This window comes from Lampetra fluviatilis, chromosome 26 (assembly GCF_964198595.1).
Source record: "Lampetra fluviatilis chromosome 26, kcLamFluv1.1, whole genome shotgun sequence".
NCBI lineage: Eukaryota > Metazoa > Chordata > Hyperoartia > Petromyzontiformes > Petromyzontidae > Lampetra > Lampetra fluviatilis.
Window position 1 is genome coordinate 8644347 of NC_136300.1, and position 268102 is coordinate 8912448.

The window sequence follows — 268102 nt, forward strand, 5'->3', positions numbered from 1 at the left end:
GGTGTGGTGTGTAAAGATCGCCACTAGGGAGACAAAGGCGGCCGGGCATGGTGCTGGCCACCCACCCCCTCGTGTGCCGTGCCGGCCTTCATCGGCGCTACTCGCTAACACTTGCCCCAAAAGTATCTTAAAAGGCTACACGGGCAATTGTTGTTTTTTTACGAATGTTAAACTGGGGTATAAGCTGGTGCAGGGTTGCCACCTCTCCTCCCCTCTCCGAAGGTACAAAAAAATAACTGGAAAAATAAGAAGGGCAGTCTGACGATACCGGAATAGGGCAGAATGCGCATCAGTACCCGACTGGCAAAAGCCCGGAGTCCCGTATCGTGTCCCCGGGAAGACTGAGTCCCCAGGACAGCAGCTCCCTCAACAAGAGGAATAATCCCTGGAACACCAGGACAGGTGGCAACCCGAGACTGCTGGTGTGTTGCAACGCTTGTGATCCAGTGAACCCGTGGCCAGCGTTGGTGTGTCAATCGGAGATCGCGTGCGTTAAATGCCCACTCACAAGGCACGGCGATTGTTGTGTGATGCGGACAGCAAATCGGGTTCTAACAGCTTTGAATTTATTCTATTTGCATGCGTTGCGTTGCTTTACAGGCACCCTCTGGTTTCATCCGAGAGAAAAAAAACATCCCGACAAACAATGTTGAGACTTAGTGGCTTTTATGTGTTTATCCACCGATAATGAAACGACGCGTGGATGAATCAAGATGATTTACACTTTTCTGAGAACACCACCGATGCACTGAAGTTCTCTCGGCCGGGTGAATGTTTGCGAGCTGTTCGTATTTGTGTTGGCAGCAGGAGGCCCCTAGGGGGGGGGGGGCGTTACTCCGCACGCGTTCTGAACGGGGCTAAACACCCTTGGGTAATTTTTCCCGATTTGGCTCATGCTACTCTGTTGCAATTTGAAGACATTCAGCACAGCGGTTCCTTTGGAGCCCACGTTTTTGGAAGGTCAACGACTGTTGAATCCAGCACGTGGGCTTTCGCAACCAAGTATTATGATCCATAATTAAGTTTTTGGGGCAAAACACGTTACTAAAATGTGTGTCAAGATGTTCAAACGCCTAATCTATCACAAGTCATCTAAATGGAAAACGTATTTCTCTCATTTGAAAACTCGTTTATTTTTTACAATTTGTGTGTGTTTAGTTTGTTGCCCTTTCCCCGCACCTCCGATTAGCACGGTTGGCTACGTACGGTGCGAAAGAAGTTCAACATACATACAAACATACTTCAAGTCTGAGTTAACCACACAACGTGTTCGTTTGCCCGTTTTACCACAAAAGGTGATGTGGGGTTATGCATACTTGATGCCTTGTGATAGGTGTCTATTTTGGTATTTGAACATCTTAACACCTCAGTTTAACACGTAGGCTTTCGCGACCAATATTATTCATAATAAAGGTTTTTGGGTTAGATCGCGTTATTTATAAATGTGTCGTAACCCTCCCATTCTGGCGAATTGCCCGATGATGCTGGATATGATTACCAGCGAAACGTCGTACTCAAAAATTGTAAATGCTGTAGATTCACTCTTCAACACACCTGTGGGCTAAAGTAGTGAACTACTTGTCTTTTGTCAACGTGACACATTTTTTACTGTTTGGCTATGTCGGGTGGTGGCTCTGAACTTTAAAAAAAAACCCAATGTATTGTTGGGAATACTTTCTGCAAGTGGTGTGGCGCATAGCATTTGTCATAATTACCCCGAGGCGAAAAACTCTCACCCACTTTGGTGGATCAGCACAGATGGTTATACTGGTAGGAACCTCCTGGTTACACCAGCCCACAGGGGATTATTGTGTCCGTCGTGCAGGGAGGGGCTGGGTAGGGAGGGTGGGGCTGGGTGGGGGGTGGGAGGGATGGGGCTGGGTGGGGAGGGGAGGGGCTGGGTGGGGAGGGGCTGGGTGGGGAGGGGCTGGTCACCCCGTGGTGCCCTTATAGAAACTCAACGTTTAACCTACTCACGCCGGCTTGTGCCCGCCCTCACAGTCGGGCATATTTGCGGAATACACCACGCCGCCGTTGACCCTGGCCATTGACCGAGCAACCCAACGTTCCTACCAGCTCCCTCCGCAGGAATGTGTTCGTCAGGGTCCGCTGGAGGATCATCTGACAGGCTCGGTTATGCACAGCGCAGTGGCTGGTCGCATCCGCGACATTGGCAATGAAACAGTATGTTTCTTTCTCGGAGGAATTCCTGCAGCAGTCATGTTCACTGTCACTAATATTTCGTGAAATTTTTTTTCATGGTAAATGTAGCAAGGCTTATTTTCAAACTTTTCAGTTGTCTGGAAGGAAACCAACACCTTTGATTTATACTGCAGAAGGGAATTTTGACTGCACAGAGTACCCATGACAGGTTACCCTTGAGACGCCGAAAATTTGTATTTTATTGATATCTACCAAAGAAAATGAATTGCGTGCGTTTTTTTATATTTATTTTAATTCATGTTTAGAAAGCTGGACATTGCGAGACCGCACTCTCCCTGCGACAGTACAGTACTCAGCAGAGGTGTGGACTCGAGTCATGTGACTTGGACTCGAGTCAGACTCGAGTCATGAATTTGATGACTTGCGACTCGACTTGGACTTGCATAACAATGACTTTGTCCCACCTATGAGATGTGGACTCGAGTCATGTGACTTGGACTCGAGTCAGACTCGAGTCATGAATTTGATGACTTGCGACTCGACTTGGACTTGCATAACAATGACTTTGTCCCACCTCTGGTACTCAGTGACTTTCCCGTTCCTTCAATGACACTGATGTTTTAACTGGCAGCACCGAGGGAGTTTTAACTTTTAGAAGCCACGTATTGGTGCGTATCTGCTATTTTATGTACTGTACACATGTCTGTGTGGGGAACGGTGGGGCAGTGGTTAGCGCGCTGCAGTACGACCACGGTGACCCTAGTTCGATTCCAGTTCACAATCAATAACAGTGGCGATTATTTCAACCGATCCTGGGCTTCCCCTAAGTCGACTCAGCCTCAAATTAGTACCTGGTGCGGTATGTAGTAAACATCGCCACTAGAGAGACAAAGGCGGCCGGGCGTGGCGCTGGCCTCATACCCCCTCGTGTGTCGTGCTGGCCTTCATATGTGCTACAGCACTTGCCCCAAGATTTTGTTGAGGCTATACGGTGGATAATTGTTATTGCGTGTGTGGACCCCTATTATGGAACATCTGCGCCGGTTAGAAACATTGAGGCTGGCCTGCCTAAGATCCATCCTGGGTTTAACCAGGCTTGATTGTGTGAGGAGCTCACGCATCGTTTAAAGACCTGGACACATTCCCATCAGTGAGCTCTTCGGCAGGCAAGGCTGCGTTGGCTGGGTCATGTAGCTTTTATTCGCGGAGACCTTGAACTTCGCCTGCATGACCACAACAAATGGCAAATGATGTATTTACAGGATGACGTATTTACATTCCCTGGCCTTGGCCACTCGCCAACTTTAAACGGAACCATGTTTTCCAAGCCTCTTGCTAATTGCCCTCGGCTATTTCGCTTTTGTTTGTTGTTTAAGTGAATGTGTGTGCTCTGTGTTGAACACAGCGGGGAGCGATGGTGCAGCGGTTAGCGCGCCGCGCTATGAACCCCGACGGACCGAGTTCGATTCCCGCTCACGGTCAACACCGGTGACGATTATCTGAGCTGCTCTTGGGCCTCCCCCTAGGTCGACTCAGCCTCAAATGAGTGCATGGTGCGGTGTGTAAAAAGATGGCCACTGGGGAGACAAAGGCGGCCTGGCGTGGTGCTTGGCACCCACCCCCTCGTGTGCCGTTTTGGTCTTCATAGGTGCTCGCTAACAGCACTTGCCCCAACAGTCTGTGAAGGCTATCTGGAGAATCTTTGTCTGTGTATTGCGTATGAGGAGGTATGCGAGGGAGCGGTGGCGCAGTGGTAAGTGCGCTACGAACAAGGCAACCCACGTTCGATTCCTGCTCACAGCCAACACCAGTGGCGATTATTTGAACTGATCCTGGGCCGACCCAGCCTCAAACGAGTCCCTGGCGCGGTGTGTAAACATCAGCACTGGGGAGACAAAGGCGTCCGGGCGTGGTGTTGGCAACCCACCGAGGATCTCGCGTGCCATTCCGCACCTTCACAGGTCGCCACTCGCGAACGGCCCTTGGCCCCAACAGGCTGCCAAAGGCTATACGGGGGACCTTTGTCTTTGCCTGCGGTTCACAGAGGCGCAGACCCCCATGCGAGCTTTGAGCGCCATTCCACGATTGCTCCACGATGCAGACGCAACTCCATGTGACCTGTCACAATTCCCACCAAACAAACCCCCCCCCCCCCTAAAAAAACGGTTAAAGATATTCACAACACTATCGTGTAGGCGAGACAGTATACCACATGTGACTGCTCAACAACAACAACATTGCAGCACGAAAAATACAGAGAGGGACCAGACTAAACGAGAGTAGTGTACTGGGATGTAGCAATGAGACATCACAGGGAAGAGTTGGACGCCCTCCCCCACTCACTCAGGTTGCCACCTGTCCCGGAATGGGGCCGATGGGCGTCTGTGGTTGGAGTTGGTGGCAGCGATTGATTTGTGCCGAACTCCGGAACCGGCATCGCCGTGCTTTGGTGGAGCTGGGCTGACGGAGGAATGACGTCCGGGGTTTGGGTCCATGGCGAGCAGAGTCTTGTACGATTCAAGAGAGTGCGGGTGGTAAGACGTCTCAGGGATATCTGTTAACTTTCTCGCAGACCAAAATTCAAGGGGAATGCAATTACACAGGAGGCGTTGAGATGCTCAGAGCCCAAAAGACGTCTAGGTGTGTTTGCCGAATACACTCCATAGAGCAGTGGTTCTTAACCTTTAATGCAGCCTAAACCCCTTTGGTTTTCAATCGTAAAAAAACTGTATAATGTTCATAAATGCAGAGGGTTTGATGAAACAGAGCAGTTGTACGTACGTGACCGTGCGTAATTTGTGTTTTCGATTATTTAGCTTCTTAACAAATTTGGCCGTGTCTCAAACTCCCCGAAAGGACATCTCGCATCCCCAGGGGGTTCGTGCCAAGGCTGTAATTATAATATATATTGGGGGGGACAATATATCCCCCCCAATATTCAAATGTGCTCAAAATGTCCTTCCTAATATATTGCTATAAAATAGATTTCTGTTTATGTGATTGTGGTTATGGTTGTACTTTATTAATCCCTAATCTCTGCCATTATATACAATGAAACAAGAAAAGGTAAAAAAGAAAAAAACTGAAGAATGGAATACAATACACTATTAGACATTATTGTAAAAAAAAAGTCCATTCCATGTGTTAGTGAATTTTTTTTCTATTTTAGGCAGGAAATTAGTTTTCAAATTTAGATTTTTTTTTCTTGGGGTTAAGAACCACTGCTCTAGAGGGGGCTCTTTAGAACGGAGTTTTCCCAGTAGAAGCCCTTCTGCCAACCAGCCGTGGCGTGAGCGAGGAATTGCAGGGCTCTGCACATTTTACCTTGCAAGTTCTTATGCAGTCGTGTGCCAGAAAACCTTGCATTATCTCATCGAGTAATTTACCTTAGCCAGCGTGTGTTAAATATGCTGACTGCGTTACGTGCCAGCTGCTTCTGCTGCGTGCGTGTGTGGGCGATGCAGCATTGGCAGTGCCGGATTAAAATATTGCGGGGCCTGTAGCATATGTTTTAAAGGGGCCCTAGATATAAAAACACACACATACATATTCAAACACAAAATGTTAACTTTCACAGTAAAGTAATTGTATTTTGTCATTTGGTATACAACCAGATAATACGACAAATCGCTATGCTTAAACACCCAGACGTTCATAAAAGTTGAAGGCAGTATAGTGCTATAGTAATAGAGCAAGTGCAGAATCACTGAACCGAAATTGATAGCTTGAAAGCATTTAGCGCGTGGCCTTTGCAAGTGCGTAGTAGCTACTACACGTGTAGTAGCTACTACGTGTAGTAGCTACGGGCCCCGCACTTGCTAATGGGATAATCCGGCACTGAGCATTGGGCCCGCCGCATCCAAAACACCCGGCGGCTCTGTGTGCAACAGAATCTGACCGTCGTGGTCTCGTGAGAGGGGTGGGTGAGTGGGGGTGGGTGGGTGGGGGTGGGTAAGTGGGGGTGGGTGAGTGGGGGTGGGTGAGTGAGGGGGTGGGTGGGTGAGTGGGGGTGGGTGAGTGAGGGGGTGGGTGGGTGAGTGGGGGTGGGTGAGTGAGGGGGTGGGTGAGTGAGTGGGGGTGGGTGAGTGAGCGGGGTTGGTGAGTGAGGGGGTGGGTGAGTGAGGGGGTGGGTGAGTGAGTGAGCGAGGTGGGTGAGTGAGGGTGGGTGAGTGAGTGAGGGGGTGGGTGAGTGAGGGTGGGTGAGTGAGGGGGTGGGTGAGTGAGTGAGGGGGTTGGTGGGTGAGTGAGGGGGTGGGTGAGTGAGTGTGGGGGTGGGTGAGTGGGTGTGGGTGAGTGGGGGTGGGTGAGTGGGTGTGGGTGAGTGGGGGTGGGTGAGTGGGGGTGGGTGGGTGGGTGAGTGGGGGTGGGTGAGTGGGGGTGGGTGGGTGAATGGGGGTGGGTGGGTGAGTGGGGGTGGGTGAATGAGGGGGTGAGTGAGGGGGTGGGTGAGTGAGTGAGGGTGTGGGTGAATGAGGGGGTGAGTGAGGGGGTGGGTGAGTGAGGGTGTGGGTGAATGAGGGGGTGAGTGAGGGGGTGGGTGAGTGAGTGTGGGGGTGGGTGAGTGAGTGGGTGTGGGTGAGTGGGGGTGGGTGAGTGGGGGTGGGTGGGTGAGTGGGGGTGGGTGAATGAGGGGGTGAGTGAGGGGGTGGGTGAGTGAGGGTGTGGGTGAATGAGGGGGTGAGTGAGGGGGTGGGTGAGTGAGGGTGTGGGTGAATGAGGGGGTGAGTGAGGGGGTGGGTGAGTGAGTGTGGGGGTGGGTGAGTGAGTGGGTGTGGGTGAGTGGGGGTGGGTGAGTGGGGGTGGGTGGGTGAGTGGGGGTGGGTGAATGAGGGGGTGAGTGAGGGGGTGGGTGAGTGAGGGTGTGGGTGAATGAGGGGGTGAGTGAATGAGGGGGTGAGTGAGGGGGTGGGTCAGTGAGGGTGTGGGTGAATGAGGGGGTGAGTGAGGGGGTGGGTGAGTGAGGGTGTGGGTGAATGAGGGGGTGAGTGAGGGGGTGGGTGAGTGAGTGTGGGGGTGGGTGAGTGAGTGGGGGTGGGTGAGTGGGGGTGGGTGAGTGGGGGTGGGTGGGTGAGTGGGGGTGGGTGAATGAGGGGGTGAGTGAGGGGGTGGGTGAGTGAGTGAGGGTGTGGGTGAATGAGGGGGTGAGTGAGGGGGTGGGTGAGTGAGGGTGTGGGTGAATGAGGGGGTGAGTGAGGGGGTGGGTGAGTGAGGGTGGGTGGGTGAGTGGGGGTGGGTGAATGAGGGGGTGAGTGAGGGGGTGGGTGAGTGAGGGTGTGGGTGAATGAGGAAGTGAGTGAGGGGGTTGGTTAGTGAGGGTGTGGGTGAATGAGGGGGTGAGTGAGGGGGTGGGTGAGTGAGTGTGGAGGTGGGTGAGTGAGTGGTTGTGGGTGAGTGGGGGTGGGTGAGTGGGGGTGGGTGGGTGAGTGGGGGTGGGTGAATGAGGGGGTGAGTGAGGGGGTGGGTGAGTGAGGGTGTGGGTGAATGAGGGGGTGAGTGAGGGGGTGGGTGAGTGAGGGTGTGGGTGAATGAAGGGGTGAGTGAGGGGGTGAGTGAGGGGGTGGGTGAGTGAGGGTGTGGGTGAATGAGGGGGTGAATGAGGGGGTGAGTGAGGGGGTGGGTGAGTGAGGGTGTGGGTGAATGAGGGGGTGAGTGAGGGGGTGAGTGAGGGGGTGGGTGAGTGAGGGTGTGGGTGAATGAGGGGGTGAATGAGGGGGTGAGTGAGGGGGTGGGTGAGTGAGGGTGTGGGTGAGTGAGGGGTGTGGGTGAGTGGGGGGTGGTGAGGGCGGGGTACCCCCTCACGCTCCACGCAGCACTCACCCGGGCCCGGCAGGAATGTGCCTCGTGTCGCCGCTCGCCGGGCCGGTGCGACCGGCCAGGACTTCACCACCACCACCACGCTCGGAGTGGCGCGTTCCCATGAGGATGTGCAACAAAATATTAGTTACTGCAGCTACATACTATTAACACTCCTTCCCTTTATTAATGTTACCCCTATCCCCTCCCTTTGTTGCTGCTAATCCTGCATAATGCACGGGCATAATGACTTTAAACCCCTCGCCAAACCTCCTACGCATTTCACAAGTAGTACTAATCGCATATCTGCATTTCCCATAAAAATGCTAAATTCATCTTGATATGCAAATTATTTTGTCAAGGCGCTCTTCGCCCCTCCATCCCAGCTTAAATAGTCGCTCCAAGCCTGGGACGTGTCATTCAGACTCTGTCTTCTCGACAGACCTGTTCTCCACCTGAGGACGGCTGCTTGCGTTGTGGCCGAAACGTCGTGAGAATTATTTTATTATGTTTTATTTTTATTATTTTATTATTTCCATTCTACGTGACTTTACCGAAAGAACCAAGAAGATGAATGCCTGCAGTCACGAAAGCTTTAAATCGAAGCAAATTTTTTTTTTTGTAGTTGGAGAAACAGATGCAAAAAAAATTGCCGTGTATGGCATGCTACTTATATACTCCACAACGGCGCCAATGATTGTTGTGAGTCATGTATGTTATAATGCTGCGTCAAACTAGGACCCACATCTTAACAAGAGGGTCCTTGCCTACAAACATCTGGCAGTTCACCGGCATTGATTCAAGCAAGCCCGACTGCTGATAAGCCACAGTTTGTCGAAACCGGTCCAAAGTTTGTCTGTGCCGAATGAATGCTACCGTGGGTCCCGATGGGCTGGATGGAGAAACAGCCATTGTGATGTGAACATATTGACGGCGTATTTATTTCACAATTAACAGGATAATTCGTGCTTGACCGCGCCACCAGCGAGGCACAGAGCACGATTGTGTTGGCATTACTGCGTTTAATCACATTACCACTGCCAGAAATGCCTTTGAAGTCACTCTTGCCTTTGGCAGGCGAGTGCGTGAGTTGAGACCAAATTTACCACGCGGTTTCCAAAGAGCCAGTTGTGTGTGTGTGTTAAGTCGTGTGTGGTACAATTTAATCGGAAGACCGGCAAACAGAATTAACAAATCACCAGCCCTGAAGTGCATAATAAAATTACAGAATGAATCTAGTTACATAATTATCTTAACAAAATATTGTTCAGGAAAAAACATATATCTGAAAATACAATTCCTCTTTGTGAGGTAGAGAATGTTGACAAGAGAGAGATGAGACATTGACCAAAAGAGACAGAGGAAGATGCCACTTAGGATGAAGACAAAACTTAACTCTGGAAACTGATAATTATAAAGCTCATGATGTGGAGATGGTTAATCCCACGTGAGTCCCGTAGCAGTTGCGTATGGAATGCAGTATCCACGGTGTGATCGTGTTACGGGCGCCATGGCACAAGACAAAGAAGTTTCCACTCGGAAACTCTTGGCTCCTGAAGACGCTTCAATCGCTTCCTATCCTGCGTGCCGACAGGGGATGCATTACCCTCTGTGCCGTGCAAAGTGTCCATAGGCATGGCAATATTGTACAACATTCATTAAGGGGCCGTCCATAAATGACGTCACGCACCTAGGGGGGGGGTCAGACATTTGTGACGATGTGTGACGAGGGGGGTGGGGGGGTTTGAGAAATGTGACGTCACATAAAAATGCGCAACTTTAAATAAATATAGACAACACGTTCTACTTAATTAAATAGACTTTTAATAAATGTTTTCTCCTACAACATCAGAGTGCAGCGCCACATTAAATACGCACTACAATGACAATAGTTTAAAGCGATTTTAATCATGTTTTATATTTGGGGGGGGGGGCAGAGCTTTGTGACGTCATATTTGAGGGGGGGTCTGACTTTTTGTGACGCCGTATGACGATGGGGGGGAGGTCAAAAATCGTCCAAAATCGCGTGACGTCATTTACGGACGGCCCCCTAACCCCTCGGCGTTCAATTCAGCCAAACGTGAGTGCCAAACCACTTAAAACACGAGCACGCGTTGTTGTTGTTTTGCGTGGTGACGATCGACCGCCATTGAGTTAATCGGCTCACGACTCCTGCCGCCGCTCCCCTCGAGAACCTGGCCGGGTCGCTGGGGATGATTCGAGGGGTTGCTGGTTCAGTGCCCCGAGTTTGGATGTCCGCCTCGGGGCAATGACCTCCCAACACCGCACCGCGCACTCGCGGTCACGTGCGTCTCGCGGTTAACATTCACAGAGCAACCCCTTTAGCTTAATGCGACGGTAACAATAGAATGTGTGTCGGGTGTCACGGGGCGCAAGGGCCGAGGAACGCGTGACCCGCGATGGAGGGGTACTTCGGGATCACGACGGGGAAGAGGACGCCAAGCTCGCCATTTGCAGGGCGAGGAAGGTGGCCCTGGAGGGGAAACGTCCGGCCAGCAGCCTGGGCATCTTCCGCGCTCTGGTCGGAGCCAGGGTGTGTGGGCTGGAGTTCCGCCATGCGCGGCTGACCCACGCCGTGCCGGCCTTCAAGGAGCAGTGGGCGATGGAGGAGGCCGTGTGCTCGGTGGCAGATGACGGGGAGCTCTGCATGCTGATATGAGCTACCCGTCGGAGGCCGTCGGACTGCGAGAAGGGCTGCGTGCAGAGCGAGAGAGAGCGAGAGAGTGACCGAGAGAGAGAGAGAGCGAGAGGTGGCGGTTTACATAAAGCAAAGTTTAAAAATGTGTAAAAAAAATTACGAAATGGTGAATGAAGCAAAGTGCCGAATACACCGAGCATCTTCTTGTTTCCACTGATCGTAAAAAAAAGGAGGGATGGGAAGGAGTGCAGGGGGGGCGAGGGAAGAGAATGGGCAACGGCGCGTTCACGGCTGCCGTGGCAAGCATCCTGCACGTGTTCGTTTGTTTTTTAAACCCACTTGCTGCACAGAAGTCCAAACACCCCTAAAACAACACGCGGCCAGCAACAAGCAGCAAACTCAAAGTTGTAATCGGTAAGAGCGTAAACGCTCAAACCTATGATGCAATTGTTAAAAGGCACTTATCTACGCAAGTCTTTAATGTGTTGGAAGAATTGAAGGTTATAGTTCGGCGGCGATTATGGGGAGTGGCTTCTGAGATAAAAGCTGAGGGTGATGCTATCTGCATATCTGATTAGCACGGTTGGCTAAGTACGGTGCAAAAGAAGTTCAACATACATCTGCATGAAGGATTCGGAGCTGGTGAACGTGACTGGAGGCACGATATCAACACGATGCTGGTGCGATACGAATCTGTATGGCAGCAGCTTCAAGTCTCCGAAGCCAGATACGATCTCCCAGCCAGCAAGCAGCCTGGCCTGCTGCAGACCCTCACTCAACCACTGTCTGTCACGACACCTGTGTGTGCACGGCGCTCGTTTGTTAGTTCGCTGTGAAACATTAGCGGAGGAGGCACTTGAGGTCCACGTCTCTACATTTGTTGGAGAGAAAAAATACCACTTTGAATGTACAAGCTGTACATGTTGAAGCCTCTCGGCGGAGGCGGCGTTAATTGACGATTGAAAACGCTGCTCAGAATCTGCAATTGGCTCTGTCAGCCAAACGGAGCGGCTTCAATAAACGACGGATAGAAACCTGCAGAATTGAGTATTTTTTTTCTTTCAGGAAAGACCTCAACAGATTTTACAGTATATATGTCATACCTGTCAACCCCTTTTCAGTGACTACCTTATTACAGACCAATTCAGACCTTATTGGTCACCCCGTGCTCTTATAAATCTCAACGTTCATCCTACAAAGTCCCAAAACAAGGGAGAAAGACATTTATTTGCCCACATTGAAACGGCTGTACGCCGTATGGACCTGCATACTAAATTTATTTATAAAAGAATGCGGGTAAACCGTATAGGTTGACAGGCATGAATATATATTTTTATCTCCCAGTAAATTCCCGTTGCCAATGCCTCTTCGCTCTTGGTGGAAGGGGGGGAGGTTACTAGGAATCGAAGCCAGCTGTGGTCGCTGTTCAATTGTCGAGGCTAATGCCCCCCCTACCGTCGTTACACGAGGCCGGTACTGGGTCAGTGCTGCTGGGGCTGGCGTTGACAAAGGCGACATGGGGATAGAGTGGGCCGTTTCGCCGGCTTATGGCGTTCAGTCTGTTTGGATAACCCACAAGCAATGTTGTTCAGCAGTTGGTGGGAATCGCGTTCAGACGTTTACAATAGCAGTGGTCGATGAAGGAAACAGCTCCGTTGCTTCCTGCAAAATACACAGCCTTCCCACTGCAACGCGACGTCTCTCAAAGCCGTGGATTTAGACGCGGCCTTGTAACACAGCTGCAGTCGGGACGGCAAGGCACTTGGGACCCAGAATGACCCAGAATGGCCCAGCGGCACACAAAATGAGGGCGACTCGGAGAGACAGGATGACGTGGAGAGGATGATTCGGAGAGACAGGGCGACTCTGAAAGGACGACTCGGAGAGAGAGGGTAACTCGGAGAGACAGGATGATGTGGAGAGGATGATTCGGAGAGACAGGGCGACTCTGAAAGGACAACTCAGAGAGAGAGGACGACTCGGAGGCGGCAGAAGGAGGAATCAGCAGCCGGAGTGGGAGAGCAGCAGCAGCAGCGGCAGCGGCAGGAGCGGCAGCAGCAGCTACGCCGTGAGGAGCTCCGCGCCAACACGTGCAGAGCTCTGCTTGTCGTTATCGTATCATCACGTTAAAACACGATGGTGTCAATAACACTTCTATTTACCAAACAAAAAAACACGATATGTTCATGAAATAATACTTACAAAGATTTAGGTGAAGTCGAAAATAGTTTTTGTGGAGGAACAAATTTCAAAGGACACGGTGCATTTCAGTACTTAGACTATGTTTTTATTATAATTGTTATTATGTACATTCCAAAAAAAAGATTTGTCAATATATTGCAGCCATTGGGACAAAACTAATTTATACATCTCGGTGAAATTAAATTACAATCAAAACTTTGGCTTCATCAAAACACCGACGCATCAGAAGCCACCGACCACCGGAGCAGCGGGCAGCAGATCTCAGGGACGCGCAAACGCACCGAACGCCTTCAGCAGAATCGTGAGCACGGCAGAAGGGCACGGTTGTTGACACACGAGGGTTCGGCCTTCGTACATTGATCCGTAAACAATACCGGCTCCCCCCCCCTCGCTCTGTGCGGCAGTAGTAGTCGTATTAGTAGTAGATGCATTCCAAGAAAAGGGGGCACACAAAGCGAAAACCGCACGAGGAGGCAGCTGCCTGCCGAGTCGCACGCACAGTACCCACAGTACCCACAGTACACACGCACAATTCTGTCCCACGCCCGACCGCATAACCGCACGAGTGAATTCAAACCGCATAACGCGAATTCTGGGTAGAAAGAGGTTAGCCGCATTTCATATACAGCGGGGAATTTGCAAAAGTGCTGATAATTGTTGCTTTGGAAGCTAATAATAAGTCGTTCCTGAGTGATGCGAGTGGTGGTGGTTTAACATTCCGATTTAGAAGAAACATTAGTGGGGTGGAAGGAGTCAGTTGACTATTGATAAATACAGTTCAGTTTTCCAATGGGTCTAAGTTTATTTAGAAAAACCACGACTCAACCGTTCACATCACTGTTCCCATGGGAGCCTCATGTCTGCTAACCACAAGAAGTGGTTGAGACAGATGTGCACGCTATACAGAACAGCCACAATCCCCAGCCTCAAACTGCCACATGAAGGGGTTGGTCGGTTGGCAGATCTGGCACTGCAATGCTCAGACCAATAGACGCTCACCCACACTGCCATCTCCGTCTGCCAACCGATGCTTCTCCCGTCACCCCAAACGATCTCTGTGACATTCAAAGATGCACATTGCGGCAAACGTTGCTACACATACATTTGTACATTTTCTTAAATACATGTAAGTGTATTACAAATACTGTGCTCTGTTTCTGTCCGAGAGAAGATGACATCAGTGATAAACAAACTCTATTATTCTTTATAATTGCATGTGGTTTTTTTCTCATAAAAATTCACAGAAGTACACATTTAAACCTTATCAGTTGCGGCGAGTCTCAAAGTCAGTGCTCGGACCGCTCAGTGCAACGATGGCAAACGCCCCCACCCCCAATCCCAGATGGGGCCTCTGAGGGGGTCCTGGTGATGCGGTTTGTGAGCTCAAGATGGCGTGACTGGATGCTACGTTGCTTAAACACATCATGACATTAAAGTCGATTGTCTCACATTTTATCTTAGTCTGAATAATACTTAGAATTTTTTTTGCCAACGAACAGGCATTAAGATTGGCTGGAAACGATGCTGGGAGTTTAGAGTGTACCCAATGCCCTCTTGTTTACATGAGTGCCCCAAGTGTCGAGCTGTTGTGGGCACGAGCCGAGGACAAACGCACGCAAGGGGCGGGAGTTCGACTCACGTCATCGTCATTCTGCTACGTTGCTGATCAATGTACAAGGTCACACTGTCAGCTCCAGGCTGGTGATGTCTTCAACCCGCTATATATAAACACACACTGATGGTCTGCAACATAGGGCATGTTTTGTCCTGTTCACATGCAACCCTTAAGTATTGTTGCATTACTTATCATTCGTTATTGGCCTGCACAGGCATTGGTAAGAATAATATGAACTTCTACTGGCTAAAAGTACCTTCTTCGGCCCATCATCCCACACCTTCGTTTATGTCGAAAGTCAAAGGGTAACGCGTGTCACCGGGATAAGCAAAACACATTTGGCAAAAATGAAAACGAGTTCCGACCGCTCCTGCCCGAGGAACACATCTTATATACAGTATATTCTGATTCGCCCTGACGCGGGCATGAGATCAGCTACCTCCCTTAAAGCGCGGACCTGGGCCTCACAATCGTGTCACCGTCGTCGCCTCTGACGTTACGTCGCGAGACAGAAGTTTACGACTGCAAAGCCGCCGGAGTGCGTGCCCCTGCGAGCAGAATGGTGGCTCGTGCTCCTCAAGTCCCCCCCCCCGGCGTGAACGCCCGTGGTGCTTCCAGGCGCTACCGGTCGCGGATGTCAAAGAGGCTCTCGGCATCGCTGTCCGAGTCGTTGGCGAGGCCGTTCCGGAGCAGCAGCTCCACGGCCTCCTCGCGCTCGCGCACAGCCGGCTCCACCTCTGCCGGACGACATCGAGCAACAACTGAACAACAAGCCCACGGCTCAACAACAAGTACGCAACTCACCAAGTCTACGAGCCAAAGTGACTTTCTGCACAAACACGCGTGGGGGATAGCGGTCGTATCCTGTTCAGGCGTTGACATGCCAAGTTGCCATGGTGAGCCAGAGTCTATCCACAGCTCACTCACAGTTGGGATCCGATTTAGCAAGTAGCACCTATAAAGGTCAGCAAGGTGCACAAAGGCGCCGGGTCGCCTTTGTCTTCCCAGTGCTGACGTTTGCACACCGCAGCGGGTACTGATTTAAGGCTGCGTCGACAGAGGCATTTTTGCAAAGGCCGAATCGTGGATGAAAGCCACGGACGCCGGCCGAGGAGTGAATTCCGCGGTTGTGGACCGGAGTCCGTACCAGGTGGCCGCAGCGCCTTGAGTGCCACGTGCAGCGAGATTCCCGCCAGGCACACGCCGAAGCCCACCCAGTTGAGCGGAGACATGATGTCCCCGTTGATGTGCGTGGCCAGCACCAGCGTGCACACCTCCTGAAACACCAAATGGGACGCAGACATTACTCTCCAGGGGAACGCAGGTACCCGCGCCCGCAAGCGTGCAGGCGCGCACATAACACAAACAGTCGTCGAGGAAGAACAAAGCATAGCAAAAAGCAACTGGCCTTGAAAATGCCGGAAATGGAGAGAGTGAGGCCGGACGTTTGGGAGACCAGCAGGAACTCGGAGAAGCTGAGGCCAAACGCGAGCACGCCTCCGAGCGCCAGCGTGCCCACGGACCACAACAGCACCTCGCTGTCGTGGAAGCCAAACAGCTTCTCCGTGCACGCCAAGCTCACACCTGCAGGAGTGGGGGAGGGGGGGGGCAGACAACACGAGAGAGGTCAGCGTCACACCAGCAGCGCACCAACGCTTGAAGGCAGCACTTTTATTTTTATGATTAAAACTCACACTTGCCGTGCCAGAAAATCTTCGACGAGTCTCAAAGCTCTTTTTCAGGAGGGACCTGCTAAGTTTTTTCAGTTGGAGGCGATGTTGCTGCGTATAATCCCAATTGAGTAATTTGCAAGTAATTTTTCTGCATTGGATTGGGATGTTTTGGCCAATACCAGGAAACCGAAGAGCCAGGAGAAAACCCATGCAGAACAGGGGGAGAACATACAAACTCCACTCACTCACTCTGTAGAACACGAGGAGAACACACAAACTCCACTCACTCACTCTGTAGAACAGGGGGAGATCACACAAACTCCACTCACTCACTCTGTAGGACAGGGGGAGATCACACAAACTCTACTTACTCACTCTGTAGAACAGGGGGAGATCACACAAACTCCATTCACTCACTCTGTAGAACATGGGGAGATCACACAAACTCCACTCACTCACTCACTCTGTAGAACAGGGGGAGATCACACAAACTCCACTCACTCACTCTGTAGAACAGGGGGAGATCACACAAACTCCACTCACTCACTCTGTAGGACAGGGGGAGATCACACAAACTCTACTTACTCACTCTGTAGAACAGGGGGAGATCACACAAACTCCACTCACTCACTCTGTAGAACAGGGGGAGATCACACAAACTCCACTCACTCACTCTGTAGGACAGGGGGAGTTCACACAAACTCCACTCACTCACTCTGTAGAACAGGAGAACACACAAACTCCACTCACTCTGTAGAACAGGAGGAGAACACACAAACTCCACTCACTCTGTAGAACAGGGGGGGGACATACAAACTCCACTCACTCTCTGCAGAACAGGGGGATATCATACAAACTCCACTCACTCACTCTGTAGAACAGGAGGAGAACATACAATCTCCACACAGAGAGGTCCCCGAGTCAGGAATTAAACCCAGGCCGTTCTTGCTATGAGACACAGGTGTAACCACTGCGGCACCCTGACAGTCAAACGAAAAAGAACGGACAAACATGTCCGCCCTAATGATATCAACAATAACAGATAACGTTTCCTGGGCAACTATCCGAGTAACTCACTCGTACAGTACACACTGAACCTACCGTCGCGGTACCGCAAATGGAGCGCACGTCACAATCGCTGCAACAGAAACAACGAGGACGTGTTATGGGCTTCACCTTCGTTGTAGAGGAACAATGGGAAGAGAGCGGCGAGCATGAGGGGCTGCAGGTGATACAGAGCATCCACGGGATTGTGCAACCCTGCAAGCCAGAGACAGGAAGTCAACCATTGCCACCGCTGCCACGAGCAACCAAAAGTCACACCGAGCTTATTCAAATTCACTCCAACACCTCGACACGCCACACACACTTGAGTAGAATACGGAGGAAAAGCCCTTTTATAAACAACCCACTGATTTCTAACTCTATTCTCAGCAGGCGATTGAATATTGTAGCAGCGATGGATCCATACCACTCTTTCAGAGGAGTGTTAAAAGATGTAATAAAACATTGAATAAGCAAGCGCATTGACAATGGTTGGTGCATGGACTTTGAACGTAAACGTAGCATTCTCCCTCTTAATTTAGTGGGGTATCTACAAGTGGATCACGTGTGTAAAACACTGGAATTACATTGGGAATGCTACCTGGAGCAAGGGTGGTGCTGAAACAACCCGAGGGTATTCCGCCAGGTGCCACCTCTGGTGTGTAATGCCTCGGTCGCAAGTTAACAGAGTCGACTGTTGAGAAACTGGATGAATGATGTGGAGATGGGGGACCCATTCCATACGCCTTGAGCAAAATACAATCACACGTTTCTGCAAAGTGCATGGGGACTTTCACACTGCACCTCGACATTGCTAAAGAAATTGCATGGGACGATGTTGACGTGTGTAACTCTGGATCTACTTTTAAGGAATCGTGTCCTGCAATCAGCGGAAGGCGACGGCTATACCAAAAACGCAATGGCAACTGACATCATTGCATCTTACAAAAAATAAAATTTACACAGAGCCTTTTGTCAATCCACCATGTCAGTCTTGGGGGTGGTTTGATCATACTTCACCACGCCGGGCCATGCGGGTTGGCAAAGTTGTGGGAGGGGGTGGAGGCAGGACCGGTTCAAACACGGCGGATGTTATCCACGGCTGGGAATCGAACTGAGGTTGTCCGCTTAATGAACTAAGCACTGCGTCACCGCCTCTCCCCCTCGTCATACATTAGAGCAGTACTTCTTAACCCGGAGTGCACTCGCCCCCTGGGGGCGTGAGGTGCCCATTCTGAGAATCATAGGGGTGCAGATTGCAGTAAAGGTTAAGAACCACTTCATTAGAGAGGTGAAAGTGACACGCGTGTAAACACGCCCGCACGTGTGTCGGCGGCATGGTGGGGGGGGGGGGGGAGGCGGTGATGCGGTCCAGCCATGGCGCATTTGCGGCTTGTTGCGTAAGTTTGCGGTTCGAGTCTGGCTGGCCGCCCTGCTTAATACTGCAGTGCATTATAAATACTACAACTGCTTACTACTACGTGGCAACTGCTTCACATGCTCTGCAAATGTACACAAGTGGTATTACACAGAGCAATATCGGCAACTACTGTGGGGCACAAACCACGGCAGCAGATGTGGACATGTGATGATGCACAAATGGGAAATTAAATACACTTCGGGCTGTGCGCGGCAACTGTGGTCACCGCCCAGAACAGAACCGTGGAGCGAGTGACGTGGATTCGGTGCCCGATTCACAAACACAAGGGAGGAGGTACACCACAGTGATTCACTCAGTTACCCCCGACGCAATCAACTTACTCAACCGCCTCATAGTAAAATTATAGCTGCAGCCCTACACCCACGTCAGCCGTACAAAAAAAGACTGAAATCTCCAACGTAAGCCACTGGAGCTATGCACTTAGCAAATCTAGAAGCTTGTCTCTTCTTTAGAAGGCTGTGTCTGTCTCTCGTGTTTTAACATCTTGACACCTGTTGTATTGCCAGAAAGGGTACAATCTATTCTTATTTAAATCCTTTATATTAAGTTCGCTTGCTTGCTTGCGTGCTTACGACCGTGCAAATCTTTCGGTCGTTTTTTAACCCACTTCCCATGATCCAATCGAGCTGACATTTTCCACACAGACTCGTTGTGCGTGACAATAAATTTTCGTGAATTTTTTTTTGCAAAATTTGACACTTTTTAGGATTTTTTTGTTTGTATTCAATTACCAATTGCTTAATGCTGCCAGGCAATCATCTGACCCATAGGTGGCAGCCATCTCAAGCCAGAGGACGAGAGGACTCTAGCCGCCACGCATATAAAGGATTTATAGTGAAAAACTTAGTTTTTACGGGTTAATTTTTTTTTCAACGTATTCTTTTCATGATTATGTCGCACGTGCAACATGCGGTGGGGGGGGGGGGTAGGGCGGGGGGGTGTTGCGGCCCACAAACCGAGCTCTGCCTTCTGAGTGAGGATCTGGGTGAGCGTCCAGCGGATCCCGCCGATGAACGAGGCGGTGAGCACGAGCAGGAAGCCCTCCAGGTTGAACTGGGTTGACTCGTAGGTGAACATGAAGAGGCCGCCCGCAATGAGGCTCACCACCACGATGAGGCTCGGCCGCTACGCGACAACAACGGTCGCAACGTCACAACGACAACCACGGTCCAAACGAGCACAGGGACACCATGGCCAAGGCACACGAGGCCTCCAACTGGAGAGAGGTTGCAAGGTGCGGGAGATCTCCCCCTTGTGTTCGCTCGGAGGTCCGCAATGTTTCATTCACGGTAAGTAACTATGCTAAGTTTGTGAGAAATTCTGGATCGCTGCACAAAGCATCGATAAACACTTCCCATGCCGCTAGACAGACGCTGACATTAACGCGAGGATTTTGATATGGCTCTGAAATCTGAGCTGAAAAAATCCAAATAAGCGTGAATGTAACGAGTTACGGATGATGAATTTGTAGTCGGAGGGCGTAGTGGTCAATAAATAATCAAGAAGAAACAGTATACTCTCTGGTTCTTTCGGTAAAGATGGACGCTTGTGTTGCGACCGAAACGTCGTGTTTTCCTTTGTTATTTTTTCTACCTACGTGACTTTACCGAAAGAACCAGAGTGTGGATTCCTGCAGTCATGAAAGCTTCAAATCAAGAAGAAACAGGTTTGAGATTGAACCGAGCAGGAACACTGGCTAAAGAAAGCAACTATCAGCAGAACTCTGTCTCTTCACACACAAATATTCATGAGTCCATCAGCCCATCGGCTTTCTAGACCAACATCGATCAGCATTTGTTTAAGTAAGAAAACTGTGGACCTGTTTAAACATTAGAGGTCTCATCAACAGTCAGGCCCGTAAAACAAATGCTGTGGGATTACCAGCTGTAATTGAAAAGAGCACTCGAAGTTAAGTATGGGGCCCCATATACATGCCGTATGAAGTACTCTTGCCAATATGCGGCAATATAATTTTATGGAGTTCTCTTTCAATTTGCCAACTTCACCTTTATGCGGGGTTATAAATAGATAAATCACCTTACAAGACCATCTTTAGTCATGTATTTGTAGTGTTGTACAGACGGACTCTTCAACGTCTTTTGTAGCACACACTTTTATTCGTCTTATTAACACAGTCCCTATGCACTGAGGGGTATACGGTCCCCTCACCCGTTACACTCAGAACGTACAAGCCCCCGTACCCTACAGGCTACTTAATATCCCGCTCTTTCAGTGTCCTCTGACTGGACCTAGGGAGATGTCTCCCGACCATTGGTTACTCTAAACCCTAGCCCTGATAAGGGCTGGAGGGCTTGGTCCAGGGTCCTAGGCTTCTTCCGCCGTCTTGGGTCTTCGTGTAGTCGAACTCCCCGAGAGCTCCGAGCGCTCTGGCTTTATACTTGTTCGTGGCCGGGTTGTCCAATCCCCGGCCACCTTGTGGAACCCTGTGATTGGTCGTTCCCAATCTGCTTTTCGATCCCAATTCACCCTATCTGACCCTGACCGTTTGGTCGCGCGGGAAAACCTTGTTTACGGTCAGCTCTCACAGCTTGTGAGACCCTGACCGTTAGTTTGAGCGGGAAAACCTTGTTAACGATTTGCTCTCCCAGTTTGTGAACATCGAGTGGGTAACTCTACTACATCTTTATCGTGATTACTACTTCTGACAGCACCACAATAAGCGTGGCATACTTGTAGATAAGTGGGGGCATGTGGAGGCATGTAGGGTACTCACAGCCCTCTCCAGCCTGAACACGATGGAGAAAAGGAGGATGAAGATGATCGACGTTGACTTGGTCATGGTGTATCTGGATGGGACCAACAAAAAGAAACATCAGAAATTACATTCGCAATAATAATTTAGTGCATTACGGTATTCGTGATATTCCTATAGCTCAGGGCTAGTGTGAAGGCGCTGTTTCACAGATGGCTACAGTCTGTCAGTAGGGAGGGGGTGAGAATGTTGCGATGGTAATCCCAATTGAGTAACGCAGGTCCATTTTAAATTTTGGCAAATTTGGACTGTGACCCTAGCACACAATGACTTATTTTTTCCGAATGACATTAGGGGATCTTTAACGTCAACTGTGTCGTGTTTTGTTACTACACACAGCGCAGCCTGCTGGATTCAAACCACGAAACTCTGCAACAAGCGGCAAAGGAGCTACCGCTGGGCCGTGTCACCACGAATAAAATCTCATTGCCAAGAACACTCTACACCCTGACCTTACCAAGTAATTATTTGAAAACTCGACGACAGCCAATGGATATATTTGTGTCATACACAAATAAGAATTAAAGTGGCAATTTTGAAGTGGTATGAAAGTGAGAGAAAACTTATTTCTGAAAGATATATATTTTTAAACATATGATTTTCCGTCACTAGAAATTACTTCCTCCAAAGGCGAATCTATAAAACTTCCCAAAAGATAGTAACGCTCCCAAAATACCAAGGCCCAATGTTAAACACAATAACCATGCTATGTATTTTATCTGAGAAATATCGAAACCCAATAAAACTTTCAGGGAATCAAGGGAGAGGGGGGCAATTCCTCCTTGAAACCACCACTGCCCTCCTTTAGTCTTCACATAGATTATAAAATATTGATATTACATGATACATCAATGCTGAGGATGTTAAAGTATGGTACAAACATTTTCTTCACATTCCACCGATCGTGCATTCACGTCAGTTCATGAGCTTTTAATCCTGGCCATATTGGTTTTATTTGCAGTTGTATTTCCTTAATATTATAGCAAATGCATTTGTGACATACTTTGAATTCATGGACCTGCATTCTATAACTCTCAACGAAACCTACAGTGGATGCCATATGGATTCAACTTTTCCAAAACAACGCTCCACAAATACATTTCAGCACATCGAATGCCTGTATGAATTACAGGCCCATTACCAAATTTCTTTGAGTGTGCCAGACCTCATCGGATCTCGGAAGCTCAGCCTGGAAAGTGCTTGGATGGGTGTTATAGGCTACATGATGGATAGTAGAGGGCGGTGCAGCAATACCCATTGTTGTACATGCTATGAAGAGGGCCCATTGACCAAAACGTTACCAATTACATTTTGCTTTTAAGGCAGTGTTGTTGACAAGTGCATTGAGTTTCACTCTGTTGTACTGTACTTTCTATGCACCTGCATCCATGCTACCCGCATCACCATCCCGCACAGACCAGCAGTGGATTGACAAAGGAACTCTACGTTAAAAAAAGAACTGTACGTGTATGCGTGCATATATGCAAATGATGTGTGCATGCACAAGCATGCTCGTGTTCGTGCCCATTAACGTGTGTACTCGTACACGTGAACGTTCAAGTTGATAAGACATCAACGACTCACAATGAAATTGTAATGAACAGGAAACTCCAGTTAGACAGGCCAATATCCAGGGCGCTCGCAATGGCTGAAAACAAACAGAAGAATGATTACATATTATACTTGTTAATGCAGGAATGTTTTGAATGTGGCAAACTTGGACACTGACGCCAGCACAAAGTGGAATAAACATCAGTCAGTGTTGCAGGCCTCAAGGCCATGGCCACGGGGCAACATGAAGTATCGTGCTCACGGTCTGTCAGGACGCTGGAATATATCTCAGGTCCAATGACCAAGGTGCACATTTCCCAAGATGGTGGAAAGACATTTCCCGCAAATATTCGAGTACAAGACACAGGGCAACTGCTGACAACTTCCACAGATTGGACTGTTCTATTGCTCAATGTTGGTGTGAAGTGGATTCTGACAATAATTAAAGCCTCTACATCATTGGACCTCCTTTGCCAGTACCAAAATATAATAATAGGTTTTTTCCCCTTTTTTTCTGGCAACAAAACTGAAACCTTTATACAAGGATTCATGTCTGCATTAACCACAATACTTCAGTCAAATGCAAAAAAAACACGCAATGATAATACATGCATTGTCCGTGACACTGATTGGTCCTCTGGTCGAGCACCAATTGGGTCGAGGCTCAAAAGAAAACCGTCCCTTGATGTGGACCAATCAGTGTCACGGACAATGCATGTATTATCATTGCGTGTTTTTTGTTTGCATTTGACTGCAAGTATTGTGGTTAATGCAGACATGAATCCTTGTAAAAAGGTTTCAGTTTTGTTGCCAGAAAAAAGGGGAAAAACACTATTATTAATAATTAAAGCCGTTCTTGCACCCTGGCCATGTGCTATTTGCCTGCCCATAGAGATAAAAGCCACGCTCAATAATTTCTATTTAAAAAAACTACCTTTTATGAAACAATTTAAAGCGTTTTGTTATCACTCTTCACACGTTATATAATTCTTCATCATTATTTTTTTTATCATAATGTATCCTCTCTTGTACACAAGGTGTTTTTTTTTCACTCGATCTCATTGCAAGAAAATAAGTGCTGCAGTTAATGGGCTGTGGGTGAAATAAAGCATTGATATAACGTCAGCGTTCATTGCAACATCGTTAACATTGTACTCATCGAATGAACACTACCGCCAATTGCTGTCCCATTCAGCTACATCATTCAAATAAGCAATAGGAGAGGTGGGGGGAAATTTACAATTGTAACTGTGCAATTCATAATAGATTGGAATCACAATTCAACGTGAAATGTAATGTTAGTTAACCATTGCTTTTGCAATTGCAATCTTGGCAAGTGCCCAAACTCGGCAGGTGGCCAGGCTGGCGAGAGGAGAGTTGGTGACCGTCTCACAGAGGTCGCAACCGGGTACCCGATACCCGTACCCTACCCGATACCCGGCTACCTGTACCTGGCTGGGTACGGGTATGGGTACCCGTTTGCGACCCTGGTGCGGCCGGATACGGGTAGGCCATGAGTCACTGGTGAGTAACCGTTTGTCACTCATTTCCCAACGTCTTGTCTCTTCTCACAATTCAAGTTCCTAGAATCAACCCACCCGCGCCTGCAACATGGCTTCATCCCAGAGGTCGCAATCAGGTACCCGATACCCGTACCCTCCCTGTACCCGGCTGGGTACGGGTAGGGTACCCGGCCAGGTACGGGTAGGGTACGGGTACGGCCGGGTACGGGTACCCGTTTGCGACCCTGGTGCGGCCGGGTACGGGTAAGGAATCAAAACCCGCTTGCGACCTCTGCCATCTCACCCGTGGGCCCCACACGCTTGAGGTACTCGGGCCAAGGCAGGGCCACGCGCTCCCGCTCCCCGGCGCACTGCATCATCGCTCGCACCAGTGCCGAAAACATGAAGTTCATGGCCATGTGCACCATGGTCATGGCCAGCGGGAAGTGGAAACCCTGGGGAAAACAAACAGACAGGGCGTGGCGTCGGTGACGGGCAAGGTGCAGTCGCTATCACGTATCGCGTTCCCATTGTGCTGGCGGCCCCTTGCTGCGTGGCGGCACAGAAGACGTCCCTTTGGTAAATCTCGACAGCAAACACAATGTTTGCGTGACGTTGGGGAATGGGCACCCTGAACAGGATGTCACAGGGCTACTTTTGTTGTACGTTTTGGTTCTGAAAACATTCACATGAATGAAGATGGAAACAAAGTTGGTGATCTTAACGAAATTTTATCACAATTTGCGATCGGCATCAAGGCCTTAACGAGCCAAAGTACACGTCAGATCTGTCGCAGAGCAACCCTTTATGTTGGTGGATTGCCTACGGAAGTGGATATTACAGAGCTACCTCTGAACTACCTTCAAGTGACCCCTGGGGTCCACAACTAGCAGAGTGCAGCACTTCCCACTCGCTCTGCACTACGAGAGTGACATTTGTCACATGCAAGTAAAAACGTTATTTACACTTTGAGAGATAGCATTTTAGCCGAATTGTGAAAACCAAATTTAATAAGATGCCCTTTTTGATGAGGTAAAGAAAACGAATCAACCAGCAACACTTCAAAACCTGGTTGAATCATTGGTAGCTGCCCAGATGCGATCCAATTGTTGTCAGATCAGCGCTCAGATTTCTGAATCACGTAGCCACTTCATCCCTGTCACATCTTTGTGGGCTCAGCACGTCTCTCAGGTTACCGAGCGTACAGTGTCCGTGCGTTAGATGTCCAACAATTCACCCCTCACTATTCCCGCAATTAATATTTTGCCTTGATTCAGGGTCATACGAAATCAACTCAAGAATCAATATACTGTCTTGTTTGTTCAGTCTCGTCTGCACCATCTCAATGTCTTGTTTGTGCCATCGGTAAGGATAAATGTACATTTTGTAGGATTTTGCACAAAAGTTAAATAATTCGTTTTAACAAAGCAAGATTCGTTTCGTGAATTGCAACAATAATAATCGATGCTCGGCAATGAATCCTCTGCATTTCAGTCGACTGTTGCACGTATATACCTATTTGTTAACAAGGGTCATCCTTTAGACACCAGCCAATGCTGTCCCAACAGCGGACACACAACTGCATTCAATTCAGTGTGTGGATATTGCTGAACTTCTGTCTCCGATGTATCTCACTGATGACAGTAGCCACTACAAAACATTACTCTGGTTGTACAGTACCTGCCTTTTTCACACAGCGACATTGGCCAACTGCCTTTCACCATCATAATGCACACGTGTAAGTACCCTTTGTTAAGTTGAAGGGAAATGCATCCCCTCTGTTGGGCCTGCGTATTGCAGGGTTTTTACATTTTAAAAAACTGTTAGCCTTGCTTCATGTGAAGTTTCACGCACACAGGGAATACAATGTACTGTAAATTAAATCCTCACCAACTTGCAAAATTTGTTTGTGAGGATTGTTGGATATTATCATCTTGGGGCACCGGTTTGAGCGTGGCTTCAAACAATGGCCCAGGCTTTCCAGTCTCAGCTGGGGAGGGTGAGATGATGTATTAAAATCATGAGGAGGTAAGCTATAATGCACAAGTAATGGCAGGCCACTTGACCAGTTCTTCCTGGAACACAGACCTGTGTTTGCTACACAAACAGAGGAATCCACTGCTAGATGAGGGCCTAACCAAAGCCTTGTGGGTTGTGGGAAAAAGAACACTTTTATTAAGCCACACCATCTGCATTCCAGTTAATCTATGAAGCCACTCCCATTTGTAGGTAACTGGACACAATACTTGAGTACTCTGGATAGATTTTAATATTTGTCATGAGAAAGCCCTGTCGTTTTTAGTACAAAAATAACATGTATTTCAAATGTAGGCTTTCACGGCCAATATTATGATTCGTACTTGCTTTTATTTAGCTTTTCAACAGATTTGGTTTTTCAGAAAACCAGAAGAATGTTGAAAAGCATGACAATGTTTATACGTAGTTTCGCTAGAGATTATATCCAGCAGCATCAGGTCTTAGCAAGAACTCCGCTCTTGAGTGAAAGAGCTTCACAATCTGGATCCCTAATTAAAATAGAAAACTCCAGCTTATTAACACAATAAACCATACTATATTTATGGATAGCCTATTTTCACTTGCACTACAGATTCACCTTATTGCGAAAAACTAACCTGCCAATTACAACCAACCAGCGATCAACTCTTAATCATTAAAGTGGTTCACCAGCATGTCTGCTCTAATGATACGATGGCACCAACTAAAGGCCCTGGAACAGGAAGCTCTTTCAAGCAAGAGCTGAGTCCCACGTCAGACAGGGTACATCAGGGTGAGGGCCCTCACCCAGCAGTGAATTGGGCTGGTATCCCCTTCATCAAAGGGCTGGGAAAAGGGCCAGTCTCACCTTCATCAAAGGGCTAGTCTCACTTTCATCAAAGGGCTAGTCTCACCTTCATCAAAGGGCTAGTCTCACCTTCATCAAAGAGCCGGTCTCACCTTCATCAAAGGGCTAGTCTCACCTTCATCAAAGGGCTAGTCTCACCTTCATCAAACGGCTGGTCTCACCTTCATCAAAGGGCTAGTCTCACCTTCATCAAAGGGTTGGTCTCACCTTCATCAAAGGGCTGGTCTCACCTTCATCAAAGGGCCAGTCTCACCTTCATCAAAGGGCCAGTCTCACCTTCATCAAAGGGGCAGTTTCACCTTCATCAAGGGGTTAGTTTCACCTTCATCAAAGGGCTAGTTTCACCTTCATCAAAGGGCCAGTCTCACCTTCATCAAAGGGCTGGTCTCACCTTCATCAAAGGGCTGGTCTCACCTTCATCAAAGGGCTGGTCTCACCTTCATCAAAGGGCTGGTCTCACCTTCATCAAAGGGCTAGTCTCACCTTTATCAAAGGGCTGGTCTCACCTTCATCAAAGGGCTAGTTTCACCTTCATCAAAGGGCTAGTTTCACCTTCATCAAAGGGCCAGTCTCACCTTCATCAAAGGGCTGGTCTCACCTTCATCAAAGGGCTGGTCTCACCTTCATCAAAGGGCTGGTCTCACCTTCATCAAAGGGCTGGTCTCACCTTCATCAAAGGGCTGGTCTCACCTTCATCAAAGGGCTGGTCTCACCTTTATCAAAGGGCTAGTCTCACCTTCATCAAAGGGCTGGTCTCACCTTCATCAAAGGACTAGTGTCACCTTCATCAAAGGGCCAGTCTCACCTTCATCAAAGGGCTGGTCTCACCTTCATCAAAGGGCCAGTCTCACCTTCATCAAAGGGCTGGTCTCACCTTCATCAAAGGGCCAGTCTCACTGTCATCAAAGGGCCAGTCTCACTTTCATCAAAGGGCTAGTCTCACCTTCATCAAAGGGCCAGTCTCACCTTCATCAAAGGGCTGGTCTCACCTTCATCAAAGGGCTGGTCTCACCTTCATCAAAGGGCTGGTCTCACCTTCATCAAAGGGCTAGTCTCACCTTCATCAAAGGGCTGGTCTCACCTTCATCAAAGGACTAGTGTCACCTTCATCAAAGGGCCAGTCTCACCTTCATCAAAGGGCTGGTCTCACCTTCATCAAAGGGCCAGTCTCACCTTCATCAAAGGGCTGGTCTCACCTTCATCAAAGGGCCAGTCTCACTGTCATCAAAGGGCCAGTCTCACTTTCATCAAAGGGCTAGTCCAGGGGTCGGCAACCTACGGCTCCGGAGCCGCATGCGGCTCTTTACGGGCTGCTTCTTGACAATATGTACGTATGTACAGTATGTACTCAGATGCATTGCGGCTCTTGAAATACTGAATTTTGTACCGAATTGGAAAGAAATGGCTCTTCTTGTTATTTTGGTTGCCGACCCCTGGGCTAGACTCACCTTCATCAAAGGGCCAGTCTCACCGTCATCAAAGGGCCAGTCTCACTTTCATCAAAGGGCTAGTCTCACCTTCATCAAAGGGCCAGTCTCACCTTCATCAAAGGGCTGGTCTCACCTTCATCAAAGGGCCAGTCTCACCATCATCAAAGGGCTGGTCTCACCTTCATCAAAGGGCCAGTCTCACTTTCATCAAAGGGCTAGTCTCACCTTCATCAAAGGGCCAGTCTCACCTTCATCAAAGGGCTGGTCTCACCTTCATCAAACGGCTGGTCTCACCTTCATCAAAGGGCCAGTCTCACCTTCATCAAAGGTCTAGTCTCACCTTCAACAAAAGGCTAGTCTCACCTTCATCAAAGGGCTAGTCTCACCTTCATCATCCACTTGTTGTAGAAGGTGATGCCGATGGAAAAGCTGTAGTAGAGCACCACGAGGCCCAACGTGAGCAGCGTGCGGCGGCACAGGCGGCACCAGTCGGCACCGCTGAGCCGTCGGGCCGGCATGCAGCTGGCAGTAGAGAGAGCCTGGCCCGAGCCCACGCAGCTCTCGGCGAACTTGAGACGGATGGAGACGCGCTTGCGACCCGCTCGCTTCCCCTTCGTCATGATGCCGCGACGATGGGTCTCTCAAAAATGAAATATTGGGGCGCACTCGCCAGTTATAAAGTCAAACCGCACTGGTTTAATATACACGAGGCCCGGGTCTTCTTTGTAAAGTAGTTAGCATGTTCAAAGTCTTCAACAGGGAGTCACTTGCCTTGAAGGACTTTAAAAAAGTGTGTGGTACGCAAATCCCCTTTCAGATGAGACGTGTCTGAAAGAACCCCTCCCTCCCCCCCCACACATGGGGTGCTCGTGATATTGACCGATGCGTCTCAACACACCAATATCTTGTCACCTCTTGCCAATGCTTAATTCACGATGTGGCGTTCCTATTCAACCTCAGGTTGCGTGTCACGACGCGTCAAGTCTTCAGAGGCTAGTCCGTGTCGCCAGGCCGCCCTTTGACGTGTTCATATTTTCTGCTGAGTGAGCATGCAGAGTCAGCAGATAAATTCACTTCTCTAGCCAGTGGAAGTCGCTTTCAGCCTCACGGTATTTCACGCAGTTACAAAAGCAGTCGGGTACTAAATTGACTTTCTCTCTCTGGCTGTGCGTGTTCCAAGTCTTTTCAAATATGCATGCACGTTTTGTCTTGACCGCGATTCAATGCCACACAATAACTTCACTTTTAGATGATAATAAGAAGAAAACCCCGACAATCCTGCACTTGAAGGGACACATTAACTCGCCCTTTAAGAGTAGTGCTGGCTCTCACCCGGCCAGCTGTCAACATTCGCGCTGTGAAGTGTGCAGCTAACGTCAATAACAATGACAGCACCTCTCTGAAGCCACGGCCATCCGTGTGACAGGCGACTAGACTTTGCAATAATAAACACGAGATAATAATTATCAGCTTCTCATAAGAAACATTGACACACGTGCGTTGAGCGGTGGTCACATGTAAACAAACTCGCTACCTGCGTAATTAACACATCTCTAAGACCGTCTGTAAATGTCAATATTTTTCCTCGTCGATAACTCTCTTTCCCAGTCACGGTAAACAATTCCTGCCGTGTGTAATTAACCCGCTTTTCGTTGAGTTATGTCACCGAATTTAGCACGGATGGCTACGCATGATGCGAAATAAGTTCAACAAATATACTGAATCACCGACTTCAGACCGAACGCATTTACTAAATACACCAAGCGTAATAGTACGTTGGTCAATAGCCGTTATTTTTATAGCATAAAGAGCAGGCAGATTCTAATCAAGACAATGCTTCAACTAGATCTCCAGACGCTTTCCCCGCAGATACTGGAACACTTAAATCAACTCCCTTTCAAGAAGGTGGAAACCCAAGCACGGCACACGAAGAACACCCAAACCGCATAGAAGAGGCGAGTACGCCACAGTCCGCACAGATGGGTTCACGAACCCCCTTCTGTCTGTGCACTGCAACACCTCCAGACGATTAGAAGTTTCGTTCCCTCTCCCAAATCTGTGACAGCAAACACGGAGCGGCTTGCAGAGACCACGCTCACGACGGCTGTGATATAAAGTGCGGGCAAGAAGCCAGCCGAGGATCTAAGAGTATCGTCATGTCCAACGTTGCCGGCTACAGAGCTGGGAAAGGCCGAGAGGAGCCGGGGGGAGGGGTGGTGCGGCCTTGCTCGGCCCCCGACTAGGCTCGCTCTGCCTGGGCAGAGCTTCTATCCGAGGCCGGGGGTTAGGCCGCGGGCCTCGCGCCGAGAGCGGTCGCCGCCGCGCGTGTGCGAGCCACCGGGCAGGATGAGACGGGCGGCGCGGCCTTGTCTCGCGTCCCGCTCGGCTCGAGAGGCGCGCGGTGAGGAGGTGGAGGGCGGTGAGGAGGTGGAGGCCGCGGGAGACGCCGAGGCCGGCGATGTCACCAACGGACGCAGCGGGGAACCTCCACGTCACTGCGCGAGCGGGGCCCCGACACGTGAATCCCCCCCCACCCCACCCCCAGTCCCCCCCACCCCACCCTACCCCCAGTTCAAGTTCATGTATTAGGTGTAGCCCTGTGAGACATTCGGCTCTTGAATCGGGTGCAACCGCAACAAACACAAAACAAAAACATGAACAAAAAACATTAAAGTGACTATGTGACTGAGTGCAAACAGAAATCCAAGAAAAGACAGCAAAACATTGCAGAAAAAAAATCACCGTACACCAACACTGTGTGCAAAAATCCCAGTGGGATGCAAGTCAAACAACCAACAACCACAAGACAACTTAGATTAAGGCCATCAGTCTAACTCTGTACTACAACAGTCCCCCCCCACCCCACCCCCAGTCCCCCCCACCCACCGCCACAGTCCCCCCCCCCTCCCCAGTCCCCCCCTCCCCAGTCCCCACCCCCCTCCACTCCCCACCCCCCGTGCGAGGGGGGCCCCTGAACGTGAATCGCACGCACCTTCACGCAGCAACAGCGGCACACATCAACCACCGCGCTCTCCATCGCTCTCTCGGCCGCGTCTCTCCTCCGCTCTCTCCCCTCCCTGGGCCGACGTCCGTCCCATCCCGTCCGTCCGTCCCCACGGCCATGAGCACGTGGAGTGACTGCGCCGAGCGCTGGGCGCTGGACGCGGCCGCGCTGCTTCTGGCCGGCGTGGCCGCCCCGCTGCTGCTGCTGGTGCTGCTGCTGCTGCCCGCGCTGCGCCTCCGCATCCCCTACGGCCGCTACGGCTCCCGCAGCTGGGGCCCGGGGCTGCCCCCGCGCCTCGCCTGGGTCGTGCAGGAGCTGCCCGCGCTCGCCGTGCCCGTCTGGCTCATCAGCTGGCACGGCGCGGCCGCCGCGCTGCCGGGCGACCACGGCGGGGATGTTTACCCGGGAGGCCCGCTCGTGCCCTGGCCCAACCGCGTGCTGCTCGCCATGTTCATCGGCCACTACTTTCAACGGTGAGATGCTGATGGTGATCGATGGTGCTTCTGCTGCTGCTGCAGGAGAGTTGGTGGAGTTTTGTTATTGCTCCTCCACTGTATGAGCGCAGACGGTGGTGGTTTGCTTTGATGCATGGTCAGTAGTTTGGGTTGCATGGACACATTTCACCACTCTGGCTTGTCTTTAATGTGTGTGTGTGGGTCCCGATGTCGCGATGTGTGTGTCTCTATGGGTTTGCTATACAGTCTGGGTCGCATGATCACACTCGCACGACTGTGGCTCGTCTTTAACGTGCGGCCTGCTGATTTCTCAGGTCATGATGATGCGGCTGCTGATGCGGCTACTGCTGCTGCTGATGATTACTTCTGCTGAATTGATATCAGCGTTTTCTTGATTCTTTCGGTAAAGTCACTTAGAAGGGAAGTAATAAAATAATAAAAATGACTTCCCTTCTACGTGACTTTACCGAAAGAACCAAGAAGATGAATCCCTGCAGTCACGAAAGCTTTAAATCGAAAAATGATATCAGCGTTGTTAAAAGTGTGTGTGGATCGCTCTCCGACACACTGGCGTGCTGATGCAATATATACGTCGGTGCGTTTGGTTACGTGACAACTGTATTTGTTCATATGGCATTGTACTCACGTTGTCTGACCCAGAAGATCAATGATTTTTAAAGGTGTTTACACACTGGGCAAGGCTAGACGAGAGTTTAGGCGTTTTACTTAGGAGGGTGCTGCCAAGATTTAACAGTAGGGGGCGATGTTGCTGCTCCTGCTGCTGTGTGTTCAATAGCAATTGAGTAATTTGCAGTGTCGTTCATTCTTGCGATGTCTTGGCCCAATACCAGTCACAGAGAAGAAACCAGAAAATTCGGAGTAACCCCCCCCCCCTCCCGCAGAACAAGAGGAGAACATCTTGATTTGAAGCTTTAGTGACCGCTGGAATCCATACTCTTTGGTTCTTTCGGTAAAGTCACGTAGGTATAAAATAAAATAAATCACGACGTTTCGATTGCAACACAAGCAATCATCATCAGGTGGGAAAACCACAGCAAGAACATTTCCCACTTCAGCAAAAAAAAAAATGCTTACTGTGGTTTTCCCACCCGATGATGATTGCTTGTGTTGCAATCGAAACGTCGTGATTTATTTTATTTTCTACCTACGTGACATTACCGAAAGAACCAAAGAGTAAAGAGGAGAAAATACAAACTCTCACAGAGAAAGGTGCCCGAGTGTGGATCTAATCCAGGCCCTTCTTGCTGACGAACAAGTGTTAACCATCTTCTTGGTTCTTTCAGTAAAGTCACGTAGAAGGGAAATAATAAAATAATAAAAATAAAACTTAATAAAATACAACACAGCGTCTCATTCAGACGCTATCTTTCCGACAGACCTGTTCTTCACCTGAGGACGGCTGCTTGCATTGTGGCCGAAACGTCGTGAGAATTGTATTTTATTACGTCTTAGTTTTATTTGTATTATTGTATTATTTCCCTTCTACGTGACTTTACCGAAAGAACCAAGAAGATGAATCTCTGCAGTCACGAAAGCTTTAAATCGAAATTGAAGTGTTAACCACTGTGCCCTCCACCCTTACCTCCCTTATCAGGACCTGGTCCACACGCCCGCTTGTTCTCTGCACCTCCCGCGTGTGTGCAGGGCACTCATCTACCCCTTCCTCCTCCGCGGAGCGAAACCCATGCCGTTCGTGCCCTTCCTCCTCGCCTTGGCGTTTTGCACCTTCAATGGCTACTTGCAGAGCCGCACGCTCATCTCGTGCGCTCGCTACCCCGACGGCTGGCTCTACGACGTCCGCTTCGTCGCAGGTGTGTGCACGCCTCTTGTGGTTTTTATTACACGCTTTCTATTAACTCACTCTGTCTGTTGCTGTTGTTGTATCCTCAAATCTTGTATATTTTAAACATTCTTTTACACGCTTTCTATTAACTCACTCTGTCTGTTGTTGTTGTTGTATCCTCAAATCTTGTATATTTTAAACATTCTTTTACACGCTTTCTATTAACTCACTCTGTCTGTTGTTGTATCCTCAAATCTTGTATATTTTAAACATTCTTTTACACGCTTTCTATTAACTCACTCTGTCTGTTGTTGTTGTATCCTCAAATCTTGTATATTTTAAACATTCTTTTACACACTTTCTATTAACTCACTCTGTCTTTTGTTATTGTATCCTCAAATCTTGTATATTTTAAACATTCTTTTACACGCTTTTTGTTAACTTGCTCTGTTGTCGTATCCTCAAATCTTTTAACTAAATTTTAACCCACTTCCCAATGTGGTATTGACTGCAAACTTGGTATGCTTGTGTCATACTGATGACAATACTATATTCTATCATAAAAAATAAAAACAATTTAACATTCTTTTTTATATGTTATGTTTCGGCTTGGGTCTAATTGTCCACGCTCAACTGACGTTGGCTGTAATTGGCCACGGTCCCTTACGTTATGGCAAGCTTCGGGGCCACTTCCTGGAGTCGTGGAGTTCTTCCATTACTAGTACATTTCATAAAAGCTTGTTTAAAAAAAAGTTATTTTAAATATTACTTATTTTTATTTTTTTGTTTGAACGCAGTCGCTGAGCCTCAGGGCCCGACGGCCCATCATGCCAAGCGGCCAGCAAGCATCGTCAAGAGTTGTAACGGATAAGTGTAGAAACGTTTCTCGAATTTGAGTCAGGCTGTTGTTATGAGAGCTTGGAAAAGACACAGGGTGTATCAGCGTTTGAGGGAAGAAGCAGAGAGAGGAGAGGAGTGATCTGCAGTGTGGTGAGTGGGTGGAGGGTGAATGTGTTTTTGTTGTTACCTGCAGTGTGGTGAGTGGATGGATGAGTGTGTTGTTGTCACCTGTGCTAACACACGTAACAGCTGAAACGTGTGAAGGTTACCACTATGCACGCAATAGGTCAGTGCTGCAATGTTTCTGCAGGTCTCTCGCTCTAGCGTATGGCAAGTATGTGCAAATCACACGTCCAAGTTTAAGTCTGTAAGCCATGCGATAGCTTCAGGAGTAGCGTGACCTAATACTGCTCAGTCCCGCCAGAGAGCAGTTGTGCGCAATATGGTCCATTGTCTGGTTCGGGTCCGCAGTCACACTGTGGGTTGTCTTTACTTCTCCACTTGTGGAGGAGGTGTGTGCAGCGACCTGTTGCTGTTCTGCAACGGTTGATGGAGCTTTATTTGGAATGTCCACAGAATTCCACAGTGTTCGCCAACGGTCTTCAAATGACCCCGCTTCATCAAATTGTCTCGCACGATCCCAGATTGGTTTCCTGGATTTCAAACGAGTTCGTGGAGGGTCAAGCAGGTGGGTGACTGGTGTGACGAGATGGAAGTTGAGGGTCACTTCCCTGGCTTCCCTCGGGTGCCAGTTAAAGTAGGAGGGACCAGTTTTAGTAGTATGGGTGTGGGGAAGCCCAATTGTGCAAAATTACCACTATGATGGGGGCAACAAAGAAGGGGTTGGGGGGACGCGATGCGAGGAGAAGGAAGGAAGGCAAGCGCAGCAGGAACCAGCCACCAGCAAGAAGGCCCAATCCACTGATGGAGTTTGGAAGAACCACACCGAGTGGAGCAAGGGGGCCTGATCCACTGCTGGAGTTTGGAAGAACCACACCGAGTGGAGCAAGGGGGCCTGATCCACTGCTGGAGGGTGGAGCCATCACACACCCAGGGCTGCAATAGTCTCAAGCAGTGCTGCCGCAGAAGCTGAGTGCTGTACCTGGGGCTGAGTGTGCTGGGCTGCAAAGTGTAGGTGCAGTCTCTACTGCTGGAGTGGAGGGGGGGGGACAACACACCCAGGGCCACGAGGAGGGCTCTATCAACTGCTGGAGTGTGGAGAGACCACTTCAAGGGCTGGGTGAGCGGTGTCGACTGTTGGAGTGCGGGGACTTGCCAGACCAAGAACAACGAGGACATAAATAGAGCTGCAAGGATTTTTTTCGATTTAAAGCTTTCGTGACTGCAGGGATTCATCTTCTTGGTTCTTTCGGTAAAGTCACTTAGAAGGGAAGTAATAAAATAATAAAAATAAAACATAATAAAATAAAATAATTCTCACTTATTATATTATTTTATTTTATTATGTTTTATTTTTATTATTTTATTACTTCCCTTCTACGTGACTTTACCGAAAGAACCAAAAAGAAGAAGAGCTGCAAGGGCCTCTTCAGCTTTCATGTCGGGCAATATCAAGACTTTGGAGTGCTGCATCCACCACCTCAAGGAAGCCACCTGCTCTACCTACCGCTGGAAGGCGGGCACACCACACCGAGGGAGCCATCAGTGCTCTGTCTACTGCTAGACTGGAGACACCGCACCAATGAAGGCACTAAAGCTCTGTATATTGCTGCAGGCTGACTATTAAGAACTTGGACACGCAGGACCGTGAGTCCCTGTAAACGGGCGCGCCGGTGGATGCATATGGGGCATGGAGTCGTTCGGTTGCATGTACAAACGGGTTCCTATTTCTTTATTAAGTTCAATACAGAACACACAAGTCAGACGATACTTGTGGGGTTCTGCCTAATAAGTGTGCATGAAAGCATCTCTAAAAGTGTGGCAAAACGACAAACCCACTTGGAATCGCACTCCCCATAAAGCCCGCAACTGGTTTCCAGAAATTTGGAGCACAGTATAGGTACTGATACAGCAGTATATGTACTGATAAATCAGTAACCTGATACAGCAATAATTTGATACAGAAACATGCCATGTCATCCGATGTTGTGTTAGGGTTTTGTTTTATTTAGGCAGTCCCTGGAAGAGTTTCAGCATTTAAAGCGGATAGGAAAGGATTTGACGCGTGTGACCGTAGGAATGTTTTAAAGAGCCAAGATGCAGCAGAATTGGTGTAAGTTGTATGGAACAATAGCATAAATCCAACGAAAAGGTGTCGGAATAGTTTGGGGGGTCAAGATAGGTGTTTTTGTCAGATGCGCATTGTGATTGTGTAATATACGACTGGACCACGATGTCTGGCTCAGTGTCCTTTATTATTCGGTTCGTGCTGTACACCCACACGGCTGTCTTTACTCTGTAGCTTCTCCTCGGTGCTGACTCCAATGTCGGCCCGATCCACAACAGCAGCTCCGCTGCTGTTTCTCTCACACAGCCCCCCTTGGCTGTACTCTCTGCTGCTCTTCTCCCTCCGCAGCTCTCACAGCTTCTTGCTCTCTCTCTCTCTCTCTCCGCAGCTCCTCCTGGCAGCCACACCGCTGCCTCTAACAAGCAGCCCCCTCTCTCTCTCTCTCCGCAGCTCCTCCTGGCAGCCACACCGCTGCCTCTAACACGCAGCCCTCCTGGCTGTCTCCTCCCCCAGCTGCACACCACTCCGCAGCTTCCTCTTATCTTCGGGGTTGGCTCCCGATCGCCGTCGGCGCCCCCCCCTCTCCACACTTGCCCGCGTGGCCTCACTCTTTTCCGCTCACACCCCGACTACTTTCCCCTTCCGGTTTACCCGCTTAAAGCCCCGAACCTTACCCCCACGTCACATGACTCCACCCCCCGTGACGTCACCTCCGGAAGGTCGCTTACGCCCGCATTACACCACCCTCCCCCGTAGAAAAATCCCAGCCGACCTCGGCTGACCAATAGCAAATCGTAATGCGGCGAACCGAGCTTCCCCCCCTAAAGGACACTAAGCATATAATGTAACAACAAGAACAACAACAACGCAATGAACATCAACGATCGTACAAAAGCATGCAATAAATACAACTGTAAGAAAAAAATAACAAGACAGCAACAATCAACGAAACGTAAGCGATTTGGAACGTGTGCGGGTCGCCGGCCCGTCCCGGACGGTCGGCGGCCCACTCGCAGAACGGGAACGCGATGAAAGTCGAGGAATGACAGGGGGTAATCCCCCTGTCGCAGCTGGAAGTCCACCGACGTCCCGTGTCCCTAAAGAGTTAGTCTTGGGCTTGTCCTGTGACCGTGCCCGCAGCTGGGTCGGAAGGGCTGCAGGGCTCGAAGGTCCCGCAGACCTGGCAGGCGTCCTCCGAGCAGGGCCCCTCGTCCCCCGCAATGTCACGGCCGGCCTGTCTGGAACAGGTACGACAGGCGCTCCAGCGAGATCAATGGACGCAGGCAGGGGAGAGTCAGCAGCAACAGACCCCGGCAAGGCAACATTGGGGGATGACGCATCATGTAAGGGAGCAACATATGGTTTCAAGCGCGACGTATGCACAACCCAGCGACGAGACCCAATCTGGACGCGTGCTGTCTGTGGGTTGGGAACCGCAATGAGGCGTACGGGACCATGCCAGGGTTTGTGCAATTTCGGCGAGGTCCCCGGACGTACCTGTGGACAATGAAGCCAGGCTAGGTCCCCAACCTTCCAAGGGCACTCCCCCTCAGACCGTCGCGCATATCGCTCGTTCCGGGCCTGGGCTTTGGCCGTAGCCACGCGGGCATTCTCCCGCGCCTCCGTGACTCGGCGAACCGTGTCCTGAATGTATTCAGGAAGTGGTTTACGAGGTCCCTTCACCCCAGTTCCCAATTGCACATCCACCGGCGGCACGTTTTCCCGACCATACATAAGGTAAAACGGCGAATATCCTGTAGCCGCATGAGGCGTCATCCTGTACGCCGAAAGCACCCCGGGGATGTGCAGATCCCAATCTGATTGTTGTTCACTCACGGTGTGGCAAAGCATGGCAGACAATGTCCTGTTCAGCCGTTCAACCATACCATCCGTCTGCGGATGGTATGGGGATGTCCGTACTTTCTTAGTCCCAAGGCCCGCGCACACTTCCGCCAATAATTTAGAAGAGAAATTCCTGCCCTGGTCCGTGAGGAGTCTCTCAGGCGCCCCCTTATCCATAATATACCCAAACAAAAAGGCGTCGGTAATGGCCGCGGCCGACTGATCGGGCAACGGCCAGGCCATCGGCCAACGGGAGAGGTACTCAACCCCTACCAGCAAATATTTATTACCCCTCGCCGATGGTGGAAAAGGTCCCAATATGTCCAGTGCCACCAATTCATTGACTCGAGACACCTGAATCGACTGGAGAGGCGGCACGTAAGGATGTTTCGGCGGCTTACGTTGTGCACACGCAGGGCACGCGCGCACGTGCCCTACGACATCTGTCGCCATGCCGTGCCAAAAATAATGACGTTGCAACGTCAACAAGGTCTTCTGCACCCCTAAATGTAAGAGAGTGTCACAATGGAGGGTTCTAATCAACTCGAACCGCAAGGACGTTGGTACCACCAGGCGCCAACGTTCCTGGAACCCCTCCCGCCACATAAGCAGACCATCTCGGAGAGCGGTTTGCGGCCCCACAGCCGTACTCGGACTCCCATCGTCCTTAGCAGACCGCTTCCGCAAGGACACCAATGACTCATCCATCATCTGTTCCCGGATCCAGACAGACCGCGGCAGATTCAAAACCCCGTCAGCCGGTCCCGGTTCCATCGGAGTGTCCGACTTCTCGACGGCCAACGTGAGCGGCTGAGGGGGGTTTGGAATCGGCGAACACCTATGCGTCCCCGACTCACATTTACAAGGGGCGCGCCGCGGTAATCTGGAAAGTGCGTCAGCGTTCGCATGGCGCACACCCTTCCGATGTTGAATTTGGAAGGAAAATTCCTGTAGCGTGTCCAACCAACGTGCCAACTGTCCGGATGGCTGGTCAATTTTAAGGGCATATTGCAAGGCCGCATGATCCGTACGCACAATAAAAGAACGACCGTAGAGGTATGGTCGAAATTGCCGTAGGAAAAAAACAACCGCCAATAGTTCTCTGCGAGTGACACAGTAGCGGGTTTCCGCAGGAGACAAGACTCGGCTACCATACGCCACGACACGCTCTACACCCCCTTTAGACTGTGATAACACAGCCCCAATACCTGTGTCACTCGCGTCCGTATCAAGAATGAATGGGTGATCGAAATCGGGATAATCCAATGTTGGGGCCGTGGCCAATAGATCACGCAGACTCCGAAAGGCCGCCTCCTCCGGCTGTCCCCAAACAAACTTCCGTCCTTTACCCGTAAGGAGATGCAAAGGCCTCGCAATCGTCGCAAAACCCGGCACGAATCTTCGGTAATACGAGGCAAATCCCAAAAACCGCCGAACATCCCCCACGGTGGCCGGAGTCGGCCAATCCCGGACGCACGCCGTCTTTTCCGGATCCGTGGACACTCCCTCAGCGCTCACAATGTGCCCCAAATAGCGGACGGACCGTTGCAGTAGGTGACATTTCTTTGGTTTGAATTTCAATTTGGCAGAACGCATCCTCGTGAACACTGTCTCCAGCCGCGTCAAATGTTCATCGAATGTGCGGCTGAAGACAATGATATCGTCCAAATATATAAGACATGTCTCCCACTGCAACCCCGTCAAAACGAGCTCCATCAATCTTTGAAATGTAGCAGGGGCCGCATTCAATCCCATCGGGAGACAGTTGAATTGAAATAACCCCTGCGGCGTACGGAATGCGGTTTTCTCCCGTGAGGACTCGTCAAGGGGAAGCTGCCAAAATCCCGAAGAGAGGTCCAGTGTGGAAAAGAACTTAGCCCCCGACAATGCGTCGAGGGAGTCATCCATACGCGGCAGGGGGTACGCATCTGCCACCGATATCTTATTCAATTTGCGGAAATCAACACAAAATCGCAATTTGCCATCCTTCTTCTTAACCAAGACGACTGGAGCGCCCCATGGGCTGTTAGATGGCGATATAATGTCCGCAGCCAACATGTCTTCCACTGCCCCCCGTACGTGTTCTCGCTCCGCAGGACTCATCCGATGCGAATTTAATCGAATAGGGGCAGCATCGCCCGTCTCAATGTGATGGTAAAGCAAGGAAGTGCGGCCCAAATCCAAATCATCGGAGCTGAACACGTCGGAATATGTCAACAACAATTGACGCAGCGCACCACGTTGCTCCATGGACAGGGAAGAATTTTCGTCACATAATTGAGCAACCCAACGATCATCCGAACTCCTTGGCTCGGAAACCCCAGCAACAACTCCCCGGCTATGTGGACAATCATGGGTCGCAAACGCCGTAGTGGCATGTGCCACAACCGTACCGGCCGGGACACGGACGTTTTCTCCCCCCGCATTAAGCACCTGTAAAAACGGTAATTGATCCGGCCGGACGATGGTCTGTGCCCCCACTAACGCCAACCCGGTTGTTATCGTGGCGGACGGTGACAACAAGACCCCTACTGCTCCTAGCCGATCAGGCAGGGGCTTCCGATACCGCAAGGGTATAAGCATCTGTGTACCAGGTGGGATGTCCACAGATGCGACGGACAGCGCCTGCACTTGTACGGCCGAAGCAGGTCGCCCCCAGGGCGACGGCAGAAACGAGATTTGACGGCCCCCCGGCAGTTCAATACAATTCTCATTGATTTTGATCAAAATGGGCATCTTAGCCAAAAAATCGGTGCCTAACAAACAAGGAACCGCCAAAGATCTCGATATCAACACAACACCCGAGGCCGACACATCCCCAATAGATATCTTAGCATCCACCTGACCCACGATACCCATGCTACCCCCGTTCGCAGCGACGCACGACCCATAAACCGGACGCACAGCCCGCGACGGAATGCCCAACAGATGGAAAATGACATCCGATATAATAGTCGCAGACGCGCCCGAGTCGACCAAAATGCGCACGTCCACACCTTGTATGGACCCCGGTACAGTGGACGAACCCGTAGCGGCCGCGACAACTCTCCGTGCCAATTTGCGCCACTGCGTAACTGAATGACAAGGCCCCGTCGATGGCCTTTCTTTAACAACAACAATAGGATCGCGCAACACAGGTGGTGGGTGAGGTGGAAAGCCTTGCCGAGTGTCTGGTGCGTGCCGACATGCCTGTTTCGGAGGATCTTTAGCCGACTTGACCGGTGCCGAGGCCTCCTGCTGCGGCGGAGCCGGGAAGCGGGCCCAGCAGTCTCTGGCGTAGTGGCCCCTACGCCCGCAGCGGAAACATTCGGCCTCGTTGCGCCGAAGCGCAGGCCTCGCCTCCTGACGGCCCCGTTCTGGTAGCACCGCGCGCGGTCTCGGCCCGCCGCGTCCCGTCCATGGAGCGGAGGCGGCCGTCAGTTGTTGAGGGCCCCGGTCATCCGGAACATAGACGGCCTGCGCAGGGTTCCACCCCAGCGCCTCCTCTTCTTTGACGGGCTCCCCCGTCCACGCCGTCACTTGTTTCCAGCGACGGAGGTTGAATTGCGCATCGAGACACTTAGCAGCCATCCGGGAAGTTAGCTTCTCATGCCCACACACAGGCATGGGGATCCCTAGATCCCGAGACAGCTCCAACATTTTCCCTAATATGAGAGGCTCCAGCAGGTCCTGTGGCGTCTCAGGATAAGCTGCCATGGCCAGCTCCAGCACCGCACCCCTGAACGCCACGGGCGACTCCTCTGGTGCTCGTTGTCGTTGAGCGAATCGCCGATGCGCATCATCTGGTGGCTCATAAGCATCGGCCATTTCTTGAAAAACACCACATAAAGTTGCCTTCTTATCGGTCGCTATGGAACGGAAGAATCGGACAGATTCGTCGTCCAGGAGAGTCGGCAACACCTCCAAAGCCTCCGCATCGGTCCATCTTGCTGTGCGTACCGCCGCCAAGAAGCGGCAGGCGAACGCGCTCCAGTCCCCACCGACGGAAAATTCTTTAACTGTTGTAAGGTGGCGACTCCGACTCCTCTTCTCGCCGTCTTCCAATGGTGGTGGTTGTGATGGCAAATTCAAAATGGCGTCGGCCCGCGGCGTGGCCAAGATGGCGGTTTGGCGCCACGGAGCGCGCAAAATGGCGGCCTCTTGCCGCGTGGGCAATGGCGGCGGCAGGACAGGCAACGTGGCGGCCCGCGGAGCACCACTTGCATCATCCATCGTCCCTGGCGCGACGAGATGGCATAGATGCGCCAGGACGTCCTTAAGTGCCTCCAGTTGTACCGCCATCGCTTGCCATCGTTGATCCGCGTCTGATGATGTCGACGGACCCGCCACCGCGCCAACATCCTCCACTCCCGTTCCCGTGGTCTCCTCAGCCGGGCTCTCCTCCACCACCCCAACAGGATCCGCGGTTGGAGGGAGTTCGTCGTCGTCGGACGAAGAAGCCGATGCAGGCGCCGGATTAACTTTCTTCCTCACTTGTTTCGACATGCCGTTGCACTTCCGACACCAGTGTAATATACGACTGGACCACGATGTCTGGCTCAGTGTCCTTTATTATTCGGTTCGTGCTGTACACCCACACGGCTGTCTTTACTCTGTAGCTTCTCCTCGGTGCTGACTCCAATGTCGGCCCGATCCACAACAGCAGCTCCGCTGCTGTTTCTCTCACACAGCCCCCCTTGGCTGTACTCTCTGCTGCTCTTCTCCCTCCGCAGCTCTCACAGCTTCTTGCTCTCTCTCTCTCTCTCTCCGCAGCTCCTCCTGGCAGCCACACCGCTGCCTCTAACAAGCAGCCCCCTCTCTCTCTCTCTCCGCAGCTCCTCCTGGCAGCCACACCGCTGCCTCTAACACGCAGCCCTCCTGGCTGTCTCCTCCCCCAGCTGCACACCACTCCGCAGCTTCCTCTTATCTTCGGGGTTGGCTCCCGATCGCCGTCGGCGCCCCCCCCTCTCCACACTTTCCCGCGTGGCCTCACTCTTTTCCGCTCACACCCCGACTACTTTCCCCTTCCGGTTTACCCGCTTAAAGCCCCGAACCTTACCCCCACGTCACATGACTCCACCCCCCGTGACGTCACCTCCGGAAGGTCGCTTACGCCCGCATTACAATTGTTTAAGATTGTTTAAAAAAAAGTGTGGAGTATGAGAGGTATAAGACTTGGATATCGCAACGGTCCATTTGCACCCGTGTGCAAAGTGATGATTAATTTTTGCTAGCGGGGACCTTTGCCTGGGCCATTGCAGCTCTAGGCACCTGTAAGTACTGAGGGTGGGCCCTGGGAATATTAAGGTGACTTTTCCTAACACAAACATATATTTTAATTTGCAGTGGTAGGAAGGTTTCCTGAATATTTGAACTACTTTCTGACAGGTTTCAGAAATAAGGTACAATGCGGAGGTCGTAAAAGGTTCTCTGTATTTAGGTAGTACTTCAGTGTTCACGATGCAGTGGACTGTGATAAGGAGGTTATTGGCTATAGCAGTCGACAAGTTTACAAGGGGTCTAATTTAGCTGCACTTGGACTGTCAGGGGAGGATCTTCTTGGTTCTTTCGGTAAAGTCACGTAGAAGGGAAGTAATAAAATAATAAAACATAATAAAATAATTCTCACGACGTTTCGGCCACAACGCAAGCATCCGTCCTCAGGTGAAAACCAGGTCTGTCGAGGCGACAGCGTCTGAATGAAACGGCACCATGCTTGGAGCATATATTTAAGCTGGGTTGGAAGGGGGGGAAAGGGCGCCTTGACAAAAGAATTTGCATATCAAGAGGAATTCAGCATATTTATGCCAGCTTAAATATATGCTCCAAGCATGGTGCTGTTTCATTCAGACGCTGTCGCCTCGACAGACCTGGTTTTCACCTGAGGACGGCTGCTTGCGTTGTGGCCGAAACGTCGTGAGAATTATTTTATTATGTTTTATTTTTATTATTTTATTACTTCCCTTCTACGTGACTTTACCGAAAGAACCAAGAAGATGAATCCCTGCAGTCACGAAAGCTTTAAATCGAAAAATGTCAGGGGAGGAGTGATGGATGCCATGAGGGCTGCTAGATTGGTAATGTCCTCAAATATAACATCATTCCACGTGTGGTAAAGTTGACAACTGCCAAGCTGCTATGAGTAGAGGTATGCATTCATTATTTCATAGCAATCCAAACGTGGTTTTGTTTTCTTGAAGCACGGTTAATTTTTCTGAAATTATTAAGCTTTTCAGTAAATACAATTGTCACTTCTTGGTATACGTTTAATTGAAGCGGAAGTCAGCCATTGGTTTTTGTCCGCGATTTGCCTGTTATTTGTGGCTCTCAGGTTGCGGTTTTGAACACTGAAACACAACCGTACCCGCTACATTGTGTGTTTGGGTGTGTCGAGTATCCGAGTGTGGCTGACCTCGTGTGACCCTGGCGGTGCGGTCTGTGTGTGGTGTGGCTAGGGGCACTGCTCTGGCTTGCTGGTTTGCTGATAAACCTGCACTCGGACCACATTCTGCGGAATCTACGCAAGCCCGGTGAAACGGGCTACAAGATCCCTCGCGGTCAGTAGCCCAGCAGGTGCCCCGCCTCCCTCTACGAACCTCTTAATGGTAGTTTTTATATCGAATCATGCCTTTTCAAATGTTGGCATGCGGTCTTCCCTCGTTGTACGGCAACTCAATATACAGAAGTTCACGATAACATAACCTATATGGTAGGGAGTGAATTCGATGTAGGTTACGTAAAATTTGCATTCGTGGAATTTTTACTGTTCAAATTAGAATAAATGTTGCGGATAAATCGGACAATGTGTGGTCTGTTTCTCCTCGTGTGCAACTTATCTTGAGTCATAATTCTGTTAAGAGTTAACTCTGTCACACTGTCATGTTGTTACAGTTAACTCTAACCATAGATTTACATCACGGACCAGGTGACAGCCTCGTGGAAAAAAACATGTAATTTTTACCATCAGTGGAGGATTGCATTTGACTTGACAAGACGTATCTCCCATGTTCGAATAAGCAACAGCAGGCATCCATCTCCATTGGTGGTCATAAGCCAATGGTGGAATTTCCACATTCCGTTGGTAGTTTGATCACTGTTGGCTTCTCCCAGGATGGCCACTTGGAATTTTTGGCAACAACGTGTCACCCAAAAAGATGCGTCTACTTACCGATGTCCATTGGCACGTGTCCGTATTGTTCTTCTAGGAGGGATGTTTGAGTTCGTATCGGGAGCAAACTTCTTGGGGGAGATGGTGGAGTGGCTGGGCTTTGCCGTCGCGTGCTGCACCCTGCAGGCCTGGGCTTTCTCTGTGTTCACCATCACGGTCATCGGGCCACGCTCCGTTCACCACCACAGGTGAGTCTACACCCCTCCACCCCTCCACACACGGCATGGCGCGAGGACCCAGCACGGGTGGTGACGCGGCCTAGAGGTGGCGCGTTCGCCGCTTGTTGCCGAGGTTTGTGGTTCGAGCCGGGCGACCGCCCTGGTTAATACTGCGGGTGAATTTGTCGTAAAAAAATACTACTACGACGTGTGCCGTCTGCTTCACAGTGGATGCTAAAGATCCCGCGGCATCATTCGAAAAGTCGGCCGTTGTATGCTGACGTCACGGTCCACATTCGGAGCAACAGCAGCCGCTTCTTATGCGATGGTTCTCTTGCTGAAGAGAGCGTGAAATCACCGAGCCAACACGATTATAGTCCTCTCGGTGTATTAAAGTCACCTTTTTGATTTAGCAATGAAAGGTAAAAAAACAAACGTTCATTTAATCAGTAATCAAAACATACACGAAAGTAATATTTTGCTAAATAATTCACCCATTTTTAGGATTACAAAGTAAAAAATAAACTGCCAACATGTGATAGACAACCCCAGAGCACAACCCCGGTTACAGAGATCATCCCCAAAATAAATTAACAGCACTTCGCCTAACTTGAGTACCACTGCATGTAGGTTCGGTGCTGCACAGTGCAATTTTAATTGGTAACCTCTGGCGTTTTGTTCTGTTTGCTGCAGATGGTATCTGGAAAAGTTTGAAGACTACCCCAAGAAAAGAAAAGCTGTCATTCCTTTCCTATTTTAAATGCAAATTAAACAAATTACACACGTGGGTTGGGTGCTATTAATAGTGTAAGTTGGCCTGTGCAGAATTAAATGTGTGCTGCCTGTTGCACATATTTAATAATCTGCTTGCATTTCCTTAAATCAACAGGGGAGTTCAGCGGTCGAAGCACTACTCCTTATGGACAATAGGTTTTTTTTACGTCACTGTCATTTTTATATGAGATTTGCTAATTTTTGTACTTTTTTGCGGCCGTTCTAATTGGAGGTGGTGTATTTGAGCTTCCTATTCAGGCCCCTCACCTTCCTATTCAGGCCCCTCCCCTTCCTATTCAGGCCCCTCCCCTCTTTCTTTAGGCCTCGAGAGGCCCCCACCTCCTTCCTCTCTGCCCCCCACTGCCTTAAGCCTTTAACCCTCATCATGTCTTCCCGATTAGATTGGAAACTAATTCCTTTAGTTTTGTTGTCCTTCCCCCGCACCTCCGATTGGCACTATTGGCTACGTAGGGTGCGAAAGAAGTTCTATATACGGTACATACATCATGCCCAAATGTCTCTTCCTGTTTCAGCTGTGCCTTTCCTTTTAGGCCCTGCCCCCTCATCGTATGCCCTGCCTCTTTCTGGTTAAGCCCCACCCCTCCCCCCAGACACAGGAAGTGGGGAGGGGGTGCACTGAGCAGTGGAAGTGGGGACAGCAGAGGTGGGTGTTGCAACAGCACAATGATGACCAAAATCCCCCTTAGCGCAGCAAAATAATAATGATGTTGTTTTAGTCCCGCAAGGAGTTTCTGCAGAACCACTATCGGTCACGTGTCTGTTATATCGCATAAGGTTCTGCGACTGCATGGCCTAAAACGTACGATTTTTATTAAATGATTGCTAATGTCCATATGCTTTTCATAAAATTTAACTGCAAGCACTAAAATACTGTAGTATTTTAAACACATTTCTGCAGAGGGAGCTGGTAGGAACGTTGGGTTGCTCGGTCAATGGCCAGGGTCAACGGCGGCGTGGTGTTTTCCGCAAATATGGCCGACTGTGAGGGCGGGCACAAGCCGGCGTGAGTAGGTTAAACGTTGAGTTTTATAAGGGCACCACAGGGTGATCAGCCCCTCCCCACCTAGCCCTCCCCACCCAGCCCCTCCCCACCCAGCCCCTCCCTGCACGACGGACACAATAATCCCCTGTGGGCTGGTGTAACCTGGCGGTTCCTACCAGTAAAAAATCTTCGCATAAAGTTACTCTCACGTCACTGAAATCGACATGGAGGGTCATATCGCATGACCTCGCAGTGTGTTCAGCAATCCGAGTGCACGAGACAGCGGTTAACATCCACCAACCATCCAAACTCAGGAACACGCTTTTTTAACCATCTTTGTATAATTTTAGTTTTTGAAACGAATATACTGAATCGCGTTAGTTTTATCGAATATTTGTGTCATGCCTGGGTACTTATAAAGTATTTATCTGTAATGGATCCTCACTACTAAACGGTGGCTCTGAGTGGAGTTGTGGTCTCGTTCCTTGCTTCCCAATGCTCTACGGCCTCGCCTCGCCTTCTTACGTCAACGTGACCCCTTACTAGCATCCGTGGCGACATAGCGCTCCCTTCCAAAGTTTTTGAAGTCAATCGTGGCTATTGAAATGACTTGACTGGACACCCCCGATAGCGCCAGACCTCGGAAGCGAAATGTGGTTACGTCTGGATAGCGCTTAGATTGGGTGACCACCAATAGAATAACAGTTGTCAGGCCACGCTGCAGGTAGTGCAGCCAAGTCCAATGGACATGGTGACACTGTTTGGAGGCTTTCATCCAGCAGTGGATTGATCGCAGCTCATTGTGATCATTATCACTGACAAGGATTCCTATTTATTTTTATTCACGTAAAAAATAAACATTTTTAAAATAAATTCTAAAATAGGATTTTACATGAACTTTCTATACAAGACTGACATTTTATAGAAACATAATTTTAATGTAGATGTTGGCTTTTGTGTCAAAATAAATTGCACATCACAGCACGTGCTATTTCAGTGCATGACAATACGTGCATTCGCGTTTGTTTCCATGTAGAAATCAGTTAATATACACAGCACGTGCTCACAACATCACAAGCAACGAGGGACACCTCCAATCGTGAACACTCAAAATGATCATGTATTGGATGTAATGATGTTTAAACCAATATACAAAAATATTCCTTAATTCTAAATGTTACATCTGTTAAGTTCCCCGATGGCAAATGTATTATATCGGTCGTGTGACCAGATTCAAACATAATAATTTACACCCCTCTTGTCAAGCCCATGCCGTGTCATTCAAGGGGGGTTTGATTGTACTTCACGCTGGTCATTGTGGGTTGGCGGAGGGTGGGGAACCGATTCATGTATCGCTCGCCACCAATGTTAAACGGAGCTTGGAATTGAACTTGGCTCACCGGGGTTATACGACACTGCTCCACCCCCAGATGTAATTGTGCCACAGTAAAGAGTGTCGCGTATACATTCTGGTTAACATTTTCCAAGTGCAATTTTGAAAGATTGTTCTAAAAATATATGGATATTGACTTTTTCAGTTTCCTTGCAAAATAGTTACATGTATTATTGCATTGAGACATCCGTGAACATTTAAAGAGCACCCCAATTTCTTTCAAACGAGATCAATTGAGGCCGCCACTAAGTCGCCAGTCCTGAGATCTTGTTATGGAAGAGTTTCTCAAGCTGCAAGAGCAGACCCAGCCTGTACTGGAGAGTGTCTGTATTGAGTTTCAGTAGAAATGTGTACAGTGGTTCCCTGAGTAAAACCTCAATGGGGACAAACTCCAGCACCTGCTGCCGAACGTTACCCTCCCGGTCTCCTCTTCCATCGCCGCATCGCTCCCCAGCGTTTGAGACCGCATGCTGCAGCACGCTGATAAACTCCTTCACGCCTTTGTAAACTGATGGATGGCGCAGGCCCGCGCAGAGTAAGACGGTGGTGATGTGAAACGAGCTGGGCGAGAGGTTGAGGAAGGAGAGGCGGCAGAAACATTGTGAAAGGGCAAAGATTATTCCTGCGGAGAATCGAGTAAGGGCGGCGGGTAGGGGCAGCACCAGACAGTCGCCCTCTGCCAAGCGGGAGAACATCAGCTGCAATCCGTCAACGAGATTTTGCTGAAACAACACATCTCCGTCGTAGAGCAGTGGGCTGCTTAGAACTCCGACGAACGGTTTCGGAATGAGGACTGTGTCTCGAGTCGCGCTGCAAGTGTCAAGAGGCGTGGGTGGCAGAATTGAAGGTCCTCCACCGCAAGCACTGTCAGGCTGTGCGCTGTGCACGACTGCACTTGCACTGGATTCATCGGTACTTTGTGATTTGTTTTTCCGAGAATTATCGATAACATCGTCCATGGGGTTTAACTGCGCACAGAGCGTTTGCCCTACAGACGCACGTCGAGTCTGTTGCCCGATATCCATATAGTAAACGCCTCTCAGTTCCTTCCCATTCAGAAGTTTAATGAGCGTCGCTCGGACGCGCTGCTCCGTTTCCGCGGCGCTCTGGCTTCCTTCGCGGTGCTGCCCGCTCAGCCACACGGCGTTGGCCGGCCGCACGACGGCCGCCTTGGCCCGCGCCTCATTGAGACGCTCCAGCAGTTTCACGTCGCAAAACGGGGAGTTGGCCACGCGTCTGAGCGCAGGCCCGTGCCGCACGGAGAAGGTGCTCTCGTCTGGAGGATCCGGCGAGCACTCGAGCACGCGCTCCTCCGCAGGGTCCTCGGAGCGCTCGTCCGCACCGTCGCACTCACCCTCACGAGCCGCGTCGCGACTCGGCGCGTCGATCTTGAGCAGTGCATCGAAGGTCCGCATGTCCGGCTCAAAGTAACCCTGCATTACCTTCTCTCTCCAGCTCAGGCTCTCCAGTTCTTTCCTCTGGTTGTAGGTCCCTACCTGACGCTGCTTTCCCTTCCCCGAGTACGACTGAAAGGGTGGTGCGCCAGATCCCCTGGGTGGTCGCTGCATTAACCAGTCGCGCCGGGCGAGGGGTTGCACGTCGTAGTGGTCCGTGTAGAACCAGGCGGCGGCCTCGCGCACTGCCTCGATGTGAGCCCAGCGCTCCTCGCCCGCGTCGTTCTCAAACAGCCACAGGTTCTCCAGAATCGTATCGGCCTGCAGCTTCTGCAAGGGGGAATTTTTTTCTTAAAAACGAGCTTCGGCACAATTAACACAAACTCAAGCAAGCTCACAATTTATGGAAGGCAAATTCGTGGTCTCCTTTGGGTCCCCTTGGCCATTCCACATAGGTCCCTTTGGCAACTCCACATGGGAATGGTGCGAATACCAAAACGTACTAAACAATTACTAAAGAAGGTGTGTGGCCACCTGGAACATGGTGGCGCAGGCCAGCAGCTGCTGGGTGAAGGAGGGAGGAAGGCGGGCGGCAGGGAAGAGGGCCGTGTGGGCGCACACATCTGGGCCCACGTGCTCCTCGAGCCGCTCGAGCAAGGCGGGGGGGAACGTGTCCCGCCCGCGGAAGCCCAGGCACACCACGTACAGCTCCGAGTTGCCTGCTTTGCTCGTGGCCGGTTTCACCACATGGACCTCCTACGGAAACACCTTTGTGTCACTCGTACATATGCGCGTTCATTTATTTACGTAGCGTCGTCCATGGTAAATTGTATATACAAACGCCGTAGAATTTGTCACGTGCACTTTTCACACGGGAAATCAAAGACGAGCGCGAAGGCAGCCGGGACCGGCACCAATAATTACCCAAACACTGTGGTCCTATATTCGGACATCTGTGAGAAAGAGCTTCATAGCTCATGGGATTCCTCCAGTCTGAACACTCAATCCTCGTACAGATGGAAATGAATCCACTTGGCGTACTGCCATGCCCTGGCAAGCCAGAAGATGGTGACCCCGCCATCTCACAATCTGTGTGACCCACTCATGCTTGCTCAAACGTGCTGGTTTGTTGGAGTGCATAGCCACCAGCGGGAACGGTCGCGCTGTGGTCAGCGTGCTGCACTACAAACCCGGCGACCCGAGTTCAATTGACGGCCAACATCGGTGACAATTATCTGAACCAGTCCTTGACCTCGCCTAGATCGACTCATCCTCAAATGAGGAACTGGTGCGATGTGTAAACATTGCCACGAGGGAGATGAAGGCAGCCGGGCGTGGCATTAGCCACCCACTGCCTCGTGTGCCGTTCCGGCCTTCATAGGTGCTCGCTAACAGTATATAACAATGTATGGACGCATGTATATGTGTGTGTCGGTGTAGCTGTCAAAGCAGAAACGGTTGCGTTTTTAAATTGGACAAGGCACCGACCACTCGATGAGCAGTCATTAGTTGAGATTATAAAACTTGCCGCACATGCAAACCCTCTCAACCGCAAAGGATCACATTCATGCAATTTTAAATCTGGGCATTGCACCGAACAATATAATTCTTTGTCATGGACTCAAATGTCATGAACCATTGGCCTACTTCAGGATTACGCTTGAGAATAAGCTTTTAAGCTTCAAGAGAAATCTTTAGGCATATAGAGTCAAATTTATGTCAGGAACACGAAATATTGTTACTTTATTTCAAGTGTGAACTTATGTTTCTTTGCTAATGGGTTGAATTAGTTTAATTAAAGTTGGCAAAAGGAGATATTTTGTATGTCACATTTCTGAAACAGGATCAAGTCTCCAAAATTAGTTCATAATTCTATCTAAATGTGCATCAATGTTTATTTCAAATACACTTTTAAAATGTACCATTATGAAATGCATTGTCACAAATACTGAATCTGATTTTGAGAAGCAGTTCATAATAATTTTTATATATTTGGCATGAGCACCATTGTTCTAGTTCATGGCTCTCATGGAGGAGATATGTTTCAGAGATGGGTATAGGCTGTCGGTAGGGGGTGATGTTGCTTGCATAATCCCAGCTGAGTCATTCGTGTGCATTTGTTAAAATTTGGAAAAATGTGGACCATGATGATGGCACACAACGGCCTGCTTGTTTTGAAGTATGGGGGAGGATCTTCTACGGCTACTGTGAAGCAGACGGCGCTCGTATGTTTATGGTTAATACACAACCGCAGTAATAACCAGGGAGGGCTGCCGGAGTCGAACCAAGAACCTCTACAACAAGCTGTGAACGCGCCACCGTTGGGCCGCGTCACCGCCCCACATTCCTGCTGCAAAGACTCCAATGCAGCACGGGAAACCGTACGGGACGCTCACGAACCTGGAAGGTGCACACGAGCAAGAAGAGGAGGCAGGCCGAGGAATGCTCGAAGAGGGTGAAGAGTTTGAGGACGAAGGATCCGCCGGGCGCCAGCAGGGCCAGCGCCGTCACCGTCTCACAGAACACCAGCGGCGCCACACACGCCTCCTGCTCCCCGGGGTTACCCTGACGGCGTCATACCGCATCGCATCACAGCACGCACCACACCGCACACATCACGGAGTAAACACTCCACACTCGCTACATCGCAAAACATGGAACCACACACGGGACGTACTCCCATTTTCATTTCACAGCAACAAAGATCCCCCGTTATAGTCTTAACCGACTTGGGGCAAGTGCTGTTAGCAAACACTTATGAAGGGCCGAATGGCACGCGGTAGGTGGCCAGCACCACACCTGACCGCCTTGGTCTCCCTCGTGGTGATGTTTACGCACCAGGTACTCATTGGAGACTGAGTTGACATAGGGGAGCCCCAGGACCAGTTCAGAAAATCGTCACTGGGTTCGTAGTGCAGCAACACTAAACAACACGTGACTGGCTTGCACTCCACAAACCCACGCGCACTTCTTCGGGAGTTCTACCCTCGTGTGCGCGTGCATTTTCTTTAGGCACTCCTACTGACGTAAGAGTCTCGAGAGCAAGCGAGAATTTCACCGTGTGACGCAAGGTGCCGGAATCGAGGGGAGGGGGGGGGAGGGGGGGGAGGGGGGGGAGGGGGGGGGAAGGGGGGTGGAGGGGGGGGGGAAGGGGGGTGGAGGGGGGGCACCCCGATCAGCACCCCGAGTGGCACGGCAGTCCCGCACGAAACCCCTGCGGACCTGGCAGTCGAAGCTCCCGTCGGCGGTGACTAGGTGCGCGCCGTCCCCCAGCTCGTCGCGCGCGCGTTCCTGCAAGCGGCGCAGGTTGGCCAGGCACATGGCGTCGCCCGTGTCGTCCGCACCGAAGCACCAGCGGGCCGCCGTGTGCAGGATGAGGCGCGCGTCCGGGATCATACTCCCGCACGTGTTGCTCTCGTGGAACGGGTTCAGGGTGGTGGCCAGCCAGCACAGCTTGCAGGCCGCCTGCGCCGGGGATTCACACGGTGAGAATCGGCGTCTGGTAAACACCGGTGCGGCATAGCCCAATTGCGCTCTGGTTGGGGTGGACTCAGGTTGCGGTGGATGCGAGTGTTTGTTCCTGTGTTGGCTCAAGCATTTTCCCATGATGGGCCCTTCATACAACTATGATTCTTAAAATAATTGTTAGAGACTATTACACTTTTCGTTTCATATTTTGGTAGCTTTTTCTTTCTTGGATATGGATTTTTAGTCATGCAATGGATTTTTGGTCATACTTGTAACACATTTTAAATACAAGTTAACATTGACACAGATAACCCTGAAATACTATTTAAATCCTGGATTTGAAGCTTTCGTGACTGCAAGGAATCATATTCTTAGGTTTTTTCGGTAAAGTCACGTAGGTAAAACATCAAAATTAATTAAAATAAAATAAAACAAAAATCACGACGTTTCGGAGGCAACACAAGTCTCCGTCATCAGGTGGGACCGTCACAGCCGAATTAGCTGCATCAAGTGAGGCAATGATTCAAGATGTAATCCCTTATAAGCAAGTTGAAGGGGGGAGGAGAGGGGGGGGGCTCATCAGAATGTGGTAGCCAATGAATGGAACGTATCGGGAGGGAGGGGGGCGGGGCTCGTGCTGTCTTTGAGCCCCGCCCCCCTCCCTCCCGATACGTTCCATTCATTGGCGACCACATTCTGATGAGCCCCCCCCTCTCCTCCCCCCATCAACTTGCTTATAAGGGATTACATCTTGAATCATTGCCTCACTTGATGCAGCTAATTCGGCTGTGACGGTCCCACCTGATGACGGAGACTGGTGTTGCCTCCGAAACGTCGTGATTTTTGTTTTATTTTATTTTAATTAATTTTGATGTTTTACCTACGTGACTTTACCGAAAAAACCTAAGAATATTTAAATCCTGCTTGAATAGGCACAATAATTGACCATGGAACCTGCTGCTCCACACTGTTTCCTTTCAGATACATTGACTAGAAAGGGAACATTATTTGACAGAGCCTGCTAGAGATACGTCGAAAATTTACAAACTTTAATGATGGGAAAACTGATTATGTGCGCCTACTTCATGAAGGTGCCACTGATGACCCAAATAACTACCGGCTGATTTTGATCGCATCCCCCCCACCAATCAAAAAACACAAATTACAGACTATCCAAAAGAATTACCTGCTCCACACCAAGCAATCAGACTTCAAGGAAAAGTTCAGCACAACCTCGGCAGTGCTGAAGACTCCTGATTTTATCTTCAACAGCCTGGATTATAAACACCTTCTCTGCCATCCTCTTTCTTGACCTACCTAAAGCGTTTCATACAGCAGATTGCGTCATCTGACCGGGCCAACTTAAACCTCTCAAATTTTCTGATCCTACTTTAAAAACTGGTTCCAGAGCTACTTTTCAGACTGCGGGGAAGGGGGGCGGCTCTACCCCCTCTGGTCTCCTCCCTTGCTCTTCGGGGGTCCCCGGGTTACCTGGGGGGGTGCCACGGTGGCGAGATGTTAAATACCTCACCTGATATGCAGGTGGTCGTGGGTTCAATACCGACCCTAACGCCTGTATATTTGGAGTTTGCATGTTCTCCCTGTGGTCACGTGGATTTTTCTCCGGGTCCTCCAGTTTTTCCCTCCACATTTAGAAACATGCGTTTAGGGTATTTGGCTGCTATACATTTCTACGTGATACGCCACTGTGTTGGGCTATCATTTCTGGCCAGGTCACTCCTGAAAAAAGAGCTATATAGCTCAGTCGGCCTTACCTGGTAAGATAAAAAAAAAGTTTACATTAAAAAATAGTTTAACCTGGTGCGTTCGCAGGTAATGGTTGAGGCTGCAGATGAATGCGCCGGGCGCCTCGCACAGGTGCACCGAATTGATCCTGCCGCCGCCGCGTCTCAGTGCAGAGGGTGGCAGCACGGGCAGGCCTCCTGCCAGCAGCTCGTGAAACTTGCACCAGGCCTGCGTGCACAACTCCGCGCCGGCCACACGCCGCACGTGCCCCACCACGTGCCCCGTGCGGTTAGTGGCGGCCGTGTGCTCATGCCACACATCCAGAGGCTTGTCACTCAGACGCCCTTTGACCTCGTTCAGATCCTTCTTCAGCCGCTGCAGGTCCGCGTGGGGCTGCGCCGAACACAGGTTCGAAGAGAGGATGTGAAGTTTCATTGAAGTGAATCGAGCTGACATGAAACAGAGTTATATTCAATGTAACGGGCACACTGGGATTTGTGAAAAAGCTTAACAATCACGACTTAAAAAAAAAATTAACATGCACCCAGGCCAGCTGTGAATTCTAAACCAATACTAACATCTATTCAAAATAATTATAACACTGATCTCAAGGTTATGCTTGGTAGGTGACCGCTGTCTGTATAGGATACAGCAAGGACTCAATCAACTGCTCATCTACGACTGCACATGATGTCAATAGGTGGCCAATGCAAGAACATAAAACTGTTTCCAGCTTTAAGTATTCCAAAGGCAAGAGACATTTTTTGTCAAGTCACAAAGATGTGCATTCAACAACAATGCCTCAGCTGTGACTCTGGCTTATCAACTTTTACTTAAGAGCTAAATAGATGATTATTTTTACTAAATAGATGATCCAACCAAGTGGCTCAGTGGTTAAGAATGTGCAGCTAGCAAATCAGAATCATGTCCAAAAGTTGACCAGGCCCTTCATTCCACCTGGTACCACTTTGGGAGAAACCAACTGCAGTTGTCTGATGAAGGAACTAACCTCCACCAAAGAAATGTGGAATTTCCAATCACCGAATTGGGGATTAAACGGGAGATGAGCGCCATGAACACGAGCATGCGATCGGGGAACTCAATTTGAACGTTTTCGTCCGAAAAGCACAATTAGAACGCAGTGGTGCTGACCTGTTGCGCCGCTGGAGAGGAGAAGACCAAGCGAGCTTCTGGGAGAGTCCACGTTTCACCGGGGGGAACACGGAACTCAAAACGCTTCTCAAACAGCTGAGCCACCTCATCCAGGACTGCAGCATTAGTCGGTGGTGCCTCCTCCACCCGCACTCTCTTCCTCTGCCCGCTCTTCATTGTCCTGTCACAAGGCAAATACAAAGACAACGACCCAAGTCATAGCCTTTAATACACTGTTGGGGCAAGTGCTGGGAGCGAAAAATGACGAAGGCCGGGACGAAACACGAGGAGAGTGGATGGCCAACACCACGCCCAACAACCTTCGTCTCCCCAGTGCTGATGTTTACACACAGCACCAGGTACTCATTTTTAGGCTGAGTCGACCTAGGCGAGGCCCAGAAATGCCTCAGATAATCGTCACTCGTGTTGTCATGAGTGGGAACCGAACTCGGGTCGCCTGGTTTGTAGTAGCACAGAGCGCTAACAGCTACACCACCGCTCCCCACTATACAGCTCCACACCCATGCGAACCTACAATTATAAGTTTGGGCATAAGTAGCTTAAAGTGTAAGTTTATTTATTTAAAAAGTGAGAACTTTTGAGATAAGGATAATCTCATTTGCAAGAGTGACCTGGACAGTCAGTGGGCGAAGGCCACTAAAGTGAAGGTGGCAATACAGTGATCCCTCGTTTATCGCGGTTAATGGGGACCGGAACCCCTCGCGATAGGTGAAAATCCGCGAAGTAGGATTGGCCCCCTAGGAATTTCCGTATATGTGTGTGTTGGTACCAGAATGTTTAAAATATGTATATTTATACTTTATATATATATTTTACTTAAATCTATTCAATTATAAAACCTTAATATACATTCACTCTCTCTCTCTCTCATACGATACGTATTATGGTGTTCTACACTCACCAATGACAGTAGTATCTTGAGACTTGACTCCAGTAATGACGACGACGACGATGACAATGACGATGACAATGACGACGATGACAGACCTGTGCAGTTCGATGAATGTGATGATGAATGATGATGATGATGGTGTTACTGCACAGGTATAATGAGGCCTTTAAATCAGTTCGGGAAGCGCCTCATCGTCAGATATTGGCGCTGGATCGTCAACATTTGCTTCTGAGAGAGGCGAAGAGGCTGGTGGTGGCAGAGAAGAGGCTCCCACTCCACTCGTAGAGGCTTCAGGTTTACTCGGAGGCTCTTCTGCTGGAGGCGCTGATGGTGTAGCTGGGGGTTTTACTTTGGAGAAGAACATGGTGATGAGTAGTTGCTGTCGTTGTTTTTTCAATTGCTGCAAAATGCCCTTGTACAAGGACATAACCCTGTCAACACGGTTGCTAAACTCGACAGCTCGAACCATATTATCGTCGATGTCTTGTGCAAATCGTTGCATTGCCCTTGCCATGTTGCACAATTGTTGCAGGTTCTCCAGGGTAAGGCCAAGCTCTTCAATTTCTTTGTCTTGCTCTTCTTCGCTTTCTTCTTCACTTGCAGACTTCGTCATCTCAAGGAGGTCTTCATCTGTCAGTGGGTCCGAGTGGGCATCGATAAGGCCGTCATCACTGATGAGCTTAGGAAACTCATACTCCATGTAACGACGAGCAGCATCGGTCTCGGCAGAGGCAGCCTCACCATACAAAGGCACACTTTTGAGGCCGTATCTCTTTTGAAATTTATCGAACCAGCCTTTGCTGGCTGTAAAGCCTCGTCCTCGAGGAGGCGAATCACTCGTGGCAGAGCTAGTACTGGCTTGAGGTTCGTCAGGATCATCTTCAGCAGCTTCTTCAGCATCTCCTTTGTCGTCGTCATCGGACAAGGTTTGATCATAGAGAGATTTGGCCTTTGTCCTGATCATATTAGTGTCCAAACTCACGTTTTTTTTCCTGTAATCAGCAACCCACAAGGCTAATGCAGCTTCCATTTTCACAATTCTCTTATTACGCGGAGTTACCACACGTTTTGCTTCTTTATTAAAGCTTATTGCAGCAGTTTTGCGGATGTCAGCTTCGTCTTTTTTGATGTAGCGCACTGTCGATTCATTCACTCCATAATGGCGTGCCACCGCGGCATAACTTCTGCCCTGTTTTAACATATCTAAAAGTTTGACCTTTTCACTGATGGTCATCATCTTCCTCTTCCTCTTGGGCTCACTAGAGGAATCTTTCGCAGGGGCACGGCGCTTAGGAGGCATTGTAAGGGCTTAACGAAAAGCTAATTTCGAACACAACACTAAGATACGCGAGACACAGTTGACAGCGTGAACGAGAGTGGCGAGATACAACAAGGGAAGAAGCTGGGAGAGGATGCGATGATGCGCAGCCAATCAGCTCACGGGATACATCCACTCGTGCTCTCATTCGTCGATCTCGCGCCGGGAACTAATCACGTGCCTTGTCTGAGTGCCCGTGGGTATGTACAAAGCCTCTGAGAGTTTCTCTCTTTGTCTGGCATCCTGGGAAACCGTTTCTCTCGCGTATCACGATGAAACAACGCTGCTTTCCGCAATACGGCTGCCGATATGGCGGTATTTTTGAATTTTTATTTTTCGATGAATATTTTTGAAAAATCCGCGATGCACTGAGGCCGCAAACTTGAACCGCGAAGTGGTGAGGGATTACTGTAAAGCGAATTTCACTGCCCCCCCTCTCTCTCTGTATAATACCTCGTCACAGAGGAGCTGTTCATCTGTCTCTGTGTGTCTCTCTGCGTATGTGTCCCTCTATGTGTCTCTCCTCTGTCTCTCTCTCTGTGTCTCTCTCTGGGTTTGTCTCTCTCTATGTGTTTACCTCTCTCCGTGTCTGTGTTTGTCTCTCTTTGTCTGTCTATATGTGTGTGTCTCTCTCCGAGCTTGCATTCACACCTGATGACGGTTGCTTGTGTTGCAATCGAAACGTCGTATTCTTTTATTTATTTTCTCTCTACGTGACTTTACCGATAGAACCAAAGAGAAGGTGGCAATGTTGGGTGGTTGTCCAGGGCGCATGTGGCAGGACTTCTGGTCGAGATACGAGACGCCTAGGAGGGAGCCCCCCCCCCCCACAATGTCTCCACTTCACCGGGGATCCATAAACAACAACCCCCTTTCCACTGCATGTGCACCGGACCCAAAACATCCCCATGCACAAGATGGGGGGGGGATAACTCTGGGTGGTCGACACAGCGGGATTCATGAGCTCACTTGCTGTACTGCCCCCCCCTCCCCCACTCAGGGTAGATGATCTCGGACCCCCCACTCTGGATAGATGATCCCGGGCCCCCCACTCTGGATAGATGATCTCGGGCCCCTCACTCTGGTAGATGATCCCGGGCCCCCCACTCTGGGTAGATGATCCTGGCCCCCCACTCTGGGTAGATGATCTCGGGCCCCCCACTCTGGGTAGATGATCCCGGGCCCCCCACTCTGGATAGATGATCTCGGGCCCCCCACTCTGGATAGATGATCTCGGGCCCCCCACTCTGGATAGATGATCCCGGGCCCCCCACTCTGGGTAATGATCCCGGGCCCCCCACTCTGGATAGATGATCCTGGCCCCCCACTCTGGGTAGATGATCTCGGGCCCCCCACTCTGGGTAGATGATCCCGGGCCCCCCACTCTGGATAGATGATCTCGGGCCCCCCACTCTGGGTAGATGATCTCGGGCCCCCCACTCTGGATAGATGATCTCGGGCCCCCCACTCTGGATAGATGATCCCGGGCCCCCCACTCTGGGTAATGATCCCGGGCCCCCCACTCTGGATAGATGATCCCGGGCCCCCCACTCTGGATAGATGATCCCGGGCCCCCAATCTGGGTAGATGATCCCGGGCCCCCCACTCTGGGTAGATGATCCCGGACCCCCCACTCTGGATAGATGATCTCGGGCCCCCCACTCTGGGTAGATGATCCCGGACCCCCCACTCTGGATAGATGATCTCGGGCCCCCCACTCTAGATAGATGATCCCGGGCCCCCCACTCTGGATAGATGATCTCGGGCCCCCCACTCTGGATAGATGATCTCGGGCCCCCCACTCTGGATAGATGATCTCGGGCCCCCCACTCTGGATAGATGATCTCGGGCCCCCCACTCTGGGTAGATGATCTCGGCCCCCCACTCTGGGTAGATGATCTCGGGCCCCCCACTCTGGATAGATGATCTCGGGCCCCCCACTCTGGGTAGATGATCTCGGGCCCCCCACTCTGGATAGATGATCTCGGGCCCCCCACTCTGGATAGATGATCCCCGCCCCCCACTCTGGATGATCTCGGGCCCCCCACTCTGGGTAGATGATCTCGGGCCCCCCACTCTGGGTAGATGATCCCGGGCCCCCCACTCTGGGTAGATGATCCCGGGCCCCCCACTCTGGGTAGATGATCCCGGGCCCCCCACTCTGGGTAGATGATCCCGGGACCCCCACTCTGGGTAGATGATCCCAGGCCCCCCACTCTGGATAGCTGATCCCGGGCCCCCCACTCTGGGTAGATGATCTCGGGCCCCCCACTCTGGGTAGATGATCCCGGGCCCCCCACTCTGGATAGATGATCTCGGGCCCCCCACTCTGGGTAGATGATCTCGGGCCCCCCACTCTGGATAGATGATCTCGGGCCCCCCACTCTGGATAGATGATCCCGGGCCCCCCACTCTGGGTAATGATCCCGGGCCCCCCACTCTGGATAGATGATCCCGGGCCCCCCACTCTGGATAGATGATCCCGGGCCCCCCACTCTGGGTAGATGATCCCGGACCCCCCACTCTGGATAGATGATCTCGGGCCCCCCACACTAGATAGATGATCCCGGGCCCCCCACTCTGGATAGATGATCTCGGGCCCCCCACTCTGGATAGATGATCTCGGGCCCCCCACTCTGGATAGATGATCTCGGGCCCCCCACTCTGGGTAGATGATCTCGGGCCCCCCACTCTGGATAGATGATCTCGGGCCCCCCACTCTGGGTAGATGATCTCGGGCCCCCCACTCTGGATAGATGATCTCGGGCCCCCCACTCTGGGTAGATGATCTCGGGCCCCCCACTCTGGATAGATGATCTCGGGCCCCCCACTCTGGATAGATGATCTCGGGCCCCCCACTCTGGATAGATGATCTCGGGCCCCCCACTCTGGATAGATGATCTCGGGCCCCCCACTCTGGGTAGATGATCTCGGGCCCCCCACTCTGGATAGATGATCCCCGCCCCCCACTCTGGATGATCTCGGGCCCCCCACTCTGGGTAGATGATCCCGGGCCCCCCACTCTGGATAGATGATCTCGGGCCCCCCACTCTAGATAGATGATCCCGGGCCCCCCACTCTGGATAGATGATCTCGGGCCCCCCACTCTGGATAGATGATCTCGGGCCCCCCACTCTGGATAGATGATCTCGGGCCCCCCACTCTGGGTAGATGATCTCGGGCCCCCCACTCTGGATAGATGATCTCGGGCCCCCCACTCTGGGTAGATGATCTCGGGCCCCCCACTCTGGATAGATGATCCCCGCCCCCCACTCTGGATGATCTCGGGCCCCCCACTCTGGGTAGATGATCCCGGGCCCCCCACTCTGGGTAGATGATCTCGGGCCCCCCACTCTGGGTAGATGATCCCGGGCCCCCCACTCTGGGTAGATGATCCCGGGCCCCCCACTCTGGGTAGATGATCCCGGGCCCCCCACTCTGGGTAGATGATCCCGGGCCCCCCACTCTGGGTAGATGATCCCGGGACCCCCACTCTGGGTAGATGATCCCGGGCCCCCCACTCTGGATAGCTGATCCCGGGCCCCCCACTCTGGGTAGATGATCTCGGGCCCCCCACTCTGGGTAGATGATCTCGGGCCCCCCACTCTGGGTAGATGATCCCGGACCCCCCCCCAACTCTTGACGAACAACCGCGGAGCGCGCAACTCAAAGTGAGGGCATGGCGCTTACACACAGCCGTGTCGCTCGCAGCCCGCGTCGCCTCGTCCGTCGTCTCGCCTCGTCCGCGCCCAGCAGGAGAAGAAGCAGCAGCAGCCGCAGAAGAAGAATCGGCACCCCACGATCCCCACGACCACGATCCCGCGGGGATCTCCGCTCCGTCTCCTCACGGGATCGTAACCTCGGCACCCCCCCCACCCCCACACTTGTGCGCATGCGCACTTCCGCCACCGCTGCTGCTGCTAGGCTACGGTGGCGCGAATGCTCGCCCGTCGCGGTCCATTTACCAAACGCGCTCGGCTTGTGCAGACTGACACACCGCGGCGTTGCCTAGCGACCGCTCCTCATCCTCCTCATCCTCCAGCGTCGCTCATCGCAAGCCGCAGTGAGAGGCCGCCAGACCGCCCGCGCCTTGTCCCACGACGTTGATCGCTTTGCTGTCTGTGCGGCGGGACGTGGGAGGAGACGGAGTGAGAATTCGGCGCTGATTGGTGGTGGGAGTGGGAGTGACGAGGATTTGGAGATTTGAAGATGAACATCGGGCACCACGAGTCAGTACCCACGCGTATATTACACACATGCCGATCTCCTCAGTAACACAAAAAATCAAATTTATACGTTTGATATAGAGTATGTATTCATAATCAACGTTTTTGGGTTTAGATCGCGTTATTTATAAATGTGTCGTAACCCTCCACCACCCTACACGGCCAATCAGTAAAAAAGTGTCACGTTGACAAAAGACAAATAGTTCACTGCTTTAGCCCACAACATTTACAATTTTCACGCTTCAACACACCGGTGGGCTAAAGCAGTAAACTATTTGTCTTTTGTCAACGTGACACTTTTTTACTGATTGGCGGGTGGTGGAGGGTTACGACACATTTATAAATAACGCGATCTAAACCCAAAAACGTTGAGTATGAATAATATTGGTCGCGAAAGCCTACGTGTTAAATAGAGTATATATATTAACGGCAGGTGGATTATAATATAATGTTTAACTTATGAGGCGCCTTTGACCAGAGCGCTCCGGTAACGCGGTTAATGTCGGCGTCAATCGCAACCCCGTTGAAAGTGACGCCAACGTTTTTACTTTCAATTAGCGGAGCTTTAAAGCCCCCCCTAGGGGATGTTCTGGCTCGCTGAGAGCCCTTCGTGAACAGATTACACGATCGGAATACTGTACACTGTGGTCGTGATGTATTCCGCCTGGAGGAGGAATCCGAAGAGCTATGAAGCTCTTTGTGCACATGTCCAGTAGGGGGCCACGGGGTCAGCGAGTAAACAACAACAAACAATTTTTTTTTTAATATTCATATTCTTGGTTCTTTCGGTAAAGTCACGTAGAAGGGAAATAATAAAAATATAAAATGTTTTTATCGTATTGCAAAATAGAGAGAAGGTTAGCAAGGAGCTAAAAATGTATTTTAAAAGTATATACTGTAATAACAAATTGCATAAGTACGTAAACTCCTGCCGATGTTTTCAACACTCAATGCAACCTTGAACGGAAACTGCATATTGTGTCTGCGGTTAATGTTGTTGATCTTCTACCCCTAATTTGTGTTTTTGATCTCATTGCTCAGATTTTTGTTTGGTTGTTTTTTTCCTTCAGATTTCTATCTGTTTCATTGTGGTAAGCCGCGTTTTAATGCCGTTGCTTTTGTTATATTGGTGGCCCAGGTCGCCCTCGAAAATTATAAATTACACAATTCGCATAACTGCTCATTCTATAAACATGGCCAAGACCTAAGCGACACTTGGACATCTGTGAAAAAGAGCTTCAGAATAAATACAGATTCTAATTCTCTGGCTCTCACAGCCCAGTGAGAAGAGTTTTGAGTACAATTTTTATTATGAAAGTCGATCGCACGGATATATAATTATTATCATCATGCGCCATATTGCAATACAGTCCATCTCGTGTCTCATTGTGTTCGTCAATGTCCATGTTGTCTTGACCGCGGGTCGGCAACCAACATAACACAGTCATGTTTTTGGAATCCATGTGAATAACGTCGTGAATCAGTCCTTAAAGAGCCACCACATGCTCCCAACTCCCGGTCTAGGCCATTTGTCATAGCAGATTATACTCACAGATTTAAAACTTTCCTCTTGCTATGTTACTCTGCTTCTTTATAGAGTTCAGCTTTCCAAAACCACCCCCATCTGCTCTCTTCTTTAATGTAATTATAGTGATCCCGAAGATGCCTTCAACAGCCCTTAGATGAAACTAGGTGGCTGTGTACGGTACCTACTTTTTTTAAAGATCAGTGCTCCTCTCGATATCGTCGTTAACGCTCAATAAGTGTTAACCACATATATATTTACGATGACATGTGTACAGTCCACGAATAACACACGAACATTCACGGCTTGTTTTACAGTTTAATTCGAGATACCATGAGAATGAAGCAGAGGAGGCTGGGGTTGGCTGGATTTGGAATGTTGTATACAAACTCAGTTTGCACCGTAATGGAGCAATCTGGCCATGAAAATCAATCAACAAGACCACATCTCACCAATAACTAATCTGAAGTAGTTTTATAGCAGGGGGCGATGTTGCTATGTGTAATCCTGATTGAGTAATTTTCAGGTAATTATGTTTCGAATTTGGAAGACGTGGATCATGTAATTGTTTTTAAACTAAGCTTAATTTTTAATTTTACCAGGTAAGGCCCACTGAGCTACGTAGCTCTTTTTCAGACGTGACCTTGCCACAAATTATAGCTCAACGAAGTGGCTTTTTACGTGGAAATGTATAGCAACCAAAACAACTCGAGAGGAATGTTTCTAAATGATGTCTGAGATGTTTTGTTTTGTTTACTTCAACCGTGCTGCAAGACGGCCACTGGTATTTTAAGTTTAATACACCCGAAACAATCACCAGGGTGGCCTGCCAGAATTCGAATCGCGCGTTGCCGATCTGTCACAGGGATCGATATGTTGTGGGTGGTGGCTGGACTGCGCGTGGCATGTGAGAGGCAAGCCTGTTGTTCGATCACGTTAGTGCATGTGTGTATTTAACTTATTTCGCGCCGTACGCAGCCAACCGTACTCATCGGACGTGTGATCGGAGTGCAGAGTACAATGACACGAAAAAAAATGTTTTCTTGCGTGTTAAAGTTTGTCACGTGGTTGATTACACTGTCGCAAAATTCTTGTTCCTGGGTAGTAAGTGTTATTTCGTCATTGCTTATGCCTAAAAAGTAGAAACGATGGCTATTATTCCCCACAAACTTTGCTTTTGTGACCAGGACAGTGATATTTTGAAATTTACTTATTTTCAATGAGAAAACGGGCGAATTTGTGTCTTTCGTTCCCATAAAGTCAGAAAAAAACCATATGAATGAAAATGAACGTGTATTTATACTAAAGTAATACAAAAATTACTACAAAAGATTTAGAAATGAGTAGTTTTTAGAGATTTACGATTATACTGTAAATCACTTTCATGAATCAGCCCCCAAATGTAGTCTCCCATCATGTTATCGTTATACTGTCCTTGGAAGCAGCGTTCAAAGTCAAGTATATCCTGGTGGAAGCGCTCGCATTGCTCCTCCGAGTAGGCTCCCATGTTCTCCTTGAATTTATCAAGATGAGCATGAAGGATATGGACTTTGAGGGACATCCTACAGCCCATTGTGCCATAGTTCTTCACCAGTCTCAACCAGCTCCACATAGTTTTCGACCTCGTGATTGCCCAGGAAGCCACGAACCACTGCGACAAACGTGTTCCAAGCTGCTTTCTCCTTACTAGTGAGCTTCTTGGGGAATTCATTGCACTCCAGGATCTTCTTTATCTGTGGTCCGACGAAGACACTGGATTTGACCTTTGCCTCAGACAGCTTAGGGAAGAAGTCTTGAAGGTACTTGAAGGCTGCCGACTCCTTATCTACAGCTCTGGTAAATTGTTTCATAAGGCCCAATTTGATGGGCAGTGGTGGCATCAGCACCTTCCGGGGGTCCACCAGTGGCTCCCACTTGACGTTGTTCCTCCCCACAGAGAACTCGGTCCGCTGTGGCCAGTCCCGCCTGTGGTAGTGCGCCTTGGTGTACCTGCTGTCCCAAAGGCAAAGATAGCAGGGAAACTTGGAAAACTGCCTTGGAGATCCATCAGGAATGCCACAATTTTGAAGTCTCCGATTACCTCCCAGCCGTACTCATCATACTTCAAGGTGTCCAGCAAGGTCTTGATGCTGTTGTAATCCTCTTTGAGGTGCACCGAGGCACCGAGTGAGCCAGGGGAAGAGACGGGTACTTGTTACCATTATGGAGCAGCACAGCTTTGAGAATCCTGGATGAGTTGTCAATGAAGAGGCACCACTCATTCTGGTTACATGTGTAGTGGTGATACGCGCTGGGGTAGGGATCGTGTGTCAGCGCGTAGTGATTGGCTGTGTGTGATGGTGACGCGCGCTGACGGTGGGGGATCAGGGGTCAGCGTGGGGTCATGGGTTGTGTGGTGGTGATTGGCTGTGTGCCGGTGACGCGCTCGAGAGGGAGTGATCGTGTGGCAGCGCGGCGTGATTGGTTGTGTAGTGGTAACACGCGCTGGGGAAAACGGATCGTAGGAACAGCGCGGCGTGATTGGCCAACTAAGGAGCGATGCTCACGTCGAGGTCCGCATACACTCCGTCTCCCGTGAGCGGGGACTATATAAGGGGATGCGCACAGGCGCACGGGGAGAGAGTACCAGCGAAGACGGAGGAAGAGGCGGAACCCTGGGACCCGGGGCCGAACGTCCGTGGGAGAGCCGGCTCGTGGGACTCGGAGGTGGTGGCCCACGCCCAAGCCGGGGTGGGCCTGTAGGCTTCACGGACGTTACGGGGCCAAGTGAAGTGTGTGTAGCCGGAGGAGTAGAAGCTACACGAGTCAAGCGAAGTGTGTGTAGCTGGAGGAATAGAAGCTACACGAGTCAAGTGAAGTGTGTGTAGCCGGAGGAATAGTAATTACACGTGTCGAGTGAAGTGGGTGTAGTCCGAGGAATAGAGACCACTCGTTGTATAGTGACAAGTCAAGATTTAATAAAAAGTGTGTTACCCGTCAAGGAGTTTCCTGCCGTCATTCAAATACTTCACATGTGATTCCAACTGCCTCGAACAGACTGGTCACATTGTGGCAGAAGCAGAGCCCATCTTGACGGGAAAAGAAGCTGCAAAAAGTTTGGTGACGCTTCCTCTGATCTGCGACTTGCACACTTTCATCCAACAAGTTCCACGGCTTGAGCCTAGACGTCAAAAGCTCGGCATTGGACTTGGTGAGTCCAAGATCTCTGATCAAGTCGTTGAGGTCTTTTTGGTTGAGGTAGTATGGGTTTCTCTCCTCAGCTCCACCTCTGAAATTGTCATCTGGATCTACAACGTCTTCCTCGCTCTCTGACTTGCTGCTCTCTTCTAAAGATGGCTAATCTCTCTCCGGAGGAGTGGGTACGGGGAGCTCATGGCAGTGTGGCACCAGGGTGATGGATGAAGGAAGGTCTGGATACGTGATAGCAGGTGCATTCTTGTCAGTCCGACGTTTGGAAGGGTCCACCATGCAGAAGTAGCAGTTGCTTGAGTGGTCAGTGGGTTCCTGCCAAATTCTTGGGATAGCGAACTTCAACCACAGCAAGAAAGTAGGCAACGCCTACTTAAGCATTTTCTTGCTGTGGATGAAGATTGCTGTGTTGTGATCGAAACGTTGTGATTTGTTTGATTTTATTTCTACCGACGTGACTTTACCGAAAGAACAAAAGAGTATGGATTCCTGCAGTCACAAAAGCTGCAAATCAAGATTAAACGAAAGCATCACAAAATCGCAAATTAAACATAATGAATATGTAGGGACTATATAGCAGTAACTGTACGCATTGGGGTGGTGGGGTACATGACATTTAGAAGAAGTAACGTCAGCGTTTTGTGTGAACATGTCCCCCTGACCCCGACCGACTTGGTAAAAGCCGCCCCCCCCCCCCACTGAACGCGTGTGACTTGGTACGGCCGATCGTGCGCAATGAATAAATAAATACACGCAAACTGCGCAAAATCGCTAATGAAAGTAATTTAAAGTTGACAGATGGGAAAAATTAATAGCGCTTGCTCACGGCGGGGCTTACGGCGTGGTACCTGGCTAATTTTTTTTTATGTAAACCCAACCGTTGGAGAGCCAAGCGCGCGACCACACACAAACCCACACACAAACCCCGCCACAAACCCACACACAAATTTTTACTTTTATATAGACAGATTTATATTACTGGGAAGTTTTAGAATGTTCTAGAAGTTACTCCACGTTTACTGAGGGCTGAATCTATCTGTAATGTTCTGGAAAATAGGTACATTTCAAAATATCACTGTCCTGGTCACAAAAGCAAAGGGTGTGGGGAACAATAGCCATTTTCTGTACTTTTGAGGCATAAGCCTTACGACCCAGAAACAATAATTTGTTTTTGTTACACAGTGTTATCGACAGCTTCAAGAAGGTGCTGGCACTGGCATTGTTTGACTCACTTGAGCTGGCTTGTTTCCACTGCCACTCGTCAGGACAGAGCTTCCTTGTGAGGGTCGGGGGGCGGGCGAGCTGATGTGGCAGCTTTACGCTGACTGCCGGCGCCTTGGCATTGGTTGACATTGCACTTGGATTGTGTTTAGCGGACCCCCCCCCCCCCAAATGGTTCGTGCCTCTTGTATAAAAGTGTGGTTGTCAGCATTCCTTTCACTCATACCTTCCCCTGCATCGTTACAAAGAGGAGGATGGCGTCCGATACTCAGTGAGTTGACGGGCAGTAAGGTTCACATCATTTGACAGCTCAGCACCGGTTCTCGTTCAATGATTGCCTAAAGTAATGGTTTGCGTTAAACGCTGGCGAGAGACCGTGTTTAAAGTAAAACATACTTAAATCAAAACATGTGTGTACAGGAACTACTGTATATGTTACGAGAATATAATTTCAGAGGTTCACGTACAAGATTACAAAATATTGTGTTTTATGTATCAGGTTTATACAGTTCTGTATTACATTGCTTTGTATGTTAATTTTATACGGTAGCGTTTGTGAATTATGGATCTGATCATGTATCATGAGCAATTTATGTTACACTTGAACGCCATTGCTAATGCAGTTACTGAAATGCGAAGTAGCAAACACTGCATGTACCTATTTGTGTAAAATATGTGAAATACTTTACATTGTACACAGAACTACAAAAATACACTCGGATTCTTGGCTTTAATGCTCAAATGATTGAGCATTAAAATAAAGCTCAATCATTTTTCTCGTTTCAAAGTTGTACAATATTTCTATGTAGAGATGAGTAATCATTCGCGTGATATACGTGTGTAATTCTGATTAGATGTTCATGGTTTTTGCGTTTAGTTTGTTGTCATTCCTCCGCACCTCCGATTAGCACGGTTGCGAAAGAAGTTCAACATACATGCATGTGGTATGCTAGTGGTTGACGCACGATTGCAATGTTGCGTGTTCACACCCTGCCTGGGGTGGACTTAACTTGTCGTCTCGCTGGAGCCAATGAAACAAGATTCCAGATATGAAGCTTTCGTGACTGCAAGGATTCATATTCTTAGGTTTTTTCGGTAAAGTCACGTAGGTAAAAAATTAAAATTAATAAAAGTCAAATAAAAAAATCACGACTTTGTGGGGGGTTTTTTCTGTGGTAAGAGTCAGGAATCACCACCGTGGGAACGGGGCCATCAATTTCCACCACTGGCATACGCAGTGTGATCACGCCAGTACTCGCTCGGGCAGGGGGCTGCGGTACAGTGTCGGTGAAGCCTGTGCGTGCGCGTGGTTTTTTTGTGTGTGTGTGTGCTTGACATTAAACAATGCCCCCAGGCAAGTGACAGTGGCTCCGTACAGCAGAGCAATTGTTAAAAGCGGTGACGTTCCATCTTATGCATGTTTAAAATTCAGAGAAAAATGGCCAGGTGGCTCAAATGGCAGCAGAGCACTGAGCAAAGACTGCCGAGAACCTGGGATAAAATCCACACGACGCCCTGTGATGACACTGGGGGAAGCGAGACAAGCAATGGTCTCCGCCTGGTCACCAATGGCAGCCTCCCAAAACACCCATCGTATTAAATGTGTCCATGCGTTGAGTTGGGATAAACTCTAGCTCTGACAATTAATACATCGGTTTGACTCTTATGCATCAGAGCAATCGCAAAGGAGAACACACGGCAAAGAGGTGACCCTTACTGTGTAAAGGATACAACGGCCGCTTGAATATTTAGATAAAATACCTTTGATCGATTTCATCCTTCGTCTTTCTTTGACACACGGGGTGTACTGCTACATGAGATTTCTGGATCGATTCTTCGAATGATTTTAAACCAATAGGATAATTGGAATTGTGAAAATAAAGAGAAATGTTATTAACTAATGAACATATATGAACACACTCACTTTATACTTTCTTTACTGTGTTAGCTCCATGGTGTAATTGAGGCATTTGCGTGTTTAGTTAAGTGTTATATTGCACACAAATGTGGCTGTCAAACAGCGGAGCTCTTAGAATTATCACCGAGTGAGGCTAAAACTTTACGTCACTGCTTAAAGAGACAGTAAAAATGAAGCACTATTAAAGTGGTAAGAGCTGCACTCTTCTTATTGGGGTAAAATATATGTTCATAAAGTCATAGTACAGAAATAAAATTATAGTAAAATCTATATGCTCAGTCAGTCTATACCCTTGGTGTCATCTCTGCTCTCTTTTAGTCCTTACCAGGGCTGTGATAAAGACACTCACATTGTGAATCGCAGACAAACAAGAAATGGGCAGCATAAAATACGGATAAACAGGCACAGAAACACCCTGAAACAGAGAAGCAAACATGGACAAATACAACATCTGTGGGCCCCTTTTTTGCCGGTATCAAGATGATGAAAAGATTATAGGATGACCCTTGCCCGACCGGGTACGGGTACCCATTTGCGACCCTGGTGCGGCCGGGTACGGGTAAGGAATCAAAACCCGTTTGCGACCTCTGCTCTGTCTGTAGTCGTATCCTCAAATCTTGCAACTCAATTTTTACCCACTTCCCAATGTGCTATCAACTGCAAATTTGGTATACTTGTGTCATACTGATGACAATACTATATTCTATCATAAAAAATGAATTTTTTTTTATTTTAAAACATTCTTTTACACGCTTTTTATTAACTCTGTCTGTTGTCGTATCCTCAAATCTTGCAACTCAATTTTTACCCACTTCACAATGTGCTATCGACTGCAAATTTGGTATACTTGTGTCATACTGATGACAATACTATATTATTTCATAAAAAATGAAAATATATATATTTTAAAACATTCTTTTACACGTTTTTTATTAACTCTGTCTGTTGCCATATCCTCACATCTTGTAACTCAATTTTTACCCACTTCCCAATGTGGTATCGACTGCAAATTTGGTATACTTGTGTCATACTGATGACAATACTATATTCTATCATTAAAAACTTTTTTTTAAACAATCTTTTTTATATGTTATGTTTCGGCTTGGGTCTAATTGTCCACGCTCAACTGACGTTGGCTGTAAATCACCACGGCCCCTTACGTTATGGCAAGCCTCGGGGCCAATTCTAGAGTCGCAGAGTTCTGCCATTACTCGTACGGTACATTTTATTAAAGCGTGTTTTTAAAAAAGTATTTTTAAATCTTACTTATTATTTCATTCAAGATAAAATAGACAGACACAAAGACAGCGGCGGCCAACGACACGGTCACTGTGAGAGACATGGGCAGAGAAATGGAGATATATGGCAACACAATGACACGTAGACCGACACGTGAGTGCTGTTCGCAACGACCATATTCATGCACGTACTTTGTTGTTGCAAACATCATACCTGCATGGCCTTTATTCCCTTGTGTTCATGTTTGCACGCCACACAAGTACGTAATAAAGGTGTGTTGACCTAGGGGAGCGCTACAATAGATTCAAATACAACTTATTGACATCCTTGGTGAGGGGTCAACCCAGGTGGGCAGGTTTGTAGCATGTTGCGTTAACTACTGCGCCAAACACAAAGCGAGCAGCTATGAAAGCCAGCACAGCACACGAGGGGGTGGGTGGCCAACACCACACCCGTCCGTCTTTGTCTCTGTAGTGGTGATATTTGAGGCTGAGTCGACCTAGGGGAGGCCCAGAACCAAAAAGGCGAACAGCCCTTGTGCTGTTCTCCTTCTAGCGTTCTTTGGTCTCCAGCACCGGTGAGACAAATCCATGAAGGAGGCTGTCCTTGGTATAAGCCAATCAGTTTCAAGGACAATGCATACATTATTATCAAATCACGTTTGTTGGCATGTTTTTACTACAAGTTTGTGTGGTTAATGCAAACGTTATGCCTCGTGGTTTGTGTCTATTTGTTGTTGCAACATCTAAATGCCTCCTGTATTATTTCCAGAAAGGGTAAAGCCGTTTCTTCTTTCTTTTTTTATGAACTCACATAAGTTACGGTAATAAATAAAAAGATTTAAAAAAATGATTTTGGTTTGCATTGGTGCACAAACACATTCCACCTTACTGGTCTCTCTATGTGTTGTGAAGAAAGGCCATTGCCTGAAACGTCGCATATAATATAGTTTTTTTTTCTCTCAAGATAGTGTCCTTAAGAAAATGTGTCAAGTTCGTTTTTATCTCATTCAAAATGGCCACTTGTTAATGACTGGAGCTGTCCTAAAATGACTTTAGAACGTTTCAAATAATCGTAAATACTTTGAAACTCCACCTAAGGGCAAATAAAACCGAATATGTTAATTTTATGAGCCCTAACTCGAACTCTACTGCAGCTCGGAGTCAATGCACTTTGTCCATAACCACTCTCTGCATGCAGCACAACCATCGAACACGTTTCTTAACTTGGCAACGGACTCGATTCTATCCCAACGTCAAACCTCACATTGAAAATGTGAATAAAAATGTAAGAATTAAGATGGGGACTTTTTCGATAGGAACAAATCACGTTTGTCATTTTGTACGTGGAAACATTTGTGCCTATCCTGATATCATATTCAAATCAACCTGTCAATTTGCTAAATCTTATCTTTCATTTCGCCTTGAATTTTATCTTACACCCATCACTGCGATCCGTAACAGAGGTTTTTGGGTTAGATCGTGTAAATATATAAATATGTCGTTAAAACCCGCCACCACCCGACACAGCCAACTAGTAAGGGTTGTCACGTAAACAGAACGTTCTAATTCGTCACGAGTACAGCACACCGGTGTGTTGGAGAGCCAAGCCACAACATTTACAATCTGAGTACGACGTTTCGCCAGTAATTACAACTAGCTTCATCAGGCGACAGCCAGATTTGTGAATATAGAGGCGTAGATGTGTTCACCACGCTTCTGCGCTCTTGCACAATGTGGGGGGGGGGGATTACTGAGGCAACGTACATTATACATGTGCATGATGCGAGCCCTTTGAACTTGTCCTTCCTGTCTATTGTGTTTATTAAAATAGCCCTACCAACGGTAATCCCTATTGAAGTACGCTGCCTTTTGTAGGCATGCATACAAAAGGCATATAAGGAAACGAAACAGTAAGACTTCTCCACAAATCTGGCTGTCGCCTGATGAAGCTGGTTGTAATTACTGGCGAAACGTACTCATTGTAAATGTTGTGGCTTGGCTCTCCAACACACCGGTGTGCTGTACTAGTGACGAATTGGCCACGTTCTGTTTACGTGACAACCCTTACTCGTTGGCTGTGTTGGGTGGTGGCGGGTTTTAACGACACATTTATATATTTGCGCGATCTAACCCAGAAACCTCTGTTATGGATGATATTAGTCGCGAAAGCCCTCGTGTTAAACATCACTGCGCTGGTTACTCCAAGCCCGGTTATCACCTCCTCCTTCAACGAGCAGGCAGACTCATTGGACCAAGTTAATCGGTAATGCATACACACACAACTCAGTCCCTTACCTATCCAAGGTGTATATTTAGGATCAAAATCATCAAATCTTAGACGCGCCACAGAACTAAAGGGCATTGTGCCGAGCACAACAATCCCCACGCAGTTCTTGCTCAGTCTCCGTTAATGCTCCAAACACCTGGAATCCCATCGTCTCACGGTTTCTCTCACATCCACATCAACATTGGCTGCTGAACTGTTGATTCTTCATGGCAACTTCCCTTGCAATCGCATGTTACACACACCATTGTGTGTTTATACATTAATACGCATTCGTCACCCAATGTTTAACGTTTCTGGAGCTGAGTTTTGTGATTTATGATGTGTCCGACCTGGAATTGCGTTTGCAATATTTTCAGTTTCTCCTCGTGTGAATCAGCCGTTTTTGTTCAGATGTTGTCGTATTTGCGTTGCTTTTATGATGTTTGTTTCCCACGTCACTCTTGTAAATGAGTTTTCACCTGACACAATACAACGTGAACTTCCCTGTCGCCCCGTGGTGCGTGGGATCGTGGTGTCTCACGCCTCCCCGACCCCCACCACGCTCTGCGGAGCTTCAAAGCCTGGGGAACCATTGGCGTACATGTCGATTGCAATGGCAATCATTACTGAACGACCCGTGGCAATAAACGCGTGGCACTTCGGTAGCATTGGTTAAAAAAAAGCCTGACTGCTGATGAGGCACTCGATGTGTTGAACCGAATGCTGCTGAAATGATGCACTCCCAGAAGGCCGTGTGGCTGATGGGATGTGTGAAAAATACTTTCGTTTTTTTTTGTCACGTGGTAAGAACAGATGTGTGAAGACGACATAGTGTATGCTTGCCTATTTAGTTCCCAGCGACCCTAATAATGATCTTGTGTGTTGTGTACTAAATTACTCTTTTTGTCAGCTCCCAGTGGAATTGCAAGTGGCACAAACAACCCCTGGAGCGCTGATAGCTATCCACAGCACATTTACTGAAATGTAAAACTAGATCATCGCAAAATGAGGGTATGGCATCCTTCACATTGGTTTTGTTCAGCATTCGTTTTCACAGCTCGGAGAGAATGCCAAGAGTTTCACGTTGGGTGACAGGGTGGCACGATGTGACGACTACGATAACAATTGTGCCTGACAGAAAGAAGGTTCCTAGGTTAAATTTCCGATTGGAGACACCTCTCTGTGTGGAGTCAACGTGTTTTTCCCCCTGATCTGCATGGAGCTCCTCCTGGTTATCTGATTTCCTCCAATAGGCAATAACTATGCGTTGCATTTCATGCCACATTTAGACAAGCTTTGACCCTCTGGCTGGCTTGCATCTATCTAATTTTAATATATTTCTCTTGTTTGGCCCGATACTCGTATTCATTGGATACTGCTGCATTGAGTAACAATGCACACGTTGAACGAGGGAGGTTCTGGCTTACAGAGGTGGGACAAAGTCATTGTTATGCAAGTCCAAGTCGAGTCGCAAGTCATCAAATTCATGACTCGAGTCTGACTCGAGTCCAAGTCACATGACTCGAGTCCACATCTCATAGGTGGGACAAAGTCATTGTTATGCAAGTCCAAGTCGAGTCGCAAGTCATCAAATTCATGACTCGAGTCTGACTCGAGTCCAAGTCACATGACTCGAGTCCACACCTCTGCTGGCTTATGAATACAATGGAAAACAAGAGGATTTGCATTTTTTTTTATTATCAACGTCTATTCATGCGTCTGTTTTACTTCCCGTGTTATTTTTTATATCTTTGTTTTTTTGCTGTTGTTGCTGTGACTCAAAAGAGGTGCAGAGTGATTGTGTTTTATGGCTGAGAGTTCAACTGTAACAATAACATTTTACATCAGGTGATCGTGGTTTAGTTAGAGAGTGGAGTTGTTAAACGTGGTCGCGTAGTTATGGTAATAGGAGAACAGGCGGGAGTGGTTAAGGAGGGGTGGGTAGCAATACGGGTAGTTAGAGTAAATCAGGATGGGTTCGTGTAACATCCTGAGCAATTTCACATTTCTGGGGTGATTTCTCATAAAGCGCCAGAGTTTTCCAAAGCTTAACGCAAGCTTTGGCAAGCTCCACTATTAAAATTTCGTAGTCTCTCATCGACTGCTAACACTGGGTGACCACTTTGGTTTTTTGATGACCCACTATGGGTGATAACCGTCGCCTTTTCGAGTCTACAGACGCTTGGTTGAGAACCCAGCTTGAGAAGATGTTGCAATTTAAAATGTGTATGGGATTAAGGTATACATGAACCTCATCAGTTCATCCCACAAAGATAAAACAGACGTCCATCATTTCTCAAGCGAGACTGAACAAAAAAGCCATATAGATATTTTATCACTGACCAAAATATGTTTGTTTTGGTAGCTTCCACCATAGCAGTGTGATGAAGCATTGTTTTTGCAATTGAACATCATTACATAAATGTCTTATGGTACGTCTTACAATTCTGTAGCAACTGTAAATCCCAATCGTGAATCACAAGTCGACTGGTTTCATGAGAACGGCCCTCATCAGTATTCACACCGTAGTGAGCTCTTCCCAAGCCTCTGTGCAAAGAATTTGAATCATTCGCAAGTTGAGACCATTCTCACTCGCGAATAAACTTACAAAATGCGTGATGTTTGTGCCCCCGATCTTGCGCACACCAGTGAGGTTTCTAGAGAAGCATCAAACACCGCGAACATTCCAGGTTTTGTATATTTATTTTCCTTTCACAAATCACCAGTGTAAAAAATTAGACGTGTGTTGTAACTTCACCTTTCAACAACATCTTTATTCTTTGACAATCAGAGGGGTCAACTCACCCTATCACTCCTCCAAGATTGGTAAATTAAGTAACACATTGTGGGAAGTAAACGGTGGGAGTCCTCGCATGGATAGACTCGTCTCCATTAAAGGAATGTGTAATTTCCACCACTGGATATGAGCGTCTTCCGGGGCTATTTTGATTAATCCGACACTAAGTTTGACAGCTTAAACCTTGCAATGCAGAATACAATGTGGAAATATGCAAAATGGAACATTTGCAGGTATTTGTACATTATTTTGTTTATTCATGCTGGACTGACACACTCTAGTAAGCTCACAAACACTGCACCTTCTGTCTCGTTTTATTCACTGTGTATATTTGGTGCCACATGTTTCTTCATAATTATTATAATTTTCTCGACTGTTGTTTACTCATTCTCGAGTTCTACTGCTCTCAGCTTCCACGAAGAAACCGATATCCACGGGGCTAGCCATGACTTGTGAAATCGAGAGAAATAAAAATTTGAATCAAGCCGAGCTTTGTCATATCGAGGGAGGGAGGGGGGTAACTGTTTTATTGGCGATCAAATCACGAGCGAGACAAATACAAAGCACAGTGATTGCTGGACGATATTATCACTGTGCCATGTAGATAGTGTCACATTGCACCGTTTCACCATATGGCCTTACTGGCCATGGACAGTATGGTGTGTTGACCTCAACACAATGGCATTTATGTGTATGCCTTCTGTTTAATACAATTTTTGGGAAAATATATTCCATTGTCTCTGTGAATAGCTATGGCAGACGCGTGTCACCTCGTCTGACTCTCCTGTTCAAGTGTGCGTTTGTACTTTCTCGATCGCATGGGAGTGTGGCTGTTCTCGTGAATGGTTTTATTGTTTCTAAATATAATAATACTTTACAGCCACTTGTCAATCCACTGCTGGATGAAGGCCTCCCTGCACTGTCACTCAAGGGGGTTGTTTGACCATACTTCATCACGCTGGTTCAGTGCGTGTTGGTGAGGAGTGGGACCCAGGATTTGAATGATCGGCAAAGAGTAGTAGCCTTGGCTAGGAATCAAACTGATTTGTGGGTTCATAGTGCAGTTGGCAAAGCACTGCACCACATGTTATGAGAATATTACACAATTGTATCTATATGACGTGATTAAAGTAAAATTGCTTTGCAAACAATTAAACTACGTCCCATAACAACTCACACTCAGAACAACCATAGTTTTTCAATGAATGCTTCGCACTATGTGGGTTTGGGCTTCCACTGTTCCTAACCATGCTGTTGACAGTGAACATGAGCAGCCTCTAATTCCCACAGTAGTTCTTTCAGGCTTCTATTGAAGTGCTGACCCCTGAGTCAGCCGCTTTCATATACTTATTCTGCAATTTGCTTAATGCCAGCCCCATGGAATCAGCTAGCTGGTTGACTGAGCGTTAATGTTAAACAACACTACATATCATTAACAGTAACTGTAAAAAGCTGACTGTAATTTGTATAACTTACCTGGATTGCTCTTGTTTGCCATAAAACCCATCTTTTGAAAACTGACACATATTTGTTTGGCTGTGATCTTGTTAACGAAACTCACATTGTGAGTTTCCCATTGTTAGTGCAAAAATCCATCTGTTACATCGGTGCATGGTATTCTCGTAATAATTAAAAACTCCGTTAATTCTGTTGCTGATTTTCGCAACGCAAGCAGCAAACGTAGGGTTTTTTTGTAAATATACCAGAAGATTCAAAACAACACGTCAATGCAGAACGACGTTGTGGTGAAAGACTTGGACTATGATGACAGGCTTTGGCGTCGGTGGCCAATTGTCTTGAGATAAATCTTTGCGCTCAATGGTCCTGCATACGTGTGGGATGGAGTGGGTGAGTTATACCTCCAAATGTAGCTGATAACCCAGCATTTGTGATCACCAGTTATATTTTTCCAAATTGAGCAGAGAAATGGACTTAGGTGAGAACAATCTCAGCTTCTTCAGGAGATATGGGAGTTGATCGTGACCTGGTTTTGGCGCTGAGACTGGACACCGGGGATTTACGAGAGGGATGGAGCTCCTGACCTCTTGTTACAGGTCAGTAGGAAGTGATCATGTGGAGGTACCACGACATATTCTTTTTTTACCATATTTTTTTCATCTGATTTTCTCTCATTCTTTGGGTATTTCGGTAGAGCAATGTAGATAGAAAAAAATATTTTAAAAATAATAACATCACGACGTTTCGATCGCAACACAAGCAATCGTCATCAGGTGAAAGAAGAGGGGGAACGCTGCTGAGGCAGGCTGTTTATAAAGGTTTAGAGATGGGCGGGGCAGCTAATGTTAATGTAGGAGAGGTCTCCGTAACCTGCAGTAGGTCTACACTAATCAAAGAGCTGTTTACAAAGATTTAGAGATGCTTGTAAATGTAAGCTCGGAGAGAGCTCGGAAAGAGCCATCGCCACATGGAGGTGGAAAAGAATGGCAAGCCGCCATTTACTAACACAGTTAACGGTGGCTTGTTAGTGAATGTAACTCAGAGAGTCGAATATAACTGCTAACATAGGTAGGTAATATAGGAACATCACAGCCAGTTATGACCTAAACTGGTTAATAACGTCCTTCCAATGATTGCTCAGTTTGTACCCATATATATATCTGGATGGCTTCATGAACGAATCTTTGCTGATAGCCAGTGGGTTTGCAGAGTACCTTCGTCTTGGAAAAATCAATTTTGCGTGTGCCCACCGTGTTAAAATAATGATCAGCCACGGCTGAGGTATTATTATTTATTTTGAAAAAAAAATTCTATGTACGTGGCTTTACCGAAAGACCCAAATAATATAAATTCCTGCAGTCACGAAAGCTTGAAGTCAAGATTTTCTCACAGGCTCAGCATTATTTAAAATTGGGATTATAGAGAGCAGTCATCAACCCCCATTTTACTGGACTCTCCTGATAAATGAGACATAAGAGTTAATGAGGCTTTCCTGGGGAAAAAATTGTCATAATAAAATAATACAATGCATATAGCGTTGTCACAAGCATGTGATAGCTGGACCGTTTTTGGCATCTGCATCAAAGCATGTGGTGCATGGAGGGAGCTGGCATTGTCAAGTCAGATGTGCCAGCAAGAAAATTCAAACCTGTTGGGGATATTTAGGTTTTTGGACGTGAATCAGTAATTTTCTATCTCAAGGAAACGGATTTTGACGTAGCATTGCGTGGAGTTGTCTTTGTTTTGGTCACAACATTTTTTAACTGAACCCAAATTGTAATCCCTCTTGGCTGTCAACAATCTTAAATAATATGAGTTAGTTACACCATTCCTCTTGGTGGTTAACAAGTTTATTGGGAAAACTCAAGAGCCGTGTTTTTGTCAAGTATCGCCTGTGATGCTTGACCTGCACCCACAGGTCTCCCTTGAACAATACATATTTGATCTCATCGGGGCTCTTGGCCATAAGTAAAGGTTACCAAATGCAAATTAGTTGTTCTGTGTGCATCAGAGCAACTGCTGGAAAAGTGCAGCGTGTGTCATATTGGCAAGGCCTGCTGTACACAGAACTCTCATATCACACACGTAAAACAACAAATAACAGAGAAAACGTCCTGTTATCCAAACGTGTTTATCAACGACACGGTTAGTGTACAAATCAGCAGGGGAGTCTGCTGTGTCCCATACATTTGTAGTGAGTCCAACTGAGTCGCAGACGTTATCTTGGGAGCAACACTTTTTATTAAACATGAACACGCAACACAACACGATCTACACTCGGGTCTCGAATGCCCATCTAACCACGCTACGGCAGAACTAGACACGGTTCGCTATCCCGGTCCAGACCACAAACGGGGTCCCGGACCGCGTGGCTAGAGGCTTCTTCTCCCCGACGTGGATCTTCGTAACACCAGCACAAGAAGAACCTCGAACTACTCACGGGGCCCTCGTTATATGCCCCGGGCTGGGGCTGGCTCCACCCTTCGCCCCGCCCACCTTCCAGGTCTCTCGAGCTCCTTCTTGAAGGTTCCCGAGAGCTCCTTTGCACCACGTGACCGCCTCACGGCCCCCGTCCACCGGTGGCCCCCCTCCAATATCATCCGGTCACGTGACAGCAGGTCAACCGCTCCCTCACCGGGAGCCTGCACCACACACAAAGTTCAAAGTTCATTTATTAGGTATAGCCCTGTGAGCCATTCGGCTCTTGAATCGGGTGCAACCGCAACAAACAAAAAAACATGAACAAGAAAACATATTAAAGTGACTATGTGCAAACAGAAAATCCAAGAAAAGACAGAAAAATATTGCAGAAAAATCACCGTACACCTTCTTCTTCTTTAGTGCTGCCTAACGGCTTGTGCGACTTCACGATGATATTGGTCCCGGTTTAGCACGGCGTGTAGAGTTTGTGCTGTTGTTAATTGTAGCCATGTTTTGATGTTACTGAGCCATGTCGTTTTTGGCCGTCCTGGTCGTTTTTTCCCTTCGATTTTTCCTTCCAGGATTAGCTTTAATAGCTGGTATTTGTGGTCGTTTCGGGCAATGTGGCCTAGGTAGTAACACTTCCTGCTAATGATGGTCTTCAGCAGTTGCCTGTCAGTGCCCATATCTTGCAGAACTTGTGTATTGGTGGTTTTGGCTGTCCATGGGATTTTCAGCATTCTTCGATACAGCCACATCTCGAAAGCTTCGAGCCTTTTGGTTGCTGTTATTTTCAGTGTCCACGTCTCAACTCCGTACAGCAAAATTGACCAGATGTAGCATTTCAGTGTGCGCAGTTTCAACCGTGTGCAAATATCCCAGTGGGATGCAAGTCAAACAACAACCATAAGACACTGCTCACGGTGCCTCCGCACTAACCAGCGCTCGCCAGAGGTCGCAATCGGGTACCCAATACCCGTACCCTACCCGATACCCGGCTACCCATACCCGGCCGGGTACGGGTACCCGTTTGCGACCCTGGTGCGGCCGGGTACGGGTAGGCCGTGAGTCACTGGTGAGTAACCGTTTGTCACTCATTTCCCAACGTCTTGTCTCTTCTCACAATTCAAGTTCCTAGAATCAACCCACCCGTGGCTGCAACATGGCTTCATCCCAGAGGTCGCAATCGGGTACCCGATACCCGGCCGGGTACGGGTAGCCGGGTATCGGGTAGAGTACGGGTACCCGATTGCGACCCTGGTGCGGCCGGGTACGGGTAAGGAATCAAAACCCGTTTGCGACCTCTGGCGCTCACCCAAGCCCCGCTCGGGCTGGTAATACATCCCGTAACCCAGGCTGCCCGTAATGACAACACATTACCGGCCGTGGCTTCGCAAGCTCCGGCACCATACAGTGACAAGCACAGTCACTACACATTAGCCAATTTCCCTGGACATTGCGTAACGCTGCATTACGCAATGTCCATGGGAACATGTAGCATTACATTAACCTTAACATCCGTGTGTATAAGGTGCAAAGACAAACACCCCCCGTATAGCCTTAACAGACTATAGGAGCAAGTGCTGTCAGCAAACGCCTATGAAGGCTGGCACGGCATACGAGGGAGTTCTTTGACTTTGTCCTTCGTGTAAGCCTCAAGGCAAATGAGTGTAGCGAACGATACGAGAGGCGGGGAAGTTCGGGGTCAGAGTGAGCACATGGGGGAGACCATTACCAGGGTCGGAATTGGAAAGATAAGCGTATTAAAGAGAGAGGGGGCGGGGAGCTACCGCAGAAGAGCTAGGTCGCGAACAAAAGACAATTAGGGATGTGAACACAGAGAGGCATTAGGGCACAGCCACGGTGGCGGAGGCGAGGCGAAGGGCTGAGGAGGAGGATAAGGAGGAGAGGTGGTAAGAATAGTGGGAGAGTAGAGTTGGCGTTGGAGCGAGAGGAAGAGAGATAGCGCGAGGAACCAGTGAGCGGGCGGATGAGCGAGAGAGTGGGGAAAGAGCGGGCAGAGGGGGCGGCTGTGGGACAGGCGATCGTGGATGGAGAGATGCGAGGGTGAGAGACAGCAGAGACGAGACCGCACAGTGGGTTCAGCATGTGTTCTACACACCGTATTCCTCACACAATACACACGTTGTGCACACCACATTTGATTGTATTTTTAAAAATATTGATTTCAGATTATGAATTGTGTACGATCTACGAGCATGTGAAAATAGAGAAAAATGAACCAGATCCAGCGATTGGAAGTCAGACATTGCATGAACTTTGGGCAGTGCTCATCTCCATCGGCACTCCCTAACAAGTGGTGGAAACCCCAAGTTCCATAATAATTAATCATGCTCCTTTTCCCATGAAAGTCACACTGAAGCTTAGGGACTTAAGTCAGATCGGTATTGTGTTGTAATTTTTCCATGTCCTTTACACGTGACTTTTGCAATGTGGGAAGGAAACTCGTTCTGTACTCACACGTGCAATGGGTGATAATGCTCTGCCATCTCCTCCGCGATTCGTCACGACCTGTTGGTTGGGATCGCCACGATTTCTCAACTCTTTGAGTTGGGTGTTCTGAACGACAAAATGACCACACTTCCAGTTCTTTTCTGCTGGTGGTTTGGGTAAGGCTGTAAGCCGTTATACATGTGTCGTGTCCTCGGTGTGTGTTTGTCGCGCACACACTCAGTCGGAGACGAGGTAGTTGCAGGAGGTACCTCTCTTTATTTCCGTCACACTAACTCCGGCCTCCCTTCTCGACCACGTTGACGTACAGCCTGGCCTAGACACAACCCTGACCGCGTTGCACCGACGGCGTCGACCGAGACGGCCAACGACTGTCCGGCCACGCAATGATCGGGCGAAGGCGGCAATGACGAAGGCGGCGAAGATGACAGCGACGACGAGACGAGTCCACTCCCAGAACCGGCAGCCCGGAGCTCTCGCTCTCCGCTGCTTTTATTCTACTCGGCGCGGCCTGCCTCCTTCCTGGCCCCGCCTCCCTTCTCGAACCTACTAGAGGGTTCCAGGGGCCTCCCGATGAGGTCTTCCGTGACCCTTGCCCCAGTTCCTCCGCCTTGCCGGCACACACACCGTGTATATGGTCGACGGCGTGGGCGCTCACTGTCCACCGCTCTGTCATTACACATGCAATGCTGTGCATCTTTGTGTGTTGTTAAATCTATTAGTCACCATCTCGTGTTTTGGTGAAATGGCTGTCATGCAGCACCAGTGTGGTGAAAGTTCCACAAATTGAATCTGCGCAATCGGCCAGTCCTGCATACAAAGTGTTAGAATACAGGTGGTGTGCTTACACGCCAATTTTGGCGAACCTACCTAGGTAAGCCAACATTGTCGTTTATGTACTGAATGTGTATTTGCGCGTGTCGTACCTATGTATTCTGCTGCGCAAAGCTGTCAGTCAACCCATCGCACCTGGGTATGTCCCGTGACCTCCTTCCAGAGATCCTTCGACACTTGATGTATCCTCAAGGTGCACCTAGTCTGGTACAAGCGCCGCGCTGACGTCACCGCCACTTCGTGGCTAACGGCTTTTGTATCTACGTGTTTATTTATGACTAGGTTTGTTTTATATACCTTGTGTTTGTAAGTTATATCCGCTTTTCCGTGGAAAATACCCTTCCATTCGCACCTCAGAAATAAGTTCAACATCGCTACATACGTAGAAACATAACACGCAATATAACTGTTATTGGTCAAAATATCGCAACGTGAAGATTATCAGAAAATTACTCAACTGGGATTACCCATTCTCTAACGACTAAACTTGGCAAGACCCTCCTGAAACAGTCTTGAGACTCAGTGAGTCTTGCCTGAGTAAATTAGCGTCGTGATGATGATGATGACAACGTGGAGGGACAGATGTGTTGAAGAGGTCGTACGGCTTTGCTGATGTCTGTGTCCAGTACGACCACGGCAGCAAAGCGCAATAGGGCAAGAGACACCGCCAGTACAACGTGAAGGGGAACTGATATTGGGCGTATCGTCATGTCGTGAAATGTAGTGTCGATTTAACACGTAGGCTTTCGCGACCAATATCGATAAGAGGTGTTTTACATTTACACGCTTTTTATTAACTCACTCTGTCTGTTGTATCCTCAAATCTTGTAACTAAATTTTTACCCACTTCCCTATGTGGTATCGACTGCAAACTTGGTATACTTATGTCATACTGATGACAATACTATATTCTATCATAAAAAATAAAATTTTAAACATTCATTTTTATATGTTATGTTTCGGCTTGAGTCTAATTGTCCACGCTCAACTGACGTTGGCTGTAAATCACCACGGCCCCTTACGTTATGGCAAGCTTCGGGGCCACTTCCTGAGGTCGTGGAGTTGTTCCATTACTAGTACGGTACATTTCATTAAAGCGTGTTTTAAAAAGTTTTAAAAAATATTACTTATTTTGGGTTAGATCGCGTAAATATATAAATATGTAATTAACACCCGACACCACCCGACACAACCAACTAATAAGGGTTGTCACGTAAACAGAACGTGCCAATTCGTCACTAGTACAGCACTAACCGGTGTGTAGGAGAGCCAAGACACGACATTTACAATCTGAGTAGGATGTGATTCATTAACCCCCCCGCCCCCCACTTTGCGCAAGAGCGCAATAAGTGTGGTCACCACATCTACGCCTCTAATATACAAGGAACAAAACAGTTAGACTTTTCCACAAATATGTCTGTCGCCTGATGAAGCTAGTTGTAATTACTGGCGAAACGTCGTACTCAGATTGTAAATACTCTTTGGTTCTTTCGGTAAAGTCACGTAGGTAGAAAAATAAATAGAATAAAACTAAAATTATATATGACGACGTTTCGATCGCAACACAAGCGGTCGTCCTCCGGCGGGAAAAAATAATCGAGCAGTGGAACTACTGAACCAGCCTACGTGTCTTTACCGAAAGAACCAAAGAGGATAGATTCCTGCAGTTACGAAAGCTTCAAATCAAGATCAGATTGTAAATGTTGCGGCTTGGCTCTCCAACACACCGGTGGTGCTGTACTAGTGACGAACTGGCCACGTTCTGTTTACGTGACAACCCTTACTAGTTGGCTGTGTCGGGTGGTGGCGGGTTTTAACGACACATTTATACATTAACGCGATCTAACCCAAAAAAAAAACCTCTATTATGGATTTAATATCGAATCGCAAATTATATGGCAACAATGCACGCATAGTCCCCTCTGATGCCAGACTTAACGCCCCAAGTCGCTAAAATATTATTATCTCCTCCATGTCTCTCTCGAGTTCTTGCCTGGTTCGACAAAACTACGTGACCGTGGGTAACTGCAAATACAAAGATCCCCCGTGTCGCCTTCACAACAAGTTGTTAGCGAGCACCGACGAAGGCCGGAACGCCACACGAAGGGGTGGGTGGCCAGTACCACGCCCGACCGCCTTTGCCTCCCGCGTGACGATGTTTACACACCACACCAGCTACTCATTTTGAGGCTGAGTCGACCTAGGGGGGAGCCACCGCTCCCCACAACCACGAACCTCACGCACACATTCCGTGACGTCACTCGACCATTCCTCCGACTCCACCAATGGGCGAGCAGATCGAGCGGCGTGCTGGGCCGTGCCCCCACGTGGCGGAAGACGAAACACGTGGGACGAGAATCCTGTCAAACGCGCGCGCACGTACACACACACAGGCACACACAGACAGGCAAAGACTACTCCACTATTCGCGTACTGTCGGGAGAGATGCATCCCAAGGATCAACACACGTGAGTCGCCGCGTATGTGTGTGTGTATGCGCTTCATTTAATATCGAGGAGACAAAGGCGGCCGCGTGTGATGGTGACCACCTCCCCACCCCCGTTGTGTGCCGTGCCGGCCTTCATAGGTGCTACGCGCCGGCAGCACTTGCCCCAAGCAGCCCGTCGAAGGCGATACGGGCGTTCTTTGTTTATGTTTTGCGCGCTTCACTGTTAACCTCTCTTGTGTTGTCATTTGTGTGCATCGTGCCTGCTCTCCTGTCGATAGTCACGACTCGCACGCAGTGTTGCTCATGGCCGGCTCCGGCTTCGCAGCGGATGTCTCCGAATCAGTCGAGCGGCGTTTTTCCTCCCGTCAGCTGCGTAACGCGGTGTGGAAGAAGCTACATTGGCTTGGCGCTCCACACGGCGCTCGCAACGCTTGCGAAACTGAACGCGACCCCCCTTTGAAGGAACATCTGCGCCGGTTCGAAACATTCAGGCGACGCTGCCTACGATCCACCCTGCTAGTTTGATGGGATTGGAGTGTGTGAGTAGCTCACGGATCCATGAAATAGTATGGACATAATCAAATCGGTGAGCTCCTCCGGCAGGCAATGCTGCGTTGGCTGGGTCATGTAGCTCGCATTCCCAGCCACCGCGTGTCCAAGCAGCTTCGGTTTAGCCGGAAAGTGGGCGCTGTTTGAACGGGCGCGGCACGGTCTAGATAAGAGAGGGAATGATTGTCGTGTAGGAGGATGTGGAGCTGATCGGACTTGTCGATTACCGATACCAACGGTGTCAATATCGGTCTATGTAGAGGAAGCTAGGGCAATTGGAGGCAGTCGACCTCCAAAAAAGTGTAATGTAGAGTAGCGACGCTCACAACAACGAGCGGAGCCCTGCGCGGCTAAAACGCAGTAAGAAGGCACAGTGAGGATCACAGGTGGGGCATCGACCAGTCATTTCAGTCAGTCAACCCATGATACCTGGGTCTGTCCCGTGATCTGTCAGCGAGCCTTAGACACTTCACGTCGCCTCAAGGTGCACCTAGCCTGGCACAAGCGAATGGCGGTTGTGGCGCGTCAGTAACCGTGCCTGCGTGTGCGTGCGTGGTGACGTGGTTGAGTTATGGATATGAAGTGACTCCAGTGCGTACTTGGATTGTAACTATTGTAGGTAAAGCTATCTTGTAACTGCGATGTGCAGGGTTTATTATGATGTGGCCAGTGTAGTGCTTTATATGGGGATAAGGATATGGGTGTAGGCAGTGGGTGTAGCAAGGACGGAGCTGGGGGGAGAGTGGGGAAACCGCCCAGGATCAACTATTTTTTTTAAAATATATTATTGGCAACTTTTCTGGTAATGGCCCTTATTCATAGCACATGTGGCTATTGTGATTGTGTGCCACTGCCAACGCTGCATCGCCAAATAGTGAGTTGAACTTTTGAATGACCAGTAGGATGTTTACATGTGCTATGAAGGGTCATTGCCTGAAACGTCACAAATCATATAGTGTATATATTTACTTTTAGAGTTTTAGGGTAGTGTTTTTGACTGTTGGTCATTGTCATTGGACTTGAACCTTAGACGCTTGAGTGTTTAAGTAAGGACTCGGTAGTAGAGTTAGGCACAGGGTTAGACGAAATCTTTAAGAGAGGGCTCCGTTTACGAATATAGTTGGTGTTCACATTTTAATTCTAGCTTACGATAGTGAAATGGTTAGTGACGGGGGGGGAGGTGGAGATTGGAAAAATGTTGGGCACGAGGAAGTTGTCTCACCAAGCCCACATTGGAATGAAAAGTCCAACTCCACAACTTTGTTTTGGGTTTGAAGCCGACATAGCAGCTGTTAGTGCGTCACCGCAATTCTCGGCCGTGGGCAGAGTGGACGGTCACGAGCAAATCGCGGCGGGGCTGTGGAAGAAACGACGAATGGTCACTCGCGAGGAGAGCGGTGGAGGGGTGGGAATGGTCTCTAAAAGAGCGTAAACACCATAAACGCTGTGCCGCTGCATGAGCGTCGCTTTACTGCGCCTAGAAATGTTCACGTGCAGACCATTGTGTTCGACGAAGCGCACGAGTCACCGCTGTTTGAATGGTGATCGCTAATAAATACATAAACAGCGTGCATGTCACTGATACGGCTGTATGCGTGTATGTTGGACTTCTTTCGCACCGTATGTAGCCAACCGTGCTAATCGTTAGTGCGCTTCTCGTACACAGTCGCCGTGTATACAATACACGCGTGATATTATCTACACGACGCGAGCAGGAATGAATGTTCAGTGCCGTGGAGGCCCAGGAATGTAACCGGCCCTGTAGCAGTAGGGCCAGGTGAAGGTTGAGTTGAACACCTAGTTGAGGGGTTGATTCAGCCCCTCTTTTTGGGGGGAATTCAACAGCGGCTCGCCCCCCCCCCTGCCATAAGAATGTGGAATTTCCATCACTCACTCAGGTCTGTTTAGCACGTAGGCTTTGGCCACCAATATTATCCATAGCGGAGTTATTTTTGCATTAGATTGCGTAATTTTACGCCATCTAACCCAAAAAAAAACATCTTATGGCTCTGGTCTGTCAACAGGAGATGATGCACTGCCTCTGTACTCATGTGAGCAACACATTGCTTTGTTTAACAGCGATCCACATGTTTTCTTTTCATGTAAGAAATGCAACAAACACTTAAAATCCATAATTTTATAAACAACCATTGTCCATAATTCATACACTATAATAACTTGACATCGGTAGCCAAAACGGTGAATGTGCCGGAAGTCTGTCTGGCCAAGCGGACGAGGCACTAAACGAGTAATGTGTAGCCTACAGTGCTTAAACATACTCCACATTTGCAGGACACGCTCTATTTAACGGTTGTTAAAAAATACATGGCAAAGAGTTAAGTTCGTTTGTCTAACGTACGAAACGTCCCGTTAATCTGGTGGTCATTGTTGTAGAAGGGTCATGCACACAAGGCAGTTGGGTATTTGTTGCGGTGAAACTCCTCTTGTTCTGGCCTGCAAGTCGCAAAAGGTCCGCGATGTCATTGCTTTTATGGCTTTATTTTGGTGATTTCGAAAAGTGTATTGGTTTAGCCATGTTTGTTTGTTGTAGTACAGAGTTAGACTGATGGCCTTAATCTAAGTTGTCTTGTGGTTGTTGTTGGTTGTTTGACTTGCATCCCACTGGGATTTTTACACACAGCGTTGGTGTACGGTGATTTTTTTTCTGCAATATTTTGCTGTCTTTTCTTGGATTTTCTGTTTGCACTTAGTCACATATTCACTTTAAGATGTTTTTTTTCATGTTTTTCTTTTTTGTTGCGGTTGCAACCCGATTCAAGAGCCGAATGGCTCACAGGGCTACACCTAATAAATTAACTTGAACTTGTATTGGGAGCAGGGGCCTCTCCGTCGCTCTGGCCTGGAGCTTGTTTGGAGACTCCAGGGGACGATGCGGCCACAATCTTCACAGCTCATGACACATTTCCCCCCCAAGTAATGGTTGTCAAAAAATGCTATGCGTGTTGTTCTTACAAGTGAGGGCATCGGGTTTGGACTTGCCTTTTTTTCTTACTATTTTACATCCTGTCTGAAAATATATTTTCATATTCACATTCAGGAAATAAAATCTCCATAACAGGATAGACATGTTTTATATGCTCCAAATATGTTATATAAATGAGGATTGAGAGTTCAATATTTCTATTGAAGTCTGATTTATTGATGGAAAGAAATGTAACCTTTTCTTAATGGATATTAAAATCACATTCTTTTAAAATAAAATATGTTTGTACTTTTTAAAACTCCATGTCCCTTTGGGGACTCAATCTTGTTCACAATGTAGGAAATTTACAATTAATGTTTTAATTAAAGCACTTTACGTTTAAAGTAAAAATTCAGAACTTTAGCTGAATAACCCTGTGACTCACATTTCCCTGTCCTGACGTTGGGTGAACGTTGTTGTTCATGTGTTCCTTGCATAAATGTCATAGAATTATACCTTAGAAAAATAGTTATTTAGCATTTACCTTTTGTCATTCAGGTATTTTTTTAACTGACAGTTCAAGCCGCAGAAGAGAGGATTTGTCAAATTCAATGGATTGGTTTCGTGGCTGTCTTACGGTACGCGGGCTCACCTTATATGGTCACTACAACCACGCACATTTATACAAATCTGCAAGAAGACAATGAAGATAAAACCGCGTCTAATTTCGCGACGTATTTTTCCATGCTGTTTTTTCAGAGCAACTACCTATGCTCTGTTGGAACAATTAACTGAAAATATACGAAAAACACTGTCGTGGTGACCATGCATTTAAAAAATAATAAAATCAGCCAGTTTGAGGGATGTTTGTGTGACATCGGTGGAATGTAACATGGCCATTCCCATACGTCTCGTGACTTCGTATCAGCATGGGCTCGGCAGCCACTTGTGGCCTTGCCGCCTCCGGTGACGATACAACTCATGTCCTCCGTGACATCGGCCTGTGTTTACGTGCCGCCGTGCAAACACGCACGTCGCATCACGCTCGTGGTCAAGGTGGTCCGGTCACATTTTTTTTGGCTGGCTGGAACCAAAAATGTCTGTGGTTATGAATAACACGCATAACCGTGTGTGGCAGGGTGTGGCCTTGTCATTATACATGACCGAGAAATAACTGCCCCAACCCAGTGATCACAGCCTTTCCTCCCCAGACCAAAGCTGCCATATAAGGATATACGCAGTACTTTTAGAATTCCACCGGAAATCCCTGCAAGTGACGAAACCCGACATGATGCTGAGACTTTACTTTGGATGTTGTGACCGGCATATACTAAAGTTATATCTACGAAAAACCCTACCAATTTAGTTAAACAAAATGTAATGTGCATCGTACATCCTTAGCACACTTACTGAGTAGAGCAACAGCTTACATCACTGTGATAACGTGATGCTAGCTCTGTTTAACAAAATACAGATAATAAACGTTTACGTCATAATTTATAATTGGTGACCCACTACTGGATGAATGTCTATCCCAGGACTTGCTGGTCCTGGAGGTTTGTTTGACCGAACCTCACGACTCTGGTCAGTGCAGGTCAGTAGAGTTGACCGAGAACCAGTATTGATATTTATATCACTCGCCACACAATTTGGCCCATGGCCGGAAATTAATCGCGGATCATTCGGGTCGTAGCATGCGGTGTAGGGAACACACTGGTACCACTTCCCTGTTTATACGGTACGTTGAAGATCTACAGTACGTTTATTTTGATTACGCTTGGTTCAGCAAAATGCTGAAACAGCTCAGTGCCCAATTTACAAATACGAAGAAGGCATCGCAGCAGCAGTACAACAACCGCCCCAGCTCCTGACGCAATTTATCTGTCCCAACCACCTCAATGTAAAGCTATAGTTGATGCTCTACAGCAACGGCAGCCGTATGAAGAAGTTAAAACATGTTTATTAAAAAGTAAATTACTCGGCCTGAACACGTTGGGTCCGGCAGCAGGATGCGATCGCGGAGTGGCCGACCCCATGCAGCCACGCGAAGTTTGTCTGAGAAGGGAGAGAGAGCCCGGAGTGGCGTGATCACTGCGTCGCACTTCCCGTAGAGTTGGCATTCTCTCGTGACGAGTCCATGTGACACACCACGCCTGCCTGATGTGAGCTTCCGTGGAGCTGTACACTCGCATGCATGTGATATTCAGAATCCGGATATATTGGTAGGAACCACCTGGTTCCACCAGCACACAGGGGATTATTGTGTCCGTCCAACTGTCGTGCATCCAAAAATGGGAGGGGTGGGGCTGGGTGGAGAGGGGAGGGGCTGGGTGGGGAGGGGCTGGTGGGGAGGGTAGGGCTGAGTGGGGGGTGGGAGGGGTGGGGTGGGTGGGGAGGGGCTGGTCACCCCGTGGTGCCCTTATAAAACTCAACGTTTAACCTACTCACGCCAGCTTGTGCCCGCCCTCACAGTCGGGCATATTTGCGGAATACACCACGCCGCCGTTGACCCTGGCCATTGACCGAGCAACCCAACGTTCCTACCAGCTCCCTCCGCAGGAATGTGTTATGGGTAATTTGTGTGAGTTCATGCACTGTATGGCCACCTTTTGCGATATAACTCTCTTATTCGTGTGGTCTTTGGTAATCTAATGTGGATATTATGGTGAATTTTATCCCTTTTGAGTCACCACTCCCAGGTTTGCCTTTTATACATTAAAAGATGGACACAGGAAAAAAACGGGAGTCTTTGCAGGAAGATTTGGGGCTCGGATAATATGAGTCACAGAAAATAGGGGCACGGATAGGAATGTCGCTCTGCTGGCATAAGCACAACCACAATTGTCAAGCAAGGATTTGTCTGCCACAGCAAACACAAGCGATATGAAGGTAAATTCATCACTACTTTACAAACAACAAACATTTAAAAGTCCATATTTTATGACTAAGTTTAATACGAACATGTCTCAATTCAGTTTTGTGCGTGAAAGAAACGTGTGCATGCGTGCGGTTGTGCAAGGCTCCGGATGGGCAGTTCCACACATTGGGCAACTTCACAGTAAACATTTTAATATCATCCTCATAACGTCACTTTGAGGGTGATTATCTGAAGCTTGGGAAATTGTGGGTTTATGGAAGCATTCCATGGTTTGACACGTACACAAAAGAACGTACCATGGCCATCCCGGCTTGGATAGGATGTTTCGTTGGACTGGCTCTGGTATTGTCGTCTCGCGCAGTGGTATATTACGACAATGTCTATCTTATCCAGATAAGTGGACAAATTACAGACCTCACTGGCTGATACGCAGCGCTCAAGAGCCACTTGACGTTCTATATTTGAAGCTTTCGTGACTGCAAGGATTCATACTCTTTGTTATTTTCGGTAAAGTCACGTAGATAAAAAAGTAATTAAATACATTTGAAATTTAATAAGTGAAAAATCAGTGACTATCCACATCTTTAAAGTGTCTGAGACGTACGCCTGATATCGGTGGAGCTGGCCGGGTGTCTCTTTGAGAGCTCGCACGTGCGTGGCCCTGCTTGCCGCACGTGAGTCCACATTCGGCGGTTTGGTCGGCCTTGCTCCGTGACCGTGAGCCACACGTGGCGACGGGGGAGTTTGTGCCGTTTGTGGTGAAGCCTCGAAGCACGCCGTGGACGCACGAGTGTGCTGCCTCGCGCGCTGCTACGCTGCCACTTTGACTTCTTCCATAGCTCTGCACGTTCGGTAATTCACACCCCTCCCTCGATTCCAGGAATTAGTCACGATTCGAGAAAAAAAACATGGTTGGAATCCAGAATCTATGTATTTGTGCGCGTTCGTGGTGCATGTCGAATCGGTCATGACTCCGGGGTGTCAGTAAGCCAAGTGCATGCGGTATGTTCACGCGAATCGGAAGCGAAATAATCGCTCGTGCACAATTAAACGTACCTATCGCACTGATATTCAAATTGTTAATTAACATTTGTTCCGTCTGTACTTCACGGGGAAAGAAGGGAAATGAGCTGGCGCGGTGCAGCTGCCCTTTCTGTGTGGCACAGTCTCGGAAATAAACCGTGCAGTCACAACCCAGTGAATAGTGGACATTCGTTGACACCCATCGCACTGTTGACTTTGCAACCGAAATTCCGGAGTAAACACTGAAACAAAAGGTTGCATTTTAACCTTTTACTTGCATTATTCTTATCTGTTAAATAATGCATGACAGGAAATGTGCTTGTATTACATCTTATCAATACACCACAGTCTTCAATCCCGATACAGTGATAAGAATGGTTCTGGCTCACCAGGAGAAGGCGCCATCTGTTTATATCTGCACGGGGACGGAGTGTTTCCCCCCTCACGCGCATGGGTTTTCTCCCACTTGTAATAACGCTCATTAATTGGCTGTATACATCTTCAAATGAACACCCAATGCAGGACCCTCCTGAAAATGAGTCTCGCAACTCGGCGTGGCTTTCCTGGACAAATGAGCAAATTATTGCGCTTGGTCAAACCGTTGCTGTACCTCCCCGCCAAGCCGTTTTGTTGTTACTCATCAGGTACCGCTACGAGGACTACAAGGTGACGGCCGACTGGCTGCTCTCGAAAACCAAACACCGGCCAAAGGTGGGGATGGTGCTGGGCTCGGGCCTGGGCGGTCTTGCAGACATGCTGGAGGACCAGCAGTCCTTCCCCTACTCCGACATCCCCAACTTCCCGCAAAGCACGGGTGCGTACGCACACGCACGCATGCACAGGCGGGCGGGCGCATACACGCAGGCACGCGAGATACAACGTGTGGTGTCCACGCCGCGTGCGGTGCCCGTTGGGACTGTACAGTGTGTTGTGTGTATCGTGTATGCCACATCGTCGTCGTCATCGTTAGCGATGTTGGGTATTCACATCCTAATGGATTTGTGGATTGGCCACTTGCCCTCCGCAGGTAATAGGTGCAGCTCTGGGAGGCGTGGCACTTGAAGGCAGCCAGAATTGACGCCAACAATCGCCCAAGCTCTGTCGTCCTACATTACGATGTTTGGGCAACAGTGGTATTGGCTGAACGTAAAATCGAATCTGAAAGGTGGTCCAGCTCTCGTGAAAAACATAAATAATAATTAAAAAAAATCCATCTCTTTGCGAGCACACGACTCCGGCCCCCCGCCCCCGGTGTGCGTGAGCTCCATCGACTCGGCGTTCCTGCGGGGCTCACCTCGTCACGCTCTCTTTGTGTCTGCCGGTGCAGTGGAGGGGCACGTGGGACGCCTCGTGTTCGGCAAGCTCAGCGGGAAGACGTGCGTGTGCATGCAGGGGCGCTTCCACGCCTACGAGGGATATTCCATGAGCAAGGTGCCGTCCCCCACCAGCTTCCGCTCTGCACCGTGCAGTCGTCTCGACCGATGATCTGGCACTCGCTAATCCACTCCGGTTACTCGTTCGTTGGTGCTCAGTCGTCTTCTTATCACTCTTCTACAGCTGCTACTGCTATTAACATGGTTACTGTTTCCTGTAAACGTCAATCGTTGAGTACTCGGTCGACCAGACATGGACTGTTTTGTCTCATCCACCACAAATTGTTTATCCTCCACACTGCAGGTTACAACAGCTAACTCACTTACTCCCCCACTCTCTCGACTACTCACTTACCCAGACAAAGACAAAGATCCCCCATTTAGCCTTTTTAATAGACTGTTAGGGCAAGTATTGTTAGGGAGCACCTATGAAGGCTGGCACAGCACACGAAGGGGTGGGTGGCCAGCACCATGCCTGGCAGCCTTTGTCTCCCTAGTGGTGATGTTTACACATCGCACCAGATACTCATTTGAGGCTGAGTCAACAACGGGGAGGCCCAGGCCAGTCCAGATAATCGTCAATATTGTTAACCGTGAGCAGGAATCGAACTCTGTTGGCCAGGTTCGTAGCACAGCTTGCTAATCGCTACACCACCGCTGCCCAAACGCACTCACCCACACTCAATAGCCCAATCATTTAGCTACCACACTGCAGGTCACAAACACTTATCCTTCTGCTTCATCCCCCACACTGCATAATTACCTTGCTCAAGTCAAGAATCGTGTTATCTCTTTATCGATTGCAACTTTAGTGGCCGCTTGACCTTACCGGCCTTTGGACCTGTGCTCTGCAACTGTGTGGCCGTCATAATAAAACAGACAACTTGGCAGTCATAACACGCACAGAAGGGTCATATGGAGATTAGCCGGCACTTTGCTGTTCCGCCTTCTCCTGGCGAGTCGCCCACCCTCGCTGCCTCCACAAGTGCTGGATCACAGGTCACGTGCGTAGCCGCCAGCAGACACGTCACAGGCTGCGAGCACTCGCTCCATCTCTCTCTGCAGGTGACGTTCCCCATCCGCGTGTTCAAGCTGCTTGGCGTGGACACCGTGGTCGTCACCAACGCGGCAGGTGGCCTCAACAAGGAATTTAAAGTGGGCGACATCATGATCATTCGCGACCACATCAACCTGCCGGGCCTGGCCGGCAACAACCCCCTGCTGGGACCCAACATTGAGAAGTAAGAGCCAGGAGAACATCCCACCGCATCCTGTCACAACTTCCAACATCACCAATCACCCACTAACGTCCCGCGAACATCCACTAACGTCCCATAGCATCCCCACTCCTGCCCCATGAGATAACTGAAGAGTGGGCAGGTTACCAGGTTGATACAATCTGCAGTGATTGCTTCAGCCCATCAAGCGGAGAGCCGTCCAGTGCTTATTTAAGTCCGAGGAGCCAAACGCTCTGTAGTGAGCAAGCCAACAAACGCCGTCCACCAGACGTCAAGTGACGTTCTCACGTGATGCCAGGTCACGTGATGCCAGGTCACGTGATGCCAGGTCACGTGATGCCAGGTCACGTGATGCCAGGTCACGATGCCAGGTCACGTGATACCAGGTCACGCGATGCCAGGTCATGTGATACCAGGTCACGATGCCAGGTCACGATGCCAGGTCACGTGATGCCAGGTCACGTGATGCCAGGTCACGTGATCCCAGGTCACGTGATGCCAGGTCACGTGATGCCAGGTCACGTGATGCCAGGTCACGTGATGCCAGGTCACGATGCCAGGTCACGTGATACCAGGTCACGCGATGCCAGGTCATGCGATACCAGGTCACGATGCCAGGTCACGATGCCAGGTCACGTGATGCCAGGTCACGTGATGCCAGGTCACGTGATCCCAGGTCACGTGATGCCAGGTCACGATGCCAGGTCACCGCGGCGATGACCGTGCAGGGATCAGCGCAGCGGGAGTACAGTTGCGGGCTGGATGTCAGGCCGGGCGACACTCACGATCCTTCGCATCCCGACAGGTTTGGGCCTCGGTTCCCGAGCGTCTCCGACGCGTACGACCGCTCGTTGTGCGCGCTGACGAAGAAGGTGGGTACCACGCTGGGCTTCGGCGAGTTCCTGCGCGAGGGCGTCTACGTGATGAATACCGGCCCGGCCTTCGAGTCCATCGCCGAGTGCCGCATGATGATCATCCTGGGCGCTGACGCCGTGGGTAAGGCGCTCGTCGCCGCATGTGTCCGTTGCTTGGGCCTCTGTGTATGTATGTGCTGTATTGTGAGCTTCTTTCGAAGCGTACGTAGCCAACCGTGCTAATCGGAGGTGCCGTGAGCGCGCTCATCGCTAGCGTGGCAAAAGAGACCCTGGCATATTTGTTGGAGGTGGGGTTGATAAAAGGGTCAATGGGAGTGATAGGTGCTGGTTGGATAGTTGGTTTGGGCTCGTACTTAGTTGGCTGGTGAGCTTTGCCACAACCGGTTGCCCGCCCCTCCCCATTGCATCGAATAACCGGTTCAGTTTTTGGCCGCTTTTGGTTTTCGTTAAAAGCGCCACCTGGAAACCCTCTCGCGCCACCAAGAAACTCTCTAGCGCCACCTGCTGACGAGCGTGCGAAACGCATTCGTCCTCATCACACAAGCGGCACTTGCCCTTAAGTGCTCGTTGGCTGCTGTAGCTGTTAGCGAGCACCCACCATTAACACACAAACATTCACAAAGACAAAGATCCCCTCTATAGCCTTTAACAGACTGTTGGGGCAAGTGCTGTTCGCGAGCACCTATGAAGGGTGGCACGGCACACGATGGGGTGGGTGGCGAGCATCTTTGACGCCCCAGTGGCTATGTTTACACAACTGCACCAGGTACTTATTTAAGGCAGAGTCTATCTAGGGCTGATCCAGGACCGGTTCAGATAATCGTCACTGTTGTTAGCCATGAGGGGGAATCGAACTCGGGACGCCGTGTTCGTAGCGCAGCGCGCTAACCGCTCCACTACTACTCCCCCCACACACACGCACTCCCCCTCCCTGTATTGGTTGCGTAGCTGGCTCCACTGCTCACATTGAAGTCGACTAGCGCTACAGATTTTACGCCGGTCTTCATCCTTCGTATGGCTAATCAAGGGTAATTCTTAAGAGATTCCGTTGTAGGTGATTCGCCCATTCGATTTTTTTGTCCAAGAGCTGGTGAATTGTGGGCACCATCCACCCTCCGCCGTCACGTGTACGCTTGGGGTAGTGCGTGGTTACACGCGTAGCCACCGTCGCACACAGGAGAGCGTCTTTGATCTTCCACTTGTGAGTCAGGTGTCCGCCGCGTCTCCCGTGGTCTGTGTTGACGCTGATGTGTGTGCGTGCGTGTGTGCGTGCGTGTGTGCGTGCGTGCAGGCATGAGCACGGTGCCCGAGGTGCTGATCGCGAAGCACTGTGGCCTCCGCGTGCTCGGCATCTCGCTCATCACCAACGAGGCCGTCTTGGACTACGAGACCGAGAAGACAGCCAACCACGCCGAGGTGCTGGAGACGGGCCGCATGCGCGCTGACGCACTGCAGAAGCTCGTCGCCGAGGTGCTGAGCAACGTGTAGCATCAGGAGCTCGGCCGGTGACAGAGCTCCTGTCATCTGCGGCGATGCGGGGGGGACGAGTGTCACGGATCCTATAGTCCGCAAATTTTATGTTCTGTAAATTATCGCACGTAAATGTGGGTGATGGGGGCAGCCAATAATAGGAGTTATCATGGACCCTATGGGTGACAGAAGTCGTGGGTAAGAGGAATCCTACTTAAGTAAACAAGTTTGTTGATATTTCAACAAAAATATTTGGACTGATCACTTAACAAGTGATTACATGTGATGAGTACGATGCCTAGTCACCGAGTCTAAAATTGCACGAGCACTTTTTACAAAATTGCAGGTAAACTTCCAATGGAAATTTGGATGAAAAAATCACTGCCGAGTAGGTGATGTAAGCCAGCACAACGTGTACATTCCCAGAAAATGGATAAATTACCGAATATGTGCAGCATATACCCCTGGCTCCAGGGGTGAAAATTCCGCTCGGTGCCCTCAGTGCGGTGCCCCAATCAACCTGGGTGGCGCAGGGTGGCAGGGCAGTGGCAACACTCGTCGCGCCTCGCAGCAACAAGGGCGCGGGTTCAATTCCAAACTCGGCCGTCTATCTGTGTTGGCGTTTGTATGTCCTCCCCCTGTTCTGCATGGGTCTCCTCCGGGTTCTCCAGTTTCTTTCCATGACTGAAACCCACACGCGATGTAACTGGTATTGGCCAACATCCCCAGTGCTGATATACGACCTCCAAATGACTCGATTCGGAATGGCACACAGCATCAACATCGCTCCTTTCATGAGGAACTTGGCCAAGAACCTTCTGAAGAAGTGTCTTGAGCCTCGGCGACGCTTTTCTGGGTGAACAAGCATCATGATAATTGGAAAAATCACTCCATGCCGCATGAGTGTGGCATCTCCAGTCCACACTTCCAGTAGTATGATAGCCCACGTGACGTTTTATGTTGTGTTGCTTCTGATGAGCATGTCACCATGATCAGCGTCGTGTGGTAAATATTGGGTGAAAGTTGTTACAGAACAAACAAAAAACTTGATGTTAACATTTAAAAGGGTTGTAACAGCTATCGTTAATGCTGTCATGAAATTCTGTAAGGTTGTAGTCAAAGTGAATGTAATATGTAACTAATCTTTTACCACAAACTCTATATATTTTAAAATGCTTCAGCTGATGTAGTACTGAATGAATGTGTACAGCTTCTGAAGATTAGAAACACCACAAAACGCTGTATTTTGACAACTTACATACGGCCTGAGTTACTAAATGGGGATACAGGGAAAACACCAGAGGGGCAATGCAGGAGAGAGATTCAATGTTCCCGAAGTAGACGGAAGCCATAGGTCAGGGCTGGAGAGTGGTGAATGGCTGGAGAGCTGTGAATGGCTGGATATTGGAAATCACATTTCCGCATTATTTGGCCTAAAACATCCAATAATTGCAAGATGTATTTGACCATTTGAATTTAGTTGCATGGACTGCAAAGATGCGGTGCCAGTTTTTGCCTGTGGACCTAAGGTCCCCAGCATCTCATGAGACCTGCATCTAATGGGGTGTACACGAATACATGATTGACATTTTATGAATATTCATGGGAATTATTAATGTCGGCTAATGGAGTGCACAAGAGTGTACAAAAAAGATGGGACATGAGACAGGATAGAAACAACGTGAAAATAATTTGATTCTTGGATCGCAAGTCTGAATCATTGCCATTCTATTGAACTGTGGGAGGGAAGGTGTGGAGGGTTTTTTACGGCCTCAATATTCGTGTCGTGAACACACCTCGAGTATTTACTCGGGTACGTGACATTTGGAACCAATTTGAACTTTGCATTGAAACCCAATTAGAACACGTTTCTTGCTTTTTTATCCGCACCAACTCTTGATACTTTAAGGTGAGAAAATGTTTTTAAGTCCGAAGAAAACGTGTCCTAAAAACAGGTTTGGACGATCTTTATTGGTTGAGAAATTAATGGTTTATTTTTTTAATGGTAAAGTTATTGATGCCACGACTACGAGAGGCAGGGTCGGTAACACCTCTGCGGAGTGCTGTCGGATCCCGGCTGTGTCGTTGTTGTTGTTATTGTCCGGCAAGGCATCTTGACGTTTCGCTTCACATGCCGGGAGCAGCCACTCCCACTTCTTCTTCACACGAAGCCAGGGAGCTAGCGTGACGCCGGACAACGTGTGCGGTAACAACCAGTAAACACATCCGGAGAGTTGTCCAGCACGACCGCGAACACCTGCGCAGTGGGGTTAATCACATTTCCGCAATCCCTCAACTTGACCCCCGGCCACGAGCCGACTCCACCCGGGTGATCTCAGGGGCTTTGACTGCGTGTTGTGCGTGGACTCTTTCACCAAACGCTGCGGGTGTTTATATACACATTTCCATGGAGAAAGACGCTCTACCATGTAAAGACCTGACCTGACCTGCTGGATAAACAACATCATTGGATGCAGTCTTTCCTGTCACATTATCATTTCCTCAGGCTGGTCACTATCTGCTGCTGTGTTCAAACTGTACAATAGCAAAGGGATATTTAAGTCAAACTTTGATCCAAGGGTCTATTAAAATAGGAGTTTCAGGATATTACAAAAAACCTATTCGTGTACACGTGGTTTTTAAATCTCTCGGCTTTACACGGCCGAGCCATTTGGCATTCCCCTCAACCACTCCTTGGTGGGTCTCATGGTGGGTCGATCACGAACAGCAGTGCTTCAAAACTTCCTCTAGAAATGCCCAGTTGCGCTTGAATTTAAAGCGGTTGTATAACCCACGGTAAATATTTCATTTCGGTTGCGGGGATTAGTACGGTAGATTTTCTAAAATAAAACAATATTGATAGCATTACATTGCTTGGAAATTACTATTACATGTAAGGCAAACAGTTGGGTCCCTGACAGTAACACTTAATTTTAGTCGAGATATTAATTGAGAAAATCTGTGCTGCGTCTGTCACTGCTGCTACGATTAGCACCTTTACGTTGGATCTCAAATATCACATTTTCAACTCATTTCCTGAGAACTTTTCTGACGTGAATTTGTTCATGAAGAAATGAATACTCGCATGTTAGCATTTACAGAGGACCATTTTCAAGGCGATTTAATTATAATTTTAAAAACATCCCGCAATAATTTTGTACAAGGCATGATCTCTCCGCAGGATGTTTGTTGTTGCCATCGGTGACCTGTCAAGGAAATTGTGCCGCAGTGACCAGAATAACTACACCCTTTTATAGCCATTCTGTAGAAACACACGGAGAAAAAATAAATTCAAGGACGTTTAAATGCGCCAAATGCTGTTTACTTGGGACAAGAAATGTGGCTGATAGTCAAGGAAGCTAAACTCAGCTTGTCTTTCAGAGCTGAAGCATCCCATACCCTGTATAATACATCGGTGGCAGAGGTCGCAAACGGGCTTTGATTCCTTACCCGTACCCGGCCGCACCAGGGTCGCAAACGGGTACGGGTATTGGGTACCCGATTGCGACCTCTGATCGGTGGTGGACAAACCTATTGCAAGGGAAGTACAGATTGGCTGTTGGCGTTTTATTTCTGAGTGCAGTATCATTGGCCACATTAAATCACGACGGTCGATTCATTTAAATGTTTTACAGAACATAACACCGGAATATAAAATATGATTAGTGTGGCTAAAGTACTCAAAGTTATTCTATCGATATGAATCTTGTCATTAATGTACCATTTCCAAAGTGTTTTGGCCACCTTCCTTTCCATTCCATGTGGAGGTTCCGTTTGCTCGTCGTAACATTCAAATCAAAGCACGTCTTAAGACCAAGAACCAAATGCACTTTGTGTTTCAAATTAATTCGTTTAATGTTAAGTAGTAGTGTTTAGATGTCTCTTTTTGTGTTTTAATTTTATCGATGTTATATTGTGGGATCGTAAGAGATGGTGGAGGGTTGAGGGGGGAGGCATTCATCCAAAAGTAGCTTGACCAAGATTGATGATGATTAATATTATTGATGTCAAATTACATCTTAAGTTTATTTTAGAATCGTATTGTTATTAACATAATTGTTTAGAAACGTAGTACAGCATGATTGGAAGTATATCATTTGGTTCTGCTTATCTAACCCCGACACTTGCGTGAGACGCGAGAGGATTACTCGCACAACATCTTGGCTCCATTGCGGTGAAGGAGGGTGCAGTCTTCGGTCCTAAATCCATCAAAGTAACCTTTGAATACCCGTGAAATATTCAGGCATCGATTGCATCGGACGCTTCTAAGCCAGAGGTTCCCAACCAAATCTCTGCAGAGCACCATGCACCTCCACATTTTTTTTCGAAATTAAAAATTGCAGCATCCGTAACCGTGTCACCGAGACCACTTCCCGTTGGCCTTGCGGACCACAGCTGGGGGAAGCGATGATCTCAACAGTGACGACATCGCTGAATGCACCCTCCTGGCTCAAGTGGAGCCACGTTGAAAGTTGACGATCGCTCCCGAAAGTTAATCCAAGCGCTGCCGTACTGTGTTGGTTATACTCCAGTTGCGTGTCTCGTATTGCACACCACTTGTGTTCAAACCAAAGTTATCTCCTTCTGCATTTTGTAGTTATAAAGTCCTATTAAAGTGACTAAAATGCTCGTTGAAATGTTTTGTTATATTTTTGACGTGGTGAGTGGAATGTGCCACATTGCTCGATGCTGAGGGGGTAGGTACATTACTTTACCATCTGCACCCATGCTGCTCTGTCAACTCCCGATAACGCGAGCCTTCTGCTTCAGACCATTGGTGGCACATGCCGGGTTTCACCAGTCACATTTTTCTTGGTTCTTTCGGTAAAGTCACGTAGAAGGGAAAAATATATATATAACAATAACAATTCTCACGACGTTTCGACTGCAACACAAGCAATCATAATCAGGTGTGAAATTCACAGCAATAAAATGTTCTTGTTTTATATTTTTATTATTTTATGTGTCCCGGTGGCATGCTGAGCTGGTACCGCTGAGATCTGAGGTTCTTCTCTGGGCGGCTGCTGGCGATTGATTCGGGTGGAAGGGTGACACAGTGGTAACGCTCGTTGTGAATCATGGCAAGAAGCGCCTGGGTTCAATTCCTGCCTCGGGTGCCTTTCTGTGTTGCGTTTGTATGTCCTCCCCCTGTTCTGCATGGGTTTCCTCTGGGGTTTCCAGTTTCCTGCCGTAGCTAAAAAAAAACACAACGTAACTGGTAGGTCTCGAGACGTTTTTTTTGCAGTAGGTGCTGATGTCGCCGTGTGTAATCCAAATTGAGTGATTTGCAGGTAATGTTTCAACATTATGATGTTGTGACGAATAAAGGTGCATTGTATGTTTATGATCGTCATCTATGGGAGGAAACCAGAGAACACAGAGCACATCCAAGACGGGGAGAACCTCCAAACTCCTCAGAGGTCGGCGCCCAGGTTGGAAATCGAACCCGGTGGAAACTGGAATGGGTTTCGAGACTGCATGCCTGCATTGTGAAAATCGTGTGAGGGCAAGGTCCTGGGAGAGCAGGGATGGGATATTCTGCAGCGGGGGTAGCTATGATGTTGTACCCTCAGACAGAGGCACAAGAAGAAGATGTAATCCACATTCCCTGTTTGCTGTTTTATGAGTTTACAATGCATGCACGGACATTGCTTTCAGTAAATGCAGAAGTTTTAATGCAATCTCTGGTATGTTTGTATTTGTATTACAATGGAAACCTGCCACCTATGTTTTCAGTTTTTGCGGTCAGGAAACGATACAATTGTAACACAGAATGCCTTCCTGACATTACCGTGTAATGTACGTTTAATAAAATGCCATGAAAACTTATTGTAGTGGAAGCTGATAAGCTGACTTACACAATGGTCGTAAGAATTACCCAGTCAGTTTTCAAGCTTAACCCATCATGAATGGTGGGGGCAGGGCAATGACATCTGCAAATGACGACCATTTGTCAGTAACTGAAATGGAAGCATGACAACATATTGATATTGTTCTGTGAATGCACTTAAGAAATGTTTTTTTTATTATGTATGCTCAATTGTGGTTTGATTAGGAAATCATTTGCAGCTAAAAGGTAGAACGTATTGGATAACTCCCTTCCGAAAGCTTGGTTTAGTCAGTGTGTTTATATAACACGCTTTAAAGGAGTATCAACTCTTCTCTTTGGTTCTTTCGTTAAAGTCACGTAGGTAGAAAAATAAAATATTATTTATTATTAAATATACAACTTTTTATTGAATTTTTCTACCTACGTGACTTTATCGAAAGAACCAAAGAGTATGGATTCCTGCAGTCACGAAAGCTTCAAATCTAGTATCAACTCTCGTGCAAACATGTTCTTGGAGATCCGTTAGTTTACCCAGGTAAATGTATTGCCTGTTCTAAGTCATCGGCATCCCATAGAGCAAGGTCTCATATTTGTCACACGCAGGTCATTTAATGTAGTTATTTAAATATAATTTACCTTGTTTTTTTTTCATAATCCCAAACCTCAAAACAAATGTGGAGAAAGGTCAGTGTGGATTGTCCAAGTTACGGATAATATTATTGCATCTTCTGTTAAGCTACATTCTGCACCAGTATAGTCTGATTCTTCTTTTTTTATTTGCTGCATGGGTTAACATTTGTAAGTACGGTATATATATTTTTTTGTAATTTTGGGGGGTGGGGGGGGTGGAATTCTTTTTATGCTTTTCATGCTTTTCAACTCTGGTTAAAAGTGTTAATGTATTTTCTCTGCCAGGCTGTGTAATACGGAGGCATAATAACTGATCAAGATGATCCATTATCGCAATTTAAATACTTCTGAAGTCAACTGTTGGATAGTGTTACAGAATCCTCGCATATGCATGGTTTTTCTTCCTTGATATTATTGCATTGAAAGATTTTAATCTCAAAGAGCATCGACCTACCTCATTAACATTTGACTAAAATTTAACTCAATGTAACTGCAATAAATGATTTACTGTCAAGATACATTCATTGTCTTAGGGGTCGGTGCATAAAAAACCTATTTAACATGTTGTAATACAATTACATTTTCATTTCAATTTACAAGCAGCTCATATCGAGTCTGCATTAAATGCTGCAATTGCAAATTTTTTTTTAACACAAAATAAAACGTAGTAATTTCCCACATCCTAATATCTAGATTTTCTCTGCAAATTCATTTATTTTTGGGTTAAAATTGAATGACGTGCATTTTATTCTCTCTGGATCTTGCCCTGAAGATGCTTGATGCAGTTTCAAGTGAAACGCAACTAATTGCCGCTGAGTTTGGTCAAGTCATTACGTGGCCTAACCCAAATATCAATTGTGAATTGCCACATTACCTGAGACTGTGAACAAGGTGCGACCCAAGGGATAATCTTGCAGGAAAACGGGTGATGATCTGTCCAATGGCGGAGCCAGGATATTCAGGTGGGGGGGGGGGGGCAACCCCTCCAGCAATGAAAAATGATAGGAGCAGCCATCAATTGAGAGTCGAATTCGAACCGCGTTGTGTGATCGGCATCGCGCTCGCTGAAGGTGAATGCCTTCAGGGAAGTCGTGTACTGTATACGCAACTGCGCACAATTCTGTGAGTCACTTATAACTGCTTTGCCGTTACTTATTGCCAATTATGGACTCAGACTATTGTCCTATCATCTCATAGAGTCCCTGGCACACAATAATATGCTACACAGTGGCAGTGAGGGTCGCAAAATGCCGATTTATTACGAATAAACCCCAATGATCCGATCGAAATTAGGGAATTCGATCGGATCATTGGGGGGGGGGGCACGTGCCACCCCCTCCCCCCCCACTGGCTCCACTAGTGGATCTATCCCAATTGTATTATTTGGGGAGGTGCTGTGATGAGTATTATTTATAGCCAGTGCGCCGAGTCGGGCACTGGATACTCCTTGTGCTGAACGCTGGCTGTTTTCAGCCTCTTCCAGGTGCTTTTGTGAGCCTGTAGTTGCATCTGTTAACAAATATAAACGGTTTATCAACACACATCTTACTGCACACAATCATCATGATAGCAGACACACCAGGGCACGCGCACACACTTGGACAGTGCCCAGCATGTAAATACATGTACACAAACAGGCTTAACGAACATAAAGCTACATACGTGAAACATCCACACGCAGGTCTATGTACGCAAGTAAAAATTCACACATGCGTACTATATATAACCACCATTCACCACTAAGTGGGGGTGACATCACCAAGGCGCTTGTGCCAGGCTATGTGCACTTTAAGGCTATGTGAAGTGGCGAACGCCCACTGGCAGGAAGTCATGGGGCAGAGCTAGGTGCCATGGGTTGACTGACCGAGTTGACTGGCCGATGCACAACCTGTACCCCCTACTATGCCTTCTTGCTGCACATACAAACACAATACAAAGCACAGTTGATAAGCACAGGCTTCAAGGCAACAAGTGGTCAGCAAATATACAGCACTAGTTTATATATATATGAGTTACATGTTTCTGGAATCGAGCAAGGTTATAAGAGCTTGTCAAAAGAGATGATGGGAGAGACGAATCAGATAAAAGTTGTGACCTGCAGAGTGGTGAGTGGGTGAGTAAGTTGTGACCTGCAGTGTGGTGAGTGGGTGAGTAAGTTGTTGTGACCTGCAGTGTGGTGAGTGGGTGAGTAAGTTGTGACCTGCAGTGTGGTGAGTGGGTGAGTAAGTTGTGACCTGCAGTGTGGTGAGTGGGTGAGTAAGTTGTGACCTGCAGTGTGGTGAGTGGGTGAGTAAGTTGTGACCTGCAGAGTGGTGAGTGGGTGAGTAAGTTGTGACCTGCAGTGTAGTGAGTGGGTGAGTAAGTTGTGACCTGCAGTGTGGTGAGTGGGTGAGTGTTGTTGTGACCTGCAGTGTGGTGAGTGGGTGAGTAAGTTGTTGTGACCTGCAGTGTGGTGAGTGGGTGAGTAAGTTGTTGTGACCTGCAGTGTGGTGAGTGGGTGAGTAAGTTGTTGTAACCTGCAGTGTGGTGAGTGGGTGAGTAAGTTGTTGTGACCTGCAGTGTGGTGAGTGGGTGAGTGTGTTGTTGTGACCTGCAGTGTGGTGAGTGGGTGAGTAAGTTGTTGTAACCTGCAGTGTGGTGAGTGGGTGAGTAAGTTGTTGTGACCTGCAGTGTGGTGAGTGGGTGAGTAAGTTGTTGTAACCTGCAGTGTGGTGAGTGGGTGAGTAAGTTGTTGTAACCTGCAGTGTGGTGAGTGGGTGAGTAAGTTGTTGTAACCTGCAGTGTGGTGAGTGGGTGAGTACGTTGTTGTAACCTGCAGTGTGGTGAGTGGGTGAGTAAGTTGTTGTGACCTGCAGAGTGGTGAGTGGGTGAGTGTGTTGTTGTGACCTGCAGTGTGGTGAGTGAGTGAGTGAGTTGTTGTGACCTGCAGTGTGATGAGTGAGTGAGTAAGTTGTTGTAACCTGCAGTGTGGTGAGTGGGTGAGTAAGTTGTTGTGACCTGCAGAGTGGTGAGTGGGTGAGTAAGTTGTTGTGACCTGCAGTGTGGTGAGTGGGTGAGTACGTTGTTGTGACCTGCAGAGTGGTGAGTGGGTGAGTAAGTTGTTGTAACCTGCAGTGTGGTGAGTGGGTGAGTAAGTTGTTGTGACCTGCAGTGTAGTGAGTGGGTGAGTAAGTTGTGACCTGCAGAGTGGTGAGTGGGTGAGTGTGTTGTTGTGACCTGCAGTGTGGTGAGTGGGTGAGTACGTTGTTGTGACCTGCAGAGTGGTGAGTGGGTGAGTGTGTTGTTGTGACCTGCAGTGTGGTGAGTGGGTGAGTAAGTTGTTGTGACCTGCAGAGTGGTGAGTGGGTGAGTAAGTTGTTGTAACCTGCAGTGTGGTGAGTGGGTGAGTAAGTTGTTGTGACCTGCAGTGTGGTGAGTGGGTGAGTACGTTGTTGTGACCTGCAGAGTGGTGAGTGGGTGAGTGTGTTGTTGTGACCTGCAGTGTGGTGAGTGGGTGAGTAAGTTGTTGTAACCTGCAGTGTGGTGAGTGGGTGAGTAAGTTGTTGTGACCTGCAGTGTGGTGAGTGGGTGAGTACGTTGTTGTGACCTGCAGAGTGGTGAGTGGGTGAGTGTGTTGTTGTGACCTGCAGTGTGGTGAGTGGGTGAGTAAGTTGTTGTGACCTGCAGTGTGGTGAGTGGGTGAGTGGGTTGTTGTGACCTGCAGTGTGGTGAGTGGGTGAGTACGTTGTTGTGACCTGCAGTGTGGTGAGTGGGTGAGTACGTTGTTGTGACCTGCAGAGTGGTGAGTGGGTGAGTAAGTTGTGGTGACCTGCAGTGCGGTGAGTGGGTGAGTACGTTGTTGTGACTTGCAATGTGGTGGTTGAACACAGTGTGGATGAGATGAAATGTTATTCTCTTGTGTGGAATCTTGGAATGACTTTTGGTGCATCTCCAGTGAGCTGCTTGTTCAAGGCCTTTGTAAATGCCTAATATCGACAACCAACTGAGCTGGTACGCACCTGGACCAATACCAGGGAGGAGCTATTAGTGTTTGTTTAATGAACAAGTGTGTGACGACATGCACTCACCGTTGCAATCTCCACTTTACGCTCCCAGCTGCACACTTCATTCTGCAAGTCCAGCAACTGGGCCTTGTGCTGGACGTATTCCATCACGGGAGGGACACGGAACTCGGACAGCTGTGCCCGCAGTTGCCTGTTCAGACGTTCTGCCTTCATCCTCTCCTGCTCATTCACCCCAGAGACAACTCAATTAACATAGGATGGCCACCTAGTAAGGCACACAGCTAACCCCTAGATACATTTGTCTACTATTTAAGCATAAACCCCTTGAGCCACAACTCTCAGTTCAATCCGAATCCTGATGTTGCCCATCTCTCACCCTGTCATCTCGACGTTGGCTAGAAACACAATGGTACTGGTAGGAACCTCCTGGTTACACCAGCCCACGGGATATTGTGTCCGTCGTGCAGGGAGGGGCTGGGTGGGGAGGGTGGGGAGGGGCTGGGTGGGGAGGGGCTGGGTGGGGAGGGGCTGGTGGTGAGGGGCTGGGTGGGAGGGGTGGAGCTGGGTCGGGAGGGGCTGGTCACCCCGTGGTGCCCTTATAAAACTCAACGTTTAACCTACTCACGCCGTCTTGTGCCCGCCCTCACAGTCGGGCATATTTGCGGAATACACCACGCCGCCGTTGACCCTGGCCATTGACCGAGCAACCCAACGTTCCTACCAGCTCCCTCCGCAGGAATGTGTTTAACTGTGTGCTGCAGGGTGGAATGATGAACTTATGCCCACTGCCATGCACAATGTCAAGATCCTCACTTCCTCCACCGCCACGGTCTCCACGTCGATGCTCTTGAGCATCTCGTGCCGAGAAGCAATGTCACGCTCCATGGCCCGAGCCTCCTCCATAAGCAGGTTCAGTTTTTTCTGTGACCACAAATGAGACGCCGCTCAACAACCGTGCGTAACCGTAATATGCTTAGCGCAACAAAGACACGCGGAGTACGTGACATAAACATCGCACGTTCACCCCTACGATGGTAACGGTGTCTGTGCCGGGCTTATTGCACTCTGGTCGTTTGTTTGTGTATTGTTTGTTGTTGTAACATGCTGACCTGCCCCTAACTGGACATCTGTGAAAGAGAGCTGTATAGCTCATCGGATCCCTTCAGTCTAAATAAAGATTCTGCTTCTGATGTAGAGAGGAAAGAGGCTTGCTGACTGACAGCTCATAGTACAGTTAAAGGTTGCACATTAACGGAGTGCAACCAAGGGAACGTGTATAAAAGGGGACCTTTTTGCCAGTATCAAAGTATTCTTATATCACCCCGATCTATAAACGTTCTGATAGTGGCATTGTCTTTGTACTGTTTGCCTTTTGGCGTTGTCTGGTCTGACACTGGTGGTGAGACTAGGCCCTATTGAAAGCTGTCTCTTGTGTAGGCCAATGAGTTTCAAAGACATTGCTTATGTAACCAGAGTATGTTTGTTTGCATGTTCACCACAAGTACGTGTGGTTAATGCGAAATTGATTCCTTGGAAAAGGTTTCAATTTGGTGTGTGAACATCTTAACAGCTCGATTTAAAGCTTTCGTGACTGCAGGGATTCATATTCTTGGTTCTTTCGGTAAAGTCACGTAGAAGGGAAATAATAAAAATAAAACAATACAATTATCACGTTTCGATTGCAACACAACCACAGCTGTGGTTTTCACACCTGATGATGATTGCTTGTGTTGCAATCGAAACCTCGTGAGAATTGTATTGTTTTATTTTTATTATTTTAATATCTTAACACCTGCTTTATTGCCAGAAAGGGCAAAACCTATTCTTATTTTTTCCTAAGAGAACGCGTGTCCACTTATCGTCCAACTGTTATTCCTGCCGTTTTAACTGCCTCACAAGCGTCTCGTGGTGAGCATCATCACTTCCTTGCCCCATGTCACGAGAGTGTTGCTGTCACCAGCTGCCTAGAGGTGTCGATTAAAGAACGCCGCAACGGAAAAGAAAACAAGCGGCCCTTGCAGGGGCACACCGAGGCCGTACGTCTCGGGCTGTATGACACACATGTGAAGGTGTGTTAATGAGAAAAACAGATGTTGAAGTTACAAGTACATCATGATGGTCTTTAAGCCATGTGGCTGTGACACAGCTGTCAACCCATACGGGTTAACCCCATATCCATGTACAGGGAAATTGAGTTTTCAGGTCCATACGGCGTACAGCCGTTTCCATACGGGCAACAACAAAACGTTGTTTTGTCTATTTGTTTGTGTTTCTCCCTCGTGATGGGAATTTGTAGGACGAACGTTGAGATTTATAAGGGGCACGGGGTGACCAGTAAGGTCTGAATGGGTCTGTAATAAGGTAGGGGGCACTGATAAGGGGTTGACGGTTATGCTGCAAGGTCACTCCCATACACTTCAATACAATGTCAGTGTAATGCAAAGACATGGCTAGGGCTGACTGTAACTCAAATTATAAGGCTTACAAATAATTTAACTCGTGGGTGTTCTAGCCAATATTATGAGTGAATCTTTTCCATCATTTGCACCCCAGTGCCCCCCTTGCACTCCAGTGCCACCCCTTGCACCCCAGTGCCCCCCTTGCACCCCAGTTCCACCCCTTGCACTCCAGTGCCACCCCTTGCACTCCAGTGCCACCCCTTGCACCCCAGTGCCCCCCTTGCACCCCAGTTCCACCCCTTGCACTCCAGTGCCACCCCTTGCACTCCAGTGCCACCCCTTGCACTCCAGTGCCACCCCTTGCACCCCAGTGCCCCCCTTGCACTCCAGTGCCACCCCTTGCACTCCAGTGCCAGCCCTTGTACCCCAGTGCCAGCCCTTGCACTCCAGTGCCACCCCTTGTACCCCAGTGCCACTCCTTGCACTCCAGTGCCATACCTTGTAGGAGTTGAGGACTTGCAATGTGTTGGCCGCCGTGAGTTTCAGCCTCAGCATGTCCTGGTTCCTCTCGTCAATTTTCTCCACAAATTGATTGTTCTCAATCTGCAGCTGGCTGAAGTCTACCTCGTGTAGAGCCTCTCCCATCTCCTCCTTCTGCAGACACGGCGTATCCCACACATAGCACTGGCTGTTTAAGAATGGGACGTGAGCGAGACTTGTCTTCCCGAACTGATAGCCAGACAACTTGCAATGGTTACATGCAGTCAACTTTGCTCAGCGGCAACTACTCGAACCAGTAGGTTATGCAGCCATCCAGGCTTTTTAGAAATGTTGAAGTTACGCATTCGCCAAGAGTGAAACGATGTATTTCCCATTCAGAGTAACGACAGTTCAGTGAAAATAACCGGTGACTGCATTAGTCCGATGTGTTTGTAAAGGATTTCCAGTCGTGTGAGTCTTGAATTCGGTCTTCATCCCGTCTTCCGCACAGCACGTCACACATCAGTGCATCATTCCGTTCAGGCACCACCCCTTCTACCCATACTTTTATCCCCTTCTCCATCCGTTCCCAAAACGTTCCATGACTCTCCACAAATCCCATTCACTTCCCCTAACAGTCTCCCAACCGACCCCCTCATTTCCATTTAGTTTTCCCTTGACAACCAATCCGACCTGATTGTTCTCCACCTTCAAAATCCGATTTGTGTATCCCCTATTTTAGCTGCCCCCATGATAGCTCCTCACCAATGAGAGGTAAGCACGCTATTCGAAATCACGAGGAGGAGCCGTTAGACATAGTGAGTGTATATTAATTAAATTTCCGAATAGGTTTCACCTCTCGGCATCCCTTACACATTTAATAAAGTGTGAGTATGTTAATGAATTGCATCTGAGGAAACATTAACCGTCTCCTAAACCACCGTCTTTCTACATACAGCAGTTGATTGCATTTGCAAGGAAGCTTCCTTTGGGCCTAGTGTATACGTGCAAGTAAGCGATAGCAGTGTGAGGTCACAACGTTGAGGATTTTAGGGGAAATGAATCAGTCTGACCTGCTGTAGCTGGAGGAGCATCTTCTTGTTTTGCATCTTCAGGCTTCCATTCCTTAAACGCAGTTTCTCTATCAGCGTATCCTGCGCCGACATAGCACACAGCAGCAAATCGTGACTTGCGCGTGACTGCGATCTGAATTTTGGAACTTCTCAAACATGCAGGCTCAGTAGGTGGTGTTTACAGTCAGTCTCTTGGCCGAAGGACTGCAAGAGATAACACCCTGAGAATAACGGGGAAAAAAATTCACATAACTTTGTGACTTTGAGTAAATACAGATGCATCAAGTTAATTGAATGTCTTATGAGAATGAACGACGTGATGTGCATCATAACCGTGACACTAAAACCAACCCCCCTGGCTCGCTGTTCTGGTGAACGTTCTGCCACCAGATATCCGCAGAGACATGCAAACTGCAAGGGAGTTCACACGTTTTCTTGTCAACAACAACCATCATCGACCATGACCTCAGCAGTTTACCTCGCAGCAAACTCGAGTCCCAATCCCCCTTCTGGGATCGCGTTGTCACTATCGTAGAATCTCACCCAGATCCAGAAGATCGCTGGCAAACAGAGTGGAGCAACGTGGATGTCCAGAATGAACACCACATTCGAGATCCAAACATCGCACCCCGTGGCTTTGACGTTCCACCTCGAAAACACTTGCGATGGATTCATCAACTGCATCAGAACGTCACGAGGTCGATGCGCACATGTATGCATATTGAACTTCTTTCACACCGTATGTAGCCAACCGTGCTAATCGCAGCCACATCTCCTTCATATATGGAAAATTAAAGACACACAAGTCACAGTTGTGCAATTGTGGCCATGCAACTGTGAAATCGCAAAACTACACGAACTCCTGATGCCCTCTCATGGTGTGAAAACCACAGCTGTGGTTTTCACACCATGAGAGGGCATGATGATGATTGCTGATGATGATTGCTTGTGTTGCAGTCGAAACGTCGTGATGATTTTTATTAATTTTATTTTATTATTTCCCTTCTACGTGACTTTACCGAAAGAACCAAGAATATGAATCCCTGCAGTCACGAAAGCTTTAAATCGCTGTTCGTGGTGCTGACGTTAGGAGAAAACCGCCACTTTTTTCAAATTTTATTGCTGTGGATTTCACACCTGATGATGATTGCTTGTGTTGCAGTCGAAACGTCGTGAGAATGGCATTTAGCTCCTGAACAGATTGCCATACGTAAGCATAACATGAGAGTGGGGGACAATGTAGTAGCATTACATATTTGTGCATGCACTAAGAGCCATATGGTATGTATAAAATGTCGAACCAGAGTGGGTTAAAAAAAGTGCTGCAAGTCTTGGGAGAATGACATTTGCTAGCTGTGAAAGCAATGACCGTGGCAATATCGTCACAAAGAAGTGCATCATGAGACAATCTGGTGTATGAGTGCAGGGAGGCAGTCATTGTCTCACTACGAATAGGTCACATGGCCTCAGGCTGAATCTCGTTGAGCACGACAACCGCAGTCCTTGAGGCACTGACAACAATGTGAACTATTTGTGAGATTTATCACAAAAAGTTTGGCTTGCTCCCAGCCACAGGCTCCAGGCAGTGCAAACTTTTACACAAATGACCCTCAACATTCTTCATCGTACACGACCCCCCCGAGGGCTTAGACTCAAGGCGAAGCTGCAAAAACACGAATCACTTTTACAATACCTTTGGTGACAAAGAGAATATTATTCGGCAAACAATGCGATATCAAACACACTACACACCAATGCAGAGCCACCCCCACAGCGTATGTTTAATGAAATTAACAACACAATACAACAGCGACATTCATTCAATTTACCTCAATGAAAGATTATTTGAATCAGTACCATTCTTGTACCTATTGTCATCTAAATTACATTTAGAAAAAAACTCTCTCCATGGATGTGCAATGAGCAATTATATTTATCCGTGGTAATGTTTCAACCAAGAAATATAACGAAGCACATCCATCACTAACAAAAGGAGCCATTGCCTGAAACAAATGTTTCAGGCAATGGCTCCTTTTAAGGGCAATTCGACGAAGGGAAAAATGACGAAAATTTGAATCAATAAATGTTATTGCTAAAAAGGCAGAATTAAGGCTGAACGTGGTCAAAAATGTGTTTACTTGTGTACCACTATCAACACAGACCACTGATATCCTAATAAACATGTTACTGCAGGTCACCTTGGGGTCACTTGAAAACGTGAATCTTGAGCTCATTCCTCATTATGAATTTAATTTGACAATGAATAGGCCACATTGTTAAGCCCCACTCGTCATCCGTATTTGGCCAGACGGCCCTCTGCTCAACGTGTTTGCAATGAAAGAGTGGCGAGGTCAAATCATAGTCAGTTGTTGGCACAGCTCATTATCCCCCCCAGGCAATAAAAAGTTGATTCCCACTTTGTGGGAAGGGAGATCAACAATGGTTAGCATATGGGGGGGTGTCTGGCTCCCACTAAAGCAATGTGGCATTTCCTCCATTGGCTCAGGGCCACCAACAGAAGTGAGTACGATCCCATCGCTCGCTTGGGCAGGGAGACGCTTGTAGATTGTTGGAATTTACCTCTTGCTGACAAAATACAAGCTATATTTTGATTTAAAGCTTTCGTGACTGCAGGGATTCATTTTTCTTGGTTCTTTCGGTAAAGTCACGTAGAAGGGAAATAATAAAATAATATAAATATAAAACAATAAAAATTCTCACGACGTTTCGACTGCAACACAAGCAATCGAAAGAACCAAGAATTATAAAAACACAAGCCGTTCTCAATTTTCTATCGGAATAAAATTGCGCACAAAAATAACGGTCACATTGGATCAAAATCCGGTCGTAAGCCCATCGCAACAACGCACAAACCACCCGCAGCGGTGCATCCGAGAAACGACGGAGGGACGACTCAAATCCATTAGCCACCTTTATATTTTTGTGAGGTGTCAAAGGACATTCGCAGCCGTGTGCTAAAGTCTAGGAAGGATAAGTGCGGGATGTGTGTGGCTGTACCCGAGCATGAATCCTGTCTTCCATGTAGTGCAGGATCTTGTCGGCCGGCAGCCGAGCCAGCCCTCCGGCAGCGTCTCGTCCCTTGCCAGTGCCCGTCTTGGTCTTAAGGATATCGCGCTCGAACTCGACTTGTGCTCTCCTGAACTCTGTCAGCCTAATGTCTGCCTCCTCCATCGTGGCCTGACCTCCACGCCAGACACAAAGGCACATGACCAGCACACCGTACCACCCCATGTTACAATGGTATCTTCCTGCAGAATGAGCTGAGGTGAATGTCGAATACGTACATAACACACAGGAAATTATGCTTTTCTTAAATACAGCACAAATTTGATATACTCTAATTTTTTTAATTTAATATTTTTTGTACTATTGCTCAGAAAAGGCCCAAATACCCAAAATGTCAAACGGCCAGCAACAAACATCACCATTAATTCCGCGTAAGATCAGCGGCATGGCTCGGCTTCTGCAGTGGAAAAACAACCCGGTATCTAATGAGAAAAAGCCAGGCTGGCTCAGCACGGGTCTGATTAGCACGGTTGACTATGTACGGTGCAAAAGAAGTTCACCATACATACTTACGTACTGTGGCCAAAAGTGCTGGTAAACCTGATGCTGCCAACTGCCAAACCTGAGTAGAGTGAGGTCAGACTAGAGGTCGCAATCGGGTACCCGATACACGTACCCTACCCGATACCCGGCTACCTGTACCCGGCCGGATACGGGTACCCGTTTGCGACCCTGGTGCGGCCGGGTACGGGTGGGCCGTGAGTCACTGGTGAGTAACCGTTTGTCACCCATTTCCCAACGTCTTGTCTCTTCTCACAATTCAAGTTCCTAGAATCAACCCACCCGCGCCTGCAACATGGCTTCATCCCAGAGGTCGCAATCGGGTACCCGTACCCGTACCCTACCCGATACCAGGCCGGGTACGGGTAGCCGGGTATCGGGTAGGGTACGGGTACCCGTTGCGACCCTGGTGTGGCCGGGTACGGGTACGGGGGGTAAGGAATCAAAACCCGTTTGCGACCTCTGGGTCAGACACTTGATTGCCGAGTACGACCTTGTAGGTGTCGAGGACTTGCTCAGCCTCCATGCCCGTACTCAACAGCTCGGCCCGCAGCTGCTCCAGTTCCGTCTGTGCCAGCTCGCACTTCTGTGCCGCCGTGAGCCGCAGCGGTCGGTCAGTCGAACTGCCTCGCGACCGTGAGCGACGCAGCCCCCGGGTCTGAGAGAGGTTGCAGAGTGCACGTTGGTTAGAGGCATTCCATAGAACAGATAGTGTTTTTCGATTTAAAGCTTTCGTGACTGCAGGGATTCATCTTCTTGGTTCTTTCGGTAAAGTCACGTAGAAGGGAAATAATAAAATAATAAAAATAAAACATAAAATAATTCTCACGATGTTTCGGCCACAACGCAAGCAGCCGTCCTCAGGTGAAGAACAGGTCTGTCGGAAAGACCTTCCTCCCCTAACTCAGCTTAAATATACGCTGCCAAGCTTGGCGGTGTTCATTCGGACGCTGTCTTTCCGACAGACCTGTTCTTCACCTGAGGACGGCTGCTTGCGTTGTGGCCGAAACGTCGTGAGAATTGTATTTTATTATGTTTTCATTTTTATTATTTTATTATTTCCCTTCTACGTGACTTTACCGAAAGAACCAAGAAGCAGATATTGTTTTGCCAGATACGTTTATTTTAGAGAAACATCAACGCGCAATGACACAAAAAATATACATGGTTATTTTGGTCAATTCTTTATCTATTTCCCAACAGTTTAACACGTAGGCTTTTGCGACCAATATTATTCATAATAAAGGTTTTCGGGTTTGATCGCGTAAGTATAAATGTGTCATAACCCTCTACCACCCGACACAGCTAGTAAGGTTTGTCACGTAAACAACGCGCCAATTAGTTTACTACTTCAGCACCACCGGTGTCTTGGAGAGTAAATCCCCAACATTTGCAATGAAAATCAACTGCCTGGGAGTTTAAGTCCAGAAATTACGATTGAATTTCAATGCAGTTCAACATGATCTGATAGTTACATTTATTATCGACAGAAACTTCAAAGCGGTGATGCACATCTGTAATCAAGTACAGTAGAGGTGTGAGACTGCTTACCTGTTGGGCTCTGAGGTGGCTAGGAGATGGTAGTGCAACAAATAGATTACTAATGTGTGGATTGAGTGTTATTGCCCCATATATATTGTTTCCCTGAGTACTCCAAATATAGAAATTAAGGAATTGATCAAATATCTAAATGGAGTACTCAAAAATAATCTTTAGATTCAATCACTGGATTTTCTATTAAAAGCATAAGAAAATATGTACATATATAAATCAAATTGACTGCAGGAGCCAAATTGAATTGTTGTAATCCGAGTCCTTGAGAGATGGCAATGGTATTCTTAGGTTTTTTCGGTAAAGTCACGTAGGTAAAACATCAAAATTAATTAAAATAAAATAAAAAACAAAAATCACGACGTTTCGGAGGCAACACAAGTCTCCGTCATCAGGTGGGACCGTCACAGCCGAATTAGCTGCATCAAGTGAGGCAATGATTCAAGAAGTAATCGCTTATAAGCAAGTTGAAGGGATTACTTCTTGAATCATTGCCTCACTTGATGCAGCTAATTCGGCTGTGACGGTCCCACCTGATGACGGAGACTTGTGTTGCCTCCGAAACGTCGTGATTTTTGTTTTTTATTTTATTTTATTTTCATTAATTTTGATGTTTTACCTACGTGACTTTACCGAAAAAACCTAAGAATATGATTCCTTGCAGTCACGAAAGCTTCAAATCTAGAAGATGGCAATGGCTTGAAAAGGCCTTCATCCAGCAGTGATAGATCATGGCTGATGAAGATATATAGTATATGCTATCCGGAAATTTACTCCAATCACAGCGTGAAATAGTGTAGAACCGGGTTGTTCTCATTTTGTCGTCAAAATTGTTCTGTCAATTACAGTTGTGGACATAATATTTCTAGTTTTCCCCTTTTGTACTTGGAAAACACAACAACACTGCCAAATGTTGTTTTTCAACCCAAAACTTTGTGATTCCAATTACTACAGTTGCCCAGTTCAATGGCTAGCCCTCTCAACTTGCGAAACACTTTTAAATGTTTTCATCAATCATGATGCAAAGAAAATAAAACTCGCTTTGTTGCCCATGTGCAATATATCACCACTGATATATAGATGCACGTTGCATTGCATACTGACCTGCAGATCCTGCATTGAAGTGGTGGGTGTCGGACCCTGAGAAGGAGTGCTGTTTAAATCTTTGGGATCCAAACGGTTAAAGTATTTCTCAAACATCTCCGTCTCTGCAAGCAGGACTTCATTTGTTTGCCTACATAAAAGGCAAATAGCAGATGGGTAAAGATTATTGGGCTGTGCTTTTGACCGACATATATCACCAACAGCAATTGGTGTCTTACACAGGAAGACGCTGTTACAAGTGAATGTGGATTAGACTACTGCTGTGTCAGAAATATTGGGTATATTTTACAGATGATCATAATACTAGCCCACGTCTCACCGAATTGAGAAGTCAAAACTTTACTTTGAAACTGCAAAATCAAAGTACATTCTAGGGATACTGTACATTGTGAGAGATGTCCCGAATAAATCTAGAAGTTACCATCATACTCTGTCCGAAATAATAGAATTTCCATGTAACATTTCTGATAGTGTATTCATATTGCAAACGTTGTTAGGGTTCAAGAAGGAAATATAGTTGCAAGGATTACTCATGGGAGTGTGAGTGCTTGGTTAAACAGGTCACATTTGTAATGAGATTTGACCAACATGTTTTTAATGAGTTCCATTACACGGTGTGGATCTGTATACTTGATCATGGGTATATACGTCTGGAGCGAGTGCATTTCACTACTGAGCACAACATAGACGTTTCATACGAGAAAACCCCCAAATTCTTTGAGGCCAATGTGCCAAACCAAATAGGATCCATTGGGTTGACACCTGCAAAATGCCACTTCCCATGTGATGTCATTAGAAACCCTGTGATTTGGCAGCTATATATTATGTAGCTAAGTCTAGATTTGAAGCTTTCGTGACTGCAAGGATTCATACTCTTAGGTTTTTTCGGTAAAGTCACGTAGGTAAAAATAAAAAAATAAAATTATAGAAATAATAATAGAAATAAAATAATAAATCATGACGTTTCGGAGGCAACACAAGCTTCCTTCATCAGGTATAAAACGGCACAGCAAAATAACTGTAGTGGGAGTTATTTGTGATGGGACATTTTTTTTATGTCTTTACCCTATATAATGTCTCATCACAAATAACTCCCATTACAGTTATTTTGCTGCCTTTTTACACCTGATGAAGGAAGCTTGTGTTGCCTCCGAAACGTCGTGATTTATTATTTTATTTCTATTATTTTTATTATTTATTTTTATTTTTACCTACGTGACTTTACCGAAAAAAACCTAAGAGTATTATGTAGCTACTCCATAGATATATAAACAAATGTAACTATCCTCATATAACACGGTGAATTCCCAAACCCAGTACTGTACATGTGGAAAACAAAACCCTTGGCTGCACACTGGAATAAACAAGGCATTCCAAAGGGTGACTCTCTCTCTCTCTCTTGGTGTCTCTCCCTGTCCCTATGGGGTCTGACTCAATCATGGGAGCCCACTCTTCCCCTTGCTTCCTCTCTGTCTCTTGCGGTGACTCTCTCCCTTTAGAGCAGTGGTCATAAGTGGCCTTTAGTGCGGCCCATGACGAGTAGCCCCCGACAATACACAACGTGTGACAAGACTACCCATCATCATGGTGCTGCTGTCAAACCCAGTGATACCCAATCGTCTCAAATGTGTGGCGGCCCTCACACCGATGATGTCTTATCGGCAAAAGTGTCCACCCTCTAAGAATGAGTGAAAAACCCTGACTTGGAGTCTCTCTCTCTCTCTTGTGGTCTCTCTGTCGCTGTCCCCTGGGGGTCCCTCTCCCTTGGGGGGTCCCTCTCTGTTCCGTGGGGGGTCCCTCTCCCTTGGGGGGTCTCTCTCCCTTGGGGGGGTCTCTCTCTCTCTCCCCTGGGGGGGTCTCTCTCTCTCCCGTGGGGGTCTCTCTCTCTCCCCTGGGGGGGGTCTCTCTCTCTCCCTTGGGGGGTCTCTCTCTCTCCCTTGGGGGGTCTCTCTCTCTCCCTTGGGGGGTCCCTCTCTCTCCCTTGGGGGGTCCCTCTCTCTCCCTTGGGGGGTCTCTCTCCCTTGGGGGGGTCTCTCTCTCTCCCTTGGGGGGGTCTCTCTCCCTTGGGGGGTCCCTCTCTCTCCCTTGGGGGGTCCCTCTCTCTCCCTTGGGGGGTCCCTCTCTCTCCCTTGGGGGGTCTCTCTCCCCTGAGGGGTCCCTCTTTCTCCCTTGGGGGGTCTCTCTCCCTTGGGGGGTCTCTCTCTCTCCCTTGGGGGGTCTCTCTCCCTTGGGGGGTCTCTCTCTCTCCCTCGGGGGGTCTCTCTCTCTCCCTTGGGGGGTCTCTCTCCCCTGGGGGATCCCTCTCTCTCCCTTGGGGGGGTCTCTCTCTCCCCTGGGGGGTCCCTCTCTCTCCCTTGGGGGGTCTCTCTCCCTTGGGGGGTCTCTCTCTCTCCCTTGGGGGGTCTCTCTCCCTTGGGGGGTCTCTCTCTCTCCCTTGGGGGGTCTCTCTCTCTCCCTTGGGGGGTCTCTCTCTCTCCCTTGGGGGGTCTCTCTCTCTCCCTTGGGGGGTCCATCTCTCTCCCTTGGGGGGTCTCTCTCTCTCCCTTGGGGGGTCTCTCTCTCTCCCCTGGGGGGTCTCTCTCTCTCCCTTGGGGGGTTTCTCTCTCTCCCTTGGGGGGTCTCTCTCTCTCTCCCTTGGGGGTCTCTCTCCCTTGGGGGTCTCTCTCTCTCCCTTGGGGGGTCTCTCTCCCTTGGGGGGTCTCTCTCTCTCCCTTGGGGGGTCTCTCTCTCTCCCTTGGGGGGTCTCTCTCTCTCCCTTGGGGGGTCTCTCTCTCTCCCTTGGGGGGTCTCTCTCTCTCCCCTGGGGGGTCTCTCTCTCTCCCTTGGGGGGTTTCTCTCTCTCCCTTGGGGGGTCTCTCTCTCTCCCTTGGGGGGTCTCTCTCTCTCCCTTGGGGGGTCTCTCTCTCTCCCTTGGGGGGTTTCTCTCTCTCCCTTGGGGGGTCTCTCTCTCTCCTGGGGGGTTTCTCTCTCTCCCTTGGGGGGTTTCTCTCTCTCCCTTGGGGGGTCTCTCTCTCTCCCTTGGGGGGTCCCTCTCTCTCCCTTGGGGGGTCTCTCCCTCTCCCTTGGGGGGTCCCTCTCTCTCCCTTGGGGGACCCTCTCTCTCTTGTGGGGGTCTCTCTCTTTCCCCCTGGGGGGGGTCCCTCTCCCTAGGGGGTCTTTCCCTTGAGCGGCGGCGGGGGGGGGGGGCCTCTCTCTCTCCTCTCTCTGTCGGCAGTCCCGCTCTGTGCGAGCCGCTACCACCCCGCTACTACTCACTGCAGGCCGCGTACGCGCTGCGCCAGCGGCTCCTCGAGCGGCGGCGATTCGGCGCGAGGCGGCGCGACCTCCTCCTCCTCCTCGGCCATGCTCTCCGCGTCGCGCTCCGCCATCGTGGTCGTCATGGCAACGGTGGGGTGGGGGGTGGAAACTCCGCGGGCGGTTGCCCAGGGAGACGCGCCTCGACGTCATCAGCGCGTGGACACGAACGCCCGCGGTGGGGGGCGGGGCGGTGACGGCGAGCGAATGACGTCATCGCGACTCGTTGTGAATTGCGGGAGTGACGTCATTGTTATGGATGTGTGTGTGTGTCGGTGGATGGTGTTTCAGTTCTATTTCCATATATTTGGTAGAGCCCTGTGAGCCATTCGGCTCTTGAATCGGGTGTAACCGCAACAAACAAAAAACATGAACAAGAAAACATATTAAAGTGAATATGCGCAAACAGATAAATCCAGGAAAAAACTGCTAAATGTTCGTCGCTGTTGATTTGATTCTGCGTGATAATCTTGCATTTGGGATTCTACATTGGCGTTCTATGCACAGCATGTATATATATTGATAGCGTCTCCGTCTGTAACGTGCGCTACATAAAACATATGCACGGTTAGTTTTACACGCAGTTGAGCTTTCGCGGCCAATATTGATTATAGAGCTTTTTCTGGTTAGATCGCCTAAACTATGAATGTGTCTCGATTTAAAGCTTTCGTGACTGCAGGGATTCATCTTCTTGGTTCTTTCGGTAAAGTCATGTAGAATGGAAATAATAAAATAATAAAAAGAAAACATAATAAAATAATTCTCACGACGTTTCGGCCACAACGCAAGCAGCCGTCCTCAGGTGGAGAACAGGTCTGTCGAGAAGACAGCGTCTGTCGTAAGAATTATTTTATTATGTTTTATTTTTATTATTTTATTATTTCCATTCTACGTGGCTTTACCGAAAGAACCAAGAATATGAATGTGTCGTTAAATCCGCCACCACCCGACAGCCAATTAGTAAGGGTTTTCACGTAAACAGAACATATTTGTGTGTTGGAGAGTGAACCCACAAATTTATATATTTGTGGGTTTACTCTTCAACACACCGGTGAGTGCTGTACTAGTAACGAATTGTCACGTTCTGTTTACGTGACAAACCTCAACTAATTGGCTGTGTCGGGTGGTGGCGGCTTTAACGACGCATTTATATTCATCTGTATGGTTGATGCACTCCCGGTGATAGTCAGGGCGGCCGCTGGATTTGAACCGCGAACTTTCTCTCACCTTTGCACTCCTATCGATGTTATTGTTGTTGTCATCGTTGCTGTAACTCGCCGACTCTGATGCCCCTTGATGGACATCTGTGAAAAAGAAGTTTCGCAACTCATCGGATTGCTCCTCCAGGATGGAGAAAGTGTTCGCTCTCAGCTGTCAATATACCTCGTTCGGGAAGTTGTGGGAATATTCCTTAAGGACTCTGCTGAATTTCGATTTAAAGCTTTCGTGACTGCAGGGATTCATCTTCTTGGTTCTTTCGGTAAAGTCACGTAGAAGGGAAATAATAAAATAATAAAATAAAACATTAAATAATTCTCACGTTTCGGCCACAACGCAGGACGGCTGCTTGCGTTGTGGCCGAAACGTCGTGAGAATTATTTTAAGTTTTATTATTATTATTTTATTATTTCCCTTCTACGTGACTTTACCGAAAGAACCAAGAAGATGACTGCTGAACTCGTATATTTCTTCGTGTTGGGGTCTTAGTCTTTGCTGTTGCTGCTGCTGCTGTGCGCACGCACCACCGCAGATCTCTTGTGTAGAAATAATCCGGGGAACTGGCTGAAGGGACTCATCATCCTTGCAACACATGGAACTCAACTTAATCTTGAAGCTGTGTCTTTACCAGTCGTTCGCCGAGCGAGCCTGTACAACGATTGGTTCTGTGTCAGGAGGCTATGATCACCGTTACATTGCTTTTATAGCTTTATTTTGGTGATTTCGAAAAGTTTTTTGGTTTGGCCATGTTTGTTTGTTGTAGTACGGAGTTAGACTGATGGCCTTAATCTAAGTTGTCTTGTGGTTGTTGTTGTTGTTTGACTTGCATCCCACTGGGATTTTTGCACACAGCGTTGGCGTACGGTGCTTTTTCTGCAATATTTTGCTGTCTTTTCTTGGATTTTCTGTTTGCACTCAGTCACATAGTCACGTTAAGATGTTTCTTGCACCCGAATCAAGAGCCGAATGGCTCACAGGGCTATACCAAATTAATGAAACTGAATTTGCCCGTGACATGGAGCATCGGCTGATGTGTTTAGTTGTCCTCCGGCACCTCCACCTAGCACGGTTGGCTACACACGGCACGTGCAATGGTGAACACTGGATCGGTTTGACATTGCAGTGCCTCGGCTGCGGAGTGATGTGCTTGCCAGGTGCACAATTTAAATAACGCGATGCACGTCATAACCAAAACACTGAAATCGACACCCGTGTTGGCCTCCCCTGCCCTGGCTTCCAGTTTCACACGTAGCATACAGTTTAAAATCATATTAACATACAAAGCAGCGAACCATCTTGCCCCAGCCGACATCAATGACATGCTGCAACCATATTTCCCCACAAGGTCCCTCAGATGCGGGGATGCAGATCTTCTCTGCATTCTCAGGTCGATACTTCGGTCTAAGGGTGACCGAGATGTTTCCCGTGTAGCTCCCAGACTATGGAACGCTCTTGCACGAGATACCAGGGTCTCTGAGTCTGTGGACATTAAAAAGAAATGTGTCTTCAAAGCTTCCGCTTATTAAACTTTTAGTTCATTTTGTAAATTTTTTTTTAATGTATTTATCATTATTGTTTATGCTGATTGTCTGCTGCTGCTGTGTCCTGTATACATCGCTTTGAGATCCTTGATGATAATCGCTACATAAATGGATTATTATTACCATTCCCTGGCGAACATTCTGACACCAAATATCCGCATGAGACTGCAGACTGCAAGGGAGTCAACACGTTTTCTTGTCAACGACAGCCACCTACCCATCATCAACCACAACCTCAAACAATGCTCCTGTCTGCCAACTTAAATCTCGGACCCTTCCTTCTGGAATCGCGGTGCTTATCGCCATCCTCGCATCTCACCGGTTGCGGAAGAACGCTGCTGGCGAGCAGAGTGGAACAACGCGGACGTACAGAATAAACAGCTCATTCGAGACTTCCAAAAAATCGCACCATCTGGCTTTGACATTCCTCTTTTGAAGGCACTGGTGATGGAACCATCGACCGTGCCAAGAACATGTACACACTGATGCGCACATGAATTTAAAATTTAAGAAAAGCCACAGTAGTGCGACTGAAAAAACTACACAATTTTTTATTTCATCAGTTAAGGCCCACTGAGCTATATAGCTCTTTTTAAAAAAAACGACTTGGCCACAAATGAATGCTCAACGAAGTGGATTATCACGTGGAAATATATATAGCAGCCAAATACTCTAAAGGCATGTTTATAAAGCCACGCGACCACGGGGTGAGAGAAATGCAAACTCCAGATATACAGCAGGCCTCAGGGTGGGAATCGAGCCCACGACCTCCTGTGTACCAGGCGAGGTAGTTAACATCTCGCCACCGTGGCGCCCATTTCGCCACCGACTGTGCCCATCAATCCAAACTATGGACCATAACAGTAAACCACAGTGAGTGCGCGCTCCTTCAACATAGGAGGAGGAGGAACAACAAGACTACAAGGGAGTCAGACATCACATCATGAAATGGCTTGGGCCAGGAATTGTGCGGTGAGAAATCGGCTAATGCGGGACAGGTTGAAAAGGTCGTCAGATGGAGGCGCAGACGTGGCAAAGACGAGCACACGCGGTGTGGTTTGAGCGGTGGGTGCTTGGGGCGGGGGGGTTCCTCCTTGGTCGAGTGCGCCGACATTGGAGTTCGACGTGCGGCTGGACAGCTCCCCGGCTCGGCTCGGCGTGCTCCCGTCCCGGGATGTTCACCACCTTTGGTGGCAGCAGCAGCAGCAGGAGCAGAAGCTCCCGCTCAGAATCTGAATCTTTATTAAGAGTTGGAGAAGGAATCCGATGAGCTATGAAGCTCATTGATTTCGACAGATGTCCACTAGGGGCAACGAGTAACAAACAGCAAGTTAGAACAGACGATACAAACAACCGATTGCAGTGCAAAGTGTTAGGAAAGACAAGCACGTCACTATAAACACATTATACAAAAAAAATTAAGTATATAAGTACCACGCTCGCCTCTGCAGCAGAAGCACCCCCCCACCCGGCACACCACATCACGGGCAGCCAGCCAGCGAACGAGCGCATCACGCCCGACGCGCCGCAGTGACGACCCCCCCCCACCCCCCTCCTCGTGACCGCGCGGGGAGTTTCCCCGCACTCAGCGCCCCGCTCAGCACCACCGCCAGTGACGTCACTGAAGCGCCGTCCCTATTTGTGCGGCGCGGAGACGCGGCGCGCCCGGCACTCCCGGGGCCGCGGCTCGCCTCCCTCCCCCTCCCTCCCCCTCCTCCTCCCGTGTGTCTTCTGCGAGCTGCGTGCGGAAGAGCGGGCCGGGGCCGGAACGTCGCCCCTGCGCTCCGAGGTTGATGGCTGCGGGCGCGTCGATGACTCGAGCGCGGTGATGGGACGTCCCGTCGGCCGCGCCGCTCGCTGTCCGCGGCATGGGGCTGAAGCCGAGCTCTGACGGGCGAGCCCGAACCGCCTCGGGGCCAGGGATTGCGGGGGTCTCGGGCCACCAGCCCCATCCTCTCCATCACCCCCACCAGCCACACCAACACCACCACCAGCCGCATCATCATCATCACCACCACCACCATCAGCAGCCGCCGCCGCCGCCGCCGCCACAGCCGCCGGCACCACCGCACGCGGGGCTGGCGCTGGGGCGAGCCGTGCTGGGGCCGCACAGCCCAGGACTAGCGCGCAGCCAGGGACCCGGGCAGCAGCAGCTGCTCCTGCACGCGTCGGCGAGGAGTCGATCCGGCGGCACGGGCAGCGCTCCCGACGTCAGGCGCAACGCGTCCATCCCCATCCCCGGCCGGACGGCGTCGTTGGCAGCAAGCGGCGGTGCCAACGGGCGGCAGGGAGTCGGAGCGAGCCCCGGGGCCCACGGGCATGGGAACGCGCATGGACACGGGGACACGGGAGCGTCGGGGTCCGCGCAGCACGAAGACGCGGGGGGGTCTGGGCGTGCGGGACGACGCGCGGGGAGCCGCGGGTCGGCGAGGAGAGACGAGGGCGCCTCGCTCTCTCGCTCGCTGCCCTTGCACCTCAGCCCCAGGATATTCGGTGGTAAGAGCGCTCGCTGCGGCTGCTGCTGGTGAAGGTGGTGCTGGTGGTAATAATTCTGATGGTGTCGATGATGCCATCACACATCTACGCGGAGTCAATGAGGAGACGCGTTGCGTCACTCGCAGACAGACCTCGCCTGGCTGCACACAGTTGTGCCTTGCCGTAACACCGTATGCTGCGTTCGTTCATTCATTCATTCACTCACGTACGCATTAGTTGTACGCGTTAATGCATTCCTTCACTCGCCATCACTGTCCATTAATGTAGTCGTTCATATGTATATCAGTTATTTTGTTAAATGTATTCACGAACCGTTCAGTCATGTTTGCCTCGAGTCGTTCATTCGTTCAGTCGTCTCTACATCCACCGACTCACCCGTTTACGTCTCAGGGTGTCCGTGAACGGGGTCGCTTCCTCTGCTCGGCCTGACCTTGGCCACGCGAACACGGCCGTGATGCGAACACGGCCGAGGCAATCGCCCTGCACTATTCAGGATGTGCGGTCCGTGCGTGCGGTGGCGGTGATGGCGATGGTGGGTCATGATGCTGATGATGATGGTGGTGGTGGTGATGGTGATCGCCCGAATTGCTTGCACATTCCACCGGATTCTGGCCTAAAATATCAAATTATTGATGAGCAAACAAGCCGTGAGTGTAACCATGTTTACATGAGTGGGCGTGGGGGAGAGACGAAACAGTTAATGTTAAACAAACTTTAAACAAATCCTAACATGAATAGTCAGACGATTAGCCTCCTTCACGCGTCTGTCCCTTCACATACAACGTGCACAATTTTTTGTTTCGCAAAACCCATCAGCGACACGGCCTTTCGGGGAATAAACCTTCCGGCAGCCCCGCCTGGCTGCCGGAGGGGGTTACGGCAGCCCTGCCCTGCCGATGAGCAAGAGGACGGGCGAACCTTCTCAGCGGTGGCCTCGGTCGTAATGTCGCTGCGTTTATTCACGACGCGTGGCCCGCGGTCAGCCGCCCCTCCGACACTCTGATCGCAGCGTGAGCGCGAGGCAGCGTCTCCTGTTCCGACTCGCTCGGGGCCGGCTGATGCACCAGGGCTCTCTGCTGGCGCAAAGACTCCGTACATGTGAACAGTCGTGGAACACGGCAGGCGCGCCGCGCACACGTTTGCGGGCTTACCGGACGAGGACGAGCTCTGTTCGCGTGCGAAACGCCACCACGCTGGAGCTTTAGAAGCGAGCGGACGTGCTTGAGATCATCACCGCGTCGATGTGCGCGCGTGCGTGCGATCAAGATGTGTGGACATCTGTGGAGGTCATGCGGCTACACCTCGTTAAAGTGCCGCACTGGGTGTGAGCGGTTTTATTGGTCGGGACGGATACGTTGCAGGCGGATATGCGACGTTGTTTCTGTATCGACCAACTCGCAGTTGGCTGTGTTCAGAGCTCGCAATCGCTGTGGTTAGAGTTCACAATCGAAACATTTAAAGGGGCCAGGTCTGGGGGTGGACTTCGCCTTTCGTGCGTCTGGCGCGGTGGTGGATGGTGGGTGGGGTGGTCAATAAATCAGGTACCATGTTGTGGCAATTTGACAACGGTGGCGATGCTGTGTGGACAGACTGAGATCCACGTCGACGCGGATCTCCCCAGCTCTGCGCACTGTTAATCGTGGCCTGCTCTCGCCCGCCACATCCCCGTTGAGCGAGTCGCACCTGGGAGTTGAGAGTAAAAATACCGCCGCGCGCTGGAGAGAGAGAGATAGCGAGAGCCGCGCGTCCGCTCCCATGTGGTGCAACAGGTCGCTCACCGCCAGGGCCTCCCATCATTATCATAATTATCCATAATAGAGGTTTTTTGGGTTAGATCGCATAACACCCCCCTCCCCTCTCCCCAAAAAACCCTCTATTATGGATATTGGTCGCAAAATCCTAATTGTTAAATTATCATTATTGTAATTTAGTTATTTACATTATCTAGAAATGCGACACGGAGCCGTCTGGCTTTTTTCAGTAGGGGTTTTTTTTTTATGCAGGAAATGTTCAGCTCTTTTAATGATCAGTGTGTATTATACCAGTGGAGGAGAATAGCGGAGCTGTCCGCGGCATGGGGCTTTGCGCGAGGGGGCAACACTTGATCCCCGTACAAATGGATATTATTACTCCTGGCTCTCAAGTACAATTTACTAAACTAGAATTTCGGTGGCCTATCTCCTCCGGAGGGCTTCCACGGCGCTTGGCGCCTCCCCCGTCGCCCCCACTGATGTCCTCTTCTCCCCCGCCCCCATCCCCCATGTGTGCAGATACTACTGACTCTATTGTATGTCGGGTGTGTAGGCATATATGCCTACCAAATAAAAAAAAATTGAGCGGGAGCGAGGTGAAACATTTTTGGGGGGGTACATTTTTGGAAACCTGTTGGATAAACGTTTTACCCCCACATCTGGGGGGGGGGGGTGCGATGGGGTTCCACTTTCTATAAGTTTTTGATTCAGGCCTTCTGGAAGGCTCTTATAATTTAGTTGCCGGATAAACGGACGAACGGAACGCCGGGGTTTTATAACAGAAGTGCGGTCTCACCCTGGAAGGGGGTGCTTTCACACCGTATCACTCGAGGCACGAATCGTCGCGGGTCCCTATAAAGCCTCACGTGTTTAACGTTTGAGGGCCATAAATGTTAAGTTCGCGTTCCGTAAGAAGAGTTCGAAATCCTATTCCCGCGCAGCAACACGTTCAGCAGCTAAATGGCAATGTCGAGGTCTGCCGGCCACGAGGAGAGGGCTTCGGGAGAGAGTTCTTGTATTTTTGTTGTTGTCCCTCTTTTGTTAAAGGAGCGTAGACTACAGAGGTTTACTCCACGGTCCATAGTTTGTGTTGCATGACCACACTCGCACGACTGTGGCTTGTCCTTAATGCATCTCTTTATGTATCTCTCCCATGGGTCTCTGTGTATCTCTATGGGTCTCTGTGTATCTCCATGAGTATCCCCGTGTGCCTATATCGGTTCACTCTTGTGGCCCATAGTTTGGGTTGCATTACCAAATTGCACGACTGTGGCTTGTCTTTAATGCATCTCTTTATATATATACCATGGGTCTCTGTGTATCTCTATGGGTCTCTGTGTATCTCCATGAGTATCCCCGTGTGCCTCTATCGGTTAACTCTTGTGGCCCATAGTTTGGGTTGCATTACCAAATTGCACGACTGTGGCTTGTCTTTAATGCATCTCTTTATATATATACCATGGGTCTCTGTGTATCTCTATGGGTCTCTGTGTATCTCCATGAGTATCCCCGTGTGCCTCTATCGGTTCACTCTTGTGGCCCATAGTTGGGTTGCATGACCACACTCACACGACTGCGACCCGTGCCTTTCATTTCCCGTGAAGGAGATGTCACACGTCGGCCTGGTGATGCTCTGACGCGGTCGATGATTTCCACCGGTGACGTCGAGGAGGAACGTCTGAGAAGTTCAGTGTAGGCCTTAGAGGTTGAACTTTCGGACCTTAAGCGAACACGAAGTGAACTGGCAGCCAAAGCCGTGCAGTGGGCAGAGCCAGGGCCTGGAGAGCGATCTTCACTCACCCCATGGCCCCCAGCGTCACGTCAAGTCCCACCGTGGCAGAGGTTGGAGTGCCTCACTCAACACAACGTGTCAGTAACACCGTGGCCTTAAGAGGTGACGGTGTTAGAATAGGTGACATTGCGTGCAACGGTCTCTTATTCACAAAGACCTCGAAACAAAAGATGAATGCTGCATGCAGTGGAGTGGGGGGGGGGGTCGAGGCAGAGCTCGGCGCGCTGTGAAGTCGCACCATCATCTGGACGCGCCATCTGGAATTGAGCAGCGCAGAGTGAGTGAACGAGTGCTGCTGGATGCCGCTGGTGGGCATGGTGGTGGTGGTGATGGAGGGGGTCGGTCACGTGGTGCGCATGAGCTCATCGCGCGTGTATATTTAGCCGGACAGACTGCTGGAATCTCCTGTGGCGTCAACGTGGAGGCTGTGGGTCGGATTGGAGTCTCGGCGTGCGCACGGCAAACGATTCCATCCCACGTTTCGTCTCGTTGGCACGCTTATGCACTGCAAGCGATATCAAGCGGTGGCAGGGTGCGGATCTGCCGTTCCGTATTCTCTGGCTGCCCAGTGACTCTGCGTGCTGCGGGGGAGGGAGGGAGTGGTGGGGAGAGTCGTCCGTCCTGCCGTTGAACGATGCGCGTCCCGCGTAATGATGTCTAATGTCTGGAGAGTTTAGTGTTTCCCTCGCAAGCATCATTTCTGGCCCCGATGAGCGAGACGCGTGTCTAGACGCGTGTCTAGGAGTGGGGGCAGGGTGTGGGTGGCTTTAACCCTCGTGGCGTTGCCTTGGCACCGGCGAGGAGTGGATCGTGGGCTCCGTGCCGCTGCCCCGCAGGGCTCGCCGGCACATGCGCCTTGTTTTTGCCCGTTGGTAGAAAATCGTCAAAAGGCACCGCGGGGTTAATCGCACCTCGCGTTTACGCTTTTCGTCGAGTGTCGAAAGCGTTGACCGCACGAGCTCCGTCGTCTGTCTGTCGGCAATTGCAGTAGAGAGTGTTCGGACGTCACTCTCGGAGGGATGATCCGGCGTGAACGAAACTCAACCGCGTGGAGTTGCGTTGCCGTCAGGGACTGGCAGTGCCGGATTAAGCGAGTTGCGGGGCCTGTGGCATATGTTATGAATATAAAAAAACACATACATATTAAAACACGCATTTTTTACTTGCACAGTAAAGTAATTGTATTTTTTCATTTGCTATACAGCCAGATAATACGACAAAATGCTAACCTTAAACACCCATTCGTTCATAAAAGTTGAAGGCCGTATCTAATAATAACAGGACCCTGCGGGGTGGGCTGGTAGGAATAATACTAATACCGGTACAGGGATATCGACCGCACACACACGCGCACACACACACGCACATACGCGCACACACGCACATACACGTACACACGCACACACGCACACACACCGCACGCACACACACGTACACACACATGCACGCACGCACACGTAATGAAGTTGTGTTGCTACGCTTCCAGTTGACCGTGAATAACGGTCCGAAGCCCAATAGTGCCCATTCATCACGCCGCTCGAGTGGGCCGGACACGCACACACCCACGCACACACACGCACACAGTCACACATATACACACACGCACGCACACACGCACACACAGACACGCACACACACGCGCATACACACGCACACACACGCACGCAAACACACACGCACACACACACACACGCGCATACACACGCACACACACACGCACACACATACACACACCCACGCACGCGCACACACGCGCACACACACACACGCACTTCTCACCTGCAAGGCAGCGGTCGCCGCTTCTCCTCCCACATCTCTCGTCGCGGCAGCTGTAACGATGGTGCAAGTTTGTTTTTATCATCAATTCCTCCTCCACCCCTCCCCGCCACTGTTCACCCACCAGAATAAATGAGTTCGCCCATAGTCAGTCGATCAAAAAGTTTCGCCGTGAGGCGCCGGAAGCGACGGCCATCTTGTTTAATTCACAGATCGCAGGGGGAGCGGGCGGCCATCTTGTCGGACGGACGGACGGACGGACAAACGGACGCGGACGGACGGACGGACGGACGATATAATCTATTGGTGGTCTGGTCCACTTCGTTCCTACCAGTATAATAGCCCAGATCTGTCCTTCTGTCATTCTGTGACTGTGATTAACGCCCCCGGATTGGTTGAAGTGCGTCACGTGACCGCGCGCCCCTGGATTGGTTGAAGTGCGTCGCGTGACCGCGAGCTGCCCACTTCGTGTTGTGGTACGCCCCGTGCCTCGGAGGCCCGAGAAGCAGCAACATGACGTCCACAGCGCCGCAGACGCAGCCACGGAAAGCTGACGGTCGATTCACTCACACACGGCTCACTCATACACACTCACTCATACACACTCACTCGCACTCACTCGCACACAGCTCACTCACACTCACAGCTCACTCACACACACAGCTCACTCACACAGCCCACACACACACAGCTCACTCACACAGCTCACTCACACACGCAGCTCACTTATACACGGCTCACTCACTTACACAGCTCACTCACACTCACTCATACACACACACTCACTCACACTCACTCACGGCTCACTCACACACACAGCTCACTTATACACACTGCTCACTCACACTCACTCATACACACAGCTCACTCACACACGGCTCACTCACTCACACTCACTCACACACGGCTCACTCATACACACAGCTCACTTACACTCACTCACAGCTCACTCACACAGCTCACTCAATCACACTCACTCACTCACACTCACTCACTCACAGCTAACTCACACTCACTCACTCACTCATACACACAGCTCACTCACACACGGCTCACTCACTCACACTCACTCACACACGGCTCACTCACTCACACTCACTCACACTCAGCTCACTCACTCACACTCACAACAACAACCGCCATTCGCCACTAAGTGGCGGTGACGTCACCACGACGCTTGTGCCAGGCCATGTGCACCTTGAGGCCACGTGAAGTGTCGAACGCCCGCTGGCAGGAGGTCACGGGGCAGACCCAGGTGCCACGGGTCGACTGACTGAGATGACTGAGATGACTGGCTGATGCACCACCTGTGCCCCCTACTGTGCCAACTTTCTGTGCTTTAGCCACCCGGCGCTTCGCTCGTTGTTGTGAGCGTCGCTCCTCCGCCCTCCGTTGTTGTTGGAGGGCGACTGCCTCCAACTGCCCAGTAGCGTCCTTCACGAGCCTCCTCCACAGAGGCCGATCTTGACACCGCTGGTACCAGTCATCGGCAAGTCCACTCAGCTCCACGTCCTCCTGTACCACATCACTCCATCTCTACTCTAGCCTGTGCCGCGCCCGTTTAGCCCCCTCGATCCGGCCGAACAAAAGCTGTTTAGGCATGCAGTGGCTGGGCATGCGGGCTACATGACCCAGCCAACGCAGCCTTGCCTGCCGGAGGAGCTCACCGATGGGACTTTGCCCAGATCTTTCAAGGATTTGTGAGCTCCTCACGCAATCCAGCCTGGTTAAACCCTGGATTGATCGTAGGCAGGCCAGCCTAAATGTTTCCAACCGGCGAAGATGCTCTATCAGGGGGGTCCACGTTTCGCAAGCGTAGAGAAGGGAGGAAATGACTGTGGCCGAGAAGACATGAAGCTTCGTGCGGAGCGACAGACCAGGTAGCTTCCACACAGCGTTACGCAACCGATGAAAAGATATTGCCGCTCGACTCATTCGGAGTGAGACCCAGAGGTCGCAAACGGGTTTTGATTGCTTACCCGTACCCGTACCCGGCCGCACCAGGGTCGCAAACGGGTACCCGTTCCCGGCCGGGAACGGCTCACTCACACTCACTCACACACAGCTCACTCACTCACACAGCTCACTCACACTCACACACAATCGTATGCAGCTCAGAGGAGACGGGTGAGTGAGAGTAAGGCAGAGCCGTGCTCCGTCCACTGCTGCCCTGAGGGACCCCCGTGCTCTCAACTGCTGCCCTGAGGGAGCCAGACGCACCCTCTCCACTGCTGCCCTGAGGCAGAGCCGAGCTCGGTCCGCTGCTGCCCTGAGGGAGAGCCGTGCTCTGTCCATTACATTAGTACTCGAGTTTTTTTGGTGCTTAAATCCACTGCTGGATGAAGGCCCACCGCACGCTGTGCGAGTGGATTGTAAGGATTTACTTGACCAGTCTGTTGGGGGCTGCCGCACGCTGTGGTTGTTGGGGGACGCCGCACGTTGTGGTTGTTGGGGGACGCTGCACGCTGTGGTTGTTGGGGGACGCTGCACGCTGTGGTTGTTGGGGGACGCTGCACGCTGTGGTTGTTGGGGGCGCTGCAGGCTGTGGTTGTTGGGGGGCGCTGCAGGCTGTGGTTGTTGGGGGGCAATGCAGGCTGTGGTTGTTGGGGGACGCTGCAGGCTGTGGTTGTTGGGGGACGCTGCAGGCTGTGGTTGTTTGGGGACGCTGCAGGCTGTGGTTGTTGGGGGACGCTGCAGGCTGTGGTTGTTGGGGGGCGCTGCAGGCTGTGGTTGTTGGGGGACGCTGCACGCTGTGGTTGTTGGGGGGCGCTGCAGGCTGTGGTTGTTGGGGGACGCTGCACGCTGTGGTTGTTGGGGGACGCTGCAGGCTGTGGTTGTTGGGGGGCGCTGCACGCTGTGGTTGTTGGGGGACGCTGCACGCTGTGGTTGTTGGGGGGCGCTGCAGGCTGTGGTTGTTGGGGGGTGCTGCAGGCTGTGGTTGTTGGGGGGCGCTGCAGGCTGTGGTTGTTGGGGGACGCTGCACGCTGTGGTTGTTGGGGGACGCTGCACGCTGTGGTTGTTGGGGGGCGCTGCAGGCTGTGGTTGTTGGGGGGTGCTGCAGGCTGTGGTTGTTGGGGGGCGCTGCAGGCTGTGGTTGTTGGGGGACGCTGCACGCTGTGGTTGTTGGGGGACGCTGCACGCTGTGGTTGTTGGGGGACGCTGCACGCTGTGGTTGTTGGGGGACGCTGCAGACTGTGGTTGTTGGGGGGCGCTGCACGCCGTGGTTGTTGGGGGACGCTGCACGCCGTGGTTGTTGGGGGGCGCTGCAGGCTGTGGTTGTTGGGGGGTGCTGCAGGCTGTGGTTGTTGGGGGGTGCTGCAGGCTGTGGTTGTTGGGGGACGCTGCACGCTGTGGTTGTTGGGGGACGCTGCAGGCTGTGGTTGTTGGGGGGCGCTGCACGCTGTGGTTGTTGGGGGACGCTGCACGCTGTGGTTGTTGGGGGGCGCTGCAGGCTGTGGTTGTTGGGGGGCGCTGCAGGCTGTGGTTGTTGGGGGACGCTGCAGGCTGTGGTTGTTGGGGGGCGCTGCAGGCTGTGGTTGTTGGGGGACGCTGCAGGCTGTGGTTGTTGGGGGGCGCTGCAGGCTGTGGTTGTTGGGGGGCGCTGCAGGCTGTGGTTGTTGGGGGCGCTGCAGGCTGTGGTTGTTGGGAGACGCTGCAGGCTGTGGTTGTTGGGGGACGCTGCATGCTGTGGTTGTTGGGGGGCGCTGCAGGCTGTGGTTGTTGGGGACGCTGCAGGCTGTGGTTGTTGGGGGGCGCTGCAGGCTGTGGTTGTTGGTGGACGCTGCACGCTGTGGTTGTTGGGGAGCGCTGCAGGCTGTGGTTGTTTGGGGACGCTGCAGGCTGTGGTTGTTGGGGAGCGCTGCAGGCTCTGGTTGTAGGGGGGCGCTGCAGGCTGTTGTTGTTGGGGGACGCTGCAGGCTGTGGTTGTTTGGGGACGCTGCAGGCTGTGGTTGTTGGGGGACGCTGCAGGCTGTGGTTGTTGGGGGGCGCTGCAGGCTGTGGTTGTTGGGGAGCGCTGCAGGCTGTGGTTGTTGGGGGGTGCTGCAGGCTGTGGTTGTTGGGGGACGCTGCAGGCTGTGGTTGTTGGGGGGCGCTGCAGGCTGTGGTTGTTGGGGGGCGCTGCAGGCTGTGGTTGTTGGGGAGCGCTGCAGGCTGTGGTTGTTGGGGGACGCTGCAGGCTGTGGTTGTTGGGGAGCGCTGCAGGCTGTGGTTGTTGGGGAGCGCTGCAGGCTGTGGTTGTTGGGGAGCGCTGCAGGCTGTGGTTGTTTGGGGGTGCTGCAGGCTGTGGTTGTTGGGGAGCTCTGCAGGCTGTGGTTGTTGGGGGATGCTGCAGGCTGTGGTTGTTGGGGGATGCTGCAGGCTGTTGTTGTTGGGGGATGCTGCAGGCTGTGGTTGTTGGGGGATGCTGCAGGCTGTGGTTGTTGGGGAGCTCTGCAGGCTGTGGTTGTTTGGGGATGCTGCAGGCTGTGGTTGTTGGGGGATGCTGCAGGCTGTGGTTGTTGGGGGATGCTGCAGGCTGTGGTTGTTGGGGGATGCTGCAGGCTGTGGTTGTTTGGGGATGCTGCAGGCTGTGGTTGTTTGGGGATGCTGCAGGCTGTGGTTGTTGGGGATGCTGCAGGCTGTGGTTGTTTGGGGATGCTGCAGGCTGTGGTTGTTTGGGGATGCTGCAGGCTGTGGTTGTTGGGGAGCGCTGCACGCTGTGGTTGTTGGGGGACGCTGCAGGCTGTGGTTGTTGGGGGATGCTGCAGGCTGTGGTTGTTGGGGAGCGCTGCAGGATGTGGTTGTTGGGGGATGCTGCAGGCTGTAGTTGTTGGGGCCCCCGCAGGCTGTGGTTATTGGGGAGCGCTGCAGGCTGTGGTTGTTGGGGCCCCCGCAGGCTGTGGTTGTTGGGGAGCGCTGCAGGCTGTGGTTGTTGGGGGACGCTGCAGGCTGTGGTTGTTGGGGGATGCTGCATGCTGTGGTTGTTGGGGGACGCCGCAGGCTGTGGTTGTTGGGGGACGCTGCATGCTGTGGTTGTTTGGGGACGCTGCAGGCTGTGGTTGTTGGGGGACGCTGCATGCTGTGGTTGTTGGGGGACGCTGCATGCTGTGGTTGTTGGGGGACGCCGCACGTTGTGGTTGTTGGGGGACGCTGCATGCTGTGGTTGTTGGGGGACGCTGCATGCTGTGGTTGTTGGGGGACGCTGCATGCTGTGGTTGTTGGGGGACGATGCAGGCTGTGGTTGTTGGGGGACGCTGCAGGCTGTGGTTGTTAGGGGACGCTGCAGGCTGTGGTTGTTGGGGGGCGCTGCAGGCTGTGGTTGTTGGGGGACGCTGCAGGCTGTGGTTGTTGGGGGACGCTGCAGGCTGTGGTTGTTGGGGGCGCTGCACGCTGTGGTTGTTGGGGGACGCTGCAGGCTGTGGTTGTTGGGGAGCGCTGCAGGCTGTGGTTTTTGGGGGACGCTACAGGCTGTGGTTCTTGGGGACGCTGCAGGCTGTGGTTGTTGGGGGACGCTGCAGGCTGTGGTTGTTGGGGGGCGCTGCAGGCTGTGGTTGTTGGGGGACGCTGCAGGCTGTGGTTGTTGGGGGGCGCTGCAGGCTGTGGTTGTTGGGGGGTGCTGCAGGCTGTGGTTGTTGGGGACGCTGCAGGCTGTGGTTGTTGGGGAGCGCTGCAGGCTGTGGTTGTTGGGGAGTGCTGCAGGCTGTGGTTGTTGGGGGGCGCTGCAGGCTGTGGTTGTTGGGGAGCGCTGCAGGCTGTGGTTGTTGGGGAGCGCTGCAGGCTGTGGTTGTTGGGGGACGCTGCAGGCTGTGGTTGTTGGGGAGCGCTGCAGGCTGTGGTTGTTGGGGGACGCTGCAGGCTGTGTTTGTTGGGGGACGCTGCAGGCTGTGGTTATTGGGGGACGCTGCAGGCTGTGGTTGTTGGGGGACGCTGCAGGCTGTGGTTGTTGGGGAGCGCTGCAGGCTGTGGTTGTTGGGGGACGCTGCAGGCTGTGGTTGTTGGGGGACGCTGCAGGCTGTGGTTGTTGGGGGAGGCTGCAGGCTGTGGTTGTTGGGGGCCGCTGCAGGCTGTGGTTGTTGGGGGAGGCTGCAGGCTGTTGTTGTTGGGGGACGCTGCAGGCTGTGGTTGTTGGGGGACGCTGCAGGCTGTGGTTGTTGGGGGCCGCTGCAGGCTGTGGTTGTTGGGGGAGGCTGCAGGCTGTGGTTGTTGGGGGCCGCTGCAGGCTGTGGTTGTTGGGGGAGGCTGCAGGCTGTGGTTGTTGGGGGACACTGCACGCTGTGGTTGTTGGGGGAGGCTGCAGGCTGTGGTTGTTGGGGGCCGCTGCAGGCTGTGGTTGTTGGGGGATGGTGCAGGCTGTGGTTGTTGGGGGTGCCGCAGGCTGTGGTTGTTGGGGGACGCTGCAGGCTGTGGTTGTTGGGGGAGGCTGCAGGCTGTGGTTGTTGGGGGCCGCTGCAGGCTGTGGTTGTGGGGGGGGGGCGCCTACGGCGCTACATGTTGTGTAGCTACTTTTGACACGAGGATAATGCAGCACTGGGAACTTGGCCCCCGAGGGAACCGGCCACGTTGATCAAAGGGGGCTGCACTCACCCTCCCCGCCAGCACTGCCGCTGTCCGGACCACACCGCTTGCTGCACACTTGACGACGCTTAGGCTCCCGTTATTAAGTTCTAATAATTATAATGATTATAATGTGATCTTTTATACGTCACGTCGTCCTTCGTGCAATTTGCATCTCTCACGATCGCCGAGGAACCACAGGCCCAGCAGTCAAAGCGGTGAGCAGACGGCTCTCCCAACAAGCTCTGCGGTCCTCGACATATTAAGATGTTTTCAGCCAACGAACGAGTGCTTATTGTGGATTGTTAAACACTTCCTGAGGACAAACTCATGCCGTTGAACAGAATGACAAAATCCATGCATATCCCCGCTTGTTCTTCCTCGCGTCATGCAGCACTTGCAGGAGTGAGAGCTTTGACAACAGCTCTTGTGTTGCCGTGCTCACAGTGGCTTCACTGCACTATTCCGCCTTATGCAAACATCCATGTACAGTAATCCCTCGCCACTTCGCGGTTCAAGTTTCGCGGCCTCAGTGTATCGCGGATTTTTCGAACAGATTTAAAGGCATAATCAACGTTTTTGGGTTTAGATCGCGTTATTTATAAATGTGTCGTAACCCTCCACCACCCGACACGGCCAATCAGTAAAAAATGTGTCACGTTGACAAAAGACAAATAGTTAGGGCAATTCTGGCGAATTGCCCGATGATGCTGGATGCAATTACCAGCGAAACGTCGTACTCAAATTGTAAATGTTGTGGCTTCAACACACCGGTGGGCTAAAGCAGTGAACTATTTGTCTTTTGTCAACGTGACACATTTTTTACTGATTGGCCGTGTCGGGTGGTGGAGGGTTATGACACATTTATAAATAACGTGTTAAACTGATTTAAAGGCCTCATTATACCTGTGCAGTAACACCATCATCATCATCATCATCATTCATCATCACATTCATCGAACTGCACAGGTCTGTCATCGTCGTCATTGTCATCGTCATTGTCATCGTCGTCGTCATTACTGGAGTCAAGTCTCAAGATATACTGTCATTGGTGAGTGTAGAACACCATAATACGTATCGTATGAGCAGGGGCGGTTTCTTCATTAGGGCGATTGGGCGACGCACCACCAATGTCATTCAACCACAGAGCTATGCTAGCCGTTACTGTGCCTCTGGATATAGTCCAATCAGCGTCATGTCACGTTCTGTGGAGTACCGCCTCTTTTTGGGCGATTTCCCTCCGGCTGAGAATCGCCCCGAGTGGTCCCATAGACTTACATTCAAAGATGTTTTTTTTCGAACGGGGGGCGCTGCAATGCATTCTCTATGGCTTCCGGGAGGGCTCGCACTAACGTGCTTACGTCATCATACGTAAGCACGTTTCATCCAACAATATAATTTGTCGCCACCTAGTGGAAACTTTAATAAAAGAAACTTGAGTGGATTGTATTAATAGTGAGTATAGAAACAAACAAGATGTATTGTAAGAGTCACTTTATTTTTCATTAATATTAAAGAAGTGAAGTTGCCTTTACATGCTTAAGCTGTTAATTTATCCTTTGCATGGGTGGACCTTATCCTTATAAATCATCCAGACATTTGCCCCCCCTGAGAGATTTTGCAGGAGCCGCCACTGCGTATGAGAGAGAGAGAGTGAATGTATAATATTAAGGTTTATAATTAAATAGATTTAAGTAAAATATATATATAAAGTATAAATATACATATTTTAAACATTCTGGTACCCACACACACATATACGGAAATTCCTAGGGGGCCAATCCTACTTCGCGGATTTTCACCTATCGCAAGGGGTTCCGGTCCCCATTAACCGCGATAAACGAGGGATCACTGTATATCCCTGTAATCCCTGTATCTGTGCATCCCTGTACATCTCTCCACATCCCTGTCCATCCCTGTATTTGTCACTGCATTGATTGCAGCAGGTGAAAGGAGGGAGCTGTGGAATATTTATGGGTGGTTTTTTTTAGTTACCTTTGCAAATAAAATGGAAATTATTGGATATTGTCTTAGAATAAATTACTTGAAACTGACATTGTATTTACATTAGTTTACCAAGATGAAGAGGTAAAATATCCATTTTACCAAAAGACAGACTGTACTGCAGTTTTAGTCCACGTCCTTAATTATAATTGAATCGTCGTCATACTGATTCTATCACCATAGGAAGAACCAATAAATTATAATATTATAGGTTGCTACTTTACACCATGTAACGCTTGAACGTACACAAGGGAGGCAATTGATACTTCATACGATGATGCAGCTGCACTCCGTCGTAGAACGCTACCTTGTTATAGTGCCACAACAACATACTCCCAGCCCACTCACTCCGTGCAAGGCACAAACACCTCGTGTGGCCACTGCCACCGAGGGGCCTGGTGACCGGCACTGGGCCCTCACCGCCCGCCAGGGCCTGTCCACCACGCGGGCACGCTTCGTGACCACCACGTCATCGTGACGCTCGGCCAATACACTCACCTGGCACCCTCACCAGACACTCACCACTCACTTTACACCACTCACCTGGTGACACTCAACACTCACTTTACACCACTCACCTGGTGACACTCACCACTTACTTTACACCACTCACCTGATAACAATCACCACTCACCACTCACTTTACACCACTCACCTGGTGACACTCGCCACTCACTTTACACCACTCACCTGGTGACACTCACCACTCACTTTACACCACTCACCTGGTGACACTCACCACTCACTTTACACCACTCACCTGGCACCTCACCTCACACTCACCACTCACTTTACACCACTCACCAGACACTCACCACTCACTTTACACCACTCACCTGGTGACACTCACCACTCACTTTACACCACTCACCTGGCACCTCACCTCACACTCACCACTCACTTTACACCACTCACCAGACACTCACCACTCACTTTACACCACTCACCTCACACTCACCACTCACTTTACACCACTCACCAGACACTCACCACTCACTTTACACCACTCACCTCACACTCACCACTCACTTTACACCACTCACCAGACACTCACCACTCACTTCACACTCACCACTCACTCTACACCACTCACCAGACACTCACCACTCACTTTACACCACTCACCTCACACTCACCACTCATTTCACAACCCCTCACCAGACACTCACCACTCACTTTACACCACTCACTTTACACCACTCACCTGATAACAATCACTCACCAGACACTCACCACTCACTTCACAACCCCTCACACTCACCACTTACTTTACACCACTCACCAGACACTCACCACTCACTTCACAACCCCTCACCTCACACTCGCCACTCACCACTCACTTCACAACCCCTCACCTCACACTCACCACTCACTTTACACCACTCACCTGATAACAATCACTCACCAGACACTCACCACTCACTTTACACCACTCACCAGACACTCACCACTCACTTCACAACCCCACTCACTTTACACCACTCACCAGACACTCACCACTCACTTTACACCACTCACCTCACACTCACCACTCACTTTACACCACTCACCAGACACTCACCACTCACTTTACACCACTCACCTCACACTCACCACTCACTTTACACCACTCACCTCACACTCACCACTCACTTTACACCACTCACCAGACACTCACCACTCACTTCACACTCACCACTCACTTTACACCACTCACCAGACACTCACCACTCACTTTACACCACTCACCTCACACTCACCACTCATTTCACAACCCCTCACCTCACACTCGCCACTCACCACTCACTTCACAACCCCTCACCTCACACTCACCACTCACTTTACACCACTCGCCTGATCTCACTCGCATCTCACCAGACGCTCACCCTCACCAGACACTCGCCACTCATCACACTCCCAGCGAGTAATGACCCGACACTGGGGGCAGTCGACTCAAGCTGTGACGAGCTGCTCGACTTGGCCGGAGCGCACAGAGTTCGATGCTGCAGGCTGCACGGCGCGGGTCGCTTCAGACGAAGAGGCCCGTTCATCTCCCGTGTTCACCTCGCATGGCCGCAGTTGGACTCGACGATTAACGAATCGTGTTGGAGGTCGGGGTCATTCCGAAAAAAACACGGGTTGTTGTTAAATGGGTTGTTGGTAAATGGATTGTTGTAATAGGTTTTTACCCTTTTAACTGGTACAAAAACTGACACCTTTATACACGGCATCATGTTTGCAATAAGGCCTTTTGGCGTCATCTGGTCCAACCCATGTGAGACTAGGCTCTAAGGAAAGCTGTCTCGGGTGTGGACCAATCAACTTTAAGGACAGTGCATACATTATCAGAGTTATGTTTTTTGTTTGCATTATGACTGCAGGTATTGTGGTCTATGCAAACATGACTCCTTGTAAAATAAGGTGTCAGTTTTGTTGCCAGATAGAAGGGTAAAAAACCAATTATCGAATCGTGTTGGGTCATTCGGAAGCCTCGTGGCGCCGTTTCGTTGGCGCGATTTGGCCGGCCGGGGTGGACGGGGTTGGGAGGGGGGTAGGGACATCCTCGCCATCTTCTTGGTTCTTTCGGTAAAGTCACGTAGAAGGGAAATAATAAAATAACAAAAAGAAAACATAATAAAATACAATTCTCACGACGTTTCGGCCACAACGCAAGCAGCCGTCCTCAGGTGAAGAACAGCTCTGTCGGAAAGACAGCGTCACCTGAGGACGGCTGCTTGCGTTGTGGCCGAAACGTCGTGAGAATTGTATTTTATTATGTTTCATTTTTATTATTTTATTATTTCCCTTCTACGTGACTTTACCGAAAGAACCAAGAAGATGAATCCCTGCAGTTATGAAAGCTTTAAATCGAAATTTAAAAACATCGTCGCCGCTTCGTGTTCCTGATACGGCGTGCGCAGGCACCCAGCGCACTTTCCCACGGCACCACTGTGCGCTGCCTGACTTGTACAAAGATGCATTTCTGGATCTGGAAAAATAATTCAGAAGTGGGCTACACATTCCTGGTGGAGCAACTCCAAGCGCTTTCCACGACGCTGGTGACCTCTCCCATGCAACCACGCGACCTCCACGGGGTTCCCGAAATCAAGCGAGCGAATTCACGTGATGAGCGTTTTCAGTGCACAATCGTACGGTATTATATATATATAAGTCTTGCTGGCTGGATGCCTGACATTGAGCCGGGGTTGAGGCCCACTGACGTTATACGCTGTCACACTGCCATATCATCCTCATACTATCATCAGCGGTTAGAGCGCTGCATGATGAGCCTGAAGATCCGCGTTTGATTTCCGGCCATAGGCAAACTTCCGTAGTTAATACTCTGAACACCCTCTTCATTGATCCACATTGACCAGCGTGGTGAAGTATGGTCATATAACCCCCCCCCCCAATGACCTGCACGGCTTGCAGGGGTGGTGCTCATCCAGCTGTGGATTGACAAAAGGGTGGCTTGGTGATCACCGCTGCTCAATTGGAGCGGGAGCACAAGTAAATGCTTGGTTGAGGTGCCAGAGCTTGGACAAAGTCTTCACCCACGTCCGCGTGCGTTCACGTCCATGCCTCCGCGTGGCTTTTACGTGAAAAAATTCACCCCGGGCGTGTGCTGGGCCCTCCCGCGCGCTGGTAGACGTTGACTTGAATAACGGGAGGCACTTGCCAACCATTAATGCGATAATTTCTCTTTCAGCCTCGGCTCGTGATCGATGTTGTGCCCCCCCCCCCCCCGCGCCGTCCCGTGGGTGATTCACGGCGCGTCGATGCGGAGCGATCCCCGGCGCCCCGGGCCTCATTGCTTCGTTATGCGCGACGCCTGCCCGCATTTATTTTCTCATCGTGGATATTGAGGAGAGTCCACGCTTCGGATACGTCACGCCCCGGAGTCCAGAACGATGATGAAAAAATAAGAGTTCAGGGACACTGCAACTGCGCGACACATTCGGGTCTTCGCGCTCGCGTTTCCAATCCCATCAGTGGCAAACGTTATCCGCGAATTCCTTGACGTTGCACAAATCCCATGAAAAACCCGTGGCATTTTTCGGCACCGCGTGATGACAACTCGCGGATTTTATTTCAGGCCACAGCGAAACCAGGGCCAGGGAGGATCGCGTGTCGTCATGGCAGCGGTTTGGTAAATTTCGTGGCTGGCATCCCCAGGGCCCCGTCTCTCACCGCCAGCTGTCGTTGTCTGGACGACTTCACGCGCCATGCAGCAGCTGACAGTCGTCGCGCATCGATCTGGAAAATTCACTTCACGTGCGGTGGACAGTGTGACACTCGAGTGTGACGCATCCTACTTGTGTGTGACACTCGGAGGTGCTAAGCATATTTAGGAAATGTTCGCAAGCAACAGCGGAACCGAGGCTGGGTTCCAGCGAGCCGCGGCAGCGACAGAAGCAGCAGCAGCAGCTCGTTCAACCGCTCGCCATGAATTGGCTGGAGAAAAAAAACATCTTAAAATAAAAACCCAATGCAGGATCTTCGTGAAAAAGAGTCACATGATTCAGGGTGGCTTTCCTGGATAAATAGCTACACTACTGTTCAAGGACGTGCGGCGTGTATGCGGTATGGTCGAAGCCGGACGGTCCATCCGTGTTCTGGTTTCAGGAACTGATTCGTCGCGAGCTCTGATAGCACTATCGCTGCGATGAATTTTAATAAAATCGGGACGGTCCAGGGATCGCCATCCGTGATCTGGTGGCAGGAATTGATTCGTAGCGAGCTCTGGTACCGGCAATGCTGCGGGGAACTTCATCGCAGCACCGCTGCACTCTGGCGACAACAGCACCGAGCGGCGAGCGACAAATACATCGCGGGAGTTTCTTTTTGTTGTTTCTTTTGTTCTCTCTCTACGGAAAAGGTGGCGACCCTGGGCTCGTGCTTGCGCGTGTTCACCCTCGCAGGGTTCAAGTGCCCCCTGTGCTCCAAGTCGTTCATCGCCGACGAGATGGAAGCGCACATCTCCTTGTGCCTGGCCAAGCCCCGCATCACCTACAACGGTGAGACGCGTCGCACCGAATGCGGTCCAGGCCACCCCTGGCACACCCAACCACGGGGGAACCGATGCACGCCAGGATTCCATGGCGATCATCGGTTCACGCAGAAGAACAATTCCCCAGCAGCGCGTGTCTCAACTGGCTCCAGCCCCCCCCCCACCCCCGTTTTCTCATCCAGATGAAAACAACAAAGAGAGAGTTGGGGTTTTACAGGCAACACAACCTGCACACGTAACGCGTGGATGCGTACGTGCAGATTGTGATGTGGTAATTGACGTATGCAAGTGCAGTGCGATGTACGGAGGCACACACTCGAGTTAGAGGCAACACGTTTATTTAACAACTCCCCAACAGGGTAACTAACTCAACGTGCACTGGTTCTACTGCTAAGCGATAGCTACACAGTTAACTATGTGAGCAGCGGGTTAACTGCACGAACGGGCCAGTCAGTCGACACGCTGCCTGACCCACAATGCCGAGCGAACACCGAAGACGACGAGACGCAGCACCCTGGGTTGATTCCACAGACGAGCCCCGGTCACTCCCGGGACTTCCCCTCGATCCCGATCAGCTTGCACCCCCCCCCCCGCCCTCGGCCCCGCCCCCTTTCTCGATCTTGCCAGAAGGCTCCCGGCTCGCATCACGTGCCCCTCGGGTCCCCTTGCTACCCCGTGCAGGTGACGTCCCCTTTCCGTATTCATTCTAGATTCGAAGCTTTCGTGACTGCAAGGATTCATATTCTTGGGTTTTTTCACACGGAGCAGCACGTCCGCACCTGCTCACCTCCAACCCTTCAGCAGAACCAATCCCCATGGTCCGCTTCCACGGCAAGCCATGTCTGCTGATAGAGAGCGACGTGCATCAAACCGTGGCAGCAGGTGGCGCCAACCACCACCGTGGCTCAACTCAGTCACCACACTAACAGCATCGTGACACCATGAGCGTCACCGCACATGGGCGGCAAGCTACACGAGGGTTTGTTGGGTTCTCTCTCTCTTTCTTCGTACGATCAGAGGAAACAAGAAGATGCTCGGTGTAGTCGACACTTTGCTTCGTTCATCATTTCGGTTTTTTTCGTTTTTTTTTCCAATGCTTTGCTTTATGTGCACCCCCCCCCCCTTTTTAAATGAAAGAGTTTACAAGATTTTCTCTCCCCTCCCTCTCCTCCCTCTCTCTTCTCTCTCCCCTCCCTCTCCTCCCTCTCTCCACCCTCTCTCTTCCCTCTCTCTTCCCTTGTCTCTCTCCTCCCTCTCCTCCCTCTCTCTTCCCCTCTCTCTTCCTTTTTTGTTCTCTCTCTCACGAGGCTCCTGCACTGGGTTTTGTATTTTAAGATGAATCTCACAAAAATGTATAAAGGGGGAGGAAATCGAAGCACGCCGGAGAAAACCCACACGTGCGCCAGGGGGCAACAGTCTACCCCCGTACAGATGGAAACAGATGGCGATTAGGTCCCACTTGCTATACCGCCTTCTCCTGGCGAGCCCAGGGCATGGCCCCACCTCCATGTCCACGGGAAGGGAGGTTTCACAACAACATCTGTGCGGTGATCCACCAACACTCGCTGCTGCTGCTGCCCACACAATGTTGGATCACTACAGGCAGCAGTCACGTGCAACGCAGCCACCACCACTGCATCGATTCAATCTCACGGCTGTACGAGTGTGGAACAGAAGGCAGTTTTGCTTGCTGGCTGGCTGGCTGGACGTCATGTCCGGAGGGAGGGAGCAGTACCGGATTAAGCTAGTGTGGGGCCTGTAGCATATGTTATAAAGGGGCCCTAAATAAAAAAAAAGAATTAAACACACATTTTTTACTTGCACAGTAAAGTAATTGTATTTTTGCATTTGCTATACAGCCAGATAATACGACAAATCGCGGACCTTAAACACCCAGTCGTTCATAAAAGATGAAGGGCGGTATAGTACTATAGTAATAGAGCAAGTGCAGAATCACTGAACCGAAATTGATAGCTTGAAAGCATTTAGCGCGGGGTCCTTGTAAGTGCGGGGCCCGTAGCTACTACATATGTAGTAGCTACTTGTGCTACTGGGATAATGCGGCACTGGGAGGGAGCGATGGACGATCACGTTCAAAGGACATACGGGCTTGCTAGTTATTAACATAAAATAAAATAATTAAGTGTTTTTTTTCTTTCTCGAAAATATCAACGAAATTCGTCGTCTGCACTGTGATTGTCATGGTTGCTACGACGCGTTGGCCGTGTACCTGGAAGAAGAGGCATTCCACACGCGCAGAGCATGCAGCTCCGCAACGAGCGGTCGGCGTGCAGTGATCCTGAACAGAGAGAGAAGACTCCTGCACATAGTCGGGGCGAGCTTTGGCTTTCTTATTCTTAGGTTTTTTCGGTAAAGTCACGTAGGTAAAAAAAATTAAAATTAATAAAAGTAAAATAAAAATAAAATTAAAATCACGACGTTTCGGAGGCAACACCAGCTTGTGTTGCCTCCGAAACGTCGTGATTTTAATTTTAATTTTTTTTTTACCTACGGGACTTTACCAAAAATACCTAAGAATATGAATACTTGCAGTCACGAAAGCTTCAAATCTAGAACTTTGGCTTTCTGGCCACTCTTGCAAACGACGTTCCGTGTTTAGATAAGTAACTGACATCTCGAGAGCGTGGGGGAGTGAGGAGCGGTGGTGTGACGGTTAGCGCGCTGCGCTACGAGCCTGATCGACCCGAGTTCAATTCCCGCTGACGGCCAACACCAGTGACAATTATGTGAACTGGTCCTGGGCCTCCCCGAGGTGGACTCAGCCTCAAATGAGTGCCTGGTGCCATATAAAACATTGCCACGAGGGAGACAAAGATCTGCTGGGCGTGGTGCTGGCCACCCACAGCTTCGTGTGCCGTGCCGGCCTTCAAATGTGCTCGCTAACAGCAACTGGCCCCAATATTCTGTGAAGGCGTTAAGGCTCTAACGGGGATTTTTTTAAAATCCTTTATATTAAGTTCACTTGCTTGCTTGCTTGCGCGCTTACGACCGTGCCAATCTTTCGGTCGTGTTTTAACCCACTTCCCGTGATCCAATCGAGCTGACATTTTGCACACAGACTCGTTGTGCGTGACAATGTATTTTCGTGAAAAATTTTTTCCAAAATTTTACACTTTTTAGGAAAATTTGTTTTATATTTCATTAGCAATTGCTTAATGGTGGCAGGCAATCATCTGACCCATAGGTGGCAGCCATATCAAGCCAGAGGACGAGAGGACTCTAGCCGCCCGTTTCAAAAACCAATGTGGGCTGGGTTGTGGCCCATTGAACACGCATATAAAGGATTTATAGGGAAAAACTTTGTTTTTACGGGTTAATTTTTTTGTCTTTTTAAGATGATGTGCTGAGTAAGCACAGCGGGGAGTGCGCCATCTGCCTGGAGGAGCTGGAACTGGGAGACACCATCGCCCGCCTGCCGTGCCTCTGCGTCTACCACAAAGGGTGATTCACACCCACACTCTCTCCCGTGACATCCACCATCTCTCCCGTGACACTCACCTTCGCCCGTGACACATGCCCTCACCAAATCACTCTTTTCGAATCACACAACAACTATCGCCCCCTACTGCCACAATAATGCGCGTTGCAGGACAGATGATGAGTCACCCTGTGCCGCACAGGGGCAGCTGACACTGGGGGTGCTCTTCAAATGTGTTGATGAGATGTGAGACGCCCCGGTGTGCAGGAGGTAGTCTCTGTGAAACACAGGCGGTAGGCCCTGTCAAACACAGGAGGTAGTCTCTATGACGCACAGGAGGTAGGCTCCATCAAACACAGCTCAAGGTCATCACGGACACTGCCGAGCCGCGCTCACGCCCGTGCCCGGCACTCCTCACGTGGCAGGCGCCCTGCACAGACTCCACACGCTCGCTACTCTCCACTCCGAGCGCAATGTAAAGCTCGTACTGTAATCCCCTTTCTTCATCCCTAAGTGTCGCTCGTTCCTCAAGGCAGGTGCGCTCCTGCCATCTAAATCAATGTTCTATTCTGCCACCGTTGTGTCAGCTATGCCAAGCCTTGAGTGAAGGCGCTCCATTATGAATTAGATTATATTTTATTTATTATTGCTGCGCTTTGTCTACCCAGGAAAGCCTCACCGAGTCTCATTACTTCTTTTTTTCGCGAGGTTCCTGACAAGTTTGTCGCTGCTGTGTGCCATCCCAGTTGAGTCATTTGCAGGGACACTTTCAGCATCGTGCGTGTTTCATTAGCCGACCTGACCGGCAGCGTTCTAACCTTAACCGCGATAGCTCTTGTGTTAGGTCCCCTGATCAGTTAAATAATACAAAAGTAACCACAAGAGGCTTCCATACTGCGCGGATTTCGACGGTTGTGCATCGTCGTGCCGTTACCGCGTGTTCTTCGGCACGATGCCCGACGTTTCACCCCGCGTGCTGGGAGCTACTTCAGGAAGAAGCTCGCGCGGTGCAACACGAATCACGCGCCTGAGAGTTGTGCTGCTGGCTTCGTTGCGTGGGTGACTCCGTGCTGCCCTGTGCTGCTCTCCCCTGCAGCTGCATCGACTCCTGGTTTGAGATCAACCGCTCGTGCCCCGAGCACCCGGCTGACTGAACGACTCGCCCAGGACGTGCAGGGTGTTGAGGGTGGAGGGGAGGAGGAGGAGATGGGGGTGTGGAGCTCAACTTCTCTCCTCGCCACCTGAACCCAAGCTGCAAACGACGAGAAATCCCTGCTGCCACCGTAACGGAACGATGGCGCGGGCTGCCGGGATGCTCACGGCTTTCAGGCGGCACCCCGCCGCTCGCAAAGCGCGCGTCGCCCTTTGTGCATTCAGCACAAACCACCAGCAGCTCCTGAAGAAGTGCACTGTGGTCCTCTCGGCTGAAGGCTGCCCCCCCCCCCGCCTTAGTCGTAGCGACGTTGTCCATGCAGTGCGGGCGTAGAGATTCCGGGGGCCGCATCACTCCGCGCCGTTCGCTGCCTCACGAGTTCCCCAACTGTGGACGGCAGCTCTGGGTGTGCTCCCTGTGAAGAGAGGAGTCACGCAGACTTTCTTGCTTCCATGGCAGCCCCTGATAACGCAAGCCGGGTCCACCTCCACCACCACCAACAACAACAATTGAAGCGTGTCCACCTGGAAATATTCAGAAACATTGCCCGTACATACGTGATTTCCGATCGCCGACCCGTGTCAGCAAACTGGGTCAGCAGGCGGCAGTTCAGGTAGCGGAGCCGACGGCGACACCAGCGAAGGGGGCGGGGGGGGGGGGGGCGACTTGGGAGCGATGAGGAGCGTCCGCGCTGAGCTTGCGCGAGCGTTCGCTTCACCGGTTGATGCTCTTAGCAGTCGTAACCTGCCTGCCTGGCATATTACAAACCTCAACGCTGTCGTCAATAGCAACACCATGGCCTTACAAAGGCAGCGTATATAATAGGCGACGTTTCGGGCAGTGGCCCCTTCGTCATAGCACATACATGAAGAAGGTCCATTGCCCGAAACGTCACCTAATATATACGCTTCCTTTGTAAGGCCACGGTGTTGCTCTTGACAACTGTGCCGAGGGTTTTGTTTAGCGTGCCACTGGCGATGCAGCAGCAGCAGCTAAATCACGAAGTAATTTGCTTATTTATCGACTCATTCTAGTTGACGATCTCACACTAATTATTCAAAGTTGACGATCGAACAATAATCATTCAACCGCGGAGGTCAGCGGTCGCTGCGACAACCCCCGTGTCGCGCTCACACTCGCCGTGCTGCGCTGCCCTCGACGTCTGTCTCCCATTACGGGTGATGGCCGGCAGGGAGCGACCCGTGCCCCGTGGCCTGTGGCCCGTGCCACCGTTTGTTGCCCTCCGCCAGAGGTCGCAATCGGGTACCCGATACCCGTACCCTACCCGATACCCAGCTACCCGTACCCGACCGGGTATGGGTACCCGTTTGCGACCCTGGTGCGGCCGGGTACGGGTAGGCCGTGAGTCACTGGTGAGTCACCGTTTGTCACTCATTTCCCAACGTCTTGTCTCTTCTCACAATTCAAGATCCTAGAATCAACCCACCCGCGCCTGCAACGTGGCTTCATCCCAGAGGTCGCAATCAGGTACCCGATACCCGTACCCTACCCAATATCCGGCCGGGTATGGGTAGCCGGGTATCGGGTAGGGTACGGGTATCGGGTACCCGATTGCGACCCTGGTGCGGCCGGGTACGGGTACGGGTAAGGAATCAAAACCCGTTTGCGACCTCTGCCCTCCGCGGACCGCCGCGCCCACACTGACCGCGGGCGTTACGGTGGCAACTCGCGACCCTATATTTTTTGTTGAACCGTTATTTTTGTACTTTTTTAAATTTGCTTCTTGTTTCACGAAAGAAACAACGTCGAGGCCACTCCGCTACAGTTGCGCACCCCCACCCTCCCCCTCCTCCACGGCACGAGCAGTGCACCTCTCCTGCGAGTGTGTGGGGGGGGGGGGGGGCCGGGGCGTGTACCAGCGGCGCTTCACACGGCCGGTTCGATTCCCACTCCACGTGGTGGTTGCACGGGAGATTGAGCGCCGTGTCCCAGCAGCCCGTTGACTTGCGTGCGCCACTTTCAATTTGCTGGCAGAAGAGAGATATTTACATTTGAGGCATGTTCAAATGCTTTATTTGTTTTAGACTCTAAACCACTTCGAGTCTCGGAGAGTACTTAGTCTTCGATTGCGCGACAGAGGCTGTAACACAGCGTGGTTGTCACACCTGTCAACCCCTGATCAGCGCCTACCTTGTTACAGGCAAACTCAGACCTCATTGGTCACCCCGAGCCCCTTATAAATCTGAACGTGCATCCGACAAAGTCCCATCATCACGAGGGAGAAACACAAACAAATAGACAAACACATTTTGTTGTTGCCCGTTTTGAAACGGCTCTACGCCGTACGGACCTGAAAACTCAATTTCCCCGTACAAGAATACGGGGTGAACCGTGTGGGTTGACAGCTATTGCGTTGTCGAATGCGGATTATCCCCTAAGAGGCTTTGCTGCGGCGATAAAATCGTACACCCGACGAAATCACCGATCAGAGATTTCTCCCCCCCCCCACGCTTCCCCCCAAATATTTGGGAGAAAGTGGGCGTGGCTTTGGCCGAAGGGTCGCGTGTTTGCCCATTTGTGGTCGTTGTGGATCGATAGTTGCATCGATCCCGCTCAGTCGATCGGTAATAAACAAACATGTAAAAAAGAATACCGGGTTCATCATAATTTGCGGGTTAATCGCTGTGTCGATTCATTTGCCGATCGATCCGTAGACCGAGCAATGATGTGACACGAACCCCTTCATTTGATTGGCTGACATCAGCAAGATCGGTGATTCCGTCGCAGTCCGCTTTTATTGTTACCACGGCAATCGCGTCCTGGGGCATGCACAACGCTCTTGCATCCTGCCATTACATTTCTCTGTCGCTCGTTTTCAATTGCCATCACGGGTGATTTTATTGGAATGCATAATACAGGGTGATTCAAAAAAATGTTAACACTTCCGAGAATTTGCAACAATACCACGAGAAATGTGTCTCCGGGCTCTGGAGACCACCTGGAGAAGATTCCAGGCACGCGTTGACAACGATGGCGAACAAGTAGAGACTCTTTGCAGCTATTAACATACATTTGTTATCATGTCTTTCTATTAAAAACGATAGGCCCATATAAGTGTTAACATTTTTTGAAGCACCCTGCATATTTGTTTTACTTTGTGATTTTAAGTGGCGAAACCCTCCTGTTGCTTCGTAATGTCAAGTTGCTTTCAACATGTGCTGCATAACCACCACAACATGATTTGGTTGAGAATATTTTCTTGAAAAGATTATCCAGGTGAGATTGTACCGGTAAGATTATGTGAGTAAGATTATGGAGGTGAGATTATTCAGGTGAGATTATCAAGATGAGATTATCTTGGTAATAGTATCCGGGTAAGATGATCCTGGTAAGATTATTCTGGTAAAATTATCCAGGTGAGATTGTCCAGGTAAGGTTATACAGGTAAGATTGTCTGGGTAAGATTATCAGGGTAAGATGGGTAAGATGATCAGGGTAAGATTATTCGGATTGTAAGGGTAAGATTATCAGGGTAATAAAATCCTGGTAAGATTAACCAAGGTTAGATTATCCAGATGAGATTATATCGGTAAGATTACCCTGGTAAGATTATCCAGGTTAGATTATCTCGGTAAGATGATCTGGGTAATATCCAGGTGAGATTATACAGATGATATTATCTCGGTAAGATTATCCAAGTGAGATTATCCGGGTAAGATTTTCCGGGTGAGATTATCCGGGGCTGACATTTCCTTCGTGTCAACCTGGGGTTGCACTCTTATGCGACGTGGGTTAAAAGCAATGACACACCAGGAGAGGTTTACCTGCGACGCACGGCATCCTGGAAGTGTCTTTGTAGTCAAGCTGAGACCATAACGCCAAGCTATTTGGCGAGTGGTGAACATCTCACCCGTGAGTAATCTGGCTTCCGAGCGCTCCGTGTGTGACGAAGGTGCACACGATGGCGCACAATCAGAACGGGAATCTTTATTTCGATCGGAGGAATCCGATGAGCTATGAAGCTCATCTCCTCCTTCTCACAAACCCGCACACACCCCCATCGCATCGTGCCGAGTTAACTGTGACGACGCCACGGCGACACCGTCTCTCCGCCACTGTCCCGTAAGCACCCTTGAGCGAAATACCGTGGGGGGTGGAATCTGTTGGTGAGCGACGGTGCAGTACTCCTCGGGGCACAGAGTCCGTCGGGCATCGCAGGCCGACGCTGTTAGCGGCACGAGCTCGCTTTCCCTTCCCCCTTGACAGATCTCCCAGCTGGTTTTCAGTTTCAGTTATTAGGTATGACCCTGTGAGCCATGCGGCTCTTGACTCGGGTGCAACCGCAACAAACAAACTGCGTCTTCTTGGTTCTTTCGGTAAAGTCACGTAGAAGGGAAATAATAAAATAATAATAGCAAAACATAATAAAATATGGTTTATTTTTATTTTATTAAAATAATAAAAATACAACGATAAAATATGGTTTATTTTATTAATTTATTAAAATAATAAAAATAAAACGTAATAAAATATGGCTTATTTTATTATTTTATTATTTCCCTTCTACGTGACTTTACTGAAAGAACCGAGAAGATGAATCCCTGCAGTCACGAAAGCTTTAAATCGAAATTTAAACAAACTGCGCGCACGGCCGCCGCCAGACAACCAAAGGTCTCCCAGCCGTCCGCCTTTAGGTTCCACGACACGACTCCTCCGCGGCTTAAGCGCAAAATCCCCGTGTCGGCGCTGAGCAGGTGGGGTCGAGGCGCGTTCTGGACAACTGCGCACACGGCTGTTGCCCCAATGATTGCTGTCACCTTGTAGCCAAGGGTGGTTTTCCTTTGCGTAGATTCTCCGTGGTGGGTTTTTCTGGACGCAGCTTACCAGTCTGGTCTCGAAAGGCCGAAGCATAACGTTTTTAAAACGCGCCGTTTTAAACCGCAAAGCTTAGCGGTACCGTTGCAACGGCGAGTGCAATCGCTTGCGAGGTTACGCATCGCAACTGAGCAGCTGTCGCCGCGATCCCATCTGGGGAGACTTCGATTGTGTTGTTTAACACGTAGGCTGACTATTATGGATGGATTATGTTGTCTAAGAGTTCCTTTCGAGGTAGCGGCGGCCGCCTTAAAGCTGCTCAATCAGCGTCACGAGCAAAGGGAAAGGTTCTGGGGTTCCTTGGCTCAAATGTCCAGCGGCAGTTGCCACGTCCCAACTTCCTTGGTGGATGGAGTTGGAACTCTGATCCATGCTTGCTCCGAGCTGTAGGCAAATTGCCACAGTATTCACCGTGGGATTAGTGAATGTCGTTCGTTAGCAAACACATTAAAAAAAAACAATATTTCAAAGGAATCGGTCACTGCAATTGGAACGGTTTACGATATACCATTACGGACATCGTCTCCACCGAAGAGTGCAAGGAAATTAATTCGTAATGATTTGAAAGTAATAATAATAACCTAAAGCTTTACATGCAATGTCTCCCAGCGGAAATGACCACAAATGTACCCCCCCCAAGGTGTCCTCGTGTACGCGGTTCACGGCCCGTGCCTGGAGCGGCCACGTTCCACTTTGTGGTGGTCGCGTGCGTAGCCGTGGCCGTGTCAGTCACGGGGTTGTAAGAGGCGCTTCACACCACGACCTCGGTGCTAGATTTTTTTTGTTTGTTTGGCACAAAACTCCCAAGAGCACCAAAAATATACGCGTCGAGCTATTGTTGCGTCCGTCTCCACGTTTGCCAAACCCACTCGAGTGGGAAGAAAAAAACAACAACCACACAACTTGAAACTCTCGATACGACTCGGTGCTGCTGGCCAACGTGAGCGCAAACGCGACATCGCCGCTCGGCCGCGTGGCTCTCGCCAGGACTTCTGAGCAGAGGAGCGATTGTTGTCTCGATCGAGCGACGACTTCTGTCACCGTCGCGTGACAGAGAGAGAGAGGGCATCTCCTTCCAGAGTAGAGATCGCAGGCCTCAGCGTGGGTGGGGGGGGTTACCCTACAAGACAAATGATTAGCAAGATCTGACCCGTGAAAGGGATTTTACCCCCCTCCCCCCGCACAGCGTTCGCGATGGTGGGTCAAAGGTCGTTAACCGCGGTGCCGCCCAGACAGAAGAAAATGACATCTCTCGCTACGCCACCTGCACAGAAGCAGCGTCGTGTCCAGCTTGGCCACGTGGCACGGGTTGTGACCGTGCTGCCGGGCTCTGCTCTGTACGGACGATCTTGAGTTGCGCCGTTCGTGATCTGTGTAGGCGCGGCTCAAGCGCCGTGCTTTCCGATGCAAGTTCTTGACCAACGCGGCTCTGTTTGTTCTCTTTGGGTTTTTGTTGTTGTTGTTGTTGCAGAAGCACATCCGGCCTCTTGTTTTACAGACAGGAGGCGCGTTGCACTCGGCTCCGAACAGTCACGCAGACCGGTGAACCAACTTTCAGAGTTTAATGCATTTCCAACACGCCCTCTGGACTCCGTCGTATATCACCGGCCGCTTCATTTTTAAATGTCGGTGTGCCAGAGGAGATTGTCTTGAAGTGCGTTATTCATTTATTGAAGAAATCCAGATATGTTTGTCGTCAAAAAAAACCCCAGACAATAATCACTTTAACGGATCCATAGCGAGATGTGTCCGTGGCAAGTGGTCGCATCGTTACAAATCGTGCTCGCGGTGGCCTCGCGAATGTGCGGGCGATGCCGGCGGCGAAGAACGAGCACGTGGATCAAAGGACGGACCCCGCCGGTGCAGCCCCTGCAGATGTCGTCTCGCGGCACTTTGTGGAGGGAGCTGTCGAGGAGCCCACGTTCTCGAGGTTACTTCAACTCCTCTTCGACGCTGGCCAAGTACGTCTCGGGGGAACCGAAGGTGGCGCTTACCTCCCACACTTACGTCCCACTACCGCACGCGACCTCGCTGATCAACTCGACTGTGTGTCCACGTTTATACTTTGGGGCGTTAACGGAGGCCTCGGCTACAAAACACCGATTCAGTGACGGATGCAAGTGCGCGCGGGTTTTCTTTGGCCTTTGCTATTAACACGATGCTTTCCAGCCTTTTTCAGAGATGATGATTTCCACACCGTAGCCTTAACGTTGTTACACAGATATAATCCGCATGACAGAGCTTTGATTCCTCATGTGCCTTGTGTGCCCCACGTGTGTAACAACTGTGATTCATATTCGGGTTCAGTTGCTGAACGAATTCTCGAGCTCAAAATCAGAACGAATTAAAAAAATCCACATGAACACCCAGAGAGACGGAGAGAGAATGGAGGAGGGTGAGACGTTGAAATTCGTCTCATTTGCTTTGCCTCAGTGTCGCTTATCATGTCTTGTCAAAGCTGTCGTCGTACGCAGGACTTCCTTCCGAGCCACCGCCTCTGCAGGCGGTTAGACAGCCCTCGCTGTATACACCGCGACTTCTGCGCGGCCCGTGTAAAGTTGACTAATCGATTAAACGTGTGTTTTATTATTTACAACTTCATGCTCAGATATCATTTATATTGCATGGGGGGGGGAGGGGTGAGGGGTGGAGGAGGGGTGAGAGTGTTCCTGTAAGCTGGGCGATGGACAGACACCACGTGCGTCTCTGTGTTCGGAGTCACGGTCGTGAAGGCGTCGGCGCAGGGCCCGGTGGCTCTCGCTTCTCGATCTCGCGATGACCAACAGCCAGAGGTCGCAAACGGGTTTTGATTCCTTACCCGTACCCGTACCCGGCCGCACCAGGGTCGCAAACGGGTACCCGTACCCAGCCGTACCCGTACCCTACCCCCGTACCCGGCCGGGTACGGGTATCGGGTACCTGATTGCGACCTCTGGGATGAAGCCATGTTGCAGGCACGGGTGGGTTGATTCTAGGAACTTGAATTGTGAGAAGAGACAAGACGTTGGGAAATGAGTGACAAACGGTGACTCACCAGTGACTCACGGCCTACCCGTACCCGTACCCGGCCGCACCAGGGTCACAAACGGGTACCCGTACCCGGCCGGGTACGGGTATCGGGTAGGGTACGGGTATCGGGTACCCGGTTGCGACCTCTGCCAACAGCCCTTGACCAACGCTGGTTTTTAATCTGAGCAGCCGTACGCCGCGGTCTTCTGCAGAACGTGAAGAACCAGTGGCATCTACATCTACAGGAGATTATACAACTTTCCCCGTGCTGAGTGTGCATGCCGAACAACATATTTGGAATCGACAGGAGTAGAGTTGGACTTACGAACAAATCAACTTACGAACAGACCTCTGCAACCTAACTCGCTCGTAAGTGGAGGAGTCCCTCTATCCTTAATCAAGCGGCACAGACACCTCGAGACGACTATTCGGACACGTGGAATATACCGTTCTTGAATCGGCACCTGTCACCTAAATCAAAGCCGCCTTTCCCAACAGCCCTTGAGCCAACGCTGGGTTTTAATCTGAGCAGCCGCAAGCCACGGTCGTCAGGTGAGCGAGCCTCAGCCATGCGGCAGAGATATAAACAATTGCATCGCATCCGCCGTGCGGGGTTTTTTCCCCTGGATGTTGCTGCGTGTTGTGCTCCCAGCACGCGGAACGGAACGCTGAAGAACACGCGCGGTGCGACCCAAAACACACTCGCATCGAAGATCTCTGGACACCCGATCCGGGCTTTCCCCGAGCCGCGATGGCCACTGCGGGTTGCCACGTAGTCGACCACTCGTCGCGGGTCATGAGCGGGCCCTGCCCAATGGTGGTTTGCGCCGAGCCGTAAAAAAGGCGACCGCAGAAACGTTTCAGGTTGATTTTGTACAGCCTGGCTGAGAACTCAAAGAGACCAGGACGTCGTCTCGTTTGCGAGAGTCTCCGGGACGCATTAGTTTGGCAGCCGGGAGCTGTCACTACTTTGTGTATCATCCCAATCGAGTAATTTGCAGTTAGCTTTCGATTTTGGCAAGCATTGGAGTGCTTCTGTCTTGTTATCTTCCCGCGACCCGTTACTGACACAGATGCCGCGTTTCGATGACCACTGAGAAAGGAGCTGCGCTCGGTGGTCTCGACAGGGCAATCTAGGACCAAAGCCGGCCCTGCGGGCGCCACGCAGGGCCCTGCGGGCACCACGTGGGCACCACATGAGCACCACGTGAGCCCTGTAATTGGAGCCGCAGCACCGTCTACAGACAACAGTCGCGCCCTTTCACCGAAGGTGCCCTTCAACAACAGTTTGAATTACTCTTTGGTTCTTTTGGTAAAGTCACGTAGGTAGAAAAATAAAATAAAAGATTATTTATTATGAAATATACAACTTTTTTATTTTACGTTTATTTTATTTTTCTACCTACCGGGACAACGTGGAATCGGGGTCTCATGGGACAATGGCGTGCCTCGTCTAACGCAAACACAAGCCGTGCCTTGTGTCGAACCTTTTATTGAAACACATTTTTGTTGTTATGATCACTGTCTTTTGGTGACCACGGATACGATGGGGAGCGGTGGGGGTGGGGGGGGGCATCGAGTCATCGGTCACGTAAGGACAGCACCGAGGGATGGGGGCAGTGCTGGCCCCGGGAGGGGGGGGGGCGTGGTGGCGACACGAGGCGCGCTCTCCCTGCTGTGCTCATGGAGACGGAGCCGTTCGAGGCCCTTCAGACGGAGCGGCTCTGAATGACATTCAGATCGCGACTCGACACCAGCAGCACACCTCGGGGAACGAGAAGAGGAGACGCGAGACTGACGTCTCCCACTTTTTGGAATCGTCCGCCGCTGCTTGGCCATTCCAACGCCGTTCTCGTTGCGAGCAGACAGAGCCATCCCTGGGGTGCGGCGAATCGGAGCGACTGCCCCGGGCCCCGCGCCTTGGGGGGTGGTGGGGGTAGGGGGGCGCTTCGACATCAAACGACTCAGCGTGGCTTTCCTGGAAAGATAGACAAATACAAACACGCGTACATGGCCCTGCAACCTCGCAGTGGCTTCACTGCGAGCTCCGGGGCTCTGGGCTTGAGCGACGCGGGACAATGCGACGGTTCGTGCCACCACCTCCCCCACGGGTCTCTGTGCCGTGTGCTCTGTGGCTTTGTCGACAGGCGTCGTTGCTGTTCGCCTTACCGTACCAGCGTTTCGTGTCCCCGTGGTCTCTCCTCCTGAACAGGCGTCTCGCGTTACAGACAACTGGCGCGCGCACGCACGCACACGTACCGCGATAGACGTTTATTTTATTTTATTTCGGAAATTGTCGAAGAAACTGCAACGAAACGCCGTATCCGATGTTGTCGGTCATGAATGTAAGCCGGCTGTGAATAATGTACTGTTGACTGTTGGATGACCAACGACGCGAACGTTCGCTCCACGTTGGTGCGCCGTTCCGTGAGTGTGTGCCGTGCAATGGGGTGGTTGGGAGTCGACTCGATACGACACGAGCAGCAACTCCCACGACATCGAACTCCGATCTCTGCCCAACAGGGGTCCTCACCCAACAGTGACCTACACACAAGAGCCCTCCCTGGGCTGCGGCAAATCATCGGGGCGTTTGCCCCGGGCCCCGCGCCTTGGGGGGGGGGGGCGCGCTTTGACGTCACCGTGTGAGATGTAATATTTCCGCTTTAGTTTGAGGGCGTTAGGGGGCCTACAGGGCGGGGTTTGCCCCGTGCCCCGTACCCCTATAGGGACGGCCATGCTCAGAGAGACCATAAATCTCATCTGCAAAAGTGGCCTTGGGGTATATGACTCTGCCAGTGAGGGCCAATGAGTGGTGCTGTTCGTGTAATCACAATGGGGGTAATTTTCGGGTGGAATTTTTCGAATTTTTGCCCGACACACAGTGGCCTCCTCTTGCGAATGCCGTCAGGGGATCTCGAACGTCCGCTGTGAAGCAGATGGCGCGGAATGTGATCACACACGGCAGGAATAATGAGGGCGGCCGTTGGATTCGAACCTCTGCAACAATCAGCGGCGAACGCCCCGCAGCGTGCCGCGTCACACCACCCCTGCAGTGTTAACCTGCAAATGCGCAGTACAATAGATCGTACACAAATACTCGACTGTAGGCAGTACAGACAAACCCCCGAGATACGAACGTTCTACTTACGAACAACCGCACTTACGAGTCGAACCGCGGAACCACGCGTGGTCCACGCCTCTTCCAACAAGCAAGGCAGCATCAGGACTCAAGGTAAGTGAAAATGAAACTGAATTTTCTTTTTTTTTCTTTTCATGTTACTTTATTTTTGGTTTTATTTACCATACAGTATTTAGTACAGTATTACATGCAAATGTAAAATATGTATTATTTATGAGTTTAACTATGCTTTTTTGTTGTTGAACCATAACACATTTTCTAACACTGACACTTCAGCGATACGAACAAATCGACTTACGAACGGTCTCAGGAACGTTGCCCGTTCGTAAGTCGAGGCCTGCCCGTACACACGTTGTTCTGTATGACTCAGACACCGTCTCGCCGTGTTGGCACAGCAAACATGTTTTTTGTGAAAACCGCTGCGGGGTAGGACTGCCAGCTCCTGGACTCTATAAACACAGTCTGAATCAACACGCATCAAGGGAGCCGCAATGCTGCCCATTATACAAAGATACACCGAAAATACTTCACCAGACTATGGGGCAAGTGGGTCTTCGCGCGCACCTATGAAGGTCGGTACGGCGCACGAGGGGGTGGGTGGCCAGCACCACGCCCGGCCGCCTTTGTCTCCCCAGTGGTGTAGTTTACGCACCGCACCAGGCACTCATTTGAGGCTGAGAAGATCCAGGAGAGGCGCAGGACGGGTTCAGATAATCGTCACTGGTGTTGGCCGTGAGCAGGAATCGAACTCAGGTGGCCGGATCAGTAGCGCAGCGCGCTGACCACTACACTACCGCTTCCCCACCCTCCCAGACAAAGATCTTCCCCCCCGTATAACCTCAACACAGACCCACGCACTCACGTCCGTGTTCACACGGGGTGGGGGTCTCTGCAGTAACTCAAACACCCATTGCCACCAAGGAGGGGCTACAACACACGGCAGGACCCTGACGCCACAACCGTGCCCAACGCAGTCACGCTCTCTCGGGCGCAGAAGACACCCCCCCACCCCCGTACCTACTCATCAAGTGGGCTGGCGCTGTCCAGCGTTTGACCACTGGCCGTTTGGCGATTGACATTCTCATTCAGACTTTGTCTTCTCGACAGACCTGCTCTCCACCTGAGGACGGCTGCTTGCGTTGTGGCCGAAACGTCGGGAGAATTATTTTATTATGTTTTATTTTTATTATTTTATTATTTCCATTCTACGTGACTTTACCGAAAGAACCAAGAAGATTCTCAGTTGCGTTCGGGCGGCAGCAGGAATTGTTCCGTGCCGAGACGCGGTGCCGGTGTTGCTGCGTTGAACTCCATCGCGGTCATCTGCGCCGTGCTGATGATGATCGAGCCAAGCGGGCTGAGAATTTCGTCCGGGTTTAGTCTACGGGTGGAGCAAGTGGCTGGATACGCGCGCCTGAGGACGATTGTTTAAAGGATTTTTTTTTTATGTTAATTATTATTACCCTCCTGCCAATGCTGATCAGTCTCCAGATTATAGTTTAATATTCAATACTGTACAGTACTCACGTCATATTGTGACTAGGGTTTGCACATGGGGGGGAACGTGGATTATATATGTCTGAATTGTAATTCGGGTGCCTAGGATTGGAGTCATCGTCGTACGGCTGATGTTGATGTCGAACAAACGGCTATGAGTGTTGCATCGAGGTGGGTGATGAGCCCGGAGTAGAGGAGTGGTGACGATGTGAGTCCACGTTCTCGGTTCCGTGGTTCTCTTTCTGGCCCCCCAAAGTCTCCGCACACTGCTGGAAAGTAAAAAAAGAAACACGCGTTTACCATTTGGGAGTTGTGCATTGCGTTGGAGTGCAAACATCTGCCTGCTACTGAAAACAAAAACACATTTCACCTCCCTCCTTATCAGGGACATCGCTTCGCTGGTACAAACACTTTTTTTTTTACAATCCCACATTATCACTGATACAGGCGTGTGTGTCTGGTGTCAGTTTTACAGCAGATCTGCATCGGAGCATCTACACAATGCCCACGATTGCACCCCAAAGCAATACTCGCGGATTGGCCTCGCCATGAAACTGTATAACCTTGAACAATAAAGGTGGAACCATGAACCTTGCACCCACTTGCATGGCAAACGTGAGCGGTAAGTTACACCGTCTCTTATTTGCATAGCAGGACTTGAATTTATTGTCGGTGTTGCAACCTAAGAATAGGCCAAGCACCACGACGTTTTACACACACAGACACAGCGCCTCCGGGTTATCTCTGTTATTTCTCTCAAAGTTTGATAACGAAGCCGTGGTGGGAGGGGGGGGTCATTGCCTGGTAATGTCTTAACGGCCATCGACCTGGAGGGCAACTCTCTTGCCTGGCGGGGATCGCCGCCTCCACATCCTCCTCCTCCACCTCCTCCTCCACCTCCTCCTCCACCTCCTCCTCCACCTCCTCCTCCTCCACCTCCTCCTCCACCTCCTCCTCCTCCACCTCCTCCTCCACCTCCTCCTCCTCCACCTCCTCCTCCACCTCCTCCTCCACCTCCTCCTCCACCTCCTCCTCCTCCACCTCCTCCTCCACCTCCTCCTCCTCCACCTCCTCCTCCACATCCTCCTCCACCTCCTCCTCCTCCACCTCCTCCTCCACCTCCTCCTCCACCTCCTCCTCCTCCACCTCCTCCTCCACCTCCTCCTCCACCTCCTCCTCCACCTCCTCCTCCTCCACCTCCTCCACCTCCTCCTCCTTCCTCCTCGCCCATCTCACAGCCCGGACCTGCACTCCACTTTCCCCGTTCCATTCAGAGAGCCAACATAGACAAACATCCCCCCGTGTAGCCTTAACAGACTCTTGGGGCAAGGTGCTGTTAGCGAGTAGCACCTATGAAGGCCGGCACGGGCACACGAGAGAGTGGGTGGCCAGCACCACGCCCGGCCGCCTTTGTCTTCCACCATCACGACGACGTACTCTCAACATCCACACTTATTGTGAATGCTGCTGCCAATCCTCGCATGGGATGGGGATGGTGCTTGAGGTCCTATTCCAGTCCACTGCCGGATGAACGCCTCGCCACGCCGTGCTGGTCATACTTCACCACGCCGGTCACTGAAGATTTACTTCGTAAATCTTCAGTGAAGATTTACTTCGTAAATCTTCCGTCAAAAATAAAATCCTACAAGCAGAAGATCGATGCTGGATGCAACCGCGTTTGCGAATGTGACTTGTAACGTTAATCCTTGCCGCAGTATTGACAGTTCAACTTTAACGTGCAGATTTATTGGTGTTGTCTCGGCGTGGTCTGGGACTGCTATTGTTGTTGTTTTGGTGCCTTGCCCAAGCTTGCATTTAGTGTTTAAACCCCGACAAGAATGTATGTACTGATGCAATTTGTACTTGTGTAATGCGGGCGTAAGCGACCTTCCGGATGTGACGTCACGGGGGGTGGAGTCATGTGACGTGGGGGGAAGGTTCGGGTCCTTAAGCGGGTAAACCGGAAGGGGAAGGCAGTCGGGGTGTGAGCGGAAAAGAGTGAGGCCACGCGGGCGAGTGTGGAGAGGGGGGGGGCGCCGACGGCCATCGGGAGCCAACCCCGAAGATAAGAGGAAGCTGCGGAGTGGTGTGCAGCTGCAGAGGAGACAGCCAGAAGGGCTGCGTGTTAGAGGCAGCGGTGTGGCTGCCAGGAGGAGCTGCGGAGAGAGAGAGAGAGAGGGCTGCATGTTAGAGGCAGCGGTGTGGCTGCCAGGAGGAGCTGCGGAGAGAGAGAGAGACAGCAAGAGGCTGTCAGAGCTGCGGAGGGAGAGGAGTTGCAGCGAGTACAGCCAAAGGGGTATGGTCGGGAAAACGTGCCGCCGGTGGATGTGCAATTGGGAACTGGGGTGAAGGGACCTCGTAAACCACTTCCTGAATACATTCAGGACACGGTTCGCCGAGTCACGGAGGCGCGGGAGAATGCCCGCGTGGCTACGGCCAAAGCCCAGGCCCGGAACGAGCGATATGCGCGACGGTCTGAGGGGGAGTGCCCTTGGAAGGTTGGGGACCTAGCCTGGCTTCATTGTCCACAGGTACGTCCGGGGACCTCGCCGAAATTGCACAAACCCTGGCATGGTCCCGTACGCCTCATTGCGGTTCCCAACCCACAGTCAGCACGCGTCCAGATTGGGTCTCGTCGCTGGGTTGTGCATACGTCGCGCTTGAAACCATATGTTGCTCCCTTACATGATGCGTCATCCCCCAATATTGCCTTGCCGGGGTCTGTTGCTGCTGACTCTCCCCTGCCTGCGTCCATTGATCTTGCTAGAGCGCCTGTCGTACCTGTTCCAGACAGGCCGGCCGTGACATTGCGGGGGACGAGGGGCCCTGCTCGGAGGACGCCTGCCAGGTCTGCGGGACCTTCGAGCCCTGCAGCCCTTCCGACCCAGCTGCGGGCACGGTCACAGGACAAGCCCAAGACTAACTCTTTAGAGACACGGGACGGCGGTGGACTTCCAGCTGCGACAGGGGGATTACCCCCTGTCATTCCTCGACTTTCATCGCGTTCCCGTTCTGCGAGTGGGCCGCCGACCGTCCGGGACGGGCCGGCGACCCGCACACGTTCCAAATCGCTTACGTTTCGTTGATTGTTGTTGTCTTGTTATTTTTTTCTTACAGTTGTATTTATTGCATGCTTTTTGTACGTTCGTTGATGTTAATTGCGTTGTTGTTGTTGTTCTTGCTGTTACATTGTATGCTTAGTGTCCTTTAAGGGGGGAAGCTCGGTTCGCCGCATTACGATTTGCTATTGGTCAGCCGAGGTCGGCTGGGATTTTTCTACGGGGGAGGGTGGTGTAATGCGGGCGTAAGCGACCTTCCGGATGTGACGTCACGGGGGGTGGAGTCATGTGACGTGGGGGGAAGGTTCGGGTCCTTAAGCGGGTAAACCGGAAGGGGAAGGCAGTCGGGGTGTGAGCGGAAAAGAGTGAGGCCACGCGGGCGAGTGTGGAGAGGGGGGGGGCGCCGACGGCCATCGGGAGCCAACCCCGAAGATAAGAGGAAGCTGCGGAGTGGGGTGCAGCTGCAGAGGAGACAGCCAGAAGGGCTGCGTGTTAGAGGCAGCGGTGTGGCTGCCAGGAGGAGCTGCGGAGAGAGAGAGAGAGAGGGCTGCATGTTAGAGGCAGCGGTGTGGCTGCCAGGAGGAGCTGCGGAGAGAGAGAGAGACAGCAAGAGGCTGTCAGAGCTGCGGAGGGAGAGGAGTTGCAGCGAGTACAGCCAAGGGGGGCTGTGTGAGAGAAACAGCAGCGGAGCTGCTGTTGTGGATCGGGCCGACATTGGAGTCAGCACCGTGGAGAAGCTACAGAGTAAAGACAGCCGTGTGGGTGTACAGCACGAACCGAATAAAGGACACTGAGCCAGACATCGTGGTCCAGTCGTTTATTACACTTGTATACCCCTCTTGATTTGTACTTTATTTCGTGACTTTCTTTACCCTCTCTCTATTGGGCACTGCTATCGTTTGCTGTGTGTGTGCTGTGTGTGTGCTGTGTGTGTGCTGTGCGTGTGCTGTGTGTGTGTGCTGTGTGTGTGTGCTGTGTGTGTGCTGTGTGTGTGCTGTGTGTGTGTTGTGTGTGTGCTGTGTGTGTGTTGTGTGTGTGTTGTGTGTGTATGTGCTGTGTGTGTGCTGTGTGTGTATGTACTGTGTGTGTGCTGTGTGTGTGTGTGCTGTGTGTGCTGTGTGTGTGCTGTGTGTGTGCTGTGTGTGCGGGTGCTGTGTGTGTGCTGTGTGTGTGTGTTGTGTGTGTGCTGTGTGTGTTGTGTGTGTGCTGTGTGTGTGCTGTGTGTGTGTGCTGTGTGTGTGTGCTGTGTGTGTGCTGTGTGTGTATGTGCTGTGTGTGTGCTATGTGTGTGTGTGCTGTGTGTGTGTGTGCTGTGTGTGTGTGCTGTGTGTGTGCTGTGTGTGTATGCTGTGTGTGTGTTGTGTGTGTGCTGTGTGTGTGTGTTGTGTGTGTGTGCTGTGTGTGTGTGTGTGCTGTGTGTGTGTGCTGTGTGTGTGCTGTGTGTGTGCTGTGTGTGCGGGTGCTGTGTGTGTGCTGTGTGTGTGTGTGTTGTGTGTGTGCTGTGTGTGTTGTGTGTGTGCTGTGTGTGTGCTGTGTGTGTGTGGTGTGTGTGCTGTGTGTGTGTGCTGTGTGTGTGTGGTGTGTGTGCTGTGTGTGCTGTGTGTGTGTGTGCTGTGTGTGCTGTGTGCGCGTGCTGTGTGTGCTGTGTGTGCTGTGTGTGTGCTGCGTGTGCTGTGTGTGTGCTGTGTGTGTGTGCTGTGTGTGTGTGTGCTGTGTGTGTGCTGTGTGTGTGCTGTTTGTTGTTGTAACTTGCTGATCCGGCCCCTACTGGACACTTGTAAAAAAAAGAAGAAGAGCTTTATATCTCATCGGATTTCTCCCCCTCCTCCAGTCGATAAAGATTCCGATTCCGATCGTGAATGTTTTCGAGCAAAGGTGGCGGGCAATAGGCGGAGTTTTACTTCTATATTTGTGCGAGGGGCTGGGGGCTCGCTTTGTCCCGCACATTCGAAATCGCGGGTTGCATATAATTAAAACATTTGTAATCTTTATTGTAAACAGCTAAAAATACATAAATTATTGTTCTCAGTTTAGGAGGGGCTTTGCCCACCCCCCACAGACTCCGCCTATAGGCGGGTTCGTTGAGATATCGCCAATGATGTTGCACGGGCCTACAGGCATTGAACTTGGGTGGCGACGGGTTCAGTGCGCCAACCGCTGCGCCACCGCTCCACTCCCTGGTGACAATGCGGGTGCACGTGCGGGACCCGACTGCAGGTCTTGTGAGATATCAACATCGCGTGATTAGTTTTCCCAAGACAGTCTCGCGACCGATTGCCAGCGCTAATAGAGCAAGCTACTGTCACCATATAACTCACTTTTATGAATTAACTGCCCGCCAATGGCAATGACTGCTTTGTAACTCTGCGGGCAATCACCCCCCTCCCCCCCCACTAACTAGTGTAGTAGTAATACTACAGCCAGGGTGAGTGAGAGAGCTTTCCTGATTTGAAGCTTTCGTGACTGCAGGAATCCATACTCGTTGGTTCTTTCGGTCAAGTCACGGAGTTAGAAATCAAATCAAACAAAACAAATCACGACGTTTCGATCGCAACTGCAAGCGGTCGTCATCCTTTGCCTGGTGACGACCGCACACACACAAAGCACACACACACACAGCACACACACAGCACACACACACAGTACACACAGCACACACACATCACACACATACAGTACACACACACACACACAGACACACACAGCACACACAGCACACACACACAGTGTTGTGTTGCGATCGAAACGTAGTGATTTGCTTGATTTCATTTGATTTCCTGTCAAGCGATCGAGATCTGAGCCACGTGTGAGAGACGAAATAACGTTCTTGAAGTCGTGTGTTGCCTCCGAAACGTCGTGATTTTTATTTTATTTTTTATTTTATTTGTATTCATTTTAATTTTTTACCTACGTGACTTCACCGAAAAAACCTAAGAATATCGCTAACGCAGTCATTTATACCACAGAGACGTCGGGATAACATCACCGGCATGTTGGCTTCTATCTCGTTGACCAAGATGCTGTACGCTGTTGGGAGAGCTCCAACTTCTGCATTCGACACGGAAATGTGGGGCTTACGTTGCCATCACTGCTCCTTGTTTCTCCACCTGCGATCTTAAACTGCTGTCCCAACCTTCTATCCCTGGCTGCTATCCCTCCCATACCTGTTATCCCAACCTGTTGTCCCAACCTTTTATCCAAACCTGCTATCCCTTCCAAACATCCCAACCTACTATCACTATCTGCTACCCCTCCTTACCTGCTATCATAACCTCCTATTCCTCTCTGCCATCCCAACCTACTATCCCTACCTGATTCCCCAACCTACTATCCCTAGCTGCTATCCCTCCCTACCTGATTTCCCAACCTGCTACCACTCTCTGCTATCCCTCTCTGCTATCCCAAGCAGCTATCGCAAGCGGCTATCCCACGCTGATGGGTGGGAGACGATAGCACGCACGCAGCCGACCGTGCTAATCGCAACCTCCGACTGGCGCGGTTGGCTACGTGCGGTGCGAAAGAAGTTCGACATTCAGACGATGCAGCCCCTTCTCGTCGTGGCCCCGCGTGCCTTCGCGTCACCTAAAGCAACAACGAGCACCGACATTTGGGAGGTAATATACGTCGTGAAATCGAATCCACATCTGAGCGCGTGCAGCAGCTACATATCAAAGAAGAAGGAGGAGGACAGGAGGCGGCGGTGGCTCCCGGCACGCGAAGCGAAACGTGGCCGGGACTCGGGAGCATTCCGCACAGCTGTTACCGACCCTGCGTCTCGTAGTTGCACAATCCACGACCAAAGAGCCCTTTGATCGTTTAATCAAAGGGTCGTTTTAATCAAGGGCCAGACACCGATGAGACCCCCCTCAAATCAACAGAGCACGGGCGGACAGCGACCCACAGTGGACAACTGCGACCTCCCCACGCTGCCCTCCTGCTCAGAGGCACCGCTGGTCAAGCTCGCCGAGCTAAAGCTCCCCGACACCTCGAGGGAAACTACCCGCCATGAGAGGGCCAATAAAGCCCCACGTGGCACCCGCCTGCGTACGATGACCGGAAATCCCGAGTTCCTAAAGCCACCTGGGACTACGCGGACAACAGGGGCTTGCAAACCCATGCACCGTCATACGCAGGGGAAGGCAAAATCCCACAGTCACGGAAGCCCAAAAGCCAAAGTCGGTGCCATTCTGAGACGCGCGAATCCGCGAGCTTTGCCCTCCAGCTACGGAGCCAGCGTGCCTCGTTGTCCTGCCCCGGCATGCTGCCTCCTGAGCGAGCGGGATCGGGGGATTCCGGACCAATACTCTTTCTGGGATCGCGCCGTTGCTGCTGCTGCTGCGGTCACCATCCGAGACTCTCAACCCGGATACAAAGAACGCTGCTGGGCGAACAGAGTGGAGCAACGCGGACCGCCTGAATTACCACCTCATTCCTGAATTACCACCTCATTCCTGAATTACCACCTCACTCGAGAATGACCACCTCATTCCTGAATTACCACCTCATTCCTGAAATACCACCTCATTCCTGAATTACCACCTCATTCCTGAATTACCACCTCACTCGAGAATGACCACCTCATTCCTGAATTACCACCTCATTCCTGAATTACCACCTCATTCCAGAATTACCACCTCATTCCTGAATTGCCACCTCATTCCTGAAGTACCACCTCATTCCTGAATTGCCACCTCATTCCTGAATTACCACCTCATTCCAGAATTACCACCTCATTCCAGAATTACCACCTCATTCCAGAATTACCACCTCATTCCTGAATTACCACCTCATTCCTGAAGTACCACCTCATTCCTGAATTGCCACCTCATTCCTGAATTACCACCTCATTCCTGAATTACCACCTCATTCCTGAAGTACCACCTCATTCCTGAATTGCCACCTCATTCCTGAATTACGACCTCATTCCTGAATTGCCACCTCATTCCTGAAGTACCACCTCATTCCTGAATTACCACCTCATTCCTGAAGTACCACCTCATTCCTGAATTACGACCTCATTCCTGAATTACCACCTCATTCCTGAATTGCCACCTCATTCCTGAATTACCACCTCATTCCTGAATTACGACCTCATTCCTGAAGTACCACCTCATTCCTGAATTACGACCTCATTCCTGAAGTACCACCTCATTCCTGAATTACGACCTCATTCCTGAATTACCACCTCATTCCTGAATTGCCACCTCATTCCTGAATTACCACCTCATTCCTGAATTACGACCTCATTCCTGAAGTACCACCTCATTCCTGAATTACCACCTCATTCCTGAATTACCACCTCATTCCTGAATTACCACCTCATTCCTGAAGTACCACCTCATTCCTGAATTACGACCTCATTCCTGAATTACCACCTCATTCCTGAATTACGACCTCATTCCTGAATTACCACCTCATTCCTGAATTACCACCTCATTCCTGAATTACCACCTCATTCCTGAATTACGACCTCATTCCTGAATTACCACCTCATTCCTGAATTACGACCTCATTCCTGAATTACCACCTCATTCCTGAATTACGACCTCATTCCTGAATTACCACCTCATTCCTGAATTACCACCTCATTCCTGAATTGCCACCTCATTCCTGAAGTACCACCTCATTCCTGAATTACGACCTCATTCCTGAATTACCACCTCATTCCTGAATTACCAACTCATTCCTGAATTACGACCTCATTCCTGAATTACCAACTCATTCCTGAATTACCACCTCATTCCTGAATTACGACCTCATTCCTGAATTACCAACTCATTCCTGAATTACGACCTCATTCCTGAATTACCACCTCATTCCTGAATTACGACCTCATTCCTGAATTACCACCTCATTCCTGAATTACCAACTCATTCCTGAATTACGACCTCATTCCTGAATTACGACCTCATTCCTGAATTGCCACCTCATTCCTGAATTACCACCTCATTCCTGAAGTACCACCTCATTCCTGAATTACGACCTCATTCCTGAATTACGACCTCATTCCTGAATTACCACCTCATTCCTGAATTACCAACTCATTCCTGAATTACGACCTCATTCCTGAATTACGACCTCATTCCTGAATTACCACCTCATTCCTGAATTACGACCTCATTCCTGAATTACCAACTCATTCCTGAATTACGACCTCATTCCTGAATTACCACCTCATTCCTGAATTACGACCTCATTCCTGAATTACCAACTCATTCCTGAATTACGACCTCATTCCTGAATTACCACCTCATTCCTGAATTACGACCTCATTCCTGAATTACCACCTCATTCCTGAATTACCAACTCATTCCTGAATTACGACCTCATTCCTGAATTACGACCTCATTCCTGAATTACCACCTCATTCCTGAATTACGACCTCATTCCTGAATTACCAACTCATTCCTGAATTACGACCTCATTCCTGAATTACCACCTCATTCCTGAATTACGACCTCATTCCTGAATTACCAACTCATTCCTGAATTACGACCTCATTCCTGAATTACCACCTCATTCCTGAATTACGACCTCATTCCTGAATTACCACCTCATTCCTGAATTACCAACTCATTCCTGAATTACGACCTCATTCCTGAATTACGACCTCATTCCTGAATTGCCACCTCATTCCTGAAGTACCACCTCATTCCTGAAGTACCACCTCATTCCTGAATTACGACCTCATTCCTGAATTACGACCTCATTCCTGAATTACCACCTCATTCCTGAATTACCAACTCATTCCTGAATTACGACCTCATTCCTGAATTACGACCTCATTCCTGAATTACCACCTCATTCCTGAAGTACCACATCATTCCTGAATTACGACCTCATTCCTGAATTACGACCTCATTCCTGAATTACCACCTCATTCCTGAATTACCACCTCATTCCTGAAGTACCACCTCATTCCTGAATTACGACCTCATTCCTGAATTACCACCTCATTCCTGAATTACCACCTCATTCCTGAATTACCACCTCATTCCTGAATTACCACCTCATTCCTGAATTACCACCTCATTCCTGAATTACCACCTCATTCCTGAAGTACCACCTCATTCCTGAATTACGACCTCATTCCTGAATTACCACCTCATTCCTGAATTACCACCTCATTCCTGAATTACGACCTCATTCCTGAATTACCACCTCATTCCTGAATTACCACCTCATTCCTGAATTACCACCTCATTCCTGAATTACCACCTCATTCCTGAAGTACCACCTCATTCCTGAATTACGACCTCATTCCTGAATTACCACCTCATTCCTGAATTACCACCTCATTCCTGAATTACGACCTCATTCCTGAATTACCACCTCATTCCTGAATTACCACCTCATTCCTGAAGTACCACCTCATTCCTGAATTACGACCTCATTCCTGAATTCCCACCTCACTCGAGAATGGCCACCTCATTCCTGAATTATGCATTGTCTTTGAAACTAATTGGTCCACAGCAGAGACAGCTTTCTTTGGTGTTTTAACATCTCAAGACCTGTTTTGTTGCCAGAAAAAAGGGGAGAACATATTCTCATATTTTGGTACTGACAAAGGAGGTCCCATGACGTCGTACTCTAATTGTAACTGCTGTGGGTTTTACTCTCCAACACACAAGCGGTGTGCCGTACCAGTTACGAATTGGCACGTTCTGTTTACGTGACAAACCTTACTAATTGGCTGTGTCGGGTGGTGGCGGCTTAAACGACACATTTATATATTTACGCGATATAACCCCCCCCCCTAAAAAACAACCTCTATGATGTATAATGCCCCTTTGCAAGCCGGGTGCTGAGTCAATTGTGCCCACAGCGACAGCTGCCACGGGGGGCGGGGGGAGTGCCCTTTAACATGCTGGGTATGAGATGTAACGTCAAGCCACCGCGGTGTATGGGATCGTCTTAAATAAAAAACCACATGGCCATCGCCGTGGAAGCTGCCGTCTCGAGCTGCCCCCGAGCTGCCCCCCGTGAGCCCTCCAGTCTCACCACGCGGGGCGTGAACGCAGACCAGGCGCTTCGCGCAGCAGCACCGCGAGAGGGCGATGTCACACAACGGCAGCCGCCATCGGCTGCTCCGCGCTGTTTGCGAGCGCCGATGAAGAAGGCCGGGAGGTGTGTCCAAGACCTCGACCTTTGTTTTGGGTTTTTTTTTATTTCCCAATGCTGACGTTAACACACCGCACCAGTACCGTCGTTTAAGGCTGAGTCGACCTTGGATAACCCCATGGCAGGTGCATATAATCACCACTGATGGGCGTCGTTGCCTGGAATTGAACTGGGGTACCGCCGATTGTGTAGCACAGTGTGCTAGCCACTACAAAAGGGAAAGGTCCCCCTGATAGCCTCAGCAGAATGTTGGGGCAAGGGCTGTTAGCGAGCGGGCGGGTTGCCGGAAACCACTTAAAACACCTTAATATGTAGAGAACAGCAGAACAATTGTCGGTACTGTAACGCCGGCTCACAGCAGCCTTCCAACCTGGTCCGTGGTTCCTACTCAGCGACGGTGACAATTTGCACGCGCGACGAGGTTTCGTGCGACGTGGGGACCCCTCGGGCGAGGTGCCACCACCCGCTCAGGGAGAGGAGCGTGCAGTGCGCACGCTGGAGGAGGCGCTGCGATTGTTTGACAAACGTCGGTCACCGGTTTCTTTTCGGGACAACTGAAAGCCCGCAGAGTTGGCGGCCCGGACGTTCCGTGCCGTCGCGCGCGAGACGCGGGTTTGTAAGCACCGCCGTGACCTGTGCACGCGAGTTCGAGTGACCGAGCCCCATTGTGTTGTCTGTGATGTTCACGACGAAGCGATTGCACGGGACATTTTGGAAAATTCCATTCATACGCAGCGTTTTGTCTGCGCGATGGCATCGTCGCAGGCGAGAGACCACGGCCGTGCCCCCGACAGAACACTTCCCCACTCCTCCTCCATCCCGAACCCCACCGGGCCATCCATCACCCGGCACGCCTCGTGTCTGCCCCGTGCCTGGCGCTAAAACTGCCCCCGGCTCCACGCGTCTCGTGTCGCCACGAACTGAGACTAACGGCGTACAGCGCACACTCAGTCGAGGGCGCACAGACGACAGAGCAAAGTTTAAATCATCACATTGATGTTTGAATGCGTTCAACCACGAAAGCGTCACTGAGCGTAAGAGCATGCGTTTACGAGGGCCCTGCATTTGGATGTTTGGTTAATTCCGTTTGAGGGTTTTTTTTGTACTTAAAACTTTCGTGACTGCAGGAATTCACGAAAGAACCAAGAATATCCGTTTGAAGGAGTTTTAGAAGTGAGCGAGAACCAGAGCACGCAGGGAAGCCACAGCCATGCGAACAGATGGGTTCCCGCACCCACTTGCTGTACGTACACTATAATAATCATAATGGTTTCGACTTGGAACGCACCGCACAATATTCTGTCGCTCTCGTTGACACAAGACGACTCAGAGGCGTGCGGAGGAGGAACCACAGACGGGTGGGAAGGTAGTCACGTGGCGAGGAGCCGGCACTACCAAACAATTGTCGAAGCTCTACAGTCCTCTATTTATTAAGGTGTTACGGGCCAATTTAGTTCAGTGTTTAAGGTGCGAGGAAACCGGTGCATGCGGACGAAAACCCCTGCGTGCGAGGGGAACACTTTCATTCTACGCAAAGGGAACAGCTGGAGTCCACGTTGCTGAAGTCCACGAGTTTCACAAATCTGTGGTCCAAAGTTTCCTATATCATAGGCTGGCACTACCATGCCCGCCTGGCATGGGAATTACAAACAGAATCAGCAGTCAACGTGACATTATTGCAGTGTTGTTGGATAACCATACAAGGATGTTTTAATGCCCTCAGAGACAAAGCAATAGAAATCCAGATATGGATACTTATCACACAAAAAACGATTCTGTTTTATTTTACCCCACAGGGCATTTAATGCAATTGTACCACACAAGGACTGCAGTGCGCAACTGAAGGCTCTCTGAGAAGGCGAATGAGTGCCTGTTTGAGCCGCGTGCTCGTGTGCCAGGGGGCTGAGTTACTTTGCAGGTAAAGTGACTCACCGACAGAGCGAGCGTAATTAAAGAGAAAGACTCGTTATAAAGTTTGCCGTGTAATATTTAACCTTTTTTAAAGGGTGTACACATCATTTAGGGCTCATAACGTGAGAAACGCAAGCACACCGTGGCCCTGATAAAAGTTAGGGTTTCTGGAAATGGAAAGCGGGCTCGGTTTGACGGTGGAATTTTTTTTATACATAACACGTGCATGGCTGTGTTTGGTGATGCTGGTTTAAGCCGGCCACGTGTCAACTGGGCTTGGCTGCTCCGGCGGAGAGACAGACGCTTGTGTCTGGAACTCGTGCAATGTTTTATTTACATATTAACAACAAACAAATAAAATAAAATAAACACGGAACTGAATTTTGACAATTGACATTTTCTTTAAACAACAAAAAAACCTTACACAATTTCTCTCTTTGGTTATTTCGGTAAAGTCACGTAGAAATAAAATAACTTAAATAATAGAATACGACGTTTCGATTGCAACACAAGCAGGTACACACAGACAGACACACAAGCAGAGAGAGACAACACAGAGACACACACAGAGAGAGACACACACAACACAATTTCGTCACACACAGTCGCGCGATCAGCGATAGGCCACGTGGCCGTGTTTCCCGAGTTGAAAACGGCGCGCCGCGAACCTGCCGAGCCAACCGGCCACTGCCCTTCGACTGAGATGTTCCTTGTGTTTGATGTAGTACGGAGTTCGACTGATGGCCTTAATCTAAGTTGTCTTGTGGTTGCTGTTGTTGTTTGACTTGCATCCCACTGGGATTTTTGCACACAACGTTGGTGTACGGTGCTTTTCCTGGATTTTCAGTTTGCACATAGTCACATAGTCACTTTAAGATGTTTTCTTGTTCATGTTTTTATTTGTTGCGGTTGCACCCGATTCAAGAGCCGAATGGCTCACAGGGCTTTACCTAATCAATGAACTTGAACTTGTGGAACCCCGGCCGTGAGGGCTGTGATCTTATACGAGACAGGGACCATGCACAAGCTCGAATTGGTAATAAAGTCAAACCTTTAAGATAAAATGTAACGTTAACACAGCAGGCCTAAGCCGAGTGAGCGGCACTTGACAAATAAGGTGATCACGTGAGTCGTCGTGCGTGTGAATCTTACACGCAGAGACAAGCGGTAATGCACAGACGGCTCTGTGACTTACATAATGTTACCGGGATGTATGCCTCACGCCAAAGAGGCATGGTCACACCAGCACAGAAGGGTTCAACCGTTATCCTGTGGTCAGGGGACGATTAAACGCAATTTCAACCGATGCTTCCCTCATGCAAATTAACCCCCCGCCCCCACCTCCCCCCGGCTTTCACAAGCCCGATCTGCGTGCAAAGTGCATCTTCCTTACACCACCACCACCATCAACACCACCACCAGCAGCACCACCACCACCAGCACCACCACCAGAACCACCACCAGAACCATCAACACCACCACCACCATCAACACCACCAACACCAGCACCACCACCGCCACCACCACCAGAACCACCGCCACCACCACCAGCACCGCCACCACCGCCAGCAGCACCACCAGAACCATCAACACCACCACCACCTTCAACACCAGCACCACCACCTTCAACACCACCACCGCCACCACCACCACCATAACCATCAACACCACCACCACCTTCAACACCAGCACCACCACCTTCAACACCACCACCGCCACCACCACCACCAGAACCACCGCCACCACCGCCAGCAGCAGCAGAACGAGAACCACCACTACCACCACCAGCACCACCACCACCAGCACCGCCACCACCACCACCACCACCGCCAGCAGCAGCGGCAGTGGGTACTGCGCACTGATGGCGCTTGACCTTTGCCCTCGCACGACTCCCGTGCGTGCTGCCCGGACGCACGTCCCCTGCCGGCGGCATTCGCTGCACGTGCGCGACAACGATGATGGTTGATGTCGACGATGGCGATGATGACGATGATGGTGATGATGATGAAGATGACGATGACGATGAAGATGGCGATGATGACGATGATGAAGATGGCGATGATGATGATGAAGATGGCGATGATGACGATGATGGCGATGATGATGAAGATGGCGATCGTGATGATCATGAGATTTGTCGTTGCTCGAGGCCGCCTTCCGTTGCGCCGGGCTTGTCGCAGAGAAAGCGTCACACGCGCGTCAAGCGACTCGCGTCTCATCTCCCATGTTTGGAAGGGTTCTCTCCCCGGTGTCAGCTGTCCCTGTGTGGGACAAGGTGACTCGGCACCTGGCCTGCAAGCGGACATTGTCGTGCCAGTAGGGAGCGTGACAATTGCTGCGATGTGTAATTCCAATTGCGGCGTAATTATTTCCAATTTGTCAAACTTGGACCGGCACATCAATGCATGGCCTTCTTGTTTCGAATGACGCCAGGGGAGGTTTTCCGTCCATCGTGAGCGAAGCAGACGGCGCCGAGTATATGTTATGGTCCGCGCGGACACCGCTGCAATAACCAGGGCGGCCATCGGAACCGAACCGCGGACCTCTGCATCCAGCTGGTGGTCACACAGCGCCGTCTCTGTCTGAAGATCGAGTTTCCCGTGAAGTTCGCGGTTCCCCCCTCCGCCCCTCCCCTTGCCCCCCCCCCCCCCCGCAACATTGCTACGAGGGTCAGGACTCGTGATGAGATTGCAGCCACGAGAGAGAGCACGTGGGAGGGCGACCGTGGAGATGGAGCGATCAGCTCAGAATGGGCCGTGGCATCGCCAGACTGAGGCATGGCGTCGACACGGGGAGGCCTTTATCCAGCAGTGGATAGATAACGGCAGTTGATAATGTTCAACAGCAATGGCACCTCGCATCTTCCGTGGCAGGGTTCAGTGAAGATAAGAGACGTCGCGCTTTATTGGGTCGCTGTGTGCGTGGATTGCGTAACATCTCGTTATCTGGTGATCGGAGTTCAGAGTCTCCTGAATTCGTGCCTGAGTGATGTTGGGTCGCCGCGATGTCATCCTTCACGATACGAGACGACATTAAAACGCCACGATATGGCGATTTTCGCAAGGAGGATTGCAAATTTGAAGTGACCAGTGAATGAAAACGAACGAGTTCAAGGTACCTGGGTGCAACGAAGTGGTGCTGATGGATCACAAGGAGAGATGGCTGAACTGGCGAGAGATGACCGATGTGGTGTGCGATAAGAGGGTCCGAGTTTGGTTAAAGGGAAACGTGTTCAAGACGGTGGTGAGGCCGGTGCTGTTGTATGGGGCCGAGTGCTGGGGCACAAGAGAGAGGGAGGACCAAGCCGTGGCAGTCACAGAGATGAGGATGTTGCGATGGATGTTGGGGTTTCACAAGGAAGGGACAAGGGGTGAGAAATGAAGTGAGAGGAAGACTCAAGGTGGTAGAAATCACAGAGAAGATGAGAGAGAAAAGGCTGTGGGTCTGGTTCGGTCACGTGGAGACGACAAGAACATTTCGGAAGGTGCAAGTGGAAGGAAAGAGATCAAGGCAGAAGAAGAGTTGAGGGAGGGGGGGGGGGGCAAAGTGGTGTGATGGGACACGGTGGCCAGATTAGCGGAGAGAGAGAGAGATGTCGCAGGACATGGCAGCGTGTAGAAGGTTGGCAAGGACATTGGGAAACACCTCCACAGGCGTGGGACACACGCGTGGAAGACGAAGAAGAACGGACAATTTTCGCAATATCATTTCCCCGTAACTTTATTATTTGCTTTATTGGGTTTCACTTTTTATCGTATCGTTCGTGTGCTTTGTTCTACGATGCAGTCGGAATGGAGATCGCTTACGACCTTCGTGCAACTGCATTTCACATGGCACGGGCCTGCCAACATTTCTTCCCACCGTGGGACCTTGACTTGCTGTCTGTCACGGCCGTGTTGGTGCCGCACACGCGCAGAGACCAGGCGCTCTGGGAGTGATGTCCCAGGTGGAAATGAAGGCGCCGGATAATTGCTACGCCACAACTTAGTCCTAAAATAAAAAAATAAAATCATGTTATACTTGTAGTTATAGCGGTCAGTTGTGTACAATCTCTAATTGTTTCGTTTTATTGTTTCATGAACGTGATTTCAGGACGAAATATATATTTGCTAAAACAAAATAAAACGAGCAGCAATCGTCATGTTCAACCGCCCAGCAATACTCACCGCACTGCAGCTCACAACAAAGAAAAAGATCCCCCTCCTATAGCCTGAACAGACTATTGGGGCAAGTGTTGTTAGAGTGTAGCACCTACGGAGGCCACAACAACACACTCACTCACCCGCCCAGCAATACTCACAACAACAACACCCGCCCACCACCAAGACGCGCGTTAACGCGTATCTACTCCACTGTTGACAGTGCTGTATGTCGCTGGCCACTTGGTGTTTCGGCCCCTCGGGGCCTGCGCTCAGCGGCTCGTGTTTAGTGAAATCTCAAAGACGCTGGCTGCTGTTGTCGTTGCTGATGCTCACCGGCAACGACTCTCGGAGACCGTGCAGGCAGGTGGCATAGAAGCAGTCGCCAGTAGCCACCTGAGCACGCAAGTTCATCACCGGTGTTTAGTAGAGGAATGACGTCATTGGTGCTTAGAAGAGGAATGACGTCACTGGTGCTTAGAGGAAGGACAGCACTGGTGCTTAGTAGAGGAATGACATCACTGGTGCTTAGTAGAGGAAGGACATCACCGGTGCTTAGTAGAGGAATGACGTCACTGGTGCTTAGAGGAAGGACATCACTGGTGCTTAGTAGAGGAATGACGTCACTGGTGCTTAGTAGAGGAATGACATCACTGGTGATTTGTAGAGGAAGGACATCACTGGTGCTTAGTAGAGGAATGACGTCACTGGTGATTAGTAGAGGAAGGACATCACTGGTGCTTAGTAGAGGAATTACGTCACTGGTGCTTAGTAGAGGAAGGACATCACTGGTGCTTAGTAGAGGAAGGACATCACTGGTGCTTAGTAGAGGAATGACGTCACTGGTGCTTAGTAGAGGAATGACGTCACTGGTGCTTAGAAGAGGAATGACATCACTGGTGCTTAGTAGAGGAATTACGTCACTGGTGCTTAGTAGAGGAAGGACATCACTGGTGCTTAGGGAGTACAGCAAAGCAGCAGTAGCAGGAGTTTGTAAGAGTTACTTATTTAGACCAGAAAAAGGTCACACTGAGACTGAAGACATTTTGCAGGAGGGTCCTCTTCGATTCGGGATGCTTTGGCCAAGACCAGTTAAATTGCTACGCTTTCATTTTACCTCGGGGAGAAATCCGAATAGCCTGGAGAAGGCCCATGCAGAACAGGGGGAGAACGTACACAATTCACACCGGTCGGTGTAGGGGTCAAGAATCAAACTCGGGTCCTCCTGGCTGTGGCACGAGTCTCCCCACTGCGCTAACCCTTGACCTGTGGAGTCGAGAGAGGTGTGCGATATTTGCCACCCTTGGGGTGTCACGGTGTCACCTGTATATTTGAAGGATGCGTCCCTCTCTCTCTCTTCCTGTGGTGGTTTGGATTTTTCTCCGGGTCCTCCGGGTCTCCCCTGCAAATTTAGAAACACTCGTTCAGAGTATTTGGCTGCGATGCATTTTAACGCGATAAGCCACTTTGTTCAGCAATCATTTGTGGCCAGGTCGCTTCTGAAGCAAACTGTCTTTCCGACAGCCCTGTGCTTCACCTGAGGACGGCCGCTTGCGTTGTGGCCGAAACGTCGTGAGAATTGTAATTTATTATGTTTTGTTTTTATTATTTTATTATTTCCCTTCTACGTGACTTTATCGAAAGAACCAGGAAGATGAATCCCTGTAGTCACGAAAGCTTTAAATCGAAATTTTAACTTATATAGCTCAGTGGGCCTTACCTGGTCAAATAAAACATAGTTTAGTTTTTAGGTTGTGTGTATGGGGTTCATTCCTACACTCTGACCTCTTCCCACAAGTTAGCAAACACTCACAAAGGAACAGGCCAGACATCCCAGGCAGGACCGTCGCGATAATATTGAAGAAACTCAGTAACAGCTGCTTCCCTTTCAAGTCAAAATGACCCGCGAGGCTCTCCTGGCTTTCGTTAAAGACTCCGTGGCATTGTTGTCCACAGGGAGCCCCGTAGCCAAGATCACACACCTGGTTAGTGCGTCCTGTGCTCACAACTACAATAGCCGTCGTCTCAATTTACAACAGCTGTGGCTATCATTAAAATGCGACAATGTGTCCCAGAATACGAATATTTATTTTATTCTGGAGGAATCCGATGGGATGTGAAGCTCTGTTTCACAGATGCCATCTCAATGGGCCACCACCAGACGTCTCAGCCGCATTGAACCACGACCTTGGTGGCTTAGTACTTGTAAACGAATGGCCTCAAGATACTCATTCCAGGTGTGAATACGCTTAATGATTAATGTGATTAATGATGGATGCAGCTATGGGTGTGTATGATTTGGTTTGATTTTTGTGTTAATCAGATCGCCTACTGGGCAACAAAAACGAGTTGGTAATGGTTAACAACGACCCCCCCCCCCCCCCCCCATGTGCTGGGCCCTTAATCTCTGAACGGATTCAGTCGTGGCGTCAAGAGGGAACGGTCACGGCGGATCACGACGGCACTGATTCCTATCTCGCCGCAGTTCGCCTGCGTTAATGATTGGAAATTTGCCCCCCCCCCACCCCCCCTCAATCTCTCTCGTCGAGTGGCTTCGGCGCGTTTTGAAAATCCCTTCGGCTGAAGTGGTTGACCAGCGGCGGAGAGCAGCGACCCTGCGATTAGAGGCACCGTGATGATCGCTTTACGCGTTACATTCGAGATTTTTGAACGGTCTGTCTGTTCCATCTTGATTTGAAGCTTTCGTGACTGCCGGAATCCATACTCTTTGGTTCTTTCGGTAAAGTCACGTAGGTAGAAAATAAAATAAATCACGACGTTTCGGGCGCAACACAAGCGTGAACCAAGGAGTATGGTCCGTCTGTTATTCGATATCTACGCATGGCTAACTTTGCAATGGCCAAATTAAGACCGTTCATCCGGAAACATTCCTAACGTGTATTTGTTTTGTTTTGTTATCAGGGTCTCGTGGTAAACAGCGCTGTGCCCAACTGTTATCCCCTCTGTAGCTTCTCTACGTTCTATGGAGAAGGGTCATTGCCCAAAACGTCGCCTATTCTGTACCCTTCCTTGTAAAGCCACGGTGTTATTGGCGAGTGTGTTGATCATGAATCGGAGTATTGTAGATCGTAAATAGAACTTCATGGCTCAGACTGCCCTTGTCTCTTGCACGGAACCAATAACCGAGCCATATCGGAGCCATATGCTCTCCAAGGTTTTACATCGCCATGGAATGATCACCGCGCCAAACACCCCAGCGATTCCATTGCCATGACCACGTTGTCTCTGTACAGCAGCACACCAATTACCCATTCTCTACGACAGCACACCAATTACCCATTCTCTACAGCGACACACCAATTACCCATTCTCTACAGCGACACACCAATTACCCATTCTCTACAGCGACACACCAATTACCCATTCTATACAGCGGCACACTCAATTACCCATTCTCTACAGCGGCACACCAATTACCCATTCTCTACAGCGACACACCAATTACCCATTCTCTACAGCGGCACACCAATTACCCATTCTCTACAGCGACACACCAATTACCCATTCTCTACAGCGGCACACCAATTACCCATTCTCTACAGCGACACACCAATTACCCATTCTCTACAGCGGCACACTCAATTACCCATTCTCTACAGCGGCACACCAATTACCCATTCTCTACAGCGACACACCAATTACCCATTCTCTACAGCGACACACCAATTACCCATTCTCTACAGCGACACACCAATTATCCATTTTCTACAGCGGCACACCAATTACCCATTCTCTACAGTGGCACACCAATTACCCATTCTCTACAGCGACACACCAATTACCCATTCTCTACAGCGGCACACCAATTACCCATTCTCTACAGCGGCACACCAATTACCCATTCTTTACAGCCTCACACCAATTATCCATTTTCTACAGCCTCACACCAATTACCCATTCTCTACAGTGGCACACCAATTACCCATTCTCTACAGCGGCACACCAATTACCCATTCTCTACAGCCTCACACCAATTATCCATTTTCTACAGCCTCACACCAATTACCCATTCTCTACAGTGGCACACCAATTACCCATTCTCTACAGCGGCACACCAATTACCCATTCTCTACAGCCTCACACCAATTATCCATTTTCTACAGCCTCACACCAATTACCCATTCTCTACAGTGGCACACCAATTACCCATTCTTTACAGCGACACACCAATTACCCATTCTCTACAGCGGCACACCAATTACCCATTCTCTACAGCGGCACACCAATTACCCATTCTCTACAACGACACACTAATTACCCATTCTCTACAGCGACACACCAATTACCCATTCTCTACAACGACACACCAATTACCCATTCTCTACAGTGGCACACCAATTACCCATTCTCTACAGCGGCACACCAATTACCCATTCTCTACAACGACACACTAATTACCCATTCTCTACAGCGACACACCAATTACCCATTCTCTGCAGTGGCACACCAATTATCCATTCTCTACAGCAACACACCAATTATCCATTCTCTACAGCGAAACACCAATTACCCATTCTCTACAGCGGCACACCAATTACCCATTCTCTACAGCGGCACACCAATTACCCATTCTCTACAGCGACACACCAATTATCCATTCTCTACAGCGGCACACCAATTACCCATTCTCTACAGCGGCACACCAATTACCCATTCTCTACAGCGGCACACCAATTACCCATTCTCTACAGCGACACACCAATTATCAATTCTTTACAGCGGCACACCAATTACCCATTCTCTACAGCGGCACACCAATTACCCATTCTCTACAGCGGCACACCAATTACCCATTCTCTACAGCGGCACACCAATTACCCATTCTCTACAGCGGCACACCAATTACCCATTCTCTACAGCGGCACACCAATTACCCATTCTCTACAGCGGCACACCAATTACCCATTCTCTACAGCGGCACACCAATTACCCATTTTCTACAGTGACACACCAATTACCCATTCTCTACAGCGGCACACCAATTACCCATTCTCTACAGCGGCACACCAATTACCCATTCTCTACAGCGGCACACCAATTACCCATTCTCTACAGCGGCACACCAATTACCCATTCTCTACAGCGGCACACCAACTACCCATTCTCTACAGCGGCACACCAATTACCCATTCTCTACAGCGGCACACCAATTACCCATTCTCTACAGCGGCACACCAATTACCCATTCTCTGCAGTGGCACACCAATTATCCATTCTCTACAGCAACACACCAATTATCCATTCTCTACAGCGAAACACCAATTACCCATTCTCTACAGCGGCACACCAATTACCCATTCTCTACAGCGGCACACCAATTACCCATTCTCTACAGCGACACACCAATTATCCATTCTCTACAGCGGCACACCAATTACCCATTCTCTACAGCGGCACACCAATTACCCATTCTCTACAGCGGCACACCAATTACCCATTCTCTACAGCGACACACCAATTATCAATTCTTTACAGCGGCACACCAATTACCCATTCTCTACAGCGGCACACCAATTACCCATTCTCTACAGCGGCACACCAATTACCCATTCTCTACAGCGGCACACCAATTACCCATTCTCTACAGCGGCACACCAATTACCCATTCTCTACAGCGGCACACCAATTACCCATTCTCTACAGCGGCACACCAATTACCCATTTTCTACAGTGACACACCAATTACCCATTCTCTACAGCGGCACACCAATTACCCATTCTCTACAGCGGCACACCAATTACCCATTCTCTACAGCGGCACACCAATTACCCATTCTCTACAGCGGCACACCAATTACCCATTCTCTACAGCGGCACACCAACTACCCATTCTCTACAGCGGCACACCAATTACCCATTCTCTACAGCGGCACACCAATTACCCATTCTCTACAGCGGCACACCAATTACCCATTTTCTACAGTGACACACCAATTACCCATTTTCTACGACAGCACACCAATTGCCCACCCCAATGACTCGCTCTGTACAGCAGCAGCTCCTACAGTAGCAACTACAGAACACCACAGCAACAATCGGACACTCAACACCACCACCACAATGCAACCACGGTCCACCACTGCATCGGTAACGGCCACCGCAGCGACATTACTGAATCAGGAGTGAGTGTATTTCCCGAGTCAAGTCCCATTAAGCTAAGAAGTTATTTGGTTCTTTCGGTAAAGTCACGTAGGTATAAAATAAAATAAATCACATTTCATTTTATACCTACGTGACTTTACCGAAAAAAACAAAGAGTATGGATTCCTGCAGTCACGAAAGCTTCAAATCAAGATTAAGAATCTCTTTTTCAAGGGCAACATCAAAACATTCCACAAATACAGATTTTAAAAACCCCTTAACAACAGCAATTACGTTGTAAAATGACATTCGCACTTAAACTTTATTGGCAGTATGGGGTGCCGGGTGACTAATCGAGTGTGGTCCCGAACACTTTTGGGGCAGCAGCTACATGGAATGCTTTTGATCGAAATTGAAGAAATGAATTGTAGCGATACCGCCCTGACATTAACATCTCACCGTAAACTGAATAATACCACAACCACGCCTCTGGCTAAACACCCAGGGCAGTCGCAGCGGCCACGGTCATCGCTGCCGCTCACTAAATCCCACTCCCATCAGCGGTATCGCAATCGCACATTCCGCCAGACCGAACTCGACGGTTACTGCCGCCGTACCCCGACAGGGAAATGATTGAAGGTCTCAAAATAGCACACGCGGCAACAAAGCAGTTGTTTGTCGAGTGTAAACCCCGTTGAAGTGCTCACTTTAAACGCGCAGTGAAAAAAAAATGTGAACGGGGGCCCGCATTCATAACTCATCAACGGCAGCGGCGAGTGGCTTTCGCGCAATTTCAGCGGCACGCTCCTCCTCCACGAGTCCACCGGGGGAGCTCCACACACCTCGCTCGCTCTCTCTCTCGCTCTCCCCCCCACTCCCCCCCGCCACCCAGCACCTTCTGCTGATGCCCCCGAGGGAGTCCCTGTGGAGTTTATCGTCGTCCGGTAGGTCCAGGATCGGTAGCGGTTGCCCGGTTACGCAACGCTTCGAAATTCACGGTCCCTTACGCGCAGCGGTGCTCGTATTTCCAGAGCAGCGGAATGTATCCGCAAGTCAGGATGCTGTGCAAAGCAGCGGGGCAATGATCGTCGTGGGCACGGACGTCCAGAATAAACACCGAGACCCAAACATCAACGCACACGACATTCCTCATCGAAGCCACCGGTGGCATCCATCAACCGCGTCGGAAACATCATCAGGCCCTTGTGAACATCTCCATGAATGGAAAATTAAAGACACAAGTAACAGGAGTGCAGTAGCAGACCTCGACATTGGCATAGAGCGTCTGGTCATAATGCTGGCGTATGCGAAAATACAATGATCGTTACCGGAAGACGGAGGCGTGTAAATATAAGTCTACAATGTGTACGTACTTGTTTTCCTTACGGAAGAGAGAGAGAGTCATAGGCAGAGGAGAAGACGTCTTGAGCCGGACTCGAACAGGGAGGGGGGGGGGGGGCAGCGAGTGGACAGCACGGATGGCTGGGGGGGAAGCGAGTTCCAGATCGCAGGGTTAGGGGAGAAGGAGCGAAACTCCCACTGGGCGAGGGTTAACTGTGGGGCTGCGGAGTGGAGTGAGGTGAGAGGGGAGAGGTAGGGGAATGCGTGTAGAGGAGTGGAGTGAGATGAGAGGGCAGAGGCAGGAGAGTGCGTGGAGGGGAGTGGAGTGAAATGAGAGGGGAGAGGTAGGGGAGTGCGGGCAGAGGAGTGGAGTTCGATGAGAGGCAGGAAAATGCGTGGAGGAGAGTAGAGTGAGATGAGAGATGGGAGAGGTAGGGGAGTGCGTGGAGGTGAGTGGAGTGAGATGACAGAGGAGAGGCGGGAGAGTGCGTGGAGGGGAGTAGAGTGAGATGAGAGGGGAGAGGTCGGGGAGTGCGTGGAGGGGAGTGGAGTGAGATGAGAGGGGAGAGGCAGGAGAGTGCGTGGAGGGGAGTGGAGTGAGATGAGAGGGGAGATGCGGGAGAGTGCGTGGAGGGGAGTGGAGTGAGATGAGAGATTGGAGAGGTAGGGGAGTGCGTGGAGGGGAGTGGAGTGAGATGAGAGGGGAGAGGCGGGAGAGTGTGTGGAGGGGAGTGGAGTGAGATGAGAGGGGAGAGGCAGGAGAGTGCGAGGAGGGGAGTGGAGTGAGATGAGAGGGGAGAGGTCGGGGAGTGCGTGGAGGGGAGTGGAGTGAGATGAGAGGGGAGAGGTCGGGGAGTGCGTGGAGGGGAGTGAGATGAGAGGGGAGAGGCGGGAGAGTGCGTGGAGGGGAGTGGAGTGAGATGAGAGATTGGAGAGGTAGGGGAGTGCGTGGAGGGGAGTGGAGTGAGATGAGAGGGGAGAGGCGGGAGAGTGTGTGGAGGGGAGTGGAGTGAGATGAGAGATGGGAGAGGTAGGGGAGTGCGTGGAGGTGAGTGGAGTTAGATGAGAGGCAGGAAAATGCGTGGAGGAGAGTAGAGTGAGATGAGAGGGGAGAGGTAGGAGAGTGCGTGGAGGGGGGTGGAATGAGATGAGAGGGGTGAGGTCGGGGAGTGCGTGGAGGGGAGTGGAGTGAGATGAGAGGGGAGAGGCAGGAGAGTGCGAGGAGGGGAGTGGAGTGAGATGAGAGATGGGAGAGGTAGGGGAGTGCGTGGAGGTGAGTGGAGTGAGATGAGAGATGGGAGAAGTAGGAGATTGTGTGGAGGGGAGTGGAGTTCGATGAGAGGCAGGAGAGTGCGTGGAGGGGTGTGGAGCGAGATGAGAGGTAGGGGAATGCGTGGAGGAGAGTAAGGTGAGATGAGAGACAGGAGAGTGCGTGGAGGGGAGTGGAGTGAGATGAGAGGGTAGAGGTAGGAGAGAGGCTATATACCTAATCACATCATTACGCTCACGGTCTCGAACATGTAATGTTGTTGGGGCGCTCCGTCTTCGCACAATGCGGCCACTACGGCTCTGTAGTGGCTCTTTGCAATATAATTGACGCGTATCTCATGAAATATTTAATCCCACAAACGGAATTTTACGTGAAAGCATTTTCATTATTTTTAAACGTCAATTTAAACCGCGTTGTTGTTCTTGTACACTTGTTGTTGAAAACAGATCTCATGGTGGTTGTCGAGGTGGGGGGCCCAACTCGTAGATTTGGCCACTAGGAGGGGGGTGGTGGTGGTGGTGGGGCAAGGCACCCCCTTGCCTGACACCCACGCTCGCTCCACTCCCTGCATCCTCTCTCCATGAGCAACCACCGCTGTCTCTGCTGCCTCTCGGGTCTCCGTGCTGCGTGGCCTGCCACGCACCAGCCCCGACTCTTTCTGTGTGTGTGTAAGTGTGAGACTGTGTGTAAGTGTGAGACTGTGTGTAAGTGTGAGACTGTGTGTGTAAGTGTGAGACTGTGTGTGTGTAAGTGTGAGACTATGTGTGTGTAAGTGTGAGACTGTGTGTGTAAGTGTGAGACTGCGTGTGTGTAAGTGTGAGACTGTCTGTGTGTGTGTAAGTGTGAGACTGTGTGTGTGTAAGTGTGACTGTGTGTGTAAATGTGAGACTGTGTGTGTGTAAGTGTGAGACTGTGTGTGTAATTGTGATACTGTGTATGTGTGTGTAAGTATGAGACTGTGTGTGTGTAAGTGTGAGACTGCGTGTGTGTAAGTGTGAGACTGTGTGTGTGTGTGTAAGTGTGAGACTGTGTGTGTGTAAGTGTGACTGTGTGTGTAAATGTGAGACTGTGTGTGTGTAAGTGTCAGACTGTGTGTGTAATTGTGATACTGTGTATGTGTGTAAGTATGAGACTGTGTGTGTGTAAGTGTGAGACTGCGTGTGTGTAAGTGTGAGACTGTGTGTGTGTAAGTGTGAGACTGTGTGTGTGTAAGTGTGAGACTGTGTGTGTAATTGTGATACTGTGTATGTGTGTGTAAGTATGAGACTGTGTGTGTGTAAGTGTGAGACTGCGTGTGTGTAAGTGTGAGACTGTGTGTGTGTGTGAGCTCCTCCGGCAGGCAAGGCTGCGTTGGCTGGGTCATGTAGCCCGCATGCCCAGCCACCGCATGCCTAAACAGCTTTTGTTCGGCCGGATCGAGGGGGCTAAACGGGCGCGGCACGGGCTAGAGAAGAGATGGAGTGATGTGGTACAGGAGGATGTGGAGCTGAGTGGACTTGCCGATGACTGGTACCAGCGGTGTCAAGATCGGCCTCAGTGGAGGAGGCTCGTGAAGGACGCTACTGGGCAGTTGGAGGCAGTCGCCCTCCAGCAACAACGGAGGGCGGAGGAGCAACGCTCACAACAACGAGCGGAGCGCCGGGTGGCTAAAGCACAGCAAGTTGGTACAGTAGGGGGCACAGGTGGTGCATCAGCCAGTCATCTCGGTCATCTCGGTCAGTCGACCCGTGGCACCTGGGTCTGCCCCGTGACCTCCTGCCAGCGGGCGTTCGACACTTCACGTGGCCTCAAGGTGCACATGGCCTGGCACAAGCGTCGTGGTGACGTCACCGCCACTTAGTGGCGAATGGCCGTTGTTGTTGTTGTTGTGTGTGTGTAAGTGTGAGACTGTGTGTGTGTAAGTGTGAGACTGTGTGTGTAAGTGTGACTGTGTGTGTAAGTGTGAGACTGTGTGTGTGTAAGTGTGAGACTGTGTGTGTGTAAGTGTGATACTGTGTATGTGTGTGTAAGTGTGAGACTGTGTGTGTAATTGTGATACTGTGTATGTGTGTGTAAGTATGAGACTGTGTGTGTGTAAGTGTGAGACTGTGTGTGTAATTGTGATACTGTGTATGTGTGTGTAAGTATGAGACTGCGTGTGTGTAAGTGTGAGACTGTGTGTGTAAGTGTGAGACTGTGTGTGTAAGTGTGAGACTGTGAGCGTAAGTGTGATACCGCGTGTGTGTGTAAGTGTGAGACTGTGTGTGTGTAAGTGTGAGACTGTGTGTGTAATTGTCAGAGGTGGGACAAAGTCATTGTTATGCAAGTCCAAGTCGAGTCGCAAGTCATCAAATTCATGACTCGAGTCTGACTCGAGTCCAAGTCACATGACTCGAGTCCACATCTCATAGGTGGGACAAAGTCATTGTTATGCAAGTCTAAGTCGAGTCGCAAGTCATCAAATTCATGACTCGAGTCTGACTCGAGTCCAAGTCACATGACTCGAGTCCACACCTCTGGTAATTGTGATACTGTGTATGTGTGTGTAAGTATGAGACTGTGTGTGTTTAAGTGTGAGAGATCGCGCAATCAAGTTACAACGGTGCCCTTGGAACGAAGGCGTTCATGCCCCCACTCGTTCTTTTATTATTCCCTGCGCCCATTTTCTCAAGACATAAAACACTTAGAAGAAGAAGTGTAAAGCAGGTACAGCGGCGCTACGAGGCCTCGCCTATAAACAGGGGAAGCGCTGTGCAGCTGCATCATCATCATCATCAGCTGCTCGTACTCCCTGCCCATCTACACACCCAGGCACTTGAATCACTCTCAGCCATGGTCTATCTGCTGCTGGATGAAGCTTTCCCCCACCACACCCCCCTCCCCCTTTAGTAGGGGGTGTGTGACCTTTAGTGGGTGGGGTTTATACGCGTACATGAACGTCTGACTCGAGAGCTGTTGTTCTGAGAGTCGCCAAACATGACACGTGGTTCGCCAAGCGCGAGATGCGGGGGGGGGGGGAGCCTGTGGGGTCCACTCGTGCCCAGCCGCGTGCCACGAAGCGTGAGGTCCTGGGGGGTGGAGGCACCCCCCCCACCACCACTCCCACCGCTCCTCTTGACCCCCCCCACTGCATGTGCCCACAGAGAGCCCCCCCCCCCGCCAGGTGTGACCACTTCAGCGCCGGGTTCATTCCTCCTCGGGTTTGCAACAACACTGAGCCGCTCTTTATCGCTTTACAGCTCGCGAAGAGAAAACAGCCCCGCGGGTCGTTTAGTTGAAGCTCGGCTCCTATCGGCGTCGCCTCTCGCGTTGAAGTGGGGAAGGGGGGCTGGTGGGGGGGGGGGTGAGGCTCGTGGGGGGGGGGGGGGTGAGGCTGGTGGGGGGGCAGGTAGGGGGTGAGGCTGGTGGGGGGGGGGGCTGCTGGGGGGGTGGTGGGGGGGGGGTTGGTGGGGGGTGGGCTGGTTGGGGGGGGGAGGTGAGGGGGTGAGGCTGGTGGGGGGGGTGGTGGGGGGGCTGGTGGGGGGGTGCTGGTTGTGGGGGGCTGGTGGGGGGGGGGGCTGATGGGGGGCGCTGGTGAACTCCCTCCCCGGTAGGCCCCGAGGTAGCCGCTCCTGCTGTTGCCACATCTCACGCCATGTCAATGTCACAGAGACCATCCCTGCTCTTGAACTCGAGTTTTTTGTGTTTGTTTCACTAAGTCCACTGAGCTATGTGGCTGTTTTTGAGAAGCGACCTGGCCACAAATGATAGGTCAGGGAAGCCGCTTATATCACATCGTGCGGACATTTCGAGCGGCCAAACACTCGAAACGCGTGATGTCGATTCTAAATGTGGAGGGCAAAACCGGAGGACCCGGAGAAAAGTCCACGTGACCACGGGGAGAGAGAGACACGCAAACTCCACATATACAGCAGCAGCAGGCGTCGGGGTCGGGATCGAACCCACGTCCCTCCTGCACACCAGGCGAGGTAGTTAACATCTCGTCACCGCGGCAACAACTACGGCAGTGGGAGCTCTGGACAGGCCTTACCGAGGGTATATTGCCCAACTCTTCCATGCTGGTATAATTAGGAGTACCCACACTTTACCCCACCACACGAGACCTGGCACAAGAGGACTGACGGGGGAGGGAGGGAGGGAGGGAGTGGGGGGGGGTGTATGAACCTTGCACCTTCGTTTCAAATGCCGCGCCGGTAGATCGCAAAAGTTGAGACAATGCCCCCGCTCAAGATGCTGGACGCAGTGGAGGAGTCCTCGTGAAGATGACCGCGGGGGGTGGGTGGGTCGAGGGGTTGCCTGGCGAAGGATGTGGCAGCGCTACGGTGAACCACGGCGGTGAAACTCCCGTCTCGGGCTGCTGACTGTGAGTGCAGGCAGACCTCGCTTAGCGCACAAGAGTCGCCGTTCTACGGGGTCTGCCTGTACCAACAGCACCGCTGAGTGGGATCGAGAGCAACGCTCAGACAGGTCTCGTGGGGGTGACGTGGTGAGTGTGGTGAGTGTGGTGAGGGTAGTGAGTGTGGGGGTGACGTGGTGAGTGTGGTGAGTGTGGTGAGGGTAGTGAGTGTGTGGTGACGTGGTGAGTGTGGTGAGTGTGGTGAGTGTGGTGAGTTTGGTGAGTGTGGTGAGGGTGGTGAGTGTGGGGTGACGTGGTGAGTGTGGTGAGTGTGGGGTGACGTGGTGAGTGTGGTGAGTGTGGTGAGTATGGTGAGTGTGGTGAGTGTGGTGAGTGTGGTGAGGGTAGTGAGTGTGTGGTGACGTGGTGAGTGTGGTGAGTGTGGTGAGTGTGGTGAGTGTGGTGAGTGTGGTGAGGGTGGTGAGTGTGGGGTGACGTGGTGAGTGTGGTGAGTGTGGGGTGACGTGGTGAGTGTGGTGAGTGTGGTGAGTGTGGTGAGTATGGTCAGTGTGGTGAGTGTGGTGAGTATGGTGAGTGTGGTGAGTGTGGTGAGTGTGGTGAGTATGGTGAGTGTGGTGAGTGTGGTGAGTATGGTGAGTGTGGTGAGTGTGGTGAGTGTGGTGAGTGTGGTGAGTGTGGTGAGTGTGGTGAGTTTGGTGAGTGTGGTGAGTGTGGTGAGGGTGGTGAGTGTGGGGTGACGTGGTGAGTGTGGTGAGTGTGGGGTGACGTGGTGAGTGTGGTGAGTGTGGTGAGTATGGTGAGTGTGGTGAGTGTGGTGAGTATGGTCAGTGTGGTGAGTGTGGTAAGTATGGTGAGTGTGGTGAGTGTGGTGAGTGTGGTGAGTATGGTGAGTGTGGTGAGTGTGGTGAGTTTGGTGAGTGTGGTGAGTGTGGTGAGTGGGTGGTGAGTGTGGCGTGGTGAGTGTGGTGAGTGTGGTGAGTGTGTGGTGAGTGGGGTTGAGTGTGGTGAGTGTGGTGAGTTTGGTGAGTGTGGTGAGTGTGGTGAGTGTGGTGAGTATGGTGAGTGTGGTGAGTGTGGTAAGTTTGGTGAGTGGGGTGAGTGTGGTGAGTGTGTGGTGAGTGTGGCATGGTGAGTGTGTTGTGAGTGTGGTGAGTGTGGTGAGTGTGTGGTGAGTGTGGTGAGTGTGGTGAGTGTGGTGTGACGTGGTGAGTATGGTGAGTATGGTGAGTGTAGTGAGTGTGGTGAGTGTGGTGTGACGTGGTGAGTATGGTGAGTGTGGTGAGTGTGGTGAGTGTGTGGTGAGTGTGGTGAGTGTGGTGAGTATGGTGTGACGTGGTGAGTATGGTGAGTGTGGTGAGTGTGGTGAGTTTGGTGAGTGTGGTGAGTGTGGTGAGTGTGGTGAGTTTGGTGAGTGTGGTGAGTGTGGTGAGGGTGGTGAGTGTGGGGTGACGTGGTGAGTGTGGTGAGTGTGGGGTGACGTGGTGAGTGTGGTGAGTGTGGTGAGTATGGTGAGTGTGGTGAGTGTGGTGAGTATGGTCAGTGTGGTGAGTGTGGTGAGTATGGTGAGTGTGGTGAGTGTGGTGAGTGTGGTGAGTATGGTGAGTGTGGTGAGTGTGGTGAGTTTGGTGAGTGTGGTGAGTGTGGTGAGTGGGTGGTGAGTGTGGCGTGGTGAGTGTGGTGAGTGTGGTGAGTGTGTGGTGAGTGGGGTTGAGTGTGGTGAGTGTGGTGAGTTTGGTGAGTGTGGTGAGTGTGGTGAGTGTGGTGAGTGTGGTGAGTGTGGTAAGTTTGGTGAGTGGGGTGAGTGTGGTGAGTGTGTGGTGAGTGTGGCATGGTGAGTGTGTTGTGAGTGTGGTGAGTGTGGTGAGTGTGGTGAGTGTGTGGTGAGTGTGGTGAGTGTGGTGTGACGTGGTGAGTATGGTGAGTATGGTGAGTGTAGTGAGTGTGGTGAGTGTGGTGTGACGTGGTGAGTATGGTGAGTGTGGTGAGTGTGGTGAGTGTGTGGTGAGTGTGGTGAGTGTGGTGAGTATGGTGTGACGTGGTGAGTATGGTGAGTGTGGTGAGTGTGGTGAGTGTGGTGAATGTGTGGTGAGTGTGGTGAGTGTGGTGAGTGTGTGGTCAGCGTCTGTCGGGGCTGCTGCCGCTACACGGGGGATCTTTGTCTTCGGAGATCAGCGGACAGCCACGCCGCTTGTCGGGCAGGGCACTAAAGGGAGTTGAAGGGCAGTTGAAGGGCAGTTGGAGGGCAGATAGAAGGGGTGGAAGGGCAGCTAAGAGGCAGAAGGAGAGAGAGTGGCTTTATTTGAGAGCTCTACATGAAGTCATTGAACAACAACAACAACAGCAGTGTCACAGCGTGGGATAGTACTTTTTGTTACATATTTTATTAAAATCGTATCACCCATCAAAGTTTTCTCTTACTAAGAACACTTAGCATAACAACCACTCGGCACACCGCACACAAACGCGATCCGCTGCCGGACTGCGCCGGATGCCCCGCTCGGACACGCTTCGCATCGCATCGCATCGCGAGCAGCATCAGCAGCCCCAGGGCAGCACGGTGAGACACCCGTCCCGTGCACCACGTGTGACCCCAAACACACGCAGCTGGGCCGGCGTCGTTCTGGCTTCATGCGCCACCACAGCGGTGGATGCGCTCCGCTCCGCGTGACTCGTCGCCCGCTACACACGACCTCCGCTCGCTATGCCACCTCGTGCCAACTCGATAACCACCGTGCCAACGCGACACACACCGTGCCAACGCGACACACACACCGTGACAACGCGACACACACACCGTGCCAACGTAACACACACCGTGCCAACTCGATAACCATCGTGCCAACGAGACACACACACCGTGCCAACGCGACACACACACCGTGCCAACGTAACACACACCGTGCCAACGTGACACGCACACCGTGCCAACTCGATAACCACCGTGCCAACGTGACACACACACCGTGCCAACGCGACACACACACCGTGCCAACGTAACACACACACCGTGCCAACGCGACACACACACCGTGCCAACGTGACACACACACCGTGCCAACGCGACACACACACCGTGCCAACGCGACACACACACCGTGCCAACGTAACACACACACCGTGCCAACGCGACACACACACCGTGCCAACGCGACACACACACCGTGCCAACGTAACACACACACCGTGCCAACGCGACACACACACCGTGCCAACGTGACACACACACCGTGCCAACGCGACACACACACCGTGCCAACGTGACACACACACCGTGCCAACGTAACACACACCATGCCAACGTGACACGCACACCGTGCCAACTCGATAACCACCGTGCCAACGTGACACACACACCGTGCCAACGCGACACACACACCGTGCCAACGTAACACACACACCGTGCCAACGCGACACACACACCGTGCCAACGTGACACACACACCGTGCCAACGCGACACACACACCGTGCCAACGCGACACACACACCGTGCCAACGTAACACACACACCGTGCCAACGCGATACACACACCGTGCCAACGTGACACACACACCGCGCCAACGCGACACACACACCGTGCCAACGCGACACACACCATGCCAACGTGATACACACACCGTGCCAACGTGACACACACACCGTGCCAATGTGATACACACACCGTGCCAACGCGACACACACACCATGCCAACGCGACACACACACCGTGCCAACGCGACACACACACCGTGCCAACGCGACACACACACACCGTGCCAACGTGACACACACACACCGTGCCAACGTGACACGCACACCGTGCCAAGGCGACACACACACCGTGCCAATGTAACACACACACCGTGCCAACGCGATACACACACCGTGCCAACGTGACACACACACCGTGCCAACGCGACACACACACCGTGCCAACGCGACACACACACCGTGCAAACGTGATACACACACCGTGCCAACGTGACACACACACCGTGCCAACGCGACACACACACCGTGCCAACGTGATACACACACCGTGCCAACGTGACACACACACCGTGACAACGTGACACACACACCGTGCCAACGCGACACACACACCGTGCCAACGTGACAAACACCGTGCCAACGTGGCACACACACCGTGCCAACGTGACACACACACCGTGACAACGTGACAAACACCGTGCCAACGTGACACACACACCGTGCCAACGTGACAGACCCACCGTGCCAACGTGACACACACACCGTGCCAACGTGACACACACACCGTGCCAACGTGACACACACACCGTGCCAAGGTAACACACACACCGTGCCAACGTGACACACACACCGTGCCAACGTAACACACACACCGTGCCAACGTGACACACACACCATGCCAATGTAACACACACACCGTGCCAACGTAACACACACACCGTGCCAACGTAACACACACACCGTTCCAACGTGACACACACACCGTGCCAACGTGACACACACACCGTGCCAACGCGACACACACACCGTGCCAACGCGACACACACACCGTGACAACGCGACACACACACCGTGCCAACGTGACACACACCGTGCCAACGTGACACACACCGTGCCAACGTGACACACACACCGTGCCAACGTGACACACACACCGTGCCAACGTGACACACACACCGTGACAATGTGACAAACACCGTGCCAACGTGACACACACACCGTGCCAACGTGACACACACACCGTGCCAACGTGACACACACACCGTGCCAACGTGACACACACCGTGCCAACACGACACACACCGTGCCAACGTGACACACATACCGTGCCAACGTGACACACACACCGTGCCAACGTGACACACACACCGTGCCAACGTGACACACACACCGTGACAACGTGACAAACACCGTGCCAACGTGACACACACACCGTGCCAACGTGACACACACCGTGCCAACGTGACACACACACCGTGCCAACGTGACACACACACCGTGCCAACGCGACACACACACCATGCCAACGTGACAAACACCGTGCCAACGTGACACACACACCGTGCCAATGCGACACACACACCGTGCCAACGTGACAAACACCGTGCCAACGTGACACACACATCGTGCCAACGCGACACACACACCGTGCCAACGTGACAAACACCGTGCCAACGTGACACACACACCGTGCCAACGCGACACACACACCGTGACAAGGTGACACACACACCGTGCCAACGTGACAAACACCGTGCCAACGTGACACACACACCGTGCCAACGTGACACACACACCGTGACAACGTGACAAACACCGTGCCAACGTGACACACACACCGTGCCAACGTGACAGACCCACCGTGCCAACGTGACACACACACCGTGCCAACGTGACACACACACCGTGCCAACGTGACACACACACCGTGCCAAGGTAACACACAAACCGTGCCAACATGACACACACACCGTGCCAACGTAACACACACACCGTGCCAACGTGACACACACACCATGCCAATGTAACACACACACCGTGCCAACGTAACACACACACCGTGCCAACGTAACACACACACCGTGCCAACGTGACATACACACCGTGCCAACGCGACACACACACCGTGCCAACGCGACACACACACCGTGACAACGTGACACACACACCGTGCCAACGTGACACACACACCGTGCCAACGTGACACACACCGTGCCAACGTGACACACACACCGTGCCAACGTGACACACACACCGTGCCAACGTGACACACACACCGTGACAATGTGACAAACACCGTGCCAACGTGACACACACACCGTGCCAACGTGACACACACACCGTGCCAACGTGACACACACACCGTGCCAACGTGACACACACCGTGCCAACACGACACACACCGTGCCAACGTGACACACACACCGTGCCAACGTGACACACACACCGTGCCAACGTGACACACACACCGTGCCAACATGACACACACACCGTGACAACGTGACAAACACCGTGCCAACGTGACACACACACCGTGCCAACGTGACACACACACCGTGCCAACGTGACACACACACCGTGCCAACGCGACACACACACCGTGCCAACGTGACAAACACCGTGCCAACGTGACACACACACCGTGCCAATGCGACACACACACCGTGCCAACGTGACAAACACCGTGCCAACGTGACACACACACCGTGCCAACGCGACACACACACCGTGCCAACGTGACAAACACCGTGCCAACGTGACACACACACCGTGCCAACGCGACACACACACCGTGACAAGATGACACACACACCGTTCCAACATGACACACACACCGTGAAAACGCGACACACACACCGTGCCAACGTGATACACACACCGTGCCAACGTGACACACACACCGTGCCAACGCGACACACACACCGTGCCAACGTGACAAACACCGTGCCAACGTGACACACACACCGTGCCAACGCGACACACACACCGTGCCAACGTGACAAACACCGTGCCAACGTGACACCCACACCGTGCCAACGTGACACACACACCGTGCCAACGCGACACACACCGTGCCAACGTGACACACACCATGCCAACGTGACACACACACCGTGCCAATGCGACACACACACCGTGACAAGGTGACACACACACCGTTCCAACGTGACAAACACACCGTGACAACGCGACACACACACCGTGCCAACGTGATACACACACCGTGCCAACGTGACACACACACCGTGCCAACGCGACACACACACCGTGACAAGGTGACACACACACCGTTCCAACGTGACACACACACCGTGCCAACGTGACACACACACTGTGCCAACGTGACACACACACCGTGCCAACACGACACACACAGTGCCAACGCGACACACACACCGTGCCAACGTGACACACACACCGTGCCAACGTGACCCACACACCGTGCCAACGTGACACACACACCGTGCCAACGTGACACACACACCGTGCCAACGCTACACACACACCGTACCAACGTGACACACACACCGTGCCAATGTGACACACACCGTGTCAACGCGACACGCACACCGTGACAACGTGACACACACACCGTGCCAACGCGACACACACACCGTGCCAACGCGACACACACACCGTGCCAACGTGATACACACACCGTGCCAACGCGACACACACACCGTGCCAACGTGATACACACACCGTGACAACGCGACACACACACCGTGCCAACGTGACACACACACCGTGCCAAAGTGACACACACACCGTGCCAATGCGACACACACACCGTGCCAACGCGACACGCACACCGTGACAACGCGACACACACACCGTGCCAACGCGACACACACACCGTGCCAACGCGACACACACACCGTGCCAACGTGATACACACACCATGCCAACGCGACACACACACCGTGCCAACTCGACACACGCACCGTGCCAACGTGATACACACACCGTGCCAACGCGACACACACACCGTGCCAACGTGATACACACACCATGCCAACGCGACACACACACCGTGCCAACGTGATACACACACCGTGACAACGCGACACACACACCGTGCCAACGCGACACACACCGTGCCAACGTGACACACACACCGTGCCAACGTGACACACACACCGTGCCAACGTGACACACACACCGTGCCAATGCGACACACACACCGTGCCAACGTGATACACACACCGTGCCAACGTGACACACACACCGTGCCAACGTGACACACACACCGTGCTAACGCACACACACACCGTGACAACACGATACACACACCGTGCCAACGTGACACACACACCATGCCAATGTGACACACACACCGTGCCAACGTGACACACACACCGTGACAACACGATACACACACTGTGCCAACGTGACACACACACCGTGACAACACGATACACACACCGTGCCAACGCGACACACACACCGTGCCAACGCGACACACACACCGTTCCAACGTGACACACACACCGTGACAACACGATACACACACCGTGCCAACGCGACACACACACCGTGCCAACACGACACACACACCGTGCCAACGTGACACACACACCGTGCCAACGTGACACACACACCGTGCCAACGTGACACACACACCGTGCCAATGCGACACACACACCGTGCCAACGTGATACACACACCGTGCCAACGCGACACACACACAGTACCAACGTGACACACACACCGTGCCAACGTGACACACACACCGTGCCAACGCGACACACACACCGTGACAACACGATACACACACCGTGCCAACGTGACACACACACCGTAACAACGTGACACACACACCGTGCCAACGTGACACACACACCGTGACAACACGATACACACACCGTGCCAACGTGATACACACACCGCGACAACACGATACACACACCGTGCCAACGCGACACACACACCGTGACAACGTGACACACACACCGTGACAACACGATACACACACCGTGCCAACGTGACACACACCGTGACAACGTGACACACACACCGTGACAACACGATACACACACCGTGACAACGTGACACACACCGTGCCAACGTGACACACACACCGTGACTACGCGACACACACACCGTGCCAACGTGACACACACACCATGCCAACGTGACACACACACCGTGCCAACGTGACACACACACCGTGCCAACGTGATACACACACCGTGCCAACGTGACACACACACCGTACCAACGCGACACACACACCGTGACAACGTGACACACACACCGTGCCAACGTGACACACACACTGTGCCAACGTGACACACACAACGTGCCAACGTGACACACAACGTGCCAACGTGACACACACCGTGCCAACGTGACACACACACCGTGCCAACGCGACACACACACCGTGACAAGGTGACACACACACCGTTCCAACGTGACACACACACCGTGACAACGCGACACACACACTGTGCCAACGTGATACACACACCGTGCCAACGTGACACACACACCGTGCCAACGCGACACACACACCTTGACAAGGTGACACACACACCGTTCCAACGTGACACACACACCGTGCCAACGTGACACACACACTGTGCCAACGCGACACACACACCGTGCCAACGCGACACACACACCGTGCCAACGTGACACACACACCGTGCCAACGCGACACACACACCGTGACAACACGATACACACACCGTGCCAACGTGACACACACACCGTGCCAACGTGACACACACACCGTGCCAATGCGACACACACACCGTGCCAACGCGACACACACACCGTGCCAACGCGACACACACACCGTGACAACGTGACACACACACCGTGCCAACACGACACACACACCGTGACAACACGACACACACACCGTGCCAACGTGACACACACCGTGCCAACTCGATACACACAGTGCCAACGCGACACACACACCGTGCCAACGTGACACACACACCGTGCCAACGTGACCCACACACCGTGCCAACGTGACACACACACCGTGCCAACGTGACACACACACCGTGCCAACGCTACACACACACCGTACCAACGTGACGCACACACCGTGCCAACGTGACACACACCGTGCCAACGCGACACGCACACCGTGACAACGTGACACACACACCGTGCCAACGCGACACACACACCGTGCCAATGCGACACACACACCGTGTCAACGTGATACACACACCGTGCCAACGCGACACACACACCGTGCCAACGTCATACACACACCGTGACAACGCGACACACACACCGTGCCAACGTGACACACACACCGTGCCAACGTGACACACACACCGTGCCAATGCGACACACACACCGTGCCAACGTGATACACACACCGTGCCAACGCGACACACACACCGTGCCAACGTGACACACACACCGTGCCAACGCACACACACACCATGACAACACGATACACACACCGTGCCAACGTGACACACACCGTGCCAACGTGACACACACACCGTGCCAACGTGACACACACACCGGCACAACACGATACACACACCGTGCCAACGTGACACACACACCGTGACAACACGATACACACACTGTGCCAACGCGACACACACACCGTGCCAACGCGACACACACACCGTTCCAACATGACACACACACCGTGACAACACGATACACACACCGTGCCAACGCGACACACACACCGTGCCAACGCGACACACACACCGTGCCAACGTGACACACACACCGTGCCAGCGTGACACACACACCGTGCAAACGTGACACACACACCGTGCCAATGCGACACACACACCGTGCCAACGTGATACTCACACCGTGCCAACGCTACACACACACCGTACCAACTTGACACACACACCGTGCCAACGTGACACACACCGTGCCAACGCGACACGCACACCGTGACAACGTGACACACACACCATGCCAACGCGACACACACACCGTGCCAACGCAACACACACACCGTGCCAACGTGATACACACACCGTGACAACGCGACACACACACCGTGCCAACGTGACACACACACCGTGCCAACGTGACACACACACCGTGCCAATGCGACACACACACCGTGCCAACGTGATACACACTCCGTGCCAACGCGACACACACACCGTGCCAACGTGACACACACACCGTGCCAACGTGACACACACACCGTGCCAACGCACACACACACCGTGACAACACGATACACACACCGTGCCAACGTGACACACACACCATGCCAACGTGACACACACACCATGCCAACGTGACACACACACCGTGACAACACGATACACACACTGTGCCAACGTGACACACACACCATGACAACACGATACACACACCGTGCCAACGCGACACACACACCGTGCCAACGCGACACACACACCGTTCCAACGTGACACACACACCGTGACAACACGATACACACAACGTGCCAACGCGACACACACACCGTGCCAACGCGACACACACACCGTGCCAACGTGACACACACACCGTGCCAACGTGACACACACACCGTGCCAACGTGACACACACACCGTGCCAATGCGACACACACACCGTGCAAACGTGATACACACACCGTGCCAATGCGACACACACACCGTACCAACGTGACACACACACCGTGCCAACGTGACACACACACCGTGCCAACGCGACACACACACCGTGACAACACGATACACACACCGTGCCAACGTGACACACACACCGTAACAACGTGACACACACACCGTGCCAACGTGACACACACACCGTGACAACACGATACACACACCGTGCCAACGTGATACACACGCCGTGACAACACGATACACACACCGTGCCAACGCGACACACACACCGTGACAACGTGACACACACACCGTGACAACACGATACACACACCGTGCCAACGTGACACACACACCGTGACAACGTGACACACACACCGTGACAACACGATACACACACCGTGCCAACGTGACACACACACCGTGCCAACGTGACACACACACCGTGACAACGCGACACACACACCGTGCCAACGTGACACACACACCGCGCCAACGTGACACACACACCGTGCCAACGTGACACACACACCGTGCCAACGTGATACACACACCGTGCCAACGTGACACACACACCGTGCCAACGTGACACACACACCGTGACAACACGATACACACACCGTGCCAACGTGACAAACACACCGTGCCAACGCGACATGCACACCGTGCCAACGTGACACACACACCGTGACAACACGATACACACACCGTGCCAACGTGATACACACACCGTGACAACACGATACACACACCTTGCCAACGCGACACACACACCGTGACAATGTGACACACACATCGTGACAACACGATACACACACCGTGCCAACGTGACACACACACCGTGCCAACGTGACACACACACCGTGCCAACGTGACACACACACCGTGCCAACGTGACACACACACCGTGCCAACGTGACACACACACCGTGCCAACGTGACACACACACCGTGCCAACGTAACACACACACCGTGACAACACGATACACACACCGTGCCAACGTGACACACACACCGTGACAACGTGACACACATACCGTGCCAACGTGACACACACACCGTGCCAACGCGACACACACACCGTGACAAGGTGACACACACACCATGCCAACGTGACACACACACCGTGCCAACGTGACACACACACCGTGACAACACGATACACACACCGTGCCAACGTGACACACACACCGTGACAACGTGACACACACACCGTGCCAACGCGACACACACACCGTGTCAACATGACACACACACCGTGACAACGTGACACACACTCCGTGCCAACGTGACACACACACCGTGCCAACGTGATACACACACCGTGCCAACGTGACACACACACCGTGACAACGTGACACACACACCGTGCCAACGTGACACACACACCGTGCCAACGTGACACACACACCGTGACAACGTGACAAACACCGTGCCAACGTGACACACACACCGTGCCAACGTGACACACACACCGTGACAACACGATACACACACCGTGCCAATGCGACACACACACCGTGCCAACGCGACACACACACCGTGACAACACGATACACACACCGTGCCAACGTGACACACACACCGTAACAACGTGACACACACACCGTGCCAACGTGACACACACACCGTGACAACACGATACACACACCGTGCCAACGTGATACACACGCCGTGACAACACGATACACACACCGTGCCAACGCGACACACACACCGTGACAACGTGACACACACACCGTGACAACACGATACACACACCGTGCCAACGTGACACACACACCGTGACAACGTGACACACACACCGTGACAACACGATACACACACCGTGCCAACGTGACACACACACCGTGCCAACGTGACACACACACCGTGACAACGCGACACACACACCGTGCCAACGTGACACACACACCGCGCCAACGTGACACACACACCGTGCCAACGTGACACACACACCGTGCCAACGTGATACACACACCGTGCCAACGTGACACACACACCGTGCCAACGTGACACACACACCGTGACAACACGATACACACACCGTGCCAACGTGACAAACACACCGTGCCAACGCGACATGCACACCGTGCCAACGTGACACACACACCGTGACAACACGATACACACACCGTGCCAACGTGATACACACACCGTGACAACACGATACACACACCTTGCCAACGCGACACACACACCGTGACAATGTGACACACACATCGTGACAACACGATACACACACCGTGCCAACGTGACACACACACCGTGCCAACGTGACACACACACCGTGCCAACGTGACACACACACCGTGCCAACGTGACACACACACCGTGCCAACGTGACACACACACCGTGCCAACGTGACACACACACCGTGCCAACGTAACACACACACCGTGACAACACGATACACACACCGTGCCAACGTGACACACACACCGTGACAACGTGACACACATACCGTGCCAACGTGACACACACACCGTGCCAACGCGACACACACACCGTGACAAGGTGACACACACACCATGCCAACGTGACACACACACCGTGCCAACGTGACACACACACCGTGACAACACGATACACACACCGTGCCAACGTGACACACACACCGTGACAACGTGACACACACACCGTGCCAACGCGACACACACACCGTGTCAACATGACACACACACCGTGACAACGTGACACACACTCCGTGCCAACGTGACACACACACCGTGCCAACGTGATACACACACCGTGCCAACGTGACACACACACCGTGACAACGTGACACACACACCGTGCCAACGTGACACACACACCGTGCCAACGTGACACACACACCGTGACAACGTGACAAACACCGTGCCAACGTGACACACACACCGTGCCAACGTGACACACACACCGTGACAACACGATACACACACCGTGCCAATGCGACACACACACCGTGCCAACGCGACACACACACCGTGCCAACGCGACACACACACCGTGACAACGTGACACACACACCGTGCCAACACGACACACACACCGTGACAACACGACACACACACCGTGCCAACGTGACACACACCGTGCCAACTCGATACACACAGTGCCAACGCAACACACACACCGTGCCAACGTGACAAACACACCGTGCCAACGTGACCCACACACCGTGCCAACGTGACACATACACCATGCCAACGTGACACACACACCGTGCCAACGCTACACACACACCGTACCAAAGTGACACACACCGTGCCAACGCGACACGCACACCGTGACAACGTGACACACACACCGTGCCAACGCGACACACACACCGTGCCAACGCGACACACACACCGTGCCAACGTGATACACACACCGTGCCAACGCGACACCCACACCGTGCCGACGTGATACACACACCGTGACAACGCGACACACACACCGTGCCAACGTGACACACACACCGTGCCAACGTGACACACACACCGTGCCAATGCAACACACACACCGTGCCAACGTGATACACACACCGTGCCAACGCGACACACACACCGTGCCAACATGACACACACACCGTGCCAACGTGACACACACACCGTGCCAACGCACACACACACCGTGACAACACGATACACACACCGTGCCAACGTGACACACACACCGTGCCAACGTGACACACACACCGTGCCAACGTGACACACACACCGTGACAACACGATACACACACCGTGCCAACGTGACACACACCGTGACAACACGATACACACACCGTGCCAACGCGACACACACACCGTGCCAACGCGACACACACACCGTTCCAACGTGACACACACACCGTGACAACACGATACACACACCGTGCCAACGCGACACACACACCGTGCCAACGCGACACACACACCGTGCCAACGTGACACACACACCGTGTCAACGTGACACACACACCGTGCCAACGTGACACACACACCGTGCCAATGCGACACACACACCGTGCCAACGTGATACACACACCGTGCCAACGCTACACACACACCGTACCAACGTGACACACACACCGTGCCAACGTGACACACACCGTGCCAACGCGACACGCACACCATGACGACGTGACACACACACCGTGCCAACGCGACACACACACCGTGCCAACGCGACACACACCGTGCCAACGTGATACACACACCGTGCCAACGCGACACACACACCGTGCCAACGTGATACACACACCGTGCCAACACGATACACACACCGTGCCAACGTGACACACACACCGTGACAACACGATACACACACCGTGCCAACGCGACACACACACCGTGCCAACGCGACACACACACCGTTCCAACGTGACACACACACCGTGACAACACGATACACACACCGTGCCAACGCGACACACACACCGTGCCAACGCGACACACACACCGTGCCAACGTGACACACACACCGTGCCAACGTGACACACACACCGTGCCAACGTGACACACACACCGTGCCAATGCGACACACACACCGTGCCAACGTGATACACACACCGTGCCATCGCGACACACACACCGTGCCAACGTGACACACACACCGTGCCAACGTGACACACACACCGTGCCAACGCGACACACACACCGTGACAACGCGATACACACACCGTGCCAACGTGACACACACACCGTGCCAACGTGACACACACACCGTGCCAACGTGACACACACACCGTGATAACACGATACACACACCGTGCCAACGTGACACACACACCGTGACAACGTGACACACACACCGTGACAACACGATACACACACCGTGCCAACGTGACACACACCGTGCCAACGTGACACACACACGTGACAACGCGACAGACACACCGTGCCAACGTGATACACACACCGTGCCAACGTGACACACACACCGTGCCAACGTGACACACACACCGTGACAACACGATACACACACCGTGCCAACGTGACACACACACCGTGCCAACGCGACATACACACCGTGCCAACGTGACACACACACCGTGACAACACGATACACACACCGTGCCAACGTGATACACACACCGTGACAACACGATACACACACCGTGCCAACGCGACACACACACCGTGACAACGTGACACACACACCGTGACAACACGACACACACACCGTGCCAACGTGACACACACACCGTGACAACGCGACACACACACCGTGCCAACGTGACACACACCGTGCCAACGTGACACACACACCGTGCCAACGTGACACACACACCGTGCCAACGTGACACACACACCGTGCCAACGTGACACACACACCGTGCCAACGTGATACACACATCGTGCTAACGTGACACACACACCGTGCTAACGTGACACACACACCGTGACAACGCGACACACACACCGTGCCAACGTGACACACACACCGTGCCAACGTGACACACACACCGTGCCAACGTGACACACACACCGTGCCAACGTGACACACACACCGTGCCAACGTGACACACACACCGTGACAACACGATACACACACCGTGCCAACGTGACACACACACCGTGACAACGTGACACACACACCGTGCCAACGTGACACACACACCATGCCAATGCGACACACACACCGTGACAAGGTGACACACACACCGTGCCAACGTGACACACACACCGTGCCAACGTGACACACACACCGTGACAACACGATACACACACCGTGCCAACGTGACACACACACCGTGCCAACGTGACACACACACCGTGACAACACGATACACACACCGTGCCAACGTGACACACACACCGTAACAACGTGACACACACACCGTGCCAACGTGATACACACCTAAGTGCGTCATGTGACGACATCGTGTTGTTGTTGTCTTTTATAGAAGAGTAATATCTGACAATGACATGTCAAACACGGCAGGTAGATTTGAGGCGAGATGTTAACTCCCTCGCCTGGTGTACAGGAGGTCGTGGGTTCGATGCCGACCCTGACGCCTGCTGCTGTGTATTTGGAGTTTGCGTTTCTCTCTCCCCGTGGTCGCGTGGATTTCTCTCCGGGTCCTCCGGGTTTTCCCTCCATATTTAGAAATGTGGGTTTAGCGCATTTTGTTGCTACAAATGTCCACACGATAAGCCACTTCTATGAGCTATCATGTGGCCGGCTCGCTTTTGGAAATGAGTTGTACAGCTCAGTTATCGTTACCTGGTGAAATAAACAAAAATTGCTTCGTAATTTCCAGTTTTCTTTGAGACGAATCTGACTTTCGTGATACAAGTTCAGGGAGCAAGACGGGAATTAACAACTTGCTCGGCACTGTGCGCTTCTGTGCGGTGAGCCTGGCGGGGGTCCGAGCCTCATCGCTGACACACAGACAAGTCCCACGCACGACGGCAGTCCGCTCTGTCACTGAGCACGCAGACAACGAGGGGATTTCGGGTCGACTTTAATACAATATACAAAGTAACAGCGTGAAGGGAGACACGGGCGAGCTTTACAGTCTTCATTCCTTAATACAGTTGTCCGTAACCTATGTAGCACTACCAAACTAAAACTACTCCATAATACAACGAGAATAACATCTGAAACCGCAAATGCCAACCCGTACAGTGCAAAGCACGATTTATTGCCATGTCTGCTCTTTTACGCGAAGCTTCGGAGCGCCTCGGCGCCTCGACCCACGGCGAGTGCGGCTCAATCGCGATCTTCTCTCGGTGTGGAGCAGTGGCGGCAGCAGCAGCAGCGTCACTCGCGGGCGAGCGTGCACCACACACACGTGCACAATCGCATGCGCACACACACACACACGCGCGCAATCGCACTTGCCCCCGTTTTCGATCGGTCAGGCTGCGGATCCGCATTCGCGCCGCCGTGTTCACGGTGTGTGCCACAAGAACAGGTCATGGTGCAGCCCTGCGGTTGTTTGGCAGGAGGCGCCTCGTGCACTCGAGCAAACTCCCCCCGCCCCGCCCCCCACTCCGAGAGGGAGCCTGCCCCACCGTGATCGTGCCGCTTCGTGGCACGACCACGGTGGAGCGGACAGACGCCGGGGAGACCGAGCCGGCGACCCGCGCATCGCGCTGGCGCTAGGCACTCCGCCACAGTGTGCGCCATCCTCACACGTGTCTTCATTCGCGTCGCAGGTGTCTGGTGGGCGGCGAGAGGTGAGTTTCACGCGAGCGACGGGGGATCGAGTGGGTGTCTGGTGAGTGTCGAGCTGCGGGTTGTGAGTGCCCTTGGCGTTGAGTGCGTCACGTGGCGGCGAGCGGCGAGTGGCGTCACGCGAGCGGTGAGCGTCAACGGCGAGACACGCGGTGACACGGGCAGAGCTCGTCGCGAGCGGATTTTGGAGGCACGCGCCAGTGATGGAACTCCGCATCGATAGCGTCGAGTCTCCCGTTGGTGAAGGCTGCGCGTTCCGAGTTTGCCATCTAAATACAAGAAACATCTCCCGACAGCGCTTTGCGTTTTCATTATTGCACGCGGAGCGGAGCTGTGGCCTCAGCGTGGCATCATCTCCAGGACTGCACCTCCGCCATATTTTTCACTTCACACTGAGCCGTCGGTGCTCATGGCCTGCGTCACGGTGGGGGTGGGGGGGGTGGGGTGGGGGGGGGGCTGTGCGGCCGTCATGCACCACACCGCGCCCCGCGATTGCCACTTCACAGATTCGCAGATTCGCTCGACTCATGAGCGGCACGGCCAGGGAGGCCACGCAGCGTCACTTCGTCGATTGGTGTCACGCGGCTCCACTCTGCCTGAGAGAAGCTCCATTCTATTTACACCTCCTGAACGCGGCACGCACGGGGAGAGGAACGCTCTAAGCCAGGGGACAGCTCGGAGAGGGAGAGATGCCAAGCAGGGAGGTAGACGTTTGGGGGAGGGACACGCGACGGGGCGACGGGGGGGGGACACGCGGGAGACGCGGCCGGGCCCACCGGCGCTCGCGAGCGGCGCCGGGACCCCGCGGCGTCGCCGTCACTGGCAGTACAGGGTGAGCACGTTCTCCTGGTTGCCGCGCATGAGCAGCACGGGCGGGCGCAGGTCTTGCGAGATGGTCTCCAGCCACGCCATGTAGAGCGCGCTCGGGCAGACGCCCTTCCGAGGCAATGGCATGCACCTGCGTCCGCACGTAGGGAGGGACACATGCGCGGCGGTTAGCGCTGTGAAGGCGAGGGTGAGCGATCGTCACCGTTCGAGGGTTCGAATTAACGACGTTTTTACCCAGACGTTGGTCTTCGTTGTAACAGGTGGGGGCCGACGTGAGACCGTCTCCCGCTCAATGGAAACATTGAGCGGGAGACGGCCGCAGTGGGGCGATTGTGGCCGATGTCGTCTAAATTCTGGACGACATCGTGAGCCCACTGCGATCTGCGCTCGCTGGGCAGAGCAGCGACAGCGAGACGGGGCGAGCTCTCTCCTGAGGCCCTCCCGTCGTGGCCGGCAGACCTCGACATTGGGCATTTAGCTCCTGAACAGATTTGCCGTGCGCAAGATAGGAATTGCTCAGGGCGGTGGGAGAAACGTGCGGATGAGTAATTGCGGCCATTTTTCACAAGCGCTCTCTCAATAATCAGCAGTGAAAAGTTCCATTCAGAGAGAGAGATCCCTTTGATTTGTGAGATCCAATCAGGGAGAGGGCAACAAGGCAGAGGCCGAGCTGTTGGATCCCAAACCATCAGACTCTGGGCAGCAGTAGCCAGGAGTCGTAATGTCCGCCGCTGTATAACCTGGGCGTGGGCATCATGGCTGAAATACCAAATGACAAACATTACAACTCTGCCACTGTAAACTATAAAACTACAAACTAAACTATTTTTTATTTTACCAGGCAAGGCCCACTGGGCTAAATAACATGTTTCTTTTAAATAGACCTGGCCACAAGTGATAGCCCTAAAGAAGTGGCTTGTCGCGTGGAAAAGTATCGCAGCCAGATGCCCTATAAGTATGTTTCTAAATGTGGAGGGGGAAAAAACGGAGTCCCTGGAGAAAAACCCACGCGATCAATTTACAGGTATCAGGGTCCATATCAAACCCATGCCTTTTGAATAACAGACGAGGTAGTTAACATCTCGCCACAGTGGCGCGCCGTGTGTGTCCCTGTGTATTGCAACACCACAAAGAAGAAATTCCACAAGTTTACGGTTAAGTAATTCCCACTGCCGACTTGCCACAAAGTGCTACTCATTTTAGTGACCTCGGAGGGATGACCCTGAGTGGCCGGTGGCCTGCGGCCTTTCCCTTGTGCCACGGGCGTTAATTCTCGATAACAAGTGACCAGCTAGCCACGACGCATCAACACTCTGAAGTCACGACCGTTTTCCACTTCGTTAGCTTCAGAACTCATCTTCTTGGTTCTTTCGGTAAAGTCACGTAGAAGAGAAATAATACTGGTAGGAACGAAGTGGACCAGACCACCAATAGATTATATCGTCCGTCCGTCCGTCCGTGTATCAACATCGCCCCCTACTGCAAACACTTGGCATGACCCTGTCCGACAAGATGGCCGCCCGCTCCCCCTGTGATGTGAATTAAACAAGATGGCCGTCGCTTCCGGCGCCTCACGGCGAAACTTTTTGATCGACTGACTATGGGCGAACTCATTTATTCTGGTGGGTGAACAGTGGCGGGGAGGGGTGGAGGAGGAATTGATGATAAAAATAAACTTGCACCATCGTTACAGCTGCCGCGACGAGAGATGTGGGAGGAGAAGCGGCGACCGCTGCCTTGCAGGTGAGAGGTGCGTGTGTGTATGTGTGTGCGCGTGTGTGCGCGTGCGTGCGTGTGTGTGTGCGTGCGTGTTTGCGTGCGTGCGTGCGTGTGTGTGCGTGTGTATGCGCGTGTGTGTGCGTGTCTGTGTGTGCGTGTGTGCGTGCGTGTGTGTATATGTGTGACTGTGTGCGTGTGTGTGCGTGCGTGTGTGCGTGTCCGGCCCACTCGAGCGGCGTGATGAATGGGCGCTATTGGGCTTCGGATCGTTATTCACGGCGAACTGGAAGCGTAGCAACACAACTTCATTACGTGTGCGTGTGCGTGCGTGCATGTGTGTGTACGTGTGTGTGTGTGCGTGCGGTGTGTGTGCGTGTGTGTGCGTGTGTACGTGTATGTGCGTGTGTGTGTGCGCGTGTGTGTGCGGTCGATATCCCTGTACCGGTATTAGTATTATTCCTACCAGCCCACCCCGCAGGGTCCTGTTAAAGTAATAAAAATAAAACATAATAAAATACAATTCTCACGACGTTTCAGAGGACGGCTGCTTGCGTTGTGGCCGAAACGTCGTGAGAATTGTATTTTATTATGTTTTATTTTTATTACTTTATTATTTCCCTTCTGCGTGACTTTACCGAAAGAACCAAGAAGATGAATCCCTGCAGTCACGAAAGCTTTAAATCGAACGGTTCAGAACTATACGGGAGGCGCGTGCACCGTGTTCTCATCGCTCGCTCGCTCCCTCGCTCGTGCATGGCTTCCACACCGCTCGTGCCTGACAGCACGGCGCGTGCATCGCATCGGTGAGGAGGTTCTGCCTTCCGATGACCTCTCTCTCTCTCCGCTGTGTGGCCTCGAGGCTGCGTTTTACAGCGAGCAGGTGGCTGCTTATTCGGCGTTACGACATCGCGACGTGTGGAAATAGAAACATTTGCGTACGGGGCATTTTACGCAACCCTGCTTTACAGACTCGTAATGCGTGGCCCTAATGGCTCGCAGTAAACGCAGACCGCTGACCGGTTCTAGGTTAAGAGGTTCACGTGCACCTCAAGGTGGGAGCGAGTTAATTACTGATACCGCGTCACATTCACATTATTATTATTATTGTTGCGGGGACTTCCGCTGAGCGGACAATCTGCGTGGGAGTTACAACGGCGTGGAGCTGCTTTGTCGTGCCGCCTGCAGTGGCTGCTGAGGGCTACGGTGCGTGTGCGGCAATCAGCCGACTAATTGAAACATAGAGTGTCTTCTTACTTATGCGGCCTAACGACTCAACATTCATTCTAAACAAATGCAATACATGGCATCTGCTCCGGCTGTAGAAGACCAATGTTTTCGTCAGTTGCGGTAAAGTCGCTTACAGCTCTGTTAATATCACAAGAGAAGTTTTGTATCACCGCCATTTCACGAGCCTGGCTGTGAAAGCCATTCGCCAGCGAGCCGTACACGTTACACGCGCCAGCCGCAAGCGTGACGCTGAGCAGGAACGAAGCTAGCGCGTGCGTGATGGCAGCACGTGCCAGCGTAGCTACCGCCCGGTGGCGCCTACGTACGAGCACACGCGTGTACGTACGAGTACACGCATGTACGTACGAGTACAAGCCGGAACAGAGACTGCTGGGCGCCCCTGCTCTGCCCTTGGAGCACGTGGCGTAACATCCCCGCGTGGGAGCCACGCAGGGATTCCCCGCGGAGCGAACAGAGCCAGCCAGGGCGCAACTCCTCGGACGCTGGGCGCCCCGGGCTCTCCGGGTCACTGACCGTGGAGCATTGCGCGTGTTGACACCACGGGCCCCACGCGCCAGCACCCGCGGCGTGCGCCCGCGAGCGCTTTTGTGCGCACGAGTCGCTGCTCGTGCCAGTGGCCGCTTCGCCGCCTGCCCTCGGCGCGAGCTGAGAGCCGAGTGGCCACATGGCACTCGGTTATCCGCCCTTATGGCATCTGGCACCGAACTGAAACCAGGGCAATTGTCAAATTGACGTGCGTTGACCTTCCCACAGTATTTTTCTCGAACTGCGCACATCTTGTCCGTGGAATAAAAAACATGAAAGCATAAAATCAATTTGGCGCACGTAAGGACTAGCGCTTGACCGGCGGCTATCAATGATTGACGCGGTGGTACAGGGTGGAGCGGTGCATCGCAGACAATTACTTCTGCGGGCCACATGCACCTGACGAGCACTGGTCTCAGTTAACGGCTCATAGTTAATTATTTGGGGAGATTGGCGGCTATTCAATTACTACTTGTTCGGGAAATGATCAATCTTTATGCAAAAATGCTTTCAAGGGTAAAACAATCACTGATCCTGAAGCACGACGCAGCAGCGGCGCGGAGGAGCGCGCGGGCCCAGGAGCCAGCCTGCTCCTCTGCGGAGTCCGCGGAGCGGCAGTGAGGAGCGCAGTACGCACGGACGCACGCACGGGTGAGTGAGGGCGCGTGCACGCAGAGGCACTCACACGATGACGAGAGCCGAGTCCCGCGAGTAGTCCAGCAGGATCTCGTTCAGCCGCACCTGGCGCGTCGTCTGGGGAGAGAGAGAGCATTTGTGAGCACTTCCCTGGACCCCCCCCCACCCACACACACCCTCCAACTGGACACACGAAAGCGCGCACGGACGCACGCACGCACGATTAAAACGGTGACGATAACTGACAAGGTTGCTTTTGTGTGTTTTCTTTTTTAGTAAGCCGCTTGAACCACGTGGTGAGAACTCTAGGGTTCGTTTGCAAGCGTGACCCGGCTCGCCACAGCGACAGCGGCGATGGCGGAAACAAAACAAAAGCGCGCGACAATGAAGCAAGCAGAAATGACGGGCAAACAAGAAGCGGATGGACATCAGAGCTGAAGCGCCGCAGAACAGAACACACCGAGCATGGCGATGCGATAACGGTTTTAAAGGCATCGGTGAACGATCAAACCATTGTAAACCACCACGCAGCGGGATTGAACTCATCACCATCGATGTGACCTGAAGTTCTTTGCACCTGGAACTATCGGAAATTCGTACAAAGCACGACGAGAGACGGAAAATTTCGATTTAAAGCTTTCGTGACTGCAGGGATTCATCTTCTTGGTTCTTTCGGTAAAGTCACGTAGAAGGGAAATAATAAAATAATAAAAATAAAACATCAAATAATTCTCACGACGTTTCGGCCACAACGCGTCTGACGCTGTCTCCCCAACAGACCTGGTCTTCACCTGAGGACGGCTGCTTGCATTGTGGCCGAAACGTCGTGAGAATTATTTGATTATGTTTATTTTTATTGTTTTATTACTTCCCTTCTACGTGACTTTACCGAAAGAACCAAGAAGAGAGACGGAAAGTGAGGCCGAGCGGCGTGCTGTGTACGATTCGCGCCTTGCGGCTGTTTTAACATCGGTGGAATCTGCAAAAGATGATTCAACCTCTAAGTTAAACCGTGACATGAATCCTCGCGTGGAGGACCTACATAGTGACAGCGTAATAGATATACAGAGTGATATACTGAGTGAGAGCAGTAGCCCTTCCAGCAGCCGGGACGCTGGACAGCACGTGGCCGTACCTCACGAGGTCACGGGGATGGGGAGAGTGCCCCATCGTCGCCCTTGCAGTGACGATGGGACAATAAATCAGTTGCGCGTCGAGTGCCAGCGTCATGGCCCAAATCTTTTGCCAAATTCGAAAAAGTGACACCCAGGAAATTACTCGACCGGGATTGCAGCCACGCCAACAATCGTCGCCGCCGACTGGCAGCAGACCGATGCCGACGTGCGGGCCGGTGCCGAGTCATCAACTTGTGCCGCACAGGGACAGCTGCCACTGAGGGTGCCCTTCGAATGTTCGCGATGAGATGCGACACAAGGCGCTGTGGGATGAGGAGGCAGGGAAGTGAGCCCCTTTGGAGGGCGAGAGGTAAGAGGTGATTCACGGTGGAGAGTGACACGTGACTTATGATGGAGAGTGACACGTGACCGAATCCCCGCGGCGGCCCCATTACCTTCTCCTTGAACTGCTTCAGCTCCGCATCGGAGATCTTCCAGGGGCAATCTTTCCGCATCTCGTTCACGACCTCCTCCTCCTTGAATCCATCGTTGAGCTGATATGGAGCCACCATGTCCTCAAAGCGCTTCATGCTGTGTCAAACGCCACAGTGCGTCACTTAATTAGAACGTCGCCATCATCATCGTCATCATTGTACAGGCCTTAGTCACACATTGTCAGCCATGGAGGTTGTTTCACCACACTTCACCACGCTGGTCAGTGCTGATTGGTGAAGCAGATACATCACTCGCCACGGTGTCAGCCCTCGCCAGAGTCGAACTCCAGTCGCCGAGCTCACGGCGCAGTGTGAACGATTGTGACTCACACAAACTCATCGATATCGTGTTTGCTCAACGCTTGTGCACCACGTGACAATTGAGTTTGTTTGGCTGGGTGGTGAGGGGTCTTCACGACGCACATTTAGTCAGATCATTACACGGGGACAAACCCATATGTGTTCAATTATGAATCGTAACATTGGCGCTAAAACCTACGCTTTAAAGTCAAACACCTCGTGTTTACCATTACAATGAGTGTATGTTACGTGCTGTACACATAACAACTGTGTCCCTGCATGTATCTTGTGTGTGTGTTTGTTTATTTGTTTCTCGTGCCCACTCACTGCTCAGGCCTTGGCTTCTGGTTGAGGTCAGGTAGGATTTGGATATCTTTGAATCCCAAGCGGAACTGCTCCAGCAGAGTCACCATCCTGCACGACGGCACAGTGAACACACGACAGCCGATATACCGTATGTACCGTAAACATATGTGTGCGAGGAGACGGTCGTCCTCCATCAACAGTGGAGGGTGGAGGAGCGACGCTCACAACGACGAGCGGAGCGCCGGGCGGATAAAACGCAGCAAGATTGCAAAGTAGAGGGCACAGGTGGCGCATCTGCAGTCAAGGCACCTACTGGGTCCCGTGACCTGCCAGGGGGCCTTCGAGACTTCACGTGGCCTCAAAGTGCACCTAGCATGGCAGAAGCGCCGTAGTGATGTCACCGCCACTTAGTGGTGAGTGGCGGTCGTTGTTGTTGTGTGTTCATAATCAAGGTTTTTGGGTTTAGATCGCGTTATTTATAAATGTGTCGTAACCCTCCACCACCCGACACGGCCAATCAGTAAAAAAGTGTCACGTTGACAAAAGACAAATAGTTCACTGCTTTAGCCCACCGGTGTGTTGAAGCATGAAACCACAACATTTACAATTTGAGTACGACGTTTCGCAGGTAATTGCATCCAGCATCATCGGGCAATTCGACACATTTATAAATACTGCGATCTAAACCCAAAAACGTTGATTATGAATAATATTGGTCGCGAAAGCCTACATGTTAAACTGTTGTTGTGTGTGTTCGTTCTTGTTGTTGTGCGTGCGGGAACGTACGAGCGCCGCTCTTCGTCGAGCCGGATGATGTGTCCGCCCACGAAGACGCGCACATTGCAGTCTCTCCAGCGCTTCTTGCGAGTCAGCAGGTAGGGGATGAGGAGGGTGAGCCCTGTGGTCCGCAGCACACGGCAAGCAGTCAGCACACCGCAGAACACCGCAGCACACGGCAAGCAGTCAGCACACCACCACCGCACACCACAGAACACCGCAGCACGCCACAAGCAGTCAGCACACCACAGAACACCGCAGCACACCGCAGGCAGTCAGCACACCGTTTAATAGCCATCTGCTGCTGCTGCGTCAATCGCTCTCGGCAACGAGGTGAGAACGGAAGGGAAACGATCGGAGTCTCCAACTACGCTCTCACGCTCTGAAACGGACGCAGGCCGATCGCTGTGCGGCGAGCGAGAATCACCCACCGCCGTCATCGAAGAGCCAGTACACGTCGATCGTCTTCTTCTCCTGCTTGCCCTGGAAGATGGTGCTCGCCTGCTCCGCCTCCATGGCCAAGTCTTCGTCCCCTGCGCGGCGGTGGAGACGCGCACAACCTCGTGTGAGCCTGAGCTGGGCGCGAGTCACAGTTGCCGGTACCGCAAGCGAGAACTTTTCCGGCCTTGAGAAACCCTTGTACGGGGATAGAGTGTTGCGCCCTCGCACGTGTGGGTTTTCCCCCCGGCTCCTGCGGTTTGCTCTCACGTGTATAAACAACGCATTCATGGAGTTGACCAAACATCACAAAATAGGACCAATTATTGGCACCGGTTCTGGTTGCCTTCTCAGGTCTTTGCGTTTTCCTGTGCTTCCGTGCAACAGCTGTGCGCATTATACATTATGAAGTGTTTTGATTTGAAATTTGCATGCCTTGCGGTGTAAATATATAACATACATATAACACTAATAATCCGTTAGAGCTCACTGCTCGTGGCAACGCCTGAAGGGTGGAGAGAGACTGCTGGCACTGAAGCCAGGCAACGCTTCTCCCCGTCATGGAAATGACACTTTGCTATAGCAGAGACTAGTCTCTGATGGGCTGCATCGCTAATTGCAAAGATGAACTATTACACCTGAAATTTGACAAACTGGAAACTAAAATTGTATTCATCGGTGGCTGAGCGTGATGCATAATTGTAGCTAGCAGCCCGGAAGTCGTTTGGTCGTGACTGTCCATCAGTCCCTCCCTCCCCTCCCTCCGTCCCTCTCCTCCCTCCCTCCCTCTCGACATGACGTCCGGCCAGCCAGCCAGAAAAAAAACTTTTTTTCGAACATAGAATCACTGCTATATTTTGCATGAAAGTAAGGAAAGTACAATCGTTTTTTAGCTAATCAGAATAAGCTAAAACAATGAAGTGGCATTCACGTAAAAATGTCAAATGTTAAAGCAAGTAATCAAAATGATAATAAAAAACTTAAATTTGAAAGCAACACAGTGAATGGGTTGTAAAGTAGCATCGCTCGGCGTACTCACCATTCGTGATAGAGTTTCCGTTTGTCATCTCCATTTGCACCTTGACCTCTCCATCGTCAAACGCGCGGTTCACTGTCGTGACGACACACAGGGGTCACACTCTGCTCTCGCGACGAAGCGAAAGCCGTCGAATCGAGATTTCTCGGCCTCAAATCCATCACTCTGTTCTTCCCCTCCACCGCCCCCCAGCCTCCACCACTCCACCCCTGTGTTGATTTGTTCTTGCTCTACTATACGCATAAGTTACAAACTATAACTGAGAATCAGAGTGTCTCTCTGCCCAAGCAAGCAAAGAGAAAACATTAATTTACATCGCCGCTGGACATTCCACATTCTCACGGTGAGGGCCATTCTCTTCGTAAGACAACCGCAGTGGTAGTCACCCGGCCTCTCCTGGAGTCCTCCTATCCTGTGCGTTGTATGCGCTCCAGACGCCTCTTTCCCGAACCTTCTCCCAGCCGTGAAGCCCTCCAAAAACTCTTGCGCCTGATCTTTGAACCCCCCAGCCAACCCCAAGCTCGCTGGTGGAACGGACAAAGGATCGTGAGTGGCTGTTCCTCGTGGCCAATCGGGATCTCGTCCCGGCGCAAGTGACCCCCCCCCCAGCCAATGGGAACCTCACAGCATCCGATTCAAACCGTCTTGGCGTCCTCTTACATTATTACACCACGGCTAAAGAAATATCATGGTGGTGTAGAGTACACAGGCCGGTGCGAGCGTGCACGGCCGTGCTCGTGTGCTCACCGTGGGCTCGCTTGATGCGGGAGATGTCCAACCCCTCCTTCATCCGCAGCACGCAGAGGCCAAAGCTGAACTCCAGCGCGTCGCTGAAAACACAAAAACACGCGCGGGCACCGCAGCGATGTTCACATCTCAAGCACGTTCACCATAGCATTGCCGGACGACAGCACTGGGGACACACCTGGCCGGGTGGCTCAGTGGCAGAGCGAGTGATTCGCAAATCGTAAAGGTTGTGGGGTTCAGATCCTGGTCGGTGGGGTTGACTCAGCCAATCATACCTCTAGGGTCAATCAAATAAGTACCACTTTACAGGGAACTCAACAGTGGGTTTCCTATGGAGAGAGTCGCCCATGCCATGGAAATGAGGAATTTCCACCTCTGGCTGAATACGGGCTCTAAACAGGAGATGAGCAGCAGTGCTTAATTGCTCAATCGAGCAGGAAATTCACACTCCACTTTGTCCAGTGTTTTGTTCCCAGCTCACTTTCCACATCCTTGCCTCTGGAGTCCTCAACTGGTTCAACAAAGGAAGTCTCTAACACGCTGTCACGTGGCTCATGGGGGCGTGTGACGACCCCGTCGAGGTGACCTCTGGGTGGGCGACCTACTGCATGATGTTGACGTAGTTGTCCATGTTGTGAGGGTGGTCCACCTGCCAGTTCTTCTTGAAGCCCATGAAGAGGACGTTTGGCCGCATCTTGCCCAGGCCACTGCCCTGCACGCAGCAGCAGCAGCAGCAGAAGCCACATGGTGACACCAGCGTAGGTGTGCGGTGTGAACGTGTGTGTCGAGTCAGCCTAGTGCGATGTGTAAACATCACCACTAGGGAGACAAAGGTGGCCGGGCGCGGTGTTGGCCACCCACCCCTTGTGTCAAAATCCGGAATTTTATTCTGACACCCTGCCTCCTGTCCTGAAGGTGCCTGCCGCAGTTTCAAGCGAGCGCCAAACAAATTCGTGACAAAAGCCAAACATAATCGCCGCGTGCTCGAGCATTTAACGCATCAATTAATATCCTTTCAGCTCAACGGCAATTATAACGACCAAACGTATCAGTTAGACATGACGACTCGCTTGAAAATGCGTCGAGCATCTCCAGGACAAGATCCAGGAAGTATGTCCCATTGCCGCATGCGCCCGGCGCATTGCCGCGTGGGTCCGGAGCGTCACCACGTGCGTGCGTCGAACCTGCATGAGGATGTGGGCCCCGGAGCGCACGTCGGCGGCCACCACGGGCCGGTAGAACGTCTTCACCTTGCGCTTGTTGAGCCACGCGATGTGGCCCGGCGCGTTCAGCTCCGGCAGCTTGTCCTTGCGCGAGCCCTGTCGTTCGCGGGCAGCGCGCAGAGTAAAGTTAGCAGCTGACGGCGCACGCAGTCGGCCGCTGCTCGGCAGAGGGAGCGGCCGCACGCACGTGGCGGTCGCTGACGCGTGGTGGCCAACATTCACGTCCGCGCCGTTAGAACAAAACGTAAGAGTTGTACGGTCTTCGTGGCCGACAGTGTAGAACTTTGTCAATGTGCTCTGTTCAGCAACTGGCATCACGAGATAAACCCTAACCCTACTACCCATAATGTAGACGCAACTTTCAAGGGTGTTAAATAGGGCCCTACCATGTGTTCATCATCCTCTGATTTAAAAATATACAACGATAACGTTAATTTAGTGATAATGTGCTATGTATATATCCTCTGGTAAATATCAATAAATCGTATCCTGTAACGCCCACCATTTATCATCTTGGTTCTTTCGGTAAAGTCGCGTAGAAGGGAAATAATAAAATAATAAAAATAAAACATAAAATATTTTTTATCATATAAAACATTATAAAATATGTTTTATTTTATTTTATTATTTCCCTTCTACGTGATGACTTTACCGAAAGAACCAAGATGATGAATCCCTGCAGTCACGAAATCTTTAAATCGAAATTTAAAGCCCACCATTTACATTAATTGTATTTTACGCGGAAATAATTTTCGCTTAACGCGCCGCTTTTCAGGAACGCATCTGGCACGTTCAACGAGGAATCACTGCACGTGGGTACACCAAGGCCAGGATAACAGCAGGGCCTGCGGGTGGAGGGCAGTGGTGGGGGGGAGGAAGGTGGGGGGGCGAGGCACTCACCACCAGGACGTTGGTGCAGATCATGAGACTCTGGTTCTTGGTGAACGTCGACACGAAGTCCACGAGGGCCGGCCGGCAGTTGGGGGGCCCGGTGAGCACGAGGCACTGGGGACTGACGCGGAGAGCACGCGGCGGCGGTCAGCGCGCACCTCGCGACGCCGCACAACGACGGTGGGGGGAGGGGGGGGGGCATGTGCATCGAGAGGGAGTGAGGGGTGTGGGAAGCTACGGAGGTGACGGCGCGGCGAGCCGCGAGTGAAGATGCTTCGCGGAGATGAAGCAGTCGGAGAGTGACGCTAATGCCCAACAGAGAGAGTGCTCGTGCTGTTAGGAAGAGCATCATGCAGTGTACGCCCACAAGGAACACACTCGCAAGAGTCTTCCTAATGAAGTAAATATTGAGTTAGGTAACCGAGGTAGGTGCTGAGGTAGGTGGTAAGGTAGGGACTGAGGGAGGTAATGAGATAGGTATTGAATACTGAGGAGGCCCATCAGCTACGGTTGGGTGAAGGAGGAGCGAGGAGGGTGAGCGACTCACCGGAAGTTCTTGATGTGGTCCTCCACGGCGTTGAGGCTCACGACGTAGCCCAGTGCCATGTTGTAGGAGCTCGCCTGCACCGAGGAACCCCAGTTGACGTCTGCGAGGGGGAGGAGATGCGCGGCCGACGCAGCGGGGAGCATGTCAAGCGCACGCACGCGTGGGAATCGGACAAGTTCCGAAAGGAAGATGTTCACGGCCTGACGCAGGTGCCCGCGCGGACGAGGTGGCAGAGCGAATGGGAGAAGGTGGATTCTGGTAGCGGAGGACAAGTTACGGTGGAGCAGGGGTTCTGATGGACGACGTGGGATTTGGTGGAGATGGATGCTGGAATTGAAAGTGCCTCCCAGTGGTGGAGCTGACACAGTGGCTCAGATGATTCGTAGAGCGTCGCGAGACACTGAACAGTGATGGGAGAGGCGTGTGCAGTGAAATGAGAAGGAGGAGGGATTAGTAAAAACATATATAAAGAGGCGTTAACCCTTTCCGTTGATACTACAGGAGGTGTTAAGATTTCGATTTAAAGCTTTCGTGACTGCAGGGATTCATCTTCTTGGTTCTTTCGGTAAAGTCACGTAGAAGGGAAATAATAAAATAATAACAATTAAACATCTTTTATTATGTTTTATTTTTATTATTTTATTATTTCCCTTCTACGTGACTTTACCGAAAGAACCAAGAAGAGGTGTTAAGATGTTCAAACACCAAGTAGACACCCGATTGCAAGGCATCGTCAACTCCGCATTGACCGCACGTCATGCTTGTGGTAAAGCGTGCAAACAAGCGTGCTCCCAATAATAGTGCACGCATCGCCCTTGAAAACTGATCGGTGACACCCGCCAGCGCCGACGGCCATCGCCGCCGGCGCGGGCGGCGGGCGGCGGGCCTCGTCACCTGGCTTCTTGTAGGTGACGTAGGCGAGGAGGAAGACGACGATGCCCACCACGATGAGCGCCGCCCACCAGGTGAGCAGGAACATGATCACCACCGAGATGACGGCGCCGAACAGCGCCGCCCACTTGTTGTAGAAGCGGAAGGACGGGCGCCACCCTGCACGCACGCGGCGGTCAGACACGGGAGCTGTGGGACGCGACGACCAGCCGCGCGGCGCTGGCGGCACGCTTGCCGTGCGCGAAGCATAAAGGCGCAGCCCTGCAACTGCTCGCTCGCGACACTGCTCGCGGGAGCCCTGGGAGAGGCCCTCGAGACGGTGATTTTGGCCGGCTCTTCCACGCCGGCCAGACGTGTTGGAAGAGCGATGGATACCCACACTTTACTCGAGAACACGCGGGCTGCCAAATCGATTAGCTGCGGTGTTACCCGTGTACACCGCTGGGTGGACAGAGGTGGTGGTGGTGGGGAGGGGGGGGAGTTAAGAAACGTGACCCCCATTGTCCCCGTGCCGTGCTGCGTAAATACCGCACCGATCCTCACTCGTTCACGATTCGCCACGTCGCAAATGTAAGCGGTGGCGTCGGTGGCGGTGCCAGGGTGCGGTGGTCACCTGGGGAGTTGGTGATGGAGGCGTGGAAGCAGGAGAAGTTGATGAGCGCGTAGGAGGCCAGGTAGAAGTTGGAGATGATCGGCGCGATGGTGTTCAGCTCAGCTACGGAGGCACACACGTCACGCCGAGAGTCACCATCACGGAACAGCCTCGTCACCTCGACTGACGCACGCAGAAGCATCGTAACGAGGGCCCGATCCTCGCCGCATCACAGTTTTTTATTCGTTTAGACGCTGGTGCCTCCACTGCACGCCCGTGTTCCAGCACTGTGTAGTTGAGGGTTGTTGGACCAAGCGCGCAAATCTGTGAAACTTTCTACCCGTGGGCGTCGAAGTACGGCAGTACAGCAAGAGGGTTAATTTCAGTCTGTGCAAGATTGAGTGTTAACCCCCTCACACACGTTATCGAGTTGACCAAAGGTCCATATATAGGACTACAGAGCTTGGGCAACTGTGGGCTTGATGGTGGTTTTCTGCACCTATATACCAGCCTCTGTCTCTCGGAGAGTGATTTTTTTTTTATTATTCATGGACAATGTTATAGAATCACTAAAAATGCAAAAAAAATCTAAACTGAAGTCGAAACATCTCTACGTTCAAAGAAGCACGGGGCGGCACTCATCCCTGTTGGTAGCCCTCAGCCAATAGTGTGTAAATTCCACGTTTCTCTGGAAGGGACCCGTCTCTCGACGCGATAAACCGCCAGCCGACTACGAGGACGAGGACGGCGCGTGGCCCGGCCGGGGGGAGGCCTCGAACCATTCACAGCGACGATTACAACACGGTCCCCCCCAACAGTGCAAGTTCATCATCGTGACAAATAAAAGTTTCACAGTCAGCAAACGCCGACGAGAGCGGCTCACCCCTCCCCCCTCCCCATGGAACACGAACCCGGCGTGGGGTTGACCGTGGGAACCCGCGGAGAGGCGGGGACCCCAGCGCGCCACGCGGCTGCACCGTTCATCTCCCGCTCAAGGCTTCTCAAGAGGCCCCTCCGTCAAAGTCCATCGGCTGCCACGGCGTGCGGCGTTGTCCACCGGCCGCTGTGGCCAATTGCGCAATTGTGCGTTTTCTTTTTTTACCCTTTGATTGTTTTACCGCTCTTGAACCGTTACGGGCGCGAGTGGCACGCGAGAAGTGAGGCTCGCGTATCCGTGTCATCCCGGTGGGGATCACGCGGCACTCCGGCCCCACGTTTCGCTCTCCACGTATGTACGTACGTACGTGTGTACGTAGAACTTCTTTCGCACCGTACGTAGCCAGCCGTGCCCATCGGAGGTTACCGGGTGAATAACTCCGCGAGCGATTTGCACCGCCTCATTAGGACGCCCGGAGAGATATGTTATTGTTATGAAGAGAGACGTTTTTGGCGGTGAAAAGACTTTCTAATGAAAGAATCGTGTTGACTTTGGAACAATAACCGTATTGACTCAGGCCTGTTGTGCAGCGATAACGTTACGTTTACTGCTCGGTGACTGTCGATGTTATTGCCTCATTTCTGTGTTTGTAAAATCTACAAATATATTTCATGTTTAAAATGCAACTACAGTAAACAAACTAATCTATGTATAAGTTCCGTACTGGAACTCCTCACTTTAACACTCACAGCTCATGCCCATTTTCCACCGGCACATCCAAACCGTGCCAGCACGAGGCCCTCGCGTTACTCCAAGTGGTGTCTCCACTGGCCATTTGCCGCAGCCTCACAAGACTTCGAATCTGGTTTGGGGGCCAAGCAGGGCCAGGGGCGGGGCTAATGAATCGGCTCGTTGCTCGCGGCGCCAGCGGCACGGCCTGGCTTCGGCAGTGGTAAGCCGCTGGGCCGGGTTGGCACGGCGTGGCACCGGCACTGCTCGGGTGTGCAGTGGAAAAAGAAGAATCGGTGGCCTGGGGGGATTGGCGCTCCGTTCCCCCTTGGATCTCTCTGGTCCCGCGCGGTCGCAATCACTCACCGATAAGGATGAACCCGGCCGCGATGAAGAAGGTGAGGACGTAGCCCGGGATGGGCTCGTCGTTTTTGCCGAAGCCACGGCCAAAGAAGCTGATGCCTGGGTACAGCTGGTCCCTGCACAGGCACTGCACGGCAGGGAATGGTGACAACCACAACATCTCACTCGGTATTCGCGCGATCGTTCGCATTGTGCAGTCGTTGCCGTGACATTGCTGCAATGCCGCTGCGACGTTGTTGCTGCGATATTTTTGTTGTTGTAAGGCGAACTCCATACCTGGAAGACCTTGGGAGCGCTGACGAGGCAAGCGAGGGCGGAGGAGAGCGTGGCGCCGAAGATCCCGGCCGTGATGAGCGGGGCGAAGCCGGACACCAGGCTCATGGCCTGCCCGGGGGATGGCGCCACACACCACGCGCGGTCAAACACGGGGTTAGGGACACCGCGCAGTGTTCAGCCACCTCGTGGGAATGTGAAACAAGATATGAGATGGAGCGGTGGCGCAGCGGTTAGTGCACCGAAGCGAGCTCGGTGACCGCGGCACGCACCTGGTAGTGGTTATAAAGGCCGTAGGTGCAGGTCTCGGAGGCCGCGCAGGCCGAGAAGTTCCAGCCGTACTTGCAGTCGAGGCCCGTGCACTCTCCCCCCACGCCCAGCACGGCGAGCGTGTCGTTCATGTCGCCGGAGGCATCGCGCAGCACGCACGCGCCTGCGCGGCACGGGCGGCACGGGGAGGGAGTGGGATTAGTGCGGGGCGCGACACGGAGCCTCGTCGGCGAACGGCGGCGCTACCGCTGAAGCACAAGCTTACACATGGCACAAGCTTACACATGACACAAGCTTACACATGGCACAAGCTTACTCATGGATGCACGCAGAGCCGTCCCCAGGGTACGGAGAATCGGGGCGACCCAACTCTGTAACAGCGGCAGCAGTACGAATACATCACCGTCACCCGTTGCCGATCGCTGCCGCTGAAGAGTAAAAATGCCAAACGGAAACATGTCACCCGACTCACAGAACCCACAGGTCGTGCATCGCTCACCGATCGTTGCCGAGATGATTATGTAGGAGATGGTGGTCCAAAAGATGGCCATCATGGTTCCCTTGGGAATCGCCACCGCCGGGTTCTGCACGGACGACACGTCACGACGTACACACGGCACACTTCTTAACTTGATGATGTCAAACATTTGCTCCATACGACCGAATGCGACAGGAAGGAAACAGAGAGAATTGTGGGATAGCGAAGCAGTCGTGTGGGAAGCTGAGGTAACGGAGCTGGGAAAGAGATGGAGCGACTAAATCAGCGCACGCACAGGCTCCGGACGGATTGTTACATCGCAGAACGGCGAGAGGTGGCAACTGCCTGCGGCGTGTTTCATCCAGCAGTGGATTGATCACGGTCCACGATGATGGTGATCCACGCAGCCCATCTCCGAGTGGCAGGTGGAGGGACAGTGCGGCTGGCTGCACGGCGGGGTGCGTGGCGGGGGAGAGCTGACGCGTTATGGGACGCCGTGGGGAATACTCCGCACGGCGGCCGAATGGGAGTAGGGAAGAGGCGTGCCCTGGATTCACGTGGAAGGAAGCGCAGAGACGTCGGAGGGCACGGGCTATTCTACCTTGAGATCTCCGGAGATGTTCGCTCCGGCCAGGATCCCGGTCGCCGACGGGAAGAAGATGGAGAACATCCCAAAGAAATTGTTGTTTGTGCCGCGGAATGCCGGCACAAAGTTCGTGGCGAAAATGTCCGCTGCAGGGCAAAAACAAAAAACACATCTTGTTGAACGTGGAACGGACGGGCACGGTGGGGACGTTACGGCGCTCCCATGCATCAGTTTAGAAACGAAAACCCAACACGTGGAACCTCGAAGGTAAAATGCACAACAGGTGACATTTCGGGCGACGGCCCTGTTGCATAGCACATCTACAGAGACTCAATCGACCTCAGTCAACGTCCCGCTCGGCTACGTGGAGGGAGGCAGGGAGGGAGGGAGGAGGGAGGGAGGCAGAGAGGGAGGGGCAGAGGGAGGCAGGGAGGGAGTCGGGAGGAAGGGGGGTAGAGAGGCAGGGAGGGAGGCAGGGAGGGAGGGAGGCAGGCAAGAAGGCAAGCAGGCAGGGTGGGAGGGAGGGGGGAGGGAGGGGGGAGGGATGGAGGCAGGGAGGGAGGGGGGTGGGAGGGAGGGAGGCAGGGAGGGGGGAGGCAGGGAGGGAGGGAGCTGCAGCGTTGACACTCGCGTCTCGGCCGCGCTTCACCCGCCGCGGGGTTCTCACAGCGGTAGCTGAAGAAGCCCTTGGACTGCTTCTCCTCGGTGGCCGGGATGATGGTGCCCACGATGTAGTTGACGAACGAGACCATGATGACGAAAAAGAAGACGACCTGGGCCTGCACACAGCACAGAGTCAGGAGATCGTTCGAGGTTCTCTCCTCGCCCAGAGGGCAGCGTTTACCCGGAGCCTCGTGCTATGCGAAGGTTTTCCTGACCAACATTAGGGTTTGGGTTAGATATTAGAGTTAGGGTGGAGGTGTAATGTCAATTGTTGATGATAACCCTCCACCACCCGACGACAGAGCCAAAAGAAGTCAAGCTATCGCGTGCCTAAATCTACAAATCGATTTGGTTATTCACACGAGCACCGGTCATCCTCGCAGCGGCTTCTGGATGGCCATCGAACAAAGACGGGCACCGCATCGCGCGCTTTCAGATGTGCTTCTGCGGCCGTCTGGAACGCTCTTCCTACCGATATTAGGAAGCCACTGGAGCTATGCACTTTTTTAAGCCATCGAGATTGAAAAACTAATTTCTTTAGAGCTGATTTTTGTAGTTTAGTTTGTTGTCCTTCCCCCCGCACCTCTCATTTAGCACGGCGGGCTATGTACGGTGCAACATAAAGTTCAACATACGTACACACATTCAGCAAAATGCCGAAGAGCGTCATCAATTTTTCATTCTCGACGTTTCCCCGGAGATTCCACCCGCAGTCTCCCGGCGTAACCGGGAGCTGGGTGAGGGCCGGCGACCTGCGCGTGCGTGCTCCGTCTCCCGAGCCGAGGGCGTCACTAACCTTGGCCTCCCACTCCATGCCGGCCAGCGAGATGCCCAGGAGGAGAACGACCGTGATGATGCCGATGATGCGGATGTCGTTGACGAAGTCCACGATAATCACACCGTTTTCCTGCAACCCAGCGGGGAGCGGGGGGGGGTCGGAAGTGGGGGGGAGGGAAGAAATCAAGGCTCTGAGCGCATAAGCGAGGATGGGCCCCAGGGATCTGTAAAAACGCTTCAAGGCTCACGGGCCGATGGACAAATGTAACTGAACTTTTTATTTCACAAGCTAAGGCCCCACTGAGCTACATAGCTCTTTTTCAAAAGCGAGAAGGCCACAAATGAATGCTCAACGGAGTGGCCTATTCATCACGTGGATATTTATAGCAGCCAAATACTCTAAACGCGCGATGTTGATTCTAAATGTGTGGGGGGAAAACCGGAGGACCCGGACAAAAATCCACGTTACCACAGGGAGAGAGACACGCCAAACTCCAAATATAAAGCAGGGTCAGGATCGAACCCACGACCTCCTGTATCCCAGGTGAGCGAGCGAGTTAACATCTGATAGCCACCGAGACGTCAAGTGGACGACGTGCGCAGCTGGCGCGTCACGGGCTTGTTTGGCACAGCGCCGGCGCGCATCGGCGGGGAGCGGTGGGACGCGTGGCGGCGACGGAGCAGGGGGGGGGGGGAGGGGTTGGTGGGGGGGGCACTCACGAGCATGAGGTCGCGCACGGTCTCCGCGAAGCCCACGGTGTGCATGGCCACCGCCACCGCGTTGGCGAAGGCGAAGATGAGGCCGATGGAGCCCCCCAGCTCGGGGCCCAGGCTGCGCGAGATGAGGAAGTAGGTTCCACCTGGGCGACGAGGCAGAGGGTTGCGAGGTGTATATATATATACGCAAACTCCAAGTATACAGCAGGAGCCAGGGTCGGGATCGAACCCACGACCTCCTGTATACCGGGCGAGGTAGTTAACATCTCGCCACTGTGGTTGATGACACTGACAGAGCGAGCGGAACCACCACGGGGGTCGCTAGAGAGCTCCCAGCCGAATCCCGCCATGCACTTGACCGCGGGGGCGAGCGTGGTGGCCGTGACCCCTGACCCCTCCCCCTCCCCTCCTCACAGGGAGCGTGGTGGCCGTGACCCCTGACCCCTTCCCCCTCCCCTCCCCACAGGGAGCATGGTGACCCCTGACTCCTGACCCCTCCCCTCCCCACAAGGAGCGTGGGAGTCACCTGCGGTCCGCACGGCAACTTACCGGACTTGACCTTTCCATTGGTGGAGATGGCGGAAATGGAGAGGCCCGTGATGCTGGTGACCACCACGGACATGATGATGATGACCCACGTCAGTCCTGTTGGGCCAAGGAGGGAGGTTCATCGACAGTCAAGCCGAGTAAAGCCGAAACGCTCACATCATTTGCATACAGACTCGGCTATGCACACACAGGAATAGTCACAATATCAACACTGCGCAGACAGCGTTGTTGGCTGGCAGCAAATCGCAGATTTTGTAAAACGAATCGCCTGCTCGTCCGTCCCCACGTTCGTGTCAATTGCGATTCGTCGGACCCGAGCTGCTGCCTCCCGCCACTGCGCTGCCGAGTGGCCTCGTGCAGTGGAGCGAGCTACAGGTTGGAGGGAGACGAAGAGAAACGCGGAGCGAGTTGGCGCACTCGGTGTCGAGCCGAGTGAGTGACGCTTACTTAGAAGGAGGTATTGCAAACCTGTCAACCCCTTATCAGTGCCCCCGACCTTATTACAGATCAATTCAGACCTTATTGGTCACCCCCGTGCCCCTAATAAATATCAACGTTCATTCTACAAAGTCCCATCATAACAGAGAAACAACAAATAAATAGACAAAACAAAATTGAATTTCCCTGCACAAGAATACGGGGTAGACCGTATGGGTTGACACGGCATTGCATTGTAGAGGTTCAGCGATTCGATTCCGGCAGGCCGCCCTGGCTGCCACTGCCGGCGTGTCTGACCGTAATAACTCAGCGCCGTCTGCAGCGGTGGACGTGAAAGAACCCGGGGACCTAGGCCCATCGCGTGCCGGCGTCACGGGCCAAAGTGCAAACATTGCCCTGCAATTGTTCATTCGGGAGTACGCATGGCCAACATCGTCCCCTGCTGAGAAACTCCTGCGGTCCATACCCGTCCGTGAAGCATAGCGCCTTGCGCTACGATGAATACGGTGTGAACACCACGTGCACGAGACTACAAGAGAGTGTTTGGTTAGGAGGGTACGGTCGAAATGTGAGAGACAGAGAGGCGGGGTGGGTGGGCGAACGGAGCGCATGGCCCCATTTCATGATGAGGCGAACAACTTAAAACTCGTGCGGCCGAAGTCTCACCGATGCCTGCCTGGCCCGTGATCCAGGGAAGACGCAGGTAAAGGATGACACCCCAGATATTCAGCATACACCGGATCTGTGGGATGCAAAGCGTGGTCGGTAAAGGGCTCGTTCGAAAATGACACCGCAAAATTACTACATTGGGAACAAAGATAAAGATCCCCCGTATAGCCTTAACAGACTGTAGGGGCAAGTGCTGTTGGTGAGCACCTATGAAGGCCGGCACGGCACACGAAGGGGTGGGTGGCCAGCACCACGCCCGACCGCCTTTGTCTCCCCAGTGGCGATGTTTACACACCGCACCAGGTACTCATTCGAGGCTGAGTCGACCTAGGGGAGGCCCAGGACCGGTTCAGATAATCGTCACTGGGTGTTGGCCGTGAGCGGGAATCGAACCCGTGTCGCCGGGTTCATAGCGCGGCGTAGCGCTAACCGCTGCACCATCGCTTACATTGGGAACGCACACACACAGACACACACAGACACACACACAGACACACAGACACACAGAGCAGAGTCCATTGGGTCGCCACCTGCCCGGGTTTGTCCCGGGGTCGACCACTCGCTGACAGAGGCTGCTGCTGCTGCCGCCGACCTGGGGAACCTGAGTTGTGATCCGTCTCCCCGGCGGGACATTGTTTGTGAACCGCCGCGTATTTCCACGAAGCCCCCTAACCCGCCACCACCCCACCCCTTCCCCAGCGCTGGTTATGCGAGCGATGTTCCTTCGTCACACGATAAGTCTCGGGGTTTTGTTTCGTGTTTACACCTCCTGTACGCAAACCATACTTCACATATTCTTGTTTTTTTTCGGTAAAGTCACGTAGGTAAAAAAATGTAATTAATAAAAGTAAAATAAAAAAAATTAAATAAAAATCACGACGTTTCGGAGGCAACACAAGCCTCCGTCTTCAGGTGGAACCGTCACAGCACACTCGCTGTATCAAGTAAATGAGAAATTCCAAGAGATCCGACCCCGTATATATACTGGTTGACATGTGCCGGGTGTGCCCTGCTGCTGCTGCTGCGAGGAGGCGACTCACCATGACCCCCTTGACCCATCCGAAGCGCACGGGTTTGTGCTCTTTCATCTTCTTGAGGTTCGCCTTCACCTCGATCTCCGCCGCCGCCTCTTGCTCCGGCGTCGGCTCCGCATTCTCGAAGTCGCCCCCTCCGAAGTTGATCCCCAGCTGCGGCACGGACACGCGGGACACGTGGCACGGACACACGATGGTGAAATCATCTGGTATGCAGGCGGTGCTGGGTGGATTATTATTGCATCGTAGAGCAGTGCGCTAACCACTGCGCCACCGCTCTCCCATATTTTAACCAAACCTTCAAATGTAAACTCATTGTTTGGTGATGCCGCTACTGCTGCCGCTTCTTTGGCGGTCGTGCGCAAGCAACAACAACAACAACACTCAACAACATCATTCGTCAATAACTCTGCAGCCTTAAAAGAAAATGTATATCGGAGACGTTTCGGGCAATTACCCTTCACAAACTTCAAAAAGGTGTTGCTGGGTGACGTTGACTTTTTCTCGAGCAAATCGTTCAAACTGCTGCGGGAAAACCGAATTGTTATCAATACAGTACGTGTTATCACTACAGTATGTGTTATCACTACAGTATGTGTTATCACTACAGTATGTGTTATCATTACAGTACTTATTATCACTACAGTATGTGTTATCATTACAGTACTTATTATCACTACGGTACTCGAATGTGCTGCCATGGAGCGTCTCCCGAGCAACCGAAGTGAGCTTCTTCGGGAACGTATTTGGGAGAAGCTCTCGGTGGCACGCGGAGCGAAACGTCGGACATGCTACCGAACGGCACGCGGGGTGCGACCCAGCAAGCACACGACCGTTGCAAGCTTCTGTTGTTCTATACACGTGCGTGATGGTGGCAGCAGTCTGCTCGCGAGCTCGGTGTCCAATGTCGAGCTCTGCTGCTCGCCACGACGAGAGGGCGTCAGCAGAGAGAGAGAGAGAGATCAAGTCGGTGTCGTTTTGCTCTCCCTCTTAGTTGTGAGCGGCAAACGCGGCGACTCTCTCATCATTCGCACGCGCACGACGAGAGCGCGCACCGCAACAGCGGCATCAGCGCACGCCACAAAAGCGGTTGCCGGAACAACAACAACAACAACGACGACAACAAACAGCAAACACGGAGAAATGCGCAGCGTCGCGCGTGTAGAAACACGCGAAAGCTTTGTCCAGACCACCGGCTCAAAAGAACTGCATGTGCGGCCACTGCTTGGGTCTCTGTGCACTCGGCACCGCAGGGCGCGCGCGCGCGCGCGTGGCGGACGCGTGCGTCTCACTGCGGGGTGCGGGAGGGCGAATCGGCCGCGCCGCGCCCTGGCACCTCCACCACCGGGGGTGTCGAACGCAGGGGCTGTTCCTCGCGTTGGAGTCTTAAAGAGCTGCGATTGTAATCCGCATTGCACTTGCGGTGGTGTGCGTCAACCCGACGCGTGGTTCGATAGGCGCACGATTGTGTTTCCACGTAAGAGAAAATAAATGTATTTCTTACACCGCCCGGCAAGCAATCGTTCAGTAAGTTAAAACGCAGGCCGTCACGACCAATGATGTATATTAGGACTCATGGTTATTTTCTCTCGGGGTTAGATCGCGTAGACACAATGCCCACGTTCGCTATAACCCTGCACCGCCCGACAGAGCCGATCAAATCGAGTCAATGAAAAACAGTAAATAACAACAATCATTGACATTTGTTTCTAATGCGCCTTCCACTAATGTCTCAATCGTCACGCGAAGCCCAAAGATCCACGAGTGATTTGGGTTTTTTTCCCCCGCAAACCGGAGGAGTGTTGACAAGCGAGCAGAGTTGACAATTTATATTTTGTCATCTCCAGCCAAAGCGTCGTTCGTATTAAATCGTCAAATCGCTACTCGCTTTTCGGCTCTCCGTCTGCTCGTAAACCAAATGGAGCGGCACGTTGGCCCACGTGACGGCATGAATTGGTTGTCTGTCGGGTGGTGGAGGATTATACGAAACCGAATTACAATACATCTACACGATGATCTAACCCAAAAATTAACGAATTACGAATAAGAGTTCAGAACACGAGACCGTAACTAGAAAATGAAGACCAATAAAGGGCGATCCATTTACAGACACCCCGCTGGTTTCTAACGACCCCTCTCTTAACAGCCGATTGAATCTTGGCTGGTGAAGGCAGAGGAGAATTAGCGACCTGGGGGCTTCGACACAGCGACGGACAGAGACAGAGAGTGAAACACAAAGACAAAGGAGACGTACACACAGAGAGACCACCAGAGAGACGCACACCATCGGAGCGCACCGAGAAACAAGTCACACGAAAGCAAAGATCCTTCAGCAGACGAGGGACGCGTGCCGTCGAGCGAGCACCTGCGAAGGCCGGCACGGCACGCGATGAGTTGGGTTGGCAAGGACCGCGCATGCCGAGCCAGCACCAAAGTCAGAGAGAGAGAGAGGTAACGAAGATGGACTGGATAGAGAGTGTGCGGTGCGTGCGTGTGCGCGTGTGTGCGCGCGCGCGTGTGTGTGCATGCGTATGTGTGCGCGTGTGTGCGCGCGTGTATGTGTGCGTGTGTGTGCGTGCGCGTGTGTGTGTGCGCGTTTGCGCGCGTGTGTGTGCGCGTCTCACCCCCTCGAGGCCATGCAGCGCGGCGAGCGAAGGCCGCTGCTTTCGCGTTGCTCCGGCCACGTGCGTGTTGCAGTAGTAGTCGAGGCGCGGCACCGCGTCCAGGGTGTTGTGGCCGAACGTGCGCATGGACGAGGTGGAGCTCGACTGCGTGCCGTACAGCTGCTGCTGCTGGGTGCTCTCGTACGAGGGCGAGTCCGCGTCTGCTGCGGCCGCCTCCTCGCACGAAGTGAGGCGGCTGATTCGGAAGCGGCCCTGCGACTCCCCGCCCGCCTGGCACGCCGGGTCCAAGGAGATGTCGCTGGCCATGGTGGTGGAGTCGTGGCGGACGAGCGCACTTTGCTGGAGGGAGGAGTGTGCCGACTACTGACTGCTGATGAACTCCGGCTCGATGCGCAGCGCGTCGTTATATAGCACGGGACGGCCGGGGGTCGGGCCAGACCGGATCATTCTCGTCGCGATGTGCCGCCTCGTAATCCACAAAGCGGGGGGGGGGGGGGGGACGCGCGGGTCCATCAAAGTGTGACTTGCTAATTGCGGCAGTAAACTCGGGGCTGCACGTTGTCCCGAGACATAAATAACTCGCAGAGGTTAAAGACGGAGTCGCGTGGAAGAGGAGGAGGAGGGGGGAGGAGGCGGGGGGGGTCATCACAATGGATTTGTTGATGTTCACGTGCGGCCCAGAATTCACAATGGGGGTAAAAGGTAGACGCGCGCTCTGCCAGAGTAAACACGGACGAGCTTGGCTCACGCCGCGTCGTACGAGTCCATGTATTCATGAACGGCGCGAGTCGCTAACTCGCACATACGCACGGCGGCATAACACGACGAGACGAGGGCGACGGAGCAACGGGATGCAGTACGATTTAAAACGTGAAGGAGATTTCGATTTAAAGCTTTCGTGACTGCAAGGATTCATCTTCTTGGTTCTTTCGGTATAGTCACGTAGAAGGGAAATAATAAAATAATAAAAAATTAAAACAGACCTGTTTCTTCACCTGAGAACGGCTGCTTGCGTTGTGGCCGAAACGTCGTGAGAATTATTTTATTATGTTTCATTTTTATTATTTTATTATTTCCTTCTACGTGACTATACCGAAAGAACCAAGAAGGTGAAGGAGATTGTTTTTTTAAGTGTGTGTGTGTTTTTTCATTATATCTCGTTCAAAATACTTGCGTTCGTATAGCAGCGAATCCACAAGGACTCGATCGTAAAAGCGATATCCTGCTCGGCCCGGTGTGTGTGTTGTGCGATTTGGAAAAGAGGGGAAGAATTCGACGGCCGTTCTGGGCGCAGGGACGCGAACGCGAGACACGCGGCCTCGGGCAACGGGCCAGGGCCAACGAGGAGTCGATGGCAGCGTCGGGATGATGATGAGGAGGCCACGGCGAGGCCGGGAACTCGCGGGGAGCGCCGTCCGCCCGAGTCGCGGCCATACAGACCCAAGGGAAGACCCCACTCACTCGCCTCACTGCCTGCGTTAAATTTGCGGTTCAGTTATCCATCGGCTCGCCCCAACACATCGCCAACCACGCCAGCCACCCAAACATCCCAAACAACGAACCAGTCACACCACCAATCACCCCCCCCCCCCAAAACCACACCAACCGACCACACAACGGACAACCACCGCCACACCAACAACCACACCGCGTAGCAGGCCGTGACGAGTCATGGCCAGGGCAGAGGGCAGTGCCACCGTGGCTGCTGCTGCGCTGCCCTCGGCTGACAGCAGCGTGCCCCCCCCCCCCCCAGCAGCCTCGCACAGCACCACCTGCTGTGCTGCACCTGCAGGGTGCACATGCTTAAAATCCTGCCCAGCTCCCTCCATGAGACGTGTTCGAACGACGGCAGGTTCGGCGCACGCCGTAAAGACGGCGCCATTGTGCCCATGAAGCGTTCACTTCAAGGTCGTGCGATGAACACGCGCCGTGAGCTCGATCTGGACGTGCGTTCACGTGATGATGATCATCATCACGTGATGATGATCATCATCATCATTTCGTGATGATGATGATCATCATCACGTGATGATGATGATCATCATCATAATTTCGTTTGCTTACCAGAGAGCCTCACTGAGGCTCAAGACTGTGGCGCAGGAGGGTCCTGCGCTTGAGTGTCTGGCTATGCTGTTCCATCAATGCGTGCGGGGAGGTGACAAGAGTGAGCCAGAGGAAACCCGTGCGCATGCGGGGATAACTCCCGAAGCTCCGCGCGCACGGGCTCACGAAACCACTTGCTTCACTGAAATATCCCGGTCGCAGCGCAGCCCTGCGGGGTTTGGGAGTTTCACAGATCTCTACGTGATCCACCAACTCTTGTCCCCCCCCCCCCCCCACCGAAACTTCGACTCAAGGAAGTGGATCACGAGGGCAGAAATGAGGCATTTACGACCAAAGCGGCACAGACGCGCGGCTCTCTTGGCGGCGTTGTCTTTGTCTGAGTTAAGGTTTTAGATTGCCAAGCAAGTGCAGGACTCGAGAAAACAACACACACTATCGTGATGATGATTATTATTATGAGTGCGGGTACAAATTATTACATGAATCGTTAATTCGCGTGGCGATCCTGCGCTTTCGCGATGGGCCCGGACCCGTTGCGCGATAACAACCGTCTAGACGTGCTTGGTAGACTTCATCAGAACGCGGGCGAGTTTGTTTATTTGTCTCTTTATCGATTTATTTGCCGATGCGATTCAAGTGAACGTGCCCTCGGCCCCGCGTGCGCACACAAAGAAAGGGAAGAAGCGGCGCCGTCAATGACCATCGCGGGCGCGAGTTTTAGGAACCATCTGATGGTGCCGACACAAGGGCACATACATAGCAACGTATCGTCATCGTTAGTATTCACGGCCCGGTGAGTGGCCCGCACGCGACGTCTGGCGATGAGCAAACTCAGACTTCAAGGGCGACTCGTTGCGCTGTGCGCGACTTTTGTGGATTGTAACAAGCAGCGGCGCTCCGGTCGCCTGCCCGGCACGGACTCCTCCTGACGAGGGCAAGCGCGAGTCGCGAACCATATCGTTCCATCATCTCCCTCTCGCTCTGTCTCTCTCTCCATGCGCGACGATGGCCACGTGCCCTGCTTGTGTTGTGCGTGGCGCGTGCAGCGCCATGTGCCGCGGCTCGTAATTTTTTATTGTATCTTGTTGTTGTTTGTGACTTTTTGTATCGAAATCGGCTCCAGTGCTATAGCTGTTAGCAGCAATAAAAGTGTTTTGAAAGTCAAAAGACTCCGTCTAGCTCCCTCTCTCTCCCCGTCTCTCTCCCCCGTCTAGCCCCCCCCCCCTCTCTCCCCCCGTCTCCCCTCTCCCTCTTTTTTTTAAACACATCTTAATCCATTTAATCTGAAAAAACAAGTATGAAATACCATACTCTTTGGTTCTTTCGGTAAAGTCACGTAGGTATAAAATAAAATAAATCACGACGTTTCGATTGCAACACAAGCATGGATCCCTGCAGTTACGAAAACTTCAAATATAAAATACCACTTCAGGGTGTCACTTGCGGATGTTTGTCGACTACCAAACCGCATGCATTCCCATCATCGCTGCCCACTCGCAGAGATATTCCACGGCACTCTCTTTTGTTTACGATCAGAGAAAGCAAGAAGATGCTCGGGGTTTCGGCATTTTGCTTCGTTCATCATTTAATTTTTTTGTTTTTTTTCAATGCTTTGCTTCATGTGCCCCCCCCCTTTTAATTGAAAGATACCCCCGTATGCCTGCTCAGTCATTTGCTGAAGGTTTTAGTAAATGAAACAGTTTGTGTTCGGTTGTAGATACGCGGCGTGACCAACAACAGCAGGGCACAGCCATTGGCGATCGAACCTCGGTGGAGTGACTATGAACCTAGACGAGATCTGAGATAAAGATAACGAATACAACACAATCGCGTTGCTCATAAATGTTGTAAGTAGGCAGCTTTGACTTAATGCGCGATTTAAAATAGAAACAAGACTGACGCTATAGGCCAGATGTTACTAAGCGTGGCGGGAAGGTCCGAAGATTGGAATAACGATTTTCATAGGAACGTGCAGCGTGACAGTACAACTGGGACGACGCTCTTACGTTACATTACTTTGCAGGCAGACTTAATCCGCCAGCGTCTTGTGAACACAATCAGCTTGGAGCACAGGGGCAGAGGAGTTCAGTATGGGGGGGGGGGGGGAAGAGGCGACGAGACAAAGCTAAAGCCCAGCGTGGTGAAGTATGGTCAAGCAACTCCCACGCACCGGCACGGCGCTGTGAAAGATCTCAACCAGCAGTGGATTGAGAATGGGCTGTGAAAGAGGAAGTTCACTTCAGAGAGAGCACGACCCGCAACCTGTGGCACAGCGCGGCCTCAGTGGGAGCACTGCGGCTCGTTTGATCGTCCACGTTCACGCACAGCCATCGTTGTTAATCCACGGCTGGACGAGGGCCTCCCCGTGCCGTGCGTGACATTGGGGGGCCGTTTGACCATACTTCACCACGCAGCCCCCTGCTGCCCCCCTCCCCACGTGGCCCCACAGACGCCCCCCCCCCCCGAGGCTGAACCGCGGTGCACTGTGGTCGCCCGTCCAGGCACTGACCAGGCTTCACCCCGGCTTGGCTTGCGAGGTTCTGACGGCGTCGTGCGCTTTGTGGCGATGGTGGCGGCTGCGCTGCACGTGGCGGCTGCTGCCTGCAGTGATCCGGAGCTGTGCGGGCAGCAGCAACAGCGAGGGTTGGTGGATCACCGCAACAGGGGGTGCCATACCATTGACTCGCCAGGAGAAGGCAGTACAGCAAATGTGTGGATTCCACCTGGCCCATATAAATTGCGATTTCGACGGATAATCCGGTTTCCTCCCACATGCAAACACTCCGTTAATTTACCGTTCCAACCTCAACATGTAGAGGATCACAGAGCTTGGGGAATTGTTTGGTAGCAACGGCCCAACTGCGTGTCCGCTGCTTTGTACGTATGTTGTATGTATGTTGAACTTCTTTCGCACCGTACGAGAGCGCATTACAATTTTGACATTACTACCACTCTGAATGTTGTTGTTGTTGTTGTTTTTGTCCCGAGGTGATTTGCTCCAAGGGGTGCCTTATAATGGTGGCGAGGCGCGTGGCCCGCGTCCTCTCGACGATGAGGCGGCTCAGCACGAGGCGCGCGGTTGCCGGGAAGCTGCTATCAGGGGGGTGGGGAGGGGAGACGCGGGGCGCGATTTGCGAACGCCAGCTTGTACGCGCCACGCCGTACATCCGACGAATACGCAGGGCTTTGTTGCCATTCCAAGAACCTGCTCTGGCCTTTCAGTTCCCCAAAAAAACCCCAACAAAAATCCCCGCGAACTCGATAAAACCACCGTGGTATATAAATCCCGATGCGTCGGTGGGCGAGACTTGTTCACATTCACGAACCCGAGAGGGCGAACTGAATGAAGGTGACATCTGGACAGATTGAGAGCGACGGAGTCGATTTGGCTCGCGCCCCGGCGGTCCCCGTTGCGCTGTTCGTGACCCGCTGGTCTCTGCGCGAGAGTTGACCGACCGCCGTCCAGGATTTTAAATTCGCAACTTTTCCCGATTGTGGCCAGCGAGTGGCGCGCGAGTCGCCGCATTGCACGCGGATTTTTTTTATCGTGATTTGTAAATATAAATATTTACTAGATGCAAATAAAAACATTGATCCCAAACACATTTATTTGGAAAAAAAACCCCGTGGAGGTTTACACGAGATATTTGTCCCATCACGCGTGGGGTGTTCCTATTGATTAGGCAGCGGATAGTTTATGACTTTGTGTATTGCAGGGGCACTCATTCAATTGCGTATCTTAGCCAACGAGGGTCCAGTGATGGGCAGACTGCACATCAACAACACCGCGCAGACAAAAGTAATTAACATTTTAATAAATCGGCTGTAGTTCAATGCATCATTTATTCTGGTCGCCAACGGCACGCGACATAATTACGTGGCAATGCAATGGGATGTTTAAAGCAATACACGTTGCTCGTCCTGCGTTTGGTTTAATATTTGACAAACTAATTAGCCATGCTGTCTCTCGTCGCCTTTGCAGCACGCTAGCGCTATTGTTTCTGTTGCGTATTAGGGAGTGGTGATGTAACCTTCTGCCAGGGACAATATATATTGTGATACTTATCATTCATAGTATCTATTTGTGTTCATTCATCCCATGCATGTATGCACAGATCGTCATATGGATTCTTGTCATAGTTCATAATCAACGATTTTTGGGTTTAGATCGCGTTATTTATAAATGTGTCGTAACCCTCCACCACCCGACACGGCCAATCAGTAAAAAAAAAGTGTCACGTTGACAAAAGACAAATAGTTCACTGCTTTAGCCCACCGGTGTGTTGAAGCGTGAAACCACAACATTTACAATTTGAGTAGCACGACGTTTCGCTGGTAATTGCATCCAGCATCATCGGGCAATTCGCCAGAATGGTGAGGCTCTGCTGTGTCTCCCGTTCTTATATAGAGCAGCAGCAGGGTGACGTCATCATTAACTCATTAACTCATCAGGTGCAAAGATTTGAGGGGGGGGGTTATTGTAATTATATACTTGATTAGTAATAAGGCTATTGTTACGATGCGAGTTGTAGATTAGTAATCATTTGGAATGTGTTCTATTGTGATTATGCTACATTAATAATCAGTTAGTGCTTGTTTCCCTTATAAGGAATTGTAATGCATCTTATTTAATAATACGCTTCCAGGCCGCACTAAGCCTGTAGCTGTCTGAGCGATTAAAGTTATTTCTGTTTCTCTCAATCTCAATGGATTCTCTAATTAGTCTTTGCCAGTAGTAGCTAGTTTTACACAACACTTCAACGTTGTCAAAATCAATTGAGTGTCCCTGTTGGCAAGCATGTTCTGCCACTGCCGACAGTTGTGTTTGCGATAGTTTAATATTTCTCTGGTGTTCTTTTAGTCTTACACTAACGTTACGCCCTGTCTGTCCAATATAGCATCTGCCACATACACAATTAATCCGATATACACCTTCTGTTGATAATTTAGGTAATTCGTCTTTAGTGCACGTTACTAGTTGTTGAATTTTGTGTACTGTACCAAATCTTACTGTAATGTTTTGCTTTTGCAAAACACGGGCTAATTTGTCAGTTACTCCTGAGATAAATGGTATTTTTATTGTTTTAATAATCTGATCGCTTTCAGCAGTGTTGCTTTGCGATCGTGATTTGGCATTTAGTGCTCTGTTAACTTGAGCATTATTGTAGCCATTCTGTCTTAGTGCTTCTTTAACATGTTTAATCTCTCTCACTAGACTTTCATCATCTGACACTGTTTTAGCCCGATGTATGAGCGTCTTGATTAGAGAGGATTTCTGAGCTGGGTGATGATGCGATTTCGCATTCAGATAGGCATCAGTATGCGTTTGCTTTCTGTAAACGCTGTGTGTTATTTTACCATTTGGGCCATGCCCAAGTAAAATATCCAGGAACGGGAGTGTGTTATTCACCTCCATTTCCATGGTGAACTGAATGGCCGGGTTTTGTGCATTGAGATGATTTAGAAAATCGTTAAGTGTATCTTTACCATGTGGCCAGACAACCAAAGTGTCATCCACATATCTAAACCAAAAGGATGGTTTTAATGTGCTCGAGGCAAGTGCTCTGGTTTCAAAGTTTTCCATGTACAAATTTGCTATAGCAGGAGATAAAGGAGAGCCCATTGCTGCTCCCTCCCTTTGTTTAAAGAATTCACCTCTCCATAAGAAGTAAGTGTTATTTAAACAATGGTCAGCGAGTTTCGGAATATCTTTTGGTAAATCTGTATTCTTTACCAGTGTATCAAGTAATTTAAGCGACTCGCTCACTGGAACCTTAGTGAATAGCGAAATCACATCAAAACTCACCAAAATATCATTCGGGTTAAGTTTAATATCTTTGATCATATTCACAAGATGTTCTGAATTTCTTATGAATGATGATGTCCTACCGATGTAGGGCTGTATTTGTTTAGTTACATATTTTGCTAATTTATATGTGGCAGAGCCAATTGTACTGACTATGGGTCGTAAAGGGATGCCGATTTTATGGATCTTTGGTAGCCCATACAGTCTAGGTGGTTTTGAAGCCCTTGGCTTAATTAGGAATTGCTCATTTTTTGGGATTAATGAATTTGCAATGATTGCAGTAGTCTTACGTTCCAGAGTATTAGTTGGATCTCGTTTAATTTTAATGTAGGTACTTTCCTCTAATAAATCTTTAATTTTATTATCATAATCGGCTCGTGACATCACTACAGTAGTGCGGCCCTTATCAGCTGCTAGGATTTGAATATCTTTATTTAGACGCAGCTCTCTTAAGGCTTTTGCCTCGTTCGAGCTAATATTTACTTTCGGTATTTTACTATTCTCAATTATTTTGGCAACCTCGTGTCTAGTCATCTCTGCCTCATTATGTGGAAGGAGTCTTACTGCTGATTCTACCTCAGCAATTATCTCATCCACTGGAATTGTGCGTGGGGTAACGGCAAAGTTAAGGCCTTTAGAAAGGACAGAAATCATGTCAGTGGTTAAATTAGTGTTAGTCAAGTTCATTACGGTTTTGTTTTTAAATTGTTCGTTTTTAATAGGGATTTGTTTATTGTAAAGTCTAGAAAATTTGTTAATTTGGTTAGCATTTGTTAGATTAAACACATTATCAGCCGATTGTTGTGTTATAGTATCGATTATATTCCAATCATGCATGGACACACTATTGCTTATATTTAAATGTAAATGCTTTAGTGATTCAGAAATGCTGGATAATTCACTCCTGTTGTGTTGTATTCTCTCTATTAATAATAATTCGCTAGCTTTGTGTAGTATTTTGTTAGCTTTAGGGGATTTTATGTGATGTGTTATTTTAACTGCGTTTGGTATTACCTTCGAATCTCTGCACCTTTTGAGGAACGCCAATGAAGATATCAATTTCATCCGCTTAATGCGGAGCTTCTCCAATTTTCTGGTTTTAAGAAAAGTATCCTCCCCATAGAGGTTAGTCAGTTTAACACGTAGGCTTTCGCGACCAATATTGTTCATAATCAACGATTTTTGGGTTTAGATCGCGTTATTTATAAATGTGTCGTAACCCTCCACCACCCGACACGGCCAATCAGTAAAAATAGTGTTATTTGGTAGTAAATTGGATTCGTTCGGATATTTCGTGGTGTTTTTATTTGCCTTTCTAATTGTTGTTTATTTGTTAGACATTCTATTGCAATGTTGTGGAGCTGAAAACTCGAGTAGTTTGCCACGCCCGCCATAACATCGGCTCACCTGTGTATGCGACCAATAAACTTTGATTGATTAGTGAGGCATAGCTTCCCCGGGAGCTGTGCGGATGGACACCCCCCCCCCCCTGTTTCATGGACACGTTTACGGAGAAATGCATTCTTAAAGTTAAAACGCACACATTTCTAACGCCCTGCAAAGGTTTCGTTGGATGCAGAGACGCAGGAATCCACAGACAACGTGGCAAGGCAGCCAGAACCTGCGCCAGCAATTGCCCGAGCACTGCGGTCCTACACTTAGAGCGTTTGGCCAACTCCACTCTGCCCGCGCACATCCCCCACACACTCGCGCGCGCCAGGGGACACGTGGTTAACTACCTCGCCTGGTATGCAGGATGTCGTCGGTTTGACCCTGACACCTGCTGTATATTTGGAGTTTGCGTGTCTCTCTCTCTCTCTTCTCGTGGATTTTTCACTCCTGGTCCTCCGCTTTTCTCCCCTCCACATTTAGAATCAACATCACGCGTTCAGACTAATTCACTGCTATACATTTCCGCACGATGATCAGCCACTTCGTTCGGCTATCGTTTGTGGGCAGGTCGCTTCTGAAAAAATAGCTCAGCGGGGCCTTACCTGGTAAAAAAATAACAGTACAACATACAGCGGAGTGAGTCTGTGAGGGTGCGAGCGAGTTCAGGCAGACTCAGAGATAGTGTGCGTGTGGGGGACGTGTCGCGTTATCGCGCCAGAGTCGTTGAATGTCTCCCGCGTCTTTATCAGCGCGTCCGATAGCGGCAGAGGCGCCCAGTCACGCGATGCGCCGCTTTGAGGGCACCGCGTTGGGAGTCGCGCCTCTCCTGCCCTGGCGGAGGAGGAGGAGGAGACGAATCTGCTGCTGCTCACTCGCTCGGGCCCCTGGCTAGAGCCGCGTGCTGGCGCCACCTTCACGGCCGTCTGGCGCTCATCACGGCTCCTTTCTGGGATGGGCCGCGAGGTGAAGGGGGATCGCGCTGCGGCGATGACCCGTGAATGGAGCTCTGGGCTCGGGGACGCGGCTAGCGCTGTCAGCGTGACTTGGGGTCATTTCATCCCGGATCGATCTTCTCGAGTGATCGCCACTCGTTTTCTCACACACGTGGCCTGCTGAAAACTCCCAGCCCGTGGTCGGGATGGGATCCACAACGAGTGGCTCATTCATTCCGCGGCGATTCAAATAAAATAAAGGACATTGACGCGGCGCGCGATTTGTATTTTATTTTTCAAAGCCGCGGTGTCTCGCTGTTGCCGGAGGCCGTGGAGTTGAGGGCAAGGCTCGTGACGCGCCACGGGCATCCGGCCCACGCACCGTGTGGGTCCGTTCATTCGCCTCGACGGGTTTGAACAATCCACGAGCAAAGGTGCAGCCCCCGTAATTCCATGCTCACGCTACTGTTGGTGGAAGCGCGTGCGCGAGTAGAGGGAGCTCTAATAGAGAATGCTCCCTCCTGAGCGGGTGATTTTGTACTCTTAGTTTTTTCGGTAAAGTCACGTAGGTAAAAATAAAAAAATACAGATATTTTGCTGTGACGGTTTCACCTGAAGATGGAAGCTTGTGTTGCCTCCGAAACGTCGTGATTTTTATTCTTTTATTTTTTATTAATTTTTATTTCATTTTTTACCTACGTGACTTTACCGAAAAAAACTAAGAGTATGAATCCTTGCAGTCACGAAAGTTTCAAATCGGGTGATTTTGGCCTACTCTTCCACCGTGGCAAGACGCCTTGGAAGAGGGTGGGAGTACCCACACCTCACCCCACCACACGCCACCTGCTGATCGATCGGCTAACTCCGCTGTGCCCATTCGTACCGCTGTGTGAACAGAGGCGGGCGACTGCAAGAACATTGCCCGGTCGCGTAACGAGCGTGGGGCAGGCAGGGGGTGCCTTCCTCCTCCCCCACCTCCCACGCCTTCCCCTGGTGGCCAAAGCTACGAGTTGGGGCCCCCCTTTGACAACCACCACGAGACCCGTTTTCAACAACAGTGTCAAAGAACGCATTTAAAACGCGATTTAATTTGTATTTTCATGAACATGCTTTCATTTTTCTTAGGTTTTTTCGGTAAAGTCACGTAAGTAAAAAAATAAAATTAATAAAAGTAAAATAAAAATAAAATAAAAATCACGACGTTTCGGAGGCAACACAGACGGAAGCTTGTGTTGCCTCCGAAACGTCGTGATTTTTATTTTATTTTACTTTAATTAATTTTAATTTTTTTACCTACGTTACTTTACCGAAAAAACCTAAGAATATGAATCTCTGCAGTCACGAAAGCTTCAAATCTAGAATGCTTTCATTTACGTCCCAAATGTTGTGTTAATTTAATTAGAGCAGTAACGTAACGTTGCAAAGGGGTAACTACGGAGCTACAGTTGCTGCATCTTGCCAAGATGGAGCGCTCCTACGGCGTTACATGTTCGAGGCCGCGAGCGTAACGATGATGTGATGAGTCGAGAGAGGCCGCGATGTAGAACAGCCTCGTTGCGACCGTGCGAGACAAATCAAACATTGGGGCCTCACCTGACCGATGATCAATCATTGATCTCGCTCAACACCAGTGGCTATTTATACATCCTGAACGGGGGAGGGGTGAGCGAGAAGGATGGAAACGCTCGCGTTGAGTGTGCACGGTCATCCCCCGCCCCCCCTCGGTCTCAAATTCGAGTTGGATCCCACAAGTGATGGCCTCGAGGTCCCTTTCATTGTAAATCGCGCGCGCGCGTTTCGCCAACAACAACCTCAGCAACTCTTTGGTTCTTTCGGTAAAGTCACGTGGAAAGAAAATTGATAAAATAATAGAATACGACGTTTCGATTGCAACACAAGCAGTCGTCATCGGGTCGAACTAATTTGAGAGAGAGACAAAATACAGACACGGGGTCACACAGACAGACACACAAGCAGAGAGAGAGAGACAACACGGAGACACAGAGAGAGACACACAGAGAGTGACACACAACGACCCAATGCCTCTGTGTCGTGGCCTTAAACAGAGAGAGCCAGGGTGTGGCTGAAGTTCCGCCATGCGCGGCTGACCCACGCCGTGCCGGCCTTCAAGGAGCAGTGGGCGATGGAGGAGGCCGTGTGCTCGGTGGCAGATGACGGGGAGCTCTGCGTGGAGTTATGAACTACCCGTCGGAGGCCGTTGGACTGCGAGAAGAGCTGCGTGCAGAACGAGAGAGAGCGAGAGACTGAGCGAGAGAGTGACCGAGAGAGTGAGCGAGAGGTGGGTGTTTACATAAAGCAAAGTTATAAAAAAAAATTACGAAATGATGAACGAAGCAAAGTGCCGACTACACCGAGTATCTTCTTGTTTCCACTGATCGTAAAAAAAAAAGAGAGAGAGAGGGGGGCAGAGAGAGAGGTGGGTCTGCTGGAGCAGAGAAATTAGCATGTCAATGAGAGAGCTGTGTGGAAATCCACCCCGCGGCGGCCGGGGAGAGAAAGAGCGAATGGACCTACGGGAGCCTGGTAAATGTTAACCTCACCAACTCAACCACCCAAGATACAGCATCTGTACTCCGTGGGGACTCGCTCGCGTGTTTTGCCCGTGGAGGCGATTGTAGACTCACCCGCGAGTGTGTGGCTAACAGCTTTGTGTCCTGCAAAGAGATAAAGATCCCCCGTATAGCCTCAACAGACTGTTGGGGCAAGTACTGTTAGCGAACACCTATGAAGGCCGGAACAGCGCACGGGGCGGGGGTGGGGGGGCCAGCATCACGCCCGGCCGCCTTTCTCTCCCCAGTGGCGATGTTTACACACCGCACCAAGCACTAATTGGAGGCTGAGTCGACCTAGGAGAGACCCAGGACCGGTTCAGATAATCGTCACTGGTTGTTGGCCGCGAACAGGAATCGAACTCGGATCGTCGGATTCGTAACGCGGCGCGCAAACCGCTTACACGACCGCTCCCCCACAGTGTGCCCTGTGCACACACACACACAGACGCACGCATGCAGCAGGAAAGCTCAATCCTTGGCTGTGAGAGTGATTACAAACGAACACTCCATGATGGAACGAGGCACACACCGCTCAGCACGGAGCCCCCTGCTGCACCCCCCTGCCGCACCCCCCTTTGTGCGGACGCTGGGGGGTGGGTAGCCCCATCATGATCGCAATCAGCTGCGAGATGAGGCGGCGTTCCCCATCCATTGTGCCCGGGAGGGGGGCGATTATCGCCACTTTGTGGCACGTGGGAGGAGAGAGGCCCCCCACCCCCCGCTCCGTATCGGTGTTTACATCTTGGGGGCTGCCGGCCACTCAACAAAGCCCCGCGAGGGGGGGGGCTGGCTAATGGTGCGCAACGACGCTAATGATTATTTCGTGTTAAGTGTTTGTTTTTTATATGTAGTGCGGCGTCCGACTCGGGAGCCGTGTCCCAACAGAGAAAGTTCTTGCCTATGAACATCTGGCAGGTCACCAGCCGTTGGGTAAGCCTGGCTCCCAAGTTTCAAGTAAATTGTTTTTTATATCACCAGGAGAGAACTCAAGAGACCAGGAAAAAGAGTATACTCTGTTTTGTTCTTTCGGTAAAGTCACGTAGGTATAAAATAAAATAAATCACGACGTTTCGGGCGCAGCACAAGCGTCCATCATCAGGTGATCATCAGGTGATGACGGACGCTTGTGTTGCGCCCGAAACGTCGTGATTTATTTTATTTTATACCCACGTGACTTTACCGAAAGAACCAAAGCGTATGGATTCCTGTAGTCACGAGAGCTTCAAATCAAGATTCTACTCGAGTACGTTGCTGGAGCGACCCGGGTCACCTACGATGAATGGCAAAACCGGTTCACAGTTCACTCGAATTAAACGGATCCCGCTGAGATTATTCCCTCGTAGAAAGCCATGTGGCTGACGGGATGTGTTAAATAATAATAATAACAATCTTGACTTAAAGCTTCCGTGGCTGCAGGAATTCATATGCTTTGGGTCTTTCGGTAAAGTAGATAGATACAAATTTATAAAAATTACATATTTTAGATAATTATTATTTGTACCTATCTACGTGACTTTACCGAAAAGACCCAAAGCATATGAATAATAATAACAATGCTAAGAGTCGGTGTGCTGTGGAGGGACGTACTTTGGCAAGAGGGGAAATCTTTGTGCTGTCCATAAATTCAGCCCGGCCGGGCCACGTGACGAGTCTCGCGCACGCGGACCGGAGGCCGAGATCGGAGATGAATCTTAACACCGCTTTTAATTGCAACATTTTAATTTGGGAGCGAGCCGAATTGGTGAAACAAGACGTGGTTTCAAACAATTAAGTCAGGACACGCGTTTACGATTATAGATAACAAGTCACTCAACAATATACGACAAATTAATTCAAGTACAGGGTGGTCCCGATGTCTTGTGACCACCAATTATTTGACCCTTAAATTTGTTTCCTTTGCTTATTCATTAATGTTTTCATACCCATTGGTACGCAATTTTTTTAGCGAATTAAACGGAAGTCACGAGACATTTGGACCACCCTGTACGGTGACTTGGGAGTGTCCCAACACGGGTCTCTATTTCTAGATTTGAACCTTTCGTGACTGCAATGATTCATACTCTTAGGTGACTTTATCGATAAAACCTAAGAATACGGGTCTCTATCTCCGTGAGTGACCACCGCTCACGTCTCGTGCTGAGAACTGCCTGCCCTGTGATCGGATGGACTTCACCGCTAGTGGCTCATTCCCACTCAAAACTCATTCCCTGCGACAAAGCCTCCACGGCGTGTGGCGTGTCCATCTTTCGCGCCGGTGCACGTCTCCAAGCGTGCTCAGCGGAGGTGCGGAACGGACGGACAAGAAACGAAATTGAGATGGTTAATGGTGATGAGACGGTTAATTCGATCCACACTGAGCTGAGACTTCCCACGAACTTTCCACCTCGTGTCTCGACAGTGACTGCCACCCCCTCGCCCCCCCGCCCGCCCTCCACGTTACGACGCCAACGAACCGTGAGCGTTTCAAGCGCTCCCCTCTCAAAAAGCCCTGGTTGCTTGAATGCACCAAGGCACGGCTCGTGGTGGATAGTGAACGCAATCGTCCGGCGAGCGGGTCAGAGAACACGCGCCGGTTGAGGACATGGTCCGACGCGTCGGGACAAGCGAGCGGGCTTGAGCAGGCCACGTGGCTCCAAGGGATGATGATGGTCGAGGATAATGATGGAACTGCAGCCAGGGAATGGAACGCGTCCCGAGAGGAACGTCTGGTGGATCTAGTAATAGGTTTTTACCCTTTCAACTGGTACAAAAACTGACCCCTTTATACAAGGCATCATGTTTGCAATAACCACAACACAAGCAGTCAAAATGCAAACAAATAGAAACAACTCAGATGATGATAATGATATGCACTGTCCTTGAAGTTGATTGGTCCACACCCGAGACAGCTTTTCTTAGAGCCTAGTCTCCATTGGTGTTGGACCAGATGACGCCAAAAGGCATACAACTCAAAGACAGCGCACTATCAGAGTATTGATAGCTCGGGGTAAAGCATTTACACTATGAGACATCTCCTTTACCAGTGGCAAAATATAGTAATACGTTTTTACCCTTTCAACTGGTACAAAAACTGACACCTTTCGGTGGATCGTTGCATCGCGGGATCGTGAGCGGTGACGGCGACTCGGGGAGGAGGCATGCCTCTTTCATCCAGCAGCGGGATTCATCGTGGCTGATGCTGGCATCGAGCAGGCCGACGAGAGAAACAGGCAGAAAACCCACGTCGATATCTCCGGTCCAGGGACGATGCACGATGGGAAGTTAAAGATTTGCTTCCATTGTCCCGTCTTCTTTCGAACGACTCCAGACAAATATTGGACTCCGCTAATGTCGCCGGGTGTGGGCGGAATGAACCGGCTGGTATCTCCGCAGCGCGATTCCGCTTGGCTCCGCACGCTGCACGGCCTGCGATTAATCGTCAATGCCACTCGGACGCGCGCTGCTCAATTTGGCCGAACAATGCAGGATTACGAGGCCCAGGGGTGAGGGTGGAACTCACACAATGGGATTCGCGCAAACATTTCCATGCTGGGCTCTGCTGAAGGTCTTAAAGGCCCGCCGAGGCCTTGATGGGTGAACAATGCACCGCGTGCACGCGTGTAGACATTACGGATCTGGTGGAATACTGTGGGACAGTGTTAATTAAATCGTGCTTGCTTAGCACATCCTGTGATGAATGCTGTACAAGTGTGACTCTATCGTGGGCCGTGGCGGTAGGAGCTAGCGTCAATTCCGTCTCGCGGCTATGGAGGACAACGGTGATGGCACAGCGGTGATGGCACAGCCTCGCATAGCTGCAAACCGCTGTCGTGTCGTTTATGCAGCACCCTGGAGGCAATCCACAATCGGCAGCTCCATCTCCTGGCGCGGCAGCTGAAACAATGAGAACGTTAAATTTCGATTTAAAGCTTTCGTGACTGCAGGGATTTATATTCTTGTTTTTTTAGGTAAAGTCACTTTACCGAAAGAACCAAGAACAATGACAACGTGACTTAGAGTTCCACCCTTCCCCACCCATCGCCACCGTCTCGATCCCACGCAGTATACCTGGGCACAACCAGTTAGTCAACTGGCAGGTCACGTGTGGTGGGGTAAAATGTGGGCACTCTCGCTTCTTTCAAGCGGTACCGGCCAGCGTGCAAGAGAAGACAACAAATATCACTGCAGAGGGCCACTGTAGAGCTCCCTCGAGTAGGAAGCCCTTCTGCTAGCAGTGGCGTGAACGAGTAATTGCAGGGCCGCGCTTTTAGCTGCTATCGCCCGCCTGCAGTATCCGTTACGCTCTGGGCGAGAAAGGCGACCTCGAGCGGCACGCGGTGTGTGCTGCCCGCATGCCTGCACAGGTGCAGCCTGGGCAGGTGAGGCATGGGCAGGTGAAGTCAACCATGGGCACGTGCAGCCACCACGTGTGCAGCCTGGGCATGTTGTGAAGCCTGCACTCGTGAAGTGTGGGCACGTGCAGACACTCGGCCAGGTGAAGCCGGCGCAGGTGAAGCCCACCGCAGGCGAGGCCTGCACAAGTTTCGCATGCGCAACTTGTGTTCGTGGATTTGTACGACTTCCCGTCCGCGGTAAAATACCATAATCTCAGTAGTAACCTCAATTGACGAGACGACGCATTCGTCAATAGCACCGCCTTACAAGGGTCAAACAATACATGTGTGTGTACAGTCGTCATTGGCGATGTTTCAAGCAATGGCCCCTTTTCATGGCGCAACGCAGCATCACCAAATCCTGCGCTTCGTCGGCAACGTGTGGGTGGTGGTACGGAGCAGACGTTCCCTTGCATTCGTTGTTTCAGCTGTGCCCCGTGTTGGCCCGAGCCCAGGTGGCTTCTTACCTTTTGGCCACGGGAGGTTAAAGATCAACCCGGCAGCAGCCTCGCCACTGAGACGCCAACAATAGGAGCAGCGCACCTGCTTGGGGCTTTAGCAAAGAAGTCGCAGCCCAACTGAGAGCCCGGGCCGTGTTTGGAAAGCACTTTTTGTCTTTTTTTGTTGCTTTGCTTTGTTGGACAAATTGCTTTTGGACTCCATTTAAGCAGTTTTCGAGTGAGTGTTCGAGCACCACCCGTGTCACACACACACCCGTGTCACACACACCCGTGTCACACACACACCCGTGTCACACACACACCCGTTTCACACACACACCCGTGTCACACCACCCGTGTCACACACACACGTGTCACACACACACCCGTGTCACACACACCCGTGCCACACACACACGTACCACATCACTCCATCTCTTCTCTAGCCCGTGCCGCGCCCGTTTAGCCCCCTCGATCCGGCCGAATATCTCTCACCACCAAAACCACCAACACTACCACCAACACCACCACCAACACCACCAACACCACCAACACCAACAACACTACCACCACTACCACCACCAACACCACCCCCACTACCACCAACAACACCACCACCATCACCAACAACACCACCAACAACAACACTACCACCAACACCACGACTACCATCACTACCACCGCCAACACCACCACCATTACCACCAACACCATCACCAACAATACCACCACCAACACCACCACCACTACCAACACCACCAACAACACCACCACTACCAACACTACCACCACCACTACCACCCCCACTACCACCAACACCATCACCAACAACACTACCACCACCACCACGACTACCACCACCACCATCCACACCACCACTACCATCAACATGGACTACCAACCCACACGCACAACACGCCCGCTTCGGGGGGGGGGGGACACCACCCGGGCCCTCTCGGCTTCTCATTATTGGACAATTGAACCTTATGGCGGGACCTCGGGGTCCCGAATAAACAGAAGTGAAAATCGTAATTAATCAACTTATTTTTGGCGACTCTGTCCCCACCGCGCAAGTAGACGCCGCGACCCGCCTGGCGCGGATCATTCTGTTCTCATGTCATTTCCAAGCGCAGCAGCGAGGACGAATGCGCAGAAGAAACAAAACTTTGAAACTTTGATTAGCGCATCGTGCAGAGCTCGTCGAGAGGACTAGATCGCCTGTCGTTCGCCTTCAACAGACATTAAATGACGTCACAACGCAGTTTATGCGGCTTATGGGACCCCGGGTTCCGCCATAAGGTCAATTTGGCGCAGATCCATCCACCGACGAACTTGCGTCCACCTGCCAACCTCTCCCAGGTCTCCCGTCTGCTTCCCGTGGCCTCGCGACTGCATCGCAGCCCAATCCGGTCTCTCGCTCAGCCCTCGTTGGCTGACGACCTGAGCCCGACTTTAATGGCAGTGTGTCCAACCCGTTAGTAATTGTGACTATTCTCATTATTATCGCCACGCTCGTTTACGACAAACACTCCCCGGGAAAGCCCGAGTCTCAACACTTCTTCAGGAGGGCGCTGCCAAGTTTTAGCAGTAGGAGGCGATGTTGTTGCTACTGCCGCTGCTGTGTAATCCCAATTGAGTAATTAGCAGTGTCAATTTTGCAATATTGCGGTGTCGTGGCCACGGAGAAAGGTGCCCGAGTTGGGAATCGAACCCAGGAGCCTCTTTCCGAGGCACAAGTGTGGCCACCTAAAGTTGCGCATCAGTTGAAACAACCCCTCAGAATGTTACACAATCGAAATCAATGGGTGAGCACGACATCCTTAACCCTACGTACAGTGAGGGAACAAAGTATTTGATCCCCTGCTGATTTTGTACGTTTGCCCACTGACAAAGAAATGATCAGTCTATAATTTTAATGGTAGGTTTATTTGAACAGTGAGAGACAGAATAACAACAACAAAATCCAGAAAAACGCATGTCAAAAATGTTATAAATTGATTTGCATTTTAATGTCAGTGGGCAAACGTACAAAATCAGCAGGGGATCAAATACTTTTTTCCCTCACTGTATCTCTGCGTCTATGATAGCACGAGTCACTCAAGGTAGGAGGAATTGGGACGTCCACCTAACCTGTCGATGCTATTCCTACCAGTGATGTATCCTACACAGAACCAAACGAAGGCAACAAATCTGTACCATCTTATCTGAAAGATTTTGAGATGGGTGCCAATGGAGACGCAAGGGCATGGTACAGAGGTCACCTTCATTATGCAAAGAACAGACGACAGCACACAATGACCGCGAAACAGAGATGAGCACATTTTAAGAGGCAGAGAGAGAGAGAGACGGAGATACTGAAATAAAAGCCCAAGGGCAGATAAGCAAAGGCAGATAAAAAAAAATTGGAGGCCGACAAGAACCATAAAAGACAGTGGTGTGTGAGACTAAGAATAGAACGAATCACTAAACGCACCTGCTGACGAGTTTACCTGCTTCAGGGTTAGTCGAAGTCTGCAGAGGCAATGACGGGCAACAACAAATTCTATTTGTTTTGTGTTTCTCCCTTGTGATGGGACTTTGTAGGATGAACGTTGAGATTTATAAGGATATACGGGGTGACCAATGAGGCCTGAATCGGTCTGTAATAAGGTAGGGCACTGATCAGAGGTTGAGAGGTGTGCATCTCCTTCGCCCAGTGGTCCGTGCTTGCTTCTTGACCTCCCCATAAGTCGCATCGCTTTCCCCAAATCCCCTTCTGGAGAGTCGTCGGCACCAGAGGCGTAGCTAGGATATTTTGCGCCCGGGGACGAACTATAAAATTGGCGCCCCACCCCCCCCCCCCCTTTAATCACATTTTCCTATTACATCGAATAAGGAATAACAATTAAAATTTTAATGAAACATTGTATTTAAAGAAGCAAATTTATAGAAATTATATTACATGGCTCACTCAGTCACTGTCGTAGACTGGTTGACATAGTCTACAAAATATAAATTTTTCTTGATTTCACTGTCGCAAACTGGTCAATCACGTAATCAAAATCTGTTTTTTCCAATGTTTCTCTTTCAACGCTAAGAAGAGCAAGATCGCTGAGACGATCTTGTCCCATTGAAGCACGCAAATACGACAAAATAAGTTTCAATTTGCTGAACGACCGCTCACAGCTTGCAATTGAAACTGCTATTGTTAATAAAATTTGCAGTGAAATTGGGAAATATGTCGTCTCCATAAAACACAATAAAACCAAGAAGATCCAAAGGAGTTTCTGGTAGAACTTCATTCTGGTTACTGAGCAGCATTTTGCAATCTCCAATTTCTGTGAAAAATTCGTGGCCATTGATGTCGGTGTCTTAGAAATTTCCAGAATCTGTGCAATTTCGACGAATTGCATCGACATATGTGTCGGATAGAAGAGTTTTGACGTCCAGCAGAAATCCAAATTTCGTGTTCAGGTCTTTTAGTCGTAAAAACCGTGTTGACATTTCTTGTCGAAGTCGATAAAAAACGCGCTTCATAACGCGCACAATTTGTTATTCTGCTGAAAGTCCTGCATTTCTTGCCAGTTCTCCTGGCATCTTCCGACGTCGCCTAATTCTTCTGTCCACATCGATCCCCCAGGCTGTGCATCTTATTTTGGCGTTTTCTACAGCAACTTGGCTCAAATCATCACGAAACTTCACAAATTCATGCTCCAAAGATTCAAGATCAGTTGCTGCTTCCTTGAAATTCATAGTAGGATCCTGTAAGCGCTTCTGAACACGATACATTTTTCCAAGAATGACATTCCAGAAATGTAATAAAACTATGAAGTTAAAATTTAATACGCATGCCTGTAACTTGTCTGCATCACTTCTGGTTTCAGGCGTCATAGTTACGTCCTCCGATAATTTGTCTAGCAGCCATACTAGTTCATCCAGTTCTTCATAGATAGCTTTAACAGCTTCTGATTGTGTACTCCAGCATGTTTCAGACTCCCGCTTTACTGTGATGGGCACAGCTGTTTTTAACTCTTCCCAACGAATTGTTGAACGAGAGAAAAACAAATATATACTTTCAACTGTTACAAAAAATGTGACGACAAGTGGATCCTGTTTAGCTGAGTGTACTCCTGCTAAGTTTAAGCTGTGGTTGTCACAGTTGACAAACAATGCTCTGTAATTTTTGTCACATATTCGTTGTTGAAGGCCGGATATATGCCCAGTCATCACAGCAGCATTGTCATAACATTGTGCCCGACATTCGGCTAGAGGTATGTTGTCAGATTTCAGTCTCTCGACGATGACTCTTTCTAGGCTTGCTGCATCTTTTGCATGTATCTCGATATAACCTAAAAATTATTTGATAGTTACTTTTTTAGTTTGAAAATCCACATCCACAAATCTTATGACCTGAGAAAGCTGTTCCCGATGTCCTAGATCAGGAGTTGAGTCAAGTAAGATACCGTAGTACTTGTTTTTCCTGATATCACTCAACAATTGGTTCTTTACAGTCGACGCAAGTATGTGGATAAATTCATTCTGGATTTCCGGTGACAAATAAGAAACTGATCCCGGATTTTCTCCTGCGTGCTGTACGTGTTTTGCTAACAATGGGTCATACTGAGCAACGAGTTTGATCAGCGCGAGAAAGTTTCCAACATTTTTATCCTCATCCACATTCAAATTTTCCTCATGGCCACGTAGTGCCAAATTTTGTGAAACCAGAAACTTAATACAGGTGAGTATCCTTTGCAATATATCTCGCCAACGTTGTTTTTCCAAATGAATCTGAGCTTGAACCACTGCGTCAATTCCAGTACCATCAATTATCCTTCGTTCGACTTCCTTCCGTACTGTGGCTAGGATTGTTTTAATGAGAATTTAGTTTTTCTGGCTTTCTCCACTTGTTGAAACCGTTTGTTAACTCAAACGAAGCGTGTGAGTTTGAACTCGATGATGTAAATAATAGACAACAGAAACAGTAAGCAGCTTTATTGATTGGTGAATATAATAGCCACGAACGATTCACTTCCTCTCCGTTCGCTAGTCGGCGTTTAAACCATGCTGATGTAATTGAACGTTCTCTGGATACTGATGATAGATTGTCTCTGTGCTGAAAAGGCAAGGATCCGAGAGTAATCATTTCATTGCGAAGAGGTTGTGATATTTTCGATAGCTTTGTCGTTTTATCAAATTCTAAGTAGCCAACATCGTGAAACCTTAGTACAGCAGGAACAGCATCATAATGAGTATTTTCAGCGTCTCTATCAGAAGATTCTTCTATCTCATCTTCCCCGTTACTGTCAACAAGTTCATCATCATGTCGTAGTTTCCGCCACCAAAAAACAGGCCAGTGACTAAGGCTGAAAGACTGCGCCTGTTTGTTGTTTGGGATGTTCTTCCATGTAAGTTCTTAATAGGCGTACCAAAATGTAATTACATGACATGTAGGCTGTGTGTGGCGGGATATATAAACGTTTAGGTTGAGGTGTAGATTTGTGCAGTAGTTTCAGGCTGCCGCGCCCGCCGCAATAAGTTATAATGTCACGTTGTAAGCCTCATTTTGGCGCCCCTTTACCTTGGCGCCCGGGGACATATGTACCCCCCTGCCCCCCCTCGCTACGCCTCTGGTCGGCACGCCGCTCAAGCACTGGCAAGTTCAGCCGCTGACAGCGCCACAAATCGCTCCCGTCCACCGCTCCCTCTCTCTTTCTCTCCACTCGCATTGATCTCCCTCATTGCTGCAGTAACTACTGCCCTCGGCTCACACACTCACATACCTCTTCTTGGTTCTTTCGGTAAAGTCACGTAGAAGGGAAAAAATAAAATAATACAAATAAAACGTAATAAAATACAATTGCCACGTTTCGGCCACAACGCAAGCAGCCGTCCTCAGGTGAAGAACAGGTCTGTCGGAAAGACAGCATATTCACCTGAGGACGGCTGCTTGCGTTGTGGACGAAACGTCGTGAGAATTTTATTTTATTGTTTAATTTTTATTATTTTATTATGTCCCTTCTACGTGACTTTACCGAAAGAACCAAGAAGATGAATCCCTGCAGTCACGAAAGCTTTAAATCGAAACTCACATACCTGTCAACCCCTTATCAGTGCCCTACCTTATTACAGACCAATTCAGACCTGATTGGTCACCCAGTGCCCTTTATAAATCTCAACGTTCATCCCACAAAGTGCCATCACAAGGGAAAAACACAAATAGACAACATTTGTTGTTGTTGCCTGTAATGAAACGGCTGTGCGCCATCTTCTGGGATCCCTCGTAGTCGAGTGTGATTTCCCTCCAGGTGTCTCCACTTGTCTGTGTTGTGAGGTGGACCTGGCTGGCCATGGGTCCGGAGATGGCTGAGCAGGCCAATCCGTGACCTGCAGATCTTGGCACAGTGGGTGCACCAGGATGGTCCATCCTGGAGCTCACACTCGTCGTTGTCTCTGCCTCTGGTGTGTGTGTTGCTTTGCAGCGCGCTCTTTTCCTGGCTTATCGAATTAGTCTGTGGTCAGTCCAGCAATCGTCTGCATTGATCATGGCACGAGTGGTGTGGACGTCTGCGCTGTCAAGCTTCCTGACAATCACGTAGTCCAGTAAATGCCATCGGTGTGATCGAGGGTGGCACCAGGAGGTCTTAAGGCTATTCTTCTGCCTGAGTAGGGTGTTGGTGATTGTCAGGTCGTGCTCAGAACAGGTTGTACGAACGTGACCATTGGAGTGGGACCTGAAGACTGAATTCCCAAGTACAAGAATACGGGGTAAACCATATGGGTTGACAGGGATGTACACGCTCACGGCGTGTCCCACTGTGGTACCTCTGACAGATACCTTCGATTGTTTCACGAAATTATTGTACGCGACGTTTATCGTAAGTTCTCGAAGTATTTATCCCGAGGCCCAACTTTGCAGCCTCCTTTATTAATCTCTCCTAACGGTTCCTGGAATCCATTCTCCATTGGCCATCGTAATGCCCACATCACCGAATCTCACGTGGGTATTGTTTTCTCTCATTAATATTTGTGGCATTGATTTATCTCAAATTACTACTTTTGGAGAGAGATAAAAACAAATATCTTCCAATAACCGTGAGAACCTCCTTTTGCGAAAGCGTGCCACCTACTGTGCGTGTCAAACCTCCCTCCACGTCACTTTGGTGGCCGTTCCATTACTGTATACGAGTTTTTATTACCTCCGAAATTTGTTTTGCGAGCACTGTGCTCAATTGCATCGATTCTGAAGAATCCAATGCTTTTCTCGTCGTCTACAAAGGTCACTAATAACGGCGATGTTATTAGCGACCATTTATTCACATCCCTATCCATACGGTTTACCCGCATTCTTGTACAATGCAGTTTTCATGGCCATATGGCGTTCAGCCGTTTCAATACGGGCAAAAAATATATTTGTTTGTGTTTCTCCTTTGGGATGGGACTTTGTAGGATAAACGTTGAGATGTGTAAGGGCACGAGGTGACCAATAAGGTCTGAATTAGTTTGTAATAAGATAGGCACTGATAAGGGGTTGACAGGTATGCTTCCATTTGCCTTTCCCGTGGCCATGTCCGCGACGGAGCAACACCAGCTCATTCGCAAGAAATGATAATGGATTGCGACACCGCAGGACAATTTAGAAATAACAACAACTTAGGAAGGCATTCGCCCAGGAGTGGATTACGGTTCATGGTGATGATGAAGCAAGGCTGGACAATGGGGGCGCTGTAAAATCAACGATGCATTCCGCAGTTAATATTTGGACTGCCCGGACTTAAGTGCAAAGATATGTTATTTTACCAGTGTATCTGCTGTGTGCTGCATGTAAAAGATGCACACGCCTTGATAACATTGCATGACCTCACACTTTCTAGATTGCACCAAGCTGACTACAAATATAACGAGAAGCCACCAAGCCCCACTCATTGGCGACCAGTGGGCCAGCGTAAAACCACGTCGACACTCAAAATACAAAATCTCAACATTGGAAAAGCCAGATATATTATCAAGGGGGGGGGGGTCTCCTGCTTGGGATGTTGCAGCTAACATCATCATCAGCCATGTAATATATCCACTCCCGGATGAAGGACGTTGGGAGTGCTCGGCGATCAGCGTGCAGGTCGGCATCAAGGCCTCCTCGTTTCATTCGCTTCACCAACAACCCCGAGCTACCAGCCCGACCCCCAAGCTGCCGGATTACTGGAATGCACCTCTGCCACAACCACACCTGTGCCACCATCACCACCACACCTGTACCATCACACCTATATCAACACCACCATCACACCTCTGCCACCATCACCACCACAATTGTGCCACCACCACACCTGTGCCACCACAACCACCACACCTCTCCTACCACCACCACCACCACACCTCTGCTACCACCACCACCACACCTCTGCTACCACCACCACCACACCTCTGCTACCACCACCACACCTCTGCTACCACCACCACCACCACACCTCTGCTACCACAACGACCCCACCTCTGCTACCACCACCACACCTCTGCTACCACAACCACCCCACCTCTGCTACCACCACCACACCTCTGCTACCACCACCACCACGCCCACCCAGATCGAGTGAAGTTGAAGTCTCAGAGCAGCGCCAGCCATTCACCTGCAGGTCTAGGGCGCCTCTCAGTGGTGAATGGAAGGCAACCCCCCAGCCCCATGCTGACCACCAGGCTGGCGACACTCCTCGTCGCGACAATGCAATAACCTCTATAACGACCTCGTGTAACCGCAGATTCGAAACAAAGACTTAACTCACAGTTGCGGCACCTTTTATGAAGACGAGCAAATGGGAAAAGGTGAAACCAAGACGAAACAAAGCGAATTCCATCCCATTTCTCAAAATGGAATCCGTAAAAAACTGTCCTGAATCAAATCACACAGACACTGTGCGTTTAGTACGCACCGATCTTAGGCAACAGTATATATGGTTATGCATTAACGCCAGAAATGCACAACAAAAAACGTAATTAACAATATCAACCTTGGTTCTGTCGGACAGATCTGTCCGACAGACCTGTTCTGTCGCACAAATCTGTCCGACAGACCTATTCTTCACCTGAGGACGGCTGCTTGCGTTGTAGCCGAAACGTTATTTTTATTATTTTATTATTTTCCTTCTACGTGACTTTACCGAAAGAACCAAGATGAATCCCTGCAGTCACGAAAGCTTTGAATCGAAATCTTACAATATCAACAATAACAAAACATTCTAATTGAGTCACAATATTAAGGCAATGCATAAAGTCAGACTTGCAAGCACGTGATGTAAGTTGTGCTGGGAGATGGTTTCATGACGTAGGGGTTTGTGTTGAAGTTCACATGAGCAAAAAAACACTTGAAAATATTCTGGGGTACGTGCAATACATACGATGCGTTGCGTTACATGCAATTCATTATAACTGCACGTGCTGCACAGGACATTACCTCCCAGAGCGACATCAGGGTTGTGGTTAACATTGCCACACGCATACACAGGATGATGATGATGATGGGAATGCACACAGCAGACACTAGCTCTGTTCACCTGCGTAATTCTGCGGTTTTGTATTCTTAGGTTTTTTCGGTAAAGTCACCATGTAGGTAAAACATTAAAATTAATAAAAGTAAAATAAAATAAAAAATCACGACGTTTCGGAGGCAACACAAGCTTCCGTCTTCAGGTGGAACCGTCACAGCCACGACAGCTGTATCAAGTAAATGAGAGATTACAAGAGCTACCACTCCGTATATATAATGGTTGGAGAGGGGAAGGGCCAAGTAAGGCACACTTTTTAATATGGTAAGGTGAGGCTTAAGACTAAGAATAGACTGCATAACAAAGGCTGAGCCTTTGTTATGGAGAGGTACGGTTTGTGACTAAGCCTGGCCTACATAACAATAGTGTGAAAAAAGATAACAACTAAACATGGTAAAACAAGCCTGGCTGTCTATCAATAACCTGTAATAGTTGTCTGTCAGATAAGATGGACCAAATAAGTGTAGTTAAATCTTTTTTTTCTGCGGTTTTGGTTTGTAGCGCGACACATTTGACCCGAGATTCGTGGAGCCACTCCCCTGGCGTCAAGGAGCCCGAGCGGCTCTCGAGACACGTGCCGGGCGGACCGACTTGTCTCCGGCTGGTACTTCAAAAAAAGGGCATAAAGGCAGTTCTGTCCTGAAGTGATGATGGCAGCAATTCGTTCACAGGAACTAAATGCCAATGTCGAAGTCTGCTTGCCATGACGAGAGGGCTTCAAGGAGGGTTGATGGTGTAACCATCAGAACATCAACGGGCCGCTGTGCTCATCCCCTGCATAAACGGAACGTTAAGGACAGGCCCCGGTGCGACTGTGGCCATGTAACCCAAACTATGGACCAGATAGTAAACCACTGTAGCCTGCGCTGCTTCAATGGAGAAAAAAGTAAAACGAGACCAACAAAGAGGGAGAGGTAATGGGGGCGAGGGGTTGGCTGGGTAGGGACAGAACTGGCTATTTGCAGAATCCAGATATCTAGGTGAAGGCCGAGGAACATCGAGAGGACGGGCACCGGAGATTTGGAAAGTAGAACATTGAAGATGGGATTGCTTCCGAGAGTGGACACTGTACTCTTTGGTTCACGTAGGTGAAAATAAAATAAAAACTACCTTGTTTATTTTATTTTCACCTACGTGACTTTACCGAAAGAACCAAAGATTATGGATCCTTGCAGTCACGAAAACTTCAAATCTCGAAGTGGACACTGTATAATAGCGTTTGGGGCTCTTGCACTGCCAAGGGGCAGAGGCTCCATTACAGTCACGTTTATTTGTGCCCAGCAAAGCCAGAGAGGAGGTATGCAGCGTCCAGTGCATTTGGTGGTACGGCTGCTGAAGCCAAGCACGGCGCACGCAACCGCTCACCACAGGGCACACCGCTGGGCAACACCAGAACGCTTGCAGGCTGCAACGCGCATATTGACAGCGGCGCAGAGCGTGGCAGCGGCACGGTCGTGTAGTGCGCCATCCACGCGGGCCCGGCTGGCGGCTGACTTTGCCAAATGTGACCGTGGATGAATGGAGGTGGAGGTGAGGGGGTTGTGGGGAGCAGTGGGCTGGCCAGTGAGGATTTTTGTGCAGGCAGCTGGTAGGGGGCCGGCCGCGCGAGTGACGGCGGATGCGTCTGTCGGGGCGATGAGCTGTCGTTCTCAAAACGGCCGCTCTGCCAATTCTTCTTCCTGCAAGAGGAATTGTCAACAACGCTCAGGTCATGAATATGTAATTATTCACCACGACTACAGCATTTCTTTACCAAGTAAAATAAAAACATTTTATTCCAGGGAAGACTCTGCTTATCCGATATTTCACACGGGAGATCCGCGGTGCGTGAGCACAGCAGCAACACAAAGACAAAAACATCCAAAATTGTGGAGAACGAGCGCAGGTGTGAATAGAGAGCGCTTGCGTCAGAAGAGAGCGTGTTGTGGTGGGGTTTGGTGAGAGGAGTACCGCGGCAATTCCACCGAGTGCGGCCACTTCCTTTTTGTCTCGCCAAAGCGGAATTCACAATCGACTCCGGAGTCGCTCTGCTCATGGAAGACTCCCCGGCCAGTTCCGCAGGACGTCATCAGCGGCGGCTTCCGGACGTCCGCCAGGGCACTCGTTTCCACCGCTCCTGGCATGACAGGGAAACACAACACCGTCTACGATGTGACAAGGATACTGAACGAGGATCCTTCGTTGGAGAAACGCACGTTTTTGGTGCCTTGCACGTACGAGCAGGTAAATTAGGTTTTGTAAAGATATGCAAAAATGTGTTTAAAATATCAACATTGGATCGTTAACACGACTGCTGCAGCACTAAAATGCATGAGATTGTTTTAGAAAATCGATTCTTGTACGGAATCGTGACAATTCGTCGAATCGAAAAAGGGGGGCGAAATATTGCCGGCCAAACAAATCGATGCAATTAGCCGTGGCAAGCAAAGGTGCTGC

General features: G+C 50.9%; 7 protein-coding genes across 10 annotated transcripts; 3 read left to right on the forward strand and 4 right to left on the reverse strand.

The window, feature by feature from the left end:
* Window positions 1-12886: 12886 nt before the first annotated feature.
* On the reverse strand, window positions 12887-31223 carry SLC35H1 (solute carrier family 35 member H1). Its single transcript, XM_078868656.1, has 9 exons — window positions 29096-31223; window positions 24721-24871; window positions 22948-23011; window positions 21325-21397; window positions 19547-19715; window positions 17282-17365; window positions 15841-16016; window positions 15580-15709; window positions 12887-15169 (listed from the first exon to the last, which is right to left on the reverse strand). Exons 1-9 carry the CDS (start codon window positions 29327-29329, stop codon window positions 15054-15056), a joined length of 1197 nt encoding a protein of 398 aa, XP_078724782.1. The 5' UTR covers window positions 29330-31223; the 3' UTR covers window positions 12887-15053.
* Window positions 31224-31673: 450 nt separating this feature from the next.
* On the forward strand, window positions 31674-48349 carry LOC144942033 (3-oxo-5-alpha-steroid 4-dehydrogenase 1-like). Its single transcript, XM_078868651.1, has 5 exons — window positions 31674-32186; window positions 33834-34000; window positions 45277-45378; window positions 46027-46177; window positions 46841-48349. Exons 1-5 carry the CDS (start codon window positions 31831-31833, stop codon window positions 46905-46907), a joined length of 843 nt encoding a protein of 280 aa, XP_078724777.1. The 5' UTR covers window positions 31674-31830; the 3' UTR covers window positions 46908-48349.
* A 27-nt stretch (window positions 48350-48376) lies between these two features.
* Window positions 48377-63172, reverse strand: CMTR2 (cap methyltransferase 2). Of its 2 annotated transcripts, XM_078868649.1 has the most exons (7): window positions 62999-63172; window positions 57078-57258; window positions 55998-56318; window positions 53934-54176; window positions 53112-53276; window positions 51246-51467; window positions 48377-51041 (listed from the first exon to the last, which is right to left on the reverse strand). In XM_078868649.1, exons 2-7 carry the CDS (start codon window positions 57252-57254, stop codon window positions 49563-49565), a joined length of 2607 nt encoding a protein of 868 aa, XP_078724775.1. In that variant the 5' UTR covers window positions 57255-57258; window positions 62999-63172; the 3' UTR covers window positions 48377-49562. The 2 variants fall into 2 exon arrangements, with proteins under 2 accessions (XP_078724775.1, XP_078724776.1); XM_078868650.1 differs by lacking the exon at window positions 51246-51467.
* Window positions 63173-63276: 104 nt separating this feature from the next.
* Window positions 63277-104284, forward strand: PNP (purine nucleoside phosphorylase). Of its 3 annotated transcripts, none has more exons than XM_078868659.1 (6): window positions 63277-63537; window positions 95343-95512; window positions 96026-96129; window positions 97137-97312; window positions 98115-98305; window positions 99476-104284. In XM_078868659.1, exons 1-6 carry the CDS (start codon window positions 63518-63520, stop codon window positions 99670-99672), a joined length of 858 nt encoding a protein of 285 aa, XP_078724785.1. In that variant the 5' UTR covers window positions 63277-63517; the 3' UTR covers window positions 99673-104284. The 3 variants fall into 3 exon arrangements, with proteins under 3 accessions (XP_078724785.1, XP_078724786.1, XP_078724783.1); XM_078868660.1 differs by lacking the exon at window positions 63277-63537 and adding an exon at window positions 69649-69740; XM_078868657.1 differs by lacking the exon at window positions 63277-63537 and adding an exon at window positions 87208-87344.
* A 3204-nt stretch (window positions 104285-107488) lies between these two features.
* Window positions 107489-123693, reverse strand: CFAP263 (cilia and flagella associated protein 263). The gene is made up of 9 exons (XM_078868662.1): window positions 123569-123693; window positions 120314-120443; window positions 118152-118316; window positions 117089-117268; window positions 114071-114151; window positions 113016-113171; window positions 110932-111039; window positions 110182-110337; window positions 107489-107623 (listed from the first exon to the last, which is right to left on the reverse strand). Exons 1-9 carry the CDS (start codon window positions 123691-123693, stop codon window positions 107525-107527), a joined length of 1200 nt encoding a protein of 399 aa, XP_078724788.1. The 3' UTR covers window positions 107489-107524.
* A 4310-nt stretch (window positions 123694-128003) lies between these two features.
* On the forward strand, window positions 128004-153798 carry LOC144942041 (uncharacterized). The gene is made up of 4 exons (XM_078868663.1): window positions 128004-128862; window positions 147621-147716; window positions 151066-151171; window positions 152245-153798. Exons 1-4 carry the CDS (start codon window positions 128235-128237, stop codon window positions 152300-152302), a joined length of 888 nt encoding a protein of 295 aa, XP_078724789.1. The 5' UTR covers window positions 128004-128234; the 3' UTR covers window positions 152303-153798.
* A 58681-nt stretch (window positions 153799-212479) lies between these two features.
* LOC144942042 (solute carrier family 12 member 3-like) lies at window positions 212480-238988 on the reverse strand. Its single transcript, XM_078868664.1, has 26 exons — window positions 238572-238988; window positions 235954-236100; window positions 234911-234986; window positions 233807-233902; window positions 233261-233400; window positions 232560-232670; window positions 231768-231879; window positions 231116-231246; window positions 230536-230620; window positions 230039-230199; window positions 229770-229877; window positions 229497-229620; window positions 227546-227647; window positions 226936-227091; window positions 226042-226141; window positions 225504-225615; window positions 224565-224699; window positions 223986-224092; window positions 223381-223463; window positions 222637-222708; window positions 221591-221692; window positions 221169-221280; window positions 220404-220490; window positions 219738-219873; window positions 218217-218284; window positions 212480-214169 (listed from the first exon to the last, which is right to left on the reverse strand). The coding sequence occupies exons 1-26, from the start codon at window positions 238875-238877 to the stop codon at window positions 214028-214030; spliced, it is 3111 nt and encodes a 1036-aa protein (XP_078724790.1). The 5' UTR covers window positions 238878-238988; the 3' UTR covers window positions 212480-214027.
* Window positions 238989-268102: the final 29114 nt, after the last annotated feature.

Bases quoted from the DNA above. Each gene is read 5' to 3' on its own strand.
- SLC35H1 (XM_078868656.1), bottom strand. From the start codon at position 29,329: ATGACGAAGGGGAAGCGAGCGGGTCGCAAGCGCGTCTCCATCCGTCTC. The intron at 19,716-21,324 runs GTGAGTACCCTA...GTTGTCGCGTAG, and splicing joins TGTTCAGGCTGGAGAGGGCT to CGGCCGAGCCTCATCGTGGT. The intron at 17,366-19,546 runs GTTTGTGGGCCG...TCTGGCTTGCAG, and splicing joins CACTCAGAAGGCAGAGCTCG to GGTTGCACAATCCCGTGGAT.
- LOC144942033 (XM_078868651.1), top strand. From the start codon at position 31,831: ATGAGCACGTGGAGTGACTGCGCCGAGCGCTGGGCGCTGGACGCGGCC. The intron at 34,001-45,276 runs GTGTGTGCACGC...TGGTGTGGCTAG, and splicing joins CGACGTCCGCTTCGTCGCAG to GGGCACTGCTCTGGCTTGCT. The intron at 45,379-46,026 runs GTCAGTAGCCCA...TTGTTCTTCTAG, and splicing joins GGGCTACAAGATCCCTCGCG to GAGGGATGTTTGAGTTCGTA.
- CMTR2 (XM_078868649.1), bottom strand. From the start codon at position 57,254: ATGAAGAGCGGGCAGAGGAAGAGAGTGCGGGTGGAGGAGGCACCACCG. The intron at 54,177-55,997 runs GTTAAACTATTT...TCCCCGGCGCAG, and splicing joins ATTACCTGCGAACGCACCAG to GCGGCCTGCAAGCTGTGCTG. The intron at 51,042-51,245 runs GTGGCCACACAC...TCCCCCTTGCAG, and splicing joins CCTGCGCCACCATGTTCCAG to AAGCTGCAGGCCGATACGAT.
- PNP (XM_078868657.1), top strand. From the start codon at position 87,322: ATGCATCCCAAGGATCAACACAC. The intron at 95,513-96,025 runs GTGCGTACGCAC...CTGCCGGTGCAG, and splicing joins CAACTTCCCGCAAAGCACGG to TGGAGGGGCACGTGGGACGC. The intron at 98,306-99,475 runs GTAAGGCGCTCG...GCGTGCGTGCAG, and splicing joins CCTGGGCGCTGACGCCGTGG to GCATGAGCACGGTGCCCGAG.
- CFAP263 (XM_078868662.1), bottom strand. From the start codon at position 123,693: ATGACGACCACGATGGCGGAGCGCGACGCGGAGAGCATGGCCGAGGAG. The intron at 117,269-118,151 runs GTCGTACTCGGC...CGTGGAGGTCAG, and splicing joins AAGTCCTCGACACCTACAAG to GCCACGATGGAGGAGGCAGA. The intron at 107,624-110,181 runs GTGAGTGCATGT...ATTTGTTAACAG, and splicing joins GTAAAGTGGAGATTGCAACG to ATGCAACTACAGGCTCACAA.
- LOC144942041 (XM_078868663.1), top strand. From the start codon at position 128,235: ATGGGGCTGAAGCCGAGCTCTGACGGGCGAGCCCGAACCGCCTCGGGG. The intron at 147,717-151,065 runs GTGAGACGCGTC...TGTCTTTTTAAG, and splicing joins GCCCCGCATCACCTACAACG to ATGATGTGCTGAGTAAGCAC. The intron at 151,172-152,244 runs GTGATTCACACC...TCTCCCCTGCAG, and splicing joins CTCTGCGTCTACCACAAAGG to CTGCATCGACTCCTGGTTTG.
- LOC144942042 (XM_078868664.1), bottom strand. From the start codon at position 238,877: ATGGCCAGCGACATCTCCTTGGACCCGGCGTGCCAGGCGGGCGGGGAG. The intron at 233,401-233,806 runs GTAAGTTGCCGT...CTCGTCGCCCAG, and splicing joins CAATGGAAAGGTCAAGTCCG to GTGGAACCTACTTCCTCATC. The intron at 223,464-223,985 runs GTAGGTCGCCCA...TTGTGTTTTCAG, and splicing joins AACTACGTCAACATCATGCA to CGACGCGCTGGAGTTCAGCT.